General features: G+C 44.7%; 7 protein-coding genes across 7 annotated transcripts; 4 read left to right on the top strand and 3 right to left on the bottom strand.

The window, feature by feature from the left end:
* Nucleotides 1-17,971: 17,971 nt before the first annotated feature.
* C7H1orf131 (chromosome 7 C1orf131 homolog) lies at nt 17,972-37,495 on the bottom strand. Its single transcript, XM_056853323.1, has 7 exons — nt 37,411-37,495; nt 33,722-34,077; nt 22,892-22,948; nt 19,970-20,065; nt 19,776-19,862; nt 19,474-19,526; nt 17,972-18,230 (listed from the first exon to the last, which is right to left on the bottom strand). The coding sequence occupies exons 1-7, from the start codon at nt 37,493-37,495 to the stop codon at nt 18,101-18,103; spliced, it is 864 nt and encodes a 287-aa protein (XP_056709301.1). The 3' UTR covers nt 17,972-18,100.
* A 2,489-nt stretch (nt 37,496-39,984) lies between these two features.
* Nucleotides 39,985-65,156, top strand: GNPAT (glyceronephosphate O-acyltransferase). Its single transcript, XM_056853769.1, has 15 exons — nt 39,985-40,170; nt 44,326-44,502; nt 47,926-48,055; nt 50,376-50,503; nt 51,190-51,265; nt 51,798-51,949; nt 52,844-52,974; nt 54,895-55,118; nt 56,090-56,335; nt 57,408-57,487; nt 60,983-61,123; nt 62,213-62,315; nt 62,411-62,504; nt 63,650-63,711; nt 65,075-65,156. Exons 1-15 carry the CDS (start codon nt 40,063-40,065, stop codon nt 65,116-65,118), a joined length of 1,896 nt encoding a protein of 631 aa, XP_056709747.1. The 5' UTR covers nt 39,985-40,062; the 3' UTR covers nt 65,119-65,156.
* Nucleotides 65,157-66,706: 1,550 nt separating this feature from the next.
* On the top strand, nt 66,707-74,829 carry PDCD2 (programmed cell death 2). The gene is made up of 6 exons (XM_056853770.1): nt 66,707-66,998; nt 69,672-69,914; nt 71,482-71,634; nt 72,798-72,907; nt 73,576-73,692; nt 74,618-74,829. Exons 1-6 carry the CDS (start codon nt 66,707-66,709, stop codon nt 74,774-74,776), a joined length of 1,074 nt encoding a protein of 357 aa, XP_056709748.1. The 3' UTR covers nt 74,777-74,829.
* Nucleotides 74,830-76,789: 1,960 nt separating this feature from the next.
* Nucleotides 76,790-84,667, bottom strand: TBP (TATA-box binding protein). Its single transcript, XM_056853772.1, has 7 exons — nt 84,596-84,667; nt 82,855-83,180; nt 81,161-81,248; nt 80,196-80,287; nt 78,764-78,931; nt 77,479-77,573; nt 76,790-77,177 (listed from the first exon to the last, which is right to left on the bottom strand). The coding sequence occupies exons 1-7, from the start codon at nt 84,647-84,649 to the stop codon at nt 77,098-77,100; spliced, it is 903 nt and encodes a 300-aa protein (XP_056709750.1). The 5' UTR covers nt 84,650-84,667; the 3' UTR covers nt 76,790-77,097.
* Nucleotides 84,668-96,545: 11,878 nt separating this feature from the next.
* PSMB1 (proteasome 20S subunit beta 1) lies at nt 96,546-217,093 on the top strand. The gene is made up of 7 exons (XM_056853774.1): nt 96,546-96,652; nt 99,190-99,297; nt 101,247-101,328; nt 102,331-102,460; nt 103,452-103,558; nt 104,434-104,676; nt 217,084-217,093. Exons 1-6 carry the CDS (start codon nt 96,546-96,548, stop codon nt 104,617-104,619), a joined length of 720 nt encoding a protein of 239 aa, XP_056709752.1. The 3' UTR covers nt 104,620-104,676; nt 217,084-217,093.
* Nucleotides 207,272-222,798, bottom strand: FAM120B (family with sequence similarity 120B). Its single transcript, XM_056853771.1, has 5 exons — nt 221,767-222,798; nt 220,755-220,935; nt 219,285-219,380; nt 211,795-211,967; nt 207,272-207,376 (listed from the first exon to the last, which is right to left on the bottom strand). The coding sequence occupies exons 1-5, from the start codon at nt 222,784-222,786 to the stop codon at nt 207,272-207,274; spliced, it is 1,575 nt and encodes a 524-aa protein (XP_056709749.1). The 5' UTR covers nt 222,787-222,798.
* Nucleotides 222,799-242,556: 19,758 nt separating this feature from the next.
* Nucleotides 242,557-270,423, top strand: DLL1 (delta like canonical Notch ligand 1). The gene is made up of 11 exons (XM_056853322.1): nt 242,557-242,560; nt 243,714-243,835; nt 259,082-259,414; nt 261,254-261,314; nt 261,546-261,803; nt 264,937-264,997; nt 265,923-266,053; nt 266,184-266,353; nt 266,459-266,675; nt 269,347-270,139; nt 270,286-270,423. Exons 1-11 carry the CDS (start codon nt 242,557-242,559, stop codon nt 270,413-270,415), a joined length of 2,280 nt encoding a protein of 759 aa, XP_056709300.1. The 3' UTR covers nt 270,416-270,423.
* The last annotated feature ends 16,672 nt before the right edge of the window (nt 270,424-287,095 follow it).

The raw sequence follows: 287,095 nt of genomic DNA, 5'->3' as shown, positions 1-287,095 counted from the left end.
CAAAAGCAATATATGTTGTATTCCTCAAAGTATTTATTCCAGAATAGTTTTAGTGGTTGCAGGATTGATCACAAATACCCTGATCCCCAGTGTATGCGCCTGTATATCTGTCTGCAACATGTGAGTAAGGCTCATACTATGGTGCTATAACTTCACGGCTTGTTACAGGGGGCTAGGCTAGTGGCTGATGTGCCATGTTTTAAGCAAATAATTAGCAGGTGTAGCAGATCTTTCGAGGTCCCCAAAGATCAACTCACTGCAATGAAGCCTTGGAGATGCGGAATAACTGAAGCATAAATCTCAAATGTAGTGAATAATAATGTATCTCAAACTTCTTTTCATGATTCTGTGTTCTCTCCTTTTACCCATTTTCCTGCCCCTTAGCCTCCCTCTCATTGTACCAACCCACCCTCCACCGTCTCATTCCAGTTTGGCAAAATTATGATGCACGTCTTATTCGTGAGTAGTCTGGTGGGTCTGTGCTGATGTGAAGTGTGCGTGCAAAACAAAACAAAACAAAAAAACCTTAACCTAAACACAGCAAAATATTCCATATGGAAGAAGGATAAATGATAACTTGGCCTTCTTCTTCCTAGAAAAGAACTTGGTGGTACTAACACACCTGCAACAAGGGATTCACTTTCCCACAACTAAACTGAGAAGTAGAGCACTGGTGAGTTACTCCATCCAGGATTTGCTGAAAATGGTAAATGGTGTTTTCCTGGAGGAATCCCAGGAGACACACCCTAAAGGAATGCACACATGAGCAAGTGCTTATCAATTAAGGATGTGTGTTGTACCAGTGTATCCAATGGTACTATTCGCAGCATTAATGTTAAGGTGCACTGCTTTGCTTTGTTGGATGGCTCTTAAGCCCTGTTGGGTTATTTTTTGGCTTTCCAAGCTTCCAAATGAGTTGCATCCTAAACAGTAAGAAGAATAAATACTGACAAGCGACAGTTAAGAGTTGCTGTCTTGAGGGGCTAAAAGATATTTCAAGCTGGAGTGAGGGTGGGGAATATCATCAACAATGTGGCAACTAGTTAAGTCAGGATTGCTGTATTTCAAGAACTGTGCTTGTGACCTCCTCTGAGCACAAGGGGAAAGGGAGTGCTTAACTTGAAGGGTATGACCCAACGTTGGTGTTAAGAACCGCTTGTCAGAATTAAGATGGTACCTTGTACCATCAATCACTTATCTAACGTCACCATACCTTCCTGCTTAGCATTATTTTTACTTTTTATTCCCATGCTTTTGAGATATGCCAGGCTTTAGAAACACACCTGTGTGTGCATATATGTAGCCTGTCAGACGAAAGTTAAAACGTGGGCAGAAGCTTGCGTGATGTGTCTGACGCTGCACGGGACCATCTCAGGCTTCATGTGAGGGAGACTGAATGCTTGGATGCTCCCCCCTTGAAATACTTTTTACAAAGCTAGCACATCTGCGAAAAGATAGCCTAGAACCTTATCCCTGATATGCTGTTTTAGCATTCAGATATTCAGTCCTGTACAAGCAGCCCAGCAACAGATGCATCACAATGGGGCTTCTGCTTGTATGTTTCAGTTCTTATGTCTGTGTGTATGTGTGTGTGTGTGCCCAGGGATTTTCCAAATAAGAAACACAGTTTTCTGTCTTGCATGGCATCTTACCTACAGATACAGAGTGTATCTCAGTTAGACCTTGGGATAGTTCAGATACAAAATGGGGGCAGGGGGAGAGAGACTTTTTTTACTTGCAAGAATCATATTACATCTGCATTGTTAAAGCAATGTGTAATTTCTGAGCCATAGAGATAACGGAAGTTGCCACGGGCTGAGATTTGTAAGCTCTTGACCCAAATATTGTATCATTCATAGAAATGGAAGTGCAATAACAAATTCTGCTTGGGTAGCATACTATCTGAATTCGCCTTTCATACTCATGGCAACTAGGCAGGACAATGCATATATACATTTTGCTGTCCAGCAAAGCTTATACTGCATGACAGGCATTCTCCTCTCCAGTCATATGTCTGGTTATTATTCTTCATCTGAATATACTCATAATCATGAATTCAACTGCATGGAAATCTGTGGCACACAACTGTATGCATCTATTTGGAGAAAGAAGCAGATGTGATTGCCATGTTTGTACCACCAAAGGGATTCAATGGCTTGTATCCTACCAGAGACTGAAAAGCACTTCTGCCTTTGGATTGGGGGGGGGGAGGGAGGGATTTGTACTGACTTCCCCTCCCACTGCAGACCCCCCACTATGCCTTCTATGCTGTTCCCAAGGGTCTGCTGACCCCCAGAAGCACAATTTCAAATGGCTCAGTGGGCAGGTCCCACCCCATGAGATCTTCTCTCCAGGAAGATTGTGTTGGACTTGGATACAAGCCAGTGGTTGGATTTCACACAGTGATTTCTAATTACACAAAGACATTTCATGTGAAGTGGCTGACATAACCATTTCATGTAGAACTTCAATTTACATAAGGAAAAAATGCCATTTTATCTAAGAGTTTGGGGGAAGAAATTATAAAGTGCAGCGCTGGGATAACCAGTGCTGAAGAAATGGGAGGAAAACAAACTGATTAAGAACATGCAGTACCTGTGACCAGCCTTTCTTCCAGTCCCTGCTTCCTCCTCTACCTCCTCCAGTCACATAAGCGGCATACAGAGGGTGCTTCTTTTTATACAGAGACTCACCAAGAGAGAACAGCAGGGATGAAATGAACATCTCCCCTGTTAAGTATGCAAGCAAAGGTGCTTTCTTTTTATCACTTTGTTTTATTTTCAGACTTAGCTATTTTTTATTAGAGTAATTTCATTTGAAAACTTTCACATAACCTTTTTGCATTGAAAGTAGCGAAGAACCGTGTTCTGTTTCTTTTTCTCGTTTAACAATTCTGCTCTCTTTTTGTCCCGTTTGGTTTTGGTTTTAAATCCCGTGGGGTCTTCTACAAGCCTACCTCACTTAGCGTGTTACAGACTCTGCTCACTGTGAATTTGCCTTCTATTGACTCAGAACATGTCGCGATAACTTTGGAAGTCCTTCTTAAGAGGGGTTAGTGATATGGTGGTGATTTCCAAGTAGCCGGCCAAGTCCTCTGTTCCCTTGAGTCATAAGACACATCTAAGTGTCTTATGACACTAGGCAACTGGTTCTGGGTGCTGGGGGAATGTGATTCAAGCATCTGGCAGCGCAGAGTTACACCCTTCTAAGTCCATTGACTTCAATAGAAGGGTGGAACACCGCTTGGAACGGCACAGTGAGAGCGTTTCACTTGTGGTTCAGGTCCGAAGCCAGAGATAAGTTTATGAAATCCAGTAGCCCCGTGGGTGTGTCTCCCTCGTATTAAAGAGCTTGAGCTCACTGGTGGATGTGACTGCCAAGTGTGCAGTTTTATACTTTTTTAAAATGACCTTAATACCAGAAAGTGTTTAATTAACAACAGGGAGGAAAAACAGTATAGCTGGTTTAAGATTTTATGAATAAGTTTCTGACTGCTTCAAATGATCCCCGAGCAACATACACTGTTGCCATCTGATTACTGTGTTTTTCATATTTTCTTGCTGTGTTTTGTTTTTAGCTGGTTTTGTGCTGGTGCTTGCACTAGGGCTAGGCAATGAATAAAGAAGATACCATACAAGTCTAGAAATCTAATGAAACACAAGCAATAGACCAGGAATGCATTAGAACTAAGGAGAAACATTTATGTGTTCCCCTAATATTAATTCTAAGAAAGGCGTATGCTTGGCACCATTGTGTGCTTTTTAACTAAACCCAAGAGCCCCTTCATGCACAAGATACAATAGTGGATTTGCCACAGAGCATGCACCCAACAGACAGCCACAGCCAACCCCTATAACCTCTACTTATTTATTTACAATGTTTACATCCCGCTTTTCTGTCCAATCAGAAAGGCGGTTCAGTTCCGGACATCTCTAGTTAAAGGATCTCAGATGTTAGGAAGGATTCTGGAAAACTACTGCCAGGCAGAAAAGATACCACTGAGCTAGAGAGACCAGTAGTGTCAATATAAGGTACTTTTAGACATTCGTATTTACCTGTTGAAGGCAGCAGGAAAAGAGGAAGACCCAACAAGAGATGGATTGACTCTATAAAGGAATCCACAGCCCTCAATTTGCAAGACCTAAGCAAGGCTGTTAAAGATAGGACATTTTGGAGGACACTGATTCATAGGGTCACCATGAGTCGGAAGCGACTTGACGGCACTTAACACACACATTTACCTCAGGTTTTCTGTCTCATTTGATTTTTTAAAAATATATTTAGGTACATGCTTTAAATGACAACAACAGATGTACAGCAAAACATTTAATGTATGAAGAGGTCCAAGTACTAACAAGAAAGTCAGGAATATTATAATTGAACATAATTACCTTTGAATTATCAAAAAAAAATTCTCCCCACTTTTGCCTTCATATTTAGACAGTTGGAGGGAGGAGTGTTCAGATACCGTGGACTGCCAAAAAAACAAATCAGTGGGTTATAGATCAAATCAAGCCTGAACAGACCCTAAAAGCTAAAATGACTAAACTGAGGCTATTGTACTTTGGTCATATTATGAGAAGACAAGAGTCACTGGGAAAAAACAATCATGCTAGGGAAAGTTGAGGGCAGCAGAAAAAGAGGAAGACCCAACAAGAGATTGTGGAGGGGGGAGGTAGTTGTGAATTTCCTGCATTGTGCAGGGTATTGGACTTGATGGCCCTGGTGGTCCCTTCCAACTCTATGATTCTATGAGATGGACTGACTCAATAAAGGAAGCCACGGCCTTCAATTTGCAAGATCTGAGCAAGGCTGTCAAAGATAGGCCATTTTGGAGGACTTTCATTCATAGGGTCGCCATGAGTCGGAAGCAACTTGACGGCACTTAACACACACACACACACACACACACACACACACACACACATAACTGAACAGGAAAAGTCCTAAAAAGCGTTTGTCCCCTGAATGCACATGGAGAAATGTGGGGTTTTATTTTTACTTTTTTGCATTGATCACAAGACGGTGATCAGCATTCTCGGGAGCGGATTGGCATGAATGCGTGTTCAGTCTGTGCAGGAAAAACACACAAAAAGTCTGCGTAGATTCAAAGAAGGCATAAAAATTGTTGTGTGTAACAGCCATTTGCCTGAAATGAGGTGCCAGGATCAGAACGGCCCAAAAGCCATATAGCAGTGAGGCACAGAGCATTACTTTCTGTGCAAGATGTTTATCCTTTGGTATGATCCACTCTACCTACTGGAAAGAATAAACGCAGTCAGTGCCTTACCCTGGGAGGGGACCACAATGAGGATTCCATTTCCAGGCTACAATGGGCAAGTTGATAGATGATGTTGGGGCAGGATTTTGTTCCTTAAGCTTCAGTGTAAAGGTAAAGGTAAATTTGCCAGCATGGGGACTGGCCCATGGGGTGATGTCACAACCTGACGTTTACTAGGCAGACTATGTTTACGGGGTGGCTTGCCATTGCCTTCCCCAGTCATCTACACTTTACCCCCCAGCAAACTGGGTACTCATTTTACCGACCTCGGAAGGATGGAAGGCTGAGCCAACCTTGAGCTGAAACCGACTTCCGTCGCGATCGAACTCAGGTCGTGAGCAGAGCTTGGACTGCAGTACTGCAGCTTACCACTCTGTGCCAACAGGCTCTCAAGCTTCACTGTGTACTGCTTTGTATCCAGATAGCTGGAGGAGCACAAATCAGGCCATGTCTAAATTTATTTGTAAGTAGCAGTACCAGTCTGTGGATCACTTGCTTTCATGTTTCTCTCCTTGGCGTTTGGCTCCTCGTTGCTCATGTGTGGTCAATCAAATGAAATCACGGTCAATCAAATGAAATCAAACCATGCTGCAGACAGGGCCCTAAAATGTGATGGAGAATAAGAACTGGATCAGAGAGATCTTTACTTCCATCTCACAGTGGAGAGAGGTTTAAGTTTGAAAGAGTAGATTGTCACCCTCACATAATGACAGTAGCACAGTATATTTGGGCTGTTTCCCCCATGGTGATCAGGCTGCATGAACATACTTTCTGCATTCTCAGGTGTGTCTATAAAGCAAATACCTATAAAGCTGGCATCACCTGAGAAAAATGGGGAAAGACTTCTGAGCTGCGGCTAAACAATCCAAGTTCTTTAGTCTAAGCCCCACAGGTTGTACTTTCCCCTTAAAAGATCTTGTGTGGGAGACAGTTCAGGCCTACTTGTGATAGCATTTCCCCTTACATTTTGGGAAAACATGTTGGGAAAAGGGCAAAAGACATGCATCTTTGTAATGCTGGGGCCTTCATGTGTGTTTGTGTGAGAGAGGTTTCTGAGACTGCCAACTTTTGATCTAAAATATTGTAGCTATTGCGTGTGGCTGGGCAGGGATAGAGACCTGAGTACTTCAGGCTTTACCTCCAAACTTTTGCAATCTGAATCAGAAACAAAGAACAGTTAGATTGTTTTCTTTTCTGGTGTCTGGGTAACCCAACTTTATGGTATTACAAAGATACACCATTATCTGCCTGCTTTCCTGGCTTTGTTTTGTTTGATTTTTATGCAATGCAATGAAAGTTTAACATTAGAAACGGCTCTTAAAATGTTCTCCCCTCCTTTTGTATTGTAACCTCATAGGACCAAGGAATATCTGTCAGAATCACATGGCTCCTGCAGACATTTCTTGCATAAACATTTGGGTACTGAAATGAAACTAAATTCAGCTTTCCACAGAATGATCTGCAGTACCGGCAAGCTCTTCCTGTAGACAAATCAGGCCAAGAAACACAAAAAAGAGTGTCTCTGTAAACAAATATCTGGGTGGTGGCAGCAGCCCCTTTGTTGAAAGTCTGAAAGTCCTGTAGATCCAATGACCAATAGAAGCGACTCAGGGAAAATGCTTTCCTGTGGGGTTTCTCTTGCTATTGAACTTTCGTCGATTACCGTGTTTGCAAATCAAGAAGTATGGGACTTTCCTTAACGACATCTGCCACACTTTGAAGGACTACATGTAGATTTCAGAAGAATTTAGTAGTAAACATTCTCGCAGGATATGTTATTAGATCTCGGGCAAATTGGAGCTTTCACCAAAATTAAAAAGCGCATTAAAGAGCCTGATTATAACAGCACTACTTTTCGTGCTCGCCGCATTTGTTCATCTTAGTTTTTCGGAATACCACCACCATGCGGTTTGCCTGCTTATACTTATTATTTGACAACTAGAGTCTTTCTAGAACCTTCTGTTTAGCTAGACTGAATGCTAACCCCTCTATGCTTATGCAGGGCAGGATTTTGAATATACCATACCCAGCCAGGACCTGTCTTTGCTCTTCTGGCTCTATTGATTCATTAGCTCATGCCCTCTTGGAATGCCGCTTCAATGAAGAACTTCGATCACGTTATATCTCTCCCTTTTTAACATATAAGTCTAATGCCTATGTGTCTGACATAATGCCATTTTTATTAAGTGACAGGGATCCCAAGGCTACATTGTCAGTGGCAAGATTTATTTCAGTCCTTATATCCCTCAAACACTAGATTTACGCTGCTCCAGATCAATGGATCGAGGAGCTTCTAAAGGATAAAGGAAAATAGTAAACAGGTAAAGGGGGTTGAAGGTTTAGGCTAACACCCCCCCCCCTCTAATTCTTTGAATATGGAATTCACATCCTTGGATTGCCCTTGATCACTGCGGGGTGGGAGGGGAAGGATATGTTTTGGAAAATCGTAAGACATCATTAATTTACAGCAGTATAGAAAACTATCTTTTGTAATTCTTCCTCTTAGTTCCTTAACAAAATTGCCCCATATTATTCTTGGTGCAGGAAAGCAGGGAGAATGATACAGAAGTATGACAGGCTGTGGGACTGTGCACTTGCTCAGTGGCTTCTTTCCTTCTGATTAAAAAGAAAAAAGAAAACCTGAGCCTAAAATGGCGGCTGTGTTGATGTAATTCTATCTGACCATCTGTCATTCATTCTGATTTTTTTTTTGGGTGGGGGGAGAAATTAGTTTTCTCTTTGGGAAAGAGAAATTGTAATGAAAACATGACAGTGGGTTCTGCATGCAAATTGGACTTTCCAGATTTAGAAAATACAGGCAAAAGGATCTGTCAATTACCACTGTATAATGCAAAGAATATATAGATGAGGGCTACAATCCAGCAGTGAGTATGCTTAAAGTCACTGATCCCAGTGGTTCTAATCATGCCTAGCTCTGCATCAGATTGTGCCTGAAGTATATAGGACTGAGTTTTAAAACAATTGAAATGAGATATATTAGTTTAAGAGGAGAAGTATTAATATGTAATGTAATGTATGATGTATACATACCAATCCATCTTAGTGTAAATAATGCATTGTAATGTACTGCTGTAGTTGGTTATTGGTCTGTGGTCAGGTTCCGCTGTAGTGTTGTAGTTTTTTTTTAAAAAATGTGTTCAGCAAAAAAAGAAAAGAAAAAGAGCACTTGGTTTCCCAGTTTCTTAGATGTTAGAGCAAGAGGAAATGTGCTGTTTTGACTTTTATCCTCCTCTTTTAAAACATGGATAACAATTCTGAAACCAGTTGAGACTCAGCAGGCCACCAGAATGCATGTCCCGGTCATTTGCTCACTATTGCAGTTTAGGGTATTGCAGACGTATAAAACTACAGCTGTTCTTCACCTGCAACACTCAAGCCCCGTTTGTGCATTTATCAGACTGGCAATCCTCTGTGCCATGGATACATACAGCAGAACACGTGCCATCTTGTGACCTAAATGGGCATGATCTTCATCCTTCTTTTTCAAAGACGTTAGAACAGAGACCTCCATATGGAGCAAAGGAATACTACAAGGCACAATACCGTTCTACCATGCAGAGGGGATCACCTGGTGAGAATGGGTCATGCAGGTGGGGCAGAGTTGTAGTACAGCCCTACTGTGGCCTTTACTACATTCACAGCAACACTTGATGGGAAATCGAGAAAGTGTGGTAGAGTGTAACAATACAATCTCTTTGTAATCTCAGTGAGTCTTTCCAAAGTTCAAGTACCAACTCAAATCAATAACGAAAGATGCAGGAGGTGAAAGGCAGCTCATGATTGCTAACATTTAACCTATTTTATTTTTAAAAGACAGTTTCCTATTTTTATTGACAATATTTATTTGAGGAATTAAAAAGAGTGGCAAATTCAAATTTGTTACAATGCAATAAGTATATTCAGGCTTCTTCAAGCCAGAAATAACAATAATCCATGCAGAACTCCAGAGAACATACAAACCAAGGCTTCTGCATGCTCACACAATACTGGAAGGTGGGTATGGGTTTTATCTAAAAAGGATTCACTTGTGGGGCTGGACTAGCCTATGTTCGCACAGTTTTTACCCTAACAAAACATTCCCAAGTAAGGGGGAGGGTCACAGAGGTTCTCATTAATCTCACATGATCAGAACCCTGTTGAGAAGGAGGGTGACAGGGGGAAAGAGCCACACGATTGGCCATGTCCGTCTTCCCAAATGGCCCAGTTGTGTGGACACTTTTCATCCCCATACCATATACTTTCCATGCAGAGCTTATCCATACAATTAAAAGGTAAAGGTAGTTCCCTGTGCAAGCACTGGGTCATTACTGACCCATGGAGTGACGTCACATCCCGACGTTTCCTAGGCAGACTTCGTTTACGGGGTGGTTTGCCAGTGCCTTCCCCAGTCATCTTCCCTTTACCCCCAGCAAGCTGGGTACTCATTTTACCAACCTCGGAAAGATGGAAGGCTGAGTCAACCTTGAGCCAGCTACTGGAAACAGACTTCTGCTGTGGTCGAACTCAGGTCGTGAGTAGAGCTTTTGACTGCAGTACTGCAGCTTACTACTCTGCGCTTCGGGGCTCCTGCCTCCATGCAATTAGCACCGTTCATATGCTAACTATATTTCAAAATTTGCACTCTGCTATGGAACACTACCCTGCAAAAACCTTTTACAGTATCCCCAGTAGGGGAATTATATATTCGAATCAGTGTACTTTAGAGTACCGTAGTACCTGGACCAGATTATGGCAAAACTATCCAAGCAAAGGAGTGTGCAACTTTCCTATATACACTGGGCTCCTTTTAAAATCTGAAGCTCAGAACATACCTGCTATCTAAAACATCTTGCTATTTGCATGTACTTATACAATGACTTCCATGTGCCTATTTCAGTGTAGACAAGGCTAGCCCATAACACACCCATCATGGGAAGTGTTCCAAAATACGTTTCTGCATATGGCACCCATATCCTCTGATCCAGCCTTAGTTACCAAGTAGCATTTTACATTAACTGGAAGAGATTACAATGGATAACTACTTTCACCAACTGAGCAGAGGACCATTTATCGACGGATGCTTTTAAAGCAATTACAAAATTGTCTTCCAGTGGAAACGTGTTACCTAGGGACTGCACTGTTTCCTTCTCAACATTTGCACATGGAGGTGCTCGCCTGGTTTTTAAAGTACATCCAATGTGGTGTTGACCATGACGTCATAAATCACCATGAGCAGACCAAGTTTCATAATGAAAGTCCTTCCTCCATGGAAGATTTCAAGCACCTTTTTTTTTTTTTTTTTGAAAAAGGAAAAAAATAGCAACTTGCAGCACATTATGCATGATCTTAAGTCTGTATTAACTCTGAAAGAGTATTCACAGCCTTAGCCTCAGAAACAGGCCCTTTCACTTGTTACATTTGAAAGAGAAATCTCAGACTCATGCCTCTTTCTCCCCTTGACCACCCAGTCTATTCCAGGAAATAACAGGTATGTACGTGTGATCAGGAACATACCATGTCCAAATAAACAAAGCCAGATTCATTCCTTGAGAAGAAGGAATGTGTGTGCAAGTGATATTCATACTGGGTTGTGATTTCTCCCTAAAGAGTAATGCAGGAACACGACTGTTTCCTTAACTTTGCCAAAAGCTAGAAGATGCACCTTTTGCCTTTAAGGGTAGCAGAGAGGAGGTCACTGGGCATGGATTCTCTAATGGGGGAAGGCAAGCCAGTGGAATTTCCTACAGCCATGCAGCTACTAAAGACAGAGGAACCCCGTGGGGTGTTGCAGGAGTTGATGACCCTGCATCCTATAAATGCTGTCAATAAAAATACCAAGCTGTTAATAATAGTGAATGGAAGCACAGCCAGGAGACACAGTATGATGAAAATGTTATAGAATTTAATGCATGAGGTAGAACTGCTGTTTTTTCTCGAGTTGTTATAAAAAGCATGAAAGACAATAAATGTTGGCAAAAAAAAACCTGGAAGGATATTCACAGGTTATGTTCACGTCTGATTATGTACGAGAAAACAGATATTATTTTCTCGGTTTTCCCTCCCTAATCATGACATTTTGGATTCCCCCCCCCCCCCCATGTATCATCATTTGTATCCTTATCTCTGGTGGAATGTACATCTCTTTGTCACCAGATCAAGCAGGGAGGAAAAAAATCAACTTTTTCTAATTTTCTACCTGTAGCAAAGTTTGTATTTTTTGAATTGAAATCAAAATGTTTTTGTCTTATTGTCTCCAAGTCAAACTTCTGTGTATTACCCTTTTGGAAAACATAAAGTCTGAGTTTATGATGTTTTACAGATTTTAAATAAATTCTTACTACACTGCCAACAAATTCATTGATGTTGCCTCGCTTCTTTCCTGTTAAAATACAACTATGTTCATGTCTTCTGCAAATGGGTTTAATCAATGGCAGAACATTTACTAAATGACACTGGCTCATGTTAAGGACGCTGGACTCAATCCTCTGGTAAGAACGTGACTCCTCGTCTCTCTAGAGCCTTCTGTTTAGCTAGACTGAATGCTAACCCCTCTATGGTTATACAGGGAAGGTTTTGAACACACCATACCCAGACAGGACCTGTCCTTGCTCTTCTGGCTCTATCAATTCACTAGCTCATGCCCTTTTGTAATGCCGCTTTTACGAGGAACTTCGATCACATTATATCTCCCCCCTTTTAACATGCAAATCTAATGCCTCTGTGTCTGACATAATGCCTTTTTTTTACTAAGCAACAGGGATCCCAAGGCTCCATTGTCAGTGGCAAGATTTGTTTCAGTCCTTATATCCCTCAAACATTAGATAAATGCTGCTCCAGATCAATGGATCAAGGAGCTTCTAAGGGATAAAGGAAAGGTAAGAACGTCCATGTGAGCTCTAATGAAATGAATGAAGTTGACCAACAATTTTGGCCAGCTGTAGGTATTCAAAGTCCAGCAGCATAATGGCAAGCCGCCTGCACCTTCTGAAATTTCTTTTTCTATGTAATTTGGAAAGTACAGGATCCCTTAAATTGGAACCTAAGCCACCCCTATTTTATCTGTTACATTTTTTTGCTGTCAAGTCACAGCTGATTTATGGCGACCCTGTAGGGTTTTCAAGGCAAGAGACATTCAGAGGTGGTTTGCCATTGCCTGCCTCCATTTCACGACCCTGATATTCCATGGAGGTCTCCCTTCCAAACACTAGCCTGGGCCGACCCTGCTTAGCTTCTGAGATCTGACAAGATCAGGCTAGCCTGGGGCTATCCAGGTCTGTTATGTTAGTATCCCCATTATCCATAAAGGGAAGCTCAGAGCTAAACCGAACAATTCCCTAGGGTATGCCAATCAACTTTTGGCCAAGGCTTGGCCAACCAACAACATCCTGTGGAGAAAGTTATTCAGCCTTCCCAGTTATGCTCAATTAGACTTCTCTTTCTCCAATGCTCTGTCTTTGGGTGTCACCATCAGCAGCAAGTCAGTTGTTTAACAGGGCATGCTTTTTTGCAGATTTGCATGCAGGCTCCCTCTTCTGCTTCACTCATATAGACCCAAGCAGACTTGCATGCAGGCTCCCTCTTCTGCTTCACTCATATAGACCCAAGCTCATTAAATGCTCCTGGGAAGTAGGGCTGACTGCATCCCCCTCCCCTCTCTTCTTTCTTGGAATGCGTGGATCGAACAGGGGCTTCACATGAAACACAACAATTCGACTGTATTAAAAAAAAAGTAAGTTTAATAAGAAAATAGTAAGCACACACAGCACATATGACAGCTCTTCAAGTACAAGAAGATCCCCTCTCAGTCTTCTCCTTTTCAGGCTAAACATACCCAGCTCCTTCAACCTTTACTCATAGGACTTGGTCTCCAGACTCCTCACCATCTGTGTTGCCCTTCTCTGGACACGTTCCAGCTTGTCTACATCTTTCTACAAACCACAGTGCAGAGGGATATGTAAAATTCAGCTAACAGTGGACGAGTTCTGTTTCAGGAAAGAATGTCCACCATTACCAATCATCCGAGCAGGGGAATGCTCACAAAGAATCTCACAGTTCTTGTTTGAGAAACATTGATCTAAGGCCATGCTTTTGTCAGTCCCTAGTAGTAAATCTAGATGCTCTCCTCTACTGCTATTTGATGGAGTCATGCTTATAACCACTGCTTCCTTCCGTTACAGAGCACAAGGTTCGTTTAGGCTGAAGAAGTCTGCACAAAAGGTTGGGGCAAAAATAGTGTTTCTAGGCTGGGCTCTGACCTAGTTCCACTCAAATGAATGTTATTGTGCAGGCAACCAAGCAAAGACTGTTGTGATGCTGTGAGCGGCTGTGGATCCTGGACTGGAAAGAAGACAAAAATGTGACCTGGCACGACTTACAGAGTGGTGGGCCTGAACTGACCAAAATGGGAGATCCTCTTTGGGGTGTAGACTACCGGCATTGTCTATAAAAAGGGTTTTGTGACAGAAAGGGTGACTCGAAGTGTAGCTTAATGTATGTGAAAAACCATACACTGAGATCCAAGAAGCCTAAAACCATCTGGTACTAATCATTTCTGGGTTATATCTTGATTTTGGGGGGAGACAATTATTTTTACTATTATTTTACAGTGATCTTTATGAAGAACTCTTCATGGTGAAATGACTTCTCACCTCACTGATAAAACTGAGGCATGATTCACAACTTGGGTGAGAAGATGTTTAATTTATACCCGCTAATGTTGACAGGCTAACTTAAACCCTCTAGGTAGGGCAAAACTGGACAAAAACTGGACTTTCTCACTAGGAACCTGCTGCCAGCCAAAGGAATGCCGCTGAGATATTAATGGATAGCTAGCCTACGAGACAAAATGTAGGGTGCCACAGAGGTGACTGGACCCAGACTATTTTGGAACAAGCGTACACTAAAAGTGGTGATATGAAGCACTAGATTAGTTAACTTGCGTCACTCAAAGCATGTGCTCCTCCCGCTTAGCCACCATACTCATGTTTTGGCCATGCATGCCCCCCACTCCTACTGGCCAAAGACTAGAGGGTGGGGCACAGCAATAAGCCTGAGTATCCAGCACATTTGATTAACTAGCGAACGCCCCCCCCCCCATTTCACATGAGTGCCATATAACAAAGCTTTTACTCTACTGGAACGTTTTAACTTGTAGCAGAGTGTGACAAAGGATGAAGGAAAGGCGTTCCTTTCTTGGGACTCAGGCTTTGGGAGGCTACTAACCTCCCAGCCATGTAAACAAAGGAAAACAAATATTAGTACCTAAATTCATGTGTGAATCTCGTTTCTCAACACTGGAGACAAGACTTAGGGAAATAAATACCTTTATTATCAATGTTTAAATATTTTCCTCAATGTGTGTGTGTGTAAAGTGCCGTCAAGTTGCAGCCGACTTATGGCGACCCCTTTTGGGGTTTTCATGGCAAGAGACTAACAGAGGTGGTTTGCCAGTGCCTTCCTCTGCACAGCAACCCTGGTATTCCTTGGTGGTCTCCCATCCAAATACTAACCAGGGCTGACCCTGCTTAGCTTCTGAGATCTGACGACATCAGGCTAGCCAGGGCCATACAGGTCAATAGTTAATGTTTAATTTCTTGATCATATTTTCTTCTTTCTATTATAATTTCCCCTCTATGTGGAATGGACTTGGTTCTTTGACCATAGTTGGCAGGTTTGTAATCAGCCGGACCCCTCCCACTGAAGGGTGCCATGAAGGCACACGGACCAAAGGATGACCTAAGAGCAAGACACTGACCCTCACAAAATTGAGGCTTCTCAGAGAAGTCTGGGATCCATCTTGTGTGTCTGACTTGAGCAAGAAGGCAGTTGGCAGCTGTGCATTTTTCCAAGGCTCAAGGTGTGCCTGGATGGATGATGGGGCTAGCTAATCTCCATTGCCTCACCTAAGGTGATTTAATCAGTGCTCCGAGCCAACCATTAATTATCCTAGCTGCACCCACCCTAGTCAATCAACCAGTATTCAGAATAGCCCAGGCATTCTCTTGCACCCTGATGACTTATCAAGTATCTCCCTTCTTTTTGTTCAGACCCCAGAAAAGCAATCAATTATTTGTCCCTGGCTTTCTTGCCAGCTTATCTCATGCTGCCCGTGGACCCATTTTTGGGTATAAATATTGGTCCTTGGCCATTCATAGTGTGCGTGTGTCTTGGATCCATGCATACACCCCCACCTGCGTGTGGGCTCCTTTTTTGCTCCTGGAAATGCTGGCCGTTTCCCTCCTGAGCACTGCTCTCTCTGGACGTCTCTTCTGGACTGGTAAACTCTATCCAACTTTCCACCTTGTTTCCTTGGCTCTTGTATGTTTATGCGTGTGTCCATTGAAAAGTATATTCCTTATTATTTTAATAAAACTCATTTCATTGTACAACTGCCTGATTATTTGAGAGTTTCCCCCAGGATTTATCCTGGTATACATAGATTACAGATCTCAGTTACCCCCTCTCACTAGCTCTGCCTCCTCTGCTAATTCCCCAACTAAAGTGGAGACTGCCTAATTTGGGTAACAGTACGCTGATGTAGAAGGCAGGTTGATATAGGATAAGGTGGTCTTTCAAATCCCCTGCTCTTAAGCCATTGAGGTCTTTAACAAACTAGCACTCTGAATTGTGCCCAGAAGCAAACTGACAGCCAGTACAACTCTTTCAGGAATGCAGTAATGATAAATTCCCTACATCTCTAATTTGAAAGTGTTTGTTCATTGTGAAGAATAAGATTGGGAAGATGGCAGATTTCCTTACTGAGATCTGGTAATGTTGGACTTTGCTCAGGAGGCCATTTTAACCCAATTTTCACCAAAAAGTTCAGGCAGGAATTGTATTTGTAAGGAGCAAACATTTGTCAAAAAGCATAGATTGGTGTCCAGTCTTGGCACACAAATCCCAGGAAGAGGCTGCCTTGCTGTGGCAAAAAAAGCAGAACTTGTTGAGTCTTTTCTACCCTATTATTTTCTTTTATTTAAAAACTTCTACCCAGTCATCTTAAGAAGATGCAGAGGAAATATTCGTATGAGTTGGGTTTTTTTTGCCTCAATATGCATCATTTTACACTTGCTCACATACCCATTACCTCCAGTTTGGAGAGACCCTTTTGGAGCTCTCTGTTTTTGTCTTAACCACCCTAAATAATTTTTGTGGGGTACCAGAATCTCTCCTAGCTTTAGTGTACTAATACCCCTTGAACAAAAGAAGGTATTCAAAGTTGATGGGTTTCCATGGCCAACTCAAAAGTATTTAAGACAACACAGGTTTTAGTAGGTGGCGCTAGAGTATAATCTTATCCTTTTTCATAAATACAAATTTCAACTAAACTCATTAAATTACAAGTGAAGCTGAAATAAAATATATTTATAGAAATGTTGGGCCTACTTGTTGTATCAGTTTCCAAAGGAGGAACAAGAAACTACCGCAAGATAAATTGGATTCCATGTATAATCTGTTTGAATTAGAAACTAAAACTATCATGTGACTTTTCTTGATGAGATTACAGGAACAGTATAAAATGTCTTATTCCAAGCCAGGGGAAGCCAAAAAGAAGGAAAAGGTCATCAAAGACAAGCCATAAGAGGCAAAGCCCAGACTTAATACGTATGAAAGGCAGATTAATAACCAAATCTATCTGGAATACACAGCTCATAAGAAGAGCCATGCTGGAGCAGACCAAAGGCCTATCATGCCCAGCATTCTGTTTGCACAGCGGCCAACCAGCTGCCTCTAGGAAACCCACAAGTAGAATGACTGCAACAGCATCCTCATGGCCACCCAGCAACTGATATAAAAAGGCATACTGCCTCTGGTACTGGTGGGAACAGATATACATCATCACTAGCAGCCACTGATAACCCTGTCCTCCATGAATTTGTCCACCCCCCCTTTTAAAGCCTTCCAAGTTGGCGGCCATCATGACATCCTGTGGCAGTGAGTGCCACAATTTAACTATGCTGTGTATGAAAAAGTATTTCCTTGTATCTGTCCTGAATCTCTCACTTTTCAGCTTTAGTGGATGACCCTGGGTTTTAGTATTATGGGAGAAGGACAAAATATTTCTTCTGTTATCCACACCAAGCATAATTTTATAGATGTCTGTCATGTTTCCCCTTCCTTGCCTTTAAAAAAAAACTAAACAGCCCTAAATGTTTTAATCAGTCCTCATAGTACAGCTTCTCTAGCCCTGATCATTTTGCCTGCTCTTTTCTGCACCTTTTCAAGCTTTACAATATCCTTTTCCAGGTGTGGTGACCAGAACTGTACATAGTATTCCAAGTGTGGCCTCACCACACGTGTATAAGGGCAGTATAATAGCAGCAGTTTTATTCTCTTTTCCTGTTCTAATTATGGTCAGCGTAGGAGTTGCCTTTTCCACAACAGCGGCACACTGGGTCGACACTTTCACTGAGCTATCCACTACCACCCCAAGATCCCGTTCTTGGTCTGTTGCTGCCAGCTTGGGATGTGATGTTACCCCATGGATCAGTAATGACCCGGTGCTTGCGCAGGGGACTATCTTTACCTTTTTTTTACCTTTAAAGAACAATTAGAAATTGCAAAAAGAGTAGAATACCCAGACAATTAGCCCTGTGAAGAACTGACAATTGTTTAATCAGGATGATAGCAACAGTAACAAACACTGCTATGTCTCCTAGGTCAGTTAGTTGTACAACGTTCCATCATCACACTTATCTACACAGTAGAGCAACTGATGAGAAATCAGGGTTTACACAAATTAAATGAAAGCTTTTAAAAAAGGATTTTGGCCACAAAGTTCATTCATCTCATTTTCTGTGCAAACATGATTCAGGGATGTCATTTAATCAGTTTGGAAGATTTGATTTTCTTGATGTCACAGCTGCGAAGAATAAGGGTCCCGTTTTTAAATTTTCCAACTTGCCCTGTTGGCAGAATGCTGGGCTTTGCCTTCTTTTTGGATTTTCTGCTTTTAAAAGGAAAATAAAACAGCATTATGAAAGAGACAAAAAAAGTCCTATCAATTTCTGGCCTTTGCAAAAAGATGCTTTAAAAGAGGTATATTTCAACCTGGACACAACGCAACTGGGATTAACTGCTCAGAAAGCAGAAATGACGGGTAGAAGACATAAGACTACAGTTTTGCATAGAATTATCTATAGAACTGAACTCAAAAGTGATTCTGCTTCAGTATAAAGGACTCTAAAGAAAAAAAAATTGAAGTCCGCGATTCATAAAAACTACAGTTAGATTTAACTGGGAGCCAGTGTGGTGTAGTGGTTAAGAGTGGTGGTTTGGAGCGGTGGACTCTTAATCTGGAGAACCGGGTTTGATTCCCCACTCCTCTACATGAGTGACTGATGCTAATTTGGCGAACCTGGTTGGTTTCTCCACTCCGACACATGAAGCCAGCTGGGTGACCTTGGGCTAGTCACAGTTTTCTCAGTCCCACCTACCTCCCAGGGTGTCTGTTGTGGGGAGGGGAAGGTGATTGTAAGCCAGTTTGATTCTTCCTTAAGTGGTAGAGAAAGTCAGCATACAAAAACTAATTCTTATTCTTCTTAAATGCCCAAGAGGACTTTGTTCTGGTGTTTCTTAAACACCAGCTCTACGTGTCACATGGGAATTTGTTTCTGAACTTTTGGGGGACTTCCAAAAAGCAAACTGTGTAATGTTACTGTGTAAAAATCTCACTGGGTGTTCAGGGCATGCCTGAAGCAGCTTTGGATCCCAGCCTGACACTGAAGATTCAAATAGGTTAGACAAAGAGTGCACACCTGCTCAAAAAAACACAAACTGCACTCTTGCTGCCTCGGTTTGCCTCAGGAGCACGAGAGGAAGAAAGAGGGGTTTTCACTATTCAACCATCTATCAGTTTCACCATTCAAAACTGGCTCCCCTGGTTGGCGGTTAGCATTTTAAAGGAAAACATATGTGCCTTCTAGAAGCACATATTGTCTTCTTTAATATGCTAATAGCATACCATATTTTCCAAACAGTAAAACTGAGTAGAGGTTGAAGCGCTAAACCCCCTTTCCCTTCCCTGCAGGATCCAAAGGTAAACTGAAGTTGCAATAGCCACAAGTTGAATTTTAAGGATGGATGAGCCAGTCTGTTCGAGTCCTTTGTTACAAATGTTTTTGTTGGAAAACCCAAAGAGAGATCCAGCTTGTTACTACTCATTGGAGAAAGGTCTGGAAAAATGAGCTCACCTGGACTCCTGTCCTTTTTTCTTCCTCCTCTTGAGGGAATCAGGTTTGTTTTCCTGTCAATGAAGAGCAGTAAGGATATTGTATAGCTGCACGATGCAACAAAATGTGGCTTCCAGTGCGACAGGGGATGGGTCAGCCTCTATGCTAGGCATGCTGCCCAGGCAAACCGGCTACCTGCCGTGCTCTAGCAAGAAATGGCAACCTTGGAGATTTCCCAATGTCAATTGTGAATTCACAATGCCGTGTGAATTTTTCTCTAATTGTTGGACTTCCCCATTTTACAGAAAATGTTTCATACACACCACTGTGCTTTCTTCCTTCTTGACTGCTTTCTTCTCCTTGATTTTTTCTTGGAGAATCTTGTAGTTCAAATATTCCTTTTTGGGAGGCTGCAACGACAGTTTCGGAAGGTCTTGTTTTACTGACTGTATTTCCCTAAATCATGATAGAGAAAAACAATCCCTGTTTCTTTGTATGATATTCCTCAATACAATACCTTTGCTCCTAACATAATGGCACGTTCTTGTTCCAAAACCCGCTGTTCTTTCTTCTCAAATCCAGTGATTCCAAACCGGTGCACTTCCAAACGGGCCTAAAGTGTTATAAAATCAGTAAACAAACAACAAAAATAAATAATATTATAAAATAGAATTCATCACATATCTAATTCTGAACTTGGCCCCAGAATGCAGATCAAAAAAGCCGTATGACAGAGCCATGTACAGATGTTTCTGTAAACCTGGAAGCAAAATTTTCAATTAAAAAAAGAGAGAATAAAAAAAGGTTTTGAAATGCCTAGATCTTACAAGATTACCTCATGAGATCAGAAACCATTTTGGATTGCCTAGGCTACCGCATACATCACCCCTAATGTTATCTGTGGTTGCTTAGGTAATCCAAAATGACTGCCACAGTTTCATTTTGAGACTTAAGGTGACCTGGGAAGGAAAGGAAGAATGGGCAGCAGGAAGGATGGCGAAGGTTAGGGAAGCAAAGCTGAAGTGGGGGGAGGAAAGAAGTGTAAAAGGCAGCTGAGAAGAGACCAGGAAAGTGGAGAAACAGCAGGGGCTGCCAGGAGAAGGGAAGGAAGGACAGGGGGGAAAGTGGTAAATGGGAGGGGAACTGATAAATGTAGGTGGGAGGGAAGAAAGGAAGTAGAAGAGGAGACGCTATGGGGAAGAAAGGAGGGAATGCAGAGATAGAATGAAAAGGATATAATTCCTTGAAGTAGCTATCCAGTAAGGAGCCCCGTGGCGCAGAGTGGTAAGCTGCAGTACTGCAGTCAAAAGCTCTGCTAATGACCTGGCTGGATCCTGACAGAAGTTGGTTTCAGGTAGCCGGCTCAAGGTTGACTCAGCCTTCCATCCTTTCGAGGTCAGTGAAATGAGTACCCGGCTTGCTGGGGGTAAAGGGAAGACGACTGTGGAAGGCACTGGCAAACCACCCCATAAACATCCGGATGTGACGTCACCCCATGGGTCAGGAATGACCCGGTGCTTGCACAGGGGACCTTTACCTTTTTAACCATCCAGTGCCTTGACCAGGATGGCCCAGGAGAGCCTGATCTCGTCAGATCTCAGAAGCTAAGCAGGGTCAACCCTGGTTAGTTCTTGGATGGGAGACCACCAAGTAATACCGGAGTCGCTATGCAGAGGAAGGCAATGGAAAACCACCTCTATTAGTCTCTTGACTTGAAAACCCTACCGGGTTGCTGTACAACAGCTGCCACTTGACGGCACTTTACATACACAACCATCCAATTATGTTTGCAACAGCTGCTTTCTCTTGTTTTAGAAACAATTAAAAGTATATGTAAGAAATAAATGTTTCTTGCTATTGATCTCACCCCCCCCCCACACACACAAACATACAACCGGTCCTTTTCCTTACACTGTCTCTGTTTTCCCTACTACTGGTGATTAGTTTCCTCCCCACATGAGCAATGGAAATGAGGTCAACACGCTCATCCAAAGTGGGGCACATGCTTGAACACCCTGAGACAGCTACATTCCCATTGCCGGCTCTCTTTTCAACACAAGGGCTGGCTAGGCTATATGTAATGTGGTCGTACCCGTTTTTAAGGAAACAGCCCCACCCACACTACAGAGCACATCGATAGAACAGGGCTGGCCTGAAGCCCCATGGCATCGATTCAACTATACGTGTTGCCAGAACCTGAGAGGTGGAGACTCTGGTAATGAGCAGGAAATTGTTAGGGGAAGCAGGACCAAAACACTGGCCCTTCTCCACCCATATATATCTTGATGTGGCAGGGAGCCCAAGGATCAGCTTACTGTTGCCACCACCTCCTCAAATCAGTGTAATGTATTCCGGGTTTGATTGTCATTGTTTGAGGTGGGGGAGGGAATCCTTCTGTGGCAGAGAGCCAGCGTGGTGTCGTGGTTAAGAACGGTGGTTTGGAGCGGTGGAGTCTGATCTGGAGAACCGAGTTTGATTCCCCACTCCTCCACAAGAGCGGCGGAGGCTAATCTGGTGAACTGGATGTGTTTCCCCACTCCTCCACATGAAGCCAGCTGGGTGACCTTGAGCAAGTCACATTCTCTCAGCCTCACCTACCTCACAGGGTGTCCGTTATGGGGAGGGGAAGGGAAGGTGATTGTAAGCCGGTTTGAGTCTCCCTTGAGTGGTAGAGAAAGTCGGCATATAAAAACCAACTCTTCTTCTTCTTCTCCACAATGACCTCCTAATGAAGAATTTTATTTTGTCTCTGGGGATTGTATCCCCCACTCTTTTTGCCGACTTCTGATCAGCACATTGCAGATAAAATCTCACATCTATTCCAACTTGGACTCGACATTAGCGGAGACAGGGTCAAATCGTGCCAGGGTGCCCATCTGCCCAGTTGTTTGGGATATTTTTCAGTTTATTCAGTCTGAGGATGTGGACAGGATCATTGGATGTATGAGACCTACACCTGCTTGTGGGACCCTTGCCAGAGTGGTGTAGTGGTTAAGAGTGGTGATTTGGAGCAGCGGACTCTAATCTGGAGAACCAGGTTCGATTCTCCACTCTTTCACATGAAGCCTGCTGGGTGACCTTGGGCCAGTTACAGTTCTCTCAGAACTCTCTCAGCTCCACCTGCCTCACAAGGTACCTGTTGTGGGGAAGGGGAGGCAAGGTGATTGTAAGCCAGTTTGAGACTCCTTACGGTAGAGAAAAAGTGGGGTATAAAAACCAACTCTTCTTCTTAAATAGTATTCTTCTTGACTTATCACTATGAGTTTTACAATCTAGGACCAATACATGTGAGACCAAGCAACAACCAAGAGGACAGTACCTCTTCATTCACAGAGCAAGCATTTAAGAACTGAGTTGCCATTAGACAATGAAATCTGGGATGATTTGCACTCTTAGGACAATAAGAAGCTGTTTGCATTTAAATGCAGTAATAACTTACTTTTTCCAGATTAAAATCTTGGCTATCCACATCCTTTTCTTGAATAGTCTTCTTTGCCTATATAGAGAATACAAAATCATGATATTATTTTGTTTAATTTCAAATGAAACTAATGCCATACAACAAGGCTACTCAATTTATTTTGAGGTCATGGTGTAATCCAAAATTATTTTTCGGACTACAACAATATTGTAATCAGAAAAAAATCAACGATGAAAGCTTTCCTTGAGAATAATGTACAACTTTTACTTATACATATAATCATGAGTGGCGGAGGCTAATCTGGTGAACTGGATTTGTTTCCCCACTCCTGCACACAAAGCCAGCTGGGTGACCTTGGGCAAGTTACAGCTCTGTTAGAGCTCTCTCGGCCCCACCTACCTCACAGGGTGTCTGTTGTAGGGAGGGGAAGGGAAGGTGATTGTAAGCTGCTTTGAGTCTCCCTTAAGTGGTAGAGAAAGACGGCATATAAAAACCAACTCTTCTTCTTCTTCAACTCTAAACTCTGCATGAAGACTAATTTCTAACCAAGAACCTGTTGTGGTCACTGTTCGTCGCAATAGCGCTGTCTCACCATCCCTTTTCTATAGCTGTCCCCAAGCTTTGGAACAACCTCCATGAGAACCGGAAGAAAACCCCTTTTCATATTAGCCTTCAGGAGGGGGCTGTAAAATCAAAACTGCTTAGGAGAGCTTCTTGGGCCTCCAGAAAGGCACTGGCAACAGTCTGGTTAAATCTGTGAATGTTACACGCACTGTTGCTTTACCTCGTGCTCTGGGAGGGGCCATGGCTCCGTGGCAGAGCATTTACTTAGCATACTGCAAGTCTCAAGTTCAATCCCTGGCATTTCCAGTTAAGAGGATCCAGTAGTAGGTGATGTGAAAGATGCTGTCTGAGACACAGGAGAGCCACTGCCATTCTGAGTAGATAGTACAGATGGTCTGTTTCAGTGTAAGGCAGATTCATGTTCGCTTTTTAATTTTATTGTTTGCAACGTTGCACCTTTGTTGTTACCCACCTTGGATCTCATTATGCGGTAGAGAGGCAGCCTTATAAACGTTTTAAAGAAATAAAATTCTCACTGACGCGCTTCTGCCAGATTAAGCCATCACAGTAAACAGTTTCAAACAAGCAATACTGCAATTTACAAGCAGTAAATACAGTTTCAAAACAAGCAACACGCTGGATTTTGTTAAACAAAAATTACTAATACCATTCTGGACACAGTCCAACCAGAATTTTAAAAGATATTTAATTCATTTAAAATATTTACAGCCTGGCTCATCTCCTTAGACTCAAGCTTCTTCTAAGCGCATCATGTGGTTTCTCTCCCAATGGAATAAGACAGATTTAGGGTGGCTCCAAATAAAGATGACATTTGAATCAATTCCTGCATCCCATTCATGTAAAAAACAGAAAGAGTGATGTGTGTATATGCACTTTTCTCCCAGCCCAACTCCAATAATAGAATTCAGCCAGCCTAGGGAGAAAAGCAAAAGCCTTTTCGCCCCATTTAATGGGTACCCATGGCAACCGGCTGGCTACTGAGAGAAACAGGATGCTGGATTAGCTGGACCACTGGTCCAATCTATCAGGATGCTCTTACATTCAAAAGAACACAGCAAGGTAATGGGGGGTGTTGCTCTGCTTGCCTTTTGCACATGAACAGACACACACCTACTTTGTACATAAACAGGACAAACAAATGCTAAACCAAATAAACCATGGAACACAGTTGCAGGATGCAGCCCAGCCTTATACATCTCATCATAACTACTTTGGATCTTGAACGTGTTTCACTTTTGATGGGATTTCCCCTTTCATTTAATATCAACAACCTCCAATAGTAAGCTACTTAGATAAAGAGATTAACAAAAAAAATCAATAAGGTTAGTTTTGTTTTATACTAATCATAAATGTGAAATGCATTCCACAGTAAAACTACATTGGGTGTGGGAATACAACACCACTAGTATCGCACAATTCAACAGTCAGTGCTATTGTCCAATGCCCAGTTCATGCTCCAATACTAAATGACACCAATTATTCAATACAGTAAGAATCCAAAGAGATTGTGAAGCTCTCCAGAAGGATCTTTCTACACTGGAAGCATGGGCAACAACATGGCAAAATCCGTTTCAGCATAAGTTAAGTGTAGCACACTTAGGCACAGATTCCTAACTTTACATAATACCCCATAAGAACATAAGAAAAGCCATGCTGGATCAGACCAAGGTCCATCAAGTCCAGCACTCTGTTCATACAGTGGCCAACCAGGTGCCTCTAGGAAGCTCGCAAACAGGACGACTGCAGCAGCACCATCCTGACTGTGTTCCACAGCACCTAATATATTCAGCATGCTCCTCTGATCCTGGAGAGAATAGGTATGCATCATGACTAGTAGCCATGAACACCCCTCTCCTCCACGAACATGTCCACTCCCCTCTTAAAGCCTAATAGCCATGAACACCCCTCTCCTCCATGAACATGTCCACTCCCCTCTTAAAGCCTTCCAAGCCTTCCCAATGGAGACTGAACTAGTGACAAATGACCGAGAATAAGATTGGGCTTGTGGGGGTGTCAACTCAACATGGTGAAAAAGGCAAATTCTGTTTAAGGGGGGACCTGATTGAGATTATGCTGGGGAGAGGAAACCACAGGGAAGGTCTTGGCCTACCCATCCTGCAGGCATCTGGATGCCACTGTGTGTAACAAGATGCTTGACTAGATGGATCATCAGACTAATCCAGCAGAGCTGCTCCCGGGTTATTAACCCTGCTAATTAGACCATTGCTGCCACCATCACCTTAATGGGTCATGAGGTTGTTGCTAAGACAAGGGACTGTGAAACTGATTTTATTATTTGAGTTGGCTTAAGCTACTGTAACTGTCTGATCTTTTCTGCTTGGTGGCCCTGCAAACAAACAAACAGGCCCAACTAGATGAGGGTCAGGGGGTTCCATGACCACACTTTATTTCCAAAAACAACCCATCTAAGCCAAAGCATACATTTTAACCTTTCACCTACCAAAGCAGTGTGTGTGTGTGTGTGTGTGTGTGTGTGTAAAGTGCCGTCAAGTCGCTGCCGACTTATGGCGACCCATTTTGAGGGTTTTCATGGCAAGAGACTAACAGAGGTGGTTTGCCAGTGCCTTCCTCTGCACAGCAACCCTGGTATTCCTTGGTGGTCTCCCATCCAAATACTAACCAGGGCTGACCCTGCTTAGCTTCTGAGATCTGATGAGATCAGGCTAGCCTGGGCCATCCAGGTCAGGGCACCAAAGCAGTACCCTCTGTTTATAACAGATGTAAACTGACAGATGATAACTGTTTGTAGTAGGTACATGCATCCTTGTTGTGGCCTGCTTGGAGAAAGGGAAGTGAAGGTCCTACTTATTACATCAGATTAGGTCTGGTGGGTGTAAACTGACAGATGGTATCTGTTTGTAGTAGGTACATGCATCCTTGTTGTGGCCTGCTTGAAGAAAGGAAAGTGAAGGTCCTACTTATTACATCAGAATAGGTCTGGTGGGTGTAAACTGACAGATGATATCTGTTTGTAGTAGGTACATGCATCCTTGTTGTGGCCTGCTTGGAGATAGGGAAGTGAAGTTCCTACTTAGTAATAAAATGCAGGGCTTTGGAACCCAATTTAAATTTTTCCCATGCTAGGAAAACAACAAAACAAAAAGGAGTCATGCGGCACATGAAGACAAATTCACTGCAGCATAAGCTTTCACATACATCAGTAGATGTACAAGGTGAATTCTCAATCCGCGTATGTTCCATAGGATAATGACTCAGCATGGCACATACACAAAACAGGCCCAAACCAGAAAGTGACAGAACTCCACTTGTTGCCACACATCTAAAACCACGCCAGTGTGTCAAAAATGATAACCAACATGGGAAATTACACGTCTCTCCTTAGCTACCAGGCTCTTTCCTTGCCTACAGATAGCTCTCTGATCTACAACAGTTATCTGACGTCAACAATGGATCTCCGACAGCGAAATTAGCCCAAGGAACAGAACCTGTGACAAATTTAAATGCTTACTCTGTCCCGGTCTCCACTTAGAAGAAGAAGAAGAGTTGGTTTTTATATGCTGATTTTCTCTACCACTTAAGGAAGAATCAAACCGGCTTAGAATCACCTTCCCTTCCCCTCCCCACAACAGACGCCCTGTGAAGTAGGTGAGGTTGAGAGAGTGGTGACTAGCCCAAGGTCACCCAGCTGGCTTCATGTATAGGAGTGGGGAAACCAACCTGGTTCACCAGATGTGAGTCCACCGCTCTTAACCACAGCTCTTAACCGCTACACCACGCTGGCTCTTAGGTAACACATGACCTGATACTGTCAGCCATACCATCAGGGGATGCATTAACTTGCTCATCCTCCAACAAGACATATGCAATTGTCTGTCAAGAATATTCTTTCACTGTTCACATAAGACAAACAGTTCAATATCTACAGAAATAAGTAACACTAGATTGACAGTCTATCTATGCATCTGAGAATTCGTTTCATGAATCGAATGAAGTTACCTCTAGTTCAGGAAAGCAAATGCCAAAATAAACCTATTAATATTTCAAGGGCCACAAAGCCCATTTATGCTTTTACTTCAACAGACCGCAGTCTGGAATTTGCCTCACTGGAGACGCATGTGTTCGATCCTGGTTGAATCCCGGCTGAAACAGGGATTAAAGGAGGATAAAGCGACCATGCATTTTCGCCCAATGACTCTGCACAAATCACAGTTGCTTGGCTTCAGCTGCTCCTCTACAAAAGGCTCAGTTTCATTGTTTCAGCTATTACGATCATAGATGCCAGCTCATCTATAAAATGAAAAAAGGAATAATCTGTCTCGTAAGGATTTTATTATAATAAAGAAATGCCACTCCTCATAGCCTTGGGAACTTCTCATTAAATTAATCATAAAAGGCATCAGCAGGTTTCTCTGTTAATATGCCTTGCTTTGCAACAACCTAGCTCAGCATATACAACTAAAAGTTTTTGTTTTTTTAAAGCACTACTCTAGGAAAGCTCAGTAACTGAACATGGGAAATTCTGTACCGAGTGAAACTGCAGATCACAGTGTTTGTCCACTGAAAAGAAATCCAAAAGCACCAGTAAAATCATGTCCTTCTTAGGACCGACTAAACATTGTGCAGCAGTGAAAAAGGTAGAGAACTCTAAAGCCTTGTTAAGAATTAGCTGGTCTTAATAAAAGTGTTCTCTTGCTGTTGCCTGTATTGCCACTTGACCGGCATTAATTTACAAAACATGGCATACGGCAACACTTACTGCAAAAAAGCCGCTTTTCTTCCCGCTTCCAGCTGTTCTTCTACTGAAAATCCATTCTACCTTTCCAAGTGCTGCTTGCAACTGTGACCTGGGCCATTACTGCATGAATCCTAAGCCCTGGTTCGTGGGACCTGTTTAGACAGCGCCGTCTGATAATAAATCTCTACAGTCTGTTCACTTGGCGCCTACTTATCTCGAGTTGGGCAACGCTGCTATTTGACAATGTACCAGCAATCATGCCATACTGCTGAAACCACCTTGCTGAACCAATCCACAGCTAGTTTCCCAATAGGGAGATGACAGCCTTCAAGACAGAAGAAACTATTTCATCCTTAAGTAGAGCCAGCGTGGTGTAGTGGTTAAGAGCGGTGGTTTGGAGCGGTGGACACTAATCTGGAGAACAGGGTTTGATTCCCCACTCCTCCACATGAGCGGTGGACTCTAATCTGGTGAACCAGGTTGGTTTCCCCACTCCTCCACATGAAGCCTGCTGGGAGACCTTGGGATAGTCACAGCTCTCTTAGAGCTCTCTCAGCCCCACCTACCTCACAGGGTGTCGGCTGTGGGGAAGGGAAGGTGATTGTAAGCTAGTTTGATTTTTCCTTAAGTGGTAGAGAAAGTCAGCATATAAAAACCAACTCTTCGTCTTCTCTTTAGCCACTTGAATCTGAAAGATTCCCTCCTGCCAGAGTGCGCACAACCAAGTTTCTAGAACACTGGATGGGTCAGGAGGACCCACAAGTAGACTGCACCAGAGACATCATCTTAATTTTTGTTTACTTTTTGTTTTAAAACAAGGGGAAAAGAGTGAGGAAAGAAATGAAGAAACAGCGGGTGAGAAATGCAGAGAAGGAGAAAAAATGAGTAAGTACAGGCATGCAAAGGAAAGGAAGTAAAGAAGAAAAATGGAAAGAAAATATAGGTATCTGCTAAAACAGGGGTGGGGAACCTTTTTCCTGCCAGGGGCCATTTGCACATTTATGACATCATTCAGGGGCCATACCAGGTGTAGATCTCCCGGTGGGGGGGAGAGGCTAGTGTTGCCAGGTCTCCAGCCACCACCTGGAGGTTAGGAAAACAGTACAGGGGCAACAGTCATGTACAAAAAAGTGCAATTTATATAAGCTACTGAAGTGAAAACATGTACAATATTGTACTCAACAAGGTAACCACACAACGAACTAACAATCAATATGTACAATATATATAGCAAGGAGCCACAATGATTTGCCAAGAGTCTCAGCGGAGTAACAGTAGCTATCCAGTTTCTGTGTACAAAATTTCATAAGGAGCCACAATCTTCCATAGAAGATTCCAATCTTCCATAGAAGATTGTGGCTCCTTATGAAATTTTGTACACAGAAACTGGATAGCTACTGTTACTCCGCTGAGACTCTTGGCAAATCATTGTGGCTCCTTGCTATATATATTGTACATATTGATTGTTAGTTCGTTGTGTCGCTACCTTGTTGAGTACAATATTGTACATGTTTTCACTTCAGTAGCTTATATACATTGCACTTTTTTGTACATGACTGTTGCCCCTGTACTGTTTTCCTAACCTAATTGGTATTAGTATAGAGGTGCCTTTTTCTTCTCCACCACCTGGAGGTTGGCAACCCCAGGGGAGGCCACACAGAGAAGGCCTGCAGGCCGCCCCCGCTCCCCCCCTCCCAGGCGGGAGGGAAGCCAGCGGTGGGCCCAGCCCACAGTCGATCGACAAGGGAGGAAGGAAAACAGAGAAAGAGGAAAAGGGAGGGAGGGAGAAAGAGAGAGAAAGGGAGAAAGAAATGGAGAGAGGGGGAGGAAGAAAGAAAATGACGGAGGGAAAGAAAGAAAAGGACGGAGGGAGACAAAGAAAGAGACAGAAAAAGAGGGAGAGAAAGGATAAAGAGTGACAGGAAAAGAGGAAGAGAGAAAAGCCTTCCCCCCCACACACACGCCGGCCCCACGCGACCAGGCCCCAGCCTCCCCGCCCTTCCCACACGGTGGCACACGGAGTCCCGCGCAACCGGGCCCAAGTCTCCATACCCTCTCCCCCCAGAGTACACAAAGGCCCCCCCCCGAAGCCCGATCGGCTCCCGCATGCATGCTCTGCTGCCGGGAGCCGCCGGCCTCTCCCCCCCCCCCCCGCTCAACAGCCGACAGGCAGCGAGAGGGGCTTACAATGTGCCACGGCGTTCCTGCACGCCGCAGCTGTAGGGGGCAGCCTTGGGGGAAGCATCCCTCCCCCTCCCCTCTCGCCGACCAACAGCCGACAGTAGGCGAGAGGAGGTCCAAAGGGCGCCGCAGCGCCCCTGTAAGCCGCGGCCCCAGGAACACCCTCGGGGAGGGCCGCCCTGTGCCCCGCCTCCACAGCAGTGCCCCGGAGCTCCCGAGGGCCACAAAAAATGTCCTTGGGGGCCGCATACGGCCCCCAGGCCTGAGGTTCCCCATCCCTGTGCTAAAATGTTAAAAAGCAGGTCCCATGTGGCAAACTCAGGCTAACGCTGGATCCTGACTCCAAAAACTCTTTTAACAGAAGCATTAGATACAGGCACAAGTTGAAAGCTTCACTGGAACTAGAGTATTCCAAACCCAAATATCTCTATTAATGGGTCAGAAGCTAGTAATGGGCTATAGAAACGTTACTGACATGGAAAATATAGAAACCTTACTGACATGGAGAATAGGTGGCATAAGACGTTAATGCAGGAGTGGCGCTCCATTTTCCACAGCCAATGCCATTCTTGAACTTACATGCAGAAATTTCAGAGACAAAAACTGTAACCATGCTTTGTATTACACAAGAACCTTACTGGCGTACACTTGTTACCTAAAAACAAAGACCCCTTTTTTAAAATTATACCAGAATCATTTTACTGGCCTAGGAGAAATAATGGAGTTTCAATTTGATAGGATAAATAAAGGAGTTTCAAAAACAACAAACTATCTCTAGAAAACATCCCCTTCAAATATTCTGTGAGTTCTCGGGGGCTTTTCATTTAATTCTCATGAGGCTCTATTTGTTTTTGTTTCTTGGTAGAGGGCAGGGGAGGGCAGGGCCTTTTCCTACAAAATAATGTACAAAGCTGTAATTTTCAGGGGTGCTCCCCGAGTATGTAGACCCCTACCTTGTTTGTGGTTTCCCTTGCTGGCCAGCTTTCACCATCCACATAGGGTTCAACCAGTTTTAATATCTGATACGACAAATGCGGAGAGTTACTTTCAGATGGGTGAGAGCAACACAGAGGGCGAAAACGCATGGTCGCTTTATCCTCCTTCAATCCCTGTTTTAGCCAGGATCGAACGCATATTAGGCGAAACGCAAGCGTTCGATCCAGGCTGAATCCTGGCTGAAACAGGGATTAAAGGAGGATAAAGTGACCATGCGTTTTCGCCCAGAGATGACCCATGTAAGGCTGGGAGATGATATGATTAAAATTATCATACGGGATTCTCTATTCCGCCATGGAAGCAAGCCTGCTGGGTGACCCTGGGCCAGTCACATGCAAGGTTACTGTGAGAATAAAATGGAAGCCACTTTTTGACCCCGCTGAGAAAGGCGGGGTATAAATGAAGTAAATAAATAAATAAAACCTAAAGATGCTATCCAGTGGTCAGGACCTTAGTTCAGAGTTTGTAAGGACAGATGGTGAGCCCTTCTTGTGCCATCTGGCTAACAAGAAAACGGAGTAGTCACCGTTCGCTAAGAATGGGGGCAGGGGCTCTCTTCCTGGGGAGAGAATGGGGGAAGGGAAGGGAATTGGCTTTTTCCTCTTCCAAAAGTTAGGAGCTTAGAGCGCCGCCACTGCCTGTAGTCATCTAGCTTCCAGATCCCCTCAGAGCACTAGCCAGAAAACATGCTGAGTGGTTGTGGGGATCCAACACCTCAACCCTAGGAAATATAATTGGCTGAACAGATCAAGAAGGTACAGTCATCGCACTTAGAAGAAGAGTTGGTTTTTATATGCCGACTTTCTCTACCACTCAAGGAAAAATCAAACTGGCTTACAATCACCTTCCCTTCTCCTCCCCACAACAGATACCCTGTGAGGTAGGTGGGGCTGAGAGAGCTCTAAGAGAACTGTGACTAGCCCAAGGTCATCCAGCTGGCTTCATGCGTAGGAGTGGGGAAACCAACCCGATTGGGCCAGCGTGGTGTAGGGGTTAAGAGCGGTGGTTTGGAGTGGTGCAGTGGTTAAGAGCGGTGGTTTGGAGCGGTGGAACCGAGTTTGATTCCCCACTCCTCCACATGAGTGGCAGAGGCTAATCTGGTGAACTGGATTTGTTTCTCCATTCCTACACTCGAAGCCAGCTGGGTGACCTTGGGCTAGTCATAGCTCTCTCAGTCCCACCTACCTCACAGGGTGTCTGTTGTGGGGAAGGCAAGATGCACCACGTTGCCTCCACAGACAATAGCAGGCAATGGCAATTTGCTATTAAATACTGAAGTTCATGTTTTGTGAGTCACTGGTTTTTTTCTATTTCTGGGAGCAGTTCTGAACGATTGCCCAGTTCCCTCCTCACCCTGATCAGCTGGCCTCTATCCAGATGTTATTAACCAATAATTAAATTGCTTGTTATCTCTGATGCAAAGTCCCTTCCGATCAACATATATAATTGATTAGAATAGAACTTTGGTCAGGGCGTTCTGAATTTTGGCCCTGTAAAATCCACTTCTCTCTGAGACCTGACCTTGTATGCCACACCTATGATTTCTTAAACATGATTGAAAATTATAGCTGATAAGCGTTTCACTATATTTTATGGAAGACCCCACAGAATAAATACAGTTTGCTGAACACACTCTGAAAAGGTGCTTGCCGGTGTGTTGCATGTGCCTGTGGGGAGGCAGCGGATGGCTGGGGTTCCACACCATTTTAAAATTAAAATAGGGGCCCTCAGGTTTGAGCACTGTTGCCTTAGATATTAAGACAAATAATTTAGATACTGCTTCAAAATATACCACCGGTTTTTAAGCACTGACCTCAATCTTGATCACAAGGGAGTAAATCCTACTGGACTCAACGACGCTTACTTTGACTAAACATGCTGAGGATCACACTGTTAGTGGGACAGTTATACTGTATAAAGGTTACAAATAGACCCTTGCTTACTGTAGGCGACTAAGCAGGGAAGAAAAAGCTGGCTCTTTCTGGCTCTCACCCCCCTGCTCCCCCTCCATTTTATCCTCATAACAACCCTGAGAGAATATGACTTGTTCAAGGTCATCCTTAGAACCCAGGTCTCCCCCAACCTCAATCCAGCACCCTATTACATCATAACGAATGTATGCGTAGACAGGTAGACTCAATTTAAAAATGAACGTATGTAGTGCACGTAAACTGTCTCAAACTAGAATCCATTTTCTCCAACTCATGAAACGTTATTCTCAAGTTAGCAGATTTGTCTGTTTGAGGCACATTCCCCAGTAATATCTGGAACTTTTCTATAGACCAACACAGCTCCATGGAATATCTGAGGAAGCAACATAAACTACTGGATTGCCTAGATTATTTTATATCAATTTGTGCTCATTTTACCTTGGAGCCACAATCTTCAGAAATTTCAAGTTTTGGTTTCTTCTTTCTCTTGTAACCATGGAAGTTAACAACTTCTATCTCTGCAGTTTTTTCAGGATGGGCAAGTTTAGGAGGGACATCAGAGGCACTCAATTCTTGGAAAGGCCTTTTCATATTAATACAATCACAATCCAGTTCATTTTTCAAATTTTCAAAGAAGCTGGAGGCACTTTGTCTCTTGCCTGCCGTTACTGTGCTGTATTCACGTTTCATGCTGTCATCCTCTGGGAAAGCATTGTTGGGTTTTATTCCTAACTTCTCCTGCGATTTTTTCTTTTTGCACCTTTTCTTCTTGTTTCCCTCATGTAGTGATTCACCTGTGGTATAAAAGCAAACACACTGCAGTCCCCTTATTCAGCTAGACATATGTCCCTGCTTAGTATTCCCTTCCTCAAGCAAAATATACCCAATTCCTTCATCTTTTCCTCATACTTTCTTTCCTTCTGAACCTGTTCTAGTTCATCTACATCCTTCCTAAAGTACAATGCCTAGAGGTGGACACTTTAGCCCAGGTGAGGTCAGACTAGCATACAATAGACATAAGAAGAGCCATTCTGGATCAGACCAAAGATCCATCAAATCCAGCATTCTGCATACCCAGTGGCCAACCAGCTGCCTCTAGGAAACCCACAAACAGGATGATTGCAACAGCACCCTCATGGCCATGCTCCCCAGCAACTGATAAAAAGAGGCATACTGCCTCTGGTACTGGAGCAAGTAGATAGCCATCATGACTATTGGGAGCAGATATAAAATCTAGGGACAGCTAGATTTTAGGGTACTTTCAGTGGTTGCCTGTGGAATGCCCTCCCCTTTAAGATTCCCCTGGCACCTACCATTCAGGCTTTTAGGCATCAGGGCAGCAAAACATTTCTTTTTACACATGCTTTTAACGAGGGTGTGCTTTTGGTCTGAGGTTGGAGTTAATGGGTTTTTTTTAGTGCTCAACAGTTGGTTTAGGCTGATTTTAATAGATTGGTTTGTTTTTTATATCGATAAGTAATGATGCTTTATGATTTTATGTTACTGATTTTACCTGTAAACTGTCTTGAGCAGAACCAGATATACATTCTCTAAATAAACCAACCAATTAATCAAATTCAGTGTTTTCTCATGACTTCTACTATTTTACTTCTTATGAATTTGATACTGAATTTGCTGCTCTTTGTAGGAAGAGTTGCAAAAAAAAAAAAGGTACCCCCCACCGAGTTGTAAAGCTTGAAACATTTTGGGCCATTCTATAAAATTAAAACCAGCATCTTCTGCACCTCTGGATATGTTCCTCTAGTTTTTGCTATGAATTGGTGCAGTTATCTTATTTCTGGATTGCCTATTTACCTGAGATTAAGCCTCATGAAACTCTGTAAAATCTATTTCCAAGTAAACATGCATAGGATGGGCTTGAAACACAGATAAACATTTAAACCACGTTTACCCAGGTCTATCTAGTACAATGGGGCTTATGCACTTATATGCATTGACTAAAAGAACTACAGAATGTAAATTTACGGGCATGGCACTTTATCTCTTAAATATATCTTGTTAAGCGGCATATAATTCACAGTCATTTCAATCCATAAAGGAAGCCATAATCACGAGTAACGAAATAAGAGCAGGAAATAGTTAAGCGAAGTGAGGTTAGACCTCACCTAGAGTATTGTGTCCAGTTTTGGGCACGACAATTTCAGAAAGATGTAGACAAGCTGGAATGTGTCCAGAGGAGGGCAACAAAGATGGTCAGGGGTCTGGAGACCAAGTCCTAAGAGGAAAGGTTGAAGGACCTGGGTACGTTTAGCCTGGAGAGAAGACTGAGAGGGGATATGATAACCATCTTCAATTACTTGAAGGGCTGTCCACATAGAGGAGGGTGCCGAGTTGTTTTCTGTTGCCCCAGAAGGTCGGACCAGAACCAACGGGTTGAAATTAAATCACAAGAGTTTCCGTCTAGACATTAGGAAGAATTTTCTAACCGTTAGAGCAGTTCCTCAGTGGAACAGGCTTCCTCGGGAGGTGGTCAGCTCTCCTTCCCTGGCGGTTTTTAAGCAGAGGCTAGATGGCCATCTGTCAGCAATGCTGATTCTATGCCCTTAGGGAAGGCATCTTGGTAGAGTTGCCAGGTACTTATTCGCCACTGATTTTTGGGGCGGAGCCTGAGGAGGGGTTTGGGGAGGGGAGGGACTTCAATGCCATAGAATCCAATTGCCAAAGCGGACATTTTCTTCATGGGAACTGATCTTGATCGGCTGGAGAGCAGCTATAATAGCGGGAGATCTCCAGCTACCACATGGAGCTACCACATCTTGGCCATCTTCTGGGCATGGAGTGATGGTCACTGGGGTTATGTGTGTGGGGAGGTAGCTGTGAAATTCCTGCATTGTGCAGGGAGTTGGACTAGATGACCCCGGTGGTCCCTTCCAATTCTATGAAAAAGGATGGACTGGATAAATAAAATGTTGGAACTAGCAGAAATGGCTAAACTGACGGCATTAGTAAATCAAAAGGAGAATACAGAATTTGTGAGAGAATGGGAGGCATGGCCAATATATTGCCAAAACGAAATTAAACTGGGAAGTATTGAAGGTTATGTTTTGTTCTAATTCAATTGATTAAGGTAGAAATATTATTAACATTAATGATTTAGATTTTAAAATTGTAACCCGATTTACATTTGAAGTATTGCACTGAATTAGAAATTAAATGCAAAGGTGACAATAAAGCTATCAAAAAGATAGAGGAGAGAGGAGAAGTCAACGTAAGTATATGAATTAATTAGTTATACAGAATAGAGAAATATTGTTTATATCATGTGGTTCCCAACCTTTTTTTTAATATATTTTTTTCCAAATCATTATACATTCCATTTCACATATTAAAAAGTATAATTCGTTAACTTCCCCTCTCCCCTCCTCTGATCCTTTAATTTACCTTGTTTCTCTCTTTGTATTATTTATCTAATTCAATTATAACAGAAACATCCGTATCCAATACATCCGCTCTGAATTAGATCAAAACATGTTTGTTAATATCACAGTTAAGTTCATTTCTACAATAATTAGACCATGCCTCCCCTTCTTTTGCAAATTCATTATCATCCTTTTGATTTACCGATGCCGTAAGTTTTGCCATTTCTACTCATTCCATCATTTTTTCAATCCACTCCGATTTATTTGGTATATCCGTCATTTTCCATCTCCTGGCGGGTCCCAACCTTTTTTGACCAGGGACCAGTAGGACTTTTTTGTTCGGTGCAGGACCCCAAGGCTCAAAATAAAAATCCTGAGAATTTGAAAATAAACTTTAACCATAACTGTTAGTTAAACATTAAACTTAGAATAATATTTGAATATATATATTTTTATAATAGAGAACTTTTAATTGAAAATATTAATTTATTATGGGTTTATAACTTTGTTTCGCGGACCTTAATTTAGTTCTCGCGGACCCCAGGTTGGGAACCAGTGATCTTAATGAATGATGGAAATTACTGCAATATTAAAAAAAAATAAAAAAATAAAAAAATGTTATAAAAAGCAATTCTATGAAAAAGGAGGGGGAAGTGGCGGCGGCTGACACGCGTGCAAATAAATGAGTGTGAAGCCAGGCGCGAGCCTCGAACCCTCGACCCCGAGCAGACATCGCCCTTTACGCACCCAAATCGTACAAGGAGCCCAAGACAGCCTCCAGCAGGCCGGCCGCAGCCGCGGCCCCGGCGTCCTCGTCCCCCTTCCCCGCCATGCGACGACCCGTCGCCGCTCAACTGCGCAGGCGCGGCGCCGGGCGCGAAAGGGCCGGAGGAGGTTTGGCCGCCGGCGGCTACCGTCCCAGCCAAGATGGCGGCGCCCACGGGCCGCTTCCGCCCGTCTCCCCTCCCCTCCCTCGGCCGGGCTGGCCTCGAAGAGCCGCCGGGGCAGGAAGGCGGCGGGTGGATGGGCGCACCGAAACCGTGAAGGGAGCCAGGCGGGGAGGAGCGAGCGGAGCCCGGCAGCGGCCGGCGGAAGATGGCGGCGATGGCCGGGGGCAGCGCTCGGCGGGGGACCCCCATGTGTTCAGTAAGGGGCTCCTTGCGCGGGGGGGTGGGGGTGGGGTCGGGTCGCGCCTAAGGGGGGGGCGGCGGCGGCGGCGGGGCTGCATTGTGATTGGCGAGCGCGGCTGATTGACAGTGTGGGGAAGCTCCGTTCGGGGGGGGCGGGGGCGACCCCTTTGCCCGACCCCTTTCTCTTCCCCGCCCCCCGGGAGTGTAGGCAGCGTGTAGTTCCTTCCCCGCCGTCCCCTTTTGTGTATGGATGGAGTATCCCCAAAACTAATTAAGTGCATTCTCTCTTTTTTACATATATAATATAACTTTTATTAATTTTTCAAATATATAAACCACAATTGAAAAGATAAATCATAAACGTACAGAAAAATCCAAAAGTTACTGTTTGAAATATAAATTAATTAACTGACATGTTGGCTTCCCCATCGCTTCCTTCTACCTCAAAATAAAATTGTCTATTCTATCGTTTATAATTTCTGATCCTAGTATTGTCATCGCATCCATTTTACCTTTAAATGCTTTATAATGTACCTCATTCGGTGTGGAGATGACGGATATGATGACTTATGGGATTGCCTGTTAAAGCCCTAACACCTGTGTCCATAAGCATGCAGGTGGCGGCGGCCCGTGGGCCAGACTGGGCTAAGCTGCCACCGTACCTGGGGGATCGGACCTCACGCCTGGGGGTTCCCGATCAGGGCTTCTTAAACGGTTTCCACTCGCGACCCCTTTTCTCCCGGGAAATGTTTACGCGACCCCAGATATATAAAATAGGTATACAAATCAAACATTTGCCGATAATAAATCATAAAGAAATGTGCTTTAAAAAAAATTATTTGGTATACATATAATTTTACCATTTACCGTTGCCAAATTTTTTGCGACCCCCACGTCCAGTTACGCGACCCCATATGGGGTTGCAAGCCGCAGTTTAAGAAGCTTTGTTCTAGATCGTGATGCTCTCAGAAAAGTACATCTGGTGTGTGTGGGGAGGCCCGCTTTAGCCCCTTCACATTTTATGTCATCAAAATACACAGTCGAAGCATAGGTTGCTGTGTAGTTTGAACGTGACCTTAAAGCCGTATGCTTCAGTATACTTACTTGGAAGGGGACATGCACAGACTCGGGGTATATTTCCAAAACTGGTAGCAGACTTCATGGAAGCGGCTCTCTTATTTGGCTGGCTCAGCACTATCATGCAGTCTCCACCACAGGATCAGTATAGCTTTTTTTCTTGTGTGGCGTTTGTAATGACTTGTGCGGGTATACACCTGAGTTGTGTAGCCATTGCTGATTGGGTAATGCTTTAATTCATGCATGTTGGACAGGTGCATTGATTGCGTAAAATGGAGAGCTGAGTTCCTTCTCTCTGCCTGTAGGGAGGGGGAGGCTCTTATCTGTTGTAGAAAGTGGAAAAGATTCTCATAGAGGGGAGTGGTGTTCTGCTTTTAAATTATATATCATATCTTTCTTTCAAGTACTTAATACCCTTTTAATTGTTTAATTGACTTAATACCCTTTTAATTGTACTGTCTAAGTACATTATCACATGAATTGAAGTTGCCGGTTACAATCTTGATATTTACTTTTTTAGAATAAGGAACCTGAAGGCTCTGTAACAAACCAGGAAACATGGTGGAGTGACATCTCCCCATAACACTGCCTTATTCTTGATTGTGATAATGGCAGTATAGTGTTTTAACAATCAGTCTTAGAAACAGGCTGCTGTAACTTTCTCATGCTTTTTTCAGTGTATGAATTGCTTTATTATCTCAACTTCATGTATCCTTATCTAAACCTGGTAATACAAGGTACATAAGCAGTGTGACCGTGAGATGTATAAACCTCAGTGGTTTCATACTGGTTAAGTGCCATCCTGTTTTATTTATTATTCTGTATGGTTTTAACGGATGATGTTTTATGGTCTTGATGTATTTTGTATTGATTTGTTGTTATCCGCCCTGAGCCCAGCCTTGGCTGAGGATTGACAGCGGGATACAAATTTAAATAAATAAATACATTGTGCTGGTGTGTTAAATATGTGCTATTGGTTATTAGTGGGGCTGAATTAGGATTTATAAATCAATATTATGTAGCTACATAAATACTTCTGTGACATGCCTTAAAAAGTTAATTGCAGAGTTTAATATGCTGTCTCATTCTTCATTTGTTATCTTCCCAGCAGAAAAATCTCACATCTAAGAAAAAATATGACTTTGAAGACATCTTGGAGGAGAGGCGGCAGTCCAGTGACCTCAGATATGCCATGCGATGCTACACTCCTGTTGTTTATAAAGAACTTTCTCCTTGCAAGCCAAGTGCCATTAAAACTATTGTGTTGCATTCTGAACAAGTACAGTATGTCATCAGAGAGGTGGGTAAATGATCTTTGTTAATATGTTTCTAGTTCACAGCATCTGTAGTGTTAGGCGCTGCTACATTACTCTGTAGTAGCAGAACAAGAATTTTTAGTTCAGAATAAGAAAGACCAAGAAATTTTGCCATGGTGTAAACCTTTGGGGATAAAAACTCAGTTATTCAGTGGTATCAGACAAAGTGAGCTATGACTCATGAAAGCTTATATCTTGGAAAAAATTATTGGTCTTTAAGGTACTACTGGACTGAAACTTATAGTGTGTACACCCAACACACAGTGCCATATTTTATTCTTTTGCTTCAGAGGCATAAGTAACCCTTTTATTTATTTATTTATGCTCGTTTGCACATTTTGCTTCCTAACCCAGACCTCAAAGGTTTAGCTCATTGGTAGAAGCCTCATCAGTAGGCCTGGAAACGGCCACCTTCTCCTAAGAAATGACATGTCCCATGGTTTGTTGTTGTTAGTTTTTGAGTCTCAGTGCAGCAGTAACACTTTCTGGTACATCTACCATCGTAGTAGTCAGTCCCTTATTGCTCCTGCTGCAGTGTTCTGTGAATATTAACTTGAGCAACACTCTTGGGAACTGCCAAATGTAAGGCAATGGGTTTCTATCTATAAGGCTCTTCCCTTAGGTTTTTTTTTCCAGGACCTTCAGTAGAGATTTCACAAATGAAAATCAGTTATGCCATTTGTTAATATCTGGCATGATTGGCAAGTTGCTGGTTAAAGCTTGCTAGATGAGAAATGTATATTTAGTCTGTCTTTTTGGTAGTTCATTTGGGGTTTTGAACTTTCTTTGGAACTGATTGTTTCAGCGATTTAAAGTACTATTGGTGGCATTATGCTCAAGTCATCCATTTGCTTGCAGCGAAAAGAACTAACCCCAATACCTTTTTTCTGCAGGACACACAGGTTCTGTTCATGAGAAGCATGTTCCTGACTTATTGTGTGCAAATTCTCTCTCCCCCCCTCCCCTTTCCTTTGGGCATGGAGCTTGACTGAAGACTTCCTGGTTTTGGAAGTGTTCAATTGAACTATGGTTCATCATGATGTTTAAATACCTGGATAAATTGAGCTTGTTATTTGGGACTGGCTTCTTGGGACTGGCTTAACAAATCTGGTTTAGAATCCAGATTGGGGGGGGGGGGAGGGAAACAAGCTCCAGTTTGTTCATGTGCCTACATTTGGATATCATGTTAAATGGGAGTTTCAAGCCATCTGACACCAGGAAGTCTTCAGTAGTACTCTGCGTGGAAGAGAGGAAAGAGATATGTAAACATGACAACAAGTTATGTTCATGCCAATCACGAATAGCTCTGTGTTTGGTCATGATGTTTGAATGCGGCCACAAATTCAAACAATTCTTCCTACTTAAAGCTAGGCAAAAAGCAGCCCATCCTTATTGTAGTTTGCTAACAATGTTCTTTTTGTGTGAGAAAACATATAGAGCCAGTGTGGCGTAGTGGTCAGAGTATTGGAGCAGGATCTGGGAGACCCAGGTTCCAATTCCCACACTGCCGTGGAAGCTTGCTGGGTGACCTTGAGCCAGTCACCCAATGTCAGCCTAACCCATCCCACAAGCTTGTTGTGAGGACAAAGTGAAGAAGAGGGAAATGCTATAAGCCACGTTGGGTTCCCACTGGGGATGAAATAAAAAAGTGGCTTAGGGAATTCTTAAGAGGTCTAGGTTGTTTCCACACAGGGATGATTCCCTGTCGTGCTCTCTCACTGCCACTACAAAAGCAGAGGCATTTGCGGCGGCAGGAGATGTTCCACTTGGGTGGACTCTCCATGGTGTTCTCTCATAAGAACATAAGAAAGGCCCTGCTGGATCAGACCAAGGTCCATCAAGTCCAGCAGTCTGTTTGCACAGTGGCCAGCTAGGTGCCTCTAGGAAGCCCACAAAAAAAGATGACTGCAGCAGCATTGTCCTGCCTGTGTTCCACAGCACCTAATAGGCATGCTCCTCTGATCCTGGAGAGAATAGCTATGCATCATGACTAGTATCCATTTTTACTAGAAGCCATGAATAGCCTTCTCCTCCATGAACATGTCCACTCCCCTCTTAAAGCCTTAAGAATTCCTCTCTCGGACTTACAATTCCCACCTTCATGCCACCAGAGTGCTTTTTGCCAACTTGGAGAAAAAACCCGTAGTAGGTGTTGCTTTGGCGTAATGATGCTATTATGATATATCTACTCTTTTAAAAAGTGCCTGCTTGGGGTGGGGGTGGAGGAATGGTGAGTATGAGGAGAAATGGGGGCAGGGAGATGTGGAAATTCACGACTTCCTGTCCACGTGGATTCCGAATCCTCTTTGAGCATGATCTTTCTGCAAAGATTGTATGAAAGCAGATTGGGGAGACCCCAGAAAGTGATCACACTGATGTCATACAGAAGCCCATCCCAAAAACATTGCACTTTTGGTGGGGAGGGATGGAGCAAAACCTCCATGTGGAAGCAACCCCAGTGAACAATAACATGTGGCCTTCCTGTTCAAGAAAAGCTTTGTGGCTTAAAGAAAAATTAAAGGTGTGAAAGGTGAGCTGGGTTCTGTTTGCTGCTGAGAGAAGGGAATAGGACTTCCCATTCAGTAGTAAGAGGAAGAAAAGGGTCATTTAAGGGACTGCAGGAAGGTGCAGGCAGATGAGTTCCACTTTGTGGTCTAGTAGATCAAAGTTACCATTTGCTGCTGTTGTCAATTGAGTCGTTTACATTATTTTTATCCTGCTGCTTCTCTAAAAAAAACCTCCCAGTGGTATATATAGTTTTCTTCTCCACCACTTTATCTTCATGAATCCCCACCCTTTATGCACGGCTGCTGAGAGTCACCATGACACACAAGATGGATCCCAGAACCTTCTGAGAGACATCCATTTTTTGGGAACCATTGTCTTGCTCTTATGCCAGTCTTTGGCCCCTGGGAGGAGGGGTCTAACGGCTTGCATGAGCTTGCCTCCTGGAAGTGGTATTCAGGGGTTACTGCCTCTGAATGTGGTGGTTCGCCATGACATATCACTATAGCGCAAAATTGATCTAATGTTGGATTGGTTGATGGTCTTGGCAGCATCTCAGCATAGGCAAGTATTTGCTTCAGCCTTGCTGTAGTAAAGTATCAAGCCTCAGTTTCAATGCTATTAAGAAGGTATTTTTTTCCTGCTTCCTGCTTTTTTTCCTGCATTGAGGTGCGTTTTTACACCTCCCAAGATTCCACTGGTTTCCTCTGATCTTCTCCAAACCAGCTTGCTCCAAAGTCTTGGGAAAAAGCACAGTAAAGCCTAGATGGCTGTTGTATGGGTGGGAAAATTTGGATTTCCCCTCACCCAGACAGCAGCCATTTTCCCTGAGATTATCACCACAGTGGCCATTTCCTCCCCTGCCATAGGAGGCTTTAAAATTTTTTTAATTGGCACTAGAATATCAATATATCAATATAATGTTATAAACAAATATGTGTACCAGGTTCACTGAATTTCCAGTTTTCATTTTTTGTAAAGTAAGTCAGGCTCCTTCCTTTGCAAAGATATAAGGGGAAAGGCACATTTCTGCAATGGAAAGTGCTAGAGACTTACTTTTGTGAAAATGAAAGCTGGGAGTTCAGAGAATCTGATATTGGCAGCCCTGCCTGTGAGGTATGTTAACTTGAGAGGTATGTTAACTGAGGTCAGCATTGTCACCCATTGAGTTTAGTGGCTGAGCAGGGATTTGAACCCAGGTCTTCCTGTTCCTAGACTATTACTCTAATTGCTACACCATGCTGACTCTTGATGAAGGCCAAAATCCTCAAACAAGTACAAACTCACAATATTTCGATTGTCCTCAGTTAACTTACGAAATAGTTTGCTGTATTCAACTTGGCAAAATAACCATATGCAGTATGTCCCAACCCATATTTGGTCCTGCTGAAATTGGGAAACATTCTGGTTTTGCACTGAAGTCTGCAAAAAAATTTGCTGTCCACATAGGTCTATGCTGTACATTTGTGGGCTTTGATGGGAAAAGAACCACCCAGTGAATAACCTATACTGCCTGGGCCTTGGCAAGGTGCCATTTCGAAGCCTGGTTATGGTTCTAGGCCACTGTGCTGAAAACCCTTCAAAATGTATGTGAAAAGTTTCTCATTCGCTACTGCTCTTGATCTTTTGTGTAGCTGTCAAAAGAAATGGGTGAATCTCCTGACATCATACAGGAAGAAGCCGCAGAAATTCTGGACGAGATGGCACATAGCATGCACATGGGAGCGATCCGTTTCTTTGCTTTCACGCTGAGCAAATTATTTAAAAGCCTTTTTAAGAGCATTTGCGTAAATGAAGAGGGCATACAAAAAGTAAGTACTGGTATGAACATTTACATGAACGGCCAGCATTCTCTGTTGACACGCTCATGATGAATTTTTTGTTAACCTGTTTTTGCATGTTGATCACAGTAACTGGATGATAGCCTGGCAATTGGGCTCTTGCTCTCCTAGTAATCCTAGGAGGATGGTACTAAGTAATCCTAGGAGGAAAGTACTAAGAATGACATTGGGACTCTCAGTTTGATAATGTTTAAATGGATGTGCATATTCGTTTAATGGTCATCATTGGTTTCAAAGCATTATGGAGCAAAGATGGGCTTCTCAGCATGCAGCAGAGGTACTTGAAAACTATATAAGCAATTTAATGCATGTGTGTTTGAGAGAAACACAGTACACCCATCTAAGTCCATTGAGATCAAAACTCTTTGACCCACAGAAAATCCAGTACTCTGTTTAGGATTGCGCTGGCAGTCCTGCATCCTGCAGTGATATCCTTAGATATGCTACTAAGAAGGATTTTCCCCACAGATATTCTAGATCAACAGGGTGCAAGTGAACCTTGCCGAAATCCAGTATTTTAGGATCGTTTGGTCTGGTTGTCTCCCCCATTTCATACCAGCATATGTTCTTCTCTCTCTCTTTTCCCATGCCTCTTCCTCCTCTCCCCCTTGGTTGTGGGGGCATGAGTACAACATCTGGGAATTTGAGCAGGGTATAAATTTTCATTCTGATGTTACCAGTCCTCAGCCTGATATTCCGCACATCACTGCAAGTACTGTTCTAGTGATAGCTGGTAGACTGAATGGAGGCCTTGTCTAAGTGTCTGCTTGTTCTGTGGCTCAACTGCTCCAATAGAGATTATAGCTACCTCTTTTTGTTGAGGGCAATAAGGGTGGGATAGTCTGTGTCAATTGCTATTGCCTGGGTTCTTCCATATAGTGCTGCTTTTCTGATATGGTTAGTAACCGCTGATAGACATATCCTCCATGAATCAGTCATAAGAACATAAGAAAGGCCCTGCTGGATCAGACCAAGGCCCATCAAGTCCAGCAGTCTGTTCACACAGTGGCCAACCAGGTGCCTCTAGGAAGCCCCCAAACAAGACAACTGCAGCACCATCCTGCCTGCGTTCCACAGCACCTAAGATAATAGGCATGCTCCTCTGATCCTGGAGAGAATAGGTATGCAGCATGACTAGTATCCATTCTAACTAACAGCCATGAGTATGTCCACTCCCCTCAAAGCCCTCCAAGTCTAATCCCCTTTTAAAGCTGTCCATGCCTGTGGCCATCACTACATCCTCTGGCAACAAATTCCACATTTTAATCTTGAGTAAAGAAGTATTTCCTTCTATCCATCCTGAATCTATTGTCCATTGGCTTCATTGGATGCCCTCAAGTTCTAGTATTGGGAGAGGGAGAAAAAGTTCTCTCTGTCCACACTCTCTACCCTTTGCATAATTTTATAAGCCTCTCTCATGTCCACTCCTTAGTCATCTCTTTTCTAAACTGAAAAGTCCCAAATTCTTCAGCCTTTCCTCATAGGAAAGGTGCTTCAACCCCCTAATCATCTTGCTTGACCTCTTCTGTACTTTTTCCAGCTCTGCAGTGTCCTTCTTGAGATCAGGTGACCAGAACTGCACACAGTATTCCAAAGGAGGCCATGCCATAGATCTATATCGGGGCATTATAATATTGGCTGTTTTATTTTCAATCCCTTTCCTAATAAACCCTTGCATAGTATTGGCCTTTTTACTGCTGTGGCAAAGTGGGTTGACATTTTCATTGAGTTATCCACTATGACCCCAAGGTCTTTCCCTCTCTCAGTCTCAGACATTGTTATCCACTCACCCAATTTGTGGAGATCCTCTTGGTGCTCTTCTCCGTCATCCTTGGTTTTCATCATCCTGAATAATTTTGTGTCATCTGTAAACTTGGCCATTACACTACTCACCCCTAGTTCCAGATCATTTATGAACAAATTAAATAGTATTGGTCCCAGTACCAATTCTTCTGGAGTACCACTGCTTATTTCCCTCTGTTGTGAGACCTGTCTATGTATTCCTACTCTTCTTGTCATTGAACCAATTTTTAATCCATAAGAGAACCCATCCTCTTATCCAATGACTCAGGAGTCTTTGGGGAGGTATCTTGTCAAAAGTCTTTTGAAAGTCCAAGTATATAATCTCTACTGGGTCACTATTATCTACAGGCTTGGTCATTTTCTCAGAGACCTCCAAAAGGCTTGTGAGGCAGGACTTCCCTTTACAGAAGCCATGCTGATTTTCCCTCAGCAGGCTTTGTTCCTCTATGTGCCTAATAATTCTGTCTTTGATTACACTTTCTACTAATTTGCCTGGGACCCCTGTTAGGCTAACTGGCCTGTAATTTCCCGGTTCCCCTCTGGACCCCTTTTTAAAAATCGTTGTTACATTTGCTACTCTCCAGTTTTTTGGTACAGTGGCTGACTTTAGTGAGAAATTGCATATACGACTTAAGTGAGAAATTGCATATATAATTTATATATGCTTACAAGTTACATATATACACGTAGATTGACAAAAGAGTTGTGATCTGGACAGCTGTCGCACCTTACACTACTTTTCTTTCAAGGCATGGATTTCCGTAGACGTATGCATGTGTTCGTAATTGCAAAGTATCTTGCCATCTTGTTCTGCTATAAATTAACTTAAGTCCTTTCTGAAGTTTGCAGTGACAAATTTGCAAATGCATTCTGCCTTTCATTAGAAGAGTTCTGGAGAACTCAAAAGTTGTGTCGGTTTATGTGCCGTTCGGCCAGTCCTAATAAAAGGTATTACATGGATTGTGTTCTTGGCATTGGATTTTCATTGGAAACCGGCACTGCTGTAAATCTTTCTTTCTATATTCAGCAATCCCGGCCATGTTTCTGCCACTTCCAAGCTGAATCACTCTAACGTGCTCTGCATGTTGCAGCCTTCAAGCTTCAGTTGGTATCAAATGCAGTTGCTCACCTATTGATGGGTGTGGAGCAGCATTTGTATATCTGTAGCAGTCTTGAAAGAGCTGCCCTGCCTGCTTATTTGCTTTCAGACTCCATCTGAAGGGCTGGTTCTGACCTCCTTTATCTGGGATCCACGTTCCTTGAGCCCATGTGTGAGCCGAGGTCCTTCCAGCAGGCTCTGCTGGTTGCACCCTCCGCAGCAAGGTCTTGTGTCTATCCAGTGGTGGCCCCTGTCTGCAAGAAGAGGTTTGGAGGGTTCTGTGACATGCAGCCAGCTGTAAGAAGTGCTTTTCCAGAGGCCTTTTCTAGAGTAATCTAGCTTGTGCTCTCAGATTTAAATTTTTTAAAATTATTTTGGCTGCTTTTAGATTGTGTATCAGTATTGTTTCTTATTAAATAAACTGCCTTGAACAAAGGAGAAGGCAGGGTATATGTTTTTAAATAAATAAATGGCATTTTGTTTTTCGTTAGTTACAACAGGCAATTCAAGAGCATCCAGTTGTCCTGCTGCCCAGTCATCGAAGCTATGTGGACTTCCTCTTGTTATCTTATCTGCTCTATACCTATGACTTGGCTTTGCCTGTCATTGCTGCAGGAATAGGTGAGGATTTCCCTTTCACAGTTTACAACAACCAGAATTTTGTGCTGCGGTAAACTAGATTGGCCCACAGGGGCTTGGCTGGGCTTTCTTTTGTTAGGGACTTCTCGCTGTTACATGTGTGCAGCTGACCCCCATTGTTTCGTAGAGCCTGAGACTGCAGGAGGATTACCTAAAATTTCAAAGCTTGATTGTAAGGTCTTCTTTTATCTACTCTAGAAGGAATAATCTATCTTGATAAAAGTTATTGTAGGCTTTGTTACTTTTCTTGCACCTAGGTTGATCTTCAAGATGGGTCTCTAAGAGACAAATGGTCACATAAATTATGATACCGTATATACTCGGGTATAAGCCGACCCGAGTATAAGCCGACCCCCCAAATTTGAGGCCAGAAAAGGGAATTTCTTATTGACCCGCGTATAAGCCGAGGGTCAATAAGAAATTCCCTTTACCGGCAATGCTGCGCTCTAAAATGCCGGCCGCCATTTTACAGCGCAGAGCCCCTGCCCCAGGTCGCCCTCCCGCCGCCTCCCAGGCCCTCCCACCCCACCCCAACCCCAGTGCCATCCAAGGGGGGGGAGGGGGAAGAGCCCCTGAACCCCCTACTTACCGGGAGACGCGGCGAATCGGTGGCATGGCCTTCCTGGGCCAGCAGGAGGCCTTTCCAGGCCCCTGCCGGCCGGAGGAAGGCGCGTGGGTGGCGGCGGCGCAGCCGGCAGGGGCCTCCTGCCGGCCCAGGAAGGTCCCTGCCGGCAGAAGAAAGGCGCCCAGGCGCCTGGGCGGCAGCGGAGCAGCCGGCAGAGACCTCCTGCCGGCCCCTCCAGGACCCTGCCGGCAGGAGAAAGGCTCCCTGCCGCCTGGGCGGCGGCAGAGCGGCCGGCAGGGGCCTCCTGCCGGCCCAGGAAGGTCCCTGCCGGCAGAAGAAAGGCTCCCGGGCGAGGCTGCGAGCGGTAAGTTCCTCCCTCCCTCCTCCCCCCTCCCCCCTCCCTCCTCCCCTACCGTATTGACCCGTGTATAAGCCGAGTTCGGCTTTTTCAGCCCTTTTTTTGGGCTGAAAAACTCGGCTTATACACGAGTATAAACGGTAGGCTCTCACATTGACAAAACTCAGCAGTATGTCATGGTAACATTCACAGGATTGATGGAGCGCTGTATGTTTTACAATAACTTTTCAACATACTTTTGATATAACAAAAGTAGATGAATGAAAGGATGTAAGAAATGTGAATGTTAGTCACTCCTGTTGTACAGTAGTTTGCAGAACTTGTATATGAAGCATCCTAAAATGTTTTAAAGATGAGAAATGAGGCTGATCCTGATTCTAAAATACCCAGAAAGGCTTATTACATGGAGTTAATAGTGATTCCAATTTTATGTTAACGATAACCTGCCAAAATAGCAGATGATGGAAATAAGCATAGATGGATTTACATGTAAATTATTGCTATATGCTTGGGATACTATTAGGGATAAGAATGATCAAAATGAGCACAAAGGTTGACTGTGGGGCAAAAGGAGGGGTTTCCAGTACCCCAAGCAGATCAATCTGCAGAATCCAGATAGTGGGCCACCAGCAAGTTTTGCCCTGGTAGTCATGCTGAGTAATACTAAGAATCAGTTTGGGTCAGCAAAGTCAGCTGTGGGCTCCCATCATCAAAGGTCTCAATAGCAGAGGCCTTCCCCAGATCATCAACATGAGTACCTTTTAACCAAACTGAATTTAAAACCACATGAGCTCAAGACCTGTAGTCTACCATTTGGACATAACTACACATTCCAAGTAGTTCCAGTTCTTTTCTTAGCCATTCCTTAAAAACCCCACAGCTAATGAAGTTGTGACTTGAAGGAGAGACCAACAAATTGAGGCAATCTTTGGGCAGTTATCCTGCAGAAAACCTTGTGCCATTTGTCAGTGTATATTAGAAAGCACTTTTGTCTATTACCAGTGCATAACCCCCACCCCAAAAACTGAAAGAGAGAAAGCAGAACAGATGCTGATCCAGGGAAGCTTGTGCAATAATCTGTTTACAGTTATTCCCAACCCCTAGTTTACCCAGACCTGCTCCCACCATACATAGATCTTGGGGTGGTGGTTGGGGGGGTGTCACATAACGTGTCCAACACTTGTCCCTTCCTCATGTAACTGTATCATGTCAGTATGCATAGCTGGCACAACATTCAGATTTTTTTTTTGTTTAGTTTTGCTTCTAACTTGCTACCCACGTGGCATTTCCCCAGAGAATCCATGTAGTTCTAGTAACTGAAGGAGTTGCTTTAAGGGACAGTGACTGACTTTGCCGCTCTGCGTTCTCTGCCCTGCTAGATTTCCTGGGAATGAAGGTGGTAGGTGAGCTCCTACGAAAATCAGGTGCCTTTTTTATGCGACGTACGTTTGGTGGCAACAAACTCTACTGGGCTGTGTTTGCGGAGTATGTCAAAACGATGCTGAAGGTAAAGCGTTCCAAAATTGGCTATGGTTTTGAGTTTTAAGACTTGCTGGTCTTAGCAGCTGTAATCACGGTGATACCGTCATATCTTGTTGTCATAAATCTAATTGCTAAGTGCAGCCCCTTTCCCCCTGCCCCATGCAGAACAACAGCAGTCTGCAAGGGAGCGCCACTAATGGCTAAAGTATGTGTTTCTAAAAACCCAGGGGAAATCTTAAGTTCACAGAAAAATTCCAAAATATTTTTTAAAAACTGGGGCCTAACACATTCCAGACTGGTAAAAACAACCATCTGAACATGCAGAGACATTGTGAAAACAAACAAAACACCACACTTGCTTTGATGCCTGACAACTGGTAATTATGTGGAGGGAAGCATCAGTGGGGAAGAGGGAATAAAACACTGGGGACCCACAGCAAAGGGAAGGCTGGCAAAGCAAGAGGAGAGAAGTGGAGGCTGGCCGGAGGTGGGGGGAGTTCCCTTTCCCCACAAGTCCTTTCAGGACTTGCAAATGTTTATGTTATATTAACCTAGTCATGTGTTGGTTGAGGTGCACGCTGGATTTGTAATTTTTGCTGTTTGGCTCATATAGCTACGGTTTCAAAATGTTCTCGTTTTGCAAATATTTATTTAAAAATGAATGCCTGTATTTCATTATTTGTTACTTTTTTGTGCGTTTTTGTCCTGAAGAATGGCTATGCCCCCGTTGAGTTTTATCTTGAAGGGACGAGGAGTCGCACTGCAAAGACTTTGGTTCCGAAGTTTGGTAAGTTGGTCAGACCGTCACAGCCTTCGTTGAATGAGATGATTTCTGTTAGATTATGTTCAGCACTAAAGGCCAAGCTAGAAATATATCTTTCGGAAATAAGTTTTATTTTCCAAAAGAATAAAGAAGTTAACAAACATGGGGGTAGGAGGCATGGGGGATTACAATAATGCATTAAATTTTATATCTATTATTCAAATATATATATAAAAATAAATATATATATACCCTGGGTGTGAACATACCTTATGTCCCAGTTTAATCTCTAACATACTAGAGTATAATATATTTGTTCTCTATTTATATATTTCTGTGTTTCTGTTGAGCTTAAACAATAACACGTTTTTAATATTATCCATAGACTCCTCATAGCTTATGCTTTTCTCACATAAGCATAATAAACCCTCCAATTAAAAAAAATCTTCTCTGGCTCTTTTATTTACTAGATTAGCAAGCTAGAAATATATTTTCTATATTGTAACAATTATGCATTTATTCTGAATTAAAAAAATGTTTTTTTTCCTTCTTCCAGGTCTCCTCAATATTGTATTGGATCCATTTCTTAAAAGGGAGGTGTTTGACATTTACCTTGTCCCAATTAGCATCAGTTATGAAAGAGTACTGGAAGAATCTCTTTATGCACATGAACTTTTAGGAGTCCCGAAACCAAAAGAATCTACATCGGTAAGGAAGCAGCTTTAATTTAGCGTGGCCCCATGGGTGGAAAATGAGATATTGTCCTGAGTTCAACACATTGCTTGGCTATAAATTGACTTTGTTCTTTGGGCACCTTCCCTCTGCCCAGCCTGTTGCCTTTCTGTGAAACGTGGAGAATTGTAGAAGACAATTAGAGCCAGTATAGCATCATGGTTAGAGTGCTGGACCAGAACTGGGGAGACCCAGGTTCGAATCCTCACTCTGCCAGGAAGTTCCTGGGGTAGTGTTGCCAACCTCCAGGTACTGGAGGAGAAATAGGCACCACTGTACTAATATCGTGCGGATGAGGAAACCAGCACAGGAGCGAAGTGTATACAAAGTGCACAATTTTTATAAAGCTACCAAACCAGCACAGGAGTGAAGTGTATACAAAGTGCACAATTTTTATAAAGCTTTATAAAAATTGTTCATTTTGTATACACTTTGCTCCTGTGCTGGTTTCCTCAACCTCCAGGTACTAGCTGGAGATCTCCTGCTATTACAACCATCCAGGTGACGGAGATCAGTTCCCCTGGAGAAATGGCTGCTTTGCCAATTGGACTCTATGGCATTGAAGTCCCTCTCCAAACCCTACCCTCCTCAGGCTTTGCCCCAAAATCCTTCTGCCGGTGGCGAAGAGGAACCTGGCAACCCTGTCCTGGGGTAAAATTGGGCGAATCATTTTCTTTTGTCCTAGTTACCCTCACAGCATCGTTCCGGTGATTATATGGAAGAGAGAATAATTATGTATGCTGTTCTAAATTCCTTGAAGGAATTGTGAGATTAAAATGTGGCAGATCTCGTAGAGCTATAGTAAAATAATAACTGTTACCAATCTCCACTGTGCAATGTCTCTGTTTATTTTCATCATTTATTTTATAGGGACTGTTGAAAGCCAGGAAAATTCTGAGTGAAGATTTTGGAAGCATACATGTATACTTTGGACAGCCCTTATCACTTAGAACATTGGCAGCTGGGAGAATCAACCGCTGTCCTTATAACTTGGTTCCAAGGTACCATGATGTAACATGTGATTTGTGAATGTTTGGGTTCTTTTTCACCAGATTATGGTGATTTTCACCAAGTTTCCCTCCCCCCCCTTTTGCTCTGTTTAAGAATAACAACTGTGCTGTGTGACACAAAATCATCAGATCATTCCTCCTGGTCTGTCAGGTCTAGCGTAAGATCTAGATGCTTAAAGCATGGCGCAATGGCCGTGAAATCTAGCTTAAATAAATCATGGGTACATTGACCCCAAACCTAAGGTATTCCTGAAATCAAATACTACTTTCAATAGTTGCAAATCGTGTCAAGGAAGGCTACGTGAGCCAGCAGTGGTTAGATGCTGGATGATGATCTGAAAGATGTGAATTCAGATCCCCATTCTTCCATCAAGCTATCTGGGTGACCTTGGGCCAGTCACTCATTCTCAGCCTAGCCCTCCTCAATGGGTTGTTGCGAGGATAAAATGCAGTTATCTCAGTTCTCATGTACGGTAAGTCCTCTCCTATCCCCTTCCCTTCTAGTTTAAGCAATATGGGCCTTTCCGGAGAATCAGTTTATAACGCACAGTTGTGATTCTTCTGTTGTATGGGTACTAGACATCTTTCCTCCAAGAAGCACCCCCACTTTGGGTATGGGGCATTCTCCCACCATAGAAACACTATCATTGCTGGCAGTCAAAATTTGCCCACAGTTGGGTCCCAGAAATGCAATCCATGCAAAGCCAAAATCTAACCTAATTAAGACTAATTAATCTATAGCACCCATTCTGGATGCACACTTTAACGTGGTAAGGGGGTTTGTGTATGTCAGGGAAGCTGAGAGCAATACCGTAAGGGGTCTAGACTCTATCAAGAGACTAAACTCCTAGCAGAGTCACTCAAGACGGAATGGTCACAGCTGAGATACCAGACGAAGATGCATCCACCCCCTTAAGGGATCAATGGCCACATCCGCAGAAGAGAACAGGCAGTTCCAATGGGGATGGGGGCAGAGGAATCCCTGAAGGTTAGCTACTGGGCAGCAGCAGTAGTGGAAGGTGACACTGGCGGAGGATCTTTCGTAGACAATGGCAGTGCCACTACGGCTAACCCTGGTTAGTACTGCGCAGAAGAAGGCACTGGTAAACCACTTCTGACCAACCTTTACTTTGAAAACCCTATGATGAGACAATCCAAAATGAAAAAAGAAAGGAAGCCAGCCTTCAATTTGCAAGATCTGAGCAAGGCTGTTAAAGATAGGACATTTTGGAGGACTTTCATTCGTAGGGTCGCCATGGGTCAGAAGCTACTTGACGGCACTTAACGCACACACACACAATCTATAGCAAGCTAGTGTCTCTCTTAATGAAGTCTTCTTTCGAAAATATTTTCTGGCAGGGTATGAGCTTTCGTGAGCCACAGCTCACTTCTTCAGAACTCACTTCACAGCTCACTTCTTTTCTACTACTGCAGACAGACTAACACGGCTACCCACTGTGAATTATTCTTTCGTAAAGAATGGGACAAGTATTCATTTGTTGAAAATGCCAAAGCAAAGAAAGTGAATGTGGTTTTTGATGTCATGTATTTATAGATCCCTTTGCAGCGTGGAGAACTTTGTTTTGGTTCCTCAGAAGTCCCAATGGTATCTTTTCTTTCTCCTAGGAACATTCACTTCATTTCTACTCTTTTAAAATACAACCTGTTTGGGGAAGTTGTTTATAATAAAATTAAATGCTTGCACTGTTTGGCGACCTGACGGCCCTTTACACCCACCCCAAGTAAGGAGCCACAAAATCCATTTAGAAGATGCAAGTGTCTCATTGACCAGTAGCGTGCAAAATCATGTACGGGACAACTGGATAAATGAGGAGTTGCTGCTCAGTGGCCTCAAAGGGGAAGTGAGGGGCTCAGTCTGAATGCCTGCGCTGACTGGACTTTTCTTTTCAGGCATATTCCACAAAAGCCGTCTGAGGAAATCCAAGAATTTGTCAGTGACATAGCCTACAAAATAGAACTCCTTCAGATAGAAAACATGGTTCTGAACCCATGGATATTAATTTCTACCATCCTCCTCCAGAATTTACCGGCTATAAATTTTGAACTTTTGGTGGAAAAAACACTTTGGTTGAAAGGTTTAACTCAGTCCTTTGGAGGATTCCTTGATTGGCCTGGTACGCGGTGAATATCATACATTTCTTTTTTCTAGGGCAGTACGACTTGTTAGTTTCAGTAGATTTGCTGGCACTGCCGCTATAAAGTTTCCTTTCGCTAAGTGTAAAGTCTGTCTCTGACTGACTTTAAAAGACATATAAACAAGTACTGCAGGACAACACAGTACGAAAATGGTCCTTCCTACGTTTACAGTAGATCTGTTTAGATAAAGAGCCTTGTGACACCTTGACTAATGAATGTATGATAGCTAGTTCTGAGAAACTGGACCTTTTGACGTCTCTACGTAACCCCCCCCCAAAATCTTTCAGCTGGGTGTGTCTTTGGATGTAAATCTGCTGAGTGTGACGCTTTATGCCTCTTAGAAAGTGGGTTCTGGCTAGGGTTGCCAACCTCCAGGTACTAGCTGGAGATCTCCTACTATTACAGTGGCAGTCAAGGAACTCAGTCTGATAGCAGGCTTCACTTTGGCATGTGGCTATCAAAGTTTAGCAAGATGTGCTACAGAACACCTCTCAAGCAAGGTTAAGGGGGGGGGGCTTCCCACCATGGTTATTTTATTTTCTAACCTGCCTCAAGCCTTTGAACCTGGATAAAAATAACACCTTCCAGTAGTTCCCTTAATTTTTGTTGTACTCTTGGATTATTTTTATTTTCATTGCAGTTTAGTGATGATTCCAATGTTAAGCCACTTATGCTGGCTACTGTGGTTTAAAACAGAATGTTTTTTTTTTCCTTGTTTGGCAGGCGTAACGTTTCATTGCTCTTCGGGTCTACAATTAGCTGATTCTTTGCATTGATTCCCCCCTCATTGGCACTGAGGTGTCACTTATTAATGGCGCAAATGGGATTTCTGTGGTGCATTGTGCTCTTAGTTGGAACACTTATTTTCCTTTGGCCAGCCCTGTCCTGGCCACCTCCTTTCACCGGAGCGGCTTTATTGATGTAGGTCCATAATTTGTCGTTTCACTAGATAATCTGTGTGCCAACAAAGCAGTCAGAGCCAGCCTTTCTCTACACTCCAACCTTGCAAGCCTTGCCAATGGCCAGGTGGTTCTCAATGACACAGAAACGGGACCTGCTGCTGCTGGGGAGACTGTTTTTAAGCACGCCCTCTCCATCCTCCTATGTGGGTCCTACAGGAACCAGCTGCTTAATGTCTTTGTGCGACCAGCCCTTGTAGCATTGGCGTTGCAAATGACACACAGTTCCAGAAAAGGTAAATGTCATCGTACAGGTTTTATACACACACACACACACGCTACCATGATTCAATTCTGTGCATAGTTAAATTGTGGAACTCCCTGCCCCAGAATGTGGTGATGGATGCCAACATAGAAAGCTTTAAGAGGGGAGTGGATATACTCATGAAGGATTGGGCTATCCATGGCTACTAGTCAAAATGGATACGGGTCATGATGCATAACTATACTTTCCAGGATCAGAGGAGCATGCCTATTATCTTAGGTGCTGTGGAACACAGGCAGGACAATGCTGTTGCAGTCGTCTTGTTTGTGGGCTTCCTAGAGGCACCTGGTTGGCCATCATGTGAACAGACTGCTGCGGTTGATGGGCCTTGGTCTGATCCAGCATGGCTTTCCTTATGTTCTTATGATCTTTAGTCAGGCAAGTGTTGAAAGTATGGAACCGTGTGGGCACATTACTTGTGTGTTTGTGTCCCCTCCCCCGGGCACTGTGTGCATGGTGGGAGCCAGCCTGGGCGAACAAAGAGTGGGAATAGCCATAAAAATCTTTTGTGTATGCTAGTTTCCTTGTACACTTAGCTGGATCAGAGTCTCTCTCTTGTGTTTTTTTTTTTAAAGACGAGTGTGCTGATAAACATTTTGTAGTCTACAAAATCACTTTCTAAGATATTTAGACATCTGATATGCTAATTTATCACACTGTGGTGTTTATCTTGCATGCAAAGTGTTTTAGTGTAATTGAAAATGTGTTGTTTACATCAGTCTTCATTGGCTCTTGGTGCCTCCTGAGTTCCCTGCCTGTAACCCTAATTAGTTCAGATGGCATCTTGGGCTGTTATATGCCCCATTAAGTTCAACAGGAATTAGATATGTGCAGGGATGAAAAAGAGCCCGTGGCCAATGTGCTCCAATCCAGTCTTGTACCCTGCTCAGTGAGTCAGTTTGAGGGTGGGTCGTCTGCATGGGGACGTGCGTGTCCATTCGGTTTTTCCTGTCATTGGTTCAAAAATATGGTTTTCTTAAAAAAATAGCATTTTGCAGATGCTTTGGTACTAAAACAGCATATGGTTAAAATTTGTTTTCCAGAGGAAGTCTATAGCAGTTTTGCTTTCTGGCTTGATGTTTTTTCTGATGAGTTCATCTTTTTCCCTGGAATACCCCTGAAGGTAAAGTATGTTCACTGGTGCTGGGACTGTGCTCTGTGCAGATAGGAAGGTTGTGCGTAACCGTTTTGAACTGATTGTCTTCGACGGGTGCTTTTTGTGTGTGTGCATAATAAGAATTAATGTATGTTCGGTTTGTGAAGGAAGAGGAAGTCTTGGCTTTAAAATCGAGGAATATGTCATTCAGCAAGTGCAAATCTTGACTTTATTCAATCAAGCACCGCAAATGCAGTTCACCTTTTATTGGGTATTAATAGTCATTCAGAATATTTGTAATTTTTTTGGTTTAAGTAAAATACCTAATATTGTGATTTGAATCCAGTAGCACTTTAAAGGCCAACAGGATTTCCAATGTATCAGCTTTTGAAAGTCAAAGTTCCCTCTATCAGATATTGAAGAAGGGAGCTTTAACTCTAGAAAGCAGATAACCCTGGAAATCTTGTTGTTCCTTAAGGCGCTACCGGTCTCGAACCTTGCTGTTCTACTGCCGACCAGCACATCTACCCACCTGAAAGTATTTAATATCCTGTTGCAGCTTCAGTCCGGTAATGATCAAGCTTTAATAATGCCATAATTCAAAAAGTGCTTTTTAAAAATACTTGGCAGCTAACAGGGTGGACCCATCTTTCAGGGAACCCTTCCTCCAACTTAACTTGGTTCTTCCAAAAACAGAAGTGCCATTTCTGTTGGAAGGAGCCTCCTTGGGCTGGGAGGAAGGCTTCAGACTTGGCTCCTTGGAGATTCAGGACAGGGATTGGATCCACCCCAATAACTTTGGATTCCTGTTAATTAACTTAATCCCTCTGACAGCTGTAAAATAATGGTGGAAATGATGACAACATCCAAGACGGTTACATTCTCATGGATTTTCTCCCCGTGTTGAAGATTCTGGGCTGTTAATTATCCACTGCATATTGGAAACTTTAAAGATGTATCGGAACAGATGTCATATTTCTGATACCCTCAGACCTTCAAATTTCATTATCTCTATTCCCCTACCCCCAACTTCCTCATATGTAGATCAGGCCCTCCCTTTCCTGTTATGGTTTTCAGTACATTTATGGTTAAATGGTATCGATTATTGATGGCCTACAGCATTGATCTAAAATCCAAGTTAACATTTAAGATTTCAAAATTGATCCTGCAAATAGAGACAGACGTTTGAGAAAAACAAGTTGTTTGTGAGACAGGATGTTAAACCACAAAACAAGGTCAGACATTGTATAGCTTATCAAGGTTACTGATAATACCACGTAATGGAAAACAAGTTTATCTATCTTTGTGGTTTCCCCTTGCTTTCAAGTCAAAATGAGAACAGGTTTATTTGTCTTTTGTGATTAATAAGCCTTGAAGATGAAAGTGTGAGAATGGAAAGTTGTTTTGAGAAAGGAAATATGTTTGGGTTATTCTTATGACATATATTTGTCTGATATGAGATCAAGGTTTGGGAAAGATGTTTGTTAAAAGGATGTTTTGTCTTTTCATACATTTTGATGTCTGGGAACTTGACAAGAATGTCATAACAATTTCTTGTTGGTTCTCATAGCCAAAAGTATATAAAGGGGCTTGAGATTGTGAGAGGTTGGATATTCTTGGCCAGGCAGGTTTGCATGCTGTCTGTCTGAGAATTATCCCTGGCATGACACATTGAAGGGTATGTAACTTTATTGCATTTTTTCATTGTAATTTTTACTGTATTTCAGATCTGTGTTATTTTATTAGAATGTTAGATTTTTTCATGTAATCTACTTTTCACATATACTAATGAGGTTTTTTTAGTTTTTTACTTTTAGTATTATTGAAGCTTGTACAATAAAAAGGATTTTTTTTGAAAATTCAAAGTTGTGTCATTTCTTGAGGTGGCTAGTTAAGTAAGATAAAGTATTTTTTTAGTGATATATAAGATCTAGAAACTCAGCCGCTTATCACAGCAGTTGATCTGCTTCATTCCTCTATCTCTGCCCTTTGCAGTCTGCAGTGTCTAGCTGCCTCCCTTCATTCCTGTCCACTCCAGACCTGGGCTGGTAGTGAGTGAAGGCCTTACTGCTCTTACCTCTGTGTCTGCCTAGCTCCCACTATGGGACAGGGAAAACCAGTGTGGGTTTGATAGCAAGTACAATGTCTGCAGCTACTCTCTGTGTTTAAATTATCTTTTTATTTTAACAAGAGGGGTCCCTTCATCCCAAGGTCTCTCTGAGAACATTCCACTTGTGCCACATACTACATTCCCCCCCCCCCAATAATATTCTGGTCAGTTACTTTGTTGGTGCAGTTATTTTTTCATACACCCTAGAAATAAATGTTTGTCCTGGGCATACTGATGCAGTTCAATTATCCTGCCCCTTTGGAGTTCAGGTCTTAAAATACCCTGTGTAGTTTGTTAATGTAATAACTCAGGAATACTAATGTAGTAAGAGTGCTAAAGTTGTAAAGATTTTAAATTACAGGTCCCCTGCTCTAATAAGCCGGATAGTTTTTGAAGTGTAGAAGTCCTTCAAACTGATGGATTAACTTCAGAGGGGGAAAGATCCAGGTATCTTCTCATTCCCAATTTTTTTTTTCATTTCCAAGGCTGATAACTAGAAGGGGAGAAAGGGATGCAGTTTAGATGAGCGAAATCGCTTGAAGGGAAGGTTCGAACCCTCTCTTCCCCTGCACCTTGGGCTTGATCTGAATTGTGGCCCCATGTGGCTGCCATTTCCTTCTTTTTTTAAAAAAGCATTGGGAGGTCCATGCATGGGTCTCCCAGCATCACATTCTGGTCTAGCTCTGAGAGAAAACTGTTTGCAGCATTGACCATGCAAGCTGCTGGTTGAGCACAACTATTCCAGTGCAAGAGAAGTGAGGGTGAGGTGCTGTACAGTGATCATTATCAAACTGCCTTCCCTACTTAACCTAGTTTATAATTGACAGTGCTTACGCCCCAAAGATTTGACTCAGATCCATCAGAGCACTTCCATAGATGGAAGGATTTCTACTCATGGAATGGGACTTTACCTCCCCTGTCCCAATGCAGTCCCAAATGTTCCCCAAAATACTGCTCAGGGGGCATATTTCAGGTTGCATTTTGTATTGGGGCAGGTCAGAAGGCAATGCACTGTGGACAGAAATCATTCTGTCTGCAGAAACGCTCTGGTGGGACCCCAAGCCCTTATATTGAAAAGCAGGTTTTAATTTGGAATTGGTAAGCAAAGCCCATTTCTACTATCTCCTTCTTGCCTCATGCATCACTCCATTCATCATACAACTGACAACTCTTTGATATCAGCAAACTGTGGAATGTTAAACTGCCTACACTTACACAATCCCAATTTTTTTTCTTTATTGCTGAAACAGTGTATCAAAGAGATAATATTTTAGATATAATTAAAAGTTAGAAATATATATTATTTGACCGATATTGCAATAGGTAGAAATACGAGCATTTGTCTATCAATAGTTGTCTACATTCCATTGGGCTCACTAAGGAAAGAATAATTACTTCTGCTTAACTCCTAGGATTTTGAAGAAGGCTGTTACTTGCTTACAAAATGTGATGCTATTCAAGTCACTCCGCAGCAGATCTTTGTCACAGAGAAGGGAAGTGCTGTCATCTCTTTTTTGACAGGCATGTTCAGGCCTTTTGTGGAAGGTTACCAGGTACAAAATTGACTGTAAAGTTATTTTCTCTGGCCTCTCCTCTATTCCTTTTGTGGGAAGTGATTAACAAGTTGCTCAGTGACAGAGGAAAACACTGAGATTAGTGCAGAATGGAATCAAAAAATTATGTAGGATTGAACTAGCTGATTTTAAAATACTACTGGGTGGTTCCTCTTATTTTACTTGCAATATCTCCTTTGTGCAGTGATACCAAAATAGAATTGTATTATCTGTGCCAGGGAACCTCTCCCTGGCAGCTTAACCACAAACACGCAATTGTGTATTTTCAAACAACATTGTGCCTCTCTCAATATCATGGCAGTCTGCTTTGGAAACCAAGGATTTTTCAAAAGCAGATTGTGATCTGGCATAGAGGTCTACTGTTAATTTAACTGGAATACTGTTTGTAGTGTGTGTGGCAGTATACAGGCATACCTCGTTTTATTACGCTTCACTTTATTGTACCTCACAGATACTACATTTTCAAGCAAGTCTGTTGGTGCCATTTTCCCAACAGCATGCGCTCACTTTGTGGCTCTGTGTCACATTTTGATAATTCTCACAATATTTCAAGCTTTTTCATTATTATTACAGTACATTGGGTTTTTTTAGGCAGAATGCTATTACACACTTAGTAGACTACAGTATAGTGTAAACATAATAACATTTATATGCATTGGGAACCCAACGTTTTTTGTGTGACTTGCTTTATTGCTATATTTGCTTTTTTGTTTTGCTGTGGTCTGGAACAGTACCCGCAATAACTCCGAGGTATGCTTGTATCCTAGCAAGCTAAATGTAACACTTCTTGCTCACAAAAACACAAGCCATGATAAATTTATTAAGGTACTACAAGATTCTTCGGAGAAAAGGTGAGGGGGGGAATCCTCCTGGGAATGGCCAAGCCCTCGGGGAATGTCTAAATAAGCTGTCTAGTCCAACTCTTGAAAATACTATTAATTATCATTTAACTCAAATGTCACTTTTGTCATAATTGGCCATTCCATCCCATTAGATTATTTATGAAAGATTTATGATAATTTGAAAGTGTGCTTAGTACTGCAAGAATTTAATTCCCCCCCACCCCAGATAATCTGCAGATACCTTTCCAAGGAGGCGGCAACCGAGGCTTTTTCTGAGAAGCAGTTCATATTTGGAGTCCGAAATTTTGCTTCTCAGCTTCTCGAGACAGGTAAATCTTCTTTATGGGCACTGCAGAATTTCATTTAAGTTCAGCACTTTGGCATCAGGACTGAAGTTCATGTCCTCCTCCTTCCTCCTGTTCAGGAAGCATGCAGTGTTATGAGGTGCTGTCTTCAGATATGCAGAAAAACGCTTTGGCAGCTCTTGTGCGATTAGATGTGGCAAAGAGGACAAAAATGTGAGTATGACTGTAGACTCGCAGAAGAAGTGGGAATAAACCCCAACTCCAGTCGGCAAAATCGCTGAGAATAAAATTAAGGAATAAGGCCTATTACAGTTTCACTACAAGCTATTGGAAAACACTACCATAAGATACAAATAAAAGAAGTCCTCAGGTGTAAAACGATGGGCTGGTTACAGCGATCTGTCAGTGGAAGGTACTGATTCATGTAGGTCTTTGCATTGTTCCCATCTCCCTACCCAGCCATGTTTTCTGACCCTGGGAAAGTTGATTCCGAGGGTCATGGGACACATATGGACTAATAGCCACATGGAACGGGGGAGGGCTGTGCTGAAGAGAAGGAAGGGGGACAGAATTGTCCTCAACTCCCTAGGGTCCTTTGGAGCAGCTCTGGGGAAATCAGCTTTCTTGGGGCTGGAAAGGACCAGCTAGTGTGGGAGAAGAACAGCGGAAAGATGGATCATTGGATCCATCCCAAGATGTAAAAATGGAACCAGATGAACCATGACAGATGCCTCTTACACTCTTCTCCTTTTAAATTGTTGACCAGTTCCCTTTTCTTTACTAATTATTTGGCCCTGGTGTGTTTAAAAAAATCCAGGTGATCTTAAGAACATTTTAGAGACCATTTATGGCAAACTGGATTAGAAGATTGGCAGGATGGCTAGCTTGCCATCGAAATCCCAAAGCAATGTGCTAGAAATGTGTGTAAAACTACTGGAGCAAAGAAGTGTGTTTTTACGGCACAAGTCTTAAACTGAAAAATTGACCTCTGTTGGCTGAGCATTTCAAAATTTCAATCAGTAGTTGTATTGTACCTTCCCCTTTTCAGGATAAAGAACCCGCATTAAAAAGAGATATTGAGTGGCCAAGATCACTGAACAGCACATTTAGTGAACGGAATAAATATTGGCAAGTCTTTTCTCATGTCAAAGCCTCTTAATTATATACTGAAAGATATAATGTATGTACAGTAAGCACAATTAAACCTAAGAGGAATGGCTTCTCGGGGTGTACAGATAACATCAGGTTGGTTTGAAATGAATGGAAAATGGGCAATCATATATTCTTCACTTACTGTTTCTTTTGGAATTTACAATTGGAAGATTCATGGCTTGGTTCTTTCCCCCCTTCCCTCCTAGGTCTGATGGATTCACTTACAGTGTAAGTAAAGAGGCTCTGAGTAAAACTGCAGGAATGTTCGGTAAGTGTGCTATTAAATGGATGGAATACTGTTGTAAAGGTTCATATGAAAATCTTTGGGTGTCCAGTTCGCGCTGGTTCTTCTGTGAATACTGAATGCCCCATTCTCTCATACGGCTTTGAACCTTTTGTCATTGCATCTTTTTTTGCAGTTTTAGAATGTACTTCTACACTGTGATAATGACATGGCACCTTGACTGCTGGATTCCAGTTACAGATCCACATATTTATAGTATTGCTTTTCCACAGCAAGGTAGCTAGCTTAGGCGGGCAGCGCTGCACTAGGTCAGGTTACCTCCTGCCAGCAATGGAAGATTGTGTTCAACCTTAAAAAAAAAAATTCAGCAAGGGAAGCTAGATGATTTGCTAAGAAATGTATGCCATGTGTCCACTTCGTTCTACTTGTAAAACTGGATTTCGCAAAGAACTTGGATGTTTTGGCAAGTTCTAGAACTGCAGAGGCTGCTCCTTTTTTTACTTTGCCTAGTTGGCATAGCTGTTGTTTTTTTTAATTCTCTTGAACTCTATGTCACATTGTTCATTTAAGCAGTGTTTGTAGAGCTGTCGGCCTTGATCCATTAGTGGCTTTGTGCAGATGGCTTTGTGCCATATATATATTCCCAGCTTGTTGCACATGAACGATGCTGTAGAAATAATACTAAACAAAAAAACCCTGTATTTGCAAACCAGTTCAGCACACAGGGGGCCTGTTCTGAGGGACCCGGGGGGGGGGGGGACTACATGTGGGGAGCCATTTTAGAAAGGAGTAAGTGGTTTCATTCCTCCCCTCCCCTTCCTGACAGAGCTGGTAGGTCACATTTTAGCCTCTGAAAGAGATCCATTTATATAGCTCCAGCTGTTTGTATTTACAGGACGTGAATTTTAAAATCGAGGGGCACAAAACTAGGTGATAAATGGGATGCAAAAATGTAATGAAATACTTGTTCTGGTTCTACAAGTATAAATGCTACGAATTCGGTTCTAGGTAGCTACATTTTGCCCCCTTATGTGCTTGTCCAGGGAGTATGTTAGCAAGCCCTCAATATTCTATGGAATCCTCACAGTTGACCTCTTTTCAAGTAAAAAAGGGGAAAATAAAGAATGTTGAAATCCGGGCCTTTGGTATAATGCATTTGCTTGCTGCAGGCACAGCTTTTCAAGATTTTATCTTTTGACAGTTGATAATGTGATAATTGAATGAATGAGTCAAGGTACATGGATCACCTAACTAATCTCAGTTTGACTGTGTAGGGTCCCCCCCCCCGCTCGCAGTATGTCTTACTTTTATTGCAGACTTGTAAAGGAATGTTGACTGAGCCCTTCTGTGCCTCAGAACTGTTTTGCTTTCTCCTCCCCTCCTTCAGAATCTAGGATACCTGTAAGGAAACCGGTAGCTGCACGACTTTAATAGGAGGAGGCTTGAGAGGCTGGCCCTGCACACTGTAACGGTGGAGAAGAGTTGGAAATAAAGCAGCTTAAGGGACGAATGTTACAGGAAGCTACAGAACACAACTTTCCATCTTGAAAAGTTTTTGCCGTTTATGGGTGGGAAGCGCTCCAGAAGTCGAGACACTTTCATCAGCACTCTTAAGAACTTTTATTAGCCTTGATGCTTAAAATTATTTGTAAACTTACAATCACCTTTAATAACCATTGTTCCTCCCCTTCCTTCACCCCTCTCCTTCCGTCACCCAGTTTGTATTTGACAGAATTGCACAGTGACATCTGAAAAGTTTGTCATGATAGGAAAAGTAGTTGGTTTTATATAATTATTTTGTTCTTGTGGGAAAATGTAACTAAGCAACTTAAAGATATAACATTAAAAGGAATATTTAAGGAACAACTCATTGGTTGCTATTTATGATGAGCTGAACCCTGTTCCTCCCATAGTGCTAATTGCCCCCAAATGTTAATTCTGTAATTTAACAGATTTTAAAAATTTGTATACACAACTCTTCCAGAATTAAAAACTGAAAAAAGAATCCTTTTTTGGGCTGCTTTCAGCTAACACACAGTTTCAACTGATAACATGAGTTCTCTCTCCCTCAATTTTATTCCTTGTATGACAATTTTATCTCAAAGATATTTTCTTAGGTCCTTGCATGCCTATTTGGGGGAAGTTAAGACCCTACTCCCAATCTAAGAGGAAGGGGCAACCAGAAAGCTGATAGGAAGAAAATAGATTCCTTTGAAATGTGGTGTTGGAGGAGAGTGTTACGGATTCTGGGGACTGCCGAAAAAACAAATCAGTGGGTTCTAGATCAAATCAACCCTCAACTGACCCTAGAAGCTAAAATGACTAAACTGACGCTGTCGTATTTTGGTCACGTCATGAGACGACAAGAGTCACTGGAAAAGACGGTCATGATAGGAAAATTTGAGGGCAGCAGGAAAAGAGGAAGACCCAACAAGAGATGGATGGACTCAATAAAGGAAGCCACAGCCTCCAATTTGCAAGACCTGAGCAAGGCTGTCAAAGACAGGACATTTTGGAGGACTTTCATTCATAGGGTCGCCATGAGTCGGAAGCGACTTAATGGCACTTAACACACACACACACACACACTTCCACGGGGGTAGAAAAGGGCAAGAGTCCAGTAGCACCTTAAAGACTTAACAAAAATATTTTCTGGCAGGGTATGAGCTTTTGTGAGCCACAGCTCACTTCCACGGGGCCAGCCACCAGAGGCGCTGTTCCCCTCCATACGCTGGCCAGCCACCAGAGGCGCTGTTCCCCTCCATACGCTGGCCAGCCACCAGAGGCGCTGTTCCCCTCTGGCGCCGCGCCACAGAGACGCCGCCCAGAGCGTCGGGCTCGCCGCCGCTTTCCCAGCCATGGGCTGTCCGAGCAGATGCCGGGGAATAACGATCTCCTCTTCCACGGGGGGGAAGGCCATACGCCGCCCGGCCACCAGAGGCGCTGTTCCCCTCCGGCGGGGCGCCACAGAGAAGCCGCCCAGAGCGCCGGGCCCGCCGCCGCCGCCGCTTTCCCAGCCATGGGCTCCGTCGAGCTGGGCTTCGCCGAAGAGGCGGCCGACCCGCGGCGGCTGCGCAGGGAGCTTTTCCCCTCCAAGGTGGGCGGGAGGCCGGCTTGGCTGGGCGAGGCCGGCTTGCCCGGCCCGCCGGAGCTGCGGTGCGGCGCGTGCGGGCGGCCCCGCGCCTTCCTCCTGCAGCTCTACGCGCCTCGGCCCGGCCGGCCCGACGCCTTCCACAGGGGCCTCTTCCTCTTCGCCTGCCGCCAGCCCGCCTGCTACCGCCCCGCCGGCCCCGCCCCGGGCTGCCTGAGGGGTGAGGAGCCGCGCCGAGCCTCGCCCCGCCCCCCCTGCAAAGGGGGCGGGGCTAGTGGGAACGCTCTCGGGGTAGGGCTGCCAGGTCCCGCTTCGCCGCTGGCGGGAGGGCTTGGGGGCGGAGCCTGAGGAGGGCGGGGCTTGGGGGAGGGGAGGGGCTTCGAGGCCATGGGGCCCAATGGCCATTTTTCTCCAGGGGAACTGATCTCTCTTCTAGTAGGAAAGGGCAAGAGTCCGGTAGCACCTAATAGTACTAGGGTTAGAAACTTATGCAAAAGAGATTACCAATTTATTGTAAGATGTAGGGGAAGTTCAATTTTTGATTTTATATATATATATATATATATATATATATATATATATATATATATATATATATATATATATATATATATATATACACACACATATATATATATATATATATACACACACATATATATATATATATATATATATATATATATACACACACACACACACACACACACACACACACACCAATTTATTGTAAGATGTAGGGGAAGTTCAATTTTTGATTATATATTTATATATATATATATATATATATATATATATATATAAAATATTATTTTTATATATATATAATTTATATATATATAATATTATTAATATTATTTATTTATTTAACAAAGTTACTGCTTTTTACTGTTTATATCTTTGTTAAACCCTGTGATTAATAATTTTGGGAAAATAATAAAAATTTTGTATATAAAAATTGTGTGTGTGTATATATATATATATATATATAAAAAGAGTCCAGTAGCACCTTAAAGACTAACAAAAATATTTTCTGGTAGGGTATGAGCCTGTGGCTCACGAAAGCTCATACCCTACCAGAAAATATTTTTGTTAGTCTTCAAGGTGCTACTGGACTCTTGCCCTTTTCTACTACTGCAGACAGGCTAACACGGCGACCCACTGTGAATGATCTCTATTCGTGCTGGAGATCAGTTGTAATAGCAAGAGATCTCCTGCCCCTACCTGGAGGTTACACAGAAAAAAAAAAGGAATAGGTGTCTATATGCTGATGTCCTGGAACATATGTTCTGTGGAATTGAATTTGATTGATTGATCGTTGCTGGATTGCCAGAATTGAAAAAGCTGATGCGAAATAGGACTCAATACTGGAAACCTTTCTTGTTTTTGGCATTCTTGGACTTTATTATTTCTATTGTCTTGAGATGGACGTTGTTCTCTTGCTCTGTATTTGCATATAAGTGGTTACATTATATTGAAATGCATGGTTAAATTTCTTGTAGTTCGTTGCTTTTTTGCCATGAGTGCCTTTTTTTCTGTGTTACCTCCGTTTTTTGGCACTAGTTCTGCAGTTTGATTTCCATACTACCTGGAGGTTGGCAACCCTATTGGAGCCCACGTGTCTAGTGGCTGAAAGCATTGGCGGACTGGGTCTGAAAACATTGGTTGCCAGGAGACAAAGGGTGGGCCACCCACAACTATAAGGCTATCATTTAATTTTTATAAGAACTAAATAAAATTTTCAAAAAACAGATAAGTGGGGAAAAAGTACAATTAAAATTCCCCGCTAAGCTTCATTGCGCTGTCGCAGTAGTAACGACCAGAGCCTACATAACGTATGTGTCGGCCTCACATAACCCGAATCAATTATTTTTCAAGAGGTATTTATTGTATTCTTAAATAAAGTATCCTCAAAAAATGATTTTATTAATTTTTTAAATTAAAATTAGTAATTCAACTAATGTTGAAGGGGGCCCACTTGCCATCGGGCAAACTCACACTCTGGTCAGTCCGCCACTGGCTGATAAAGCTCCAAAGCAATCAGATTCAGGGTGTGCTAATGGGCTTGCTTGGCTGATCTATTACATTTCCCCCCTTTCCTCCAAGAAACTCAGTATGGCATCCATAGGTTGCCTCTTCATTTTATTCTCACCACAATCCTGTAGTTTAGGCTGAGAGTGACTGGCCCAGGGCAGAATGTCAGTCTCAGCTCCAGGCTGAGAAAGCCCTGGAGATTTGGGGTGGAGTCTGGGGAGAACAGGGTTTGAGGAAGGGAGAGAGCGCTCAACGGGGCTATAATGCTATACAGTAGGGGTGTCCAATCTTTTGGCTTCCCTGGGCCACATTGGAAGAAGAAGAATTGTCTTTGGCCACACATATAATTCACTGACACAAACTTGGGCCGCACATAAATTACACTAACGATAGCTGATTCATAATGTTTTAAGTAAGTTTACGATTTTGTGTTGGGCCGCATTCATAGCGAATATTACTGGTCCATCTTAGTGGCATTGAGATCCCCCCCAATTTATGCACATACTCAAACACATGATGCTGCTAACTGAAGCATCAGATAGGCTCATATATCAACTTGACACTTCAGTTGTAAGTACAAGCAGTGGATATTGGAAAGCCCACTTTCTCATGAAGACTTGTTACATTGAGGGTGTTACAGAAGTATCAGATATTCTTCCGTTGCCTTCCCAGGGAGCTGGAAAACTTTGGGACTATGTGATGTTTCTTCAAGAAAAGATTAAGGCATGTGGTCATAACACACTCTGTAGTGTGTCACAGCAAGGACAGAAAGATGAAAATAAAACATAAATGCGAAATTGTTGTTCTCTCTCTTTCAGGTTATTCACTTTGATTTTTTCCCCCTTTCATTTCATCCAAGTTTTTAGGAATCAGTTACCAAGGAAGAATGACACTTATTCTTATGAGCCTCCCCCCGAAGAGCCACCCCTGGAAGAGGTGCCTGGTGCCATTCTGCAGCTGAAATGTGGGGCAAAACTGTGCAAAGTCTGTGGCTGTCTGGGTCCCAAAGCGTGCTCTAAATGTCACAAAGCTTATTACTGTAGCAAAGACCATCAGGTTAGGGATTGGAAAGCAGGACACAAAGTATCTTGTACACAGTCAGGTGAGTGATTTGAAACTTAAGGAATCCATATGAATTTGGAAAAGTGATGGTTCCAGGTTGATGCTGAAAGGAGTACATAGGTCAGTCAATACATACCACTTGGATTTATATTGTTTGCACCAGGCATCCCCAGCGTGGTGCCCATGGGCATCATGGCTCCCGCCTATACCTTTTCTGATGCCACCCAAGTGTTTTTGGGAAGTGGGTGGGGCCAGGTAGGGCTTTTGCCCAGCAAGGCTTCTGATTGACTATTGGAGTTTTGATTGGTTGTGCAGATTTTTTAAAATGTTGCTTTGGCAGCAGGTGTTACCACAGCACAAGGATCGACACTGGGCTAATGAAGTTAAGCTGTGGGAATTATTTTCTGGCTGGCTTCGCTTCCTGCGGCAATCATTTTACGGCAGCCATTTTGTTGCTGCGCCCACCATGCCATGTGCCCACAGGCTCAAAAAGGTTGGCGAAAGTTTGCACTCTAATCAGAATCAAAGTCAGATATCAAATTGAGTCCTGGATGGGTCTGACCCCTACTGTCCAGACCGGGAAAGGAATAGTATCCTTACAGAGTTCTAATAACATTCAAATCCTAAAAGAATAGCATACTTTTAAGAAATTAACTGAGATGTTAAAAAGTGGACAGTGCTGTAATTATATGTTAATATTCTGGTTGAAAACTAGTTTTTCCAGCACTCTATTTTGAAGGATGTGAAGGGCCAGGCTCCACACGCATGTGATGTGAAGCTCTGGGTATCACATAAAACGTCCATAGTAACTATTGTGGAGACATTTTTCACTGTTTCTAATGTACAAAACTGATGCAAGTAAGATAGCAGTCTTCTATGAATACAATTTGTTTAGAAGAATATTGGTTGACTTGGAATTAATTTCTTTTGCTGTCAAGTCACAGTTGACTGATGGCAACCCCATAGGGTTTTCAGGGTGGTTTGCCATTGGCTGCCTCTGCGTCATGACCCTGTGGTCTCCCATCCAAATACTGGACTGGGCCAAAACTGTCCAGTATTTCCAAGATCTGATGAGGTCGGTGTAGCCTGGGCTGAAGCTTGTCTTTATTTTCCTCACTATTTCCCGTTATATGCATATTAATGGTCTCCTGATTATATTGAGGCTGTCTACCAACCAGCCCCAGAAAACATTTGAAATGTGGTGTTGGAGGAGAGTGTTACGGATTCCGTGGACAGCCAAAAAAACAAATCAGTGGGTTATAGATCAAATCACGCCTGAACTGACCCTAGAAGCTTAAATGACAAAACTGAGGCTATCGTATTTTTTTGGTCACGTCATGAGACGACAAGAGTCACTGAAAAAGACAGTCATGCTAGGAAAAGTGGAGGGCAGCAGGAAAAGAGGAAGACCCAACAAGAGATGGATTGACGCAATAAAGGAAGCCACAGCCTTCAATTTGCAAGATCTGAGCAAGGCTGTCAAAGATAGGACATTTTGGAGGACTTTCATTCATAGGGTCGCCATGAGTTGGAAGCAACTTGACAGCACTTAACACACACACAATATGAAAGAATAACTGGGAGCATTTTTTATTTGTGTTTTGCAGATCCGATGGATATTGCTATACCAGATCATAAATTTCTTTTTCCCGAATATGAAATTGTAATAGAGCCTGAGGAAATGGAATCATGCAGTGTTGGTGAAACGGAACAGAAAGATCTAGACAAAAATAAAGATTCAGCATCTGCAGACAGTACATGTAAGTAGGAACAAGTTTCCATAAGCCTGCTTTGTTTTACAAATTGAGGAGTTTAGTATTATTAAAATTAACACAGGAATCCTGCTGCATTTGTTTTCCTGATAAAGTATCATTATTGGTACAAACTCTGCTGCTAATGATCTTGTGTGCAGAAAGGACTAAAATTGCTTTGTATCTGGTTAGTCCTAATTACCATTTTCATTTTTGTTGCCATTTACTATGCAAGCCTTTTGGAGCCTAGTTCATCAAAGAGTTGCCAGTTTGCTTGCATATTTGCATAGTTGCTGAGCAGGATTTCCTAATGTTGTGTGTATCCAACCTACTATAAAAATGAAAGCAGCAAAGGATAATTGCGAAGAGAGTGGTGTATCAGCACTGCATTATAATAAACAAGTGGGAGCCTGCAACAATTTGTTTTGGGTTGTTTAGTTTCCCACAGTTGGCTGCAAAAGTGAGAACAGTCCCAGCTATCCTCGGGCAAGCTAAAAACAACCTGTTTTCCCTTTCCAGGCATCCTGGTAGCTCTGATAGTGCACCTGCTGGGCAGGCCTACCAGGCGTACTCTTATAGCTCTGAGGATGCTTGGAAAGGGGAGACTGCTTTACACTTTGCCAGCCATTCTTTGCGCTTGTGAGAGTACATCTGCAGGAATGCTCTCCACCCCAATGATGGAGGCCAAAGGGGACTTCTGTGGGAAAGGAAATCTTTCTTCCCTGCCCCTGTGGGTCCACCCTGCCTGTGCCCTCAGAACCCCCTCACTGGAGCCAGCAGCACTGCCAAAGCATGGTGCTTCTCTTGGCAGGGCTCAACGGCTCCTGTGGTAGGCAGGAGGGCCACTTTCCTGGGTCTCCTGCTATGGTGGAAAGGGGTGTGTGGGGTTGGAGCAGGAAGCCTGCCAGATGTGCTTTCTGCTTCAGACCAAGACCTGTATCAGACCAAGACCTGGCTGTGGGATGGAGGCTCGGAGAAGAAAGCGTGCCCGCAGCATGCTTTTCAGTCCAAGCCATCACAAGCCAGATAGCTGCTGACATCTTTTTTTAGTTGTGATGTCTACAGGGGATTGGCAGGGGGAAGACCGGGAAAGATAGAAGTCCATTCAGCAAAACAATGGATCCAGCCTATTGTTACTGATTGTTGTATACCTTTTGTGTGTGCATTTTTAGATGAAACAGTTGAATCTCTAGACTTGTTAGAGGCAATGGCAAAGCACGAAACTGAAGACAACAAGATTTTTCAAAAGTTTAAAGAACGAACATCTTTGGAACCAGAACAGGTTTTAAAACTGCATTTCTCACAGCTCTGCCTTTGTATGTGTGTTTGTGTGTGTTAAAGTGTTGCAGCCAGGTTTAGTGTCTGGGTAGTATAAATCTTGTTTTTCATATTGATGATGGTGGGAACCCTAGTTTCCAGCCTAGTGCTTTCATGACACTGAAGTATTTGGATGTGAACCTGAGCCTAGAAATTTGGTCGAAAGGAGATCTTGATAGAGATATTAGGTACGTGAGAAGATCAGATTAATTTAAGGATAACTGGAGTCTGTAATTATACTATTTCCTTCCACACAAAAACATGTCAGAGTAGAATTTGAGTTCTTGATATATCTATAAAAGATTACTTCTGAATGCAACAAAGCAAGCAGCTATGTGATTACTGTAGAGAAGGCAAAGGTTTTTTTTTTTTTTTTGCATGGGTTGGTGCTGGGGAACACAGCACAGTTCCCGAGAAAGGATGGTTTGATACTGCTGTAGTGCATCTTCATCAGTAAATCTCTCAGCCTAAGAGAAAATTGTGTATTTAAATTCCGCACTACAGAATCTGCCTGTGGCAGCTATGAATAACAACTCATTGATTTCAGTGGCACTACAATGAAACTTGCTTTCTCTGGTTTAGATCCTTTCTGTGTTATTTAATTGGCAACTTTTAATTTCTCTCGGATTTCAGATTATCAGATATTGCAGAGATGGAGAAGGTCCCATCTGGATTTCAGGGGAAAATATCCCTCTTGAGACAGAAATCCCAAATTGTGCGTGTGGTGCTAAAAGAGTATTTGAATTCCAGGTATTTACATTTGGCTTTTTAAAAATCATGTGCATGTGCCCCCTCGTTACCGCAAGACAAACACACTTCTAATTTCTTCTGTTTATATTCCAATACTGTAAGACATCCATTGTCTGAGCTCGTGAGGTTCAGTTGTTTTTAACTAAGCACACAGGAAATAATAGAAGAAAATCGTTTCTAGCTAATCAGTGTTCTTTAACAAACTTTCTATTCTATGCCTGTGACTCTTTTTCAGGAAAACAGAACAGAGAATAACTGGTTAGTACAGCTGACAAATTTCTCTTGTTCTCCTCCTGACACGTTTAAAGGGTCTCAGAAGGGGCTTCACTATTCCAAAGGAATGGAGGATGGATGCAACTCTTCCTGTCAGAGAGTAAAGGCCAATAACATTTTTCTAAGGGTCGAGTAGGGATACACTTTGAATTACTGGCGTGGTGGGCAGCACCTTAGTTACTCTTAAATGTTTTTATTCTGCTCTTTCAAAGCTCAGATTGGCTTACAACAAAGTAAGACCCTCTCATAATTTATAACCACTTTCCTGTACAAATCCAGTGCTCTTCCAAATTGACAAACATCTGTAGTTCCTTGAGCCAAAACATAGAGCACAGACCTATCAGTTATCCATAAACCATGGGAACAGGAGGAACTGCTCTTTTTAAAACATCAAGTATGTTAAATGCTGTAAGTTTGAGAAGTCGTAGCCAAGCAATTTGACGTGATCCTCCTAACTGTTCTTTTAGTTTAAATTCCTGTTTGTGCATTTCTTGTTGAACTTCATGATCGGAATTAGCTGCGTGAACTAAAGACTTTTTCTCAAGTACAGATAAGAAAGCTGACCTGATCCAATGTGGATTTTTAAAAGTGATCCAGTAGCTGGCTCCATCTGACCCACTCATTTTAACAAATTATGCCTTGTGTTCCTAAGGTTATGCCACAACTGCTGAATCACCTAAAAGTTGACAGCCTCGGAGAAAGCATTGACTGGGGAACTATCGCTATCTACACATGTGCTGATAGCTGTAACTTGGGCAACCAGTATACAGAAGAGTTCGTCTGGAAACAGAACATATCAAGCTCTGTTTAATTTCTTCAAACCTCAGCTTCAACCGGATCCTTTTCTTTTTTTAAAAAGTATATTAAAACTCTTTATCAGAACAAGCCTACAGCTGTATTATTCTTTAACGTTTGCATTAAAACATGGAATGTAACAGGCAGGATAAACATACACTTCCACTGTAGGGATGGTTAGCAGATTGACCAATGTCTGTAAAAAAAGGCCTTCATGCTTCAATAAAGTACCGTCAAGATGAGATTAGCATGATTACAGCCTCAGGGTTTGGAAAAACGGTACCTGACATTGTTTCCCACACAACTGATATAGCATAAAAAATTCTTAAAGTTTTACACCTGTAAACTTTTACCTATCTATGTTTTACCTATTTATGTATCTTGTGCAGATTTGGGAATTAAAAAGCTTAAAATCAAGTGACTTATAAATGCACTACAAGAGTCAAGCTGCTTGATTTCCATTAGTACTACAGTAGTAAAACTCTGCTGTTCTGCTTGATCAACTGTAGTACTAAACTGCTTTTCTTCCTTAGAGCCTGAATAGCATCAGCTATAACCACACAGTCCCCAAACCTTTGCCACAGATGTATTTTGTCTAGAAACTGATAGTTACAGTGACTTGAATATACTGTCTTAAGAGCTGGCTACCCTTGTAACTGCTTGATAGAGCAGGATAGCTATGCTGCTGCATCAGAGCAAAATACAACATGTACAATCTAATTTAAGAAAGTGGTTAATGCTTCTGTGGATGCAGTATATAGAGTACAATATTCTGAACTGCTAATAGGTGGCAGGAGATGCTCACAAGGTAAATTCGAATCGACCTCACATGTTTAATTTAATTTCCACCTTATGGTACAGATAATTTTATATTTGCTAGGACTAGTGAAGTAGCAGCTGGTAGGATTAATAAAGCAGTCTACAACCATATGCTTTGTGCACTCTAAGGAGCCCATTTTTCTTCCTTAGCCATAACTCCACCTCCTGCTAGCAGGCCACAATACATTTACCTAAGTCAGTTTGTAGTATAACATACCTGGCAACACTGCTGCAAACACCTCCCACCTCTTACTGAGAACACTTTTCCCATTATAGTGTGGTGGACTATCATGGCAGGTGGTCCTTCAAAATTATTTTCTGTTCTGAAGATTAACGTTTGCAGACTACGACCTAGCCAAGCAGACACAAGCTGTTTACCTGCTTTCGCTCTCTAGTCCAGGTAAGGCTGATCACCATGAAGGTGACAAGGGTGGGATATAAAAACCAGGATAAAAAAAAATAAGGACAGTTAAATTGATTCAGAAGAATAAATGGGAAGGGTGGGTAGGGGAAAAGAATACCAAGGGAGGTAAAACAGCAGTAACAGTACTGTAGCTAATTATATTCGAGCATTCCACTCTAGAGGAAGAAGCTGTTAAAGAGACATAACCCAGTTCATGCAGGGGTGAAGGCTGCTCAGTTTCCATGGTAGAAGAACAAGTCTGCCTCCTCCTGTCTAGGACATGGAACTGAAGGCTTTCAAAAGCTACCACCAAGGAGTGAGGCAGGAGAAAAAGAAGCAAAGTCTTCACTGCAAATTTGAATACCCGTCTGACCGATACCTATTAGCATATCAGAGGCACTTAAAAGGCTGTCGCTTTTAAGAAATACACAAATGGCAAACACATTGCTTTAATACTGGGTTGTTAAGAAAAATCTTATAAAAAACATTTCAATACATTTAAGCATTCTACAAGCATGCATTTAGTACATTAAACAGCAGCATAGCCCAATCAATTTCCCGTTTATAAACAACATTTCTTATACATTTAAAACCCAAAAAGGTTGTTTCCTAAAAGGAATATGTACAGTCATCTGTTTTTATTAGCAATTTTTTTCTGCCCTGCTGAACACTGGAAATAGGGAATGTGTCTGGCACAAAGTAGGTCTAGAAATGTTGAATTAAAATTTGTCCGTAAAAATCAATGGCTGAAATACCTTAATACTGTAACCGAAGTGTCGAGTATTGGATAACATGTTTGTTTTCTCCTGAACCAACCTGCCAGCATGAGATTTCCAAATAAAAAAGATTAGACATTAAAACGGTTTAAAAACTAAAGTATAAATAAAACTCAACTTTCTCCAAAGAGAGGTCCAATAAAGCAACTCACAGAAACTCAATACAGACATAATACACAAAGAGAACTTCCCTGCCCATAAAGATCGGGGAATAGGCACTAACTGAGAAAATACTCCAAGTCTGGACTGTTGCAGTCTGTAAATCTTTTTTACCTTTTACTGCTGTGCCATAGTCAATACCTTTTAAAATGTGCCAACTTTGGTAAGCACTGGGAACGGTTACGTTGTCTTTCTGAATCCTTTTAAAATTGGATATATATTTTCAAATGCTTCATAAATTTCAGCTCTGACTTTTGCACCTGAAAGAAATTACACTAGATATAAAACATTGTTTAAACAACATACACATTACGTATTAGCGATTATGCGGTTACCGATGTTCATTGGTTTGTTATTTTCCTACAAGTATGCAAATAATTACTAGAGAGTATTATTGATGCAAGTGGTTAGAATCCAGCTCAAATACTTAACAGCACAAAATGTCTAAGACAACATCTGAACAATTTAGATTTGTTCTAAGTTGTTACTTTTAAATAATTCTTTGTACTACAGTTTAGCTCCTTAGGTACCCTCAATGCAGTGATTTCATATGTGGCTTACCAGTTAAAACTACTTTCCCAGAAACAAATATAAGGAGGACAATTCTTGGTTTGATCATTCTGTAAATTAAACCAGGAAAAAGCTCTGGCTCATAACTGAAAGAAAAAACAAACAGGAAACAATTCTAGATTAAACTATTCAGTAAACTGAATAAATAAAACATTAGCTAAAGCTGTAGGTTAATCAATATTTAAGATGCAAGTCTAGAAGCAGAAACCACTTTTTTCCCTTGACTCAAGATAGATTTTTTAAAATATAAAAATGGCATTTGTATAAAATCCTGTGGTTGACATGTAAAAATATATATATTTCTAGTTAGGTCAAAGAGTCTAAATAGTACAGAGTGGAATTTAAATACTTTATCACACATTCTGAGCACTGACCAATTATCTCTACCCCCACGACAATTTTAAAATCCTTTGCCTAATTTGGGGTAGTGTGACAGATTCTATTTCTCCAGCTATTCTGCTACTTATTTGCATTGTGCACTTACAAGCCCATTCCTGGGGGGTGGGGGTATTTCCGTGGTGGCCAGGAGCAGCGCACCCATGCCTCCTCCTCTGAGGCTTCCCGCAGAGGTAAAAAAAGGTACTTAAAAATTTTAAAATAGAAAAAAGCCCCATTGAGAACAGCGAGGCTACGACACCAAAAAAACGTGTTGTCGCTACGCCACTGTGCAAGGGGGTATTCCCGGGGCAAAAGGGGTTAGGAAGCCAACTAATATCAGCTCTGCCCCTGGGAATGCCCCAGGAATACCCCCCCCCATGCCAGCATGGGCATTCTCTTCCGGGATTTAGTTCCTGGAGTGGCTGCACTGGCGGGGGAGGCTGGTGCAGCTCCGCAGCACTCAGGCGCTGCCGTAAATGCCCTCCATGACGGCATAAGTATCTGTTATCACAGGTAACTAGGCACTTATGCTGCCACAGGGTCACGCCGGCTCCTAACGAGCTTCACCCAGCCCCCTCAGTAATGCGCCATTATTATTGGATTGAAGTGTCTACATTTTCTATTGAGGTGTGACAAATTTTCTAGCTAAGCAAATAAAAAGGGCGTCCTGTTTGCTTGAATGTTAGAGCAGGTTTGTGGTGTTGCATAGCCTCCTTAGAGAAATACAAAATACTGTCTGACCTTGGCAAGATATACTGGCAGATGTAACGCTACGGTTAGGCAAACATAAGGAAGAATAATAAGATGGGCAACACAGGAGTAAGCAGATCAGACGGCGTTCGCTCATTCTTTTTTATCAAGTAGTATTCATCAAAACCAGCACTAATCCTCTATTTACCTGCTAAATTGTTGATGCGTAAGTACCAATCCCTCAAGCCTGATGGGGAATTTTACATCACAACTGCCCACCATATTCTGAATCTTAAAATCCAAGAATTTGGCTGGAAAGCCCAACTTCTGCACAACTCTGGCATACTTTCTCGCAGCCAACCTTGACTGCTCCTCACTGGAAAACATTAAAAAAGCAGTGTTGTAATTTTCACCAAGAAAATACTTTTTTTTTTTAATTTACATTACTTAGTCCGCATTACTCAATTGAGACTCAAAGTAGATTACAGAGTGTACATTAAGGGCAATCAACAGAATGAGACATCTAAGAAAGAATGTAACAGGGCTAGAATTAGAGAAATCTGAAACAAAGCATAACTATTCGACATGATACATTAAACCAGGGATGGGGAACCTCAGGCCCAGGGGCGAGGACATTTTTGGTGGCCCTCGGGAGCTCCAGGGCCCTGCCGCGGAGGCGGGGCGTAGAGCGGCCCTCCCCGAGGGTATTCCTGGGGTTGCGGCTTACAGGGGCACTGTGGCACCCTTTGGACCTCCTCTCGCCAACTGTCAGCTGTTGGTCGGCGAGAGGAGGGGCGGGGGAGGGATGCTTCCCCAAGGCTGCCCCCTACAACTGCGGTGTGCAGGAACGCCGTGGCACATTGTAAGCCCCTCTCGATGCCTGTCGGCTGTTGAGCAGCGAGGGGGGGGGGAAGAGGCCTGAGGCTCCCGGAGGCAGAGCATGCATGCGGGAGCCGATCGGGCTTCGGGGGGGGGCTTTTGTGGACTCTGGGGGGAGAGGGTATGGAGACTGGGGCCCGGTCACGCGGGGCTCTGTGCGCCGCCGTGTGTGTGTGTGTGAAGTCTTTTTGTCTTCCTTTTCTGTCACTCTTTCTCCCCCTCTTTTTCTGTCTCTTTCTTTGTCTCCCTCCGTCCTTTTCTTTCTTTCCCTCCGTCATTTATTTTCTTTCTCCCCCTCTCTCCATTTCTTTCTCCCATTCTCTCTCTTTCTCCCTCCCTCTTCCTCTTTCTCTGTTTTCCTTCCTCCCTTGCCGATCGACTGTGGGCTGCCCCCCCGGCGCCTTGTTTGCTTGGGCCCCACCGCTGGCTGCCCTCCCGTCTGGGAGGGGGAGCGGGGGCTCCCTGCAGGCCTTCTCTGTGTGGCCTCCCCTGGGGTTGGCAACCTCCAGGTGGTGGCTGGAGACCTGGCAACCCTAGCCTCTCCCCCCCCCCCGGGAGATCTGCACCTGGTATGGCCCCTGAATGATGTCATAAATGGCCCTTGGCAGGAAAAAGGTTCCCCACCCCTGCGTTAAACAACGCAGAAAATAGTACAAATACAGCATGATGTGCATGTGACCAGTGTGCTAAACGACTTGTTATTCTTAACTAGTTCTGAATGCTGGTGAGATTAATCACAGATACCCAATCACCTCACATACCTTTTAGCCCCTGTACACACCATTTTCCCAGAGCTGAATATAAGTGCAGTGGTACGCGGCTCTCTTATTCTCATAATCACAGCAGCAAAACGCTGAAAGGCACAGAAGGTTATTACTATAAGAACCACAACTTACTCTCACAACCTTTTAAAAAAATTTTTGCAGCCAACAGGAGATATTAGCAAACCATTTTTTAAAAATGCATTGTGTGTGTTTGTATTAAGTGCCGTCAAGTCGCTTCCGACTCATGGCGACCCTATGAAAGTCCTCCAAAATGTCCTATGCATTCGCCACTTTATTTCTCACCCTTCAGTCAACTTAATTCTGAAATCATTTTCACTGCAGAATGAAATTCTACCATAATACACCACGGGAAGCTGGGACTATACAAAGCTCTCAAACTGTTTAACAAATCTCTGGATGTTAACAGTCCACAAGTAACTTAAAGGTAAAGGTCCCCTGTGCAAGCACCGGGTCATTCCTGACCCATGGGGTGACGTCACATCCCGACGTTTCCTAGGCAGACTTTGTTTACGGGGTGGTTTGCCAGTGCCTTCCCCAGTCATCTTCCCTTTACCCCCAGCAAGCTGGGTACTCATTTTACCAACCTTGGAAGGATGGAAGGCTGAGTCAACCTTGAGCCAGCTACCTGACACCAACTTCTGTCAGGATTGAACTCAAGTCGTGAGCAGAGCTTGGACTGCAGTACTGCAGCTTACCACTGCGCCACGAGGTTCCTAGAAGTAACTTACACAGACATTATTTCCATTTTAGAAAGCCAACTTTTGCCCTTCGATCTGCTTCACTGTAGTACACAGGTAGTTAAGAAAGTAATTCAGTCTTGCGAAACATGATTTATCCTTGTGGACAGATCAGTTATAAAAGCAGATACTGGAGATACTAAATGAAAACAGCAGGAGTCAGAGGCAGACCTCTCAAGACATATGTTGTCCATTGTCCTTTACCTTGGGATTGTATTCAGCATTTCGAGCACGAAGGGCAATAGTTTTCAGGTCCAGTTTGCAGCCAAGGTTTACTGTAGATACAATATTCCTAAAGGCAATTTAGAAACACATTAGTCAAGCTAGAACACCTCCATATCGGAAATCATCGCCCATTTTATTATTGCATTTGAGGCGACTCAACTCAAAAGCCAGCCCAAAATGACTCAAGCATGCCAGATTTACATCGGACACTATTTCAACAGCGTCCACTTACTTATTTTGATTTTATGGTGATCATAAATATATCTGTCACAAGACGGTAGCCACAGTATTAATGGAAAATTAGGGACACGGACAAGAGCCCGGACGTTTTTATTACAGATACAGAAAGCAAGCTTATTAAGTTTCTGATACAGGTCCTTCCTATGGAATGCAAAAGAGACACCCATCTCAGTAATGATAAAACAAACATGCTATTACAAAAAATAGGCTGAAATGTAGAGCTCCCCAGACAGCTGGGGCAATTAAGATGGCGCCAGTAATCACTGTAAGATGTCGCATGTATTAATATGCGGAAATCTGCTGGAAACTGTTCTTTTGAGAATGTATGCCAAAGTTCTGAACACAGTGAAAAATCGCTGTATCAAAACTACAGAAGCCCATTCAGTGCAACAGGCCCGTGCATTCACAGCAAGAAGGCCCCACACTTGCTTTGTATCATTATGGATGGCACAGCATCCTGGAGGAAATGGGTCATAAGAGAAAACTCCAAGGAAAAAATTTCTCATCGTCCCCTCATGTTAAGTTTGGGATTCTCTACCCCGATCATCTGCTGAAGCCCAAGCATCTTGTGCAAATGTTCCAAGATCTATCTGGGTGATTTGGGGGAAAGGTTGTGTCTGTCTGTGATCGTGGTTTTGCAGCCCAATCTTAAGCCACAGGGGTGAGGGCACTGCTAATGCCAATATGGAATCAGAGCAACGGGTTTCCATCCCACGTTCGTTTGGGGGCAAATATGCACTAAAAAGGACACAATTCCAAGTTGTAGAGAGCATAACAAATACACAGAAATCCTTCCACTCACATTCCTGGGGGACTGGTGCAAGTGGCACTACTCTGGCATCCATGCCAGTTTGCACAGAGCAAGTGGCATGGATGCTGGCATAGGGGTCATGATGCCTCCTAAGTCCAGACAGCCCCCAAGCTCAGGAATGGGCTGTTAGCCACACTCCTCTCCCAAGTTAATCCTGATGGCACCCAATTCTATGCCACACTTCTCCAGATATGCTAGTGTATCTTCAAGTTAGGCTGGTATCTCTCTGTGTTACACTGGCACAGAGCCATTCAGAGGCAGTGCTTAGGATTGTGCTGTTAGTCTGTGATTGCAGATATATTTTATGGAGTACTTCACTTTAATATTTAAACTGACCCACGCCAATAATTAAATATGTTTTTGGCCAAGATCACCAGGAAGCTTTCCTACTAACCACCTAAGCAGCTAATAAAACTGCAACAGTTCCTCGAGTCCAGCATCCCATTTCCTCCACAGCAGCCAGACCAGGTACTTTCAGAAAGGCAACAGCGCTCAGAAGTCAGTAATCAGAGGAACGCTCTGCCACTAGATATGAAGATTCAGAGGCAGATGACCATACAGTCACCAACTGAAAACATTGCTGAAGGATGGCAGGAAATAAAAGAGGACAGCAAACACTTACTGAAGCTGTGGCACGATCCCCGAGCTTTCAGAAGCGGGTGTAGCAGGAGTTATTGGGGTCATGGGAGTCATTGGAGAGGGGTAGAGAGGCGTGGTTCCTGGCAAGGGTGCAGTAGTAAGCGTCTGAGAGTGGAAGAGCTGCGGTGTCTGACCAGAGGCCCCCTGCGTTGGCTGGGACGTAGACTGCTGTGCGGCCGCTTGCTGCTGCTGCCTCTGCTGCTCTTCCAGTATAGATAAACTATTGGTGCTCTGAACAGGCTGTGGGGTGAGCCCTGTGCCATACGGCATCATGGGGCTGAAGATAGGGATGCCAGGAGTCATTGCGCCCTACAAGAAGACAAGACAACTTATGAAGAAGAAAATGGACAAGAGTTTCTACCACTTAAGGAAGAATCAAACCGGCTTACAACCACCTTCCCTTCCTCTCCCCATAACGGACACCCTGTGAGGTAGATGGGCATGAGAGAGTTTGGAGAGAACTGTGACTAGCCCAAGGTCACCCAGCTGGCTTCATGTGTAGGAGTGGGGAAACAGATTCAGTTCACCAGATTAGTGTCCGCCACTCATGTGGAGGAGTGGGGAGTCAAACCCGGTTCTCCAAATCAGACTCCACCCCTCTAAAACCACCACTCTTAACCCATACACCACGCTGGCTCCAGCTGTAAATCTGATCATCATGAACAGGATCAACCAATTGTTCAATCGCATGATCAACAATAATGTATTTACTTGGAATAGTAGCCATAGTAAGACCCACCCACTGTGGGGAAGGGAGTATTTCACTTCAGTAAGTAGGTCCATTGTATCCCCTTATTGCCATATTATTTCATTCTGACCCAAACAAGGGAACTAAAATTCACATTCCTTGGAATGAGAATCAGCCTGTTAACATTAACAAAATAAAAACCGGATCGCTCATAAATATGCTTTCGCTGGCCCTTTAACCATTTTATGTGAACGTTTCCCAAAGTTCTGATAACACAAGAACATTCCCCCCTCCCTGTGAACTCTCTTGCACTCTGAACTGTCATGGTGTTTGTTGTGTGTATCTATCTATCTATCTATCTAAAACATATACAAACACAACAAACACCATGACATATGGTCCCCAAGGTGATGAACATGAAAACATCTAAAAAATTTAATGTTCAGATGTTTTAATGTTCATCGCCTTGGGAACCCTATTTGGTGGAAAGGCAGCATAAAATGTTTTAAATAAAGAAATGTACAAAGTCAAAGAAACAGAATACTGGGAACTGGTTCAGGATGGGTGGAAATGAGGAGGAACAGTGCTCATTTTTTCATTTGTACATACAGAAGGGTATGACCTGGAGGCAGATCTTCTTCAGTACACCCAAAATCTGGAGATTCACATCCAAATGACTTAGCTTGAGCAGGGAAGCAAGCAAACGGTTCCATACTATCAGACCGTGGTTGCTGCCTTGGTAAATCTGGAATAGGGTTGGCCAGAGCAAACATGGTTTCACCCAAGGCAATAGCCTCAGTGAAGGAGCAGAGGGACTTGGTAGAACAAAGCAGGGGAGGACCCTGGTCTCTCTACATAAGAAGCAGGCTGCGCACAGCAGCTGGAGGGTTAAGGAGATTGATGCAACAACAGGGACAAATGGGAAGGAGGGCTAGACCCCAAATCATTGGGCTTTCAGAAGCCGTCACCTTGGTATGAGTCAATAATTCACTTTGAATACCCCATTTTTCAGCACTCAAGAGTTTTCACATTTTACCTGAGGGGATGCTAAGCCCTGGGCATAGGGTGGCAAGCTGTTGTTTTGATCCATGGCCCTAGTCTCGGAACTCGTCAAATGATACGTAGTTCCGCAAATGCAGTCCAGAAAAGCAGTTTCACACCATCAGCCTTGAGGAAGTATCTTTGCCTAAAGCATCCTAATGACTAGCTATGCAGTCAGTGGTGACATATTTGGGAAGGGATCAGCTCTCAGATGTCTATATCAACGATTCCAAGCCTGAAAGAGAGAAAAAAATAGTGTCATGACATGCATGCAGCATTCTGGAGTAAAACTATTTATGGACAATACTCATATACTCATGATGTATATAATACAGCAGGACTTGACAAATCTTCTTGGACTCTAGGAGCTAACCCAAGTATTTACTAGTTATTACTAGAAATATAATATTTCTGGAAATGCTGAAGCCACTGAACAAAACTCTTTCCCCATTTTTTTTTCAGCAAAAAGAATTTTGGGTGTGTGTGGAAATTAGATACATGCTAGGCTTACTATCAAACTTAATTGCACTGGCAAATCTGTTTCTAAAACTCCCACACAACAAAAAATACAAGTCTCTAAACATTAAGTACCGTAATCGATTTAACTGTAAGAAACTTTCTTCCTCCTACAGCTCAAATTATGAACTAGTTATACTAAAATACTTCGATTTCAACTTTTTAATGTGTTTTATGTTTTTATGTTTTCAGACTAATGCCAAGCAACTACCAGATAGTCAAGTGTGTTTTCCTTGAGATAAACCACAAACAGAAACATCCTTGGAAAACCAGGTAAGTTGTCCCGAGTTGCTCGGAGGAAGTATGAGATGAAAATGTAAGATCCATACCCTAACTCCCTTTCAGTTGTGCTGGTGCGTGAGTTAACACTTATAAAACATGTGTGTTGGGGGGGGGGGATATGCCCCAAAGTCCAAAATGAAGTGATTTACTCAAAAGAAAGTTGAAAGGGAGAGAGTGAAAAGGGTCAAATCTTTTTAAAACACTTGAATGTTATTCAATGCAACAATAAAAACTCAACCTAAAAATACGCCGCAGCTTCAGTGCAGGAAACCAAGATAGTTGGACCCATAGATGACAAAGGACTGAAAAGGATTGCTTCAGGAGGTCAGGGAGATTGCAGAGAAGCTGAGTGAGTACTTTGCAGAGAATGGTGGACAAATAGCTTTGCCAGACTCACTATCTGAAGGACTCAGTTAAAGACACAACAAGCGATGAAGTCTGGGGCTAACTGGCAAATTAAAATTAACGAGTTACCAGGTTCTGATGGGATTCACAAGAGACTTCTTAAAGGAACCACATAGGAAGTCTGATCTCTTAAAGAGAAATATACAACTTCATTGAAGCTAGCTTTCTTACTAGAAATGTAATACCCATTTCTAAACCGGAATTCACCAAGATTCAGGAAATTACAGTACTGTTAGTTTAAGTGCTGCTCCATACATACTAGTGAAAAGTTTTATTAAACACTGAAATATGAAGAATATTGCACAGGAAGAACTAACATGGCTTTTGTTATTGGAAGTTCTTTTGAAGTCCTCTGAAAGCATCAAATAAGTATGTGGGTATGGCTGTCCCAACAGATGTTTTTATACTTGATCTTCCAAAAAGCTTTTGACAAAAGTTCCTCACCAAAGGCTCCTGGGTAAAATTAGCAGACATTGGATAAGAGGACAGGTCCTCTTGTAGATTAGAAGCTGGCCAAACAGGAAGCACAGACTAGCAGGAATAAACAGACAGTTCTCACAATCCGGGAAATAAGGAGCAGAATCTGTACTGGATATTATTTCACTTGTTCACAAATGATCTGGAACCAGCTGGGAGAAGTGAGGGGGGGGGGTCAAAGTTTGTGGGGGACACCAAATTATTCAAGATGACAAACCCCCGAGCAAAAAAAGATATCTTCTAACTAAACAAAAAGGCAAAAACAATCAAATAAGATTTAACGTAAGTAAACATTAACTGATGCACGGCTGGGGCAACAACTAACACTCCAAAGTTCATACATACATCAAAGGAGAACACACTGGCAAGACTAACCAGGAAATAAATGGTGCATAATTCAATTAAAGCTTCACCTTCATGTGCAGTGCCACTGAAAAAAGTAGATTTCATGCCATGGATTATTAGGAAAGGAATGGAAAATAAAAAGGCCAGTGCCACATGGCCACATTTGGAATACGAAATACATTCTAGAATCATAGAGTGGGAAGGGACCATACAGGCCATCTAGTCCAACCCCCCTGCCTAATGAAGGATCAGCCTAGACCATCCCTGACAAGTGCTTGTCCAGCCTCTGCTTAAAGACTGCCAGTGAAGGGGAGCTCACCACCTCCCTAGGTAGCTGACTCCGCTGTTGAACAACTCTTACTGTAAAAAAAAATCCTAATATCCAGACGGTACCTTTCCACCTGCAATTTAAAGCCACTATTGCGAGTCCTATCCTCCCTGCCCTCCTCTAAGTGACAGCCCTTCAAATACTTAGAGAGCAATCATGTCCCCCCTCAACCTCCTCTTCTCCAGACTAAACATTCCCAACTCCCTCAGCTTTTCCTCATAGGGCTTGGTTCTAGTTGCCCTAGGTGAAAAAGGTGCAGAAGAGGACAACCAAAACAACCAAAGACTTAGCCTCTCCTCACTGGAAAGGTACTCCAACACATTTGGGACTTAAGTCAGGAAAGTACAAGACTGAACTAGGAAGACATGACAGATTTACAAAATTATGTAACATGCAAAGAGAGAACGTTCACCTTCCTCCCCCTGCAGACACTCCCCCCCCCCCATATTATTCCTGTTGTTAAAATCACAAGCAGACCACGGCGGGAGGGAACAAGGCATGTTAACTGGGTGGAAATCCTTCTGCCTGTGGAAACAGTCCAGTAGATCCAAGTCCACAATTTCTCCTCCTCTCCCATAGCAATAGAGTTCAGGGTCATCTATGAAGCCAACTGGCAGCAGATTTAGTACAAACATAAAAATGCTTTTAGTAAAATGTATAGGTAACTCATGAAATTTACTGCCATAAGACAATGGAGATGGTGACTAGCCTACACAGCTTAAAAAGGAGATTAGACAAATGCATAAGAGACCAAACAGATATAAGTCAAGATGCTGAATAAAACATCTATGTCATGGTTGCCCTGTCTTGGTCTATCTCGCGCTACCAGCAGTCCCCAGGGAGGAAGTGGAAACTGCGAAACAGGTGCCTGGAAGCAGTTTTGAAATGGATGAGGGCTAAGAAGCTGAAACTTAATCCTGACAAAACAGAGGTGCTACTGGTGGGAGGAAGGTTTGACCCAGGAAATGGATCATCCCTTGTTCTGGATAAGGTTGCACTCCCCCTAAAGGAGCAGGTTCCCAGCTTGGAGGTGGTCCTAGACCCAGGCCTCCTGTTGGATAAACAGGTGGCAGTGGTGGCCAGGGGTGCCTTTTGGTGAGCCAGCTGCAGTCTTTCCTGGGTGGAAAAGATCTTGCCACTGTGGTGCATGCCCTGGTAACATCTAGATTTGATTACTGCAAAGCAGTCTACGTGGGGCTGCCCTTGAAGATTGTCTGGAAGCTGTAGTTGGTATAGAATGCTGTGGCCAGAATGTTCACTGGAATGAGTCGTAGGGATCATATCACTCCAGTCTTGTTCCAGCTACACTGGCTTCCAATTTGCTTCCAGGCTCAATTCAAGATGCTAGTACTGACCTTTAAAGCCCTATATGGCCTGGGACCAACATACCTTAAGGACCACCTTATCCTATATGTACCTACCTGATCATTCCAGTCATTTTCAGAGGCCCCGCTTTGGTTGCCACCGCCATCGGAGGCTAGACAGGTGGCAATCCAAGAAAGGGCTTTCTTGATCATGACACCAAAAAGTTGGAAATCCCTCCCTAGGGAGATGCGTCCATCTATTGGAGTCTTCTGTGACACTTTCTGTTTTGTTTGGCATGCCACCAATACTGGTTAATGGCCCTCCTGTTGTATTGTTTATGTTTTTAATTGGATTATTTTATAATTTAATTTTGTTAATTGTTGAAATGTTTTAGTGTTTTTAATGTGTGCTGCCATGGGGACCCTGACTGGGTGGGAAAATGTTTTAAACAAATAAATGTCCAGAAACAATATGCCACAGAACAACAGTTGCTGGAGGGCAAATATCAGCACGGGTTCTTGCCTTCCTGATCTACTGGTGGGCTTTCCAGAATCATATGGCCAGCCTTAGTTAAAAACAGTATGCTCAATTAGATACTTGGACTTCTGGTCTGATCCACCAACATCTGTTAACATCTCTGGTCATTATGCTAGTTTGGTAAGTTTTACAGCTGGGAAAATGGGACCAACATGCCATTGATTGAATGGGAAGTACTCTGCATTGTGTGTATAAAGCAAGAATTTTCAGTGACCTAATAGACATTTTACAACACTTGAAGCACTTATACACACTGATACTTCCCATAAGCTGCCTGGTTTGCAAGATGATTGCATTGCTTCAGCAATGAAAAACTCTCAGGTTTTTGTTTCCTCATGGAGAACATCGCAGAAGTGGCCGCTGGAGGCCACTGTCTCGAAGCATTATTTTTATTTTGCTCACAATTAACTACACCACGAGAATGTAACTGTTTTGCCAATGCAGCAGTAAATATTTCAATGTTATAGTAAAAGGAATAACAGAATCCCTGCTGCCTAGATACCATACTAAAGAGAGTGTTATACCATTATCTTAACACTTGAGTGGCATTCAACTCTACTTCCAAATTTAAACATTACAGCACTACAGGCAACTGTATAAACAACACAGCGCTTGCAAATTTCAGCTGTGGAATTCCATTCGCCATACATTCTTGTGGTGTGAAAGTCCTTCTCTCCAGGCTTATGAGAGAGAAATTAGGGCTAGTAACACGTGACGTGATAAAATGGATTCCCCATTTTTGAACGCTCCCCTGTGTTAACAATTTCCCAAAAACAGACAGCTGGAACAGCAAGCAAAGAGAGAGATATAATTTTCTTCCTAACAGTATAAGCTGCAAGAACAACTTATAGAGTGTTTATGAAAACCTACGAGATGGTGGTGAGGGCAACGAAAAAGTATATTATTCACCCTCCATTGCATCTGCTAGCTCTTGCCTGGTGCAATTATTTAGGGTAGTTTGGTCTCTGACCTTCCTTACTGGGGGCTCCCTAAAGATTAATGGTTTGACCCCTAGCTGTGAGGCAGCTTAAAGCTATTTTGCAGACAAAATCTTGTCACTCCACCATGCTCCTGGTCAATTCAATTCTGATACAGTAGGTGAACTGGAGGCCCCTCGGCTATCTTCAAGCTTTACACTGGACCAGTTCAATCAGCTCTCGCAAGCCAACGACGACAGGATCCCGCTGGCAGTGAAGCCAACCACCTGCTCTTTCGATCTGTGGCCTTCCTGGCTTATTAAGGTCAGCATAGAGCGGGTATGAGGCCCCCTGAGAGATATTATCAACCTTTCTCTCACTTCAAGGCTTCCCCCAAGTCTTTAAAGGAGGCAATAGTGAAGCCTATCCTGAAAAAGCCATCAAAAGATCTGGCCAACTACTGCCCAGTTTCAAATGTACTGTCCTGGGTAAAGTAGCGGGGAGAGTGGTGGCTGAGCAGCTTCAGGCGTTCCTGGATGACACATCGGCTTTCAACCCATTTCAGTCCAGCTTCTGGCCCAGCTATGGAACAGACACAGTTTTAGGGATGATCTCCACCGACAGTTGGATCAAAGTGGATGGGGGCTGCTGATATTACTTGATTTATCAGCAGGCTTGGACATGGTCGACCATGATCTTTTGACCTGCTGCCTTGCCAATATTGGTCTTTGAGGGACAGCCTTGCAGTGGCTGATCTCATTCCTCCAAGGTTGGGGAAGAGGGTACCATTGAGAAGGTCTCAACTCGGCACCCCTTGGTGTGTGGGGTGCCTCAAGGAGGATCCTCTCCCCAATGCTTTTTTATATCTATATGCCACTCCTCGCTCAGCTTGTCAGGAGTTTTGGGATGGGGTGTCACCAATATGCGAATGACACCCAGCTTTACCTGTTGATGGATGGCCGGCCATCACAGAGCCCACAGGCATCATAGTGGCTGCCAGTGTGCTTCCTGACATCTTACAGCTTGCCACGTCAGAGGATAAAAATGGGGGGGGGGGCTTCAGCTCATTCCCTACCAGCTGCGTGACAAGCAAAGTACCGAGTTCATCCTTGTCTTGCCAACAGACTTATGTCTCTGGGCTTGGTAACCTCTTCCTATGGCTGTATAGGGAACAAATACCATTTCTTTGGTCACGGAGATTGAGGCATTACTACCCCAGAGAAAGATGATGATCCAGCTCTTTGGAACAGGTAGTGCTTCAGAAGATCACAGGAGGCATCCTCTGCCTCCACACAGAGTGCCCACTTGGAAGCAGATACCTCTGTAGCAAGAGGACACCAGGCTTGGAACTGCCTGACATTTTGTGATTTCCCTTCCCCTATAACAGCCATTTTATAGTTGGGACAGCCTCCTATGGCACCTACTTCATGATTGGCCTTACCAGTTTATGATGGCACCTACTACTCTTTTTCAAAACTGACTCACCAACAGCAGGGACTCCTTAACTGTCTCCTTGTAGCCGTGTTGGTCCACAGAAGGGCAAACCAGCTGAGTACTTGAAAGTTACCCAATTTAGATCCACTAAATTCAGAAGAATAATCCAGTCCAAACTCCTCTGCCCTCCAATAGATTTCATTGGATCTCAAAATTACACAGGAGCAAAGTGAGATCTGGTTCACAAGAGGATGTACCTATATTCGTTAACCTTTCAGGTGCACCAAAACTCTTATACCAGCCTCAGGCACCTGTTCACCCGGAAATGAATCCCGCTGGGTCCAACAGGACTGAGAGGAGCTCCACCAGACTGCTTGCCCAAGGGGCTCATATACTGCACACGCTTCCCTGTGAGGAGGCTCAGCAGGGGCACTTTCACACAGCCCAAATAATGCACTTCCAGTTCACTTTCACTGCACCTTAACGATCGTTTGCAAGGGGATTTTGCCAGTTCACACAGTAAAATCCACCTTCAAACCAGCCCAGCCCATCTTACGGCATTAGTAAATCAAAAGGAGAATGCAGGATTTGTGGGAGAATGGGAGGCATGGACAATATATTGTCAAAATGAATTTAAATTGGGAAGTATTGAAGGCTATGTTTTGTTCTAATTCAATTGATTAAGGTAGAAATATTATTAAGATTAATGATTTAGGTTTTAAGAATTGTAATCCGATTTATATATGAAGTATTGTATTGAATTAGAAATTAAATGCAAACTAATTCAATACAATACTTCATATATAAATCAGGATACAAATCTTAAAACATAGAATACATTAATATTAATAAATATTTCTACATTAATCAATTAGAATCTATGAACGAAACATAGCTTCAATACTACCAATTTAATTCATTTTGACAATATATTGTCATGCCTCCATTCTCCCAACAATCCTGATTCTCCTTTTGATTTCAATACATTTTCAATGCACTTTGAAGGTGGATTTTACTGTGTGAACCGGCAAAATCCACTTGCAAATGATCGTTAAGGTGCAGTGAAAGGGGATTGAAAGGGCATTATTTGGGCTGGGGGTCCCCCCACCCCTTCTTCCCTAAGAGGGAGCTTCAATGCTCAACATCCAACAGTAGAAAAGAGCAATAGTCCAGTAGCACCTTAAAGACTAACAAAAATATTTTCTGGCAGGGTATGAGCTTTTGTGAGCCCCATACCCTGCCAGAAAACATTTTTGTTAGTCTTTCAGGTGCTACTGGACTCTTGCTCTTTTCTATCTGAAGAAGTGAGCTGTGGCTCCCGAAAGCTCATACCCTGCCAGAAAATATTGTTAGTCTTTCAGGTGCTACTAGACTCTTGCCCTTTTCTATCTGAAGAAGTGAGGTGTGGCTCCCGAAAGCTCATAACCCTGCCAGAAAATATGTTTGTTAGTCTTTCAGGTGCTACTAGACTCTTGCCCTTTTCTATCTGAAGAAGTGAGCTGTGGCTCCCGAAAGCTCATACCCTGCCAGAAAATATTGTTAGTCTTGAAGGTGCTACTAGACTCTTGCCCTTTTCTATCTGAAGAAGTGAGCTGTGGCTCCCGAAAGCTCATACCCTGCCAAAAAACATTTTTGTTCGTCTTTCAGGTGCTACTGGACTCTTGCCCTTTTCTACTACTGCAGACAGACTAACACGGCGACCCACTCCTACCATTACCGGGAAGCGCACCAGCCCTTCCCTCGTTGCACAGAAGAGCCACCAAAGGGGGACGGCTCGCGCAGGCAGGCAGGCAGGCAAGGCGCGGCGCCATCCCCGTCCTGACGACACGGGCATAAAGCAGGCTGAGAGCCAGCCGGCGCTCGCGGCCTCCTCAGCCCCGGCCGCCTCCCCGCCCACCACCCAAAGGCCTCGACGGAAAAGGCAGCGGGGCGTCCAGGCCGAGACTTACCGCGCCGGAAGTTCTCCGCTCGACTCAAGCGGCGGCGCCCCCCGCGCTCTCCTCCGGCGGCGGCGGCGGCGCACCCCTAACGCGTCATCCGAGCTCGCCGCGACCACTCTTCATTCGTTACCGCGGGCGCCATCTTTCTTAAGGGCAGCAGAGCGGGCGGGGAGAGGAAGAGGCGCGGAGGGCGCTCCAAAGCGCGCAGGCGCACTGAAGGCGCCCGAGTGCCCTGTTCCGTACCCAACGTGTGGGAGGGTTTGCAGCTCTCTCTGTGTGTGTGTGTGTGTGTGTGTGTTAAGCGCCGTCAAGTCGCTTCCGGCTCATGGCGACCCTATGAATGAAAGTCCTCCAAAATGTCCTGTCTTTGATAGCCTTGCTCAAACCCTGCAAACTGAAAGGCTGTGGCTTCCTTTATTGAGTCCATCCATCTCTTGTTGGGTCTGCCTCAATTGAGTCCATCCATCTCTTGTTGGGTCTTCCTCTTTTCCTGCTGCCCTCAACTCTTCCTAGCATGACTGTCTTTTCCAGTGACTCTTGTCGTCTCATGACGTGACCAAAATACGACAGCCTCAGCTTAGTCATTTTCACTTCTAGGGTCAGTTCAGGCTTGATATGATCTATAACCCACTGATTTGTTTTTTTGGCAGTCCACGGAATCCGTAACACTCTCCTCCAACACCACATTTAAAAGGAATTTTCTTAGTTCTTGTAGGTTATTCGGGCTGTGTAACCGTGGTCTTGGAATTTTCTTTCCTGACGTTTCGCCAGCAACTGTGGCAGGCATCTTCAGAGTAGTAACACTGAAGGACAGTGTCTCTCAGTGTCAAGGGTGTAGAAAGAGTAATATATAGTCAGAAAGGGGTTGGGTTTGAGCTGAGTATTGTCCTGCAAAAGTATTGTCCTGTAAGTATCAAGATAATGTGCTAATGAGGGTATGGTATGTTAATATGGAACCATTGTATCCTGAAGTGATCTGTTAATGTGTGTAATCCAACATTAATGGACCGTGCAAGACGGATCTGTGAACCACAGTTTCTCAAGGAAGAAACTAACCATCTAAATCACGCACTGCTAGCAAACGGCTACTCCAAGAATGAAATCAGAAGGGCCATTGAACCAAACAAAAATCAGAAAACTCAAGAAAAACAGTCTCCCATAGGAAAGGTATTCTTGCCATTTATTAAAGGAGTCACTGATAGGATGGAGAAACTTTTGAAAAAACATAACCTACAAACAGTGTTTAAACCCACCAAGAAAATACAACAAATGCTACGATCAGCAAAAGACAAAAGAGACCCCCTCACCTCTGCAGGAGTATATCGTATACCTTGCAGCTGTGGAGAAGTTTACATCGGGACCACAAAACGCAGCATACAAACAAGGATAAAAGAACATGAAAGATACTGCAGACTTGGCCAACCTGAGAAATCAGCAGTGGCTGAACATGGACTGACACAAACAGGACACAGGGTCTTATTCCAAGACACTGAAAGACTGGACAATTCTACCAACTATTTTGTCAGATTGCACAGAGAAGCCATTGAAATTCACAAACATCAGCACAACTTTAACAGAAAAGAGGAGAGTTTAAGAATGAATAAGGCTTGGCTTCCTGCCCTGAAACACCTCCAGACAAAGACAACATTCAACAATAGCCATACAGATTAGTTTTGGATTACACACATTAACAGATCACTTCAGGATACAATGGTTCCATATTAACATACCATACCCTCATTAGCACATTATCTTGATACTTACAGGACAATACTTTTGCAGGACAATACTCAGCTCAAACCCAACCCCTTTCTGACTATATATTACTCTTTCTACACCCTTGACACTGAGAGACACTGTCCTTCAGTGTTACTACTCTGAAGATGCCTGCCACAGTTGCTGGCGAAACGTCAGGAAAGAAAATTCCAAGACCACGGTTACACAGCCCGAATAACCTACAAGAACCAATGAACTCTGACCGTGAAAGCCTTCGACAGAATTTTCTTAGCTTTATTTTCCACATCTGAATGCTCAAAACTCTGCATGGGGGGCTTATTTTTGAGTTTTTAGAATTTGGCTGGGGGAAAATGTGCATCTAGAGAGCAACAAATCCAAGGCAAAACCTCCCATGCGTTTTCGCCCCCCCTCCCCGGGATTCCAAGCGCTGTCTGCTTTCTAGTTGTGTGCAGCTCTGCTCACCCTCAACGCCAGGCAAATGGCCCAGGAGGCATGGGCGAGATAGGCCGGCTCCTCTTTCCCTGCTCTCCTTATGCTTTTACCCCAAATAGAAATTAAGTGGTTAAGAGTGTCGGGCTAGCATCTGGGAGGCCCAGGTTCGAATCCCCACAACCGCCGTGGAAGGTTCCTGGGAAACCCTAGAACGGTACTTCCGGTGTGAGATGGAACTGGGTTCGATCTCTATGGTTCTACACCCGCCCTGGTTTGCTTTGGAAGGGCCCTGGGAAACCCTAGAACGGTACTTCCGGTGTGAGATGGAACTGGGTTCGATCTCTATGGTTCTACACCCGCCCTGGTTTGCTTTGGAAGGGCCCTGGGAAATCCTAGAACGGTACTTCCGGTGTGAGATGGAACTGGGTTCGATCTCTATGGTTCTACACCCGCCCTGGTTTGCTTTGGAAGGTTCCTGGGAAACCCTAGAACGGTACTTCCGGTGTGAGATGCAACTGGGTTCGATCTCTATGGTTCTACACCCACCCTGGTTTGCTTTGGAAGGGCCCTGGGAAACCCTAGAGCGGTACTTCCGGTGTGAGATGGAACTGGGTTCGATCTCTATGGTTCTACACCCGCCCTGGTTTGCTTTGGAAGGGCCCTGGGAAACCCTAGAACGGTACTTCCGGTGTGAGATGGAACTGGGTTCGATCTCTATGGTTCTACACCCGCCCTGGTTTGCTTTGGAAGGGCCCTGGGAAACCCTAGAACGGTACTTCCGGTGTGAGATGGAACTGGGCTCGATCTCTATGGTTCTACACCTGCCCTGGTTTGCTTTGGAAGGGCCCTGGGAAACCCTAGAACGGTACTTCCGGTGTGAGATGGAACTGGGTTCGATCTCTATGGTTCTACACCCGCCCTGGTTTGCTTTGGAAGGGCCCTGGGAAACCCTAGAACGGTACTTCCGGTGTGAGATGGAACTGGGTTCCATCTCACACCGGAAGTACCGCTCTAGGGTTTCCCAGGAACCTTCCAAAGCAAACCAGGGCGGGTGTAGAACCATAGAGAGGCCACGGGGAGCGGCGTCTCCACGCCCAAGTCCGAGCGGCGGCCTTCAACGTCGGCCGGAAAAGCCGCTCGCCGCTCGTTCCCTTCTAGGCTCCCTCCACCTCTATGGTGCGGCGCGCGATGTGGGAAGGGCTGGTGGGAGCCGCTAGTTCCGGTTCCGGGTCTGCCATTTTTGCAGTGATACAGCAGCAGCAGCGCTAGCAGCGGGTTCCTGAAGCAGCGATGCTGTCGACCGCTGGCCGCGCCGGGCCTGCTTTCGGGCTGGGGTGTGAGGCCGCGGGGGGCCCCGTCGCACGGCACCGCTTCTCCCCGTACACGTTCAACGGCGGGTGAGTGGCGGCCTGGGCTTCGCCGGTCGCGCCTTGGCCTGCGCAAGAAGAGGTCTTTGTGGTTCCCGGCCGGTGGGCGGAGTGGTGGTGGCGGCGGCGGCCCAGATGCCGCTTCGTTCAGGCGCGTTGCAGCGAAACCTCTGGCCTCCGGCTCGCTAAAGCCGAAGAGGCTACGAGGAACCGGCTCGCTTGGGAGGGGCTGCAAGGCAGACTGGTTTTTAGGGCGCTTTCACACAGCCCAAGCGATGCACTTTCAGTCCACTTTCTTTTCTTTTTTTAAATAATTTTTTTTATTTTCTTCGTTTAACATATCAACATAGAAATAATATCCAATACCAAAAGTAATAATAATAATAAAAACAAGTAATATCACTAATTTAACAATAAAATGACTTCCCCCCCCCCTCTCCCTCTCCCATCTTAAAATAAATTGTATAAACTTTTGCTAACGGCACTAATCCCAATATTGTTTTAATTAACCTGTTCATCTCCTATCCAACATTATTAAATCAGTACCTAATATAGAATTAATACAAAGTATAGATATGGGATTAGATCAAAGAATGTCCTTTAAATGGCCCCATTATACTGGAACCAAGATAATAAGTCTTTAACTTCTTCATATTCTTTTAGTGAACGTTTTGTACCTTCCCATTTCAGAAGATCCTGATATGTTACAATTTGAGCTGGTCTTAATGGGCGTAATGTTAACATTTCTTGGGATGAAATCCATAACGGAGTTTTTGTTTCTAATAAATGTTTATATCTAATCCATATCCTATAAAGGGATGATTTAACCATATGTTGTCGAAATGATGCATGGGTTTTAACTGTATTATACCACAAGTAATCGTGCTCAATAAAGGAAGCCACAGCCTTCAATTTGCAAGATCTGAGCAAGGCTGTCAAAGATAGGACATTTTGGAGGACTTTCATTCACAAGGTCGCCATGAGTCGGAAGCGACTTGACGGCACTTAACACACACACAATCGTGCCAACCACTTCTATTATCAAAACCTTCCAAGACCAATAAACGTGTATTTTTTAAATCCATCCAGTCTTTCAACCATACTAAAGCAGCCGCCTCAGCATATAGTTTAAAATTAGGAAGTCCACTTTCAGTCCACTTTCAATGCACTTTGAAGGTGGCTTTTTACTGTGTGAACTGGCAAAATCCCCTCGCAAACCGTTGTTAAGGTGCAGTGAAAGTGGATCGAAAGCGCATTATTTGGGCTCTGTGAAAGTTAGGGGGTTACCGCACTTGTATTCCCAGCAATGAATTAAGAGTTTGAAAACATTATAAAACATACGGTTCACACTTTGGCCCCTTTAGCTGTGAAGACGTCTTCCAACCATTTATAAGCCGTGGTATCCAAAAACCCTTTTAAAGCGATGGTTTTTATAACATTTTCAAACTCTTAATACATTGCTGGGAATACAAAGTGCGGTAACCCCCTTAGTTTCGGTTATAGCAGGCTAACATGGCTCCCTTTGTGCTCAGATTTTGAGGCCGCTCCGTCCCCTTCCTGTCTAATCCCATTCGCTACTATCCGGGGTCTCTTGCCAAAATTAAAAGAGTTCTTCTCTCTTTTCCCGCCAATGGTGGGATATTAGTTCTACATCATTTGTTGCCCAAAGTGTCACATGAAGAACACATGAAACTGCCTTCTACTGAATCAGACCCTTGGTCCATCAAAGTCAGTATTGTCAGACTAGCAGCGGCTCCCCAGGGTCTCAGGCAGACGTCCTTCACATCACCTACTTGCCTGGGCCTTTAACTGGAGATGGCGGGAATTGAACCTGGGACATTCTGCATACCAAGCAGATGCTCTACCACTGAGCCACAGCCCCTCCCCATTGTGTCTTCTGATCTGGCGATGCACAAAACACTGTCCGCCCTGCTCTTCTTCTGTTGTCCCCCTTTACTCATGAGGCTTCCCCGAAGAGTACCGTTTGCCTTCTTGTTTCACTTATTCTTTCAGCTTAAGTTCTTTTGAGTCATTCAGGTGGCCCTTTTCCTTGTCTGTACCAAGTTGGCTATTTTAGGTGTTAAAAGCACTGGAGGGCCTTCTTCCAACTGAAGACTGCTAGATGAGGTCTTTACTTATGGATTCATATGTCAGTTCAATATCATCTTTTATTTTGACATTGTGCTTCCTACTTCATGTTCTTGAACAGGATAGGAAAGATGGCCTCATGGCATGGTTTCACTGATGTGTTGAGGAACCCTGGGGGTGGGAGTCAGGACAGAATGGTGTTTTCATATTATGCTTTTGAGCAAAATTGCCGAAATCTAATTTGTGCCTTATAGTGACCAAGGTTGTACATCTGATGTCTCTGATCTACTCATGAATTGATCCTTTAGGAAAGAACTACAGCATGTACATCAATCCAAGGCTGGTTTTTTGGTGTTCTTGTTTGCTTGAGGTGTGGCTGGTCCATTCTGATAAATCTGGTAAATGGGTTGTAATCACAACTGACACAATTCACCCAATGCTTAGCCCTGCTATTGTTTGTTCTTTTCCTTCTTGTTAAGGACGGTGTTGGCAATTGCTGGTGAAGATTTCTCTTTGGTTGCTTCAGACACTCGGCTGAGTGAAGACTATTCAGTTCATACACGGGACAGCCCAAAATGCTACAAACTGTAAGTTTAACTTCTGAAAACTAAAAGTGTATATGGCCTGTAGGAGTGACAAACATCCTGTCTCGGATGTGTGTGTGAGTTTACAGTACTATTTAAAAATCTCTTGAAACTAAAGCGTCATTGACTTCATGTTTTAATTTGGTTTCTTCGATAAGCTTGAGTATGTCTTGCATTCCATCTCTTTTTGGATGACTAACTGCAGTAATGGTAGTAAAAGTAATTTATTGTGGTAAAGAGACTTGCCTGTTCCACTGTATGCTTTACTTGAGAACCATGGTCCCTCATCTCGCTCTGATTCTCTCTTGCGTCATGGTCTTTAAATGAAAGTAAAACCGCTCCATTATATAGTCCTTAGCATAATATATGCTCTTATCTAGATCAGATGTGGTCATATTCTCTGACCAGAATCCAAATAACCATGCAACATACTTGGGCCCAGGGAATTTTGTAGATTGGTATAGGAATGGTTGCTGCATGAAATATACAATCAGCAAACTGCTTCTAAAACAGAAGAGACTTGAAAAATAAATTGTACTGTGGGCAGGCTACTGGTCAAAGGAAGGAAAGATCCCAGTGGGTATTTCCAAATTCTTGGGCACACACTTTAAATAACTTTCAGTCCTGGTTTCTGTCTTTTAGTAGGCTGTGCAAGTGCCTCTGCAAGTGCCTCCGCCGCTCATGTGGAGGAGTGGGGAATCAAACCCGGTTCTCCAGATCAGATTCTACCGCTCCAAACCACTGCTCTTAACCACTACGCTGGCTCTCATGGCATAAAACAGAGAAGGGCTCTTTAAAACAGCTGTTTCCTGAGATTCTTTAACTGGGGATGTCAGGGATTGAATGTGGGAACTTTTTGCATAAAGATATTGTGGAGGGGGCCAATGAGCAGACTAATGTTAGCTGAAGTAACTTTACTGTGGGAAGGAGACTTGCCTGTTCCACAATATACTTTGCCTCCGTGCCATGGTGCCTCACCTTATGGGGTTCTGTCTTGCTTGACAGTCTTTAAATTAAAATAAAATGGCACCATTAAATATTTATAAATGTAGTAGATGTTTCAAGCTACCAAATGAAAATATTTATTTCTTAACAGAGATGTGCTAGGTGGGATCTGCTCTTAACTCAATTTAGCTTTTGGTTGCTGTGATGCATAATACCCTCATTTTTCCAGTAGATATTTGTAAATGTAGCAAGTTAACCTAGCCAGTTTAGTAAAAAAGTAAAAAAGCTCTCGCAGTGATTATGAAGTTTGAGGCATAGTTGACCCCTCAGATTTGCTGAGATTTTAAAAGCTGCTTTTTGACTTGCAAGAGCCCCAAGCCCCCACCCCACAAATAATCAAAAATCAGCATTAGCTCAGAAAACCCATTTCAGTTTTTTGTATCCCAGCCACAAGGTACATTCCTCTAATAATTGCTTTGGTGAGGGCTACCTGGGTGTAAACATTTGACTGTTATAAATCCACTAAAATGAATGGGAATTGTATGGTATTAATGCTCGGAGTGTTGTATCTGCAGCAAGTCAATGTTCTTTGAAGGCAGTGACAATACTGTGCATTCTTGTATGCAGATGCTTGTGAACTTGTAAAGAAGGTTATTAACATGTGACCCATATGCACACATGGACAATCGTAGATGGAATTGCTGTAATTGTTTGTTATATGCAAATGCTTCCAGTGTGCACAGCATTGCCTCCTTGTGATCAGAGGCATAAGCCTTGTACTTTCACGTGCAGTAAAGGCAGTATTTGTGCACATGTATGTCAGTCTTAGTCCATCATCTTAGCAATTAAAGCTTGTAATTTTTAACATTTGTGAAATATCCGCTGAGGGGAATGCTTAGATGACGTTGTTTGCAGGCGATACATCTGATCGATTTAACAAAAAAAACCTCTGTTTAAGAACATGTGACAAAGATTGTTTAAAATAATACGGATTTTGTGTTTTACAGGACAGAGAAAACAGTCATTGGTTGCAGTGGATTTCATGGAGATTGTCTTACTCTTACTAAAATTATTGAAGCAAGACTGAAGGTAGATTGTTATTGTGTATGTCCTGCAGTGCCCTGACCTGGATGGCCCAGGCTAGCCTGATCTCGTCAGATCTCAGAAGCTAAGCAGGGTCAGCCCTGGTTAGTATTTGGATGGGAGACCACCAAGGAAGTCCAGGGTTGCTGTGCAGAGGAAGGCACTGGCAAACCACCTCTGTTAGTCTCTTGCCATGAAAACCCCAAAAGGGGGTCGCCATAAGTCGGCTGCGACTTGACGGCACTTTACACACATGTCTTGCGGCAAAGGTGATCAAACGCCAGTAAAAGATCAGATAATAGACCAGTAGTTGAAGTCTAGAAGTTTAGGCATAGTAATAAAATGTCATTTTTAAAAAAGCAATCATTTTCAGATGTTATTCTGTACAGCAATATTGAAGCACTACACCAGTATGGCGTGGTTAAGAGCAGAGGACTCTGGTGAACTGCGTTTGTTTCCCCACTCCTCTACATGAAGCTTGCTGAATGACCTTGGGCTAGTCACAGTTCTCTCCAAAATCCCTCAGCCCCATCTACCTTACAAGGTGTTGTGGGGAGAGGAAGGGAAAGTGATCATAAGCTGGTTTGAGACTCCTTAAAGGTAGAGAAAATCAGGTTATAAAAACCAATCATTCTTCTTTTATTGGTTTGCAACGTGAGTTTGCTGGGGCTTTTCTGTGACCCAAAGTTAATTTTAAAAAAATCTTTGGTGTCTAGTAGTGAAATTTAGAACATTGTTTTAGTGTAAAGTTTACAGTATTAGGCAATAACAGTTGTTTCAAAAAGTTTCATCTGAGAGCTGAAATTGTAACCAAGATGAACACTGCTCCTTCCTCAGCAATAAAAAGTACAGCAAACTGACAGATTGACATTTATTTGATGTGACTGCTTAATTTTTCCTGATGCAGATCTGCAGTCCTGATCCATCGCTTGTTCTGCTGCTAATAATTATAGTAAAGTCTTTAATATCAAAGCCTGCCCATTCTGACAGTCTTATCATTGGTTTCAGATGTACAAGCATTCCAATAACAAGATGATGAGTTCAGGGGCAATTGCAGCCATGCTCTCTACGATTCTGTACTCACGACGCTTCTTTCCTTACTATGTTTACAACATAATTGGTGGATTGGATGAAGAAGGTAAACTTCTATGTGCTCTTACTTAAGATATGAGGAAATGTTTCTCCGTTTGGTTGGGAAAGAAAACACTAGTGAATATAGCATTGTTTAGGTGAATACAGCATTAAATCAAGTAGTACTTTCTGAGGAAATTTCAGCACCATCATGCAAGATTTTTCTAACATTGCCTACTGAGAAATGGTGACAGCTTTATATAAAATTTCTGAGCACACTTACAGCAGTCCTGGTCAGCGTGGTGTAGTGGTTAAGAGCGGTGGACTCTGATCTGGAGAACCGGGTTTGATTCCCTACTCCTCCACATGAGTGGTGGATGCTAATCTGGTGAACTGGATTTGTTTCCCCACTCCTCCACATGAAGCCAGCTGGGTGACCTTGAGCTAGTCACACTCTTAGCCAACCTATCTCACAGGGTGTCTGCTGTGGGGAGGGAAGGCGATTGTAAGCCGCTTTGATTCTTCTTTAAGTGGTAGAGAAAGCCGTCATATAAAAACCAACTCTTCTTCTTCAACGCATGAAGTACTAAGCAGTTAGCTGTTGGGCCAGGGGAAGATGAAAACAGGTTTTCAAGTTCCATGGTAATATGACTCCCACAGAAGAATGGATCCTAGTTGAGACTCTGCTTTCTAAGGAAGAGAGTTCTTCAGTTCTAGTTGTGTACATGAGTTGTGGGTTACAGTTTTCTGAATAGAAGTGACTCTCTAGGTGCATGGCATTAGAGCCTCTATAAGTAGGGCATATTCCAAAAATGTGTAACTGACTAGTATCCTGTGTCTCTTTGATATTTATATAATATATTCCTCACTTTGGGGGGGCATGATCGTGTTCTCTTTGCGATCATGTGCCCCATCATTTGAAATCTTGGGTATGAAGTGGGTGCCTGGGTGGGGGGGGAGTAGTTCCTGTTAACAAGTATAATAGTAGACAAGGGCTGAGCTTAACTTCATTATTCACTGAATGTGGCCTAATGTCATTTTCATCCCCACTTTTTCAGGGAAAGGTGCCGTGTATAGTTTTGACCCAGTAGGTTCCTACCAGAGAGATACTTTCAAAGCTGGTGGATCAGCCAGTGCAATGCTGCAGCCTCTGCTGGACAACCAGGTAAGAGTTCGATCATGACTCTGTGCTTCATGGTACGTCGACAAATAGGTAGCTCAGTTTGTCTGAAACATTGCACGTTTATTACGGGCTACCAATGGCCTGTTTGGCTTTCAGTAGTTTGTTCTTAATAGGTGTTAAAGAATTTAAAAACTTAGCACTGAGTCTCTCTGCACCCACCTGACAATGGCCGTTTGCCCGACAGCTTATGCCAAGCAAGAATTGCCTCCAGGTTGCTGATACTGGGGTAGCTTTACACCATTGCTTGACATGGGTCTTGTATGGGCAGGCAAGCTAGTCAGTGTTTCTGTGGACACATGCACAAAGCTGTGTGTTGCTAGAGAAGTCTAAAAGCAGCACTGGCATAGACATAGAATAGGATTTACCATGTCTCCTGAGTAGAAAGGAAAATAGGATAATTCCACCCCTGCTGACCCTCCTTGCTTGTTTTCCTATTCCATTTTTTTTAATTTGGAGAGGAAGGCACTTTTCTCGCTTTGGAATGTCTCCATGCACTGCATTCAAGTGATAAATGCATTTATCACATGTTAGTCTCTTGCAGCAAAAATAATCAGGAGTCTTGTGGCACCTTAAAGACTAACGAAATTTTATTTCCAGCATAGGCTTTCATTGACTGGAGCCCACTTTGGCCTTTATTTTTCTTCCTTGCCCCCTCCCCCAAAGTAGTCAGTGATTCTAGCCTTCTCTTCCATGTCGTATGGGCTTCCTTGTTCATTGTTTGAATCTTTGTGCAGCAAGTCCTGGCAAGCTAAAACAGTCTTTTAAACTTTGAACAGTTTTGATATATCATGGGGTTAATATTCTGTAGCTATCAAATGAAAGCCAAGAACTATACGTTAATGTCTTTATTTTTAAAGGTTGGCTTCAAGAACATGCAAAACGTGAAGCATGTGCCTTTGTCCCTGGAAAAGGCTTTGCAGCTGGTAAAGGATGTCTTCATTTCTGCTGCAGAAAGAGATGTCTACACTGGGGATGCCCTAAAAATCTGCATCATCACAAAAGATGGAATTAAAGAGGAAACTGTTCCATTACGAAGAGACTAAATTTGTGCTTAGTTCAGTTAAAGTCTTCAGTGTGTAATCTTAATTTTATGCATGCTACTGGCATTATGATGACAGTTGATGTATTAAGGAAAGGAATAAAATTGTCTTTCATAATTATTTTGTGGCTTGTGTAGCATGTATGATAAAAATAATGTCCTTGAACTGGGAAATTCTGGGTCAGTGATGTCATCAAAATATTATACACTGCTAAATGGATATAAAAATAAGGCTAAGGCCAATGGTGCAAAATAGGTAAAAATATTTTTTATTTAATTTTTACTTTTACTTCTTTTTTTGCTATCAAGTTGCAGCTGATTCATAGAGTTTTCAAGGCAAGGGAGGTTCAGAGGTGGTTTGCTGTTGTCTATCTCCATGTCACACCCCTGGTGTTCCTTGGAGGTCTCCCATCCAAGTACTAGCTGGGGTCAGGGCTGAGAGTCTGTGACTGGCCCAAGGTCACCCAGCAAACTTCAGTGGTGCCAGTGGAGATTTGAACCTGAGTATCCTAGGTCCTAATCTGACAACCACTATACCACGCTGGCTTTCATTTTATTGTGTGTGTGTGGTAAGTGCCATCAAATTGCTTCTGACTCATGGCGACCCTATGAATCAATGTCCTCCAAGGTGTCCTATCCTTAACAGCCTTGCTCAGGTCTTGCAAACTGATGGCCGTGGCCTCCTTTATAGAGTCAATCCATCTCTTGTTGGGTCTTCCTCTTTTCCTGCTGCCCTCAACCTTTCCTAGCGTGATTGTCTTTTCCAGTGACTCTTGTCTTCTCATAATAAGTCTAAAGTACGATAGCCTCTCAGTGGTTTTTCAAAGAAGATATAATCTTCTTTGAAAGGGAATTTTAACTGAGTAATAAAATATATTTTTACCTATTTTGCACCATCAGCCTTTGGCCTTATTTTTTATCTCCTATGGCTGGTGCGGCCCTTTTTTGTTCTCATTTCACTGCTAAATGGACCGACATAAAGGGAATACTGTACGCCAAACATTTCAGATGGATGAAAATAGTGAGATACTTGCAACACCCCAAGGATCACTGCACAGGATGCCCCTCCCCCAGTTACAAAATTAGAAAGGCTTTACTCTGCCCCATGTCATTTATTCTGCAACCGTCTGTCTTGCACACAATAGTGGAAAGTGTTTTTTTTTAAGCTATACTGTAATGGGAAGTGCTGTCAAGTCAAAGCTGACTTATGGTGACCCCGTAGGGTTTTCAAGGCAAGAGACATTTGGAGGTGGTTTGCCATTGCCTGCCTCCACATGGGCTGAGAGTTCTGAGACAACTGTGACTTGCCCAGGGTCACCCAACAGGCTTCATATGGAGGAGTGGAGAATCGAACCCAGTCCTCAAGATTAGAGTCCACCGCTCTTAACCACTACACCATGCTATACTAGAAAATCATAATTTAGGTTACTTCTGGTTGAAAGCCACCTTGAGCCTCAAGCTCAGATCGTGCCCTTAAAAATAACTTATTGTGGGGCAATTCTCAGCAGCTCAAAGCAGACTTCCTCAGCTGCATGCTGTGAAATGCTTTGTGGTGCATTAAGTGCTTGTGCATTGACTAAGATGATACTTCGGTCCCCCATTCCCAAGAACCTTTAAAAAGCATGTTCTTATCCATGTACGGCCCATTTTATCAGATGTGTATGGCAGTTCTTCACTAGACAAGCTTGTATGATTGTGGAGAAAAAGTACTAAACAGCAGGGCTAAATGACCATGTTGAAATATAATTACGTAAAACACAAATGTAATCAAGAATAGCTGATTAGAATGCCGATTGTGTGTGTGTGTGTAAAGTGCTGTCAAGTCGCAGCCGACTTATGGCGACCCCTTTTTGGGGGGTTTCATGGCAAGAGACTAACAAAGGTGGTTTGCCAGTGCCTTCCTCTGCACAGCAACCCTGGTATTCCTTGGTGGTCTCCCATCCAAATACTAACCAGGGCTCACCTTGCTTAGCTTCCAAGATCTGACGAGATCAGGCTAGCCTGGGCCAGCCAGGTCAAGGCAGAATGACGATTAGTAGGGCTAAAATACCCTGAATTTTTGCATTTCGCATGAGGAAGAGAGAACCTAACCCACAATCTCCTTCATCTTCCCTCACACTCCTTCTGCCATCTGTAAAAGGAGATGGATTCAACCCCCGGTTCCAGACATGCTGAGGCTGTCATAATAATCCAAAGGGGAACAAAGAGTTGGTCCAGCAAGAGGACTAAAATGAATGGATGCTGCATCTTTATTTTTTAATTTTTTTAATTGAATGTAAGGCTGTGTTTCACGATCTGTGCCTTGGGTATGATAGAGCAGATTTTTAGTCTCTCCCTTACCCCACCTTTACACTTCGTGGTTGGAAAAGTGTGCCAATTTGTGTGGCCCATAGTAAGCTAGATAATATGAGCAGTGCCCTGTGCTGGTTTGCATTTGAGGTCTACAGTTTGTGATGCAGCAGTTTGCAGATTTTTCAGTCTTGGGTTATAGATTATGACATAGAAAAGCCCTAGCCAACCTCCAACCTTTGCACATAGATTGGATTCCGTCACTCATCACCAAGTCTTCTATAGTACTACTATAGAAATCTGTCCTCAAAAACTGGTAAATAGCAGTGTCCTGAAAGCAGCGGAGTCCAAACTTGACCACTAGGTGGCATTATGGTTCTTTTCAAGTGAAGCCTTTTTCAACCAAGTATCTGAAGCAGTGAGCTAGAAGATATTTGTTTTTTAATGTATTATTCAAAAATACAAATGACATAACATACCATTACACTGAATACATTACCCAATATATTCATTCACATAATTGTCCATACAATTAAACATCTGTCTTTATTCATCTTAACTGTGTGCACTGGATTAGATAATTGCAAATTCTATTTTGTAAGATTATGTTTGCTCATTTTATTTTTGTATGGAAAAACAAGTAGTAGACAACGTAAAAGAAAAACACTACCGAAAAGGTACTTTCCCTAACGTCCTCCTAAATAACATTGGGCTGTTATTTGTTTTACTTATTTATTTTATTTATAGTCCACATTTTTCACTGCTGCTCATGGTGGATTACGTGGTGTACGTCAAATACAACCAACAGGATGGTGCATCCAATAAAGAATGCAATAAGGTGTGGACTTCAAAAATCTGAAAACAAGCAGAAATCTAAAACAGAGCTGAAACAAACCCAACACAAAGCACAGGCATTTAAACATGACATGTTAAATGGTGTAGAAATTACATACCGGTAGTCAGAGCATACTTACACTCACAGTGATATGAGAATGGGCTTTCTGTGTGGTGGCTCCCACGTTGTAGAATGGCCTGCCTGAGGGGTCCCAAAGCCCTCCCTGAGGGTGGGGGGTCCCCTGTTCCCAGCGGGCACTCCCTGTTGCTGCTCTGCTGGCCAGGTGAGTAAAAAAATGGCTTCAAAATGTGGGGGGAGTCAGCAGCAACGTGATGACATTATTTCCGCCGTGCACAGGAACTGACATCAGAGCGTCACCAGCAATGTCTGTGACGCCAGCAAGGGCCCCCACTACTCAGTAAGTCCCCCCCCACAGCCAGGGGGACCTGGTAACCCTACTGAGGAGGTCAGAAAGGCTCCCCACGTTTCTGTCATTCCACAAATTGTGTAAAACAGAATTGTTCAGGAGGCCATTTTTATAAAGGGAATAAAGCTGTAGTACAGTGGAATTGTTTGGGAGGATGCTTGTATAAAGGGAATGGGATTGTAGACTATTACTGTATGTATTTATGTTGCTCTTGTAGCACTGTTTCCCACATTTGTATTTCCATTTTTTGCAATGTTTATGATATACCATCTCTGATACTGTCCCCCCCCCCTAATTTTTGTGATCCTAGTCCTACTGCAATGTTTGTTGGATGTCTCATGCTATTTGACCTCATTTTCTTAGGCTGCCTAATCCATCTCTGCTCTGCAAGAAAGCTAGGCTATAAATAAAGTAAATAAATAAAATAAAAAAATATTCACACTGGGCTTTTAGATTACACCAGCCTATAAAAGACAGGAGCAAGAATTCTGGCCCACCAAGTATGGCTTGCTTTAAGTAACGCCGTAGGACAAAGGTCCAGACCTGGAGCCTTCCCTGATTTTAACCTTTTGATTAAATGTTAAATTGGCCATTTCTCTAACGGATATCAGTGGCCATTCTGGAACTTCTGGTGTCTCATTCTCTTCATCTAACACTGGGAAAGAATATGCCAAAATAATGTTCAAAGTAGTATTCCCATGCAGATAAAGGAATATAATACGTGATTTTCAGACCAGAATTTGACTCATAATTTTCCAGAAAGCGCTTAGATTAGACACATTTGCAGCCCACTCATATCCTCTTTTTCCTTTCTTGCAATTAAAATTTTAAAATCCTTCTTTAGCTGTAGCACTTTGGCTTGGTTGCTTCTAGTATTATAACTTTGAAACTCACGTTGCATCTGCCTAACCAGTTATTTTAGTTTCCTGAAATCCTTATCAAAGCAAAGATTTCTGGGAATAATGTAATCACCTAAATGTGTTCGTTTTAAAATAGCTGGTTTAAATAAACTGAAAAGGGAACCAAAGATTTCCAAATGTGGAAAAATTGGCATTCCATTCAAGTTTGCTTAACCAAGTTCCTGCAAAGTTCAGATAATATCATTTATCTCTCCCTTCTATCTCTTGTGTCCATATTCTAATTTAGAATTGCATCATTCAAGACCAGCATGAGTTTCTCTTAGTGAGACACACGTATGGGATAATTAGAGTACTAAGCACAAACAAAAAAGATCACTTCCCAAGAAATCGCTTACATAAATTTTTTGACAGACTGCAGTACTCCTTCCAAGGTTAGAAAATAATCTATCATACTAGCCCTTCTGGAATTTACACATGGTATATTCGCTCCAGTTAGCAATTACCATTAACAGCAACATTAAAACAATTAAAAACAGAGCTAAAATATCCTCAAAGACATAAAAATAACCACTGAACCATTGGGAGAGGAAAGGGAGGAGGGATAACTGAAGGAACGCCAAACAAAACAAAAAAAGTCTTCACCCACTAGTGGAAAATGGCAAGGAAAGAGGACAGACAAATCTCCCTGGGTAAAGAGTTTCAGGGTTTTGGTGTCATGACTGAGAAGACCCTGTTCCATGTTGCCACCCGCCTAATCTCACAAAAGTAAAAAGTAAAGGTCCCCTGTGCAAGCACCGGGTCATTCCTGACCCATGGGGTGACGTCACATCCCGACGTTTCCAAGGCAGACTTTGTTTGCGGGGTGGTTTGCCAGTGCCTTCCCCAGTCATCTTCCCTTTACCCCCAGCCAACTGGGTACTCATTTTACCAACCTCAGAAGGATGGAAGGCTGAGTCAACCTTCAGCCGGCTACCTGAAACCGACTTCCGTCGGGATCGAACTCAGGTCATGTGCAGAGCTTTTGACTGCAGTACTGCAGCTTACCACTCTGCGCCACGGGGCTCCTCAATCTCACAAGGAGGGGCATACAAAGCAGGGCCTTGGAAGATGGCCATAATGGTTGGTTGGGTTCATAAGGGAGTAGGGGGTCCTTCAGGTATGTTGATCCCAGACCATATAGGGCTTTAAAGGTCAGCACCTTTGCCTGGGAGCAAATTGGGAGCCAGTGTAGGTAAACCAAGACGGGAGTAATATGGTCCCTACAATCCACTCCAAGTGAACATTCTGGCTGCAGCATTATGCACCAATAGAGGTGTCCAAACACTTCTCAAAGTAGGATTGCCAACCTCCAGGACATCATAAATGTGGCAGGTGTTCGGTGTGTCCACTGAGTCTGCCGATAAAGGAGGTTAGCTCCTCCGCATTCAATTTCAAATACCAACTGAAGCATTTCAGCAACTGCTCATCACGGAACACCGTGTACGCAATTTTATGTCCGTGCTCTCTTCTTTACATAGGTTCCTGTACTAGACAGTTAAAACTTAGGATTGGGGAGCAAAAAGCGCGCTTGCGCGCCAAGGTCTTAGACGCTCCCCTCACGCAACACTATCTGGACAAGGGACATTCAGAAAATGACATGTTATTCTTTGCCCTCTGGAAGTTCAAACCTCGTTCATATTACCAACAAGATGTGACAACAATTTTGCACAGGCAAGAAAAGAAACTGATCTTTCTTTTTAAAACAATGTATCCTGCAGGACTTAATCATGAATTTGATTTGGTAAGTTTCCTTTAAGTAAGAAAGATATATTTATTTGCCACAGCTGACTCCTATCTATATCTCCTAATACGTTTCCCTCTAGCTAGTATCAGTTGCATAACCTCTCAGTAGGAATAAGGAACCTTGGGTCTTGAACCATATCAGGTCAACAATTCTATGGGGTAAGAAAATATTTTTTGAAGGATTGTTATATATAAATGTGTACATTCATTAAAAATGCAATTTCATAACAAATGTAATTTTTTAATGTATTTTTAGAGGCTACATGCCCCGTGAGAAAATATGATTTATGGACATTAAGTACAACTGAAGAATTTATGGATATTAAGTACAACTGAAGAAGCCAATTAGGCGAAACGACCACTTATCTAGAAGTGTCGTCTTTTGATTTATGATTGGAACCTTCTTTGCATTTTCCCCGGAGAGACGGTCGGTCTGGAGCACGGCCATCGTGGGAAAGTTGGGTTTCATAGGAGCTTTTCTTCATGGAAGTCGGGTTTGACTCTTTTTGGTTTATGAACTTTATATTGGACTCTCCTATGAACTGGGAATGAACTTGAATTCCTTTTGAAATATTGCTTTGGTGTATTTGGTTGGATGTTTACTATTTCTTTGGTCATTATATGAACATGAACAAAGGTTTTTGTACCATACATTTTTCTAGTTGTATTTATTGTGATTGAGCCACGTGCTGTTGTTCTTATCTATCAACCTCCAGGTATTAGCTGGAGATCTCCTGCTATTACAACTGATCTCCAGCCGATAGAGATCAGTTCATCTGGAGAAAAATGGCCACTTTGGCAATTGAAGTCTATGGCATTGGAGTCCCGTCCCGTCCTTCCTCCTCAGGCTCCACCCATAAAATCTCCGGCTGGTGGCAAAGAGGGACCTGTCAACCCTATCTCAAAGGCAGCCCTATGTACAGTGCACTGCAGTAATCTAATCTTGACGTAACCAGGGCATGCACCACAGCGGCCAGATCTTTTCTACACAGATCTTTTCTACACAGGAAAGGCTGGGTAGTGAAATGTAATCTTAAGGGGTTGGAACAGGGGAGGAGCAACTAAACAGGAAACATGAAGTTAGAAGGAGACCCAGAGAAGAAAGAGCAAGCAGGCACTAGGCAGGAACTGTTGACTTTTCTTTGTGTTATAGACGTTCAATAAATAGTTTGTTTTACCAATACCTGAAGTCCCTGGCATTAATAAGACAGGCTGTAGCTGGCTAACCAGTCAAAGCTGGTAAAAGGCACTCCTGGTCACAAATACCACCTGCTTATCCAGCAGTAGGACCAGATCTTCTGCTCACCAGTAGCACTTCTTTTTTGTCTCTACAGCCTCCCTTCTGGGATCAGCCAGAAGTATGAGATAGAGCTGAGCATCGTCCACATATTGTTGACAACCCAGCCCAAACGTTCAGATCGTATGTGGTATTTTTCATCCTGGAGGTCAAACAGTTGCCCATGGCAATGTACACGAGGATGTTAGTTCTCCCATTCAGGCTAACAGCCTGCCAAAATCTCTTATCTAAAGCAGAAAAAACGATATAGTAATTGTGCCTGGTTTTGCTTTACTGCTGCAATGGCTTATATGTTACAAATACTATCGTGTGCAACAAGAAGGTTCCTTAGCAATTTCCTGCTGTCATAAAGCCTTAAATAGGACTAGCTCCACCACCTGGCAACACCGCTCCTCAAACAAACCTCAAGCCATTAAAGTTGTCAAATAGAGCTAATAGCGCCCGAATGACTTAGAGTTAAGTGGTCATCCTGTCCTGTGTCAACACCAAGGCAAGCTCATCACAGTTATGAAACACGGTACTGAGAAACCCCTCTTTTTAATTGGATAATAGGTTTATTTTAAGTTAATGGATCATCTTCCTGAGGAAGCCATCTGGTACAGGAATAGTATTGTTCTCTTCCTTGTTCATTGGAGGCCAACCACAAATCTCCAGTCTGGGATGAAACATTTGATGCATTTTTTTTAAAAAAACCCCTGAAAATCAGTATTCTGACATTCCATTGAAGTGTATGCGTTGTTTTTTTAAAACTAAGCCCTAATGTGTGGCTTTATCTACCAACTGCATTCAGTGCTAATTATAACTTTTCAATTTTTTTAAAAAAGCATGTGGCACAACAGGGCTAAAATATGAGCTTAATATATGGTTTTAAAATATGATCTTGTGGCCTTATATCAAACTCCCTTGTCCCACTGCTGGAGTTCCAGAAGCAGGCCACCGAAGACCACCGAAACCCCAAGACTCTGCCATTGAACTTACCAAATGTCACCATTCGACTTGGCTCCATTATGTGATGAGGATCCCTCTGCTTCATGCCAATGGTGGCCCATGACAGAAGTTTATTTATTTCATTTATTATTTCAATGGCTGAAGCCAGGCTCAGGGTGGGTACCAACGATAAAATCAACATCTTCCATTATAAATATCAATAAAACGATTAAAACAATAAAATATACTACAGCAATCGGCTGTTAAAGCCATAGATGGCACACATTACTATATAGCACTCATTGAGAAGCAGCAAACAGGCAGGGCCACTTCAGACACAACATATTTAATTGGATTCAGTCACACACACCCAACTGCCAGTCATAAAAGACCTGGTCCATTCATCACTGATTTCTCTACACTTAATTTACTGAAACCTTGATAGCTATTGGCTGAAAGAGTGAACTAACTCCACTGAAAAGCATTACACAGGAGGTCATATAAAAGCCCTAACTGGGGCGTTCTAGCTTTGATGGCCCATTCACACATGCAAGCCAGTACTTGGTGTTTGTAGTCATCAAGGGACGAACCGTTCACAAATATACAGTAATCATGCATGTCTTAGCCTGGCCTTGATGCTAAATATCAGGTATAAATGAGCTATCAGAAATACAGCCGAAGAAGAAAAGAAGAAGAGTTGGTTTTTATATGCCGACTTTCTCTTCCACTTAAGGCAGAATCAAACCGGCTTACAATCACCTTCCCTTCCCCTCCCCACCCTGTGGGGTAGGTGGGGCTGAGAGAGTGTGACTTGCCCAAGGTCACCCAGCTGGCTTCGTGTGTAGGAATGGGGAAACAAATCCAGTTCACCAGATTAGCCTCCGGCGCTCATGTGGAGGAGTGGGGAATCAAACCCGGTTCTCCAGATCAGACTCCACCGCTCCAAACCACCGTTCTTAACCACTACACCACAAACAGTATACTCATGCCATCTTGGACATAGTGCTTTTCAATGAAGCCCGTCCATACATTCTGGGGGTTACCGCACTTTGTATTCCCAGCGATGTATTCAGAGTTTGAAAACGTTATAAAAAAACATAGCTTTAAAAGGGTTTTTGGATACCACGGCTTATAAATGGTTGGAAGACATCTTCACAGCTAAAGGGGCCAAACAAAGTGCGAACAGTATTTTTTTATAACGTTTTCAAACTCTTAATACATCGCTGGGAATACATAGAAAGTGCGAACAGTATTTTTTATAACGTTTTCAAACTCTTAATACATCGCTGGGAATACAAGTGTCATTTGGGCCAGGCGCACTATCAGGAGCAGGCAACAGATGGCAGCATTGCATTGCTGTCGCCACATTCAGAAACATTTCTTCATTGTGTGCCATATTGAAGGAGTTCCTTTTTATTTGTTCACTTCTCTGTTTTGTCCAGCCTGGGGGTCTTTCATGGTACTTCAACTGACTTTACCTTACCTTAGACTGTAAATGCAGAACCTGCATTGGTTAAAAATATTCATTCAGTTTCTTGACTTTTCTGCTCTACATTCATGATATTCATACAGGGCACAAAACAGAATGTGGGATTCTCAAAAATGCTTCAGAGAATCTTATACAAAAAAAAAAGAAGACCTTTGGCTTTCTGGCACTGCAACAGATCCTTTACACATGTGTTGCTGAAAAGCGTATAAGGCCAGAAATCTAGTATGTCTCAAATATGCGTTGGAAATATGGTGATGGCTGCCAACTTGGAAGTCTTTAAGACGGGAGTGGACATGTTCATGGAGGAGAGGGGTATTCAGGGCTACTAGTAAAAATGGATACTAGTCATGATGCATACCTATTCTCTCCAGGATCAGAGGAGCATGCCTATTGTATTAGGTGCTGTGGAACACAGGCAGGATGGTGCTGCTGCAGTCGTCTTGTTTGTGGGCTTCCTAGAGGCACCTGGTTGGCCACTGTGTGAACAGACTGCTGGACTTGATGGGCCTTGGTCTGATCCAGCATGGCTTTTCTTATGTTCTTATGAAATTTGTCAACAACAAAACAGGTTGATGAATGTACAGTATTTCAGTGGTGCCAAGTGTGGCACCAATTTCTCTACAGCAAACCCATTTTACACGGTGAAAGAGGCTCATAAACACATCTCTTTTAAAAATTCAATACATTTTCGCACATGACTTTTACATGTTTACTTTGATATCACCCACATTCAACATTGCGGTTTACATCATTGTCCCAATTTGCATGTCTGTGGTACAGAGACCAAGCCTGGCTTCAGAATAGAGGGGAAAATTAATTCTGGGGATTAATTTGGGGGAGGGGAGTTAAGTTATTTAAAAATCATATGTCCAAGGAAAAGATATCAGCCAATTAGTTCTGCTAACACTACCCACCCAACACTTTTGGTTGTTTGTATAATACACTAATAAGTTATTGACTATATAACTCCACTGAAGTTGGTTTCATGTAGCCAGCTCAAGGTTGACTCAGCCTTCCATCCTTCCGAGGTCGGTCAAATGAGGACCCAGATTGCTGGGGGTAAAGGGAAGATGACTGGGGAAGACACTGGCAAACCACCCTGTAAACAAAAGTCTGCCTAGTAAACGTCGGGATGTGACTTCACCCCATGGGTCAAGAATGACCCCGTGCTTGCACAGGGGACCTTTACCTTTTTTTAATATAACAGTCTAGGGAATGTGCTCCTTTGCTTTCTGTGGGCAAGCTACACTATGTCAGCACCAGAACAGTCATCATAGACATATTGCAGGGGAATTGCCAAGTTGCTAGAAACAACAGAAAGGGTGGATTCATCTAAGAGCGGTTTCCTTAGGCATTTAATAAGAAGAGCTTTGCTCGATCGGGCCAGTGCCCTTCTGTTTCCCACAGAAACCAACCAGATGCTTTCAGGAAGCTGACAATCAAAGTTCCTGATTTTGATCCGAATGTACATTGTTGATTTTTTTTGGTACAGAAATGTTCCCCGAAAGGAGATGGTGGGAGCTTTTGGAGACATCTACTGATCACACCTGCATGGAATCGATCCAGTCCCTACCATCAGTGTGAAACAGTGGTTTTTCACTTCCCTTTCCCTGATGGCAGAGACCACTGGGTGGACCATGCTGTCACCCTTATGGTAATTTCCACAATGAGAAGATGTCTAAGGTATGGTCAGCTCTGCAGTTCAGCCCAGCCTTGGTGTCTGCAAAGCAGTTAATGCTTTCAACTCCCCTCTCCCCAAAGAAAGACACTATCTGTGTCTTTTAGAACAGTCCTACAAATGACCGTTGGCTGTTCCTGCGCTTCTGCTCAGTCATTGTGGTCTAGTGGTTAAGAGCGGTGGACTCTAATCTGGAGAACTGGGTTTGATTCCCCACTCTTCCACATGAGTGATGGACTCTAATCTGGTGAACTGGGTTGGTTTTCCCACTCCTCCACAAGAAGCCATCTGAGTGACCTTGGGCTAGTCACAGTTCTCTTCGAACTCTCTCAGCCTCACCTACCTCACAAGGTGTCTGCTGTGGGAAGAGGAAGGGAAGGAGATTGTAAGCTGGTTTGATTCTTCTTTTAAGAGGTAGAGAAAACCAACTCTTCTCCTCCTCCTCCTCCTCCTCCTCCTCTCTCTTTCAGATCTTGCACCGGCCCTACTTATCAGTGTTGCCAACCGATGAATCGCATTTGTAAAAGAGCCATCACAGATAAAACATCATAGACAGAGGTTGTACATTCCCTCAACTTAACAGGTGTTCCCTGACCAGAAGGCCAATAGTGGTGGGCAAGGTTCCCTAAAAGACAGCTTGTCCCTGTTTCGCAATCTTCCCCTGCAGTGCAATGTACAGGTTTAGGAGAGTGTAGTATTCCGTGTAGGATACATTTCCAGCTCATGAAGGGCAATGGAGAACTCCAACAAGCCCACCTGTGTCTGTCATGAACGGAGAGGAGGACAGAGCCTACAGCATCCTCTGAAACAGTAGTGATTCCTTGGCAGATGCATATTCTAGTTATTGGGTTTTCTCCTTTACATAGTCTTTGTGGTGTAGTGGTTAAGAGGCACTCAGATTTGGATTTATTTATTTATTACATTTGTATCTCGCCTTTCCTCTCGGTTCAAGGCAGCTTGTAAAAGCCAACTGCAGTTACGGTGGAGAATTTCTCCACTGAGAGCAGGCGGTCTAGAAAGGTAGCATAGAAGTTTCTAATAAACAGAGAGCCAGCGTGGTGTAGTGGTTAAGAGAGGTGGACTCTAATCTGGAGAACTGGGTTTGATTCCCCACTCCTCCACACGAAGCCAGCTGGGTGACCTTGGGCTAGTCACAGCTCTCTTAGAGCTCTCAGCACCACCTCCCTCACCGGGTGTCTGTTGTGGGGAGGGGAAGGGAAGGGGATTGTAAGCCGGTTTGAGTCTCCCTTAAGTGGCAGAGAAAGTTGGCATATAAAAACCAACTCTTCTTCTTTTGAGTCTCCCTTAAGTGGCAGAGAAAGTTGGCATATAAAAACCAACTCTTCTTCTTTTGAGTCTCCCTTAAGTGGTAGAGAAAGTTGGCATATAACAACCAGCTCTTCTTCTTCTTTCCATCTTTCTCTTTCTGTTAAACCTCCCCCCTAAAAACAGCAGTGACGGCACTGTTACGGCCCATATTCAGGTAAAGTGTGTAAGGTAAGACCCACCCGGTGAAGACCAGTGCCCTTGCTGTGAGTAAACTGAGGGCTGTACAGTAACGGCCCTGTGGAACAGCACGGATGGTATTTTTCTCTTCCGCTCCCAGGGCTCTGGATCCTGGCCAGTTTTGATCTCTATCGTCTCTGAAAATCAGCTGTCTTTCCATTTGGGGCGAAGGGGTCTGCGTAACTCGAGAGACCCTCACATGCCGGTAACAAAAGCTATCGCCATACCTGTTGGGCAGGAGGTATTTCTGCTCGGATTAGGTTTCAGGGAAACCATCCTTCTCCCGAATCTCATGCTTGGCAGTCCCCAACCCCCTCCCCCTCCCTGCCGCTCTCTGCAGTTTTGCTGGAGGTATCCTTTAACTGCGGCATAATGAAGTGTGACATTAAGCAGATAGTTAATCCCGTTTCTTAAGCAGATGTGGCAACAAACATGTCAGCGCAGAAGGTGTTTATTTGCCAGCCACAGAGCTGGGGCAATCTCATTAGTGCCACATTTACAACTTCAGCCAAATGGACATTGAGGCTGTTTGACAGTTTTAACAGCTGTCCGAGACAGAGAGATGTTCCGTTTCTCTCCCTTTCATTGTGTACTCAGGAGCTGTTTGACTTAAACGTAACCAGGCGGGGTGTACCTTTTTTTTTTTTTGCGGGACCCTGGCCTTTCACATTAAAATTATAGCACCTATTTCCTTTTTGCGTTGCTGCGCACCTTTAAAACGAGACGCCCTCGCCCTTTCTTGGGGCTCAAAGAAACTGATTCCCCCCGGGAAGAAAAAAAAACCATGCCCGGAAACAAATCAGCTTTGCTTGGGGTTTCAGGGGCAACCCTTCTCTCAAAAAAATACTTCTGTACTGAACGTGAGATTATTTGAAATAAATATTTAAGGGAAGAGGTTTTCAGCAGTGGTACTCCGCAATGGTAAGATGTCTCTGTTCTAGGAGGACCAAAAAATTCCTACTGGGGATGTCACCTAGATGGCGGGGAGCGCAGGTCCTCTACAGACACTCACTTGCAATTTCATCTCCAGATGTCCCAGCTCAGGCACCCATGAGACATCATTATGTGCTATGTACTGCTGCTGCTACTTGAGCATACTTATTTAACCCCTTCCCTGATAGATTCCTCGGACCTTAGGTGACTGTAGGCTGGCTTCATTCCCTGCACCTTGTTTAACCCTTTGCTGGGAAGATGTTCCTGTGGGTTTTACTATTTGTGCCCATGGGGTTCATTGGCTGAGTGGGGCCACCAGGCTTAGACAGCCACCTCTCCCTAGAGCTATCCAAGATAAATACCTCTCAACATTGGGGATGGGGGGTGTTAGCAGGGTTGCCAGGTCTCTCTTCACCACTGGTGGGATATTTTGGGGGCGCAGCCTGAGAAGGGCAGGGTTTAGGGAGGGGAGGGACCTCAACGCCATAGAGTCCAATTGCCAAAGCGGCCATGTTCTCCAGGTGAACTGATCTCTATCGGCTGGAGATCAGTTGTAATAGCAGGAGATCTCCAGCTATTACCTGGAGGTTGTAAGAACCAAACAGGGTAGGCTCGAAGTATCAATCTAACAACAATATTATTCAAAGTTAAGCAATACAATTACATTTTTTGTAATTGTATTGCTTAACTTTGAATAATATTGTTGTTAGATTGATACACAACAAATGTAACAACAATATTATTCAAAGTTAAGCAATACAATTACATTCGTATGTAATTGTATTGCTTAACTTTGAATAATATTATTGTTAGATTGATACTTCAAGCCTACCCTGTTTGGTTCTTACGACTATCTTATATTAACAGCGGTGTTGAGTTTTTCTTGTAGATTACCTGGAGGATGGCAACCCTTGGTGTTAGATTTTTGGCAAGGAAACCAGATATTGAACATTCAGTTATATCTCTAGGTTGTTTCTTTACACAAACTTGTCAGGAAAGGGAGCAGCAAAATGCCTCATTGTTAAGGGAAAGAGACTAACGTATACATGGAAGGGATACATACACCCACCCTAGAGATTGTGAGTTATGTTTCACCTCATTCAGAATGATACCTTTGATCCATATGTCCATTACTCTGATCCAACGAAGACGGGCATGTACAAACCACAAGGCCTTTTCCTGCTCCAGATCTTTCCAGCCCATTTGAAACGACATGTCATGACCCATCAACGCTCATCATCCCATTTGCCCGTTCGACAGAATTTCCTCTCCCCCACCTCACCATTTCAAGTTGCACAGGGGTCCAAAACGGGGGGGGGTGAGGTCTGCTCTCCCCTGGACCCTCACAATAGGAGGTCTCCCAAACCGTGGGTCAGTCTGTGTATGTCAGGGATGGGGGAGAGAGAGCAGGAAAAGGGGGAAGGGAGATGAGAGAGGCGTTTCAGGCCCAGAAGCTTCGGCCCCATCAAGTGGTGGCGATAAGCAGCATGGGACATTCAGAAATCGATAAGCTGACTGATCACAGGGCCTGGCGACTCTTCGTTCCGTGCACACGCACAGGGGCCGAACATCTGTCAGGCAAACAAAAAGCAAACCCAGCAGAACAAAGGAGAGGATTATTTTCACTCAAGTTCTTCTTCAGTCGCAGCAGGCAGTGTTCAAGCCGTTCTAGCATTCAGACTCGGAGGCCTTATGGAGTCCGGGCTGTCCGGGAAATGCCAAATGCTGTTACCAAAAGACAAAAGAGGGGAGGAGGTTGGGGGGGGGGACGGGGGAGAATTGACTGAAAATTCAGAAGGTCTCCAAAACACAACTTCTGTACTCAAGAGGAAAAAAAATTGGCCAAGTGGAACACTGGAGTTACCCAGAAACAGCCACTTCAAGCGCATGCACACACACAGAGAGAGAAACATTTATGTGCTTGTGTTTCTTTCTTTAAAACGTTATCACCCTCCTTTTCCTGATCTTCAAAATCACTTACAATGCATTAAACATACCATCACGGGAGAACTACATTATTAACCGTTTAATTCTGTTACCTGGAAACAGCAGCAGTTAAAACAGAGGGTGGATATCAGCAGTTTAAATCTTAAAACCAAAATATCTGCACAGGCTTACCGTGGGATCCAAGCCCAGGAACTTTGGCAAACTACTACTAGTCGTAGGAATAGGTTAGATGGACCATTTGTCTTGCTTAGCAAAAAGTAGCATCAGTGCCTGACGTTTTCATGCACGAGTCTACTATAACCTTAAGATGGATATTTTCCTTTATTATTATTATTATGCTTTCCATTGTCTTTCTTAGTTGGGCGCTTCCAGCCAATGGTGTTTACTGATAGCAGCTATACTTGTGGTTAGCCGCTGTAAAAGTTCAGAAAAGTTCAGAAAGTGACCTAGGGACAGCCCACAACTCTTCCCCCCCCCCCAAAGACATCACTGCACTCACTGCTGGAGGCTACCAGAATTTACTCAAAGGTCAGCACTCAGCCCCCAGTCTGTCTATAGCAGCTGTTCTTGCTGGAGCATCCTGCACATCTGAACAGCAAGAGTCAAAGGCAGTGAAGCAGGGCCTTAGTGCCTAGCCTTAGAACTTGTTTGGTTTTACTAGGCCTTGAGATGTTCATCTTCGTGCCCTAGATTGTGGACCAGTCTCCATGCTCAGAAACAACATGTGGTACCAACTACCTGGACCGCTCGAGAATGGCATATTTGGATGGTCTTCCATCATGGGCCAAAGAACATCTGTACTTAGGGTTGCCAGCCTCCAGGTACTAGCTGGAGATCTCCTGCTATTACAACTGATCTCCAGCCAACAGAGATCAGTTAACCTGGAGTAATTGGCCGCTTTGGCAATTGGACTCCACGGCATTGAAGTCCCTCCCCTCCCCAGATCCCACCCTCCTCAGGCTCCACCCCCTAAAATCTCCAGGTATTTCCCAACTCAGAGCTGGCAACCCTAACTCTAGATGACAGAGATCTATTCCCTTGGAGAAAATGTTCCCTTTGGAGGGTGGACTCTATGGCATTATATTCAGCTGAGGCCGCTCCCATCCCCAAACCTTGGTCACCTCAGACTCCACTGCAAATGCTCCAGAAATGATCCAACCTGGAGCTGCTTAAAGCTACCAGTGACTGGAGTGCTAAACGGGAAGAACCTCCAGGTTCTTATGGAAATTGTCAGATAGGGTTGCCCGCTCTGGGTTGGGAAATAACTGGATATGTTGGGGGCGGAGCTAGGGTTGCCAAGCTCCAAGTAGTAGCAGGAGATTTCCTGCTATTACAGCTGATCTCCATCCAATAGAGATCGGTTCACCTGGAGAAAATGGTCGCTTTGTCAATTGGACTCTATGGCATTGAAGTCCCTCCCCAAACCCCACCCTCCTCAGGCTTCGGTGGTGATGAGGGACATGGCAACCCTAGGCAGAGCCTGAGGAGGGCGGGATTTGGGGAGGGGAGAAACTTCAATGGGGTTTAGTGCCATAGAGTCCACCTTCCAAAGCAGCCATTTCCTCCAGGTGAACTGATCTCTTTCACCTGGAGATCAGTTGTAATAGTGGGAGATCTCCAGCTACTACCTGAATTAGTGTTGCCAGGTCCCTCTTCGCAACTGGCGGGAGGTTTTTGGGGCGGAGCCTTAGGAGGGTGGGGTTTGGGGAGAGGCAACCTGAGCAACCCTGTTGGGAGCAAGGAGAGTCTGCTTGAGAAGCATGCTTGTAAGAAATTTCTGAATATACATTGAAGGAGAATTGTTTCTATTTCGAACGGAGAGCTGAAGAAGCCGCCCGTGGGGGCGGCGAAAACGCAAGGCATCCGGACCGCGTTCCGTCTCCTCCCGACTTCCGTTCTTCCTAAACAAGCAAAGAACATATTTATTATGAACTTTTGTAGAGTCTAAATGACCTTTCAATGAATTATATTTATTAACTTTTAAGATCATCGTTGATAGATTTTTAGATAAGTTTCCTTTTTAGCACCCTCTGCACTTTCAGTATTGTAATTGTCTAATATATGTTTTTGCAAATGATTGATTGAGCCTTGTACTATTGTTTCCTCAGCTAGACTTGTTAGTACTAGTGCATATTTCTCTCAGCAGTACCTGGAGGTTGGCAACCCTAACCTAGATGTTGGCTACATTATCATCAGAAAGTTATCATGAGGGATTCTGAATCGGAAGTATGGAATGTAACTTGCGCTGTTCTGCATATTTTAGTGTTATCACCCATACTTTTTAAGATCTATGTTAGGCCATTGTCTGATTAATAAGCTGCTCATTCCTGGCTATACACCTCCTTCACTAAGTCCCCAGAAGCAGCCCCCTTTAATGTAGGCCAGTGGCTGTCTTAGGGTTGCCAACCTCCAGGTACTAGCTGGAAATCTGCTATTACAACTGATCTCCAGCCGACAGAGATCCCCTGGAGAAAATGGCTGCTTTGGCAATTGGACTCTATGGCATTGAAGTCCCTCCCCTCCCCAAACCCCGCCCTCCTCAGGCTCCGCCCCAAAAACCTCCTGCTGGTGGTGAAGAGGGACCTGGCAACCCTAGGCTGTCTGCTGGGGTCGAGTGGCTGAGGGAGAGCAAAGTGAAACTGGATCCAGGCAAGATTTATATTCACTGGTGGTACCAGTGAGAAGTTGCCACTGGTTCTTGGTTGTTAGTTCTATACCAAGTTTCTTATCATTGGACGTGGTAATGTGGTTCGCTGAGATCTGGGAGTGCATGTAGCTGAGTAGAGTTTTAGTCTGAATAGGGTTGCCAACCTCCAGGTATTGCAACTACTATGGCTCAAAATAAGAAATGATATCACTTTGTATGCATAATATTGCAGATTAGATATATATTAATATATTTTGCACCAATATATCTAATCTGCAATATTATGCATACAAAGTGATATCATTTCTTATTTTGAGCCATAGTAGTTGCAACTTCTAAATAAGCTTTTCCCTTAAACAACTCTGTTTATATTTTTGCACAACCTCCAGGTATTAGCTGGAGATCTCCTGCTGTTACAACTGATCTCCAGCCAACAGAGATCAGTTCACCTGGAGAAAATGGCCACTTTGGCCATTGGACTCTACGGCACTGAAGTCTCTCTCCTTCCCAAACCTCGCCCTCCTCAGGATCCGCCCCAAAACCTCCCGCCGGTGGCGAAGAAGGACATGGCAACCCGAAGTCTGAATGAGAATCTCACTATTCTGCAATAGCAACCAAAGTAGGAGGAGCAGGGGGAGGGGAAGGATAATTTTTTAGCCAGTTTGTTTGTGTGTGTGTGTGTGTGTGTGTGTGAGAGAGAGAGAATCTGCATCTATACGTTGGTGGGAGAAACCTTCTTCAGAAAACTCCAGTGTTCACTTTGTGGGTGAGGTCAGCTCACCAGTGAGAGCCAGAGAAGAGAACAAACAATCCCAGACTGTGAGAAACGCTCAAGAGATCAATCTAAATCAATTAGAAGACGACAGACTGGCAAATCGGAATTGTGCCGCGATGACAAATATAATAACTTTCCCTGCAAGTTAGAAAATGGCTTTGGGGAGAAGGCTGCTTTGGAGTGAGAAAGGGTTCCCCCCCCCCCACTTTAAATTAAATCAGCTCAATAGGCAAGGGAAGCAGCACAGCCCGTTGAAGTGGAAGCAATTTCTCTTAAGTGTGGTTCATGGTAGTGTGGGGCTGAAAGGCAAAGGAGTGAAGGGATTGTGAACAGCTGGTAGATGGCAACCCTGTGCCAACAAAGGGGGGGAATGTTTGGAGGGGAAAGAGAGGAGGAGGGTGGTATAAAGGAAAAGTGGTAAAAAATGGATGACTCCTAATGTAATCACTTTTTTTTTAAGGTGCTTTGAGACGACATTGTCAGAGCCCAGCTTCCCAGGAATTCTCACAGTGAGACAAGCTATTGTCTTCTCTTGGAGGTGGGGACACATACAAAAATGTTACGTTGGGCTGGGAACGCAACTTCTGAGCTCTCTCACTCTCTCCTGCTCTCTTAAAATCCAATGGAATGGCATCATTGGTCCGATGAAATGTCTTGCCAAGGACGTCTTTCTTTCTGACGATCTCTTAGCTGAACCCAATACAATTACTGGCTCTTCTTTGAGGTGCCTTAGGAGTATGTAAGTTGGCTTTCTTGGGATGCTGCCTACGAGACTTAATGTTTGAGCAAGAGGGTTTCTTCAATAGCTGTGCTTCAGAAATAAGGACTGAAGGAACATGAGACCACAGCTAAGCTCAAGCAAAACTTGTGTTTGGTCTTGTCCATAGATGGGAGACCCCTATGTATTCTAAGGACCCCTATGTATTCTGCCTTAATAAGTTCATTAACGGAAGAAATGTGAGATATAAACATAATAAATGTCAAGTTCATAAATAGGGTTGCCAACCTCCAGGTACCGGTCAAGAAAGGGAAAAGAAAAGCACTGATAGCTGCATCAAAAATCTAATTTGCTGCTATGCAATATGTAACACACAACTATAAGGACACGATGCTAATATCACAGTACAATTATCATATGTTCAACACAATACTAAAAAGTCCCGAAATGGTGGAAATAATAGAAAAAATCAGCCTAGAAACCTAGGACTGCCACATAATGTCTCTCAATTCTTCAAGTGGAAGAAGACTTGATCCGAGTGTGGTGTTTGTCAGGCCTACAGTCGAATAGCTCCTGCGTATATAGAAGCACAATTTCTTTACCGGGAGCTGCTTTGCAGAATCCCGGACGAAAAGAAATCTGATTAAATCCTGAGATGGGGACCCAGTGTAACTCCCATTTTGCCAATGCTTTATCTATTGGGAAGATATCTTATGTGTATCTTTATCTAAAGGTAAAGGTGCCCTGTGCAAGCACCGGGTCATTCCTGACCCATGGGGTGATGCCACATCCCGACGTTTACAAGGCAGACTTTGTTTGTGGAGTGGTTTGCCAGTGCCTTCCCCAGTCATCTTCCCTTTACCCCTAGCAAGCTGGGTACTCATTTGACTGACCTCGGAAGGAAGGCTGAGTCAACCTTGAGCCAGCTACCTGAAACCAACTTCCGTTGGGATCGAACTCAGGTCGTGAGCAGAGCTTTTGACTGCAGTACTGCAGCTTACCGCTCTGCGCCACAGGGCTCTTCATCTTTATCTACTGGGAAGATATCTTCAAGACTGGCTATTAGCCTTCCATTCGAAGTGGGTCATCATGTATTCCTTGGCAATATGATAGATGTTCATCTATTGCCACATAAGGTATCTTCCGGATAGATAAATCCGACACTCTTGCCACTTAAGGAAGAATCAAACTGATTTACAATCACCTTCCCTTCCCCTCCCTACAACAGACACCCTGTGAGGTAGGTGGGGCTGAGAGAGTTTGGAGAGAACTGTGACTAGCTCAAGATCACCCAGCTGGCTTCGTGTGGAGGAGTGGGGAAACCAACCCGGTTCACCAGATTAGCGTCCGTTGCTCATGTGGAGGCATGGAGAATCAAACCCGGTTCTCTAGATTAGAGCCCACAGCTCCAAACCACTGCTTTTAACCACTACACCACACTGGTGTGGCTTTTATCACGTGTGGCTTTTATTATACCACTGAACTTTGGAAAGAGGTGGAATTGCAAAGAGATTTGTCAGAGTTGCAAGGGTTTTATCCATTCATTTCATTATGCAAAACTGATTGGACCTGTGATAAAGCAAGCAAAGAACAGATTTGCTGCACTAATAGTTGCAGCTGAATGGTGTTTGCTGTGTGCCCAGGGCCACTGTTGGGTCTATCCTTGAATAAATCAGTATTAAGTCTGCAATGTCCCCTGGCGTGGGATCACAAAAGACATCTATATATCTAATTCTCACATGTGCCCCCTGCCTGTGGATAGCTAAATCCGCAGATGGGGGCAAGCCCCAACAGGTTATTCTGCAGACTCAGGGAATCATTACAGATGTATGGCTGTAATGCCATAGAGTCCATCTGCCAAAGCATTCATTTTCTCCAGGGTGAGAGATCATTGTCATCTGAAGTTCAGTTGTAATTCTGGGAGATCTCCTAGTCCTGGAAGGAACCTCTGGGTGACTTGATACCTAGGGTTGCCAGGTCCCTCTTTGCCACCAGCGGGAGGTTTTTGGGGCGGGGCCTGAGGAGGGCAGGGTTTGGGGAGGGGAGGGACTTCAATGCCATAGAGTCCAATGGCCAAAGTGGCCATTTTCTCCAGGTGAACTGATTTCTATCGGCTGGAGATCGGTTGTAATAGCAGGAGATCTCCAGCTAGTACCTGGAGATTGGCAACCCTATTGATACCACCCAACTTGCATGACTCAACTAGGCCTGGCTGCTTGCTACTGTTCAACAGCAGCCACCCTATGAAAGCCATTGTGGTGTAGCCTCAGAGTAGGGTCTTGGAGACCCAGGTTCAAATCCCCATCTTGCCGAGGAAACTGACTGGGTGATTTGGGGCAGTCACATACTTTCAGCCTAACTGTACTCACAGGGTTGTTGTGAGGATAAAAAGGAGGGCAGAATAATTTAAGCTACTATGGTCCCCACTATGGAGAAAGGTAGGGTATAAATGAAATTAATAATAAGTACAGCTGAAAATGGGAGGTTGCTAAAGGGTAGGTTGATGAATGGCTGAGAAGGAGAGAATGAGGCAGGGAAAGGGGAGAGGATATGGGGTTGCTAGGGGGAGGGAAAGAGGAAATAGTAAGGGGAGGGCGATACAGGGGAAAGTGAGGTGCCACCCCACAAATCCTTGAGGGTTCACCTCCCATGCAAGTGGGCCTGGCACAGAGGCTTTTTTGGGGGGGGGCTTAAAACAGAGGGGCAGAAAAAGGTAGGTTGGATGTTGGGTGGGAAGGAAATAGGGTTTCCCACTCCAGGTTACAAAATTCCTAGAGATTTGGGGAGTGGAGCCTGGGGTGGGTGGGGTTTGAGGAGGGAAGGGACCTCAGAAGAGTATAATGACATAGACTCCACCATCCAAAGCAGCCATTTCTTCCATGGGAACTACAGTTGCTAGCCTCCAGATAGGCACTGTAGATAACCTGAAATTACAACAGACCTCCAGATGACAGAGATCAATGACCCTGGAGAAAATAGCTGCTTTGGAGGGTGCGCTCTATGGCACTATACCCTGCTGAGGTCGCATCCCTCCCCAAATATCATCCTCCCCAGGCTCCACTCCCAAATCTCCAGGATTTTCCCATCCTGGAGCTGGCAAACCTAAGGGGAACTGATCTCTGAAGTTGGGAGATCTGTTTGGATTCTAGTAGATCTCCAGCCCTCACCCAGAGGTTGGCAACCCTAGAAGGAGAGAAGAAAGCAGGAAAAGGAGACAGACAGGCCATGAGGCTTTTCAGGAAAGGGAAAAAGGAAATTGTGGGGGGAAGGGTAAATGCAGGTTGCCAACCTCCAGGTGGTGGCTGGAGATCTGCTATTACAACTGAATAGCAGGCAACAGAAACCCGGAAAAAAATGGCCTCTTTGGAAGGTGGACTCTATGGTACTATATCTCATTGAAGTCCCTCCCCAAACCCTGCCCTCCTCAGGCTCCACCCCCAAAATCTCCAGGTATTTCCCAGAGCTGGCAACCCTAGGGAAATGAGATACCTCCCACAAGTCCGTGCAAGTTCCCCCTTGCCCTATACCATTCCTCTAGAAATATGTACCACATTTTGGAAAATGGAGAAAAGAGAACCAAAATTCACAGATTTATTTTATGCAGATAGCTTTCTCTTCTGGCTTCAAATCAAGCTGTGGGAGATACTAAGATCCCAGCTAGAACGAAATCCAACACCTTCTTTGCCCACACACCCCCTTTTTAGGTAATTCAGCTCCTAGGCCATATCCATATCCCACATGGGTGCTAAATCCCATCAGTATCTGAGTCAAAGAGATATGAGAGGTAGGGGGTAGAGGAGAAGCTTTTGATCTCCAAAGACTCTTTCGTGGGTCATTTGAGAGGTGATGATGGTGGAAGGTGTAGATTCCTAGTTCATCATCGGCAATGTGTTGATGGTCTTCAGATAGACTGGGAACATAATAGAGGGGGAAATATTTACCAAACAAAGGCCAGGATAGCATTAACATTGCTAATGGGCTCTGGGAAGATTAGATGTGTAAATATATGTATACTCTGTCAGTGTGTGTGTGTGGGGGGGCTCTCTCTGTGCTCCTTCAGTAGTCAGAAGGCAGTATTTGCTAATTTATCACAGTAATTTTGGGCAAGCCTCGAGTCAAATGTCTTGGAGTAAATACCATTCTTAGAAATGGTATTAGAAAGGCATCTTATGATTTACTGTAGGGACGATTATTTAAAGGATGCTTTTTGTGCACCTCGCACAGCTTCAATGGGCTCGCGCAAGAGGGATTTCTGGAAGAGTGCACTAATTACATGCAAATCAGCAGAGAATCTTGTGACAGACTTAAAAGTTATGGTAATTCTGGGGGGGGGGAACCTTTCAAAGGGAGATTCTGGCATGACGCTGCTGAGTTGGAATTCGTATGTAGAATTCCATCAGGCTTGGGCTCAACAGAGACCGGGAGCAGTGAGCTCATTCCCGAAGGCAACTCTCCTTCCTTAGAGGTTTATGCACGCAACAGATCTCGCGTGGCCATTTCCACCCCTACACAGTTGCCAAATTCCAGGTACTAGCTGGAGATCTCGTGGGATTACAACTGATCTCCAGCCAATAGAGATCAGTTCACCTGGAGAAAATGGCCACTTTGGAAGGTGGACTCTAAGGCATTATACCCCACTGAAGTCCCTCCTCTTTCCAAACTCCACCCTCCTCAGGCGCCACCCCAAAAATCTCCAGGTATTTCCAAACTTGGAGCTGGCAACCCTACACCTACATTAATTGGAGCATTGACTCTGTTCATTGGATAGTGTTTGCATTTGGGTATGCAAAGTAGGAGCCCCATGGCGCAGAGTGGTAAGCTGCAGTACTGCAGTCCAAGCTCTGCTCATGACCTGAGTTCGATTACGACGGAAGTTGGTTTCAGGTAGCCGGCTCAATGTTGACTCAACCTTCCATCCTTCTGAGGTCGGTCAAATGAGTACCCAGCTTGCTGGGGGTAAAGGGAAGATGACTGGGGAAGGCACTGGCAAACCACCCAAAGTCTGCCAAGGAAACGTCGGGATGTGACGTCACCCCATGAGTCAGTAATGACCTGGTGCTTGCACAGGGGACCTTTACCTTTATGCAAAGTAATGTAACAGTTTTTTTTGGGGGGGGGATTGCTGGGCCTTCTGGTCTGCAGCTGAATCTACACAGGGGCACAACATGTCACTGCCATGGTAGGAGCAGCAGCACCAAGCAGGAATAGACAGGACCATGTCCACAAGCTGCTCATTGTTAATAGTGCCTCCCCAGCCCTCTTTCTGATGCACCTGTGCCAAAGTGCAGGCATAACAGCAATTGTGCCAGGAAACCCTGCCACTCCGAGTGCCTCCTTTCCCCCTCGTTTTCCTTTCCCCTACCAAGTCACATCATAACACAAGAAGAAGAAGAAGAGTTGGTTTTTATATGCCGACTTTCTCTGCCACTTAAGGGAGAATCAAACCGGCTTACAATCACCTTCCCCTTCCCACAACAGACCCCCTGTGAGGTAGGTGGGGCTGAGAGAGCTCTAACAGAGCTGTAACTTGCCCAAGGTCACCCAGCTGGCTTTGTGTGTAGGAGTGGGGAAACTAACCCAGTTCACCAGAGCAGCCTCCGCCGCTCATGTGGAGGAGTGGGGAATCAAACCCGGTTCTCCAGATCAGACTCCACCACTCCAAACCACTGCTCTTAACCACTACACCACACTGGCTCTCAACAGGGCTCTCAACAGGGTGGTTGGCAGGAAAAGGGGGGAAAGCAGTGAGTTGTAGCAGTGAGCTGGCCAAGGTTGCCAGGTCCCCCTTTGCCACTGGAGGGAGATTTTGAGGGCGGAGCCTGAGGAGGGCAGGTTTGGGGTGGGGAGGGACTTCAATGCCATAGAGTCCAATTGCCAAAGCGGCCATTTTCTCCAGGTGAACTGATTTCTATCGGCTGGAGAACTGTTGTAATGGCAGGAGATCTCCAGCTATTACCTGGAGGTTGGTAACCCTAGAGCTGGCCCATGTCATTTTGAAAGCAGAGCTTGACTTTGCCCCCCACCCCAGGGCTACCAACCTCCAGGTGGAAGCTGGAGATCTCCAGCTGTTACAACTTATCTCCAGCCAATATAGATAGTTCACCTGGAGAAAATGGCCGCTTTGGCAATTGGACTCTATGGCATTGAAATCCCTCCCCTCCCCAAACCCCGCCCTCCTCCGGCTCCGCCCCAAAAACCTCCCACCAGCGGCAAAGAGGGACCTGGCAACCCTATACTGAACACTTCCTTCCATTGAGGGAACTTTCCTTTTGTGGCCTGCGTCCTGTTTAAATGCTTTTTAATCCGGAAGAGGAATCTTCTTATCCCATGACTACGTAGTGTGGAGTCGTTGTGGAGCAACCTTGTCAAAAAGGTTTTTGGGAGTCCAAGCATATGCTGTCTACCAGATCAACTTCATATGCTACTGATGCTGGCCAATCCATATATCTATGGGGAGAAAGCATGAGCTGCACAGTTCAGTGCCACACACTGGGATCTGTGATTTGTGCTCAAGGTTGCGGCAGCTATTTCTTGGTTGCCGTGTGCTGCAAAACCAAACTGGAAGTTCAGAAAGCTGTAGGGCCCAGTGTCTTATGCCTCCCATATTGCTCTCTTAAATCCAATAGTTTTAGTGGGATCAGATATTGGAAACCTTCAGCAAGGTTACTATAGTAAAACAAATGCAGCTATCTTCAAATTCACTTTAAGTTACTCCTACAAACCCTTCCTCCTGCTTCTTCTCTCTAGCTATCTGATCCATTGTCAAATCTGCCTTTTGGAGGGTGTTTTGAGAACTTTTCACATCCTTGTTAAATGCTTGAAAGCCTGCTCCGAGTTCCCTTGATCACATCATTGCTATGGTGTAAAATTGAATTACGTTTACAATGCAAACCCTGCCCAGGCAGAGTGAGGATTTTTCCCACACTTAACAGAAGGGGAAGAAGGCATGAGAAATGGCTGTAGAAGGACGAGGAGGAAAATAAGAAATTGGGGCGAGGGAGGGGAGAGGAGAATAGGATTTCATTTTACTAATGACCTTGAAACTATAGACAAGAAGAGTACGGCAGATTTTATCGAGCGGCCCTTACGTCACCTCATTCGTCCCCTGTGCTGCAGAAAGGGCTTCCTTTCTTGAGTGCATTTTAGGTTCAACAGCACAAGTAGCTTATGAAGCTCACTGCAAATAGAGATTTCACAGTAGAGATGTCCAGCCTAGGGTTGCCAGGTCCCTCACCACCGGCGGGAGGTTTTTGGGGCAGAGCCTGAGGAGCCTGGGGTTTGGGGAGGGGAGGGACTTCAATGCCATAGTGTCCAATTGCCAAAGCAGCCATTTTCTCCAGGTGAACTCATCTCTATTGGCTGGAGATCAATTGTAACAGCGGGAGATCTCCACCTAGCACCTGAAGGTTGGCAACCCTAGTCCAGCCCCCTCACCCTCCCACCATCTTCTCCTGCCCATCCCTTTGCAGTGATCTGGGGCTGGTTGAAGAAGGCGTCCAGCAATGGCAGCACAGCGTCTTCCATTCTAAAAAAGCTGGTCACACTGGCATGGTGCCATAGTGTGGCTCTCCAGGTTTTACCCTCTCTTCTGGGTTCCAGATTTTGTGGATGTACAAAGAATAGTATCAGAGGAGCATGCCTGTTATATTGGGTGCGGTGGAACACAGGCAGGATGGTGCTGCTGCAGTCGTCTTGTTTGTGGCTTCACAGAGGCACCTGGTTGGCCACTGTGTGAAGAGACTGCTAGACTTAATGGGCCTTGGTCTGATCCAGCAGGGCCTTTCTTATGTTCTTAATACTTCATTTGTCATTGGGATAAGGCACACGGGGCTCATGAAGATCCATCTGCAACGTGGCAGCCTGAAGCTGAAGTAGGGGGTGCCAATTCCAGATGGACATTCCTGGAGATTTGGGGGCAGTGCCAAGTAGAGAATTTGAGGAGGGATTCTACCTAGAATCTACAGTATGTCATTGCGTTCGCCCTCTGATGCTGCCATTTTCTAATCTCTGTAGTTCGGAAATCAATTGTGATTACAGGAGAGCTCCAGGCTCGACCTGGAGGTTGGTAACCCTAAGGTAATGGATGCTTCACTGCAATGACGGAAATACACCCCCCCCCACGTTGCTTGCTTACTTATACCTATTTCTTGACAACAACTTGTTTCTTAAGAGCTTTTTTTCTTGCTAGACTGCTAACCTTTCTATGGTTATGCAAGGTAGATACATGAACCTGCCATATTAGGAAAGGACCTGCCCATGTTCTTCTGCTTCTATTGATTCTCTAGCACACATGCTCCTGGAATGTCATGTTTATTGAAAATCTAAGATCAACATATATGATTCCTCTTCTAACAGATCGGACTAGTAACTCTGTGTCTGAGCTAATACCCTGTTTATTAAGTGACGATCCTAAGGTTACATTGGCAGTGGCAAAATTTATCTCAGTCCTTATAACCCTTAAACAATAGATTTAGAATCATGTAGCTCAAGATTTATGAATCGAGGAGCTTCTACGGGAGAAAGGAAAGGAAATAACCCATGAGAGATGCTCAAGGATGCTCTGCAGAACCCATAACAGAATGTAGTGGTTAAGAGTGGTGGTTAAGAACGGTGGACTCTAATCTGGAGAACCGGGTTTGATTCCCCACTCCTCCACGTGAGCGGCGGATGCTAATCTGGTAAACTGGGTTAGTTTCCCCGCTCCTACACATGAAGCCAGCTGGGTGACCTCGGGCTGGTTCTCTTCTAGCTCTCTCGGCCCCACCTAACTCACAAGGTGTCTGTTGTGGGGAGGGGAAGGGAAGGAGATTGTAAACCGGGTTTAAAAAGGTAAAGGTCCCCTGTGCAAGCACTGGGTCATTCCTGACCCATGGGGGGGGGGGGCATCACATCCCAACGTTTTCTAGGCAGTCTTTGTTTACGGGGTGGTTTGCTAGTGCCTTCCCCAGTCATCTTCCCTTTACCCCCAGCAAGCCGGGTTAATTCTCCTTAAATAAAAAGGTAGAGAAAGTCAGCATATAAAAACCAACTCTTCCTCTTCTGCTTCTTCTGCTTCTATCTGAGACATTAAGAAGACTGTATGATGATGGGTTGGATCCTGTCAGCTTCTCCATTGCCAAATGAGGGAGGCGGGGTGATCATTTTCTTCCTCCCTTCCCATGTTCCATGCAGGTTCCACAGTCTTCAGCAGAGTTTTTTTTTCACGCCCCCCCCTTCTTGTGCCAGAAGCTGGTAGGAACCAAACCAATAGCTTTAATCGTCATACTTAGCACAACTCTTTAGATTGTTCAGTGTACTTTGTAGATATTAAGGGGGACAGGCCATGGCTCAGAGCACACGAAGAGCTCAGGATCAATCTCTGGCATCTTTAGCCAAAGGGTCTCTGGTAACAAACAGAGACCCTTCTTTACCTGAGGCCCTAGAGAGCCCCTCCCTGGCAGAGCAGACAACACTAAAGAACAACCGTCTGTCTCAGTCTCAGGCAGTCTCAAATATTCATCTCACCAAACCATACCATAGTTCTGTATGTTGTATTGTAGAGCCTCTCTCATGCAGCAGAGAGGTTGTGACTTGCCCCTCATGAGTTCATGGGCTGAGGCAAGATTTGACCCTGGGATTTCCCAGCTTGCATCCTTAGCCATTGTGTTACACCAGCTCTTTGACAGTGTTTATTATGCAGGGAAAAGAAAGATCTGAGGCCTCTGATGTGTGAAGCATCTTTTCTCACCATCCCCTCCTTAACACGGGGGAACAATGGTACCTTTTAACTTGCACCTTCTGCGGTATTCTTCCCCCCCCCCAGCCCCTCCCCAATCCCCTTTTGAATTTTCCGAGTCGAGCTGTGAATAGTAAAAGTTTTGCCAGCCTCTCACCTCGACACTTTGCTGGAGCTAGAGTGTTGCTTGTTGACACGGAGATGAGAACAGCCCCACAGCAGGGACCCAAACATCTTTCGAAAGTCATCAGAGAGTTGCAAAGCGCCGACACCTCTTTCTCTTTGCATCCCTCCCTCTAATGCCTTGTAGAGAAGAACTGATAAACTGGGGGGGAGCTTCATTACAGTTTAGGAGAGTGAAAGGCACCCTTGCAATGTCAGCAGGAGGTTACTTCTTTTACTACAGTTAGCTTTACTCTGTTTCGCCTGTTTTGCTCTTTGGGGACACTGCAGTTATACAGTGTTTTAGGACCAGTTGTCTCACCTCAGCCCCCTTTATGCTTTGGCATGTACTTTTCTGTATCCTGGTGTAGAATAAGAACATGTGTTGAATTCCAGAAGAAGGAATATGATAACCTAAGGTCACTCAAAGATCTCCTGGGTCACACAGATGGACCATTTAGTCCAGTGCCATCTTTCACACAATGGCCAATTCGATACCCACAAATGGCCTACAAATGGGGCATGACTGTTTCTGGCCTCCCGGCACTGGTATTCCAAGGCTTAGTGCCTCTGAACATGGAGGTTTCTTTTAGTTGCTGTGGCTAATAGCCACTGAGCTGGATCCAAGGCAGTGTTTCAGCGAGTGCAAGGACTTCCTCCTTTTCTCAGGGTTCCTTCTTCCCCATGAACAGGATTTGGGAGGGGTTGCTCCCATATTTCAGGCTGCTGTGGGAGAAGGGAGCTGAGAAAGTCATGCTCAGTGGGTAGAGGTCCTTGCTGATGAGGAAATGCTGTGCTGGATCCAACACATTGATGGGACCCATCATCCATGACATTGTCTAATTACCTTTTAAAGCCAAGTAAACAAGGACCATCACTACACCCCCTGGGCAATGAATTCCACAAGGGAAGAAGTACTTCCTTTGGCCATCTACCAGGTAAGAAAAAAGCAATGCCCCGGCGTGTTATTAATGTTCAACAGGGCAGTGCTTCGTACAGTGTTTTAAGACCAGCTGTCTCTCCTCAGCTGCCTTTATGCTTCAGCATATACTCTTCTGTGTCCTGGTGTAGAATAAGAATACGTGTTAAATACAAGAAGAAGGAATATGATAACCTAAGGTCGCACCAAGATCTCTTGGATCATCACACCAATGGACCATTTAGTCCGGTGCCATCTTTCACACAGTGGCCAATCAGATGCCCACAAATGTCCTACATAGTAACATAAATAAATAAAAAATCACTTTATGAAGTAATGTGGGACCTGAGGTTTGGGGACAGCGTTTAGAGTAATCAGTATGCCAGCGACACCGTTCTAGTTCTCCTTTTCATCGATGGACATTCTGAGGTGGAACCAGGGCGAATAAACTTTAGCGCACTCCAGACAAGACTGAGATGCTGTTGGTCAGATAATAACTCAGATAATTGAGGAATAGGGATGAATTTATATGGGGGCTGCCTTCTGCCTAAAGCGGGGAGATGCGCAGCTTGGAATTGTATTCCTACTACTATTCCATTTCCCATATTTTAGGACTAAGCACTGTCACGCCCTAGCTTGGAGGAAACTGCTATATTATTTGGCGGTGTGACATTCAGTTCTATGCCGCCAACTTTGCCTTCTCTCTTTCCACTTCCAGCAATTGACATGCCATGTGTGTGAGAGGAGGGAAGGGTGGGGGCATTTCAAAGCCCCGGAGGGGCCCGACTGCATTGGTGGGGCCCTGAAGGACAGAGAAGTCATCAGCACAAGAATGTTGCCCTAACACATTCCAACAATGGTGGTCAGCACCACAAATGTTTAGTCAGAGACCAAGGACTGCCCTGCCTTGTTTTGCAATCTGTTTTAACACCTCCAGGTGTGAAAGGAGAGCAGGGAAAGACATTTACAACTTAAGTTCTTCTTCAAGTTTGTGCCCAAAAGATGCCCCAAAACATGTGGAAGAAGGCAGCGTTTTTTTGGTTGGTTTTGTTAGTAATTGTATTTGGTGAGCTATATTCTGATGCAAATATTCCAGTTCCTGCATGGAGTACATCTGTATTCCACCTTTCATTTTTTTAAAAGCCCCCAAATTGCATTCCCTCCCTCACAATAACACCCCCTCAAGGAACATGAGCTTTGTAGTTAGTTGATTAATGCAGTGATCTGAACCAGTGCTTCTTACCTCCATAGGCAACACTCTAGCTGTTGCACTACGTTGGCTCTGTGTAGTCCAGATGTGCTTTGGCCCATGATGGAAGACCATCCAAATATGCCATTCTCAAGTGGTCCAGGTAGACGGTACCACATGCTGTGTCTGAGCATGGAGACTGGTCCACAATCTAGGGCACGAAGATGAACATCTCAAGGCCTAGTAAAACCAAACAAGTTCTAAGGCTAGGCACTAAGGCCCTGCTTCACTGCCTTTGACTCTTGCTGTTCAGATGTGCAGGATGCTCCAGCATGAGCAGCTGCTATGGACAAACTGGGGGCTGAGTGCTAACCTTTGAGTAAATTCAGGTAGCCTCCCGCAGTGAGTGCAGTGATGTCTTTGGATCCCACTGTAAACCTCTGCTGATAGAAGGGACTTCCATCAGCATAATGGGATTTCAATTTTATTAGGTCTATGACTCCAGTCTTGGACCAAGAAAGGAGGAAGGGATAGGGAAACAGAGAAGGGATAATGGGATTTCATGGCCTCTCCCCTCCCACTCCAGCCCCAAATGACCCCCAAATATTACTCCTGGGGGACATGGAACCTCCAGAAACAGCATGAAGGGCAAATCAAATTTGTAGTAAGAGAGGGGAATCCATGAAAATCATCCCCTCTTCCATTAGTGGGAATTTTCTGCTTGGTCTTCCTTAAGTCGATATGACAGGGATTATGCAGATGATATTATATTTTGCAGATCATGGCATCTATCACAGAACTATGTCTGGTCAGATTTGCCATGGAAAGAATAGTGACAGCTACGTTATCTTAAGAAGCTTGTCAGCGAGAGAAACCTATTTCCTTTTAATCTGTTTCCTAGAAGTTAAAAGGCCTGGCTGGCTGCAGCCGCGCACATGCCATAACTTCTAGTGTTCTATATGTGGCTGCTAGAAGATGTTTCAGAAACTTCAGCTGGTCCAGAATGTAGGTGTCCTATACTTGAAACGAGTAAACTGCCATTAACATATTTCCACCAATTAAAAGAAAACAGTTATCAGTTCATTTCCAGCCCAGTTCTAGTTCTAATCTTTAAAACCCCAAACATCTGGTTGGAGGTTATTTCTTCCAATGGTTCTTCCCTGCCAAATTTTAAGATTTGCTAATGAGACCCTACTCCAAGTACTGTCAAGTCACCACAGAATCTGGCAGAGTGGTTACTCAGTATTCCATATGTGTCTCTTCCCATGAGCTCTACCGCTCTACAAACCAGTAGGTGGTGGCAGATATTTATTTTGGTGTGGATTTGGACCTAGTAGTAAAGTTTAAATACTAGACACCAGCTAGTATCTCAACCAATCTTCTGAGCAAGGAAAAGGGGGTACGGACTCTCCAGAGGCCTTCCTTCATATTTTTGGCAATGTTTTAAATTGTTGATTTATTTTATAAAGCACCTTGAGAATTAGGGTTGCCAACCACCAGGTACTAGCTAGAGATCTCCTGCTATTACAACTGATCTCCAGCTGATAGAGATCAGTTCACCTGGAGAAAAGGGCCACTTTGGCAATTGGACTCTATGGTATCAAAGTCCCTCCTCTCCCCAAACCCTGCCCTCCTCAGGCTCCACCCCAAAAACCTCCTGCCGGTTATGAACAGGGACTGGCAACCCTATTGAGAATGCTTGTTGAAAGGTGATACACAAGTGTTGCAAATCAAGTAAGAAAATAAATGAAACCTTCATATACCTGTGTCTGGTAATTTCCACAGTTTCCTTTGAGAAGCAAATTACCAATTCACGAAGGTGTGCTATCTGATCATTCAGATTTCCATTTAAAACCGAGCTTTAGTAGCACATGCTATTAAAAATAACAGTATGGGGTAAAGTTGAAAGAATGGCACACATGATAATTTCACAAAAATGACCCCCCTCCTTCAAAAAAAAAAGACAACATGGTAGACAATTCACTCAGCTGGCTACTTGTCAATGTGAAGAACTCTGCAATTACATTTCCTAATGCCATGTAAATTAGGCCGTCGTGTTGCGATACATCAATTAAGTTCTTTGAATAAATTAATCAGAAAATTCTATGAGGATGTTTCTTTGCTTTGGGATTAAAAAACAACAACACACCAAACAAAGCCAAACAACTCCAATCCAACCTCTTTTTGGGGGTCTATTTTGTGGTTTGTTTTCCTCAGGAGTTAATTCAGGGGTTGGAAATCTTCCATCTATATACATTGTCACGTGTAAATATGGAATCAAAAGCTTCAGTGTTTTGTTTGAAAGGCCTCAAAACACTTCTCATAATTTATCTTAATGGACTTCAGCAATGTGCCAGCAAAACAAAGTGCCATGTGCATATTGAGATCAAGCAGTAGTTTGCATCTGACTGTCTATGGCTTCATTATTTCTACTGATTACATATTCACCCCGCCTTGCAGAGCAGCTTTGCTGCTGATTCCAACAAAAAACTATATGTGCTGTGCCAACACTTCCAAGCCCCAATTTTAAGCATGAAAAGTAGGACCCTACTGAGACATAGAATAAAAAACATGCCATTCCCTCCCTCCCCTGAAGCAGAATGGATTTAAAGTATGTCTTGTCATGACAGTAATACCGTTTGAGACCAGTAGACCTAGACCTGGTATCCTTAGCATTATCAAATATGAGGCCAATATGATGCCCGCAGGGTCTTGACATCATACCCTGCCCTGTGAGTGATGTGTCCTTCTTTCTTGAGTCATATGAGGACTGATAGTCTCTCTCACATAATCAATGTGATATAATGATTAGAGTGACAGACTAAGATCCGGAAGACCTGGGTTTAGATTCCCACTCTGCCATGATCTGGGGCCAGCCACTCTCCCTTAGCCTAACTGCCCTCATAGTGTTGTTGTGAGGACAAAACAGGGAGTGGAAAACCATGTATGCTGTTGTAATCTCCTCAGAGGCGGGCAAGAGAAACACATACTAGATAAATATTGTTGTGGATAGCCTTTTATGCATGGCTGTTTCCCTCACCATCACCCCTCCAATGACTGTGGGTCTTTGTTTTGATTGTGCATGCTTTTCCTGACAGTCAGAGGTCGCCTTGCTCTTCCTAGGGTTGCCAGCCTATTACAACTGATCTCAAGCCGATAGAGATCAGTTCCCCTGGAGAAAATGACCACTTTGGCAATTGGACTCTATGGCATTGAAGACCCTCCCCTCCCCAAACCCCACCCTCCCTAGGCTCTGCCCCAAAAACCCTCCAGTGGTGAAGAGGGACCTGGAAAACCTAAAGCTCCCCCTGCATTTCCCCGCATTTTGCCCATGTTTTCAGAGACCTGTTCTATCTCAAATTTGAAAACATGGGCAAAACGTCAGGGAAATGCAGGAGGAGAGCACGGTGACCTCTGATAGTCGGAAACAGCATGCATAATCCAAACAAAGACCCTAAGTCGTCAGAGGGGTGACCACAAAGAGGGGTCCATAAAAGGCCAATGAGAGCAGAGAGCAGAACAGTTTCCTCTTAGGAAGGGGCTGACATTTACGGAGATTGGCCAGTGTTTTTGGAGGCAGATTCCGGGGAACCTCATCTTGCTTGGATAGGCAGGGTTTTCACAGCCAGGAGTGAAAACACTGGATCTCTATGATTTACCAGCACCTGTCTATTGGCTACTAAATTCTGGCAGGCTGCTGGAGACAGAACCCAGATTGGCTAAGATGTTCTTTCCTTGTTCCTTTTTGGAGGGGTGACCACATGAAGGGCAGCATCCTCTTGGCACATGTACTCATTTGCATCTTCCAACAGGGACGGGAGATCAGATGTCCAGGTTTTGTAAGTTCCAGGTTAGGCTAGAAACCTTTCTGTTTCCTTTCTTTTATTAGTCTCTGCATCGTGGTACTGTAGCCTACATACTCTCTACCGGTGTGGTAGTAAAATAAAACGTGCATCATTGGATTCCTACCTGCTTGCCTTAGATGTGGCCAGTGTTACCAAAGACCTCTGTTTGATGCTTCTCCTGGCACCAGACTGGAAATGGGAGGGGGTAACCAGGAGGTGGTGGTAGCTGATGAGAGAAAGCCCCCCAAACCTCTCCAGAGAGGGTGGGGGCCACGAGGGATTCTTATTGAGAAGAGCAGGTTTTCCTCAGAAGATAATGACCTCCCCACATACAGATAGTGACCTGTCAGAGGCTGGGATGGAAGTGTTGAAGATATTATGAAAATTTTCTCTATTTTTGAATGTTTGGTCGCATCTGTGGTACACTGAAATTCCCCAGTGCTATATAACAAATACATGTTCTAAGTCTGCATACAATATGAATTATAGATTAAACCTAGAGTTGTCAACTCCAGCTCTGGAAATTCCTGAATATTTGAGGGCAATCCCTGGGGAGGTTGGGGTTGGTGGGGGGGGGGGATCTCAGGTCGCATTCTGCAGTGGGCTCCCCAGCCCAGATCGAGAGTTGGGGGGGGGGGGGTTGCTGCCTTGGATGGCTCATGGGCCGGACAAGAGCTCTCTAGGGGCCAGATCCGGCCCCTGGGCCATATGTTTGACACCCCTGATGTAAAGGCTAAGGGACTCAGGTAAGAATAAGGAAGTCCCTGGTTTAAATTTTGCCTCTGCCTGAACACTCTAGAAGGCCTTAGGCAAATCAGTCTTTCTCAGCCTCATTCGCTCCATCTACAAAATGGTCCTTTTCCTACTAGAAGATAGTTGTATTAGTGAGAGAATGGTTGGATCCAAACTCTCTCGAACAGGAGTTTTCATATGCAAATCTTCCCCCTTCCCCTGCACACCCCCATTAACCAGTGCTGAGTATGTGGAGATCCTCCTGGACAATACGCCATGAGCACTGCAACAAAGAGTAGGGTTGCGTTTTGGTGTATTCAACTAGTAGCCCCGGAGCATCTGGATCAGATGCACCTCTAAACTTCTCTGTGGACTAGATGGACATTACAATGTGCGTTCGCACCATAAATGCTTGCAGGTGCCCCATGCTAGCCTATGATATTTATGTTTTGTATATGCCTGTGCGTTCTAGATACAATGGCATATATTCAGTCTTGGGGGGGGAGGGGGAAATCACTACAAAGATTAATTGCCAAAAACACCAACACATGAAAGGTTTCCCCTGGTATTGTGCCTCTGCACCGCATTCTGGCCAAATAATAAGCATGAACGTTCACAAACAATGCCTGCTTTGGGGGTGGGAAAGGGGTGGTGGCAGCAAAAGGGAGGTTGGTAAATATTGCAGACCAATTATTCAAATACCCTATTCACAGTTCCTTATTAAAGCCAGACTAAATTAGCAGGTCACCTCCCCACTCGAGTCATGTCTGTTTACTCTCAGTAATGACAAAACGTAGACAACTGTCTGCTAGGGCTGGGGTAACGTTGGCACACGCATCCCAGACAAGCAGAATGTTGTGGGAAACAGAGATGGAAGCATCTTGATATACGAGAAACAATTGTCATGGGAATTGTTGTTTCTCAATGCAACAGCTATAATAAATAGTTGCCATATGCTAAGCACAGATGCCTCTTTGAAAAGCCTCTTGGTGACAGCCCAGTCCATGTTCTCTGGAGTCTGGGGCCTTTTATCAAGCGATTGGCTCCCTGCAATCTGAGTCGCGCCCCCCAAGGAAAGGTATCGGGCTCTCTTTAAAAGGCTTCGGCTCCAGAAGAGTCAGTAGCAGCTTTGTGTTATAATATGCTGTGGGTTTTTGTGGGGGAATTTGAAACCCTAGCCCTTCAACAAGGTAAGCGATTACCTTTTTGAGAAAATGAGCCTGGAATCTCCAGTTGTTTTGTGTGATATTCCAAGAGACTCGTAAAAGAAAACAGTTCTGGCCGATACATGGTTTTGAAAAGCATGGTGCCAACGTATTGGGGAGGGGGGTGAATTTGTATTAAGTTCCCGAATGGATAAATTAGCTAAAGGGGAAAGAGAGGCAAAAAAGCGTTCAAGTTTATCTAAGTCCTGTAAGTGGTCGAAAACATCCAGTGTGGCGAACTGAGGCCTAACCCCTACATCGCCACCGGCACGTCATTTCCAGCACTCACCGGAAGTGATGTCATCATGCCACCGATGCCATGGGGGACACTCTGGTATTTGGCAAAAACTCGATGGTGGAAGCCATTTGTACCATAGTTTTTTTGCCCAAACACTGGAGCTTCCCCCACATCATCAGCAACGCGATGATGTCACTTCTGGTGAGCACCTTTGTCACTGGTGATGAATCTAGCCACTTCTGGTGAGCACCAGAAGTGGCTAGATTCATCACCAGTGACATAGGAGCCAGGCCTCAGTTCCCCACTGGTAAGACCCCCGATGGCCAGCTGAGGGGAGCTTTAAAGGCATTGTGTAAAATGGCACGGTGGTCTGTGGATCAAAGAAAGAGGAAAAACTTCCACTGCAGACTCCCAAGACGTTGGATGCACCACATAGTTTCTGAATCCTTGTGTGTTTCTGTCTCCATATTTGAAACTGTACACAGATGGGCATTCATGTGGAAAATAGGCCACATGGATGACACCATGACAGATATGGCTGGTAGTGATACCCACAATTGCAGTTAGCTGGAAAAAAATCTGCTGTCACAGGCAAGGGAATTGCTATTAGCCACATCTGTGACTGCTCACTTCACTCATTATATTTGTTCATGGAAAGTCAGGGTTATTGATGTGGAGACAAATATTTATTGTGTGAATGGGACACCCTATGTAGATACACCATACAGAAGAAGCATTTCAATGATGTCCTCTTGGGATGTGTACAAACCCTTCTGAGAAGAGAGCCAGGTAAGTACTTGGTTATGCTCATAAACGGCTCCTGTTCATTTCAATGGGACTTGGGCACAAGAGCTTCCCTCTTCGTATCAGTTAACCTGAATTCAAGAATAACTGCAGCACTCGTCCTCAATCCAATGGTGATTTTTGAGATTTTAATATCAACACTGCTTCTACTTTTCAAGGGTATACCACATGGTACTTGTTTTAGAAAACCTCATAGTCCACAGGCACACCGAGCTTTATCCATGCTCTTTCCTGAATTGTCTACATCACTGTAAGGGTTGCCAACCTCCAGGTACTAGCTGGAGATCTCCAGTTATTACAACTGATCTCCAGCCGATAGAGATCAGTTCACCTGGAGAAAATGGCCACTTTGGCAATTGGACTCTATGGCACTGAAGTCTCTCCCCTCCCTAAACTCCACCCTCCTCAGGCTCCACCCCAAAAATCTCCCACTGGTGGTGAAGAGGGACCTGGCAACCCTAATCACTGTTGATACAATTACAACCATGCTCAGTTAGTGTTGGGGTTTGTGTTAAAAATTGAATTATTACTAAATAGGAAGTTGTCGATCTAGGGCCACACATGCAAGCAGAAGAGGGATACAACGTGCAAGGCCGTGGATTCCAGGATTGTTCACATCACTGACAAACTGTGACATGTGAATATACCCTAAAGCAGGGGTGTCAAACTCATTTGTTATGAGGGCCAGATATGTAGGGTTGCCAACTGCCAGGTAGTAGCAGGAGATCTCCTGCTAATTCAACTGATCTCCAGCCGATAGAGATCAGATCACCTGGAGACAAATGGCCGCTTTGGCAATTGAACTCTATGGCATTGAAGCCCCTCCCCAAACCCCACCCTCCTCAGGCTCCACCCCAAAAATCTCCCGCCGGTGGAGAAGAGGGACCTGGCAACCCTACGGATACGACATAAATGTCACTTGGTCGGGCCAGGCCATGTCTCACCAGCCCAGATCAGGACTGGGGGGAGGGGTGGCTGCTTTGGCTGATTTGCAGGCTGGATACGAGCTCCCAAGGGGCCGGATTTGGCCCCCGGGCCTTATGTTTGACACCTAGGGTTGCCAGCTCCGGGTTGGGAAATACCTGAAAATTTTGGGGGCAGAGCCTGAGGAGGGCAGGGTTTGGGGAGGGGCTTCAATGCCATAGAGTCCAATTGCCAAAGCAGCCATTTTCTCCAGGTGAACTGATCTCTACCAGCTGGAGATCAGTTGTAATAGCAGATCTCCAGCTACCACCTGGAGGTTGGCAACCCTATTGACACCCCTGCCCTAAAGTAACCAGAGGGCACTTTCTGTCATTTCTGCCATTCCATGCAGAAATCTGACATGTGATGACATTGAAAAAGTAAGAGAATGTAAAGTGCATGGAATACAAATATCTATTAGCCCTCGTAGCCCCGGTCAAGAATTAGGCCAAGAAACCAGAGCTACACCTTTACTGGCTTCAAAAAAATGCCCTAAAGGACTTTAATAACAACAACCTGGCTTCGTGCTTCTGTTTTTAAGGATTCCTTAGAGATACAGCCCAGCTCAAGAATAAAAATGGCCCTGAAGTGCAATCAGGGCCACTAAGAGAAGAAATAATTAACTTTCAATCAAAAGCCTGTTCCCCCCTCCCAGTGCGGAAATCGCTGTACATTGTGAGTACATAAGCCTGTGTAATATTCAACATGCCATCCCTATAAATCTTCAGCACGGAGTTCTTTGTCACACAGCTAAATAATTTGTGTTCATTGTTTCAGGTAAGCCTGGAATAATTTAGTGCTGATGGAGTTCACATCAGGATAATGGCAAAACATCTGTGCAGGAGATGAGTTATGAATAGTGCTCCCCCCCCCCCCCCGCTTCTCTTTGGAATTGACCAGATGGCACTGAATGGTGGCGGGGGTGTGGGTGGGGGGAATTCCCTCAGATAGGCTCCCTCTACTCATATTCTCACTCTTGTCAATTCTAATTGTTTTAGAAAACCCAAATCTAAGGTTAAACCTTCTGGATATTTTCTTAGATGCCGTCTTGCCTGATTTACCAGTTGCGGAGCAGACCTCTGCAATTAAATGTTCTGCCATCTGATTCACAAATATTTCCACTAACGTCCTGGACACGCTTTTGAAATCTGAACTTTAGGATCAAAAGCACAATATATTATCAATAAGAGCAGTACAGAGATTAAATTTTATAGACATTTTATGGCTTGGATCCAGTGCAGCTTTCACGGGTGCAAGGACCTCTGGCCACAGGGTACAAAGTTTTCGGTTCCCTGCTCCCACATCAGGCAAAAGTGACCCCTGAAATCCTGTTTCTGGGGGAGGACATCCCCAAAAAACAGGATTTGGGGGAACATTTTGGGTTGCCGCAGGAAGGGGCGTTGAGAAAGTTGTGCTCTGTTGACAGAAGTCCTTCTGCCCGTGGAACCACTGTGCTGGATCCAAGCCACTTATTTCACATTCACATCTAATGAGTCTTTAAAATTTAGGAGCCAGGTTCTCTATGTAAATTAACTGTGTTCCACGTGTATCAGGAGATCTGTAGCAATTTCTCCCACTGATGAAGAATTACCAAAGAGTTTCACAGCCCATATCTCTCACTAAATGGGGCTGCCACATTTCTAGGTTGAACCAAAAAATATATACACTAGTGCTGTATCAGTGCCATGTAAACAAAAGGCAGCACATGGGCTCAACACAAATAAAATATCCACAATATAATTTGAATTTCAAATCTTTTTCTTATTCTTATCACTATAGTGCTTATAATATTTACAGTGTAAACAACATAGAAAATTTACATTCATAAATGTTTAAGCCAAATACATATGAACAAAGCGAAAAGGGACCGAAGTACTAACAAACCCCATGAAAGGTGAATCAAGTAAGCTGTGGTCGGGCGCAAGCAAGCGTCCAAAAGACCACAACAAGCGCACAAGACTGTGGTAATCTTCGCCCCGTAGGGCGGAGAGTCGGGCGACTCCGATATAATGGAGAAGGAATGAGCGAGGTTGGAAACGCTTTTCCCGGAATAAGTTCTCGCGTTTTCGCTGTTAAACTTCTTCAGCCAATGTATCTAAAATTGTAATAATAATTCTTACATAATAACTATCCTTACATAACTCTAACAAAGCTGAAAAGGTTAGTGTATAAATACCAGCAAATATATTTTTTCTCACCAACACAATGGTTTGCTGCCAGGATTCACAAAGGAATTCTCCAGGTAAGGTTCAAGAAATCATTAGTCTTTTAACACAATTCAGGTGGAACGGCAATAGCAAGACACGTCCGTTTTTAAAGGGACATACCTTTTAGATCTCTCACTCTACTATATGGAAAATCATAAAAAACAAGCCATGGAGAAATATCATGACAAGGGATGAAAAATGTAACCACTAATATCATCAACTATAGTACAGAGACATAATTGTAAAAACGTGATATGATTACAAGAAACACGATAAGTCAAAATCGGTATTGAGACCTTTTGGAGTCAGTGTTTGAAGCATGTAAATCAGTCTCATTTCTTGTCTATCTAACAAGAAGTTGTTGTACATTACTCTCATTATAAGAGTGTCCCTTGTACACCCAGATAACGAAAAATCTCAAATCATTTTCATTATGGCCTACAGAGTGAAAATGTGAAACTAAGGGAGTGTCTAAAAGTTTCAAGTATGCGGGATCGATGTTCCCCGATCCTAATCCTAATAGGTCTAATTGTCCTTCCTCACTGCCACATTTCCAGGTCAAACAAAACAGTGCTCCAGGTCAGGCTCAACATCTGGGCAATGGTCCTATCACCAAAAGGTAAACAAGGAGACTCTGTTCCAGACCTCCCACTGGTAGGCATCCCAGACGCCAATGGAAGGTTTACATTGCAGGCATCTTATTTACCTTTTGGTTGCTATACCAATGGGAAATTCATGCATAGGGTCGCCAGGGCGGGGTTTGGAGAGGGGAGGGACTTCAATGCCATAGAGTCCAATTGCCAAAGCGACCTTTTTCTCCAGGGGAACTGATCTCTATTGGCTGGAGATGAGTTGTAATAGCTGGAGATCTCCAGCTATTACCTGCAGGTTGGCAACCCTAGGCATACCGAGCAATAAACCTACCTCTAAGAAGGGAGCACAAGGATGTAAAAGCAATTTCTCTAGCCTAATGTGTAAATAGATGAAATATAGTCTGAGTACAATGCATTTACCCAGCTGAAAATGTTGCAATGTGTGCAAATCTAGAATGTAATTATTTTTTAGTGTTTGAGGCTGTCCAGGCACTATATGAGAGGCATCAAGCATTGTACTTCTTTTGCTTTGAACGTCAAGGGTCCTGGCAGGCATTGACAGGTCCTAGGGCACTGAGGTTTCCAAGGCCAAGGCTCCCTGCATACTATGTTAGATTGTCTATGGTTCAGGGGCATCTTGAGGGTTTATTTGGTTCCAATTGTCTAGAAATCCATGTGGGGGAAAAAATTATGGAAAAGCATGCAATAGCACACATTGGTAGCTACTTGTAACATGACCAAAATTGTTAAATGGTCAAAAAGATACATCCAGGTAGCAAGAAACCCATATTTCATTTTGATCCTATTGGCTGACCTATGGTAGGATTGTTTCTGTCTTGTACCAATTGCTATGGCAGTTTGGTCCCTTAAATTCCCCATTCTTACAGAATTGGATTATTTTCCATTTTGATTATTTCTAAGTCCAGGCACCAGGTTTATCCAAGAATTGGCCCAAGTTACACGCACAGACACACATCAGAAGTCAGAATAGGCTTATTATATTTACCAACAGCCATTTGGTTCATAGCAGAGTCATGAAAATGAAATGCAAATCATGTTAATTACAGGTACCAGATTATACACTTTAGATGTGCTCCTTCAATTCACTATGCGCTTCTGATGCAGCCCCCCGTGCCGAACAATTACCCTGCCACTTTAGCATTAGGCAGTATTGAGAAAATATCTCTCCCTTTGTAATGAATGATAATATTCCTACTCATCAAATCCAAGATTTGCCCCAAAACTCATAAATACCAATAAACACGCATTGATTTTTTCAAACAGTGTTTTGAAATAATCCATTTATTGCATTTTAAACACATTTGCTGAAAACAGACAACAAATAAAAATGCTAGCCAAAAATCTTCTTGCAGATTCATAGTCAATTATACTAAAACCCTCCAATATACACTTGCTTATTATGCTCATGTAAAGTAGCTTCTCTGATGAGCAAATTAGGAATCTCTCCTTTATATCTAAAACACATACTTCTACATTATAAATAAAAAGAACTGTGACAATGCAACTGATTTGGTCATACAAAATTCCAAATATGTCTTGCAATTATCACTTTGTAAGTAGTGGCATGGTTTTAAAGCTTACGTGAACAACCTGAAAAACAACCTACTACTACTACTACGACTACGACTACTACTAATTATCATCATCATCACCATCATCATCATCATTATATATCCTGCCCTCCCCTGGCAAGCTGGGCTCAGGACGGCTTACATCAGAATAATAAATACATAATTCATAAGGTTGCTAGGTCCCTCTTTGCCACTGGCAGGAGATTTTGGGGATGGAGTCTGAGGAGGGCGGGGTGTGGAGAGGGGAGGGACTTCAATGCCAGAGAGTCCAATTGCCCAAGTGGCCATTTTCTCCAGGTGAATTGATCTCTATCGGCTGGAGATCAGTTGTAATAGCAGGAGATCTCCAGCTACTACCTGGAGGCTGGCAACCCTAATAATTGTATCCCTTGAGGAACTATGAATCTGACTTGAAGCAGTACTGGATCAATGATTAATGACAAATTACCAGACCTTGGATTTTATAATGGGATTTGATTGAACATGGGGCTGAAGAAAACATCTTGAAACGGCCGTCCCCCAGCTCATTCTTTTTGGATTATACCATTCATTGGATGTCCTACTTGAATTGGACTTTTCAACCATACCATAAAGAGAAATTGTATATTTACACTACCTGGAGGCTGGCAACCCTAATAATTCAACAACAATTAAAACATTTCAACAGTGCTGAATAAGTCTCAATGACACCATATTAAATCCCTACAGGAGAGTTGTTTAAATGGTGACCTCCGTTTAACTTGGTGTCGTACCTCAGGAGGGAGGGAATTAACAACCAAAATCAATACTAAGGGAAACAACATAGGGAGTGCAGGGGAGACAAGAATTAATCAACAAAATAGGGGAAAGGAGGGGAAGGGGAAAGGGCTGAGAAGGCCAACTGCTGGATGATACCATTGCTGCCCTCAACCTTAGGCCTTGCAGAACATCTCTGCCTTAGAGGCCCTGCGGAATTGAACTAAGTCCCGCAGGACCCGGGTCTCATTGGACAGAGGCTGGGGCCAAGGCCAAGAAAGCCCTGACGCTGGTCAAGGACAGCTGGACACTCTTAGGGCCAGGATGACTTAGGGATGACTTACACTCTATGTTTGACAGGGTATTAACACCAAATCAACTTTGTGTCTAGTGGCTTTTGAGTGAGCTCTGAGGAATGTGCTTCAGGTTCTTCAGAGATGGCTTAGAATAAAAATTGAAAAAGCATAATAGTTTAATAAATACATTATTCCATAATATTTATGAACTGTATGTTCCATTCTGATAGGAGCCCTTCTCAAAGCATGAACTCGTTTCATTTAAAGCCTGCCATAATACATTATGATAAATCTAGCCGTTGAGTTCTATGCTCAGTCCCTATGAAGTTGGCATCACCCTTATCATTCTGTGAGGTTACTGGAATTCTTTCCAGTGTGACAGCAGCACACATTCTTGAATGAATTCTTTCTAAATTACATTTGGATCAATCACACTGTAGTTAGCTTTCTTAATAAAGCATGTTTTGTGTTTTATATACAAGCCCTCACAAAATGGATGAGAAAAGAAAGAAGAAGAAGAATTGGTTTTTATATGCTGACTTTCTCTCCCACTTAAGGAAGAATCAAACCGGCTTACAAGGCAAGTGATTAAGCAGAGGAGGTTTGCCATTGCCTTCCTCTATAGAGTCTTCCATGGTGGGTCCCTTCCATGTACCAACCTTGTTTAGGTTCCAAGATCTGACACGATCGGGCTATAATACACCATTGCACATCCCCTGAGGTGAAACATAGGACTTCAAATAAAGAGTTTGTCACAAATTCCACAACCATCTCAGTTCATTTCATTGGGGATTATTCTGGTATAAAATCTGAGGAGTTGACTCCACAACCATAGCGAGGACTTGGGTTTTTATAATAGGGAGAGACACACTTGTTTAGAAAGTGGTATCTATAAGAATTCCTTATTCTTTCCCTACAGAGGGTACTTGCAGCTGGGTGGGTTAGTTTTGTGTGGCAAAATGGTATAAGGGGAGAATTAACCCCCTCTTTGGCCAGCACCATGGCTGTGATCCCCTCAACTCCAGTTGCTTTCAAAGTCCAGAAAGTACATTGGGATATTTGATCATGGAACACAGAGAAATTGTACAACGTCCAATTCACTATCCACTCTCCCAAAGTAGGACTATTACTACTGCATGTTCATTTGTTTGGGAGCTCAACTACATGGCTGTTACTGCACTAGGTATTCCCAGCGATGTATTAAGAGTTTGGAAATGTTATAAAAAATATGTTCGCACTTTCTATGTATTCCCACCGATGTATTAAGAGTTTGAAACTGTTATAAAAAATACTGTTCACACTTTGTTTGGCCCCTTTAGCTGTGAAGATGTCTTCCGATGATTTTTTAGCCGTAGTATCCAAAAGCCCTTTTAAAGCGATGTTTTTTACAACATTTCCAAACTCTTGATACATTGCTGGGAATACCTAGTGCAGTAACAGCCCATAATTCTTGATCTTTATATATTCTAATTTGTAGATTTGGGGCATAAATGTCACAACATTGCAACATGTAGCCGTGGATATACAACTTCAATTGTCTTGTAATAAGTGCCACAACTGAGCATCCCATTGTAGCCACACAGAATGAGGTAGGTCTAGCAGCAAATGGTATCTTCTTAATGGGAGAGGGAGGTGAAGAAGGACTAGAAATAAAATTGAGCACCTAATGTGTGAACACAGCATGAAAAGCCAGCAAGGAGGAGAGTGATCAGTGTAAAGGGGTGGCAGGAAAGATCATCAGAGCAGACGGAGGTCAAAGGAAGGGCAGGAGTGGAGAAGGGGAAAGGGAAAGGACTGTGAACAGAACCCCAAGGAGCACCAACAGCGAGTAAATGGAAAGTATCTTCTAGTAAAGTCTGGGGGATCACCTGGGTCAGTAGGCAAGGCTCGTCAATCAGACATTTCTCTCTCTCGTTTCCTGTTGTCATACTGAAGCGTCTAAGAATTACACTCTAATCCACACTTACCTTAAGAACCCTTTCTATCAGTGGCAGCTTTAGACACAGGGAGAGTGATTCAGTAGTCATTGCATCTGACGAAGGGAGCTTTGACTCTCAAAGCTTTTCTTCCTCTCCCATAATACTAGAACACGGGGTCATCTGCTGAAGCTGGAGGGTGTGAGATTCAAAACTGATAAAAGGAAGTATTTCTTTACACAACACGTAGTTAAATTGTGGAACTCCCTGCCTCAGGATGTGGTGATGGCTGCCAACTTGGAAGAGGGGAGTGGACATGTTCATGGAGGAGAGGGGTATTCATGGCTACTAGCTAAAATGGATACTAGTCATGATGCATACCTATTCTCTCCAGGATCAGAGGAGCATGCCGAATATATTAGGTGCTTTGGAACACAGGCAGGATGGTGCTGCTGCAGCTGTCTTGTTTGAGGTATGAAGGCATCTTTCAAAGCAGTTGGTTTGGCTTAAGAAGTTTGGCCCTAGATTCGTTAGGCCTTAGACAAACTAGTGCACTTGGGTTGGGGCAATGAGCAACACATGGGATTTTCCCCACTGAAAAGATGATGAGTGTTGTCAGTTCTGGTCACCTGCTCACCAAGGGGAAAAGGGCTCTGCTGAAAGTAGTCCTCTCCACTTTCAAACACTTGTCATCCATTTTGAATTGTACATAGGGTATGGGAAAACCATGTGCATCCCACAGGGGACAGGATGAGGGCGTTTTCTCTTGTGTAGCTCAAACGTGTGTGTGTGTGTGTGGAAAAAGCAGTCCCTCTTCACCACTGGTGGGAGGTTTTTGGGGTGGAGCATGAGGGGGCGGGGTTTGGGGAGGAGAGGGACTTCAATGCCATAGAGTCCAATTGCCAAAGCGGCCATTTTCTCCAGGTGAACTGATCTCTATCTGCTGGAGATCAGCTGTAATAGCAGGAGATCTCCAGTTAGCACCTGGAGGTTGGCAATCCTAGCTGTGAAGAGGCAGCTTTCTAACATGAAATAATTGGGGAGGGGCTGTGGCTCAGTGGCAGAGCATCTGCTCAGCATGCAGAATGTCCCAGGTTCAATCCCCGGCATCTCCAGTTAAAGGGACCTGGCAAATAGGTGTTGCGAAAGACCCCTGCCTGAGACCCCGGAGAGCCGCTGCCCGTCTGAGTAGACAATACTGACTTTGATGGACCAAGGGCCTGATTCAGTAGAAGGCAGCTTCATGCATTCACCGTATTCCCGGTGATGATAACTGTTGCCCTGCGATCAGGAATTAAAAAAAAAACACGAAACCGAACACCTTACTTTTAAAAACCAACTCACTGGCTAGTCATGACGGGCCTTACTAAAGCATACAACTCAAAACTCTTATTTTAGTTACTGTTTTAATCTAGGATCTTAAAGAGGCCGGTGGCCGTGAATAGGCCGGGCCTCGCAAGGCTCGCCGCCCCTTTTCGGCCATTCCGAAGCAGGGATAAAAGTGAAACCCGAGCAGAAAATGTTTGCGCTGCCCGCATCCCCCCCCGGCCATCGAGGGTTCCCGTTGCCACGGGAACCGGAACACTTCATCAGCTCAGCTAACAGATGGTCAGTGAGCAACAGGCAGCATATGTTCCAATAAGCACTGACATCAGCACAGATGGAGGGTGGGCAGGAGGCTGGCCCTGAAACATAACCTGACATTTCCTTCTCACTTGGTGCTGCATTGTCAGAGCGCACACAGGAAGATTAGCAGGGAAAAGTGAATAGCATTAGGGAATCTGCTCAAGAACCAATTACTAACACTTCAGTGCAGTTTTAGATTTTTTACTTAACCAGAGTGCAACATTGTTAACAACATTCAGCCGCACAAAAGGAAAATGCAGTGGGTTTTAACGACAGGGGCTTTATTTTCATCACAGGCAGGTTTTCCCAAGAACACTAATTAACAGGGATTGCCAAGCCCTAGATGTCCTGATCTCTGCAGCTTTGGCGATGATTATTCCTTTTTTTAAAAAAAATAATAATGTATTTGTGTAAATATTTCAGATTTCTGGATAAATGGTGGGTTGTTGTTTTTTAACAACCACCACATCTATAAAAATTGGAGACTGGAAGCGGATTTTTTTTTTAAAAAAAACCCGACTTGCTTGGAAATTGATATTGTTTTGTATTTGACAAGGCTGCTGGAATTTGGGTTCCGGTTTTCTTCACAACGTGCATCAAAAATACCTCAATGCAAATCTGTTCCCGTCATCATTGTAAGAAGCAAACGGAAACACTCTGAAGGATTTAGTAAACCCTCACAAAATTCTGGATAGATTTAAATTATGATTGTGGGGCATTAAACTTTATAACTTTATTTATGGGAGAAGATATAAAGGAGAAATAGTTAGGGAAAAAAAAATCCAAACCCAGAAAGACTGGGAAACACGAAGATGCAGTACATGTGTCATGATACTGAAGCGCAGGGAGGCCCAAATGAAAATAAGACAGAAATTCTGGGAACTCAGAGAACCTCATTTCTAAAATGTATTTATTTATAGCCCAGTTTTTTCACTGAGACGCATTGTGTCTGAGTCTTCTAATTCCAAAACAACGCTGAATGGGAGAAGAGATTGCCAACCAGAGGCAGGTTTTCCCTCCTCCCTACACAGCTGTAGGAGGCAGAGGAAAATTTGTAAAGAGTAACTAAAATATTCACGCATAGCAGCTCTCTGATGTGCTCTAATAGGTATGTGGTGCCTTTCTCCCAATGATGCGTGGGAGATTTTCACAGGCGCTTCTCTCTAATGCTAATGAGACTTCTACCTCCATCCATCTTCTCCATGTCAGTAGGAGAACAGATTTAAGGCACTTTCACACTGCCTAGTAATGGGCCAGTGTAGGGCTGCCTTGGGATGAATTCATTCATCCCATGACTAACATAGTAAGATAGACACGGGTGAGCCCTGTGTAAAAATCAGGAGTGACTGTTTAAACCTGTCTGTTCCATGCCATTCCCATCTTACTCTGCAGATGATAAACACCCAACCGAACTGACAGTGTTTGGCGGATGCTGACAATCTAAAAGGGGCGAGCTGGTAAAGAGCTTCACTATAAAACCAGAACCTCCTTTCTGAAGAATCCATAAAAACAATAAATCCAAAGCAGGAGATTATTAGAGGAAGGTCCCATCAGAAAGGATTCTATGGAATTGGCAAGAAAGGACTGAGCCGATGCACTATGCAAATAAAGGTCAAAGTGCCTTTTAAACCGGGATCTTCCCCAACTCTCGTGGGGCTTAAAGTCATTTCAGCTCTCTCTTTTTTTTTATTGCCATAGCATAGAATCCATATTGTGAGAGGCGACAAGGAAGCTATCCCAATGGGATATATGTTTTGTTTATCAAACTGTAAGTTACACGGCACTTTTCTCAAAAAGACACCTTCATGGCGGTATTGCAACACACAATCCACACATACACTTATTTATCCTTCAAAAAGCGAATGGTTCCTTTAAAACCACACTGCTCACTGAGTGAAAAGCAGTGGTTTTAAAAGAGCATCTTTATCAAGATGAGGTAGTAGGTGATCCTAAAGGTAGCATCTTTAAAAAGAGCATCTTTATCAAGATGAGGTAGTAGGTGATCCTAAAGGTAGGTAAAGGTCCCCTGTGTGCAAGCACCGGGTCATTCCTGACCCATGGGGTGACGTCACATCCCGACGTTTCCAAGGCAGACTTTGTTTGCGGGGTGGTTTGCCAGTGCCTTCCCCAGTCATCTTCCCTTTACCCCCAGCAAGCTGGGTACTCATTTGACCGACCTCGGAAGGATGGAAGGCTGAGTCAACCTTGAGCCGGCTACCTGAAACCAATTTCTGTTGGGATCGAACTCAGGTCGTGAGCAGAGCTTTTGACTGCAGTACTGCAGCTTAACACTCTGCGCCACGGGGCTCCTAGGTGATCCTAAGCAGTCGTTTAAAGCAAATTTTATTAGTTTCTAAGCTAGTTTTTGGCAGAGAGGATAAGGTTTACCAAACAGTGGCTCAGAAATCAAATTTCCCTTGTTTACAATAAGCCTTCGCTATCAAGTTGAACTCATCATATGGTTACTGTCAAGTAACCACAGCCAGCATGGTGTAGTGGTTAAGAGTGGTGGTTTGGAGCGGTGGACTCTAATCTGGAGAATTGGGTTTGATTCCCCACTCCTCCACGTGAGTGGCGAATGCTAATCTGGTGAACCGAGTTGGTTTCCCCACTCCTACACACGAAGCCAGCTGGGTGACCTTGGGGCTAGTCACAGCTCTCTTAGAGCTCTCTCAGCCCCACCTACCTTACAGGGTGTCTGATGTGGGGAGGGGAAGGTAAGGTGATTGTAAGCCGGTTTGATTCTTCCTTAAGTGGTAGAGAAAGTCAGCTTAAAAAAACCAACTCTTCTTCTTCTTCCTCTTCCTCCTCCTCCGCATCTGTGGTAGAGTGGATGTACTGCTTTTGCGCCCACATCATCTATGGTATTCACCATATTGGTAAATGTTCAGAATTTTCAGGACTGATTTACAGATCCCACATGACAGTGCAGGAACGTGTGAATATTTTGCAACCGAACACGTTCGACATTGTAATAAGGCAGATCAAACAAGAAGGCCAGCATGCAACTTCACTCTCAGTCCAGCCCATTTTTGTAAGTTAATTTTTCGCACTAAAATTATTTCAGAGGATGAGAAAGGGGACAACCCTAGCAAAAACAGTGCAAGGATGTGCATCGGGACAATCATATAAATATACACAGAGCCAGGAAGGTAAAAAGCCACAGAGCTTCCCCCCCCTCCAGCCCCAATAGGATCAAACCACTTCTTATTTTCATTTTTCTAATAATAAAGTTTATTGTCTGCGGCCAAAGGCCATCACAATCCACCATACAAAACATTAAAATAACATAAAAATATCATAAAATAACATTAAAATAACTTTAAAACAGTCTGACCCACAAGAAACTAGTATTTAAATATGTTAAGTTCCCTGATTAAAAACAGCTTTACCTCGGATTTTCTTCACTTTGTAGGAAACATCAGGATTGGCGTCTGATAGGAGAAAGAGCAGCTTCTCTGGATCTGGAGAAAGATTTAGGCTCTTTAGAATCGCTCCGAGGGATTTAAGTCTGGGCTCTTTGTAAAGAGGAAAGAATAAGGTATAATGACTTAGGTCCTCTGGAGCGGCTCCACAAATACATTGACGAGAGGCCCCTTGGTGCTTGGGAGTAAAGTCCAGCTATCCAAGCTGTTGGCATGGATTGAAACCGGAGGGAGGTAAAAGCTATTCTGAGGTTGGGAAAGGGGATACTGACTAGGTATGGTGCTGTGACATGATCCCTTTTAAACTGTTTATACCATGGTGAGATAATATGGGGGAGGGTAGGTAGTTGTTAGTTTCCTGCATTGGGCAGGGGGTTGGACTAGATGACCCTGGTGGTCCTCTGGAGAGGCTCCACAAATACATTGGCGAGAGGCCCGTGGTGCTTGGGAGTAAAGTCCAGCTATCCAAGCTGTTGGCATGGTTTGAAACCGGAGGGAGGTAAAAGCTATTCTGAGGTTAGGAAAGGGGATACTGACCAGGTATGGTGCTGTGACATGATCCCTTTTAAACTGTTTATACCATGGTGAGATAATATGGGGGAGGGCAGGTAGTTGTTAGTTGCCTGCATTGGGAAGGGGGTTGGACTAGATGACCCTGGTGGCCCCTTCCAACTCTATGATTCTATGATACGTAACGAAGTTGACTGTAGAAGCGTGGGGAAACGGGGCAAGTGTCATTAAACCACGCATGCTCAAAGCATCCACATTCCAATCCCAACAGGTGTTTAATTTTGTTAGTGTTTGAGAGCTAACCTCCCCCCCCCCCGTTAAAAAAACCCATGTAAGAGCAAGGAGATCAATCAACAATTGTAAGGAACAGAATTGCTATGATTTCAAGAGGACTTTCCTTTGTACAGACCTTTTTTAAAGGCATAGCGCATGGGATGATTTATTTTTTAAGGTTTAAAGTAAACTGCTCCAGCCATTCCGTATGTCATCGGAACACTGTGGAAGAAGGAGAGGATAGACATCAAATACCATAAATCAATATATGCAGCTGCTCAACAGCAGCAGGAGGTAAAGAAAGGATAAAGAAACGGATGCTCTAAAGAAGCATGGAAAGTGGGCCAGAAAGAACAAGCTAAAAGTTCAGTGGACTGAGTGATGAAAGTGAGACACAGATAGGTTAAGATCAATTAAGTTATGGGATGCTGGGAAAATCCCCTCAGGTGACAAGCAGCTGACTGCAACAAATGAGCTAAGTTCACTTGGTAGCCAGGTTAGTACACCAGGTACACCAGGTTAGTAAGGTAGGGTTGCCAACCTCCAGGTACTAGCTGGAAATCTCCTGCTATTACAACTGATCTCCAGCCAACAGAGATCAGTTCAGCTGCAGAAAATGGCTGCTTTGGCAATTGGACTCTATGGCATTGAAATCCCTTCCCAAACCCCTCCCTCTTCAGGCTCCATCCCAAAAATCTCCAGGTATTTCCCAACCCGAAGCTGGCATCCCTATCGTAAGGAAAGCTACATGATTTAGGCCTAACTTCATGACATAAAACTTCACAATTGCTGTGGCTTCGTAAAATACAAACTAGAAGATGGTCTACTTGTCCCCTACACAATCTAGGTTAAAGTTCTTATGACTTTGGAAGATAGAAATTCCAATATCTATTAGCTATCTAATTAAAATAGTGGTTAGTAAGGATGCTATTTTAAATTGTGATGTGCCTGAAATAGTTCCCTAAATAAATAATTTATTGCTCCTCACAAATACTTATTTAACTGCTGGTACATATAATACACTCAGGCAGTCATGGTTATGTTCTTGGAGTAGACATCTGGGGAAAATAAAAATCTAAAGGCTTCTACTCTATTATATAGTATTGAAGCTCTAAAGCTTGAAAAGAAAGATTCTGAGATTTTGCAAAAAAAATATGCAGTAGGTTAAAAAGCTATCTCAATGTGTATACTCAGGAATAGTGTTGTAAATGGGCGAAAACGCATGGTCGCCTTAGCCTCCTTTATTCCCTGTTTCAGCCAGGATTCAGCCAGGATCGAATGCACATTCAGCGAAACGCATGCATTCGATCCTGGCTGAATCCTGGCTGAAACAGGGAATAAAGGAGCCTGATCTTGTCAGATCTCAGAAGCTAAGCAGGGTCAGCCCTGGTTAGTATTTGGATGGGAGACCACCAAGGAAGACCAGGGTTGCTGTGCAGAGGAAGGCACTGGCAAACCACCTCTGTTAGTCTCTTGCCATGAAAACCCCAAAAGGGGTCGCCATAAGTCGGCTGCAACTTGACGGCACTTTATACACACAAAGCGGCCATGTGTTTTCGCCCAATGAGTGTCAGTCTTGGAGCAGGGAGAGTTGGTTCAAATCCCTGCTTAGCTCTGAAGCTTATTGGGTGAATCTGAGCCAACCACTATTTCTCAGCCTAAATTACTTCACAAGATTGTTGTGAGGTTTGTATACAGAGCGGAACCTTTTTCTTATGGACCTTGTCTCCCAAATACCTACAACAGAACAAACGGGATCCTCCAGCAAATTGCACTACTGCCTTTCTCAGGAATGGTCCGTCCACAGCTAACCTAGAGGGGGCATTCCATGTAGGTGCCCTCCTGGCTCTGATTCTTCCCCCACTACTCTTTGACAAGTTCCACCAGGGGAGATACAGGAAAACAACAACCTTCTCAGTTAACTCTCAAAGCACTTCAGAACCTTCTAGCAGTTGTGCAGTAGTAGCAAAGGGTCCGGTACTCTTCCTCCCTTCATTGGAAATTGCAAAATGGCTTGGAAGGGAATGAAGCAGCTCCAGCTTGCAGAAAGCAAATGGGAAAGGGGTTTTAAAGGACAGTATACATTAAAATAAGGAAATGTTGGCACGATGACTCATAAAAAAAGCCTCATAACCAGGACCAGTATTAGCCTTGCCGCTCCAGAGAAGCTGTAAACCAGGGGTGGGAACCTTTTTTCTGCCAAGGGCCATTTGGATATTTATAACATTGTTATGTATGCATGTGGGTGTTTCAGGGCAAAACCTTCCTCATCATAGTGGACTCCTAGTCAAAGTGGCTGGAGGTGGTGGCCGTCACCTCCATGACCGCCCGGGTGGTTGTCAGGGTTCTGCGTCAGCTCTTTGCCACACACGGCCTTTCGGACACGGTTGTCTCAGACAACGGGGCCCAATTCACTTCCGCCGAGTTCCAGGACTTTATGGCATAGAACCTCATTCATCACATGACCTCCGATCCATTCCACCCCTCCACCAACGTTCAGGTGGAAAGAATGGTGCATACAACAAAGAACGCGTTGGGGTGACTGGTCTACGAGGACTGGGATGCGCGGCTGGCGGACTTCCTTTTGACCCAGCACGCTACACCCTGCACAGCCATGGGCTGGAGTCCCACCGAGCTCCTGATGGGTCGCTGGCCGAAGACCCTGCTTGACTGATTGCACCCAGACCTGACTTCGGACCAGCCCCCTGGCCGGGAGTCCGCTGCTGCCCCCAGGTCCTTGGAACAGGAATACCCAGTCTATGTGCGCAACTAATGCGCCAGCCCAGCCTGGGTCCCTGCCACAGTCCAGGAGGCGACAGGGCCAGTTTCGTATAGGGTCACCACTCCGGAAGGGCAAGTCCTGCGGCGGCACATAGACCAACTGCGACAACGCCTGGCAGACTTGCCCGACCCTTTTGCCGTCTTGGAGATGCTGGCAGCCCCAGCCGCTGTGGACAGCGAGCGAGCCGAGGCATCGGACGTCGAGATCCCTGAGGACCGGTCTTTGGGGCCCGCGATGGACCCTGCGCAGGTGGTGCGGAGGACGTCGCCGCCCCTGACTGTACAGCCGACCCGGCGGCCAACGAGTAGCCCGCGATTCCCATTCCGGTGCCGATCCATTCCCAGTGGGCTTGGTCGCACCCAAGCCACCTCAAGGACTTTGTGTGCTAGTTGGGGGAATGCTCGGACTTGGGGGGAGGGGTGTTATGTATGCATGTGGGTGTGGGTGATTGAATCAAGGGTGTTATGTATGCATGTGTGTGTGGGTGATTGAATCAAGGGAAGGAGCTCCTTGTAATTTTATCAGGGGGAACCCTGGGCAGCTTGAAGTCCCCCAAGGCTCCTGACCGGTATGTTCCAATTGGCTACTGGGTTCCCCCCCAATCAAGGTTGGGGGGAGTGGCCGCAGGCGGCCAAGCGGGCATTTAAGCAGGGGTCTGGTCATTGTAGTTAGTTCTGTTCCTGTTCACCTAATAAAGCGGTTGCTGTTGGAACTCCGTCTCTGACCTCGTGTGTCCCCCCCAACGCGGACTTAACAAACATCATTCACGGGACATACAAAATTATCCACTTAAAAATTACCCTGCTATATTTGGTCAAACATTTAGCCAAGAAGCACGACCAGAGACGGCTCCAACTGTCTGCCACGTAGAGCGACTCACTTTTGAGCTCTGCTGTCCCCAGCTGGGCCCAAGAGATTCAGGCGGGGCTGCAAACACAAGATGGAATGAGCGATGAGCCACTCGGGGCTTGTAGGCAAAGGAGCCCGGTCCAGTAACGCCCCGATCCGGCACTTTCCTGCCCTACATGACTTTTGCAGGACTTAGAGGGGAAAGAACCAGAAGGGAGAGGGGTACCAACCAAGCCCCAAGCAGATAGCTGCCCAGATGACCCCCCCCATGTGGGCAAGCCGGCAGGCGTCCAACCAGTGGTGCACCTGCCCACCTGGTGGCACAGGATGGTCTGTTGCACCAGCCAGGCATAGCTGTCCAGCTGCACGCAGGAGTTGCTCCTGCTCCGGATGGTTAGGGCCGGATTCTACAGCTGGTTCCTGCTACCTCCGCCTGCAGGGATGAAATGGGGACACACTGGCTAAGAACTCGCCCCAAGCATTCTGGCCCTGCCCCCTTTAAGCCCTCCATTGTCGCCACTTCTGCCCCCAGCCCTGTTGTAGTACAGAGGGAATACGTTTCTCCACATCAGTGTGTGATCTCTAGGCAACAGAGATCAGTTCACCTGGGGGAAATGACCACTTTGGAAGGTGGACTCTGTAGCATTATAACCTTTTGAAGTCCCTCCCCTCATCCCACCCTGCCCTCCTCAGGCTCCACCCCCAAAATCTCCAGGTATTTCCCAACCTAATTCATCTCAGAGATTCTGAAGATTCCCATTTACCTAGCGAAAAACAGGTTTATGTTTCTCTGGATTGGAAAACACTCAGGAATGCCATGGGGCATGCTCAGAATGAGCACAATGTTGTGTGGCTGTTCCCTTTAAATGTGGGGGCTCCCCGCTTTCCTCGTGGGGAGAAATCCTATGCAGAAGGAGCTTTGGTTTCCTTTTTATTATTTCCCAATCATATTGTCTGACATATTTGCGATTTTTTTACTGCTGTTTTGTTGCTATCCTTATCTGTAAAATAAAAATAGTATTCCCCCCACCCTAAATAATGTTTTCTTTTGAGCAGAGGACTAGATTGAACATTGCAAAGTGGCCGTCTCATGCCTGAAGCGGCTTATATCACTGGAAAACTCCTGGTATATAAAACATGCTACTGCAGTTCTGGGCACTGTAAAGTGATCTTAGAATCTGGAAGGACAAGAGCTAACTCGGCCCATGCACTGCAAAGAGCACATTTTGCTTTGCCTTGAAGCCATTAACACCAGCATCGCAGGTGCCCGAAAACAGCAGGGGGAACCCCCCCCCTTCCTTTACTGTAGTTGTAAGGCCAAAAGACTGAATGCTTTGTAATGAAGGTATATTGTAACATTTCTCACCAGGTGGCACTTTGTTAGCAACAATTAGATCCTGATTGATCTTTGAAGGGCTAATTCTGACGTGTTTTGCAAGGGTCCTATAAGGAGCAAGTGTTGAGTGGGGAGCACTTTAAGAGTATTAGTGAGAGAGAGAGGGAAAAAATAGAGCCCTGAGACATTTGCAATACAATGACCGTGTCTCCTTTGCACCCCCTTAGCAAGCATTAGTTAGCACCGTAATTTGCTCTTACTCCTGTTATTATCCCCTCGGGCACTAATGGTCACTTTATTAATTAGTTGAAAATTGTATTCTAGGTCAAATGGCAGCTTTGTTCCTCCATTGTTGCAAATTGCTACTGGTAGGCCCCCAATAAGAGGGAGCATCGCTACCAAATGGGAATGATCCTTCGCTTTTTAAGAGAACGGCTGCGGGGCCAGCTGCGCTTTGCAGGGCCGCAGAAGGGATTTCAGAATTTCTAAGCCAGTGTTTCCTGAAACCGGTTTTTAAGCAGTCGCCCTCACTTTGTCGGTGAGATCTCTAATCACAGTCTGATCGCGTTATTGTATGTGCGGGTTTTCACAAAGCCAGATTTCCCATGAGCATCGCTTCTCTCAGCTCCTTGGTGACTGGAGCGAGGTTTGAAAAATTGCACAAAATTGCCCACCTCTTCAGAGCCCTGACACATAAATTTATGATTCGGGATTGGCGTTTGCGCAGTAAGCGTTCCTTCAATCAATGGTCACAGGCAGGCATAAATGGCCATAGCACACCTTATTCGATACCCAAGTGTGTAACAAAGCTTCTGCAGTGTTTAAGTATATTAACATGTCTCTCTGACTTTGTTTAAAAGTGTCCACACAGCAATTACACAGATGTTCTCATTCCCACTTGCAAACGAAGGCGCAAAAACATCAGCTCAGGCATTCAGGTCCACGATGATGGATCTCCAGACGACAGAGGTCAGCTGCCTTGGAGGAAATGGCAGCTTCAGATGGTGAACTCTGTGAAATTACATCTCTGCTGAGCTAGGATTGCCAACCTGCAGATGGTGGTTGGAGATCTGCTATTACAACTGATCTCCAGCCGATAGAGATCAGTTCACCTGGAGAAAATGGCCGCTTTGGCAATTGGACTCTATGGCACTGAAGTCCCTCCCCTCCCCAAACCCCACCCTCCTCAGGCTCCGCCCCCCCAAATCTCCAGGTATTTCCCAACCCAGAGCTGGCAACCCTACCTCCTTCCCCTCGCCAACCTCTGCCCTCCACATGTACCACACTCAAATCTCCAGGAATTTCCCAAGTCAGCTAGGGCAACCCTAGCTCAGGCCTACACTAAGGTAGACTAATATGAAAATAAAACAGTGATAGTGTTGAAGGATATTGTAAAGCTGGGAAAAGTGAAGAAAAGAGCAAGCAAAATGATTTGGGGAGGAAGCACTAAAGTCTTTGGGACTTTTCCGTTTAGAAAAAGGATGGGTAAAGGGGGGAATGATAGAGGTATCTAAAATGATGCATGGAGTAGAAAAAAATAGAACATTTTCACCCTCTTTCAAAATATGAAAACTTGGGTAAATTGGGCAATAGATTCAGGACACACAAAAGGAAGTACTTCTTCAGTCAAAGAGTAATTAACTTGCAGAATTTGCTGCCACAGGATGTGGCGATGGTCAGTAGCTAGGGTTGCCAACCTCCAGGTGGTAGCTGGAAATCGCCTATTATTCCAGATCGCCAGGCAACAGAGATGGGTTTACCTGGAGAAAATGGCAGCTTGGGAAAGTGGACTCTATGGCATTTTATCCTTCTGAGGTCCCTTCCCTCTCCAAACCCTGCCCCCTCAGACTCCACCCCCAAAATCTCCAGCTATTTCCCAACCCGCAGCTGGATTAGACAAATTTCCGGAGGATAGTGCTATCAATAGTTATTAGTCATGATGACTAAAAGTAACTTCCATGTTCAGAGATAATACATCTCAAGACCATTGGCTACGGCTTACGGAGTAGCGAGGGAAAGGCTTTGGCCTCTGTACCCTTGCTGTAGGCCTTCTGGGATGTCTGGTCAGCCATGCTGGGATACAGGATGCTGGCCCATATTAGGGTTGCCAACTCCAGTTTGGCAAATGCCTGGAGATCTGGAGGTGAGGCAAGAAAGGAGATCAGGTAGTAAACCCACAGCATATGGGGAAGGTATCAAAAAAGTCAAATGCATTTAAATTCACCCCAAATGAGGGAAATCATAAATGCAAACAAACTTATATCTAGCTGGGACTTTGGCCATGACGAACTTGAGAAAAAGGAATTTTGATTGCATAAACCTAAATATTCCCTAGTTATCTTGGGCTGTTGAATGTGGTTAAATGGGAGCAACATGTTTGGTGAAGTATTTTTTTCAAAAAAGGTTTGCTTTTAAAGTGACATGTGCCATATATCAGCCTTAAATTCTTGCATGGGATAAATCCAGCAGGATGGATCTAGTAAAGTCTCTCTGAAATGGAATTGTAGAAAAATATAACCATAATGTGCCAGGAGAGAAATGACAGTAGACACAACCTGGATTTGAACCCTTTTGATCATTGGGTATTAGTGTGTGTATATGTATATAGAGATATGTAGTGTGTATATGTAAATAGTGTATCTATATTGTATGTGTGTATATGTATATAGAGATATATAGTGAGTGTGTGTGTGTATATACAGAGAGAGAGAGAGAAAGAGAGTGAACATGAGCATATATATACTGCAATACTGAATATTATTCAGCATTTACCCTGCTGACAGTATAACAGTGCCATCCTAAACAGAGTTACACCCTCCATGGACTTCAGTGGACTTAGAAGGGTGTAACTCTATTTAGGTTGGCACTGTAAATCTATGTATATTTGGAAGTAATTCTCACTGAGCTCAACTGAACTGACTCCCCAGTAAGTATTATAAGACTGTAGCCTTTTTTTAAAACAACTCTTTTAATTTTATTTCTATGTATCTATAGGGTTATGTGAACCTGTAACTGTGAGAGGGCATGTCTACCAACCAAACTGCCAGTTCTCACCTTGTGCCAACTCTCCTCTCATCCATTGAAAATCCTCATGGCCATGAAAATAGGTTTAACTAGTGGCAGGCAGTACAAAATGGGCTACTGTACTTGTGATCCAGAAATGGCTTTGTGGAAAATGGCTTGAGAGAGGCAGAGGAGGAGCTAATTGGATACGAACCTGTGCAAAGCAGTTAACAGCTAGAATGACATGGCAGACAAGGGCAGTGTGAGGGTCTCTGTCTTTGTGTCTCTGCTTTCCATCACCTGCGGTGCTATCAGTGAACTCGTAAAAGCAGTTCACACCTTCTGGTCTCAGGCGCCAGCCCTGATGGCCCATGTACCTTCCCCCCCGCTGTTCTTCCTGCCAGTACTCCCTCAGGCCGGTGCGGCCTTGGAAGTGTGATAGCCGCACCAGACTTCCTGGGATCCGTCTGATGTTTTGTATTATGCCAAGCTTGTAACTTCCCATAACAATAAGTGTGAACCCCAGTGCCCCAGTGCCCTGGAGTCAATATATTCTGTAAACCCGTATAGCCCCTCACTTGCAACTTTCTACCTGTGCCTGTCTCATCTCCTGAAGGCTTCAATAAATCTATTGTTTCTGTATCAACGTCTGAGCAACTGATTTGGAGAAGCAAACTCAGAGAGGGGGATCTCTCACATTAAGTTGCAAGTCCTTGCCTCTCGGACTGCAGCTGTACCGTTTTGGACAGAATGTCAGCCGACGAGGACACCACCCCTAACCCCGATGCCCCCAAGGAACCGGACGAGCCGGAGAAGCCGGACCCGAAGGAGGAGGGAGCCAAGCCAAAGAAACCGAAGGGTCGCGCCCCCGACCAAGATCGGGACGAACGTCCCCGGGGGCTTACTTATTGGCTGGACTCTCCCAAGGGCTGGTCGCTCTCGCGGACTGCGGCGAAGGATCGCCGGTTGGCCTTCCCCAGCACGGGACTCGAAGGGGACCCGGCCCGCAAAGAGGCCCTCATGGAGGAAGAACGAAAGCAGTGGCAGGAAGACCGCCGGGCTATGCAGGAGCAGATGGAGATCATGCAACGCGTAATGGGTGAGATGGCCACGACCCTAGATGCGCTGAAGTTGCAACCTCCAGCCGGTGCTCCCCCAGACGGGGCGCCGGTAGTTCCGCCCGCAACCCCTGCCCCCCCGGCCCGTCGGGACCTGAAAGTCACGTATGACGGGTCGGGAGACCAGTTGACCTTTTTTATGGTCCAAGTAGACATTTTTATGCGGGAACAAGGCCGAACCTTCGTTTCTGAGGAGTCCCGGGTGCAGTACGTGGCTTCCTTACTGCAAGGGGAGGCGGCTGCCTGGATGGTGTTGCAGTATGAACTCCGCTCGCCGGTGCTGCGAACCCTGGACGAGTTCATGGTAGCACTCCGAAACCGTTTTGAGGACCCGACTCTGGGTGAGCGGGCTAAAGCCTCCCTGATGCAACTGCGCCAAGGGACTAAGTCGGTGGCGCAGTATGCAAGTGAGTTCCAGTCACTGGCTAGCCGAATTCTGGACTGGAGTGAAGCTACCTTGGTACAATGTTTCAGGGAGGGTCTCAACCCAGACCTCCAACATTGGGCCTTCATGCAAGGGAACCCCCCGGATGTGGAAGGTTGGGTTCGCCATGCTGCTGACATCGAGAATCGCAAACAACTCCTGAACTTGTCCAAGCAACGGCTTGGGCGAGACCCCAGACCCCGAGGTGACCGTGGCCGGGAACTCCGGCAAGGGGGTGGCGGGGGTCTCTCGGCCGCGGAACGCCGCAAGCGGTTCGAGGCCGGCGTCTGCCTGATCTGCGGGGGAAAGGGTCACTTTGCATCGCAATGCCCCTCTCGCTCAGGCCGTCCGACCCCCCCCCGCCAAACCCAGGCCGAACCAACGAAACCGGCCGCCGACAGCCAGCCTCGCCGCAGAAGTGGACCACTGAGCCGGCGCTCCGGCGCACCCTCCGCTCTCCACGCGCGCCCCCAGGATGGGGCATCCGACTCTACGGTCCCATCGGGGTCCCGGATTACAAATACCGTCTTTGATTCGGACGGCTCCCCGGAAGCCACCACCCCGTCCCCCTCTTCCAGCGAGGAGGAAGAGTGGGAACAGCCGGCAAAAAACGCCGTCGGTCTGCTGTAGAGGGGGCTCCGCAGCAGACCGTCCCTATCGTTGTGCAAGGAGCTCCACCGATGGTAAGCGCCCAAGAGGACAATGTATTTGTGCGTGTTCATCTGTCCCTACCCAAAGGGGGTCCCCCGTTAGAGGTCCCCGCGTTGGTCGACTCGGGGTGTGCCCGCACCATGATAAATGAGGAAACTGCCAAGAAGTTGGGTGTCCGGCGCAAGCGGCTTCCGGGACCCCTCCGTTTTTCCCAAATGGACGGGAGTGACTTTAAACGGGGCCCTGTGACCCACAGAACTGCAGCCGTGATTATGTCCGTGGGGGAACATTGGGAACGGTTGTATTTCACCATCGCCCCTATTGTAACCCCTGTGGTGTTAGGGATGAACTGGTTAAGGGGACACAATCCCTCCATTGATTGGGTTAAACGGGTGCTTTCCTTCCCCGAAAACCCCTGTGGGTTGCATGACAAGGAACGGGTACTCAGAACTCCAGCCGCCGCACTGGTAGGGTCCCCCGCCCCAGTCTCTCCTCAATTACCCTCTGAGTACTCGCAGTTTACTGATGTTTTCGATGTTAGAGAGTGCGACGAACTGCCTCCCCACAGAGAAACGGACTGTGCCATCGAGATTGTAGGGGAAGGCAAACTGTCTAAGGGAAAGGTTTACCCCATGAGCCCTAGTGAAAAGACTGTATTGCGAGACTATCTGGATGTCAATCTGGCGAGGGGTTTCATACGCCCCTCCAAGGCTCCGTATTCAGCCCCAGCTTTCTTTGTAAAGAAAAAGACGGGAGATTTAAGACTGTGTATTGACTTTCGCAGACTGAACGCAGTCACCCAGTCTAATGCTTACCCCCTCCCTCTTATTCCTGACCTTCTAGCACAATTAAAGGAGGGCCGAATCTTCACCAAACTGGACTTGGTAGAAGCCTACCACCGCATTCGCATCAAAGAAGGAGACGAACCCAAAACGGCCTTTTCCAGTTGTTTTGGGATGTTTGAGTACCTGGTCATGCCGTTCGGACTTTCGGGGGCTCCGAGTGTCTTTATGCAATTAATTAATGAAGTTTTGCATGATTTACTGTTTCGGGGGGTGGTGGTATTTCTCGATGACATTCTTATTTACTCTGAGACCATGGAAGAACATGTGCGCCTAGTGCGAGAAGTGCTCCAGCGGCTGCGGGAGCACAAACTGTATGCTAAGGTGTCCAAGTGTGAATTCCACCAACCTTCTATTACATTTCTGGGGTATGTGATTTCCCACCAAGGGTTGGAAATGGACCCCGCCAAGGTCCAGGCGGTGCGGGACTGGGAAACCCCCACTACCCGCCGCCAACTTCAACAGTTTTTGGGGTTTGCCAACTTTTACCGGAATTTCATTCCCAACTTTGCCCAAGTTGCGCTTCCCCTCACTGCCCTGTTGCGTACCAAGGACAGGGGGGCTAGCGCCGCACTCCCCTCAGCCCGTCTGCAATGGTCTCCCCAGTGCCAGCAAGCTTTTGAACGTTTAAAGCTACTTTTTTCATCCGAACCCGTTTTGGCTCACCCGGATTGCACCAAGCCCTTCGTGGTGCAGGTGGATGCCTCGGATGTAGCCATGGGCGGGGCCCTATTGCAGAGGGATGAGGGGGGACGGTTGAGGCCATGCGCCTACTTCTCCAAGAAGTTTTCCCAGTCCGAAATCAACTGGGCCATTTGGGAGAAGGAGGCAGCAGCGGTCAAACATGCCCTTACCATATGGAGACACTTCTTGGAGGGGGCCGAGCTGCCGTTCGAAGTGTGCACAGATCACAAGAATCTTGAGGCTCTCAAGGGAGCTAGAAAACTCAATGCCAAACAAATTCGGTGGGCCCAATTTTTTGCAAAATTCCGGTTCACCCTCAAACATGTCCCTGGCAAAGAAAATGCCCTAGCTGATGCTTTGTCACGACTTCCCCAGTATCGCAACGATTTCGATCGCCCCGTCGACTCCCTGTTCACTCCCGAACAGCGAGGGGAAGTCCCTGGCTTGGCCGTCACCACCCGATCCCAAGCCCGCCAACCGGAGACCCCCCCTACGCTCAAAGGTATCCCGGAAGCATTCCAACAGCGACTCCGGGACGCCTCCTTACAGGAGGAGGAGCACCATCTCCTCCCCACTGGCTTGGAACGAACCAACACTTGGTGGGTGCAAGGGGGGAAACTATATGTCCCATCTTCCCTTCGCAAAGAAGTATTGGGACTTGTACATGGGGCCAGGCTAGCGGGTCATTTTGGTTTCGTAAAAACGCTTCACCTGGTTCGAAGGCAATTCTGGTGGCCCGGTATGAGATCTGATGTAGAGTTGTATGTGCGCAGCTGCCCCACCTGCGCCACAGCCAAGAAACGGATGGGAAAACCCCCGGGGCTTCTCAAACCGCTTGAGAACCCCTCCCGTCCCTGGGAAGTCATCGCCATGGATTTTATCACCGACCTACCTCCAAGTCGGGGGAAAACGGTTCTCTGGGTTATCACAGACCTCTTTTCCAAACAGGTTCATTTCGTTCCATGTGCAGGTCTTCCTTCAGCCCAGGGCTTAGCTAAACTGTTCATCACGCACGTCCTCAGGCTACACTCGATCCCGAGGAAGGTCCTCTCCGACCGGGGGGTCCAGTTTGTTGCCAAATTCTGGCGGGCTTTCCTAAAGTTAATGGGAGTGGAGGAACAGGGCCTTTCTTCCGCCTATCACCCCCAAACGGATGGTCAAACGGAACGAGTAAATGCGGTAGTAGAATGTTATTTGCGTTGCTATGTAAATTTCCACCAGGACGACTGGGTCGACCTGCTGCCATTTGCCGAATATGCGTACAACAATGCGCCTCATTCCTCTACCGGCTTTAGTCCCTTCCAAGTTATATACGGGACGGATTTTGGCCCTTTCGGTTCTGCCCCCGTCTCGCCAGAGCTCCAGTCTACCCCTGATCTTCAGGAGTGGATTCAGGTGGTTAAATCCACCTGGCCATGGTTGCTCAAAAATCTGGAAAGGGCAAAAAGCAAGTACAAGGAACAAGCAGACAAACACCGGTCTCCGGGATGGGAACTCAAGGTGGGGGAGCAAGTCTATCTGTCCACCAAAAACCTCCGCTCTCTTCGCCCCTGCAAAAAACTGAGCGACCGTTATGTAGGACCTTTCCCCATTACCAGAGTAATCAACGAGGTTACCGTGGAACTGAGTCTCCCTAAGACTCTCAAGGGAGTTCATCCAGTCTTCCATATAAGCCTCCTCAAACCTTATGTAGCAGCTCCCCAGTTCCACCCCCCTCCCGCTCATGAGATTCCTACCGTAGTAGGAGGGGATACCCATTTGGAAATATCCAAGGTTTTAGATTCCAAATGGAAGAAAGGGAAACTGTTTTACTTTGTTCGCTGGAAAAACCTTGGCTCCGCTCATGACGAATGGGTGGCCGCACCCCACATGGCAGCTCCTCGCTTGGTCCGAGAATTCCACCTCGCTTATCCCGATAAGCCTCGTCCTCTCGGAGGGGGGCCTTAAGGGGGGCAGAATGTGAGGGTCTCTGTCTTTGTGTCTCTGCTTTCCATCACCTGCGGTGCTATCAGTGAACTCGTAAAAGCAGTTCACACCTTCTGGTCTCAGGCGCCAGCCCTGATGGCCCATGTACCTTCCCCCCCGCTGTTCTTCCTGCCAGTACTCCCTCAGGCCGGTGCGGCCTTGGAAGTGTGATAGCCGCACCAGACTTCCTGGGATCCGTCTGATGTTTTGTATTATGCCAAGCTTGTAACTTCCCATAACAATAAGTGTGAACCCCAGTGCCCCAGTGCCCTGGAGTCAATATATTCTGTAAACCCGTATAGCCCCTCACTTGCAACTTTCTACCTGTGCCTGTCTCATCTCCTGAAGGCTTCAATAAATCTATTGTTTCTGTATCAACGTCTGAGCAACTGATTTGGAGAAGCAAACTCAGAGAGGGGGATCTCTCACAGGCAGAACACCAGGAACCTGAAAGCTGATGTTGAAAGACATGAGAAGTCAACCCAAAGATGTATTTTGGCAGATGGGTGTAAGGGAGAATAATATAGTCATGGTAATAACAGGAAAAAAAAATATTTCGACCAGTGTATTCCCAAATGAAAATAACTGAATGCCCCAGTAAGCACACAAATACAGTTGCTTGGGACATTAAGGAAAAAGAAAGAAACTTTGTTTTTCCTAGGCCTGGATGCAGCAAAGAATGTTCTATCCGCACACGGTGCAGCCCACCAACACAAGAGGCTTCTCGGTCGGAAGCCCTATGAGGAAAGGTTGAGGGAGTTGGGAATGTTCAGTCTGGAGAAAGAGGAGGTTGAGGGGGGACATGATTGCTCTCAAGTATTTGAAGGGCTGTCACTTAGAAGAGGGCAGGGAGCTGTTCCTATTGGCAGCAGGGGATGCGACCTGCAATAATGGGTTTAAATTTACTGGCTGGATATTAGGAAAAAAGTCTTTTACGGCAAGAGATGTTCAGCAATGGAATCGGCTGCCTAGGGAGGTGGTGCGCTCCCCCTCACTGGCAGTCTTGAAGCAGAGGCTGGATAAACACTTGTCAGGGATGCTCTAAGCTGATCCTGCATTAAGCAGGGGGTTGGACTAGATGGCCTGTATGGCCCCTTCCAACTCTACGATTCTAAGGATTCACCTTCTACCAACAGAATGTGCTGGCCTTAGCTGATAGGGTGATCAAATACAACCCACTGAGGGCAGATAACTCCACATGAAAAACCATGCAGAACAATCTATTCCTTTTCTAGAAATAAACTGAAGGTTCCAGTTTGCTACTCTTAGGTGTTACTATTATTTAGCAGCTTTTGTCTGTCGTTATTTATGTAAGGGCTGTGGATCAATCAGTGAGAGGCTGTGTGGTATAGTGGTTAAGGTGTTGCACTGGGACCTGGGAAACCCAGGTTCAAAATCCCCACTTGCGCCATGGGTGCTGGGTGACCTTGGGCTTGTCTCACACTCTCAGCCCTCACCCTGGCTAGTATTTGGATGGGAGACCTCCAAGGAATACCAAGGTCGTGATGTGGAGGCAGGCAATGGCAAACCACCTCCGAACGTCTCTTGCTTTGAAAACCCCACCAAGGGTCACATGAGTCAGCTGTGAGGGCTCTGGAGACCAAGTCCTATGAGGAAAGGTTGAAAGATCTGGGTATGTTTGGCCTGAAGAGGAGAAGACTAAGAGGCTTATCACACTAACAATTTACAGCATATTATCATTGTGCTCGGTGTGTATGTTTGGATGCGTATTCTTCATTTCCGATCGCACCGTGCCTGTTAAGACTGCTCCCAAGACGGTTTATCGTCATATCACAAGGAGGAGCGTGGGGGAGCACTGCGTCATGTCTACGTCGCTGATGCTTCCCCGCCTCCCCTCCCCTTTTCCCCCCAAGCATGCGCAATATCATTGATCCGAAGGAGCGCTGTACGCCATTAAGAATTGCCTCATTTGCACGGCAGGGAAACCCTAATCACAACCTATGCAGGCTTCCCCCCCCAAAAAATAAATAAATAAAAATGAGCCGTTCCTTGCACAGTGCTAATCACAGAGCTGCAGTCTTTTCGGGCGATGGTCCAACGATCTTGCATTTTTTCGTTGCAACAAGCACATTAAAAATTTTTTTTGAGAGCAGGGAGGCAGCGGGAGAAAGGGAGGAACAGGCGAGGAGAAACTTTGTGCCGGCTGGAGAGCCCTGACTTGTGTGTGCGGGCGCTCTCTCTCTCTCTCTCCCTCCTCTTGCTGCTTCCCCCTCCCCCATCTGCTGTTCACAGCAATTTCACTACTTTTCCAGCCCTCGCCCTCCTCTGCATTCCTTCCCCCTCAACCCCACGAACCGTTTACAAAATCCACTTCAAGGAGATTCCATATGAGGGAAATGTTTGATTGGGACCCTGCACAAATAAAAATGGTTGATCTAATGTTCCAACATTCCCGTGTTCCTTTGTAAGACCACAAGCACTTAGGGGGGCGGATTAAGTAACAATAATGACTGGTGGTTGCAAACGGGAGGGGAGGGGGAAGGTGGGATGGGAGGAGAAAGGCTTTTAATTGGGTGTTGCAAAAAGAGGGGAGGAGAACTGAATAGCATATGTAACTGAACGCACCCCTTGGATTGCCGGTTTTGAAACGAAATAACGAAATACATCGTGGTATAGACATTGTGGGGAAAAACAGATGTCTGGAGCTTCCAAAGCATTTCCAAGCCGAAATGGGAGGTCTGAGGTGCGATCTAACCTGGATAACACGTTTTTTTAAACGTAGTATATACTGAGTGCGTTAGGCTCCCTAGTCCACTCTTTGGCTCATTCTTTGGAAGTTACACCATTTGTGCTACTAAGCATTTCCAATTTCCTCTACCACCGCTGATGGATTCTAAGGCAGCAAGTATATGTCCTTTTGAACCTGAGCAAAGATGCATAGGCTCAGACTGCAAGTGTTACCGCAGCCTACAGTTCACTAGGAAGAAAAATTCTCTGGCTTGTTCCATTCCTTCCTCCAGTTGAAAGATTGCCATCTCATTCGTAAACCCCTGACCCACATTGGCTCAGAGCATTCAGGAAGTTCCTCCAATGCAGACAGCCCATTATTGATTGTCCTCGGGGGCAACGCTGGTGGCTAGCCTTAACTATATCTCACTCACTAGGCAAATAAGGCATCTGTATTGCAGAGGTGATAACATCAGTGGCGGTCTCTTTTAAACATCCATATGGGTTTTCAGAACATCTGGTGTTTCAAATGGCTATCATAAAAGTAGGACAATAAAAAACACAGATAAAATGTTTCTCTTGGATTCATTGTCCTCACTGTAGAATACCCACCAATTCTGCAAAGGCACCAGGTGACTGATACCTAATTCTAGATTCAAGGTAAGACCTTTCATACCCTGGAGGAAATGAAAGAGGCTCTCCTCTGTGCAAGAGGAATTCTAGTTTGTTCCTCTGCTTTCCTTAAAGATGGACATGTACAGAGCACATCCATCTTGTTCAGGGTTTTTTATTATGTGTACCTTTTCCTGCAAAATGTTTTTTCTTTCATAGCTATATATTCATACAATACTATGACAGTGCAGAGTTCTGCTGACATTTAGGATGATTTGCATTATTCACTCCTTGCTTCTTTCTCTCAGTACTTGCTTCTAACTCTATGCTTAAAAATATAAGAAATCTGTCATGCTTATCTAATGTCTTTTATAAAAACTGTCTTCTTAATGCTTTTTGTTTCTGGTCCTGCCTACAAATATGAAAGCCATTTTGAGTTTATGACAGAAAAGGATGTATGTTAAATAAACACAATTCTTGCACAGAAACCATTTCCCCCCTAGAATCACATTTCATGGGCACTTAGGCATTTCTATCAGCCTTTTATAATTGGACCAGAGGGGCCTCAGGACGTCACAGGGAAAGGGAAACCCCGTTTCTCCCTGGCTCTGGCTTGTCCCATCCTGCCTCATTCTCCTGATGGGGGCTACCATCAAGACTTTTGCGTGCTGCTTTAGGGTGCAATGGCAGCCAAAATGCCGTCTGAAATCTTGTGTGTGTCCGTGTCCTTCTGTGTGATACCTGCAGACATTGCTGTTAATGTTCCTGGGTTTTTAAATCCCCAAATTAGTTGTTTTGGGTTTTTTAAAAAGTTTTCATAGCTGCGGCTGGTCCTTTTGTACAGGATTGCCTGTCTGTGTGAGGGCCAGTCCTTTGCTATTAGGTTACAGGCACGCATTCTAGTTATCCAACTAATACTTTACTTTTGTTATTAACAGAATTACCGTTTCTTCAAAAGCACCAAAATACCGCCAGACCGGAAATAATGAAGACAGTTTTCTCTTGTTTCCGTCTGAAGATTTTACCTTTTCAATATAATAAGTTTAAATTGGACTGGGTTGAATTTCACTGGTTTTGGTCATTTTGAAAGTAAAAGCTGTGCTCTACAGTATTTGCCATTAAACCCTCTTCTCTGCTGTCTGGAAATTTGCTGAGAATACCCTTCAGTGCTTAGTGAACATACTGAATGTCGATGAAACAAAAAATTGATCCTATACCATGCCAGTTGTTACCTCTTCCCAGTCTGACTAATTATTAACAATAAGTGACTACTATCCAATCAAAATTGTATTTGGCTTAAGGGAGCCCCTTCTAATCCACAGTTCTGCAATCACTCATGAGAATATGTGTAAGGTCAGAACAAGATATATTACACCTTTGATCTCAGAACAGTTTACTGTGCTTTTACTGCAGTACAAAGAAGTCAATTAATTGTGATGATTTGTTATCATATATTATCAAAACATCTCGCCGTCTTCTACTATTTCCAGTTAATTCCATTCAGGTAGAAAGTCATCTGGGCCATCTAAAAACACAAATAAATCGCAGTGAGTCTAAAATAAAAAACCCATGAACATACACACAGGGCCTTTGGGAATGTTTGCATGTTACTTATTGTGTGATTATTTATTTCAAACAAATTTTCCCTTCCTGACTTCAAAGTCATTTTCAAACATGTGCAAGCAGACCTCAATTCCCAATGGCAGCCATTACTGATACTTTGTAATCTACAGCTGTCTTCTACATCCTAGACAAGGATCTTAGCCCATCCACTATCAGGAAAAGGCATCTAAAAACTAATTTTGATAACCTTAATGCTCATAGATTATAAAGAACTATACTTTGTCAGGAGAAAAAAAACTTGAGGAACATATATACTTCATCTGTTCTCTCTCACTTCCCTGCCCTTTCCAGTTACAGATAAAAGTTTAACCTAAAGTTATTTCATTGGGTAGCCTGGTTTGTGGATTGTCATGAATAAAGTTTCATTGCCCAAAGTCTGCAAATCTAAAATAAGGGGTAATGTTGTGAGCCACCCCGAGCTCGGCATTGCCCGGGAAGGGTGGGATATAAATCAAATAAATAAAGAAATAAATAAAGACAGGAGAATATTCAGACTCTATATATTATGAAGAAAACTACTCACTAGCTCACTTTTATCGATGGTCATTTTTTGTTGCAAATAAAGGGAACGGGTGAGTACAAACACAGCAACAGTATCAATGGGTTCTCATTAAATTTAGTTCAAGTTCTTTTATCTGGATCTTGCCATTGGCACAAATGCCAAGAACGATACTAGATAATTTGGTCCTTGCAGTTTGACCAGAGCTGCATGGGCCAGAACTTGTTGTTGTTCAACAGTGGAATTGGCTGCCATGGGAGGTGGTGAGCTCCCCCTCACTTTAAGCAGAGGCTGGACAAACACTTGTCAGGGATGCTCTAGGCTGATCCTGCATTGAGCAGAGGGTTGGACTAGATGACCTGTATGACCCTTTTATGATTCTAGGAGGGGAAACAGCTCTGGGGCTCTACATTACATGGTCTCGTCTGACAGGTAGAATACTCGTTTTAGATATAAACTGAAACATTTTAAAAGGGAAGGGGGAATAAGTTTCCTTTATAAATGCAAATATTAAAACATTTTTATTCTTTTCAACTTTTGATGTAAATAATTAATTTACTTTATATTTCTTCCCACTAATCTCTGTAGTAGATATTTACCGAGGAGCAAGCTGGAATCTTTGTTCACTTGGAGGTCGGCGTCTTGACCTGTATCCAGGACCTGATGCAACGAGTGTTGTGTTTGTTTTAGTGTTCAGAGAACAGGAAAAAATAAAACCACACCCTTATAGTATTTCAGAAATTGTCCACATATTTTGAAAGCTCAGTGTATCTCTATCAGCCACTACTACAATTTCTTTGCTATTTTTGTTTCACATGTATCCTAAAAGGTTTATCACAAGTCACAACACACCCCAGGGATATGATGCTAAGAATAGGATGGGAAATTGGAAGGATGAGCATGGGTTTTATCATTAGCATCTGATGGTTATAAACAAACACCTGATCCATGATCTGATGAAAAGATGCTTACGCAACCAAAGACAGAGGAAGGAACAGACACAACATACAATAAAGCTAACGTCCTACATGCCAAAACTGCTCTAAGCCTCTCTGCATTTTAGTTACCGTGGCCACATGTTTGGACACTTTTTTTTAGAACCAATTTTTTTTGGGTATTATTATATTGTTTGTATTATTGTGTGTGTAAAGTGCTGTCAAGTCACAGTTGACTCATGGTGACCCAGTAAGATGCATTCAAGGCAAGTGAAAAGCAGAGGTGGTTTGCCATTGTATTCCTCTGCAGAGTCTTCCTTGACTGAAGTTAAATACATCTAAGACAGGGGTTATGTGGCTAGGTCAACCTGGGTCTTCTGGGAGACCTTACACTGCTGGACTCCATAAAGTGTTTGGGGGCATGGCTACACTCCTTTCTGTCCTTGGACAGGCAGGTGTCAATGTCAGTAAAAGTGGTTTTTGTTACATCTTCGCTGTGCCCATTAATTGTCCCCATATCTCCCCGACGCTGACCTTGCTACAGTAATCTATGCCTCGGTCACCTCCAGACTGGACTATTGTAATTTGTTCTATGTGGGGATACCCTTGAAATCATTACGGAAACTATAAAGATTGTGCAACATGCGGCTGCGAGACTCCTCACAGTCAATTTATCTCTAACAACTCTTATAATTTTACTTCCCTTTTAACAACGTTCAACAAACAGCTGCAAAGGAGTTAAGAAAGGCTTGTCTCAGTTCCAACCAAGATTTTAATTGATCTGCCTTGATTAGTGATGCAAGTATTTAAATCTATAGTTCCAATAAGCTGAGAAGTTCAACACCCGACATAATACAGAACATACTAGGGTGCAAACAACTCACACCTTTGGTGCTGCTATTTGTCTCAATCCTGAACTGCCGCTTCATAAATGACACAAGGGAAATGTGTGAAAAGAGAAGAATAAGCCGCTTATTTAACACTGGTATAGAATTCAGATTAATTGGGAGAAAATGCGGAAGGAAACAGTAAAGGAATCTACAGTCATGAAGTCTAAGATACTCATCCCCTAACTGAAGTGGATATTATCCAGCACTCAGGGCTGATTCACGAAACCTTAGGGTTGCCAGATCCAGGCTGGGAAATACCTGGAGATTTTGGGGGTGGAGCCTGAGGAGGACGGGGTTTGGGGAGGGGAGGGACTTCAGTGCCATGGAGTCCAGTTGCCAAAGCAGCCATTTTCTCCAGAGGAACTGATCTCTGTCACCTGGAGATCAGGTGTAATGGCGGGAGATCTCCAGCCACCACCTGGAGGTTGGCAACCCTACCCAGCTCAAGAGCACCTGAAAACTACAGTAAAGCTGAGCACACTGCAACTCCTATTTTTGTCAGGATTGTTTGGCGTTAATGCCTGCCATGATGTATATAGAGATTTATTTGTAATGGTAACCAGGTCAAAATCTGAATCCCTGTAGTCTGAATCCCGGGCGGGAGTTGAGAACGTGGATCCATGTGTATGTGTGGGTAGGGGAGGTTTCCAAGAATTCGCACAGCACTGCAGAAGAAGGACCTTAAGAGGCGCAGGTAACACCAGAGGCCTCGGGGGAAAGCGAAACCACCTGGCCATGCGGGGAATGGGATCCTGTGCCGGCTATAACAGGAACCTATGGGAAGGTAGGGGTCATTATAGTTTTTGTGCTTGTACCAGAGCTGTGAGATTTTCTGATTGCTCCTTGAAATTACAATAAACCACTGGTTACTGCTGCAGAATTACTGAGTGCCTGTGACTACTGGAATATTGCCGGGACGACAAGAAGTCTGACAATTTTGTACTTAGCCGCAAGCGCGAAGCAGCCATGGCCTGTTTGTCACTGCGCATCTGCTTATGTTTGGGCTCAAATGTATGTTTAAACATAAGATGACCAGCATGCATTTGTGAAATGCAGAAAAAGATATGGCAGCTGGTCATGTTCTCTTGTTGAGGGTAAGAGTAAATATTAGATAACCACGTGGTGCTTTTCAAAGATAGACGAAATATGAGGCAGAATGTATATCCTGCTTGAGGATTAAATGGTGTGAATGGACTAGGGTTGCCAACCTCCATGTGGGGCCAAGAAATCCCCTAGAATGACAACTGATTATCAGATGACAGAGATCAGATCCCCTGGAGGAAATGGCTCCTTTAGGGGATGGCATACCCTGCTAAGGTCCCTCCCCTCCCCAAATCCCACCCTCTCTAGGCTCCATCCCCAAATCTCCAGGAATCTGTCAACCCAGAGCTGGCAACCCTAGCAATTGATCCCATCTCATAGCGACCGTGGAAGGAAGGAAGCCACACATGCCAGGTAAAGGACAGGGCCTTGTCCCATTTGTTTGATATCACCGGGATCAATGAGAGGCAAGGTCGTCTTCTGACCAAGGGAGTAGAAGCTGTACAACTTTCTTCTTTCATGGACAATGGGAATTACGGGAAGGAATCACGTTTCTTCTGAGTCCTCTTAGCTAGCTGCCTGCCTCCACCACTTTCTCTCTCCACCCAAGGGGGCAAATAATGCCCCCGAGGGCCTTTTCAGCTCAGGAGGGGGGAACAGAGGCCCTTCCTCCCCTCACGCTACAGTCCTGATCCACACTGCGCCCTGCAGTGCTTTGGGAAGTGAGTTCCTTGCAGCTGCTGCATGGCTGCGTGGAAATCAAGTTGGGTGGGGGAAAACCTGATCTGACTCTTGGCCAAACATATCCAGTTAGTTTGGACCTAAGAAGGGAGATGAGCCATGTGTCCTTCCATTGATTTTCCCAGAAAGGGAGGAGGTAGGGTTGCCAGCCTCCAGGTGGTGGCTGGAGATCCCCTGCTATTGCAACTGATCTCCAACCAAGGTCCAACCAATAGAGATTGGCAATTGGCCTCTATGGCAATGAAGCCCCTCCCATCCCCAAACCCTGCCCTCCTCAGGCTCTGCCCCAAAAATCTCCAGGTATTTCCCAACCTGGAGCTGGCAACCCTGACAGAAGGCAGGACAGACTCAGGTTCACTCGGGTTTGGGCTGCTCCTATAATCTGTGCAGTTATAATCCTTCTAAATTATCCAAGAACTGGCCCTGTGCAGAGACAGAATACTTGGTTAGAGAGAGATTTATTTAAAATGGCTAAGCAAACTTTAGTTGATATATTAACAGATGCTCGAAGCTCGATCTTTACAAGAGGACTAATATAGGGCTGCCAAACTGTGGTGGGGAGATGGGGGGAAATTACAGACAATTAAGTGTGATATTTTAATTGTCTCATTGAAACTCTGAATAAAACCCAGGCTTGAAAGAGGAAAAGGCTTCCTTGCAACTGCAAACTCCCTTTCAAGTAGGTCCAAGAACCATTAAATAAAGATCCAGCACAAAAGCTCAAGCATGCTTTTCTGAATTGGGAACAAATTAGAATCTAAAACTACAGGCAATAGCGCTGACACGCCAGTGAAATTCCTTAAGAATTCAACATATAACAAATGAAGAAAGCTTCCGCTTAAGCAAGAAAATCTGACTTATTTGTGCAAGGTCAGTTTAGAATGGGAATTGGTAGTTACTGTGATGTGATTATGTATTTCTGATACAACTATCCTTATTTAGTTATTTGAAATATTTATATCCTGCAGTTGAGAATCTGCCAGAGACATCAATTAATATAAAAATTAAAATAATGATCTAAGACAGTAGCAATAAAACTCCTCACTAGTATTTTAAACAGAAACCAGTAAGCCTGCAGCACTTTCATGCTGTGCTTTTTTTTTTAATCAAGTGGGTTTTTTTCATGCTTTGATTTTGTTTTTGTGTTGTTTTGCTTTGTGAGTCGCCTCAAGAAAACCCCAAGAGCAGCACAGAAATATTTTAAAGAAACAAACCAATGAACGAACCAGCATTAAAGCAGGCACAAAAGCAAACAGCATAAAAGTGAGAGGAGGCCAGGGCTAAGACATACAATTCAGTTAAAATCCAGGTACCCAGAAACATGTTGATCTGGTACCTAAAAGCCTGTAATGTAGGCGCCAGAAGAGCTTCGAGATAAGGCATTTCACAGGGAGGGTGCCACTGTCTAGAAGGCCCAATCTTTAGTCGCCACTCATCTTATTTCTGTTGGGGCACCAGGAGTAGTGCTTGGACAGTATGGGAGAAACTGGTTCTTCAAGTATTCTGGCCTTCAGCTGTCCAGAGCAATAAAAAAGCACTAATACTCAGAACTATGCCCATTAATGCAAAGGCAGCTGGTGCAGATCTTTCAGTACAAAGGTGATAGGATCCCTGCATCCCATCCCCCAAAACAATCAGGCCCACTGCATGTTGGACCAAGCATGTTGGACCTATTCTCTCCAGGATCAGAGGAGCATGCCTATTATCTTGGGTGCGGTGGAACACAGGCAGGATGGTGCTGTTGCAGTTGTCTTGTTTGGGGGCTTCCTGGAGGCACCTGGTTGGCCACTGTGTGAACAGACTGCTGGACTTGATGGGCCTTGGTCTGACCCAGCAGGGCTTTTCTTATGTTCTTATGACCACGTTTCTGGGCAGTCTGTAAAGGCAGCATCATGTAAAACACACTTCAGTCATCTAACCTAGGTGTGATCACCAGCATGCATTACTGGGGCCAAATCACACAGTTCAGGAGTGGTCGCTGCTGACATATTAGCCAAAGCTGATAAAAGGCGCAACATGCCACGGAGAAGACCTGAGCCTCCAACAGAGCACAGCAGTGTTCCCATCCACTGGCAAGCATCCCTATTAGAGAGAAATAGAGCTGAGTGTCACCCACATATTGGTGACACCTCACTCCACACCCCCAGATGATCTCGCCCAGCCATTTCATGTAGATGTTAAACAGCATGGGGACAAGATCGGCCCCCGTGGGACCCCACAGCACAGATGCCACAGGACCGAGCAGCTGCCCCCCAGTAAGGACTGAACAGCTGCCTCCTCAGTAATGTCTTCCAAAACAGGCTAGCTATGTAGGAAGACAACTACCAATCCATGGTGGCCCCACTCCCAGTCCAGCCAACTGCTCCAGAGGGATACCGCAGATGATGGTACCCAAATATGAGGGGGATATGAGAGGGGATATGATAACCATGTTCAAGTACTTGAAGGGCTGTCATATAGAGGAGGGTGCCGAGTTGTTTTCTGTTGCCCCAGGTCAGACCAGAACCAACGGGTTGAAATTAAATCGGAAGAGTTTCCGTCTAGACATTAGGAAGAATTTTCTAACAGTTAGAGCGGTTGCTCAGTGGAACAGGCTTCCTCGGGAGGTGGTGAGCTCTCCTTCCCTGGAGGTTTTTTAAGAAGAGGTTAGATGGCCATCTGTCAGCAATGCTGATTCTGTGACCTTAGGCAGATGATGAGAGGGAGGGCATCTTGGCCATCTTCTGGTCACTAGGGGTGTGGAGGGGGGAGGTAGTTGTGAATTTCCTGCATTGTGCAGTGGGTTGGACTTGATGGCCTTGGTGGTCCCTTCCAACTCTATGATTCTATGATTCTATGATTCTAAATCTGCTAACAAATTCAGGAAAAGGAGCGTGGATGAATTCCCCCCACTGTCATTCTCCTGGCAAAGATAATCAGTCAAGGCTACCACAGCTTCTTGGAATGGAAGCAGCCTCGGCAGCCTTGACTGATGATTTTGCACTGGCCTTGCCTTTCATTGAAGGATATCAGCTGGTTAAGCTCAAGTCTTTAACACATGCTGGGGAGGGCCAATGATTGTCTTCGGCTAAACTGGATTCAGTGAATCTTTTCTACCAAGACAGATCACGATGGGTAGCCGTGTTAGTCTGTCTGTAGCAGTAGGAAAGTGCAAGAGTCCAGTAGCACCTTAAAGACTAACAACGTTTCTGGCAGGGTATGAGCTTTTGTGAGCCACAGCTCTGAAGAAGTGAACTGTGGCTCACGAAAGCTCATACCCTGCCCGAAATTTTGTTAGTCTTTAAGGTGCTACTGGACTCTTGTCCTTATCTCTTCCACTGAGCCTTTCACCACCACAGAAAGACTTTCTCTGTCCTAGGGAAACTTCATGAAAGGGTGTCATTGGATCCAACTTAGCAGCAGGGTCACTGGCTCTAACTCCTGCATGTGGCGGGGGTGGGGGAGTAAAGGTGATGGTAAATACGTTTATAGGATTGTGGAACTGTGGAGCACTATTCATCTATGAAATGTGTATGTGTGCAGGGGAAGGGGTTACCAGGAATCTGGAATTCAGATGAATGAGCGGGTGCCGGAGGTCCTCTCCATGGGCATCCTTGGTTTGGATGACGATACGGATAAGATGGAATCCTGCCTGGGTTCTGAAAGCGAGAAGCCCCTCCTCTTTCTCTTCTCTCTGAAAAATAATTTAATCCGCTTGATGCTGAAAATAAAAAGATAATCTAAAGTTCTCATTGGACAGTTTCTCAGTAACAGGTTAGATACACATTGGTTCTTGTAGGTTATCCGGGCTGTGTGACCGTGGTCTTGGTATTTTCTTTCCTGACGTTTCGCCAGCAGCTGTGGCAGGCATCTTCAGAGGAGTAACACTGAAGGACAGTGTCTCTCAGTGTCAAGTGTGTAGGAAGAGTAATATATAGTCAGAAAGGGGTTGGGTTTGAGCTGAATCATTGTCCTGCAAAAAGTATCAAAGGTAATGTGCTAATCATTGTCCTGTGAGTATCAAGATAATGTGCTAATGAGGATGTGGTATGTTAATATGGAACCATTGTATCCTGAAGTGATCTGTTAACATGTGAAATCCAAAACTAATCCGCATGGCTATTGTGGATTGTAGTCTTTGTTAGTCTGAAGGTTTTCAGGACAGGAAGCCAAGCCTTATTCATTCTTAAACTCTCTTCTTTTCTGTTAAAGTTGTGCTGATGTTTATGAATTTCAATGGCTTCTCTGTGCAATCTGACAAAATAGTTGGTAGAATTGTCCAGTATTTCAGTGTCTTGGAATAAGACCCTGTGTCCTGTTTGGGTCAGTCCATGTTCAGCCACTGCTGATTTCTCAGGTTGGCCAAGTCTGCAGTATCTAGGTATCTACCACGATATCTACCACGGTCACACAGTATCTACCACGGTCACACAGCCCGGATAACCTACAAGAACCAATGAACTCTGACCGTGAAAGCCTTTGACAATATTTAGATACACATTATTTTATAAAGAGGACAAAACCATTGCTATTCTGCACTGCAAGGAATAGAAACATACTTAATCAAGACAGAGGTGATGCTGGTTGGGAATACAGGATATTCGGCTGCTGTTGATTTACCAGACTTAGATGGGGTTGAGCTTTCCATGGTAGAGCAAATTAAGAGTTTGGGGGTGATTCTGGACACAGCCTTGCCAATAGATAAGCAGGCTATTGCTGTTGCTAGGAGTGCCTTATTTTAATTACATCTAGCTTGCAAGTTGACCCCTTACCTAGATCCTGCTGACCTGGCTATGCTGATCTGTGCTCATGTAACCTCCAGATTGGACTACTGCAATGTGATCTAGCCGTGCTGCCTTTGAAGGCATTCTAGAAGTTCCAGTTGGTACAAAATGCAGCAGCAAGGCTCCTCTCTGGGGTCAGCCACTCAGAACACATAACTCAAGCGCTGTGCCAACTCCACTCGCTACCAATTTGCGTCCAGGCCCAATTGAAAGAGTTGGCTATTACTTTAAAGTGCTTTGTGGCCTAGGGCCCTCACATTTATCGAATTATATCTCCCAATATACTCTCCAGCACCAGCTATGTTCTTCAGACAGCTTTCTCCTTACAGTGCCCTCCCTTCAAACTGTCCACACAGCTACAGCAAGCTCAGGGGCCTTCTCTGTGGTGGGCCCAGCCCTTCGGAATGGCCTGCCAGAGTGGGTGAGGAGTAGGGTTGCCAGATCCTCCCTGGCCACAAACTGCAGGTGGGATTGGGGGGGGGGGGTAAGGCTGCCAGCGCCAGGTTAGGAAACTCATGGAGATTTGGGGGTGGAGCCTGGGAAAGACAGGGACTTCAGTGGGGTACAATGCCCTACAGCCCATCCTCCAAAGCATCCATTTTCTCCAGGGCAATTGATCTCTGTAGTCTGGAGATGAGCTGTAATTGTGGGGGATACCCAGGTCCCATCTGGAGGATGGCATCCCTCATGAGCAGAGTGCCTTCCCTTGCTCATACACATGTGCACATGAAGCTGCCTGATACTGAATCAGACCCTTAATCCATCAAAGTCAGTATTGTCCACTCAGTCCGGCAGTGGCTCTCCAGGGTCTCAGGCAGGGGTCTTTCACATCACCTGCTTGCCTAGTCCCTTTAACTGGAGATGCCAGGGATTGAACCTGCGACCTTCTGCATGCCAAGCAGATGCTCTACCACTGAGCCACAGCCCCTCCCATTTACATTTAACATAGCTACATTTACAAGGCATGTAAGGCACTGGTATTCCAGAGAGCATTTGGTGGAGGGTGAATTTTTCCACTGTATTTGGCTGTTAGTTTGGTGATCCTAGTTTGTTTAACTCTTGCGTGTTTTAAGTCTGAATGTTGTTAAATTGGTAAACTGTGAATTTTAATCTGTTTTGTTTATTGGATTATAAATTACATATTTGCAACTTTGTTGCAACCTTGTTTGCTCCAAGGTACTGTCCACAGAATGGATTTATTAGAAGAGCTAACATGATACCTACCTGGCACAAAACTGTTCTCTCTTTGCCTGCTCTGGATTTGTCTACCTTTTGCTGAGCATACTTTGCAAATAAGGGACATCAGATTCTGAAACTTTGAAAGCCAAGATTCCTGCAGACAGAAGGCAAAGATAACAATTGCAAATTCACTCTCTTTTTGAGACCAGCTGTAATGACCAGCTCTAACTTATGTTAAATTGATACCAACCCATGGACTACACTAACCATAGTTTAGAATCCAAATCACAGTCTTGAGTTCCAGGCATGCAGATTAACCTTAATTCAGAGCTACTTATCTGCTTTCATTTCCCACCTCCTCAGCACTACGGTGCAGGGAGCGCCAGAGGCAAAAACCGATGTATAGACATCATGCCAAAATACCTATGCTGTAGCCTTACTTTATGCTAACTTAAATCAAACAAATAACAATGGGTTGTATCCTAAGTATTGTTGGTGATATGAAGCCTGTGGGATGTAGCAGCAGTAAGCCACAGAGCCCCCTGGAATTCTGCTCCTGGGGATCAAGGGACCCTCAGGAACCACCAGGAAAAGACACAAAATGCAATAGAAGGGAGAAATTAGCAAAAATTCATGGGGTGGGGGGAGCTGTCAGCTGGAGCTGGATCCAGCCACAATAGAGGAGTTAGACTTTTCCTCTTACAGGTTCTTTAGAATTAGAGCCAGGATAATAAGGTGCTTCAGTCCATTATCTCTTCCTTTAGCTCTCTGAGAGTTCAGAGGCTTGAGACTAAAGGCAGTACTGTGTGCCTTCAATGATGTCCTAGGCAGGCGACTGGTTGTTGATGTGCTCTTTCAGGCTGGACTTAAGATTTTCCCTCCTTGGCTCTTCTCCACTAACAGTCTTTTGTCTGCTCTCCTTTTCCGCAGTTTCCCAAAGCTGCTTCTTCTGCTAACAACCTGCCCTCTTACTGGTCAAGGTGGATTCCACTGGATCACCACCATGATCACCACCAATTACATTTCCTCAGGAACTGTGGGAGCCCCGTGGCGCAGAGTGGTAAGCTACAGTACTGCAGTCCAAGCTCTGCTCACGATCTGAGTTCGATCCTGATGGAAGTTCAGGTAGCTGGCTCAAGGTTGACTCCATCCTTCCGAGGTTGGTAAAATGAGTACCCAGCTTGCTGGGGGTAAAGGGAAGATGACTGGGGAAGGCACTGGCAAACCACCCCGTAAACAAAGTCTGCCTAGGAAACGTTGGGATGTGACGTCACCCCATGGGTCAGGAATGACCCAGTGCTTGCACAGGGGACCTTTACCTTTTTTTTTTTTTACAGGAACTGTACTGGTTTATGCTGCTCATTAATCGAAGAGAAATGGAAGACCTCTTTGTCTCATTTAGCGGTCATATTTAGCAGGCTCATATTTAGCGGTCATATTTAGCAGGCTCATAACAAACACAAATTCTATCTTGGCAAAATGCAGTTCTCTCGCATTAGATATTCCTGGCATTCATCTTGACCATATCTCCTGCTGGAGCTCCCTAGGCCCTGGCTGTCTCCCAGTTAAGTGCTTTTGATGGCACGCATGGGGATGGCATCACATCTCCAGCTGTTTGAAAACCACAAGCAACATGATCCCCAACCACATGTTCTGATACACCAAATAGTACAGCATCCTCACGACTCCTCTCATTGTTCACGATGGACACAAACACCACTTGTTCTCAAGACTGAAAACTTTCTGGCTGGGAAGACTTCAATCAAATTACACTCTCCGATGACATCCACACGCAGCCACCTGCGTACGCTGGAACTTGTTTGCCCTCCACAAACTGTGATTCTAAATTCCAGTTAAACTCTGGTTGAGAGTCCCTGTTCGTGGGAAGAAAACAATCTTAAGTTTGTCCAGGTGCCTGCATTCAGAAGTCACAGTAAGTTGTAGTGCGGCAGCTTCCCAAACCACAGAGCTTCCCATCGTGCTCCATTGGCAAGGGAAGGTGGGCTTGCAGAGGCACGAGGACAAACAAGATGCCTGAATGCTGCCTACACCTTTGACAAGGAAAAAAAAAGACAAAGGAACTGTAAACAAATCATTTTTTGATTTATTCATCCCAAATCAAAATCAACTCCCAACAGAACGAGAGATTTCGTGAGTCACAGCTTACTTCTTCAGATACCTGTGAGCTGTGTCTCATGAAAGCTCCTAGCCTGCCAGAAATTTTGGTTAGTCTTTAAGGTGCCGCTGGACTCTTGCTCTTTTCTGCTGCTACAGACAGACTAACCCATCGTGATCTATCCCAACAGAATAAAAGCAGTTAATCTAGGTTCTTGTCCTGAAAGTCTCTCTATACTATTCTCTGACTATGAATTTAAACAAAATAAGGTATCGTATTTTAACATGAACTAATACTTTTCTTCCCATATTAAAGAGGTGACCAAATCTGTACTCTTATTTATTTAGTAGAGCAGTGGAAACAGCACCAACTGGTAGCTATTTTCAGTTTTATTGCTGTTAGGAAACGAGAGCAGGAAAACTGTGGGAGATGCGCAGGATATGTAAGAGCACCAGAGAAATGAAGTAAATGAATAAATTAAGATAGCTTAGAAATAAAAGAATTAAACAACGTCTCCTGGATGTAGAACTGCAGAATCTTAACCCAGCTCTACCCTCCATCTGCTCTCCTGCAGCTTTAGGCCTTAATAACGACTTGGGTAAAATGGCTAGATATTTGGATAATCTAGAGGTACCTTCTCAATGCCACGTTTTTTTTTTTTTTAATTAGCTAGGGTTAACGCATTCCCATCTAGGATGGTCTCAGGCCGATATCTTCAGATCCCCAGGCATGAACACTTATGCCCATGTGGCTTAAATTTGCTTAATACAATTGATCACATCCTCTTAGATTGCCCTCTTTATGTGTCTCTGTGGGATAAACTGTTATTTACTTTGCTCCAGTCCATGAGATACAGGAGCAATGAAGTGAAATGTAAATTTTTATTGAGTGATCAGGATCCTAAAATTACGGCTACTGTGGCTGAATTTCTTACAGGAGTTCTTAAAGAACAAGAAAAGTTTTATTAACCCGAATTGTGAATTATATGTATTGTCCTTTGGAGGGATATTGCTGTTTTATTTTTGTTCTCTGGCATGCCAATAAAGGTTGTTGTTGATGATGATGAGATAGCTTGGAAAATAAATCCAGTTTTTCTGACATTTCTCTAAAACCAAGCCTTGGTACTTACGTTGCCTTCCAAAAGCTCATGCAAAGGCCGTCCTCTGTGAGCCTGCTGGTATTTCTCTTGAAAGAGTTTCCCATCAAACACATGCCAGGGCATCAAGCTGTCCATTCTGAAGGGGAAGCCACAGGTGCTGTTGCCCATAATCAACATGGTCAGGCCACGGATGAAGAGAGAACCAAGCTGCACGGCTCTCGAATCAACTTGGGCAAGCTGTTGAAATGAACACAAAACGACAGGGACCAGCCTTAACTCGTGCTTAACCTGATTTCATAAATTTAAAGGCAGTAGGAAGAACATTCTACATTTTTTGTAAATTTGCATTTCTGTCGCCCAACTGCAAGCAGCTGTGTTGGACCTTGGGGGGGTGGGGGTGGATTCAGAAGAGACAGTTAAAAAAAAGATCAAAAAGCACATTTTAAAAATTAGGTCCAACCAAAACATTTTAACAGTATATCTAGTTCTACCAGCAATGTTAATGAATAATATGAAACCGAATAATGTAGTGACTCCATACCCCCAATTTGAGCTGGAAGGAAGAATTGAGCAGAAATGTGGTTTGTTTTGTTGACTTCTTCCATCTTTAAGAAGGAGGACAACCACTGCTATTCTATATAGTCACACTCCGTTTTATTCCCACATTTATTCTAGGGAGAACAGGAAAAATACATTTGAAATGTATCACACAGACACTGACCAAACAAACTCCATGTGACAGAATTCAGAGGAGGTTGCTGCTAGCCAGAACACAGCCAGAAGTCTGTGGTGGGGGAAGGAGGAGGAGAAGAGTTGGTTTTTATATGCTGACTTTCTCTACCATTTAAGGAAGAATCAAGCCAGCTTACAATCACCTTCCCTTCCCCACAACAGACACCCTGTGAGGTAGGTGGGGCTGAGAGAGCTCGAAGAGAGCTGTGACTAGCCCAAGGTCACCCAGCCGGCTTCTTGTGGAGGAGTGGGGAAACCAGCCCGGTTCACCAGATTAGCCTCCGCCGCTCACGTGGAGGAGTGGGGAAGCAAACCTGGTTCTCCAGATGAGAGCCCACCGCTCCAAACCACTGCTCTTAACCACTACACCACGCTGCCTGAAGGAAACACAGCTAAGAGTAGGGAGGGCAAGCATACCAAAACTTAAGGGCACATTATTTAATACAATCATTTTAAATGATTGCATTATTTGAATAACAAAGTCCTGGTTAATCATCCCCGTGTTCTGTGCTCAGGACCCTGAAAGCAGGGGAGCAGGTTTATGTCTGACTGAGAATCAGAGTACAATGTTTGCAGGTATTCCTGATCTATATCAGCAAAATGGCTAAAGACCATTTTTTTAAAAACTGAAAATGAAAAAAGCACCGGGTGTGTTCTTGAGTGCCAGCACCTCACAGCCCTGACCCCACCGGCTGGCTGTGATTCAAGTCCTAGCTCACTTTACCAGCTACATCAAACGTGTGCAACGTTGAGAACGTGCCCAGTGTGTGGTTGCTCGATTGGTGAGGGGCTATACCATCTGCCGTAAACTTCCCGGCACACATAACAAGAAATCAGTGCTCTGGGGAAAGGGTGGTGATAGCAGTGGAATAGATGGAGAGATCCAACCACCAAGCTACTCTGGCTTGAATGCTTTCCAATGAAGGTAGAAACAAAGCCCTCTGCCCATGCCGCTATGAGAGCTGGGACCCTGTCCCACCTGGCAACTCTTGCTGTGAGGTGTGCGTCATTCCATCTTTGATGGATGGCTTAATTACCAATGATTAATTTTATGCGGCACTTCTCAGGCCCCCCAACAGCACAAATACAGCAATTCTTCTATAGCCAAAATAACCTTGCAAGTTTTTTTTTTTGGGGGGGGGAGCTTTATGCATTTATTTGAAAAAGAATACTTGTGGGTACCATACGGCGAGTTCAGGTAGACTGTCTGTGACTAGACAAGCACTCCGTAATTTATTTTTAAATCCAGGGAGTTATGTATGGAGCAGAGAGCAAGGCTTATGTTGAGCTTGAGGTCTGCTCCAGGCTCCTCACCTGTGTGTTCCTATTGGACAGCGGTCTAAAGCCGCCCCATCACGGACTTGGCTTGCTCCTGAGCTCCCACTGGACAATGGACTATTACCGGCCAATTGCGGACTTGGGGGCGCGCGGCTCCGGGTGGCTGGGTGAGCATATAAGCCAGGGTCTCGTGCATCGCCCACGCGTATACAACACGCACCTTTTTTCTTTATATACAGAGCCTTTCAGGAGTGGCAGTGGTAACAGACCCCTGAGCTTTAAATGCATAAACGGCACAAAGTCACATTTTAACTTGCCTTTGGGTGAAAAAAAATCAGCCTCTATTTCTGCTATATATTTTAGGGAGCCTCTGCAGGGTCACACAGGTGCAATCAACAGTTCTATTTTTTTTCTCCCTGCGAGGTGGTCCTGGTGGCAGGGGGTTGTGTGTGAATGACATAGCCGTGTGAGAGGAGTGCTTCGTTTGAGTCTTTCCTTTGGAACTGCAATCTTCAGGCGCTGATTCCATGGGAGAAGCCCTTGCCGCTGGCCCTCGAACTGTGTCCTTTGCTCACAGTTTCCAGTTTAGCTCCAGCTGCACTGAGCAAGGGGGGGGGGAAGCATTTGCCACTGCTGGACTAGGTGGCATTTTAGAAGCTTAAGGATCACTGCTTGAATTATCTTCCTCTTTGTCTCCTTGTCGAGGAGACGAGTGGGCAGCATCTGCCAACATGGAAACTGAGGATCTGGGCAGGATTAGCGTGGCCTTCTGAATTGGCCTGTCTCTTGCCCTAGCAGCTTTATGCACGCAATGCTTCTTGCGCTCCTGCTTTCCATTCTGTCACCTGAGTCCCAGTATTCTCTCAATCGAAGGTTTTTTTTTAATGCATGGCTGTTTCACTCACCGTCACCCCTGTGACAACCTCGGGTCTTTGTTGTGATTATGCATGCCGTTTCCGACTATCAGAGGTCGCCCCGCTCTCTCCCTGCCTTTTTCCGCATTTTGCCCATGTTTTCAAATTCGAGATAAAACATGTCGCTGAAAATGCGGGCGGAACGCGGGGAACACAGGGGCAGAGCGAGGCGACCTCTGATAAGTCGGAAATGGCATGCATAATCCAAACAAAGACCCAAAGTCATCAGAGGGGTGACGGCGAGTGAAACAGCCATGCATAAAAGACCAAAAACTCACAGAGAATAGAGGTCTGGTAATCACACAAGCACAGTGTCCTAAATATTTTAAACAATTAATTCCTTTTTCTAGATTTGTTTTCTGCTACACTGCTTGAACAAAGCCACTTGTTGTGTTTTAACAATACCGTCAGACCTGATATTCTTAAACCAATGGACAAAGTAGCCCTCATTTTCAGGGATTTCCCCTCACTCTCCAGTGCTAAGCCCTGACCCGGATGGCCCAGGCTAGCCTGATCTCGTCAGATCTCAGAAGCTAAGCAGGGTCAGCCCTGGTTAGTATTTGGATGAGAGACCGCCAAGGAATACCAGGGTTGCTGTGCAGAGGAAGGCACTGGCAAACCACCTCTGTTAGTCTCTTGCCATGAAAACCCCCAAAAGGGGTCACCATAAGTCGGCTGCGACTTGACGGCACTTTACACACACACACACTCCAGTGTTAAATAGGAACATATGAAGGTTCAGCTCTGCCCTATGTGATGAGTATTTTGTGGGCTTTTTGCTTCTCAATATAAGAGTAGCCCTGACCTGGATGGCCCAGGCTAGCCTGATCTCGTCGGATCTCAGAAGCTAAGCAGGGTCAGCCATGGTTAGTATATGGATGGGAGACCACCAAGGAAGTCCAGGATTGCTATACAGAGGAAGGCACTGGCAAAACCACCTCTGTTAGTCTCTTGCCATGAAAACCCCAAAAAGGGGTCGCCATAAATCGGCTGCGACTTGACGGCACTTTACACACACACACACACACACACATAAGAGTACAGTTACAAGTTGCATAAATACTTTTATCTTCTCTCTCTCTCTCTCTCTCTCTCTCTCTTTGCACTGACCAAAAGTACGGGTGTACTACAAAATGTAGCAGCACGCATAATCTTCAAACACAGCAGGAAAAAATATAGAGTAGTTTTCTAACTGTAATCATACAACAGTTAAAGAACAACTGCAATTAAAGCCAAGTAAGCAAGTTCCTGACTTTCTCAAGCAATTGGCACTCATGCCAAATGATTGCAATTGTACCTTAAAACTGGCTGATTTCCTAAATAAGCCTACTTGGTTACAATTTGTTTGAATGTAATAATAAAAACATTTCATCATACTTCACATTATAGTCAGTTCAGTCTGCTGACCTCTGTCTCCTCCCAAAGCACCTTACTGAAGAGCTAGTCACAAGCTCTTCCGCAGGTCAGTGAAAGTAAGAGGTCCTGGCCGGCCTCTCCTTTATCACGGTTCCCCCCCCCCATTCTGACCCTCCCCTCTAGTAAGCCCTCCCCAAGGATCCAAAATAGAAGTGACTGATCCCCCAGCTATATGTTCATCAAAGATGCAGGACCATTCTTAAGGGAACACTGCATCCATGTCTTCCCTGTTTTCAAAGTCTTCCCTTCAGAATTTATAATATAATCAGAAATTGTACTCTAATCTAGCTCAGTTGGTATCTTCCATTGTTCACAGAACTGGAGGGCAACTTCTTTCCTTTCCAAATGAGGAATAAATGTCAATAATGTGAAGAGTGGTGAAGGGCTTTCTACCTGTACCTGCGTGAGGGACAATGTCAACAAGATAGACATCAAATCACACAGCGGTAGTAATGTATCCACCGGAAGTGATCTTCCAGCCTGGGTATCTAAGGCAGTAGACGCCATCATAGTAGAGGTTGACACAGTAATGGATCTGAATTGCAGAGAGCTGGCCTCAAATCCTAGTGAGAAGCTAGTGAGAGACTTTGGACCAGCCTCTGTCTTTCATCCTAACCTGCACTGTAGAAGAACTGGGGGGGGGGGGGATATATACCCTGCCCTGAGCACCTTAGTAGAGAAAGGACAACATACAAGTGTGACTGAAAGACAGATAAAAAGGTGGTTGGATTTGTTTGAAAAATCTCATAAATGCATTACATCTGGCAATAATATGGTGGAAAACGGCAATTCTAAATAATCTGAGGGGTATTATTTGTGGTGTTGGAGGAGAGTGTTACGAATACCGAGGACTGCCAAAAAAACAAATCAGTGGGTTATAGAGCAAATCAAGCCTGAACTGACTCTAGAAGCTACAATGACTAAACTGAGGCTGTCGCATTTTGGTCACATTATGAGAAGACAAGAGTCACTGGAAAAGACAGTCATGCTAGGAAAAGGTGAGGGCAGCAGGAAAAGAGGAAGACCCAACAAGAGATGGATTGACTCAATAAAGGACGCCATGGCCCACAATTTGCAAGAACTGAGCAAGGCTGTCAAAGATAGGACATTTTGGAGGACATTAATTCATAGGGTCGCCATGAGTCGGAGGCGACCTGACGGCACTTAACACACACACAATATTTGATGAAGGGAGCTTTGACACTCGAAAATCTGGTTGGTCTCTCAGGTGCTACTGGACTCGAATATAACTGGAGAAAAACTGTTCATCCGCTTTAACCAGTTTGATTACTCAGGGTCAACATAGCAGAATTATTTCACTTTGTAAATTGTTGGCCAAGGATAACCACATATATTCAAAGGGTTCTTTTCTTCTTGGTGAGCCTCTTTACTAGTGATGGCACCAGTTGACTTGAACTGAGACAGTAGTAACGCTGGGGATCTGTAGCTTGTTAATAAATCTGATACCACCTTGACAAAGTCGTAACTTTAGCAGCTTTAGCATCAAGCAGCTTTATGCAGAGGATGAAGTTTCTGCCCACCTTGACTCGCTGGAAAGCAAAATGCCATTTATTTTGAAAACACACTTAAGATGAATTTTTAGAAGACCACAGCTTAAGCTAAGCCCTTCCTGATTAGTCAAGCAAAGGCAGTGTGGCTCAAAAGAGGAAGGTCTTGCCCAACTAAGATATTCACGGAGAGCACAAAACTAGAATAACCAGTTCTTAAATGTCCCTAAAGCTTCGTGGTAAATATTTAACAGTAAACAGCTCAGCGGTTTAGGGTTTATATACTCGGAAAGGCTTGCTTGCTGTGTTTCAGGAGCAGATTTGTGTAAAGTGATACTTCTGTTGAACAAAACTAATATTTACTGTAAGCCAAGGCTCTAGAGTGAACCTAAACAAAGATCCCAATATCGCTTTACATTTCTGTGTCCTGTTGAAAAGAACCTGAAAATCAAAACAGAGTGAGAAACCCATTACAAACAGAACCGTGTTTGTTCATCAAACCCAAACCAATTAAATGTACTACTATAGTTCAAAGGAATGTGGTGGCAGGCCCACCTAGCGGTTTTCTGCACTCCTGATTCCGTCCGGCACCACGAAAAGATGGGGGCCTTTCCCTTGCAAAAGGAAAAAGCCAGTCGTTCATGTTACTCAGCCTGCTATGTGGACCAGCTGATGGCCAGAGTGGGCCAGCATCATCCTGGTCATGCGCCTGATTGGATATGCTATGCTATAAGTTCCCTCCACTAAATTAGAACAGCGTGACATGCCTTTCGGGCCAGTTCCTAACATCTGGGATGTCCCCCCACCACGATCTCTTTCCATTTATAGTCCCAGCTCCTCCAGAGCCTACCAGGGCCCAACAGATGCTGCAGTATTTGGTGACGCTGCTTCCACTGGGCTGTCTTCTATCACGCCGCTCAGTTAACAATAACGTGTTCCTTCAGCTCAAGAAAACCTCCTCCAACACAAGAGGCTCTTCTACGAGTGGAATTGCCGCTTGTGTTGGAAGATGGCTCCTTGCATGAAAGGAAGATGCTGCCATTAGATGAGGGGAGTGGTAGGCTACAACCCACTGTGCGTGGGGTGGGGACGAACTAACAGTGGAAATGAGCATCTCACCAACCGTATCCAATTTAAAACAGACACATTTTAATTGTAAGTTTCTTTAAGAACCAAATTTGATGGGGAAACCAGGTATCCCTTGAATGAATCCCTTTCAATGATTTATATTCAAGAACCAAAGTACAAAATGCACGCATGCCCCACGAAGTATACTATGACAGCGTGCAGCGCATGATTCACATCTCCCCTCTGCCATGAACTCACTAGGTGCTCTTTGGCACACTAGTCTCTCATAGTTTCAGCTCCCTGTCTGCAATATGACGATAATTTTGGCCTAATGCGCAGGGTTGCTACATGGGTTACTGAAATAAAGCAAGTGATGTGTTCTGAACCCTTTACATTGCCATATAAATGCTATGACGATGCTGATGCTGATGAAGTGTGCAGACCTGTACCATTAAGCTTGTGCCTTTTAATTAAAAACAAACAAACTCAGAAGTGGTAGCCTGCTCCATTCCTATGGTCACTTCTGAGCTTATAAAAGACATGCCTCTAATATAACACACATGTGTCCTTCACATTAAATGGGGCATGCATGTATTTTGTAATTGGGTATGCAAACCTAGGTTTTTTGGGGGAGTGGTGGTGTTGCCATCAAGTCACAATTGGCTTACGGCAATCCCGTTGAGTTTTCAAGGCAAGAGACGTTCAGAGGTGGTTTGCCATTACCTGCCCCTGCTTAGTAAATTTCTGCTAGAATGATGTCATTGGCACTTATTGCACTTTTTTCCACTCCATCCACTTTTTATGTAAAGTGTTCTTAAAAGTTATATATATGTTTCTTTTTTTAATGCTGTTTTTATATTGGCCATGTCTGGTTCATTGTTGTATAGCTTTTACTGGTCTGATTGACTGTACTAATAAATTTGAATTTGAAAAGATAAAATGAAAATTACATTGCAAAGTAATTTTAACGCGGAAATGAAGGAGGCAGGAGTTTGCTGGAACAGCATACTGCTGTTTTCATATTAATTACACAATGAAAACATACAACTCGTAGCAAAAGTATTGCCCACATACAAACTTTCTCAGTTAGGGTCCCAAATAATACAGAGAAAGCCAGTCCATACCACACTAGAGAGCCAGAGTTGTATAGTGGTTAAGAGCGGTGGTTTGGAGTGGTGGAGTCTGATCTGGAGAACTGGGTTTGATTCCCCACTCCTCCACATGAGCGGCGGAGAATAATCTGGTGAACTGGATTTGTTTCCCCACTCCTACACATGAAGCCAGCTGGGTGACCCTGGGCTAGTCACAGCTCTCTCCGCCCCACCTACCTCACAGGGTGTCTGTTGTGTGGAGGGGAAGGGAAGGTGATTGTAAGCCGGTTTGATTCTGCCTTAAGTGGCAGAGAAAGTTGGCATATTAAAAAAAACCCAACAACAACAACAACTAGGTAAAACACACAAACCTCCAAGGATTTCTTGAACAAGCCAGTTTAGATATGACATGCCCAGAAGCCTTACTCTATAAAGGCCATTTTTGATGCAATTATTTTAACTACTTTAGTACTACTGGACCTGATTATGTGCTTTTGGACAAAAAATAGAGGTACATAGTGCAGCATGAATTAACAGAGCAATCCTGAGATATGCCTGTGCCGCAGCTGCCGGATAATACGTAACTATAGCGCCACTGGTCTGCTCCCTGTAGGGATTGTTCATGTGGTGGCCAGCAGGAAGTAACTGCCAGTAGCTCTCCTATCGGACACTTATGTATATGGTAACTTTATCCCTATCTCCTACCAATCCTCCCCCCTTGATAATTTATATTTAGAGCAATGAGCTGAATCTCCAAAGAATCCAAAAGCAGATAAATCCTTATAAACGGTTGATGTTGGGGTGATAACCCTGGAGTTAAGTGGAACTTTTTAAAGCAATAATGGAATTATAAGAAATTGGGGAGAAGTTAGGATAGGGCTAGAGGTTCCCATTCTGTTGTGGTGATGACAATCAGGTTTACCCCTATATTTAGAAGAAGAAGAAGAGTTGGTTTTTATATGCCGACTTTCTCTACCGCTTAAGGCAGAATCAAACCGGCTTACAATCACCTTCCCTTCCCCTCCCCACAACAGACACCCTGTGCGGTAGGTGGGACTGAGAGAGCATGACTTGCCCAAGGTCATCCAGCTGGCTTCGTGTGTAGGAGTGGGGAAACTAATCCAGTTCACCAGATGAGCCTCCGCTGCTCATGTGGAGGAGCGGGGACTCAAACCCGGTCCTCCAGATCAGAGTTTACTGCTCTTAACCACTACACCACGCTGGCTCTCTATTTATTTACAACACTTTTGGCATGCTGCCATAGCTTTACACCACACTGGCTCTCTATTTATTTACAACACTTTTGCCATAACTTTAATAAACTTATGAGAAACTGAAGAAGTCAGAATTATGGTTTTGGTAGAAATAATAAGAAAATATGATCATTAAACTATGAAATCCCTAAGGCTGAAAAAATGACACTGGTTCTTAGAGCCAAAAGAAAATTTGTCAAGGCCTGGAGTTCCATGTACTTTTCACTGGAAAGCTGTCCTTTAGATCTAGGATTTCAAATCACTTTAGGCTTCCCAAGCATACCGGGGGAGGCTTAAAATGTTTTGCCATATTAGATATACAAACACTTGGGCCATGAAGGAGAGAGTTTAAATTATTTGCCCAACAGCAACCAAGGCACAGGAACAGGCCACCAATGAGACCCAGATTCAAATCCCCATTCCGCAAAACTTGCTGGGTGACCTTGGGCAGCCAGTCTCCCTCAGCCTAACCTACCTCAGAAGGTTGTTGTGAAAATACAGTGAAGGACAGGAAAAGGTTGTAAGCTACTTTGCAGGCGGGGGAGAAAAGCAGGGGATAAACACCTAATAAATAACTACATTTTGGTTCTCATTTCTACTCTTAAGCACTACAAACAATATTCTCAGTTCATAAGACTCAGGGGGCTCAGATGGTCAGCTGACAGACTGTCATTAGCAAATAGCCACATTTTGTAGAGGTGCAAGCTTTAATGAGCTCAACCAATCGATTAATTAAGTAAAGGTTTAAACAAAGTAAACGACGGATGGCAATTTTTGACGATGAGATTGGACACAATTGGTTATTTTTGGCACTAATTTGGTTCTGCTATGTCACTGCAATAAGAAATGAAAATGTTAAAAATGGTCTTTACTACTAACAATGGGTAGCAGTTTTGTTTTTAATAAAACAGTTAATAATATAGGTACAGACTAATAAAAGTTAGGCTTTCTTCAACTTCTCAAAGGATCACCTTGCAAAGAAAACACTTTGCTGGGCATCAAATTAATATATTTTGCAAAGCACTGCAGATAATCTGGCTTTAAGCCTTCACTCTTTTGCCTTGCAGATAACCTCAAATGACTTATTATAACAAGTCAAAATATTATTGGTTCTTCTGCACTGCACCACCTGATTTCTTCGTGAAAGCCTAGGTAGATGTAAAAACTTGCATTTCTGTTCTAGTCTAATAGGTACAGGAGCCAAACAGGTTCAGGAGCCAAAGGCAGATGACTGGCAGCTGCGTTTGCCAATGCTTAGTTCAGGTTCTCTCCCTTCATGCCACACCCTGAAGACAGCTCTTGCCACTTAAGGGTCTAGATCATCTCTTAAACAGGATGTAGTATAACTGCAAGTTAACAAGGTAAGTACTGTCTCCTCTCTTCATTCATTTCTAGTCTCCTTTACAACCTTTTCCAGTTTAGTTTATAGAAAGAATACTTTTCAGACTTCCTATTAGGAGCAGATTTTGCTTTAAGACCTAATCATTGTATACCAATCAGTTATCTTCAGAAGTCAATATCCCAGGTTAAATGTTATCTTTTTTGCAGCTGCTAATTTCTTCTATCAGTATTGTATCCTTCTTTCTCCATATATTTGCCATAGTATTTGACAAAAAACCCACCCCAGTCTGAAACAGGTCCCTCTAATTCAAAACACTTCATGAAAATGCCCACAGCTCCACTTCTTACTAGCATTTCTAGCTGCATTTACTGATGCCAGTATATTACTGACATCATTCATTTTGAAAGAAGTTGTTTCTGTTAAGCTATAAGAAAGGAAATATAGACTGGGATCCAACGAGCAACTTTTGGTCTTTTTAAGATCACATGCCTAGTAGGCATCTTGATTTGTTAATTTTTTTTAGAACAGCAACATATCAGAAACTAGAGGTATACAGCTTTTTTCGGTATTTTTTGGGTTTGGGTTCAATAAATGCAGAATTTCCCGAAAAACCCGAAAAACCGAATTCAATGGATTTGGCTTTTCCAGGAAAAAAATGGGTTTATAAAACCCAAACCTGAAAAATACGTGCTGAGAACTAAATGTTGGACTCCCCGGAACCCAGCGTTCAGTTCTGCACCGCTGGGGGTTTTAGATGAGCGCTGTTTGCTGGCTTCCGCCTCCTGGAGGAGGCGGGAGCCAGCAAGCAGCGCTGATCTGAACCCCCCATGATTGGAAACTGCAGGGGGGGGGCAGGCATCTAAGCACTGAGCTGCAGTTCATTGCTTAGATCACTATCCCCAGCAGGTTCCGTGATTAGAAACTGGGGGCAGGGGTCTGAAGGCTGGCTGCAGCACAGAAATAAAATCTCTGCCCCCAGCAGTTTCCGTGATCGAAGGCTGGTGGGCTCCAGCAGATAAGTGAGGGAGGAGGGAGAAAAATGGCAGTGGGGCCAACGGCCCCCCCCCCAAAAATGCAGGAAAAAATCAGCATTATTCAGGATCCACTTCAGCATTATTCATTCTCGAAGATATTAAAATCCCAGGCTGTGTAAGGCTTTAAATGTCAAATCCAGCACCTTGACCCTGATTAGATACTCCAGCTGGAGCCAGAGCAGTTGGCGGAGCACTGGCTGTATATGCTTTCGGGGCAAGACTCCTGTAAGGAGTCTCACCACCGCATTCTGTACCAGCTGGAGACACCGGGTCAGTCTCAAGGGCAACCCTACGTAGAGTGAGTTACAGTAGTCTAGCCTAGAGGTGACCTTCACATTGATCACTGTGGCTACATCAAGGCAGGAGAGATAAGGCACCAGCTGCCAGGCCCGGCACATATGGAAAAAAGCCTCCTTGACCACGGCTGCGACCTGGGCCTCCATAGACAAGGTGCAGATTGTCTATGCACACCGTCAACAGCTGGGAGCCAGCACTCCGATCCAAAACCGCCCCGACCTAGCCAACCTAGTTGCAGAGTTCTAGCAATCCTAGCCACAATATTTAAATACTGCTGCAACTGTTCACACTGGAAATCAAACATTAGAGATGCCCAACAGTAACAGAAATGGAAATTTGGGAAAACGTAATAGCTCAAACCAATATTCCTAACACAGCTGTGTACCCTGAACAACAACAAAAATATTCACATTTTGTACCAAGGCATATTCAGATATATCTGAATGTTTGCCTAGTTCTGACATTTGCTTACTCAAATTATTAGAATGAACTGGGAGAGGGGGAAAGAAAACTCAGATTGTCGGAGTGCCAAATACTAAGCTACATTATGGAATTCTGTGTTTCCATGGAAATCCTATGGTCACTAACTATATGAATTGTCTCACCTGTATATCTATGGAGTTTGGACTTTAACTCTGATCCATTTTCATAAGATTAAAAAAGGATCTGCCATTTTTTAATTGTTTATTTCTGCATGCACAGAATAACCTTGGCCATGACCCTCAATTTCGATTTGTATTTTTATGGGATACATTTATGGCTGTTTTCAGCATTGCCTTTATTTTTCCTCCACCCATTTAGACTCCAGAAAAAAGGCCCAATCAACAAGAATAATACTGTGTTCTTTTTCTTATGAGAATAATTTTTACAATAACTGTATGGGCTTTTATTTTTAATGCTGCAGTTGATTCATTGGCTTCTCAGAAATTGGTTAAAAAGATTGCATTGGCCAGTGGTGACAGATGACACTTGACTCAACTAATGAGTCAAACACCTGCCAAATTCTGGTATGCAGAGACCTGACTCCCCCTCCCTTTCTTGTTTTATCTTGCCACCAAGCAAAAACTATAACTGAGCTAAGAAAATCCTGTGCTTTGTGATATACTTCCTTTACCTGTTATTTTAGGCCAAGTCATTCATTTTCATATGGGATTTAAAAGGATAATATTCATTTGTCTACCAATACATTTTTTAAACTAACATTTTATGCACTGCTCCTTGAAAACAAGCACATTTGAATCATATTTCTCGGCACCAGGTGGGATGTGATGGTTTTTGCACACCAGAGAAGCCAAATGCACAAGGAAGCCCTACAGTAGAGTATGGGTGTTTATTCATTATTTTTTACCTAGAATCATAGAATCATACAGTTGGAAGGGACCACCAGGGTCATCTAGTCCAATCTCCTGCACAATGCAGGAAACTCACAGCTACCTCCCCAATGACCCCTACTCCATGCCCAGAAGCTGGCCAAGATGCCCTCCCTCTCATCATCTGCTTAAGGTTATAGAATCAGCATTGCTGACAGATAGCGATCCAGCCTCTTCTTAAAAACCTCCAGAGGAGCGCTCACCACCTCCCGAGGAAGCCTGTTCCACTGAGGAACCACTCTAACAGTTAGAAAATACTTCTAGAATTTAGTTCTAGTTAGAAAACCTCCTCCATATATGTGCATATACACACAAAAGTGCCCAGCTGCATGAAAACAATATTCTTAGTTCTGGCTTAAGTCAGAGATAGCATCAAAAACATGCAAGCCATAAGAATACCGATTCAGATAAAAGTTGCTCCAGCACAGTTCACAAACATATATAAAAGTCCTCCTAAACACACCTATAAAATGCATCAACATGTCATGTTCATGCTCTGTTTGTTTTATGTCTTTATGGCGGGAGGCCATAAAGCCAGGCATTCAAAGGTTCTAAATGTAAAATCCTCTGTTCTGTGTCACATACATTACTTTGCCACAAAGAGAAACGTTTCCTTTTAGTTGGGCGACACACTGCTTTAATTACAGTATTTGTTTTCTCTTGTACGTTATGCAGATGTCATGCTAATCCTGCACCGCAATACACTTCTTTGATGAATTCGGCAGGCTCGGAGGAGAAAAAGGCTGGTTTAGCTGCGGGGGGACAAGGCAGGTACGGACAGGACACCGTGGGCAGACAGAGCATGCTTGGAATTCCACCGCAAATGCGCCCGTGAACAATGGGGAATGGCACGGATGCATGGCTTGCGAGCAGCCCATTTACCTTGCTATCAGGATCAAGAGTATTTAAAACAGTGCTAGAATCTGTTCAGAGCAACCCAACATTCCACAAGCAGAGACTGCGGTAAAAGAAGCCTCCTCTACCTCCAAAACTTCCTTCCCTTACCTGTAGTGCGAACGAGAAGCTGTCAACTATGAAGACACAGAAATACACCATAATATAACATAAAACTACTAATCCCGGTTACATTTTAAATACCCTTGATATCGTTTATTTGGCCACAGTGAAAATTGCAATATTATATCATGCATTCTATGTAAACCAGCTGTAGAAGAGCTCTTTGTTACTGCAAATTCTTCCATTATAATGAATCAAAATAACTAAAATTCTTGAATATTCATCAAATTCATCTTCCATTATAATGAATCAAAATAGCTAAAGGTCTTGTATAAGCTGTGTGTGTGTGTAAAGTGCCGTCCAGTCGCAGCCGACTTATGGCGACCCCTTTTTGGGGTTTCCATGGCAAGAGACTAACAGAGGTGGTTTGCCAGTGCCTTCCTCTGCACAGCAACCTTGGTATTCCTTGGTGGTCTCCCATCCAAATACTAACCAGAGCTGACCCTGCTTAGCTTTTGAGATCTGACGAGATCAGGCTAGCCTGGGCCATCCAGGTCAGGGCTGTATAAGCTGTACCAATCCTTATATGCTATAAGAAAAAGTACTGTGTTTGTTCCTATGGAACGGCCTGAATTCAGGTTATCAGTAAATCTTTATTGTGGCGTCTAGGTTCTTTTGTCAGCATATGAAATCATCAAATCCTATCTGCAGAACTGATGTGTTATGTAATCAAACTTAACTTTATACTTTCAAGAAGTCATGTGGCCAAGGAATTCTTCATATCCATTTGCATAATCAGCGAAAGCAGCATAGTTCTGAATCACAAATGTGGCAAGCCAGTTCTGCTACTTCCTAACGGAAACTGTGTAACTGTTTAAGACGTTACAAAGGTAGAATAGGGATTACGAAGCTTGCTTTCAGCACCATGCATTATACTCATCTATGTATATATTAAACTCAATCTCTGAAATGTGAATGTTGACTTTTCCAAGTGGATTTTGTGAAGGACATCTTTCCTGGTGTATGTCTCCTTTTGTCTGTCATATACAAATGAATACTGACAATCTAATTGAGGTGACTACACATATTCACATGGGTAGCGAGTTGTTTTCTGTTGCCCCAGAAGGTCGGACCAGAAACAACGGGTTGAAATTAAATCAAAAGAGTTTCGGTCAAGACATTAGGAAGGATCCTCAGTGGAACAGGCTTCCTCGGGAGGTGGTAAGTGCTCCTTCCCTGGAGATTTTTCAGCAGAGGCTAGATGGCCATCTGTCAGCAATGCTGATTCTATGACCTTAGGAAGATCATGAGAGAGAGGGCATCTTGGCCATCTTCTGGGCATGTAGTGGGGGTTACTGGGGGTGTGGTGGGAGGGTAGTTGTAAATTTCCTGCATTGTGCAGGGGGTTGGATTAGATGACTCTGGTGGTCCCTTCCAACTCTATGATTCTATGATTCATGCCTTTATACATAACACAACTTATATGAAATGTATTTATTAATTAAAACATTATATACCTCCCCTTTCCTCAAGGTTCAAGGCAGTTAAAAAAATTTCCACTTCAAAACCAGAACTGTCGGTATTTTAACCCAACCATCACTAAATTTGGACACTCACACGCCTGGGATGATTCCCTGCGAGGAATCCATAGCTGACAGGTGAGAGCATCTGACCAAATCAAGAATGTGAGAGAAGGGGGCAAGCAGCCAGCCAGCTAGCTAATGAGAGATTCTACCTGGGGGGTCATACATGGGTATATCTGGGCAGAATAAAAAAAGCATTGGAGACCAGTCTGCACTCCTCAGCCAGGCGTATAGTCACAGAATAAAGTGGCGGAGAGATCTAGGGAAGGGATGGGAGGGAAAGTGGAACCTAGAATACAGGCAGAGGGCCCAATTATATCCCCCAGAGACTTTTAAAACAATACCCAAAAGGGTCAGTCACAAGGGGTAAGGAGAGCTAGTCTACCCTGTAATTAAATGTGGCAAATACTATTATTCTTTTATATTTAGGTCAGCATTTATTTGTCTAATATACTAGGTAGCGTGGCCATGCTCTGATCACATCCAAGTTAGATTACTGTAATGCCCTCTGGTTGGTTGCCTTTTGAAAACGGGTTTGGAAATTTGAATTGGTCCAAAATGAAGGGGCCAGGCTCTTGTCAAGGGTTGGTGACAGAGGTCGCATCACCACTGTGCTGAAAGATCTGCACTGCTATAGCCATCTGCTTCCAGGCACAATTCAAAGTGCTTGGGGGCCAGGTTTTGTTGAAGGATTGCCTCCTCCCATACTACCCATCCGATCACTTCAGGAATGCCTCTCAAGCCCTGCTCTGTGCCCCTACCTTCAGAGTTGAGGAGGGTAGTGACTGGAGCAAGGGCATTTTCTGTGGGGCAACCTCACCTCTGGAACACCCTCCTTGAGGCTCACCTGCCACCTACTTTACTTTCTTTCAGGCGCCAGGCCAAAACGCATCTTTTGTACACAGCCTTTCAATTAGAGATGTTCTCCTACAAGCTTCTGCTTCTGTTTGTGGATAGATTTTATGCTGCATATCTCTTTTGCATATCTCTTATGCCTTGTTTTGATAATGCCTTTAATTTAAAAAAAATTGCAAACTGCCTTGAGCAGGACCCTGAAGAGGCAGCACAGAAATGGCTTAAATAAATAAACGGACAGTACAACGAAACCAGGCTCATCATCCGACACCATGACCCTCCCATCTCACCTCCTGAATAATTTTGAGTAAGAGAAAAGTGCAATAGAGAAGATGCTCCAGAAACACGGCCTCTCTTCTCAAGCCATATTGCCATCGGGACACCAAAAAGCCAAGGAAACAATCAAACAGAGACTCTTGGACCATGCCCTTCAATCAGATAGGGCTCAAATTCATAAATATTCAACCATCTTGCAATACATCAACCCTGTCCACCCTGCAGACTACCTGGGATTCCAGGAAGTATCCAAATATTGAAGGGCCTTTACTCTTGCGCGTTTCAATGACTTGCCTTCAGCTCTCCTGGAAGGCAGGTATCTCCGTACTCCCTTTCATCAACGATATGCCCATGCAAAACAGAGACAGTGGAAACAACAGAACATGTTCTGCTGCGATGTCCCTTCAACGACATAAGATCGCAGTACATCCCCATATTGTCATCCTTTCCTGGGAGAATGGAAGAAGCTAAAGTTTCCCTTCTCTTAGCAGACTCCTCTCGGGAGATAACCACTCAAGTAGCCAAATTCTGCCTCCAGTCTAGTGAGATTCGTAAACGGCTAACTGAAAACGTTTCCCAGTAGAAGATCTTTCCTCCTCTTCTTCAAATCCTCCTTCCAGAATCATCAACTTTTATTGTTTTATTTTATTATTTTAGCTTAACTTTGATTTTTACCTAGAGCTGATGTTGTATTGAAATAAAACTTGACTTGAGTAAGAGAAAAGGTCAAAGAGGCAGCCGTAAGTTGCTCCTCTTTGGGTCACCGCTGGCCTTACGCGAGCAGATGTCATGTTTGTACCTGCAGCTCTGCAAGCGGAGCAGCTGGCTTCCCCTCAAGGCACAGAGTCTGGGCGACGAAGGCATTCAAGTCTTCCACAGAGAGGCTGCGCACCTAAAAGAGATTAAAAACAAAATCTTAGCTCAGAGCTACAGGGGGAAAAAGGTACATACTTTTCTCCATTATCAAAATTCCTTATTGCAGGAATGTCACTCTTGCACCACGACCTTATTCATTTGTATTTCCTTATAACCGACCCTTAAGGGTCTGTCACAACTCTAGCTCCTTTGCCTCACTTCCAGTCAGGGGATGACTCCTAGGCAGGCGGCAGCTTTCCATGACAACATGTTGAATTCATATAGGATGGATCAAAATGGTATTAAGCTAAAAAGGGTGGGTTGGAACAAAAAACTCTCTTCCACCCAATGAAAAAAATATATGAAACAGGAGGTTCAGTAGCACCGGACCTAAGTGACCGACTTCTCCAGCGGAGTAAAAATCCTCGCTGGTCCTAATAGCCATCTTTCCCATCCTTTTTACACATGAAGCTGCCTTATACTGAATCAGACCGGCAGCAGCTCTTCAGGGTCTCAGGCAGAGGTCTTTCACATCACCTACTTGCCTAGTCTCTTTAACTGGAGATGCCGGGGATTGAACCTGGGACCTTCTGCGAACCAAGCAGATGCTCTATGAACTGAGCCACAGCCCCTCCCCAAACTAATTTTTCTACTCTCCCCTGTTCCATACCTTTTACTGTCTCCCACTGAAAGTTGGGTCGAATATTCCCATTTTCATTTTTGGGTTCTTCAACAAACTGTCCCACGACATCCACAAGTAGCTACAATGCCTGGCGCTTTCCCGTGATTCTTTCCTGCCTACACTGGGCTACATACAACTTGCACTTGGAAGAGTTTATTTGGGTTAATCTACAAACTGTTTCTTTGCTAGTGATAATGCAGCAGCAGTAATACAGATTTGAGTAGTAACTTGCAGATCCTTCCATCAACAAGCAATGACACAAATTTCCATATGAATTCTACAGATGGAAATCTACTCTGTGGGGTTTTGGAGCTCCTTAACTTGGCTTAACTAGCAATTTAGTTGTTTTCAGCAGTAGTGGATAGATTACATGCTTGTGTGTTATGTGCTGCCAAGTTGCTTCCGACTTATGGCGACCCTATGAATTACAGACCTCCTAAATGTCCTATCATTAACAGCCTTGCTCAGGTCTTGCAAACCTAAAGCCCTGGCTTCCTTTTTTGAGGCAATCCATCTCATGTTGATTGCTTGCTTACTTCATTGTAATTTGCTTCAATTACTTTAGGAGCAATCCATCACATGCTACTTCCACTCAACTGTACCGCTATGACACAAAGGATTGCTCTTTTGCTGTTTGTATTGTTGTTTTATTCAATACAGTTTTGATTTTTTTGGTTTTACCTTTCCAAAAAAATCAAAACTGTATTGAATAAAACAACAATACAAACAGCAAAGGAGCAATCCTTTGTGTCATAGCGGTACAGTTTTACCTTTCCAAAAAAATTACTTCCATAATCTTTTATCCAAATTAATAGAAACATGGATAGAAAGCTGGTAACTAACATGCAATCTGATCTGAAATGTAAGGTACACAGGCAAGAACAAAGGCTTACTTGCCAGCAATTTCCTTTAGCCGCCTGTCTTGCTGTAGGCTACGGGAATTTATACAGTTGGGAAACTGCTCCGATTGGTATCTATATATCTCTTAAAGTCACCCTTAGTGTAAACTGTTACTATAAAACAAATCTTTAAAGAGAACTCAGGCCTTTAGCGCACTACGGGTTTACCATAAGCAGGGCATAAGGTGTGCAAGGGCTCAGACAAAGAAGAGTTGGTTTTTATATGCCGACTTTCTCTACCACTTATGGAAGAATCAAACCGGCTTACAATCCCTCCCCACAGCAGACACCCTGTGAGGTAGGTGGGGCTGAGAGAGCTCTGAGAAAGCTGTGACTAGCCCAAGGTCACCCAGCTGGCTTCATGTAGGAGTGAGGAAACAAATCCGGTTCACCAGATTAGCCTCCAAAGCTCATGTAGAGGAGTGGGGACTCAAACCCGGTTCTCCGGAGCAGAGTCCACCAAACCACCGCTCGTAACCACTATACCATGCTGCAAATGCCCCTGAGTAGGAGCAGACAGCATTTGTGTTTGTGGCTTCCTAGAGGCACCTGGTTGGCCACTGTGTGAACAGACTGAGGGACTTGTTGGGCCTTGGTCTGATCCAGCAGGGCCTTTTTTATGTTCTTATGTTCATTTCCCTCCCTACCAAGTAATGGCCAGGAATGCACACTCAGAACTTTATTCATCCTGATCAGATATGAACCATTTATGCATCTGAGGAAGTAGTCGCAAGTTCAAGAAAACCAATGCTGGAATAAACGTCTTGCTAATCTTTAAGGGGTCACAGTACTCATCTTTGTTTTTGCACCAGTAGATTACATAGTTACACCTGTGGAATTTAATAGCCCAAGCACTTCCTCTGAACCGAATTATCCCCGATATTCCTAAATGGTTCGAAATCTTTTGATTTGAGGGTAACTCTGGTGCCTCACTGTCTGGTTTTAGTTTCCTAGGCAGTGGGAGGCTCAGCAAGGGGAAGAGAGCAAATCAGCAAATAGATGCCCAAGAGGGATCTGTGCACCATGAGACTGCCCCATGATTGTTAATAGTGGGGAAATTTCTACGGGCACAGTATTCCAAAGCTGGGTCCAGTCCCTGTCTCCTCTGTTTATGCAGAAACTCCTATGTGTCCTGGACCATTTCCCCCTCACTCCAATTGTTCAGAAGCTGGTGTAGCGTGCTGGTTAAGAAAATGAACAGTGATCCGAAAGATCCCCAGTTCAAATATCATCTCTGCCACAAATTCACTAGCTGGCCTTCGACAAACTCCATTCTCTCAGCTTCGGCCCAACCATTGCAGCATGGGTGTCTGGGAGTATAGAAATCTTGGGACCTACCCAGAAGTTGCCACAGGATGGGGGGTGGGGGGGAACGGACACTGTGCATTTGTATGGCTGCTGAAGCGTAGGTCCTATTTATAAGGGACAATGATAGCTAAACAGCTCACTGGTGGCATCTGGGAGAGGTTCCAGGGGGACAAGAGCTGGAGGAAGTGGCTGTGACGGCAGACACACCTCCTGATCTCTCACCAGTGGAGATACCCATGGACACAAACAGCTTGGTGCAGTGGTTAACAGCGGTGGTTTGGAGCAGTGGACTCTGATCTGGAGAACCAGGTTCAATTCCCCACTCCTCCACATGAGTGGCAGACATGAATCTGGTGAACTGGGTTGGTTTCAACACTCCTCCACATGAAGCCATCTGGGTGGCCTTGGGCTAGTCACAGTTCTATTAAGAGCTCTCTCAGCCCCACCTACCTCACAGGGTGTCTGTTGTGGGGAGGGGAATGGAAGGTGATTGTAAGCCGGTTTGATTCTGCCTTAAGTGGCAGAGAAAGTCGGCATATAAAAACCAACTCTTCTTCTTCTGCACTGCTTTAAAAAGGTCCCCAGAACTGGGACACTGAGGAGGAGTTTAACATCTGTCCAGGCAGTGAATGAGAAAGTCAGGAAGAGGAGGAGGAGAACCCCTCTTCCCCTCTCACTTCTGAAGCTGCTCTAAACCGTCTCAAACTGGTCATTAGATGGACGGGAGAACAGAGAAACAGACTGGGGTGATCTCCCCTCACTCCAGGTATAATGATAGTGGCCTACTTACTGGGCTATCGTAAGAATAGCAACAAGATAAGGTGCGTAAAGTGTTCTGAACACTGAACGTGCTATACATACATTAAAGATTACTGTAGGTATTGCTACTTTATCACTAGATCATGGCTTATGATTTCCCATGACCACAACCCAGAAAAGTGAACAAATAATTCCAGGTAACGAATAGGAATTTTAAAATAAGTAACTGCTACCATCCTGCATGAGTGGTAAGCTGCAGTACTGCAGTCAAAAGCTCTGCTCATGACCTGAATTCGATCCCAACGGAAGTCGGTTTCAGGTAGCCAGCTCAAGGTTGGCTCAGCCTTCCATCCTTCCGAGGTCAGTAAAATGAGGACCCAGCTTGCTGGGGGTAAAGTGTAGACAACTGAGGAAGGCAATGGCAAACCACCCCATAAACATAGTCTGCCTAGTAAACGTCGGGATGTGACGTCACCCCATGGGTCAGAAATGACCTTTACCTTTACCTACCATCCTGCATGGCAAGACAAGTTTGAAATTCAGGATAATGTATTTATTTATTTGATTTATATCCCGCCCTCAATCCCCGGCCTAGGCGGGGCTCAGGGTGGCCAGAGGTGACCTTCAGTTGGAATTGTTTTGCTAATCCTTAGTGAAAAACCTAAAATCAATGAAAATCTGATCATGAGGAAGAGCGAAGAGTCGTTATTGTTGGTTTAATATATAAAGAGATATATTTATAGCTAATATGAATCCACTGCAGATACAAGCAATGAATACCGATTACATAATTAGAAAGTTCTTCACCTGAAAAGCCAGGTACATCAACAAGGAACAGACAGCAGCGACAGAAGCTTCCAGAGCCTGCAGCTCCTCGGCTACATCTTGAAGCTGAAAACAGGCCAGAAATGTGCAAAAACGTCGCTTTTCAGCCTCTGGTCCCTCGCCGAGCCAAAGTGTTCTCAGACTGGGGGTGCCACCTAGGAAAGATAACACTCCGTTTCAGTCACTGCAGAAGCAAGATACGACAGGTTTTGCCAACCGGGCTTCAACAGGAAACCATCAGTCACCTCTTAGCTGACAATCACTGCAACTCAAATATTCATAATAATACTGGCATCAGATTTAAGAAATAATAAAGATGCTGTCACTCTGATTGTAAGCAACTATCCTGGCTCTTTTGCAGAGTATATACATCTTATCGTGACACAGGGCTGAAAGATCTGGCCAAGTTAGAATACATTTGCATATGAAGAGTTTATCATCTAACTTTACCCTTAAGAATGGTTTAGGATATTTGAGGCTGGATCCTTTTGCTTCCTGCTTATGCATACTTTGGGCCACGATCCAAATCCTGAGCAAGGGCTCTCATAATGACCCAGTCTAGTTTCTCCCCAATATGTCCCCTTAGCGCTTGAAGTATTGCTACATGCTAGAACTTGGCAGGCCATCTGCTTCATATAAAGACCCTTTTGTGCCTCGTGTTACGTCATGCAACAGCTCAACCGGTCCGCTATTATTCAGGCCTCCCCAAGTGGCTCTCCTCCTGCTCAGAGCCAGCCTATCCATTGCGGCTAGAGCCCTGAGTAGGGTTGCCAGCTTCCAGGTATTTGCTGGAGATCTCCCGCTATTACAACTGATTTCCAGCCAACAGAGATCAGTTCACCTGGAGAAAATGGCCACTTTGGCAATTGGACTCTATGGCATTGAAGTCCCTCTCCTCCCCAAACCCCGCCCTCCTCAGACTTCACCCCAAAAACCTCCCACTGGTGGCGAAGAGGGACCTGGCAACCCTAGGTGCTGGGGTTCCAAAAAAGGCTCAGGGCAGATCCTGGCCAGGGCTGGATCACCACCATTGGCACCAACCCCCACCTTAGTGCACCGCATGACTGGTGGCAGTGCTAAAGGCAAGGTATTGTACAGAGGTCTGCATGACAGAAATCATGGCTCTTCATTTCAGTGTCAAATGTGCAACCCCGAATCAAGGGTATCCATTTGTTTCTTTATTCTCTAAGTAACAAGTGTTTAAAATATGCAAAGCCACAGTAAGGTTGTCTTAAATATTTATATTTTTACATGCTACCATATGTATAGTGATTTTATGCCAATAAAGGATGATCATGAATGATGCAAAGCCACAATGCATTTTAGAACTTATCTCAATTCCCTTTTATCTCCTAATCTCATGCATCTTGTTGCCAGTTTGGAAAGAGTGAGGGTTGTTGTTGTTTTTTTGCTACATTCTCTTCATTCAACTGTCAAAATAAATAATACTGAGTATGAACTGCAAATACCTAGCAAGCCATACTAAGATAAACTGCTGTAAAACAAATTTGCTGTGGTCTTCAACACAGATGCCAGTTTTAAGGAGTCAGCTGCATTTGGTAGCACATCTCTATTATAAACAGGAGCTGCATTCCTTTGTGTGAGCCACTTGGCTACTCTAAAGGATGAGAGTGTTGAGGTGTCAAACAGCGGGTGAAAGAAGAGTTTGTTTAGCAAATAAGAGTCGTTAAGGAAAGAGTCTTTTGCCCACGGACAAACACAACAGGAAATAAATATTCCTTCTCAGGTAGGTTCTCTGAAAAGGCAGCACAGAAGTTGTCTAAATAACATATTCCATATATCTGCAGTTCCATAGAAGGAGGGATTATGAGAAGAACTTCCCCTCTTGTCGAAGTACTGGTTGCTTTATGCATTTAATAATTTGCCAGATTATTACGTGATCTCTAATTATTTAATGGGATCAATACCAACAAGGTCAACATAGAAATAATTCCTATGTTACTAGTGGGGCTTACTCGCAGGAAAGCATCCATAGGATTGTAGCCAATATTAGTTACAGTGCAAGCCTGAAAAGCTTTATACTCATCTAAGTCTACTGAAATCAATGGGCTTAGATTCATGTATCTCTTTAGGATTATGCCATCAGAGGAACAGGATTACCTGTATTAGTGCAAGCCCTATTGTGCAGTGAATGGCAAAACTCTCCCCTGGAGGAAGAGGATTTGAGAATTAGTTTCTTGCTTCTCCTTCAATGTTCCCAAATATTTTTCTGAAATCCCTGTCTCTGAAAGGCCAAAGTAGTAAACACAGTAGGAGAGGAAAAATTAAAGACAAACTGGAACAAGCACAATAAAGACTCAGATTGGATCAACTAATATTAAATCATTGATAAACAATACAGCTGGCAACCACATGAAGGGCTTTTAACTAGTTACCTTTCCAGAGTTTAAACATCTGTCTGATTAACAGTGGTGATACTCCACAGATTTCGTGAACACAGATCATTTACAGCAAGAAAATATATTTCCTATATCAAGAACAACACAGGGATTTCAAAATGCCGAGTTTACTGAATTCATTGAACTAAGAAATATTGTGGTTTCTTACATATAAAGGGACTCATGCCCTTTGATTTCCAGGATTCAGACTAATGTCCCGATATACAATCATTTATTGACAAGAAACACCTTAACTCTTCTTCTCATATATGCAATTTACATACCGTACTTCAGTCATAAAAGGATAGGCTTCATCCAGTCCTTCCACCATATATGGCAATATACAGCTGTATATGTACAAGTGCACAGCGCTGCACAGGCAGGAGGGAGACCACCAAGATGGGGATCCCGCCATGTGCCACTAACAGCCTAGGAATATACAAGATTTGTACACCTCGTATACAGAAGGCATTCCTAATATATAGGGTGGCCATAGGGTTGCCAGGTCCCTCTTCGCAATCGGTGGGAGGTTTTTGGGGTGGAGCCTGAGGAGGGCGGGGTTTGTAGAGGGGAGGAACTTCAGTGGCATAGAGTCCAATAGCCCATGCGGCCATTTTCTCCGGGTGAACCGACCTCTATCGGCTGGAGATCAGTTGCAATAGCAGGAGATCTCCAGCTACTACCTGGAGGTTGGCAACCCTAGGTGGCCAGCTCTGGCTTGGGAAATACCTGGAGAATTTGGAGGTGGAGCCTGTGGTGGGTGAGGTTTGGTATAATGCCATACAGTCCACCCTTCAAAGCAGCCACTTTCTCCAGGGGAATTGCTGTTGGTTGTCCGGCAATCAACTGTAATAGTGGGAGATCTCCAGGTACCACCTGGAGTTGGCAACCCTACTAATACAACTTCTTATTCTAATCTACTGTGGTAATTTACCATGTAACTGCACTACCAGTTTCTGGGATTAAAGTGTAAAAGTAAACATATTTGTCAAATAGGAATGCAGATTTTTTTAAAAAAAAATTACTGTATTTTCTGGCGTATAAGACTACTTTTTAACCCAGGAAAATCTTCTCAAAAGTCGGGTGTCGTCTTATATGCCGGGTGTCGTCTTATACGCCGGATGCTGAATTCCGAGCCGGACTGGAGAATCTGCCAGGTGAGCCGCCTCCGCTCTGTCCATGTCCACCGAGCCCGGCAAGGGCACTCACTGCCCAGCTCAGAATCGGAGCCAGGCGCGCCGGGGTGCACGGAGGGAAGTGCTCGGCTGCACTCCAGCGGCAGCGCAAGGCAGGCAGGCGGCTGGCTGGCCGGCTGGCCGGGGCTGGGGTGGCCACTCTCTTCTCCCGGCACAGGGTGTTTTGGCTGCTGCCTAGCACACCCAACATGTCCCCTTTCCTCCCCGGCCTCCGCTTCAGCTTCTGTCTTTATGGGTTTCCCTCCCCTCCAAACCCACCTTTAGCCCCGCCCTCCACGGGCCGCCGGCTCAGTCCTCCCCTCGCCCTTCTCGAGGGCCCTTACTCTCGCCCCCGTCCCCCTCTTCTTCTCCGCTCCCTTCTCCCCTCGCCAACTCCCCCCAAGAGCCACGTCCCGCCGCTTTGGGCTCCCACCCTCCCGCCGGAGCCCGGGGCTGAGCCTTGGCTACAGCTGGCGTCTCTGGCTGCGGGGCTCCCACTGCCCGGGGAGTCTCCCTCCCCGCCTCGCCTCCAGGATTTGCTCCGGCCGGGCTGGGTTGGCACACACTCTTCCACTGTTCCTCCCGCCAGCCCAGCCTCCCGGCGCGCTGCCAGTTCATCCGGCAGCCCCCGCCCCCTCTTTCTCCCGCCCCGGTAAGTGGTGTTGTTTCCCCGGGGGTTGAGCCACCCCAGGAGGACCGGGGGTGGCCGCGGGGTTGGGGCGCAGTCCTGAGGGCCAGCCCTAGGCCGCGGACTCGGGACAATCCCAAACTCTATATTTTAACTGTAAAAATGGGGGGTCGTCTTATACGCCCAGTCATCTTGTACGCCGGAAAATACGGTAAATATTATTGAAGTTTTATACATATATGCATATTATACATAATATTTCCCTCCCACTCTCATTCCAATACTCGTCCAGTCCAAATTCCCCTGATGTTTACCCATAGAGCCTCCTTAATAATAATATTTATTGACACGGTCAAAGGCCGGCACAAATATAAAATACAATCAACCTTGCACAATAAAAGAATTGTATACAATCATGAGCTAAATACATACCCTGATTAGTTAAAAAATCTAAGGGTAACTGTGTATCTACTATGATTAAATTATGTGAACTTATATATGTATAATTGTTAACTCACCACCTTTCTTGTTAGAGTGATTCTCTTCTTAATAGCCAGATAACAAAATTTTGCCATTACATAAGATACTGAAGCCTCCTTATCTTCAAGTGAGTATTTAATCAGGTCTAACTCCATAAATGCCCTGACCTGGATGGCCCAGGCTAGCCTGATCTCGTCAGATCTCAGAAGCTAAGCAGGGTCAGCCCTGGTTAGTATCTGGATGGGAGACCACCAAGGAATACCAGGGTTGCTGTGCAGAGGAAGGCACTGGCAAACCACCTCTGTTGGTCTCTTGCCATGAAAACCCCAAAAAGTGGTTGCCACAAGTCAGCTGCGAACTTGACGGCACTTTACACACACACACAACTCCATAAATGAAGCCTCCTTAAATCACCATCAAGGAAATTAAAATGGACACACATAGCCTATTGTAAATAGGATCCTATTTATGTAATTTCTGTACTGCTTAATGTGTCATGTGAATACTTATGTTGTGCTTCAGTTTTTTCGGTAGTTCCAGACTTCTAAAATCCTAATGCATAGGTTATTCAATGACCCAATTTTGTGACTGTACTGGCTTACTATTTGTAATCCACCTTGAGTCCCTGTGAGAAAGGCGGACTATAAATAATGTAAACAAACAAACAAATAAATAAAAATAATTGATTTCAGTGGGGCAGGTTTTCATGCATATCTTCATTCCCTTTAAGAGCAAAAGAGGAACAGTATGGAGGAATAGGTACAAATATATTCATGCTCTAAAAATCCTTTTTAAACAAGTAACCAAATGTTGCATGCCTGTTCCTATCAATTTTTTTTTAACCAGTCTGACTCTGAAGTACGATGACTGCCTAGCATAGAATTTGTAACTGAAAAGCAACATGCTGCCGAGCTCCTTATTTGGTAAGCTACAGATTCATGCTGTGGGAAATAAAAGCTTCAAGACAGAATTTAAAGCATACAAATATGGACTACAAATTTTAAGACAAATATTTGTTTTGGAGCAGAACACTAAAAATAAACTTTGAAAATCCTCTTCTGCTTTACTAGTCTGCACAGAAGTAGAACTATTTTTGTTCATTAGTGAATCAGTTGGAAATATGGTTGAGAGGGAACTTGCTTCCAGGTCATTTTTGGCTGAAATTCTTTATAATACTGAGCCCACAGAGTAAGTTTTACAAGCAACTTCAGAGAACTACCAGCCAATGTTATTCCAAGAACTCATAAGAACATAAGAAAGGCCATGCTGGATCAGACCAAGGTCCATCAAGTCTAGCAGTCTGTTCACACAGTGGTCAACCAGGTGTTTTCCTTACAAAAGGTTTTCTGAGACAGTAGAAGCATGTTATGAAACTGACTTGATCCCTTCACCTACACTACACCTGCACTTGCCATAGTATCCATGTTCAGAACAAATTATTTACAGGTTGCTTGAATGTCAGTATGCATGTGATATTCCAGTCATGTAATTTAAGCATGTACATAACAGTCGCACTGAAAACAATTGGATGCCTCTGCCAAAGCAGGCTCTGACCCATGAACACTTATGTCGCATTATAATTTATAATCTTTCAGCTGTTCTGCTGTTTTACTACAACAAAGTAATAAGGTTATCCCAGTGGAATTTTATTATTCTGCCAAAAGCCACATTTCAGCACTGTATTAAATGGAAGGTTTGAAGTTATAAGTATAATGAACATACAGTATACACTTAGGTAGTTACGGAGATGCAGTCCTATGTGGGGAAACCCCAGAGCTTCTTGGTTGACATTGATTGTCTAGATTCTTCAGGCCTAGTATCAAGATAGAAACTGTCTTAGTTGCTCCGGTGTGCAACTTCTGCTAGAGATTGGCCAAACGACTTTGTGGTCCTTGGCCCACCCATCCAAGCTTGTCCTCCTCCCTCCCTCACCTTTCCTAAGCTGCTTCCTTCTTAGCAAGGGGTGGGGAAGCAAGTGGGTGAGGGGCAAGATGGAGCCAGCTACAGCCTCAGTTCCTAATATGGCGGCCTTTGTCTGGCATATTAAATAGCAACCCACTATCCTGCCTAAATGTTTTCCTTAATGTGTACACTTTTGGGTTTTTTTAAACCACCACCCCTATTTTTATTTTATTCCTTTTTTCTCCCAGGTTTGCAGAAAGGTATACCTCAGCCACAGGTCGCCCTGTTGTACAGATTTTCTGATCTGTACTATCCACACATGATTGGGGTGTGTGTGTGTATACATAACATATGTATATGTATATCTCCAGATCTTTCTTGAAGTTTTATTGGAAAATGGTCTGACCTGTCCTGAACTTTACTAATTTTACCTTACTTGACTAGCCTGAACTCATCAGATCTTGAAAGCTAAGCAGAGTTGGCCCTGGTTAGTATTTAGATGAGAGACCACCAAGGAATACCAGGGTCAGTACGCAGAGGCGGGCAATGGCAAACCACTTCTGAATGTCTCCTGCCTTGAAAACCCTATGGTATCCCCATAAGTCAGCTGTGTCTTGATGGCAAAAAAATTTTTCCTGTTTTTTTAATATGTGAAATACTGTTCTGTTTTATGCATTGTAAGCTACTATGAAGGCTTTTTAACCCAAACTGACATGGTATACTTCTAAAATAAATAAAAATTAAATACTTTTATATAAGTTAATATCTCACAGCTCTCTAAGACTCCAAAACCAAATCATCTCAAAGAATATCAAAATAAAGATGGCATATTTTTAACAAGTATAGTCAGATAGACTGACTTCAAATTTCAGTACAAGATGGTTTTACCTGGGAGTTGTTTGGGCTGTACCAGATCTGGGTGCTGCAGGGAATTCCCAGCACACACAAACCACTCCTTCACTACAGGATAAGCTCCATGGACATCTAAAGAACACAGAAATGGATCAATGAAATAAATGCAAGAACTGGCATTTTACAAGATCGTAGTGTCACAAAAAGTGCAAGGATAACACAGATGTGTGTGATGAAGGCAAAGCTGGGAACAGCTAGTTCCTGAAGGTTGGCAACCCTAGTCACAACACAACTCAGAAAGATATGCTTGTACTTCAATCTGTGAGTGCACATGTTAGGGTTTCTAACCTCTAGGCAAGGCCTTGAGATCTCCCAGAATTACAACTTATCTCGGGACTACAAGGATCAGTTCCTCTGGGGGATATGGCTGCTTTGGAGTGTGCTCTCTCTGGCATTATACCCTGTTGAGGTCCCTCCCCAGGCCCCACCCCCCAAATCTCCAGGTACTTCCCAACCCAGAGTCAGCAACCCTATCATTGTCCATTTCTTGATATGTTTGTATATACCCTTAATGGAGCCATCTTGCACCAACATGAACGTGCACACCATACTAATTTTAATGATGTGTAAGTCTCCTCCTTATATCCTGACCTGGATGGCTTAGGCTAGCCTGATCTCGTCAGATCTCAGAAGCTAAGCAGGGTCAGCCCTGGTTAGTATTTGGATGGGATTCCACCAAGGAATACCAGGGTTGCTGTGCAGAGGAAGGCACTGGTAAACCACCTCTGTTAGTCTCTTGCCATGAAAACCCCAAAAAGGGGTCGCCATAAGTCGGCTGCGACTTGACGGCACTTTACACACACACACACTCAAGTCTCTTCCTTACAAATTACACGTAGATTGCCCACAGAATCAAGGCTTAAATTACAAACAGATGTAAGACATCCAAACATGGATTTAAAGATTTTTTGCAATTCAAAATTATCTTTTGAAAAGTCTATGTTTAACTCTGCTCAGGATGGCTCTGCATGTTACACAACCAAACCATTCAAGACATTGGAGATTTGTGATCAGAAATCAAGTTTCTTTAACACTTCTATAAATAGCAGTTTGTGGGAGACCCTGTATTGGACGAACCGTGGGATTGGGTGAGAGCTAAAAGTATGTCTTTTTCCTGATTAAACTGGTCCTCTGGCAGCTGTTTCCCTTGCACCAGAGATATTTTCCCTGGTGAGGCAAGTAGTACAGTCTTGGGGCTGATTTACATAGGGGGAAAGGTCACCTCCTCACCCAGCCTCATGATCCTGATCAAATGGGGGTGGGGGTGGGGGAGGTAGGATGTTGTCTTTAGAAGCTTACAGAGACAGAAGATCTGAGATAAGCTCCATGGACATCTAACGATCATAGAAATGGATCAATGAAATAGATGCAAGAACTGGCATTTTACAAGATAGTAGTGTCACAAAAAGACCCTAATTTGGCCTGAGATTCCAGGACAGTCCTTACCTTTTCCAGACTCCAACAGGACAGAATAGATATGCTGACGAGCAAGGTAGTAGATATGCGCCTGTCCAGGGAGCTCAGTATCATATTCATCTTCCAGTGTGTTGCTGCACTCAACCTCTCCACTACTCAGGACATTATACACCATATAGCTTTCAGCTCGCACATGCTGTTCTTTGGCTATCTGTTCACAGGGGGACAAAGTTATTATTTATTTTGGTTATTTTCATTTACAGCCCAATCTTTCCAGAGGACTTCAGGAGACCACTGACAATGTAACATAAAAGAGAAAGGACAAATGACCCCACATTTTCACCAGGAAACAAGTCCCACTGAACTGAGCAGGACTTGAGAGTCTTATATTCTTTTTATTACTACTTCCAAGTCTTTCAAGACGTACTAAAACTCTACAGGTTAAGGTAAACACCTCCAAGAACATATTAAGTAAACTCTGAATTATCACTTCTTACTACTAAACAAATATTCCACCCTGAAGTCTGCAATTCTATTGCATGCTACTATAGTTACATTTTCTGGGATTTCAGAATTTATTTAAGCAGTTGATAGGAGAAAAAGTGCAAAAAGACTGATATTACCAAGAGACTACGAAACATGATATAAAGAGATTAGTTACCTGGAAACATGATATAAAGAGATTAGTTACCTGGAAAGAAGTTTACTGGACAGCAGAAGATTACCCAGATGTAGCAGAATATGCAACTATGGCTAAGTTAACGTCTTTAGTGAATAACAGATCAGCCTCTGATTTTTATGAAAAATTGAAAATATTTCTTGACTATATAGTGGTTAACTGATAATATAGCACGTTAAAATTTAAGTAAGAAATACGTCATTGAATATGCAATTATAACATTCAAAGAAAGTATAATAGAAGTTATAGAGTAAGTTCCACTATAATGTAAGAATTTGATGTGTGTGTTTATATGTTTGTATGTCTTGTAATATCATTCACAAAATAAAAAACTTCAAAAAAAAGAGAGAGAAGATTAGTTACCTGAAAGATCTCCTGATCTAGAAACAGAGGCATATCTTGATTGACTGATGCTGCTGGAGAATTTGAAAAGCCACAAGGAAGCCATGGAGACTGTTGCCCGGGCAGAAGATAAGACTCTATTCCTTTAGCAAGTATAGCTTTGTCTGATCCCAAAGGTAACATTTCTTCCAAAACCATCATGCTATTATACGTATGTTGAATTGTGGAAATATAATTTGCTACAGCCAGAATTGTGTTAGTCCTTTTATCACAGCTATGGCTTTTAGCACAGAATGAAGCTACACACTGGTTCCGGAAACCTTCCGCAGCACTTTCTGGAACAATGTCTGTTCCAAGGAGACAGGCAAAGAGTGGAAGGTCTGTTACATGTAACCCCAACCTGCTGCAGAGATTTTGCCTTGAGAACATGACTGTTTCCAGCCTATTCAAGCACAGTTTATTAATGGAAAAATATGGGCATGTGTCATAAATCAGGTAGTCTGTGTCTTCTCCAAGAATTCCCATGCAATTGTTATGGAATCCGTAAGCGGCCACTTCATAGTCCGCCTCTTGCAATGAACATATTACGTCCTGACCAAGGGACTTCAAGGCAAAGCGCGTAAAAGTGGCCAAACCAGATGGAATAAAGAACATTTGTCTCCCGGGCTGCTGCTTATGAGTCTTGATGAACTGAAAAATCTTGGCTATTTCTCTGTTATTTCTCAGTCTCCGTTTTACCCACTCGTTGCGTTTCTTCTGTTCCACCAGTCCGTCAAAGTAGAACACCAGCTTGATACCTGCCGCAGTAAAGGTGTTCATGAACTTCTCCAGGTTAGAAAGATATTCTTGCCACTGGCCGCCGCACACCCAGGATTCTGGCGTGTACCACTGTCGGAGGCAAGACATGGCATCTACCACAATAACAGGAGGAGATCCAGGATAACTGCTGCGGTGACGTTCTGCCATTTCTTTCAGATTTACTACTACGCACGCAGCCGGACAGGCATTGGTCACAAACGAATGCAGGCCTTTGACGCCCATAGTTGAGCTCTATGTAACCTCAGTTCCTTCGGCGATCTAAAAGCAAGCATATAAACCCAAAATAATAAAACAAACAATTCTGAGAACAAGTTCAGTAAGGACGATGACGGTAAGAGAACTTGGGAGATTTCAGAAGGGTTCTGCTGAACGGAAAACATCCCCCTTCCTATTTTTGAATGCATTTTCCCATTTTTAACTGTTTTGTGCAGTAGGAGCAAATTTGGATTTTTAAACATTTGTACTGCTGTCTGATTGTTTTCCATGAAGACAGCTTTGATGAATTTCGTGAATTCTTCATTTTCTGAGGAGACAAGGCGCTAGATATTGCACCTTGGGACCTATGATGCCCACCCCAAAATGCTCAATTGCAATAAACGTTGCAATCACTCATGGGCAAAGTATTACAGGTAATTTACCACAAGTAACATAGGCCCTCTTCCCCCGCCCTCGCCCCCCGTCCTACTCACAGATTATTATTGTTATTTGCTCAAACATTGAGACATTTTTTAAAGAAGAAGAAGAGTTGGTTTTTAATATGCCGATTTTCTCTTACATTTTAAGGAGAATCAAACCGGTTTCCAATCTCCTTTCCTTCCTCTCCCCACAACAGACACCTTGTGAGGTAGGTGGGGCTGAGAGAGTTCAGAGAGAACAGTGAATAGCCCAAAGTCTCCCAGCTGGCTTCATGTGTGGGAGTGGGGAAACCAATCCGGTCCTCCAGATTAGAGTCTGCCCCTCATGTGGAGGAGTGGGGAATCACATCTGGTTCTCCAGATTAGAGTTCACTGCTCTTAACCACTATACCGCATTGGTGGAGTTAATTAGTTATTTGGAAGCTGTATATTTTACATTTTATATTTTACATTCCTTCTTCCTTGGAACTTCTTGAAAAGACTACCCGGCTCTGGATTTTACATCTTGACAATAGCTAAACAAACAACTGTTCAAAAGCCGAAAGCAAGTTACCGCTACACAATGAAATACAGCAACGTTAGACTTTGCGATTAAAGAGTTGCCTTTCACAGACAAGAATCCAATGTAAAATATCTTGGATATTTGGTCTGAATTTGTGGATTTATTTGGATATTAACATGCATCATCCTTTTTGGGGAGTCTAAAGACTGAATAACTTATTAACACAGAGCAATCTGTTTTAGCCAGCCTTGTATGTCCCACCAATGTTTTCATTGTTTTCTGATAAATGACATTTTGTTCATCATCATTTTGCAAGTTTTTCTTAAATTACACTTTTAAAAAAATGAATTTTTCACCAAAAATATCTATCTATCAAGGATGACTTTTAAAATCCAAGCTTCTGTACTTTACATAAAAGAAATTTCCCTCATTTCTAACACAAAGTGAATAAATTTGCTGCACGTTTTAATTAGGTTGGTGTGTATCTTGTGCTCTGCTGATTTCTCACATTTTGCATTACAGTGTAACCTGAGGTGTTATAGTCAGTAAAACACACACAAAAACACTGATAATAGAACAATCCTATACATAATTACTACCGTGTAAGCCCACTGATTAGGGTTGCCAGCCTGGGATGGGAAATTCCAGGAAATTTAGGGGGTGGAACCTAGGGAGAGTATTGTTTGGAGAGGGGAGGGACTTTAACTGGGTATAATGCCAAGGAGTCCACCATCCAAACCAGCCATTTTCTCCAGGGGAACTGATCTCTGTTATCTGGTGATCAGCTGTAATTCTGGGTGATCTCCAGGTCCCGCCTGGAGGATGGCAACCCTAAATGTTAAACTGGGGGAAAAAAAGAGCTGATGGGATGGCATGTTTTCAAAATTGCTTGTAATGCCCTTCCTAAGTTTTTATATGTCTCTTTTAAGGCAATTCTTCCTAATTTTTTTTATGCTGGGATTGTAATGCTGGATTTTAATTAATAACTGTTAATGTTTAGTTATTCAGTTTGATTTTGTAAGCAACCTCAGGCAGGTTTCCAGCAGAGGCTGCGTAACATTTTGCCAAATAAATAAATGCACAGATATGCCTGACAGATAAATTTTGTGTCAGCACTCTCAAGACTCTGTGCTTTGCAGTACTGAATTTAATTACATTTAATTGATTTGAATCTGTGACCCCCAAGTTTAGATACAGGAGTAAGAAGTATTTCCTTATTATTGTTGTTGTTGATTTGATTTCTATCCTGCCCTTTCCTGACCAAGGTCAGACTGGAGTGCAACTGGTGGAGCACCAGTTGTAAATGTGCTCTTCATGGGGTCCCTGTAAGGACCCACACTGCCGCATTCTGGACAAGCTGTAGTTTCCAGAGCAGCCTCAAGGGTAGCCCTGCACAGAGTGAGTTACTGTAGTCTAATCTGGAGGTGATCACTGTGGCTAGGTCAGGGTGAGACAGGAAGGGCATCGGTAGCCTACCTTGGCGTAGGTGAAAAAATGCCAGGTAGGCTACATTTGTGACCTGAGCCTCCAAGATCACACCCAGGCTCCTGATGGTCGATGCTGGTGTTAATTGCACACCATCAAGAGTTGGGAGCTGATGTACCAAACCTGAATCTCTCTGGCCCAGCCACAGAACTTCTGTCTTTGGTGGATTCAATTTCAGCTGATTCTGTTTCAACCATGTCATCACAGCCTCCAGACACCTGGCCAATATATCTGGGGCCGAATCCGGCCGGCTGGCCATCAGCATATACAGCTGGGTGTCATCTGCATACTGATTACAATCCAGCCAGAAACTCCAGACTAGCTGGCTGAGGGGGGTGAATATAGATGCTAAATAACACTGGGGAGAACATTGCCCAGAGGGACATTCCAAAGGGTGATGTAGTGGCACCCTCTCCCCTTGAGCAACCCTGTCCCTGATCTTAAAGAATTAGACTAGCCATTGAAGGGCTGTCCCATGTATGCCAGTATCAGAGAGGTGGTGGTCAATAGACCGTAATCGACCATGTTGAATGCTATTGTCAAATCAAGTAATAACAGCAGCACTGACCCATCTCAATACAGCTGTTTACGGAGATCATCTGTGAGGGCAATATAATTTTGCATATACCATGCTGAAGGACTGGAAGATATATCTTCAGCCAATATCGATATCATTATCAGCCTCATTACTAGGGTTGCCAGGTCCCTCGTCACCACCGGTGGGAGGTTTTTGGGGCAGAGCCTGAGGAAGGCGGGGTTTGGGAAGGAGAGGGACTTCACTGCCATAGAGTCCGATGGCCACAGCAGCCAAATGTGAGGAACTGCTATGCTCTCTTGCTGTGTGTGTCTGTGTTTGCTCGTACAAGCAGCAAGGCAGAACTTTGGTTCAGGCTGTGGTGTTGTAAATCTCAAGTAGTCCTCAAGCTGGAATGTCATGCTGACTCCCATTCCCTCCTGACTCCCATTCCCTCCCTCCTCCCTCTCCCGCTTCCCTCGACCTTGGCTGTGTAGATTGCAGTAACGAGCTTCCCGAGACCTTTGATGTTCCTGTGCAAGGCTTAGTCTGACACGGCTATCTATCTGCTAGTTCTCAAAACATGTAACTGACTTCTGCGGTAGAAGAAATGTTTATAATCTTGCCTTTGTGAAAGTGCTAGCACTTGCAACTTTGACCCTGTAGAGAACCTGTCTTCCTGAAGCTTTCTAATAAACTTACCTGCTTCTGATATGGTCGTCTGAGCAAGTGATTTTATGGAAACTGCACAGGGAGGTGGGAAACCCTTACACCAAAGCAGGTGCTCTGATCTCTATTGGCTGGAGATCAGCTGTAATAGCAAGAGATCTCCAGCTACTACCTGGAGGTTGGCAACCCTACTCATTAAATTTTAATGCCAGTTGAGGAATAAAATATTTACAGGGAAAGGCGGGATGCTGATGGGGGGGGTGGAATGAAGGGGGAAACTATGGGGGTTACCGCACTTTGTATTCCCAGTGATGTTTTAAGAGTTTGAAAATGTTGTAAAAAACATCGCTTGAAAAGGGTTTTTGGATACCACTGCTTATAAATGGTCGGAAAACGTCTTCACAGCTAAAGGGGCCAAACGAAGTGCGAACAGTATTTTTTATAACATTTTCAAACTCTTAATACATCGCTGGGAATACAAGTGCGGTAACCCCCTGAGTCTTTCTCTGGGGTCAAGAGTTGCCAAAAACCTGCAGTAAAAACGACCTGATTTTTCAACAGAAGCTGAGCAGCATGTTATTTTCCTCCATGCTATGAAAAGTTTTGGCTGCCACACGTTGAGCATCTCCTGGCCTGTTAGGAACCCTAGCTGTTGGCCACCCTACAGTGACAGACTGGCCAGGGTGTCAGCTTGCCTGATGGCAAGCGGGGCCCCTTAAACATTAGACAATATGTTAAAAACATTAGTGACCTTTTAGTAGCTTGAAACTTTTGAACTACACAACAATCTGTATTTACATTTATTATCTACTGTATACTGCCAGTAATATGTACAATATATGTACACTGTAATTTAGGGTTGCCAACCTCCAGATACTAGCAGAAGAGCTGCTAATTCAACTGATCTCCAGCCGATAGAGATCAGTTCATCTGGAGAAAATGGCAATTGGACTCTGTGGCATTGTAGTCCCTCCCCTCCCCAAACCCGGCCCTCCTCAGGCTCCGCCCCAAAAACCTCCCGCCGGTGGTGAAAAGGGACCTGGCAACCCTACTGTAATTGCTAAAAAAATAATACATTTAAAATATTGGCGAAGGCTTTCACGGTCAGAGTTCATTGGTTCTTGTAGGTTATCCTTTGATACTTTTTGCAGGGCAATGATTCAGCTCAACCCCCCCTTTCTGGCTATATATTACTCTTCCTACACACTTGACATTCTGACTATATCTTACTCTTCCTACACACTTGACACTGAGAGACACTGTCCTTCAGTGTTACTCCTCTGAAGATACCCGCCACAGCTGCTGGCGAAACGTCAGGAAAGAAAATACCAAGACCACGGTCACACAGCCCGGATAACCCACAAGAACCAATTGTGCATTTATTTTGCAAAAAAATTAATTGCACATTTTTCACCTATGCGTTTTTTTTAAAATAAATTTTATTTCTTATAAAAATTAAACGGTAGCCTTATGGTTTTGGGTGCGCCCCCCCCATTTTTAGACGCAGCCGCCCTATATACAGAACCAGCTTAAGGAGCCATGGCCCCCCCAGATAATAAATTTTAATAAAATTTAATTTATAAATTTAATAAATAATTTAATAAATAATAAATTTAATAAACAATAAATAAATTTAATAAAATAAATTTTATTTATTTCTTATAAAAATTAAATGGTAGCCTTATGGTTTTGGGTGCACCCCCCCCCATTTTAGACCCTATATACAGAACCAGCTCAGGAGCCATGGACCCCCCCATAATAAATTGTAATAAAATTTAATTTATAAATTTAATAAATAATTTAATAAATAATAAATTTAATAAATAATTTAATAAATAATAAATTTAATAAATAATAAATTTAATAAATAATAAATTTAACAAAATAAATTTTATTTATTTCTTATAAAAATTAAATGGTAGCCTTATGGTATTGGGTGCACCCCCCACCCAATTTTAGACCCTATATACAGAACCAGCTTAAGGAGCCATAGACCCCCCATATAATAAATTTTAATAAAATTTAATTTATAAATTTAATAAACAATTTAATAAATAATAAATTTAATAAATAAAAAATAAATTCAATAAAATAAATTTTATTTATTTCTTATAAAAATTAAACGGTAGCCATATGGTTTTGGGTGCACACACACACCATTTTAGACCCTATATACAGAACCAGCTTAAGGAGCCATGGACCCCCCCCCCCGAGGGTCTTCTGGCTACGATGCAAAAGGTCAGTTATTGGGCTTTCAATCATTCGGCAGGTTCCGGCTGCCGGCGACCCACTCCCCTCGCCCACGCGGCGGCCCGGCCGCTCGAGGAGGCCCGCGGGAGACCCCCGCCGCCCTCGCGCGCGCCCACCCGCCCACTGACCCGCTCCGACAGCCGCTCCGGTTCGCTTCCGGTGACGTCACGAGGAGCCGCGGCCGTCTCGGGGTTTCTAGAGGGAACTTCCGGTTCCCGGCTGCGGCTCCAGGCATCCATGTGCGGGGAAGAGAGAGGGAGGCGTGGAAGACCCCGCGCAAGGAAACAAGATTGTGTGTGTGTGTGTGTGTGTGGGGGGGGGGGGGTCTCCCTTTCGTGGCAAAGGCTTGAAATAACCATGGCTGAGGGGAGACATGGCAGAGGTCTATAAAATTATGCATGGTTTGGAGAGAGTGGACGGGGAGAAGCTTTTCTCCCTCTCCCATAATACTAGAACATGGGGTCATCTGCTGAAGCTGGAGGGTGAGAGATAAAAGGAAGTATTTTTTCAGAACAGATAAAAGGAAGTATTTTTTCAGAACAGATAAAAGGAAGTATTTTTTCACACAACGCATAGTTCGATTGTGGAACTCCCTGCCCCAGGATGTGGTGATGGCTGCCAGCTTGGAGGGCTTTAAGAGGGGAGTGGACATGTTCATGGAGGAAAGGGGTATTCATGGCTTTTAGTTAGAATGGGTACTAGTCATGGTTCTCCCTATCCCATAATACTAGAACATGGGGTCATCTGCTATAGCTGGAGGGCGAGAGATTCAAAGCACATAAAAGGAAGTATTTTTTCACACAACGCATAGTTCAATTGTGGAACTCCCTGCCCCAGGATGTGGTGATGCCAGCTTGGAGGGCTTCAAGAGGGGAGTGGATGTATTGATGGAGGAAAGGGTATCCATGGCTACTAGTTAAAATGGATACTATTCATGATGCATGCCTGTTCTCTCCAGGATCAGAGGAGCATGCCTATTATCTTAGGTGCTGTGGAACAAAGGCAGGATGGTGCTGCTGCCCTTGTCTTGTTTGTGGCTTCCTGGAGGTGTAGTGCCTGTGATCATTATTATTATTTGAATGTACGCTTTTGTATTTAGTTTGCATAATTGCTCTTGTGGAAATGCCAGGCCTAAAGTATAGGAACTGATTTGGAATACTGTGTATTCATGCGCGCACACATGGAAGCTTTGGGAGGTTGGCATCCGGGAGCCATGAGCCAACAAATCATGGCCTCTGTGTCTGGCACTGCCTCGCACCAGCAGAGAGCTCTGGGTTACGTTCATCTTCAGGAATGTGGTCCCTGCTTACCAAGCTCACAAGATCAGGCACTGACTAAGTGACGCCTTCAGCCAATATCTATAGGTTGTGCTGCTTGGAGTGGGGTGGACACTTAATGTGCATTGGTGCTTTTGTGTATCAATCTGCTTGTCAGCAGCCTTGGGCCTGCCCCATGCGAATGCATAAATAATACTGACTTTCCTTTGTTTCTCGGGTGAGTAACTTTGCATCTTATTTGTGGGTTATTTCACCCCAGGGTCTTTACTTAGCTAAATAAAGAACTGTTCCGTTAACCTCCTCCTAGTTGTCTTCATTGGACTCTATGAGACCACTAGGCATTTCAGAGGCAGCTGGTTGGCCACTGTGTGAACAGACTGCTGGACTTGATGGGCCTTTCTCTGATCCAGCAGGGCCTTTCTTATGTTCTTATGTCAGTAGCACCTTAAAGACTATATCTGAAGAAGTTAGCAGTGGCTCACGAAAGCTCATACCCTACCAGAAAATATTTTTGTTAGTCTTTAAGGTGCTGCTGGACTCTTGCCCTTTTCTACTACTGCAGACAAACACAGCTACCCAGTGTGAATTATGTTCTTATGTTCATTACAAAAGAAACTACGTAATGGTGAGACTTTAGGCGATGCTTTTAAATGGCTGACAGAACATGGCAAAGTACTGAGGAGTTTTCTCTTGCTGAATGGCTACCTGACATCTAGGTTTTTAAGGAACAGCAGGGTATCCCTGGGCTAGGGTTGCCAGGTACCTCTTTGCGACCGGCGGGAGGTTTTGAGGCGGAGCCTGAGGAGGGTGGGGTTTGGGGAGGGGAGGGACTTCAATGCCATAGAGTCCAATTGCCAAAGCGACCATTTTCTCCAAGTGAACTGATCTCTGTCGGCTGGAGATCAGTTGGAGGTTGGTAACCCTACCCCAGGCTCTGTTTTGTTGCAGTGCTCTGAAAGTATCATAGCCTCAGTGCAGAATGGCAGAAAGCAAGGTTACATTGACCATTTATGCATGGGAGGTTTTGCCTTGGATTTGCCACTCTTCAGATGCGCATTTTCCCCATCCAGGTTCTCAAAACTCAACAATAAGCCCCCCATGCAGAGTTTTGAGAATGCTGATAGGGAAAATGTGCATCTAGAGAGCAGCAAATCCAAGGCAAAACCTCCCATGCATAAATGGCCAAATTATCAGGCCCAGCATAGGGTTGCCAACCTCCAGGTGGGGCCTGGAGTTCTCCTGGGATTACAGCTGACTGCCAGGCTACAAGAGATTAGTTTCCCTGGAGGAAATAGCAGATTCAGAGGATTGATTCTGTGGCATCAAACGCCCCTCTCCTCCCCAAATTCTGCCCTTCCCTGGCACTGCTCCCAAATCTCCAGGAATTTCCCCAAGGCAGAGTTGGCAATCCTAAAATCCAGACCTGGCAGCCAGAAATTCAACAGGCACACACATCTTGGGAGTCACAGTGGTATGCAATTTCTCTTTTCCAAGCTTTCCCTTTAAAAGGAAGGAGCTTTTCCCAACTGAAACGCCTAGTATTGTATCTGCAAGACCCAAAGCATATTGCAATAAACTGTTGGTATGTGTGTGTGTAAAGTGCCGTCAAGTCGCAGCTGACTTATGGCGACCAAGGCAAGAGACTAACAGAGGTGGTTTGCCAGTGCCTTCCTCTGCACAGCAACCCTGGTCTTCCTTGGTGGTCTCCCATCCAAATACTAACCAGGGCTGACCCTGCTTAGCTTCTGAGATCTGACGAGATCAGGCTAGCCTGGGCCATCCAGGTCAGGGCAACTGTTGGTGAGTCCTTCTGAAAAACAAAGCCTTCAATTCTAGCAGGTCTGGAGAACTGCTTACTTAGCAACCCCTTTTTATTTTCTGGCCCAAACTATGTTCCTCTCTTTTGCTGTGTCTTCTGGCTGCCTAGTTACAAATTCTATTTTTATCAACCTCTTTGTTAAATCATACAGTCTGAAGGAAAGAGCCCACATGGTGTAGCTACAAGAATCTTGGAGACTTGGGTTCGAATCCCCAATCTGATTGCCAAGGAAGCTGGATGGGCCAGTATCTATCAGCCCAAACTGCCTCGCAGTGTTCTTTTTGCAAAGATAAACTGGAAGAAGGGGAGAACGTTGTTGTCAATGGGCTTCGGGTCCCTATTGGGGAGAAAATTCTTCTAAGAAATCGTGTTATTTCTAAGAAGCTTGGTAATAGCTATTGTGAGCGAAACAGAGGCATTCTGCTGAATAACAGAAGGTGTGATTTCTCTGTGGCCTGGCTGACCAGCAGCCTGAACATGTTTACTTCTTAGAATCCCCAGAATATTTGTTCCAAAAGCTAGTAACAGAATTTGGCCATTTATGCATGAGAGGCTTTGCCACTCACTAGATGCACATTTTCCCCATCCAAATAAATCCCCATGCAGAGTTTTGAGAATTTGAATGGGAAAAATGTGCATCTAGAGAGTGGCAAATCCAAGGCAAAACCTCCCATGCATAAATGGCCTTTGTGTGGTGCGAGTGTCAGACTAGGAATAGGGAGACTCGGATTCAAAGGCAAGTTTATTGGGTAACCCCCTCTCAACCTAACCTACCTCACAGGGTTGTTGCTTGGATAAAGTGGAAGTAGCCGTCGGGCCAGGAAGAGAACCCCTGAGCTCCTTGGAAGGAGAGTGGATCGTATGAATACAAGGAAAGAACAGGGTTAGCTAATGTTGGCAGGAGATTAACGTGATTTTTACTTTCCTTTGGAGAACTTGTAGTGTTTTGGATTGCATTATCTGGCATATGAAAATGTGGGAAATAAGTATCCTAAACTAATCCATTACATTTTTTTCAGTCATCCTTTCAAAACACTAAAAAAAAAAGGAACCTCTAATGCTCCTGTTTTATCTCGAGTTGTAAACTGAGTCTTATTTAGGGTTGCCAACCTCCAGGTACTAGCTGGAGACCTGCTGTTACAACTGATCTCAAGCCGATAGAGATCAGTTCACCAGGAGATAATGACAATTGGACTCTATGGCATTGAAGTCCCTCCCCAAGCCCCACTCTCTTCAGGCTCCGCCCCAAAAACCCTAGTCTTATTAGGGTTGTCAACCTCCAGGTACTAGCTGTAGACCTCCTGCTGTTGCAACTGATCTCAAGCCGATAGAGATCAGTTCACCAGGAAATAATGGCAATTGGACTCTATGGCATTGAGGTCCCTCCCCAAGCCCCACCCGCTTCAGGCTCTGCCCCAAAAACCCTAGTCTTATTAGGGTTGCCAACTTCCAGGTACTAGCTGGAGACCTCTTGCTGTTACAACTGATCTCAAGCCGATAGAGATCAGTTCACCAGGAGATAATGACAATTGGACTCCATGGCATTGAAGTCCCTCCCCAAGCCCCACCCGCTTCAGGCTTCGCCCCAAAAACCCTAGTCTTATTAGGGTTACCAACCTCCAGGTACTAGCTGGAGACTTCCTGCTGTTGCAACTGATCTCAAGCCGATAAGAGATCAGTTCACCAGGAGATAATGGCAATTGGACTCCATGGCATTGAAGTCCCTCCCCAAGCCCCACCCGCTTCAGGCTCCGCCCCAAAAACCCTAGTCTTATTAGGGTTGCCAACCTCCAGGTACTAGCTGAAGACCTGCTCTTGCAACTGATCTCCAGCCCATAGAGATCAGTTCCCCTGGAGAAAACGGCCACTTTGGCCATTGCACACTATGGCATCGAAGTCCCTCCCCTCCCCAAAGCCCGCCCTCCTCAGGCTCCGCCCCCCAAAACCTCCCGCCGGTGGCGAAGCGGGACCTGGCAACCCTAGGCAGCCTCCCCATTGTGGCTTCGAGCATGGAGCTGCGCACGCGCCGTCCGCTCGCGAGGTCTTTTTGCGCGGCGTCTCTCTCTCTCTCTTTCCCGGGCCCAAGAAAGTGCCGGCTTGGGCACGTGACCCCCGCCCCGCCAGCTGCCCGAGCATCCTCCCCGGCGCGCTCCCGACCCTGGGAGCCGAGCGGCCGCGCGTGCTTCTCCGTACAATTTCCCCCCCTTCTAGTAGGTTTCATGTTTCTCAGTTAGGGTTCTGTTAAGTAAGAGCGCGTTGTATATAAGTGCTGGCTAATCTGTTTAGAAATAATATCTCAACACGCAGCCACTCATAAACCTTTTCCTATTTTTTTATATTTTTCTCATGCCTTCGTTAGTAAATAGTACCAGTCAACAATGCAATTATAACCACGATCACAAATCCTAAACAAAACTTACACAAGTCCGTTACAACAATAGAGACAGAGTTGGTACACTGGCCACAACTTTCTCACATGTCCCTTTCCCAAGAAGGAATCGTACCGATGCTGTAGTCCTCCGTGCCGTACTGCAATGTATTTTCTGAATACATTCAGGCTGCTTGGGGCTGACCTATAGGATTCCTTTTTCCAAAGCCCTCCCGCAGTTCGTTTCCAAACGTCACTGCGGTGGGTGTAATAATCCCATGCAATATGACAAGCAACCGGTTATGCCTTGTTTCGCTGGTGCGCGCTTCCTCAGATATATATTGTGTTGTTTCATCCGATCCCAATTTCGTCATTCAAAGTTCCATGTCTTTAAGCCTTGTAAGCGCTTTGTAACTCTCAATTAGGGTTGCCAACCTCCAGGTGCTGAAAGAAAGTACAGAACAAGGCTACTGACTGCACGTAAAGCAACTATATTAACAATAACAAACGCTACAAGCCATACTGAATTATAAAGTACAGTTACAATCACTCCGAGATAGAAGTCTTCAATGCAGAAAAAATTCAGTTCGCAGAAAAAATAAACTGGGAGACGATCGTTTCAGTTTCTTGAATTCTTCCTCAGTCCCGTTTAATCATCTGTGTTGGTTATTATTCAATATAAGCTCATATAGCTTCAGTTTTTTTTTTAAATTTCATTCAAATCATATTCCCTTCACTGGATACAGATAGCAACCATATCTTCATGTTAATGATTCCAATAATAGGATATCCAGTTCACACAGTTGCTCAGACAAGTTCACAATGTAACGTTCCCTCACGGGATACAAGCTGTAGTCTTGCAGTCAGTAGCCTTGTTCTGTACTTTCTTTCTAACCTTGATATAGGTACAGAGGTGTTGTATTGGGTTGCTTAACCTCCAGGTGCTAGCTGGAGATCTGCTATTACAGTTCATCTCCAGCTGATAGCAGTTCCCCTGGAGAAAATGGCCGCTTTGGCCATTGGACTCTATGGCATTGAAGTCTCTCCCCGCCCCAAACCCCACCCTCCTCAGGCTCCCCCCTAAGAACCTCCCTCTAGTTACAAAGAGGGACCTGGCAACCCTATTCCCAATGGGATTTTTTTCCTTTGATTCCATTAGCCAAGGTGACTAGGGGCGAAAACACAAGGGAGGTTTTGCCTTGGATTTGCCACTCTCAGATGCACATTTTTCCCATCTGAATTCTCAAAACTCTGCATCGGGGCTTATTTTTGAGTTTTGAGAATTTGGCTAGGGGGAATTTGCATTTGTGTGTGTAAAGTGCCGTCAAGTCGCAGCCGACTTATGGCGACCCCTTTTGGGGGTTTTCATGGCAAGAGACTAACATAGGTGGTTTGCCAGTGCCTTCCTCTGCACAGCAACCTGGTCTTCCTTGGTGGTCTTCCATCCAAATACTAACCAGGGCTGACCCTGCTTAGCTTCTGAGATCTGACGAGATCAGGCTAGCCTGGGCCATTAGAGAGTGGCGAATCCAAGGCAAAACCTCCCATGCATTTTCGCCCTATATTATCTTCCCATTGGGAAGATTTCTGTCATTTCGTTCCTCCTTAAAAGGAACATTGCCTGCAATTATACTTCCTACTCTTAAGGCCCATAAATACTGTACAATTTCCTACACCAGATGTATGAAACTACTTTCATTTTTTTAAATATACCTTTTGCTTATATGCAAAGACCAATATCAAGGGATAATGTTCTAAAACCAAACAAGTTTTCCCGATCTTTGCAATTTTAAAATTGCTTTTAAAAGGTTTGTTTAAATGACCCCCACTTTTCCACCACCACTCCCAATTTTTGCTTTTTATGGGGGTTCTTTTCTCTGGGTCCCTTTCTTGGAGCTGGGCTTTAAAAAGATGGTTTCCTAGCAGCAGAAAGCAGAAGACTCATTCATATTACAATGGGCAGAGAGGAAAGAAAGAGGCTGGTTTGTTTAAACTGCTTCTGTCTTCATTCACAGCCTGATATCCATGGGCATTGTGCCCGCCACAATGGGACTAAAGGACGTATTGTGGCCGAAAACAAATCAAAACAGGAGAAGCGACGATAAGAGAAAAGGAGCCGCGCAGCAAAATTGTTCCCAAAATCGAAGTCTTACATCGGAGATTTATGTTACCTTTTGGCTGCTTGGCCTATTGACCGGTTTTTCTAATAACCACTAGAGTTTAATAAACAAAGCCTCACATGGGAACTTTCGTGACCGTTTGCAAAAGGCAGAAAAGGTGCAGCCGTGGCTGCGTTTTGTTCCCTGACCATTGTCCTGGCTTTGCAGGCGTTTTGTATGGCAGGGTACCGTGGCTTCTCTGGGAACCTTTTCTTCCACAGTGGATTACATATGATGCTGGGTTTTTAAAAAAATACCTTCTTTGGGTCATCTCTCTCCCAGGCACTACACACTCGAGGGACGAGTTCCTCTCTGAAGTTGCCTGATGGTCACATAACCTCCTTCAACCCAATAGGCAACAGGTGGAAGCTTGAATAACTTCACATATTTGGGGGGGGGGGAAGGAGGCACGATGGGGAGCCAATTGGAGGATTAGATCAGATGTTATTGCTTGTGAAAAAATTAAACAGAGCAGTGCTCTGGGGAACACAGATTAATATATTTAGTGACTTTGAGTACACAAAGGCTTACCATTGTGGCCACGTCTGAATGCCTGTGAATAGGATGGAACATATGTGGCCTGTCACCGCAGGTGCCCACATCTGTTCTCCCCCAGGCAGATGCTCACAGAGAAAAGGAGCGCCTGCTCCAAAAGAGGGGACCCGCCTCATCCCCAAACCCTTCTTTCCATAATCACCTTCTGTAAAGGAGTGACTTAAAAAAACCTTTTTTTAAAAGAAGGTATAAAGAAAACAGATATAAAAGGAAAGAATATCTTTGAGACTAAAGAGATTTTCAAGAGCAAAGATAGAAAACAAAACAGCAAAATGTGGCTTTTTTTTAAAGCACGCTTTTTAAAAAATGTAGGGATACTGGATTCTGTGGGACTTACTTTCAAGTGCTTCAGGAACCGCAGGTTGTATCTATACAGTGATGCGATCTGGAAGGCTGAACACAATACACTGCGAAATGAATCTGTGAGATAAGGTTATTTAACAATATTAACGCTGTAAGCATAGTAAAGAATGAATTTCTTTACTGCTTATCAAGCTGCCTTGCAGTAGTATGATTCAGAGTTTAAAGAAGAAAATCTGTTTTTTCTCTACTTTTTTTTAATTCCTAAATGAGGATATTCACAATAATGCAATTCCCAGCAATGAAGATTTGCCATAAAATTGACAAAGATTGAATAACAAATATTTTTTTAAAAGACTGACCCGTGCCTCCCTCATTTTAGTTTAGGGTGTGGATTGCTATATGGTGCCCGGATGCAACCCATTTACCCTAAACTACAAGCACCAACTCAGATACATTACTGAAAATGACTCAGTGCAATCCTGAGAACACTTTCCTAGGAGTAAGCCCCACTGACTAAAACGAGATTTACTTCTGAGTACATCTGCTTAGTATTGCTCCCTCAGTATTGGAGGAAAAACACTCTGCGCATGATCACATAAATCTGTTTACTTGCTCATTTCTATGGCTCAGTCCAAGCATTCAGCCCTTGCAGATTCCAGAGTCAAAAACCTCAACATGCTTATCTTCAACAAAGTACGTGGGATTTATTTCCAAGGGGTAACAAGCATAGGATCAGGCTGTATGGCTTGGTTGCTAGAGAGCGGGCACAACTTTATCCTATGGTGTTGAGCCTGGATATTGCTGGAAGTAGCCTAAACACTTTTACTTGGAAATTAAGACTGCAGACTTTATATATACCTAGTTGGAAGTAAGGCCTGGTTTAAATGTAGCACTGGTAAGGTTGCCAACAACCTTGAAAGAAAATGCCCTGTGCCTTTAATAGAGGCAATGTGTGCAAAGAGGTAGGTGAAGCTTTTCTTCATGGCATGGAGATAAATATCTTCTGCTGTAGTACTACACCCTTTAAAGTGTCTTGTTTAAATGTTCATGCTTTAAGGTTTGTTTCAGCTCTGTTTTAGATTTCTGCTCGTTTTCAGATTTCTGTAATCCAAACGCTTTTGCCTTTATGGATGTTCAAACCTGTTGATCGTATTTGACTTACACCATGTAATCCACCTGGAGTCACAGTGAGAAAGGCAGACTATAAATGATGTCATTAAAATAAGATATATAACAACACCCTGTTATGCCTCTATTAAGGGGGCAGGGTGTTTTTTTTCTCCAGGTTGTTGGCAATTCAAAACCCTGGCGAGGCGATAGAACTGACCTGTGGGCCTTTGTGCTCCCGCATTGTCTCATGTAGACAGGGGTGCCACCTGTGCCAACAGCCACAGATAATTTGTTAGCAAGCCAAACACTGGTTGCCCAGCTGGGCGTTGTGCGGGCTAACTAAACGGGCACGGCTGTTTTTATTTATTTATTTATTACATTTCTACCCTGTTCTCCCCAACCCAAAGGTCGGGCTCAGAGCGGCTCCCAGCTTCAACAAGACATGGCACAGTGAAAAGGCCCACAGTTATAGTGCTTTACTGGCACCAGATTTAAATGTGGCCACAGTCTTATTGATGAAACCGGGGCTTAGATGTGACTTTTCTCCCTCTCTCATAATACTAGATTATGGGGTCATCTGCTGAAGCCAGAGGGTGAGAGATTCAAAACAGATAAAAGGAAGTATTTCTTCACACAATGCATAGTTAAATGGTGGAGCTCCTTGCCCCAGGATGTGGAGATGGCTGACAACTTGGAAGGCTTTAAGAGGAGAGTGGACATGTTTGTGGAGGAGAGGGCTATCCATGGCTACTAGTCAAAATGGATACTAGTCATGATGCATATCTATTCTCTCCAGTATCAGAGGAACATGCCTATCATATTAGGTGCTTTGGAACACAGGCAGGATAATGCTGCTGCAGTCGTCTTGTTTGTGGGCTTCCTAGAGGCACCTGGTTGGCCACTGTGTGAACAGACTGCTGGATTTGATAGGCCTTGGTCTGATCCAGCATGGCTTTACTTATGTTCTTAACCCTACTGTACCAAGTGCCTCTTTCCTTGTGAGCCAACATTAATAGAGTTAGGCTGCAAATCTCACTGACTTTAGTGGGACTTCCTTCCAAGTGAGCAGTTAGGATCCTAGAATTTACTATCTACAATTTTGCTCTATTAGATTGTTTTAGCTCCTGATTATACCCAATGCTCTTGATCAAAAAAAAAAAAAAAGAACTGAGCAGGTATGGCCAAAAGTGAAATGTTCCAAGAAAACATTGAGCATTGTGTCATGACAACCACTGGGAGTACGACAGATCTAAATGGGAGCAAGATCGGACCCCATTGCACGCCATTGGTTAACATATCCTATGACATCACACTATTTTGTAAGCAATGAATGGTTGGTCCTTTTGTTGTTCTAATCCTGTTCTCCTTGCTTGGAGCAAAATTCTAGTCAGTTTTGTTTTCAAGAGCAGAAAAGAGTACCGTAACTCCCAATAGTGCTTTGCCTTAACAAATGCAATAGCTAGCAACGTGCAGTCAAAAATGAACATTTAAGGGAAAACACAATTGTTTTATTACAGATAAAAGAGTTAACTGCCACAAACCACTGTTTGTAGGACATCTAAATGAAAGAAAATGGAACTAAAAATGTCCGTTTCTTTTGGAAGGTATTTTTTCAAAATTGTTTTATGCCTTGGTCCTAAACAATTTATATCATAAGGTGCCCAAACATTTTGCATTTCTGTTTCACCTGCAACTCAAATGTATGATCTACCTTAGTTACAATGTATGTTCAGTGTTTTCTGTATCACTTCAATAACATTAAAACATGCATGCAAATAATTTGAGATGAGATCAAAGAAGCTTTAGTGTTAGACATGAAAAATGACTTTGTCTTCCCCTCCCCCCAGCAGACTAAAGGAGAGCCAGCCTGGTGTAGTGGTTAAAAGTGGTGGTTTGGTGGACTCTGATCTGGAGAACCGGGTTTGATTCCCCTCTCCTCCACATGAGCCGTGGAGGTTAATCTGGTGAACTGGATTTGTTTCCCCACTCCTGCACACGAAGCCAGCTGGGCGACCCTGGGCTAGTCACACTCTCTCAGCCTCACTTACCTCACAGGATGTCTGTCGTGGAGAGGGGAAGGTGATTGTAAGCCGGTTTTATTCTTCCTTTAGCGGTAGAGAAAGTCAGCATATAAAAACCAATTCTTTTTCTTCTTCCACATGCCATTAAAATTGCCATCAAATCTCTCTAGTATTATTTGTGTGCATGTGTGAATGCAAGATAGCAACCAGAATACAGTTTTAAATTTAATGTTTTCTTGCAAGCTTTGTTGGAAAGGTGATGGGAGGTGCATTCAGGCTCATGTGGGTTCACAATGAAGAATGCACAAAAAGTATCGCTTGTGTGAACAAGTAACTATTCTGCATTTAGTGACTTGGAGTAGAAATGAGGGTTCTAGACTGTTGAGTGTGCAAAAAATGAAGGGTTTGCAGTAGGGTCCTTTCTTAAAAATTGTCAGATTCTTTAATATTGGATCTAGAGAATCTATTAGGAAGTCAATAGTTGGTTTCTGAACTTCCAGATGTAACTTCAGTCAATGGGGATGACATTCTGATGGACTGTACTTCTCATCCAAGGGACAGTCTCTCCCCCTGTTCAGGTGGATAGGAGGAAGCACTTTCCTTCTATAGGCATGGAGGTGTGAAGGAAGCTAAGCCATACCTTCTCTGGTGCCTTACCTGTCCATCGCCCATCACATCTGGCTTTCTAAATAGAGGAAAAAGTCTTCAGTCCTTAGAGTAAGATACAGGATAAGAGTAAGATACAGAGTAAGCTCCCCATGCATTCTAGTTCTGATTTTTAAAAGATACATGAAAAGGAGGGGTTACCTGCATTTTCCCCCTTCTGGGGCTAATAGCAGTTGGTGGGGAAGGGGTTGTATCGGGGGGGGGGGGGAATGTGGCTGCTTGGTTTTTTCAGAGAGAGAGATCTCAGATCTGGAACCTCCAGTTCTCTGACACGTGGGTGATCGGATCATCCATCATTATAACTATCTTGCATTTTACCTAGTTTGCTGTGTGTTTCATGTTGGGAGGGCCTTAGCTTCTGCTTGTGCTCTCCCCTACCCTGGGGCAGTACAGCTGGCTCACACTAAGAACATAATACTAGAATGTGGGGTCATCTGCTGAAGCTGGAGGGTGAGAGATTCAACACAGGTGAAAGGGAGTATTTCGTCACACAATGCATCTTTAAAGTGTGGATTCGGAACTCCCTTTCCCAGGATGTGGTGATGGCTGCCAACTTAGAAGCTTTTAAGAGGGGAGAGGACATGTTCATGGTGGACAGGGCTATCCATGGCTACTACTCAAAATGAATACTAGTCATGATGCATACCTATTCTCGCTAGTATCAGAAGAGCATACCTATTAGGTGCTGTGGAACACAGGCAGGGTAATGCTGCTGCAAGTTGTCTTGTTTGAGGGTTTCCTAGAGGCACCTGGTTGGCCACTTAGTGAACAGACTGCTGGACTTGATGGGCCTTGGTCTGATCCAGCAGGGCTTTTCTTATGTAAGAGCCAGTCGTCCATGTGGTCCAGCACACACTGGCCAACCAGTGGCTTCGGAGGGCCAACAACAAACCACGGAGGCTGAGGTCTTCCCCTGGTGTTGCCTCCTGGCACTGGCATAGTGTCTACCTACTGTGTGTGCAGGGTTTGTGTGTGAGTTGAATTTGTAGCCTCCATATGCCCGTTTTCCTGCCTGCTGCATTTCCCCAGCCAGCCTGCCATAATGGAGCGGCTCGGGGCATCCAGGTTATATGAAACCAGGAAGTTCCCTCCAACCAGTAAGATGGTGATCAGCTCACTGGACACAAAAAAGTCAGGATGATTCAGTTTGGTGGAGGGTCTCCCTCTTGGACATCATGTCCCTGTCAGGCACCTATCAATTACTCCCTTCCCCGGCTGCCCCAGAAATCCAAACCAGAAGGCCAGGGGTCTTAGATCAACAGGCCTAGTCAGAAATCATTCTGCTAGGATTTGCAATATTTCCCAATGAGTCACTGTTAGTATTGTGGTTAGTTAAGTTCTGGCTATACGTTCCCCTAATAGTACACTGAGCTGGCAGAATTATGCATCAAGGATTACAGAGATATTTTAGGCTACCCCAAGAGCCTGTATTTCTCCAGAGGGCAAGATACGGTCATCTTTTTCTAATGTTTCCCCAAGTAAAAAAGTAGTGAGCTGCCAAGCTGGGAAATGTGAGCCCTCTTCTCTCATGGGTGAAGTGTTCAAAACCTGAAGTCTCTCCCCATCTACAAGCTAAAACTTGTACAGTGTAAAACTCTGGTGGTGTGTAGAATGAATCTGAAACAGCAGATCCTACAACCCAGGCAGAGCTTGATCACGATGGGTAGCCGTGTTAGTCTGTCTGCAGCAGTAGAAAAGAGCAGGAATCCAGTCGCACCTTAAAGACTAACAACATTTCTGGCAGGGTAGGAGCTTTGGTGAGTCACAGCTCACTTCTTCAGATACCAGGCAAAGCTGATGGACTCCTCATCCGTGCACGCAGCCAGTTCACATGTTCAGCTGAGTAAATGCCCCCAGGCCAGCAGAAATCAGCCCTCAAGGCTGAGTTGTGCACATGCCGGAGTGCCAACGCGCTCCTCCTCAAAAGAAACAGTCGCGACTTAGAAGAGTTGGTTTTTATATGCTGACTTTCTCTACCTTTAAGGAGAATCAAGGAGCCCCGTGGCGCAGAGTGTTAAGCCGCAGTACTGCAGTCAAAAGCTCTGCTCACGACCTGGGTCAGGAATGCACAGGGGACCTTTACCTTTTTAAAAGGCGAATCAACCCGGCTTACAGTCTCCTTCCCTTCCCCTCCCCAGTCCCCACAACAGACACCCTGTGAGGTAGGTGGGGCTGAGAGAGTGTGACTAGTCCAGAGTCACCCAGCTGGCTTTGTGTGGAGGAGTGGGGAAACCAACCCGGTTCACCAGATTAGCCACCGCCGCTCACGGGGAGGAGTAGGGAATCAAACCCGGTTCTCCAGATCAGAGTCTACTGCTCTTAACCACTACACCACGTTGGCTCCCTTTCTTGGACAGCCTGGCAGGCAATCTGCTGGAGGGCAGGGCCCAGCCACCTGTCTGGGTGGCTCTGCTGCATTTTGCATTGCTCGAAGGTATCTCTCTTGATATCCCTGCGGCCCATCGCTGCTGGGTTATTTGCTAAGGCCCCGGCAGATGTTCCCTGGGCAGGCCTCGGCACGCGACGGACCTCAGCCCCTGGCAAGAGCATTGGGCCCATGATCCTTTCCAGTTGGAGATGGCCAAGAAAGAAAAGGGGAAGGGTGGGGGGAGGACCTCTGGGTAGACCCTGCCGTTGGGGGTGTGGGGGGGGGAGGCAGTTGTGAATTTCTTGCATTGTGCAGGGGGGTTGGACTAGATGACCCTGGTGGCCCCTTCCAACTCTATGATTCTAGGAGGCAGAGCAAGACAGAGCTGGCTCACCCATCAGCAACGCGCCCCCCCTTTCAGGCCCAGGTCTTGCCCCTTGATTTCCAGTCAGCACCAGAACGGGAGGGGGCCACGATGAGATTGGCCCAAGGAAGGGGCCGGGAGGAGCAGCTGGCTGCAGCAATCTGATCTGGAGACAAAGGAATGCCCCGTCGGTTCTAGGATCCCAGGTAAACACGCCGGCTTTGTGATGCAAATGGGAGTCGAGGAGACGGTCGCAGCGCATGAGCTGCGCTTTGAAGAAGGGGTGTGTGTGAAGAAGAGACAGAGAGAGCGCGCCCAGGGTTAGGAGGGGGGAAGGGGGAGCCCCCGCGCTGCTTATCTATCATCTGGCTTCTCTGTGTGCCAGCTGAGCCACGCGACCGCCCTTTCTCATTCTAATCCGCACATGCCTTTGCAACTTTCCTCAAACCTGCCTGCGCAACTAACGCACGCCCTTCCCCTAAAAAAAAAAAAAACAGATCCCGGCCGTTTGCACGCATCTAGGAGTGCGCGTTGGTACAGAAGCAGTCGCTTGACTGTAACCCCCCCCCCCAACTTTTCTCTCTCTCCCCCCCATGTCCCTCTCTCCCGTCCACCCATTTGGTTGTTGCGCGTGTGCGAAAGGCTTGGATCGCAACGGCACATGTCTCGGGAGAGCAGGAATCCTTTCCCACGTCAATTTTCAGCGGAGTACACATGCTAAGCAGAAGGAGGCAGGAAAGAGGGGGGGAGAGGAGTCCATTTATGCACGGGAGGATTCGCCTTGGATTTGCCACTCTCTAGATCAGTGGTTCCCAAAGTGGGCAGGAGGGGGGGCGGTGGGATTACCTAGGGGGGCACTAAGAGGCAAGGGGGCAGCCTGGTGTGTGTGTTACAGGTGGGCCCTTTCATCTCTGTGTTGGATAGGGTAGGGGGCGCTAAGGTTTGTGAAGCCGAGGGGGCGGTGGCCCAAAACGTTTGGGAACCATCGCTCTAGATGCACATTTCCCCCCCGGCTCAAAACTCAACAATAAACCCCTTATGCAGAGTTTGGAGCATTTGGATGGGGGAAATGTGCATCTAGAGAGCGGCAAATCCACATCAGATTCGGGATGCGGGGCATCAGGCGTCGGGGAGGCTGACTCTGCAGTACATGGACTTTTGCTCACCCGGGGAGGTGAACGCTGGGCGAGGTTCCCTTCCCAGTAAGATGGAGCGGCTGATGCGCCAAAAGCCTTTGGCTCTCCGTTCTTCGGGGGTGGGTCCTTTTCAGGCCCCTTTCGCAGACGAGGAACTGAGGCCATAACTCGGCCGCAGCCCCCTCTGGAGACCGCTGCCCCGAGGGCACGCCCCTCTTTCAGGATCGCGCCCCTCTCCTACGCAACAGGAATGCATGAAGCTGCCTTCTACTGCATCAGACCCTTGGTCCATCAAAGTCAGTCTTGTCTGCTCAGACCGGCAGCGGCTTTCCAGGGTCTCAGGCCGGGGTCTTTCACATCACCTTTAACTGGAGATGCCGGGGACTGAACTTGAGACCTTCTGCAGAGGCTCTGTGTGTGTGTGTGTGTGTGTGTGTGTGTGTGTGTGTGTGTGTGTGTGTAAAGTGCCGTCAAGTCACAGCCGACTTATAGCGACCCCTTTTGGGGTTTTCATGGCAAGAGACTAACAGAGGTGGCTTGCCAGTGCCTTCCTAGCAGAGGCTCTACCACTCTCCATGGCTCTCCAGGGTCTCAGGCAGGGGTCTTTCACCTTCCTGCCTAGTCCCTTTAACTGGAGATACCGGGGACTGAACCTGGGACCTTCTGCATGCCAAGCAGATACTCTGCCACTGAGCCACAGCCCCTCCCCAAAGTCAGCATCCGTCTTTCACATCACTTTCTGCCTGGTCATTTTAATTGGAGACGCCAGGGATTGAACCTGGGACCTTCTGCATGCCAAGCAGAGGCTCTACCACTAAGCCACAGCCCCCCAGCATTCCAGGCATTCTTTCGCACCCACGCCAAGCAAGTGACAAGGCACCCAAGCGGGTTGCGCAGTCGCCCAGAATCCGATTTTTAAAAAATGCTTCCTGAGATCACATAATGCAGTTTGGTCCCCCTTTTGCAAGCCCTATCCGCACGTCGCTTACTTTGATCGGTTATCACCACTCCGGGGGTCGCGTGTTGTTGAGACCTCGATCCTCCTCAACACGTGCTTACAAATTCCAGTACCATTTGCTTCCAAGGACTGGTTAGTCCATTGGATTCGGACGGCGATATAAGTGTCCCCTGCAACAGCCACCAGAGATGGCTGGGTAAATTACCCTCCGTAAAGGTACTCCTGGAAAAGACCGTCGTGCTAGGAAAAGCGGAGGGCAGCAGGAAAAGAGGGAGACCCAACAAGAGGTGGACGGACTCAATGAAGGAAGCCACAGCCCTCAGTTTGCAAGATCTGAGCAAGGCTGTCAAAGATAGGACGTATTGGAGGACATTGATTCATAGGGTCGCCATGAGTCGACACTTAACACACACACAAAGGTACTCCGCATCAGGGTTCAATCCACAGCTATCACACTGCACGAGAGCTTGGCCCGTTGGCTTCAACAGGTTGTGGCTTCTGACCTGGCTCCCTTTAAACCATAGCCTGGTTCCAGGCTGCCGAGGAGCAGCGCCCCTTGCGGTCCATTAAACTGATCTGTAACGTGATGCTCACAAGACAGGTGGACGGGAGATGCGGGGAACATTTTGGTGCTTTAGGGGTTTTTTGCTTGCATTATTTTCAGTTGTGTGATCCTCGCCCGGGGTCAGCCCTGGTTAGTATTTGGATGGGAGACCACCAAGGAATACCAGGGTTGCTATGCAGAGGAAGGCACTGGCAAAACCACCTCTGTTAGTCTCTTGCCATGAAAACCCCAAAAGGGGTCGCCATAAGTCGGCTGCGACTTGAAGGCACTTGACACACACGCAAAATCCTCGCCCAACAGCATTGCCTTGTTTATGAGAGATCTTGGCTGTTTAATTGAATCGTTTTTCATGTTTTTGTAATCTGCCTTGGGTCTCAGTGAGAAAGGGGGACTATAAATAAAAAAGGTACAGGCAATGGTTCAGAATTTCCTGCATTGTGCAGGAGGTCGGACTAGATGACCCTAGGGGTCCCTTCCAACTCTATAGTTCTATGATTCTATATCAACGCCTGCATTAGACGGAGCCTGGCTTTGCGCCTTGGCAAATAACAAGCCGCGGAGGTGGCGAATAAGCAACGCTCCTGACTGAGCGGACAGACACGTATTGCAATGGCTAATTCAAACTCGCCCAGTTTGAGCGTGTGTCCCCTTTCCCAGCACGTGTTTAGAAATAAAGGTCCGCTGGATGGAACTGCCCCAGGGTCCCCTCCAATCACAGTCGCTGGTGGTTTTTGCAAGTGGGTCACAGGCTGCGATCCTAACCGTGCCATCGCAGGTAAAGTTACACACCCTCCTAAGTCCTTTGACGTCACTAGCAGTCGAAGGGCCAGGTGTGACTCTGCATGGGATAGCGATGTATCTCTCTGCCTTTTTAACAAGGGATGTTGAAACCAGTGAGTCAGCTTCTTCCCAAGAAGCCCCGCTGGCGTACTAAACGTGCTTCCTTGAGAATGAGGGGCAGCGAGAGGTTTTATTCACGATGAAGGCTATTATGTTTGTGATTAAAGCTGAGGTTTTATCTGAGTAACAGCTTCTTGTTGGAACAGGAATATGGTGACATTGGCAGCCCTTGGGAGGCAAGGGACACGTTCCTCTTGCAAGTACCCGATCTGGTGGCGTAGAAGAACAGAACCCAGGCTACGCTTGTAAACAGTAAGACCCAAGGATTGGGCAAAAGACGAGCTCGAAGCGGGAGAGGCCGTCCTCTTGGGCAGCTTTCTTTCGGGCAAAGAATCGGCAAGCTTTAGAGCAACGCAGGCCCTTTTCACAGCACTCCCCCACAAGTCCCATGAATTTTTAACAGGGTGGGGGATTCTTGAGGCGTGGTACTCCGGGCTGGCCTTCCTGGCCCCCCTCTCTGAATGTGACTCTTTCATCCGCTCCAGTTGTGGGTGCTCAAGGAGAGTCTCCTGGCCCTAACCACACAGGAGGAGAGCAACACCCTATGATTTCAGAGGAAACCCCCCCCCCCCAACACTTCCTCCTGCAAATGGAAGAACCAGGACTAGGCGAAGAGCTCTCTCTCTGGCAGGGCGGTTTATTACACAGAGCCCCAGGGGCCAGAGACTGGGGCCGTTTATGCATGGGAGGTTTTGCCCTGGATTTGCAGTTTTCTAGATGTACATTTTCCCCCATCTGAATTCTCAGAACTCTGCAGGGGGGCTTATTTTTGAGTGCTGAGAATTAAGATGGGGAAAATGTGCATCTAGAGAGCGGAAAATCCTAGGCAAAACCTCCCAGGCATAAATGGCCTGGGATAAAGAAAGGCCGCGAAGTAGGAGCAGGAAAGCTCAGTCCTCCTTGGCTGCTTTCTTTTGGACAAGGAATCGGCAAGCTTTCAAGCAATGCAGGCCCTTTTCACAGACCATCACCAGAGAGCAGTGAAACCTCAAAGCTGACAGTCCCATGGAGTGTGCTAATCTGCATGCTGTAGCGATCCTGTACCGTCTGAGCTTGGGAACACGCCAAGTGAAGAATCGCTTGAAGGCCCACACAACATTACAGACAAGCTTTCCACCTCGCATACGCACCCTTCAAACCCCATGCTTTCCACTGGAGTAAGGGCACACATTCAATGGCCAGTTATCCAGTGTACAGATATCCTTCAACTTTGTATGAACCAGCATGGGGAAACGGGGCTGCTGATGCATGACTGAACCACACCCTATCCCTTGACCTTAGGGAATTTATTGCCACAAGATGTGGGGAGGGCTATCAGAAACAATTAGCCAAATTCATGGGATATGGTTCATCAGGGGTCCATCAGCCATGCTGGGTAAGGGCAACCTCTATGTTCTGGGGCAATGTACAGAGGGAAGATCTCATTTGAGGGCTTCCTGCAGGCAGGTGACTGGCCGCTGTTGGAGACAGGATGTGGACTTCCACATATGGACCTTTCTTGATGTTTTGGCTGCGCAAGCCTTGTGGAGGGAGCCAAGAAGTTGCAGAGCTTCCTCCTGCAGGCAGGAATCCTTCATACAAAAAGCTGCCTTGTACTGAATCAGACCCTTGGTCCATCCAAGTCAGTATCATCTACTCAGACAGGCAGCGGCTCTCCAGGGTTTCAGGCTGAGGTCTTTCACATCACCTTTTGGCCCAGTGCCTTTAACTGGAGATGCTGGGGATTGAGCCTGGGACCTTCTGCAGGCCAAGCAGATGCTCTCCCACTGAGCCAGGCCCCCTCCCCAAATTATTGTTTCGAACACATGAAGCTGCCTTATACTGAATCAGACCCTTGGTCCATCCAAGTCAGCGTTGTCTACTCAGACTGGCAACGGCTCTTGGGGTCTCAGGCAGAGGTCTTTCCCATCACCTACCCGCCTAGTCCCTTGAACTGGAGATGCTCGGGATTGAACCTGGGGCCTTCTGCAGGCCAAGCAGATGCTCCACCACTGAGCCACAGCCCCTCTCCGGTTAATGTCTTCTCTGTTGGCTAACGAGTCCGGCGTCGTGGTACAGTAAATTTGCAGAGAAATCAAAAAGCATTTAAGAAGGGGGTTGCGCCGCGGCCCTTAATGAGGCAGGTAAGGATTTATGGCCTCTGCGGTCTTTGCAACCACCGCAAAGTGTTGGGGGGGGGGGGAGGGAGAGAGAATCTGCTCCGCATACTTTAACTTAAGCTGCCTGTGTGCATGGCTATGGGGATGGAGATACTCCTTCGGGACTGGAGCTGGAAGTGTGAGAGAGGAGTATAGAGACACGCAGGGGCTGGGAGTGAAAAAACGCCATTTGGCGAGGAGCAGATGGCCGGCTAGGGGGCCGATCGCGTCTAAAGGCGTGTCATCCCCCCCCCCTTCAGCTGGGATCCCTGAGGGCTCCCCTTGTCTTCGGAATCAATGAAAATTAAAGCGCAGAGAAAGGATGAATGGCGAGACCTCGAGTCCCTCCTTTGTTCGGCCCAGCTACTGGTGGGCAGGAGTTAAACTACAACAGCCTCCTATAGAAACACTTAAGTTAAACAGTCTCCCCCGTTAGCCCGGCAGCATCTGAAGGGGGGGGGGCACAAGGAAGGGATTGGGGGGGGGTCGAAGAGGAGAGGGAGGTGGGGAGGGGAGTCAAGGGGAAAAAAAAGGAGCTTTCTGCTTGATTTCCCCAACACAGAATCGCGTGGCATAAATTACAGCCGGGAGAGAAGGGGCGCTTTTTTTGGGGGGGGGGCAGTATTCGGATGGGTTTTACCACGCCTTTTCAGCTCCTAATCGAGAAATCTGGGCCGCGTCAATTTAACAAATCCTGGAGAGCCCAAGGAGGGTCGTGAAAGCTCTGGCGCTCTTGGGGGTGGGGGGAGAAGAGAGAGAGAGACCAGGAGAAGGGAAGGTTTTTAAGCCCCTGCGCGTGTTAACTTTCCCTTCCCACTTTTCTTTCAAGCCAGGAAGCTCAGAGGAGGGGACTCCCTCCGTCTCTCCCCTTTCAAGCTCGTCTCAAATGGCCATTGGTGAAGGGGAGGTTTTGCCTTGGATTTGCTGCTCTCTAGATGCACCTTTTCCCCATCCAAATTCTCAAAACTCAGAAAAATAAGCCCCCGTAGGGTTGCCCTGATCTGGATGGCCCATGCTAGCCTGATCTCATCAGATCTCAGAGGTTAAGCTGGTTAGTATTTGGATGGGAGACCACCAAGGAATACCAGGGTTGCTGTGCAAAGGAAGGCACTGGCAAACCACCTCTGTTCGTCTCTTGCCATGAAAACCCCAAAAAGGGGTCGCCATAAGTCGGCTGCGACTTGACGGCACTTTACACATACACACATAGGGTTGGCAGGTCCCTCTTTGCCACGGAGGGAGGTTTTTGGGGTGGAACCTGAGGAGGGCAGGGTTTGGGAAGGGGAGGGACTTCAATGCCATAGATTCTAATTGCCAAAGTGACCATTTTCTCCAGGTGAACTGATCTCTATCAGCTGGAGATCCGTGGTAATAGTGGGAGATCTCCAGCTACTACCTGGAGGTTGGCAACCCTAACTGCCCCCATGTAGCGTTTTGAGAATTCAGATAGGGAAAATGGGCATCTAGAGAGCGGCAAAATCCAAGGCAAAACCTCCTGTGCGTAAATGGCCAAAGACAAATCCCCTTTCCCCGATGATGCTACACTGTGGGGGTGAGGGTGGGGGACATCTCCTGCCGGGAAGGAGGGCTGCCTGCCCTGCCTGCTCGAAGGTGGGGCCCGCAGCCACGGTGGAGTTCTCCAGGCTGGCCAAGGAGGGCCGGGCTCTTGATGGATGGCGGCTCTCTAGCTCCACGCACGGTCTGCGGCAAGGGGACATCCCTGGTGGCACCGAGAATGCATCTCTTGCCTTTGTGCCCCTACCCGAAGACGGGGAAGGGCATTGTTTCATCCAGCACAACCTGTTTACTGTGTTCACACCTGGCTTGTCTTGGTCGCGACTACAATGTCTACTGGGTAGATATAGGCCTCCAGGAAGGGGAGAAAATCCACCGTGTGCATTGCTTTCACATGAAGCTGCCTTATACTGAATCAGACCCTTGGTCCATCCAAGTCAGCATTGTCTACTCAGTCTGGTAGCAGTTCTCCAGGGTCTCAGGCAGGGTCTTTCACGTCACCTTCTTGCCTAGACCCTTGAACTGGAGATGCCGGGGATTGAACCTGGGATCTTCTGCATGCCAAGCAGATGCTCTACCACTGAGCCATGGCCCCTCCCCAAATTATTGTATTGAACACATGAAGCTACCTTATACTGAATCAGACCCTTGGTCCATCAAAGTCAGTATCATCTACTCAGACCGTCAGCAGCTCTCCAGGGTCTCAGGCAGGGGTCTTTCACATTACCTTTCCTGGTCCCTTTAACTGGAGATGCTGGGGATTGAACCTGGGACCGTCTTCATGCCAAGCAGATGCTCTACAAAATGAGCCACAGCCCCCCCCCCCCAGTATTTCCTCTAGTATTAGGTGGAAGGGATAAGGTAGATCAACTACCCCAGGTTACAAGTGGCCTAATCCAGAATAAGATGTACAAATCCAAAACAAGGCTCTAAGGCTGGTCCCTGAAAGCCTATTTGTACCACCCTCTGAGCATCTGAATGTAATTGGTAGAGTGCAGGATTTTGACTTGGTTTAGGGGAGGGGGGTCCCCGACCTTTTTGTGCCTTTGAGCACCTTTGGGATCCTGGCCCAGGGTGGTGGGCGCAGTCACAAAAAGGCAGTGCCGTGATTGCCCCAGGAAGCAAAGCCACACACTGAGAGGAAGCCCAAGTAAAGGGGAGAAGAGGGGTGATGCAAAAATACACTCGAAAGAGGAGTTGGCACTGCTCAGCCAATCAAATTTTCAGTGTCCAATCAGCTTTGCTGGGCAAGAGCCCCACATGGCTCCACCCACTTTCTAAAAACACTTGATGCCCACCAAGATGTTGGAGGGCACCGTGGCACCCACCAGCACCATTTTGAGGATCCCTGGCTTAAGGGGACTAAGGGACGGATGGGCCTGTTTTCTGCTTTGAAGGCCTTTACTTGCCAGGCATTCCAGTTCTGAGCACATTATGTGAAACAGAGGTCCTTTGCCATCAATGGGACTTCGCCAACAAATAAAATTTAATATTTGCTTGAAAAAATATGTGTCATTTTCCCCTTGCTGTTCATTGCGGAGAACTAGCTGCCTTATTCTGTCTAGAATTCTGTGCTTCTTTCGAAAACTCTCTCGCACCCCTCTGTGTCTCACTTAATTATTTATCATATTCAACGTCGGTGCTCGTGTTCAGCACTGGTATTCTGTTTCATTTTCATTCAGACTCTGTTAACTTGGTTTGTCCTCCAGAGCCCACGTGAGATCTAGAGAGGCACAGTGGCTAGACAGGGCTTGAAGAACAACCAGATTCAAATGCCTTCTGAGCTGTAACGTATTGGTTCAGAGCAGCAGTTTGGAGCAGTGGACTCTGATCTGGAGAACCAGGTTTGATTCCCCGCTCCTCCTTGTGAGCGGCGGACGTCAATCTGGTGAACTGGATTTGTTTCCCCACTCCTACACATGAAGCCAGCTGGGTGACCTTGGGCTAGTCACAGCTCTCTTAGAGCTCTCTCGGCCCCACCTACCTCACAGGGTGTCTGTTGTGGGGAGGGGAAGGAAAGGTGATTGTAAGCTGCTTTGAATCTTCCTTAAGTGGTAGAGAAAGTTGGCATATAAAAACCAACTCTTCTTCTTCGCCTTGAGCCAGCCGCCATCTTTTAGCTTCAACTACTTCCCAGAGCTGTTGAGCAGCTAACATTTATTCCTATCTATGCTTAAACATCTTGGGAGAAAAGTAAGGATACAAAGGAGACTTGACTTGGGAGCAACATTCTTCTAAATCTCTTCACCTGCCCCATGCCACTGAAGTAAACCTCTGCCTCATCATGTTTTTCCCTCCAGGGTCCAGTATTATCTCTGGGTTTCTCAACAAGATAATGCATTTCATTATTGGGGGAAAAAGAGAAAGGATGTAGCTAGCACAGGAATTAATCGCTTTGCATTTCTAAAGCCAATATCTTAATATATGGATGCTAATTGGGATCGAATGTTAGGAAAACCATGTATAAAGCTATTTAGAAAGGTGACAGAATCTCTTGGATGCTCAAAGATAGTAACACAACAGCTGTCTCTACCACTCCTGGTTTGTAAGCTTCCAGATGTCATGTAGATGGCTCTGTTGTTGGCATGCCAAGACTTCATCTGATCTAGCAAGGCAGTCCAATGCATTTCCTGGGGTTACCTGTAGCTAAGGACAAAGTAATATTAGGGCAAGATAGTGCAGCCACCTTTTCTGTGAACCCATTGGTCTATCCAGCCCAGCACCGCTTTCTTGGAAAGACAGAATCCCCCAAGGCCTCAAGTACTAGCCCTGCTACCTAGAGCATCAAACCCAGCTCCTTCTGTAGGCGAAGGCTTTGCTCTGCCCTAGGATTGTCAATGCTATGACCTTGATGACCCACGTTAGCCTGATTTTGTCAGATCTCAGAAGCTAAGCAGGGTCGGCCCTGATTAGTACTTGGATGGGAGACCAAGGAATACCAGAGTCGCTATGCAGAGGGAAGGCAATGGCAAACCACCTGTTAGTCTCTTGCCTTGAAAACCCTACTGGGTTGCTATAGGTCGGCTGTGACTTGATGGCACCACACACAGGATTGCCAATAGCCTGGAGAAAACGTGTCCTAGGATTGTCAATGCCCTGACCTGGATGGCCCAGGCTAGCCTGAGCCCTCAGATCTCAGGATTATCAATAGCCTGGAGAAAAGGTCTCTTTAGTAGAAGTTTAATGGGGATACTATTTACCAGGTGAGGTTACTTGCCTCCTTGCCATGAAAAGCATCAGCTGCGGGTTTCCATATATTAAGTCTCCATTAAATAGGATAGGACTTTCCCTCACAAGTGCTTGGCTGCCCTACCAGTGAGTTGTGGCAAATCCTTATAGTGTGTAACTTCAGAGTCCCTTGCAGAGAGCAGCACACCTACTACGTTAGTCTAGGAAGCCTGCCACTCCGATAGTGCCATGAAAGATAGGCTAGTCCTCTTCAATGCCCATTCAATTAGTGATTTTCTTTTAATTGGCCTTTACCAGGGATCAGACTTGAAGAAGTGTTTCAGATTGCTTCCCCCCCTTCCTTCTTCCCACATTGCAAGGTAATTTGTGATCAAGACATCTGCTTCAATGAAAGTCACATTTGGTTCATGCAAAAGCACGTTCCCACCCAATAAAGTGGCCATAAAGAAGACTTTTAGAGGGCCCTACCTACAGGCCGCTCATTGTGGCCCAATCCTCTCTCTTGCCCACCCGCGTAAGCTGCCCTCTGAAAGGCTCTGTTGCAATTCAAATGACGTTTACACTGGAAGTCACACCTTGAATCCCAATGAAGCCCCAACCCCAGCCAACTGGGTCTGCCTGTTTACAGAGGTGTTTTTGCAACAAGCCCCCCAAAACAAAACAAAAATCCCCTCCCTGTCTCCTCAAGCCCCCTCCCCTTCTCCATCAACTCCAAATTAGTTACCATAAAACTTAAAAAAAAAATCCTACTTTCCTACTGACGGGAAGGAAGGCTAAAGGGACTGGGTCTATCAGTAGTGAAAACTCTTTTCCTATTTTTTTAATCAACACAAAAGCTCCAGTGTCTGATGGATGTGTAAAAAAAATAATAAGGTGACGGTTGGCATCAAGTTTTTTTGGGGGGGGGGGAGGTAGGGAGGGGAAGGAAAGCTGGAAGGGATTTCTTTAAAAATGTGCGCACATTGTTGTAGAGGCAGTAGCGTGCGCGGAGGGGAGCTCTTTCTCTCCTTTGTATTGTGCAAGGGAGCAGGTGCTGTCTACATTACCATACAGCTGAGAGCACAAAGGGCCAACTGATGCAGGCCTCCCATAATAACAAACTGCCTTAATGACAGCCACGCGAATGACACACACCAAACTCCCGTTTTTTTTCCCCTTTACTAAGCTGGAAGGAGGAAAAAGGCAGAGAGGGAGAGCGAGGGATGATGATCTTCATACAGGAAGGGGAGAAAAAATTGAGAGGAGCTGTCCTGAGGATTGCCAGTGTACCCAAGAATTGGAGGATGGGGGTGGGAGGTGTCTGGTTTTTTTGTTTTTGGCCTGCAAAAAAACCAGGACTGTTTACCCAGCCCAGCCTCCCTCCATCCCTCCCGCATCTTCCCCGCCTGGAACTTAAACACATGGGTCTTTCCCGGATTGTTTGAGCATGAAAGTCTTGGGGTGTGCGTGTGTGTGTTCCGCATAATGATCAGGAAAAGGGGCGCGGAGGTTTCTGCAGAGTTCTTGAAAACTGCGAGGAAGCTCGCCCAGCGTGCTGGGGGGGGGACCTTATCCCCCCCTCCCCAAGATCACGGGATGCCTCTGACATCTGCACCCTCGTTTGGAGGGGCCCTCTTTAGAGAGCTGGCCAGACCAAGCCTAAGGAGGTCTACTCAGAAGGAGGTCCTGTTATCCTGAACTAGGGCGTGCTCCCCGGAGACTTAGGATGCTCTCCGCCAGGTGGATTCCACCCCGCCTGGTCTCCTTCCCCCCTTTCCAGCTCGGGAGCACAGAATACCTGAAAAATAATATAATTTGGGTCCACGTGTCAGGTCGAAGGTATTCGGTTTCGGAAGGCACCCACGTGCCAAAAGACTATTTTTTTACAACTTTTTTTTAAAAAGTAGAAAAGAGCAAGAGTCCAGTAGCACCTTAAAGACTAACAAAAAATATTTTCTGGCAGGGTATGAGCTCTCGTGAGCCACAGCTCACTTCTTCAGATACTTCTGTGGCTCGTGAAACCTCATACCCTGCCAGAAAATATTTTTGTTAGTCTTTAAGGTGCTACTGGACTCTTGCCCTTTTCTACTGCTGAAGAAGTGAGCTGTCTGACTCACAAAAGCTCCTACCCCGCCAGAAAACATTTTTGTTAGTCTTTAAGGTGCTACTGGACTCTTGCTCTTTTCTACTACTGCAGACAGACCAACACGGCTACCCATTTTTTTTTTTTTTAAAGATCATTGTTCAATTGGGGAACAAGATCGGTCCCAGATCAAAGCTGCGAGAGAGGAAGAGAGAGGAAGGCTTTCCCCTGCGTTCAGAGGAGCGGGGGACATTTGGTCCCTTGCTGTCTCCTAAGAGCAGAAGGGGGGGGGGAGCGTCTGCGCGCATCCGTCGGGGGGGGGGGGCTCGATCCTCGCAGTCCCCGAACTCGCAGGAATGTCAATGAGCCCCCCCTCCTCTTTTGGGGGGGCGGGAGGAGGGGGAAGAGGAGGAGGAGGGTTGCCCATTTTACAGCTCACTGACCATTTGGCGATCCATCGGGAGGAGGGCCGGGGAAGGGGGGGGGGAGAAAGCGGTTCCTTTGTGACCGCTCTTGCCAGATCGGGGGGGGGGGAGAGAGAGGCTCGTTTGCATCTCATTAGCCAGGCGGCCGGCGCGATATAAGGCGGGCGGGCGGCCGACGGCGGGCAGAGCCGCAGCGCGCCGCCGAGCCAGCGGACCCAAGAAGGGGGGGCAGCAGCAGCAGCCGCTCGTCGGAAGGGGCGATCGGGAGCCTCGGACCCCCAGCACCACCGCCGCCTTCCCCGTTTGGGGCTTGGGATCCTGCCAGGGGAAAGCCCAACCAACCAACCACCCAACCCAAAAAATAAACCCGCGCGCCTACACTGCAAGGTTGGACTGCAAGGGGAGCGGCGAGCAGGGAATTATCTCCTCCTCCTCCTCGGTCCCCCGGAGGGCTTTCCAGCGCGTCGGCCGTTTGCATCTGCTGCTCGGGGGGGCTTTATTCTCCGCCTCTGGGAATTAACCGGCTTTCCTCGCCCGCCTCCCCGGCCGGAGGAGAGCGCAGCGCCCCCGGGGCGGCGGCGAGACCCGCGGGGAGGAGGCAAAGGGGGGGCCGAGGGCGGAAAGTTGCTCCCCTCCAGGCCTCCCGGAGAGCTGTCGGGCGTCTCCGCCGCCGCCTCGCGCGAAGGAGGAGAAGCGGGGGCTCGAACCTGCCTCGCCAAGCCCCCGGAGACGTCCCGTGCCCGGGCTGCTCGGCGGAAGGCGCAAGCGGCCCGGCGGCTCCCTCCTCCGGCCCCATGGCGACCCCCGTCCCAAGGGGAGGCCCGTCGGTGTGGGCTCTGCTCGTCTCCTGCGCGCTCCTCGTGCCCAGCCGGGTAAGCGTGCGGGGCGGGATGGGCGCGGGGGGGGGCGTCCCGGGGGTCCGCCTCGCCCCGGGGGCGGGGGAAGCCGGCGGGCCCAAGCGAAGGGGAAGAGCGGGGCGGCGAGAAGGGAGGCTCCCAACCGGCTTCCCTGCCGCAGGACCCCCGGGGAGGCCGGTGGGGCGGAGAGAGCTGTGACGTGCCCGAGGGGGGAAGCCGACCCAGTCCGGCGGCCGCCGCTCGTGGGGAATCGAACCCGGTGGGGCGGAGAGCGCGTGACTAGCTCGGGGTCGCCCGGCTGGCTTCGGGGGGAGGAGCGGGGAAAACGTCCGGGGGGGGGGGGTGTTGGCCCGCGGTTCGCCGCTCTCTGGATGCGCATCCCCCCCCCCCCAGCCGTGGGCGAAAACGCGCGGTCGCTTGAGCCTCCTTTATTCCCTGTTCCAGCCAGGATACAGCCAGGCTCGAACGCGCGAACGTTCCAGGATCGAACGCGCGAACGTTCCAGGATCGAACGCACGGACGTTCCAGCCAGGATCGAACGCGCGAACGTTCCAGCCAGGATCGAACGCACGGACGTTCTTCCCTGTTCCAGCCAGGATTCAGCCCTGGAACAGGGAAGAACGTCCGTGCGTTCGATCCTGGCTGGACCAGGGAAGAAAGGAGGCTCAAGCGACACGTGCGGTTTCGCCCAAGACTCAACAATAAGCGCCCCCCCCCCGGTGCGGAGTTTTGAGACTTCGGAAGCGGAAAACGCGCACCGAGAGAGCGGCGAACCCCGGGCCAAACCTCCCGGGGCGTTTTGCGCCCATCTCGCCCCGCTTTCTCCCTTCCCCCCAGAAGCAGCGCGCCGCCGCCGGCGCCCTTTCACACGTGCCGGATCCCGCGCCTCCGAGCCGCTTTCCGCGCGCTTCGGGGGCGAAGCGGGCCAAATCCGCCGGCGCGCGGGTGCCAAAGCGCGTTATTGGGCCCGTGTGAAGAGCGCTTCGGGGAGTCGAGGGGAGGGGGGGAGTGCCCGGGTATTAGCGGAACTCCGGTTGGTGGGGGGGGTGGAAACACGTGAAGCGCGGACAGCCGCTGCCCCCTATCGGAGCGTCCCAGCGACCTTCCTGGAGGGGGGGGTGGGGGAGGTGTTAAGCGCCTGACTCCCCGCACGTGCCCTTTGCAACCCGTTGGGTGAAAACGCACGGTCGCTTTAGCCTCCTTTAATCCCTGTTTCAGCCAGGATCGAACGCGCGTTAGGCGAAACGCATGCGTTTGGCACTTCCGCGCATACCGGATAATGCACTTTCAATCCGCTTTCGATGCGCTTTGGGCGAAAACGCGTGGTCGCTTTATCTTCCTTTAATCCCTGTTTCAGCCAGGATTCAGCCAGGACCGAACGCATGCGTTTCGCCTAATGTGCGTTCGATCCTGGCTAAAACAGGGATTAAAGGAGGCTAAAGCGACAGTTTGACAGCTGATTTTGCCGTTCCGCACAGTCAGATCCAGCTTCAAAGTGCATCGGAACCGGATTGAAAGTGCATTATTTGTCACGTGCGTAAATCGGGGATTAAAGGCGGATAAAGCGACCGTGCGTTTTCGCCCATTGATAAAAATGTGCGGGCTCTTCCCCCCGCCCCCACCCCCCGTATTTCATCTCGCCTCCCGCTCTCTTACCCCATTCATGCTTCTTACCAGGCCTCCCTCCCTTCCTTTCCCCCCCTGCAGGTTGGCAGCTCCGGCGTGTTCGAGCTGAAACTGCAGGAGTTTGTCAACAAGAAAGGGCTGCTGGGCAACCGCAGCTGCTGCCGGGGAGGCCTCGGGGCGGCCCAGCCTGGCGGCCCGGCGTCCAGCTCGCTGCAGCAGTGCGACTGCAAGACCTTCTTCCGCGTGTGCCTCAAGCACTACCAGAGCAGCGTCTCCCCAGAGCCGCCTTGCACCTATGGCAGCGCCGTCACCCCCGTGCTGGGAGCCAACTCCTTCAGCGTGCCTGACAGCACCGCCGGCGGGGACCCCTCCTTCAGCAACCCCATCCGCTTTCCCTTCGGTTTCACCTGGCCGGTAAGTGCAACGGGCCTCAACGCTGGGGCAAACGGGAGGTTTGGCCTTCTCTAGATGCCCATTTCCCCCCCCCCCATCCGACTTCTCAAAACTCAACAATAAAGCCCCTGTGCAGAGGCAAAACCTCCCGTGCAATGCAGACAGGCCATTTATGCACGGGCGGTTTTGCCTTGGGTTTTGCCACTCTCTAGACCCACATTTTCCCCATCCAAGGCAAAATCTTTCATGCCTTTTCGTTTTTAGATTCCCCCCAATTAATTTTAGTAGGATGTGGGTTGCATAATTAACACAGGTTCTGGACCCATTGGCCAACCTGCCTTTTAGACACTGAGTTTATGCACGGGAGGTCCTGCCTTGGATTTGCCGCTCTCTAGATGTACATTTTCCCCCCAACCGAATTCTCAAAACTAGGCCTGGGGGCTTATTTTTGAGTTTTGAGAACCTGGATGGAGAAAATGTGCATCTGTTGAGCAGCAAATCCAAGGCAAAACCTCCTGTGCATAAATGGCCTGAGATTAGTTATTTTGGAGAACTATATCTACTTATGTTTGCACAACCTCAGGTCTGAGTTGCACCTCCCTGCAGAAGATTACATAGCTTGGAGAACTATACCTACTGATGTTTGCACAACCGCAGGTTCGAATTGCTCCTCCCTGCGGAAGATTACATAGTTAGGATTCCAGATTGGTTAATACATGTTCACTGCCACAAACATGGGCCGCAGTCAACCCTTCTGCACACATGCAAGCTACAGAAGACTGGCAAAAATTCCCTGGCTTTTTAGTAGGGTGGCTAAACTGTGGTCTGAGGTTACTCTAATGCTTTAAGAACGCATGCATGTGTGGATGGGATGATTGTGAGAAGAACCAGGGAATAGTATTCATTTGGGGTCAAGTAGACTATAAGAGTGGCTTCTTACAAACGGTTTTATTTGCACCTTTAAATGTGCTTAATTTAAAGAAGGATGTCTGCTTCCCAAATTCAGGCCTGTGCTCCCTCCATGTTATCCTTATCTTCTTTGAAGCCAAGACTTTGCACTTACTCTTCCAAGACTTTAGTTATGCTCCTGCCTGGCCCACTGGCTGAGAGATGAGTGCAGTGGACAACTGAGGCTACTAGATGTTTTTTATATATATATATAATGTAAGCGGTATTCCTCATGTGAACCTAGCATCCTTTATTCTAGAATGCTGCAGTTCGATCTGCCATGATGCGCATTTCATCTCTGACTCTCTCCGCTTTCATGGAAATCCACAGGAGAGAGAGCTAGTGCTTTAGACAGAGTCCATCATGTTTTGAAATTTTGATGAGGCAAGCTGGCTGGGAGCTTGTGTCTCATTTGCTTCAGACAGTCTGCTGAAAGGATGATAATAGGGGTGGCAGAGCATACTTTATTGTGATTTCACTTCCCTTGTCTTCCCATTATGGAAATGGCGATGTCATTGTCAGTCCTGCCTGAAATTCCCAAAGGCTTGAGCTTCTGTCCAGTTCCCCCCTTCCTCACCTCTCAGTGTGCAAAGCTGGGAGGGGAGAGCGAAGTGTGAAGAGCTACTCTCCTGCCCCTCCCATTACCTCCTCCCCTTTCCCTTCCCTGCTCTTTTTAACACCACATCCTGTAGGGGCAGGCTGAAAAAACAGGCCAGGAAACAACTTTTCAAAAAGCTCTGCCATTTCCTTGAGAAAAGTGAAAACAGGCCTGACGGAGTCAGGGATCAGGGAGTCATGCTGGCTGGGCACATATATTCCTGTCGTGGCTGTAGCCTGTGATGGCATTATTCTGCTGACTGTGGACAATTGTTCTCATTGTCTCTTGTGTTCTTTTTGAATTTTATTTTCCAGGGCACTTTCTCCCTCATCGTTGAAGCGCTGCACACGGACTCTCCCGATGACCTCAACACAGGTAAATAGTTTGGCAAGGGCAGACTTCACAATGGCCGCACCTCCAGTTGTATCTTCAGTGTGGGATTGTTTTAAGGAGCCTCGTTTCCACCTGTGCTGAGGAGTGTGATGCCGGCAAAGCATTTCCCCCCCTCTCTGCCCACGCCAACAACTTCTGGGTCTCAAATGCAAAGCGGCCCTTTCCGTTTAATTAATTTTGCATTGGTGTTCTTCTCGTCCTCTCCCATTGCAGAGAATCCAGAGCGCCTCATTAGCCGCCTGGCCACCCAGAGACATTTGACCGTCGGGGAAGAATGGTCCCAGGACCTGCACAGCAGCGGCCGCACGGACCTCAAGTATTCCTACCGTTTTGTGTGCGACGAGCACTACTATGGGGAAGGCTGCTCCGTCTTCTGTCGCCCCAGAGATGACGCTTTTGGTCACTTCACTTGCGGAGAACGTGGGGAGAAAGTCTGCAACCCCGGCTGGAAGGGACAGTACTGCACTGACCGTGAGTGTCCACAATGAAAAGTATGCGCATATGAGCATTTAGAAAAGGGCAGACGTGTCCCATTCAGTGTCCAGTGCTTAGTATCACACTCAGTGAGTGGTTAATGCAGCAGGTGGACTTGATCATGAAAATTTAAAACAGCAACAACAACCCAGCAGTAGTATCATGAAACCCCAGATCTAGTCATTAGTAAACAAGACAAGGTCAGATAAAATGTAATTAGCATTGCAAAATAGTTAGATTACTAACAACACAGTTTCCCTTGATATCAGTACATGCATGATTTTGCCCTGGGGAAGAAGGCCCCTAGGCCCTACAAGACTGCTTGCTCACAAATTTATGGGAATGATCAAGCTTGTGTTAAGAACGTTACATTCCTTTGATTTTTAGTGAGAGGGAGCTAAGCATGTATTCTCTCTCCCTTCTTCCCTCAATAAATAAAAAAATCTTTCTCCTGAGTTGGTGGAAAAGTGATAGCCAGCAGGTTAGAACAACCTTCAAATATTTGGATTTGTTCTCTAACAGCATTTGCCAAATTTAGAAATGTCAAGATATATACACTGATCAAACACATACATTAACTTGTATAAAACAGTACACATTTCCTGCAGTTTGTCAATTATGTCAATTAACGTCAAACATATCTGCGCCATTCCTAGCGCAATTCTTTGTTAAGTTACTGAAGTCTAAGCTCTTTAAGTTCAATGGGCTTAGACTGGTATACCTCGGTACACTGTCTTACCTACAGATCCATATAAAGCAAACACCCCAACGCATTATCAATCTCAATGAAGTATCCTTTCACAATCAGTTTTTCACCTCATCTTCTAAATGACATAGTTTTAACGTATGAGAAAGGTCCTTATTTAATCCTTAGTACCTTTTACTAGGGCCATACTGATATAGAGCGCCCTATTCACAGTGCGTTGTCATAGACATTTCCTGCTCTGGGTCTTTCCTTTCAAATCTTGATGCCTGTTAAACTTGCAGTTCAGCAGAGCTGAAAGCCAAAGATTCAGAATATTTCCAAAATCCATGCTAATGACGGAACGCTTGAATTTTTCACTTCTGCATTTGGTTCTTGTTAATGCCCGGCCGCTTTTCCCAAACACCGGGCCAAAAATACATCCATCAAAGGAAAGTATCCGAGGGAAAAGTCAGTGGAAGCTTTTCCCTTGATTTTCCCTGGGATCTGATTTGCACTTAAGAAAGAGCCTTCCTTAGAAGTTATCTGGAGTTTTGACTGGGTAGTTAGTAGAAATTCTTTAACGTTAATGATAGCACTAGGTAGGATTGTGGTATCTGGCGGAAAGGAAATGTATTGATTAACGGTATCGAATGAAGCAAGGCTATGAAAAAGGCTTGTCGCTCTTTTCACTCATACATTTGCATACACACATTAATATAGTGGCGTAGTCTAATATGCATTAGGATGTATTTATAGCTTGAAAAGAGAACTTTGTATGTAGCTGTCCAAGCCCCTCAAGCCAGGGTAAGCAGTAACACTGAAAGTAATGGGCCAAGCACTGGCCGGGATCCAAAGGATTGCATCACTCGTTCTGGGGTGTGTATGTTTGTACTTGCATTTAAGTATTGTCCCATGTTGCACAACAAACCCCTTCTTAGCACTTGAGGGGGCTTCTGAAAGCAGAGTACAATATAGCCCAGGAGTTTGCTGTTCCAAGAGAAACTCAAAAATCCCACTGGGCATCCTCAAGCTCTTAGGTGTGCCTGAATTGGCTATGTGGATCCCCATCATTGTGGTTCGATACGCCATATATGGCTGGTGGTGGAGTGTGCGGGCGCACATATGTTAGCCTGTGCAGTGTCCTCACGCTGGGCCAGGGTCTGTGCATTACCCTGAGTGCTGGCAGGGCAAACTGTTTATGGCACAACTGACAGTTCGGTCCTGAACAGTCAGACCCTTGGACGTGCGTTGAAGCCCATGGGTTTAGAAAGGTCGAATTCTGCTTAGGATGGCACCGCCAGTGTAGGAAACGGGGAGCTTGAGCTTTCATGCCCAGTGGTGAGTACTGTGCCCCTCTGTCTCATCAGATGTAGGTGGGAGGAGAAAGTAAGTCTCTGAATTGTTCAAGGAAAGCCAGTCCTTTCAGTTCTTAAGTGTAGATTCCCTTCGGAAGCACCTTGTCCTGTGGCTTCTTTTTCCTCTGTTTTATGGGTAAATAGCTGGACTTCACACGGCACATTTTGATGGGGGGGTGGAAATGATGTCATCCCGAAAGCGAAGCAAATTTTGCAGGCTTGCCTCATTCAGTCCATTCTTGGATGGCCATCTTGATTATCAGCCCAGCTTTTCTCCTTGTCTTCTGTTTCGCCTTCTTCTGGGCCCGTCATTGTCTCCAGCTCGCTTTGTTGAATTAAAACTTGCAGTGCCTGCTTAATGAGTTCCATAACCAGGCGAAGTAATGAGCACAAGTCTTCCCTCCCTCCTGCTGCTGGCCTGCTTTACCTCTTTACTATGCCTGTGCTCCCCAGCCCCCACCCCCCTCCCTTTCGGGGTGTGTGAAAGAACTTTAGACTTATTTATTTGAATAAGAAAAAAGTTTTTTCCCCTCTTTGCCGGAGAAATCACGCGCGTGCCATAGATTAGATCTGGGCAGGGATAGGCTGCTGAGGAAGCACATCTTGGCCCTGATTGGCTGCAAGAGGTTGGGGGTATTGTTGCAGTGGGGCAGCTGCTGGGAGAGAATAGACAATAGAGCAGCTGTCTTGGCTGGCACCCTGCACACCAGCTGTCCACCCTTATCTGCACGCATACACACACGCTCACACACTTTCTGAGGACAGCAAGAGGTGGAGCTGTGTGCATAGAATGGGGGGGGCGAGGGGGACTTCTGACCCCTACTGGGAAGAAAAGGCGGGTGGGAGCTGTGAGGAAGGGAGCAGTTGTGAGTTCTCTTATTCCCCTTAGTATGGTTGCATGGGGGTGGCCGTCCTCACTGACGAGCATAGCATAGCGCCCAGTTACCAATCAAGATCCATATACTCGCGCCAAGCTCCAAAAATTAAGTCAACTGCTGTTAGGAGCTCAACTCTGAGTCAAACTCTTTCAATAATTTAACCCCCCACCCAAATAAAAAACTTAACGTGTGTTTTGTGTTTTGTTTTGCAGCAATTTGCTTGCCTGGGTGTGACGAGCAGCATGGATATTGTGACAAGCCTGGGGAATGCAAGTAAGTTTTCAGAGTCTTTCCCTTCTGCTGTAAACATGATGTGAAGATCCCAGACAGATGATTCAAAGTCATCCATTTTTGTACGATGGGGCTATGAGAAATCTAAAACAAACAAGCAAAAAATTCTGAACCAAGTTGTCAGTCCAGAAATCAACCCTTGTTGCCAGTGATTTTCACTTCAGTTGGCATCCCAAGCATGTTCATATAGATCTGGAAATAAAAGCTCAGAGGGACTTATTCAATAGTAATAGCCTAAATGAGTTTCAAGTACTCTGTGTCCAGCCAACCAATTGATCAAGAGCATTGGGATATAAATAATTAATATTAGAGCCATGGCAAAATGAGCATCAATGCTACCATTTATTGACTATTCTGTGTAATAATGGGGGCGGTTTTGTTGTGGTGGTAACCAAGAGGAGAGGCTGTGTAGTGTGGAAAAGAATGTGTTGACTTGTGATCCAGGGAGACCTAGATTGTTGCTGTTTTGTAGACATGGGTGACCCTTGGGACAGCAGGTTCCCACTTCACAGGGTCTTGTGACGATCCAATGGGATACTTCAGGTCATCCAACTCTGAAGTTCTTGGAGCAAGGCCAGAATAGAATTCGGATAACTAAATAAGTAGGTGAAGTTTAAGGACATAATTCTAAGCACTCGGGAATACATTCCACTGAACTGGTAACATGCTTAGGATCAGGATGTCAAGTTTTTATATCAAGGTGGTGACTAAAGCCAGTGAAAACAATGAGGAGTTATGGGCAATGAAAGATTGACTGGTTATTCTTGAATTAAGAAGTGAAAAGTTGCTGTGTGTTCTCTTCTTATTAAGGCTGTACCTCTGTTCAGTGTTTTCAGTTTTTGATAACATTCCAGAATCCTATTGCCTGTCCTAAATTTGTGTGTGGTTGTCGCCGTTCCTTTTCTAGGTGCAGAGTTGGCTGGCAAGGGCGTTACTGTGATGAATGCATCCGGTACCCAGGTTGCCTCCATGGCACCTGTCAACAGCCTTGGCAATGCAACTGTCAGGAAGGCTGGGGTGGCCTTTTCTGTAACCAGGGTAAGTTCCTCACCTTTGATTATCTCTACAGTATCGTGGCTTTCTCGGCCTTTCTTCCGCAGGCCGTGTAAGGTGCTTGCGAAGCCACAAGCATCCTTTCAGGTGTGCCTCTCACCTTCGCATCCCGCAGATCTCAACTACTGTACTCACCACAAGCCTTGCAAGAACGGTGCCACTTGTACCAACACCGGCCAAGGGAGCTACACCTGTTCTTGCCGCCTTGGCTACACCGGTTCCAACTGTGAGATTGAAATCAACGAATGTGACGCCAATCCCTGCAAGAATGGAGGGAGCTGTACTGTAAGTGGAAGAAGCTAATTATTTTGCAATGGCCTGAAGACAGGTTTACTGTCATCTCCGTGTGCTAAGACGTATTTCTCAGCACAGCGCTTTTCTTTCCAACAGGATCTAGAAAACAGCTATTCTTGCACTTGCCCACCTGGATTCTATGGGAAGAATTGTGAGCTGGGGGCCATGACCTGTGCAGACGGCCCTTGCTTCAATGGAGGCCGGTGCACAGACAACCCAGAAGGTGGCTACAGCTGCCACTGCCCAGTCGGCTACTCTGGATTTAACTGCGAAAAGAAAATTGACTATTGCAGTTCTACTCCCTGTGCTAATGGTAAGCTCTACCAGCCCCTTTAAGTTCATGACTGTTTTGGCCTGAGCTTCTATGGGAAGTGAGAGAGTGACGTTCCCCTAGAAGTTTGTTTAATGTCCTGTAGTGTGTGGACCCTCTTCTAATCAAGTGGGAAGAGTAGGATTAAAAATATTCATGGAGTTCAGTGGGGCTTATTCCCAAAGCAGAGTATGTAAGGTTGCAGCCTAAACTTTTGGAAAAGCCTGACCACTCATTGGCTGTGATGGGATGGCATGCCTCTTACATGCAAACCTTGGCCTGGCATTTGAAGGGATGTGTGTTAACTTTAGGAGCCACTGCTGTGACGATTGTCCTGAATTGTTCATATTATCATATTTATTTAATTCATATCAAGCCTAGCCAAATCATTCTCAAGGTTCACTTAGAACAAGGAAAAACTAAATTGGAAGGGTTTAGCAGATTTTTTTCTGGTCCTTGAGATGCAGCATCCCCAGTTTGTACATCATCCTTCTTTGTTTGCAAGGGTCGACTGACCTTTGGGAGCAGTTTTTTTGGGGGGATGATGAAGAAGAAGAGTTGGTTTTTATCTGCCGACTTTCTCTACCGCTTAAGGAAAAATCAAAGCAGCTTACAATCACCTTCTCTTCCCCTCCCCACAGCAGACACCTTGTGAAGTAGGTGAGGCTAAGAGAGCTGGGACTAGCCCGAGGTCACCCAGCTGCCTTCATGTGTAGGAGTGGGAAAACCAACCTGGTTCCCCAGATTAGTGTCTGCCACTCATGTGGAGGAGTGGGGAATCAAACCCAGTTCTCCAGATTAGAGTCCACCGCTCCAGACCACCGCTCTTAACCACCACACCCTGCTGATGTATGTCTGCAGGAGGAATGAGGAACAGAGCCCACCTGTGAATTTGTTCTGTTCATTGGATCCAAAGTTAAAACTATCAGTCCACATAAATAACCTTCCATAAGGTTCCACTGATATCAGTCAGAGGGAGAACCGCCTCAGAAGTGTTATGGCTATGGTTCAAAGAATAGTCCATGGACTTCAGTGTGACTTTACTTTGCTGGATTGTTTCCTGGATTGTTTCACTCCTAGCTGTAGATGGAAGGCTGCATGTATGAAATTTTCCTTTCACACTTAAAAACCTCTACCTTCACATAGAAATCTAATTCTTCAGAAAATATTATTTCTGTCATGCTAGTTTTATATGATTGGGTTTTTTTTTCACATGAGGGGGTAGTGACACGTTATTACTTTCCCCAATATCCTAAAATACCGTCTACGAAAAGTCTGCTGAATGAATTGGTCCAATTATTTTTAATTTAAAAATCTTATGTACTCCCTTTTCTTGTGCTCTTCTGTTTATGAAAACCCTGCTCAGTTTTTAAAATTTATGCAGATTAAGCACTATCCAGCCACAGTTTGGCACTGAAAGTCTCATTAAGATCCTATAGGACATGAAATTGCTTAACTCTAACTGGATCGTGCCTATTAATAGTGAGAGAGATAAGGAGCCTATTCACAAGCGTGCATTCCAGAGGACACCTGATTGCCAGTTATAACTGCAGATGTCTTTCACACAGGTAATTGTCTTCACACGAGTGCTGGTATTCTAGAGCACTGTGGCGCTGGTGTGAAGGCTGAAGAAGCATTTGGGCGGAGGTTTTTTAACATTTGTGAAAGTAACCTGACACTGAAATAACACAGATCAGGCCCAAAGCTCTGCTTGCAACTAAAATGTCTGGCAAATTAAGATCACCTGTTGATGAGAGCAGAATCACTTTGTTGCACACACAAACAATTAACTTTTAGAACTTGCTGTGATCACTCGCTTAGTTGGCTTTAGAGGCAGGCTAAACAGCTTCATAGAGAACAGGCCCATCAATGGCAGTTGGCCAAATGAATAATAGTTGCAGGGGAGGGGAAACAACTGGGTGAGGCTTTGGTTTCTGTAGGTCTTCTGGAGCATCTGGCTGAAACCAAGATGCTGGACTAAATGGATTTTTGGTCTGATTCAGCTGGGTAGCTCTTCAGAGGAAACGTGAATAAAATAATATTTGGGATGCTTCCAATTCTATGACTTAAAGAAATAACTCTACAATTTGTGGTTGGATTTAGCACATATTAAATATCATGAAGCATAACGATATATCTTAGTTATTAATGAGATTTTAAACAATTACCTGGGCCAGTTTAATACTCTGGCTTGGGTACTCTGTGCTTCTAAAGATCACCAGTCTGAAGTTCGGGACTTGACCTGAACATGGCTTTCTCTGCACGTTTGTTAGAATACGGTAGAAGATATGAAGTAGCAGAACAACCCATGGCATGCATCAGCATACAAAAGCATACAAAAACAAAATACATAAGCATATGGCACAAGCATACAAGAAAGAGTAACTTTCCTAAGTACTTACATCTCGTCTGTTGTGTGTATTCAAGGTGGCTAGCCAACAGAGCGTTGGGCCACTGTCTTGAAATTCCCACTTAGCCATGATGGAGCATAGGTGACCTTGGAACAGTCCTAATTTCTCAGGTTCACCTACTTCTTAGGGATGTTGAGAGGATGAAATAAGCGAATCCTAGATCTCCCTCGGAAAAAGCTCAGGATGCCTATGCAATGGGCAATACATTTCCTCTCCGTGTTGGGCACATATATTCATCATTTGCCATTTCTGCTGTCTTGTAGGAGCCCAGTGTGTTGACCTTGGGAACTCTTACATATGCCAGTGTCAAGCTGGATTCACTGGAAGGCACTGTGACGATAACGTGGACGACTGCGCTTCCTTTCCTTGCTTGAACGGCGGGACTTGCCAAGATGGGATCAATGACTATTCGTGCACTTGCCCCCCGGGATACAGCGGAAAGAACTGCAGCACTCCAGTCAGCAAATGTGAGCATGGCCCTTGTCACAACGGAGCCACGTGCCACGAGAGGAACAACCGCTATGTTTGTGAGTGCGCTCGAGGATACGGTGGCCACAACTGCCAGTTTTTGCTCCCGGAACCACCTCCGGGGCCAGTCATTGTTGACATCACTGAGAAGTATACCGAAGGCCAGAGTTCCCAGTTTCCTTGGATTGCAGTGTGTGCTGGGATTCTGCTGGTCCTGATGGTCTTGCTGGGCTGCGCAGCCGTTGTCGTCTGCTTCAGACTCAAAATACAGAAGAGGCAGCATCCATCTGACGTGGGCAGAAGCGAAGCGGAGACCATGAACAATCTGGCCAACTGCCAGCGGGAGAAGGACATTTCCATAAGCGTCATTGGTGCTACCCAGATTAAGAACACCAATAAGAAAGTAGATTTTCACAGCGATCACGCCGACAAAAATGGCTACAAAGCCAGATACCCATCAGTGGATTACAATTTGGTGCACGAACTCAAGAACGAGGACTCTGCGAAAGAAGAGCGTGGCAAAGGCGAGGCTAAGTGTGAAACATACGATTCAGATGCAGAGGAGAAAAGCACAGTACAGTTAAAGAGGTATGTAACTGCAATGAGTATCTGGTGGTGATGGATGGGTGAGCACTCTCCCTGCAAAGTGCTGAGAAGAGTTTTCTACTCGGTTGCAAAAGCATCCATCTTATTCTGGCATGTGTTATTCCCCCCTATTTATTTATTTTTTACAGTGAAACCTCTGAAAGGAAACGACCAGAATCTGTATATTCCACTTCGAAAGATACAAAGTACCAGTCGGTGTATGTCATATCAGAAGAGAAAGATGAATGCATCATAGCAACAGAGGTTGGTATTACCTAGCGAGCTGAAAAGATAAAACATATTGATCCATATTCCCAGCTAGCTAGACTCACTAGCATATTCTACTCTCTTTCCTGGCTGTGCCATTTTTAAGTAAAAGGTGAAGATCCCCTGTGCAAGCACCGGGTCATTCCTGACCCATGGGGTGACGTTTCCTAGGCAGACTCTGTTTATGGGGTGGTTTGCCAGTGCCTTCCCCAGTCATCTTCCCTTTACCCCCAGCAAGCTGGGTACTCATTTTACCGACCTTGGAAGGACGGAAGGCTGAGTCAACCTTGAGCCGGCTACCTGAACCAACTTCCGTTGGGATCGAACTCAGGTCATGAGCAGAGCTTGGACTGCAGTACTGCAGCTTACCACTCTGCGCCACGGGGCTCCATGTTTAGAAGGTTGCAAAATACAGCTTTTGTTTGTCTCTTATCAAAGCCAGTTCTGCAAGTTGTTTTCTCCCGTTAGAGTACTGAACTCCAATGAGATGTGCCATGAAGATGATTCTTTGCCTTTGTATTCTGGATTAGTCCTACTGATGCTAATGGAATTAAAAGTCAGTTAGATGATTCCAGGGTAAAATGCCTGTGAAATTATGCTTAGGAACATTTCCCCTTAACTTAATTGTGTGCACTGTTAGCACTGACTTAGGGATGAGATCTTAGAGCTGTCATTAATATGTACGAAAGAGTGTGGTAGCATTAAAGAGAAATACAGCGAATATGAAACTCTAAATTCAGGGCCAAAAATCATAAGGCATCTTCTGAAAATGGACAAGGTTGTAGAAGTGGCTGTATCTGTTTTATCACTGGAGGAATATCTTTTTGTCACCTTACTTGGTGGATTGTGCATGTAGCCAAGCCATGTAGCCAAGCTATTAGCTCATAGATTAATAGTCCATATGTCCTATACATACAATATTTAGTCATTTGTTGCCTCAAAGGAAACAAAATAACCAACTTAGATAATACTTCCCTGCTGGTCACCTGGAGAACACGTTTGCTTGCCACAGGTGACTAGCTGAGTAGGGGGTTATAATTCTAGCATCTATTAATAGGCTTTCATCCCTTGCACCAATTCACTCCTGTTCTCCCCCCCTCCATCTTTTTCAATTCTCTGCAGGTGTAAAAGGAAAGGCAATACGGCAAAATTGTTGTTTCTGGAACAATTTTCCCAAGGTGACAATGCCCCAATGAATGCTGCTGAACAAGGAAAGGGAGAAAGATTCCTTCACTGACTGCTGCTGAGAAACTAAATTCAGGCTGAGCTGGTTCTCTACTGAAGTTAGCAAAAGTGACTGCAAAGAAAAACATGGTGGACACGAGGCCAGGGTCTGTGTTCAAGGATACCTGTTGCACTGCCTTTTTATGAATATTTATCATTGCACTATGGTCAGTTGCTTTTTTTCCTATATATATTTAATGAATAGACTTAATATCGGCATAAGAAGCACGCACTGCCTGGAAGTGTATATTTTGGATTCTTATGAGCCAGTTGTTTCTTGAATTAGAGATACACACACTGCCTTTTTTTTTGGTCCTTTTTTATACTAAAATGTGTTTTTACTAGGTGGGAAAGCGTGTTATTTTTTTTTTAATCTGTAAAAAAATTATTTTCAGGATATTTGTAAAGCTTGAGTATTTTGTGATGTTTTTTATAATTTAAATTTTTGGTAAATATGTACAAAGGCACTTCGGGTCTATGTGACTATATTTTTTTGTATATAATGTATTTATGGAATATTGTGCAAAATTGTTATTTGAGGGGTTTTTTACTGTTCATGATGAAATTCATTTTTAAACTATTTTTCCAAAATAAATATTATTAATGATATTAATGATATTCAAAGCAGAGATCTTCTTGGCAAAACTGTTGGACCAAATGATGTTTGTGGTGATGATGCTCTTGACATGAGGGGGTAGGGGGGGACAGAGCGTGTTCCTTGCAGTCAGCCTCGACATCTGGAAGTCAAAGATCTTGGCCGGCAACACTGGAGAAGACCCTTGACGGAGGCCAAGACTTGGCATTGAGCATGGGCGTCACTGACTGGATAGACTGTTGGCCTAACTTAATACAAAGCAGCTTCATGTGTTCTAGGGTTGCCAGCTCCGGGTTGGGAAATATCTGGGGATTTTGGGGGCACAGGCTGAGGAGGATGAAGTTTGGGGAGGGGAGGGACTTCAATGCCGTCCAATGGCCAAATCAGCCATTTTCTCAAGGTGAACTGATCTCTGTAGGCTGCAGATCAGTTGTCATAGTGGGAGAGCTCCAGATAGTAGTTGGATAGGGTTGCCAACCTCTAGGTAGTAGCTGGAGATCTGCTATTACACCTGATCTCCAGGTGACAGAGATCAGTTCCCCCAGAGAAATTGGCCTCTTTGACAATTGGGCTCTATGGCATTGAAGTCCCTCCCCTCTCCAAACCCTGCTCTCCTCAGGCTCCACCCCAAAAATCTCCAGGTATTTCCCAACCCAGAGCTGGCAACCCTACACCTGGAGGTTGGCAACCATAATGTATTCATGCGATGACAATAGGTCAAGAGGTCTCATGGAGCAGAACTGCATGTTCAGCTGGGACTATCCCATTGGTGGCTGCCGAAAGTGCAAGTCCCCTGTCCGTCCACTGAGGTTTACTCTTCTATTGAAATCCTGTGCTCTCATGGATCCATTGGGTCATTTCTTTCTGGGCCCAGTCAGTCTGAGTGTTGGGCCCATTCTAGGAACGTGGCAATTTATAGGAGCCGCTTAGGAGCAATGGTTGGTGGGCCGAATCCATTACTAGGAAAGTTCTATCCTTCCTTTGCTGCTTCTACATCTTCTGCTTGGAAGCTGCTCTATTACTGGGTCTGTCGCAGCAGGCTGCTTTTGTAGAATGGGGGGGGGGGCACACGCTCAGAGACTGTCCTGGGACTTCTTAATGCATTCAAAATAATCACCTTACTTGGTTGTGAAAACCCTGAAGTGACTTTTAATAACTTTTCAAATACATTGTGCTAATTATCGATTTCCTTGGATTTTTACAATCTTTTGCTTTGGTCGTATGGCCTGCTATTGCATATCGGTTCCGGTCTTGAGTCCCAACTTCACTCTCCTTGCATTTTGCACACTTCTGAAATTTTTAAAAAATAGATACGGTTGGCAAGAAAATGTACAGGTGGCTTGGACGAACAGCGGAAGTTTGAAGTTAGTGTCAAAATATTAAGCCAAAAGGAGCAAATCGACACCAGTAAATTCCTGTGCTGCAATACTTCAAAAAGAAGCAGAAGAGTTTTAGAAGGAGGCCAGCAGTTGGTTACATTTGGGTACTTCTTGTTCTCAGACAAGCCAGTGCTCTATAAGAAAGGAAGACCCGATGCTTAGTAACAGAGTCCGAGGCCCCAAATTAAGTCCCTGGCAAATCCTACTAAAGACTCTCAAGTAACAGCTGACATGGCTGCTGCTGGAGCAGAGTATGGTGCTAAAAGTTTCAGTTATCAGACTTGGGATGAAGCAACTTCATATCTATCTAGCACTGCTCATAGCTGTATGAACAGTACTAGACAGACAGAACTTCATAGGGTAGGTCCTTAGTAAAGTAGGAGACCAGGTGATGTGCAGTGGTTAGATGCTGATCTAGGATCTGGAAAACACTGGTTCAGATTGCCATTCTGCCATGAAGCTTGCTAGGTGATCTTGGGCCAGGCACTCTATTATTGTGGGCATTGTGAGCATAAACTGGGTCGAACCACATGTGCAGCCCTGAGCTCCTTGGGTTGGGGAAGGTGAAATAAAATGGGATAATTTCCACAGCCTTGACACTGTGATGCTTCATCATAATGCTTAAAATGCTGTCTCATAAGGAATCCATGTATTAGTGTTTTAGCTCACTGTTCCTCCAAAGTACTCAGAATGCCAGACAGTCTCTCCTGCATGCACCCTCAGAACAACTTTGAGATGACTTCATAAGCTTTGTGGATAAGTAGGGATTTAAGAAGAAGAGTTGGGTTTTATATGCTGATTTTCTCTACTTTTTAAGGAGAATCAAACCTGCTTACAATCGCCTTCTCTTCCCCTCCCCACAACAGACACCTTGTGAGGTAGGTGAGGCTGAGAGAGTTCTGAGAGAACTGTGACTAGCCCAAGGTCACCCAGCAGGCTTCATGTGTAGGAGTGGGGAAACCAACCAGATTAGAGTCCGCCGCTCATGTGGAGGAGTGGGGATTCAAGCACCACTCTTAACTACTACACCATGTTGGCTCTCCCTGGCTTCCCTGATCTATGTTTACAAATTCCCAGAGTGTGTTATAATATTCTGGCAGAGCTATTGCTGAAATGTTCAGTTTCTCTGTTCAGGATATGTAATCGTAGCAAAAAAAACCAACGGTGAGGCAGCCAACTGGTTTGGTCTCGTCACAACTTCAGTTTGAATTTTTGCCCTTGTTACAGACATGGTTTTCAAAAGCACAGGAGGATCAGGAAGAAGGAAAATAAGGGAACGCAAACTCAAAGGAGATTAGTTTTGTAAAGTTCCACGAGCCCAAATCAATATAACAGAACACTTCAAGGGGTTGCTTTGAGTTTTTGATTTGAGAACAAGTTATGAAATGCCAGTGTAGTATAGGTGCAAAGCCTGTAAGGTATAGTAGTTCGAGTGTTGGACTGGGGAGATGGGGGTACAAAGCCCCCTCAGTTCTGTGCTCACTGGATGACCGTGGGTCAGTCGCTCTGTCTAACCCACTTCAAGAAGGTGGTTGTGAAGATAAAATGTGAAGAGGGAGAACTTGGAGTGTAGGAGGGATAAGAAATTAGCTAGAAAATTCCCTTAATTCAGTCAAAGGCAAGTAATAACCAATTGATTCATAACTAATTAATAATTATTAATGGATGAATGAATTAAATATAGAAATTATGTAAATAAACAATGCTACTGAAATATGTCAGGAAGCCGTGATATATTTCTCATGCGACCTTTAGCATGGAAGATCGGCAGGCTGGCAATCAAACGAACGCGGTCCAAGTCAGAGTTAAATGTGCTTTGATTGAAATGGGTCTGAGCACGTTTAACATTGTTCGGGACTGCAGCCGTTTACCTTGGATTGCGTTTGGTTTAGACTTGATCTCGCTTCTTCCTGCACTCTAATTTTTTCATGACAGCAAACTCAATGGAATCATAGATTCTAGCATGCTATTTGCAATTTGCTGCCTCGATTGTCTTTGACCTGATTCCAGGAAGTGTGATTGACTAGAATGGCAGTTGTGAGCATCCAGAATGGGGCAGATTTATCTGGGTTATCTATCTGCCAGATGATAAAGTTCTTCTGACATTTCCTCTTGAGAAACACAATACACTGCTTTGTTGAATAGCTGCTGTCAGAGGCCTGTTGTCCACCAACATCAGACTTGCGATACAGTTTTGTAACAACATGTTTTTACAAACTTCAAATGAACAGAAATGTTCCCACAAGCTTTAGGAAAAAAAGTCGGTGTGTACTAAAGTTCATTTTTATCGTAGATGTAAAAATAGTGCAGGCATGTATCCTTATCCAAATTGATAAGCAAAAAATTGGTTTAATATTTACAATTAAATGTTTAAAAACAAGAGCACTACTCCCCAATTAGTGCTTTTAGGGATTTATTGTTAAAGACACCTTTCTTTTGCAGCATATCACCTTTCAAGGTAGTGCTTCCCCTTATCAATTAAAGAGCGAAGATAGCCAAATTCTGCTGCATTTTCTTGCATTCTCTAATCTCCAAACAGCCCAGGAAGAGAACAAAACAATTTCATGGAAGGTCAGACTCCACAGTAAGGTGCCATCACCTGGCAATAGGAATTGTATGAGCAGAGATTGCCTGCACAAAGGTTATTGATCTGGGAGGGGTGTATGCTGCATACTCCATCCTATCCTCTTCTAGCTTCCCCTCACCTTTCTAAACACCTGGAGACAGGTCCACTCAGAATGTGAGTACACCCTGTTCACACAGATAGGAAGGTCCAGAAATGTAACTCCTACTGTACCATGCTAAACAGAGTTATACCGTCTAAGTGAGGCTGGCTCATGGTTCAGAGATAAGCTGAAGGTCTCAGGTTCCAGAATTTCCAATAAAAAGAATCAGGCAACAGGTAATGCAAAAGATCTCTGCTTGAGAATCTGGAGAGCTGCCAGTAGATACTGACCTTGAGAGATCAGTGGTCTTACGCAGTTAACACAGCTTCATGTGCATTTAAATCTAATTAAAGTCAATGGGCACAGAATGACGCTGCTAGTAACTACTGGAGTACTTTCTTCCCTAAATGGGCTTTGCGCTCCTCTTTTCTAATGACCTTTCTTCCTAGACTGAGGGCCTAACTGCACATGATTGGAATTCAGCACTCAAAAAGCAGTTGCAGGGACGCGGGGAGGAATCTGGATCGGGGCCATGGCACTGGGAAATGGGAACTTTTAAATGTTGTTCTTAATAGTTCAAATGTTTTTATGTGCGCCACCTTGGGACCCTGATTGAGTGGAAAGGTGGCATAAAAATGTTTCCGTTAAATTAACGTGGATCAAGTACGATAGTGGGAGCTGATCCACACGATGTCTGAAATGGCTCCGACAGACACGGGGGAGCAGCTTCCTATGGCCTCTGTGAGGACTCTGATAGGAAACAGCCTTTATTTTATATTCATTTATTAATTAAAACATTTATACCCCACCTTTCCTCGTGTTTCAAGGCCACTTGTAATAATAGTTAAAAAAACAATTCCAATTAAAACTGGAATAAAATAGCCCCCAAATGTTCCCCTCCCTCCCCCTCTTAAAAGATGCTTGCCATCCTAAGAGCAACCCTAAGCAGGTCTAATGAGAATCCAACTTGGGTTTATTGAATGAGGCTTACCCCCAGGAAAATGTTCTTAAGAAAACTGTTCATGTCACAAGGGAAGCTCAAGAGCCCTGTGGCGCAGAGTGGTAAGCTGCAGTACTGCAGTCCAAGCTCTGCTCACGACCTGCGTTCGATCCCAACGGAAGTCGGTTTCAGGTAGCCGGCTCAAGGTTGACTCCGCCTTCCATCCTTCTGAGTCGGTAAAATGAGTACCCAGCGTGCTGGGGGTAAAGGGAAGACGACTGGGGAAGGCACTGGCAAACCACCCCGTAAACATAGTCTGCCTAGTAAACGTTGAGATGTGACGTCACCCCATGGGTCAGGAATGACCCAGTGCTTGCACAGGGGACTACCTTTACCTTTACCACAAGGGAAGACTCAAACCACTCGAATCACGCTGGTGCAAAGGATTGCCCTGAGAAACACTGCGAGTCCCTATCCGATCTGCAACATGCCAGTTGACTATCATGGAAATGCCATTCCGAAGAAGCTTTTGCAAAACAGAGACCCCTCTAAGTCTCTGCAGAAATGTTACAGGAAGTGTAATGATGGGAATAAATAACAGGTGCAGCGAGCAGCTGTTAGTGCATCACAAGCCATCTTTTTCAATCAGTTTTTTGTTGGGGATCAAGCCTTTTCTCCCCAGAGGATTTTGCTATCAAATATTCAAAGAATGCTTCTTTCTTTGTTCCTATAACTTGCCCCCCCCCCCAAAAAAAACAGAAGTCATACTAATCACAAACCTTTTGCCTGGTTAACAAGCATTACATTTTCAGTGGTATGCTTTATTAGAACAGACTCCGTCTGCATATTGGTCATTTTTTTATATTTCTTTTAAAGCCACGTGTTACTTCTGGTTTATGCAGTGAACAGTTCGGGGAAATCTTGGGAGCATAATCTTTACTAGAATATAAATCAGCTTAAAATGGGGCCACGCTTCCCAGTGGCATCTTACCACCTAACAATCCTGCCTGGCCATGATTCTTATATGTGGACAGGATAGGGTTGCCAACCTCCAGGTACTAGCTGGAGATCTCCTGTTATTACAACTGATCTCCAGCCGATAGAGATCAGTTCACCTGGAGAAAATGGCCACTTTGGCAATTGGACTCTAGGGCACTGAAGCCCCTCCCCTCCCCAAACCCCGCCCTCCTCAGGCTCTGTCCCCAAAAACCTCCCACTGGTGGCAAAGAGGGACCTGGCAACGCTAGGGTAGAACTTCCTGCATCTTTATTATGTTCCTATCTCAGCTCCTTGGAAGCAACCTTGAGCTGTGAAGAGGTAAGGTATAGAATGAAATAACTGGGGGGAAATGAAAAATGAAAGTAACAAGAAAGTTTAATGGGTGAGGCAATTTTGTTCCAGTTTTGCTGTCTGTTTGTTCTGCTTTCATTACAAATTGTGCTATTACACAGTCCCAAACATTTATTTACTTTGGCATTCATTGGCTGACGGAACTGATCAATTCTCATCTGAGGTTTTTTTTTTTTTTTTTTTTTTAAGGGAAAGCTTTATAAATGTGACAGGGACCAAGTCATACTAATCCACCTTGAGACCAAGTGAGAAAATAGGGCTATAAATAATGTAAATACAAACAAACAGACAAACAGTGTATTCCAGATGGTAGCCGATTTGCCGAGCACTATCCAACTTGTGCAAATGAGATTGCATATACCTCTGGTATGGGATCACTGGAGCTGTACCTGCTGCAGGTAGGGTTGCCAGGTCCCTCTTTGCCACCGGTGGGAGAGTTTTGGGGCGGAGCCTGAGGAAGGCGGGGTTTGGAGAGGGGAGGGACTTCAATGCCATAGAGTTCAATTTTTCTAGGTGAACTGATCTCTATCTGCTGGAGATCAGTTGTATTAGCAGGAGATCTCTTGCTACTACCTGGCAGTTGGCAACCCTAGCAGCAGGCATGCTCTAAACCAGTGGTTGCCACCCTTTTTTCACTTCCACACCCCTTGGCAGCCCATTTCCATAAATTCTACCTCTCATATTACCAACATGTTTGTAATTAATATAGTTGCTGTTATTTCAAATGCCTTTCCCCGCCATTATTCCAGTTTTTTCAGGTACCCCTAAATGTCCTGGTGCGCACCCCTGGGAGTACGTATACCCCAGGTTGGGGTACCACTGCTTTAAACAATGCCAACCTTATTTATTTAGATATTTCTATTCCACTTTTTCTCAGTGGGGACCCATTTGATCTTTACCTCAACCATGTCAATAGGCTTTTCAGGTTTCCCACAGTACTGGGCAACCTCCCCCTCTCTATGCAATCTGGCTTCCCCCCCCCCCCCCCCCACCTTCTAGCAGCAGCCTAGTTGGGGGAAGTGGGTGTGCATGCTGCAGAATGAGCCATCTCTTCCATGCAATCGAGCCTTCCCCAACTTCCTAGCAGCAGCCTAAATGGGGGAAGGTGGCGCACACACTGCAGAATGGGGAGGGGCTGTGGCTCAGTGGTAGAGCATCTGCTTGGCCTGCAGAAGGTCCCAGGTTCGATCCCCGGCACCCCCAGTTAAAAGGACTAGGCAAGTAGGTGATGTGAAAGACCTCTGCCTGAGACCCTGGAGAGCCACTGCTGGTCTGAGCAGACAATGCTGACTTTGATGGACCAAGGGTCTGATTCAGTATAAGGCAGCTTCATGTGTTCAATGAGCTATTCTTTGCTGGGCAATTGAGCCTCCCCCACCCCCTAGCGGCTGCTTAATTGAGGGAGAGTGGGGTGTGCGTGCTGCAGAACGAGCCATCTCTCTTGGGCAATTGAGCCTCCCTCACCTCCTGCTGCCACCACTCTCCGCCCACTGCTTAATGCACCTGCCCTTTCTAGATCCAGTCCTGAGTGTGTACATACATTCACTGTAACACGTATAGGGCTTTGATGGAGCAGCAAGAGGAATAAAGGGGGTTGCCATTGTGAACACTCTGGTTGAGAACCTGAAGTGATGTCACAGCATCCATGACATTCTAGGAAAGATTGGGGGTAATTCCTAGATCACCATAGATGCTGTGATATCACTTTCTTAAATCCAGGAATTATTCAGAATCACACATGAAGCTGCCTTATACTGAATCAGACCCACTGGTCCTTCAATGTCAGTCTTGTTTACTCAGACTGGCAATAGCTCTCCAGGGACTCTGGCAGAGGTCTTTCAGATCACTTCTTACCTTGACCTTTTACCTGGAGATGCTGGGGAACCTGGGAACTTCTGCATGCAACATGGGTGCTCTACCACTGAATCATAGTTCAGTCTATAACAACTGAAACCACTGTGAAAGCTTGGTTCATCTGTGCCCTTGAAGGTATTTCTGGAAAAAACGTAAGATTAGTGGCTACCTATACCTAATCATTCTCCATGGTGACTTCCACTGATGGAATAACCTACCTGATGAGGTCAGGAAGGCTTTCCAGAAAGACTAGTCCTATTCTACATAATAAGGAGCCCCGTGGCGCAGAGTGGTAAGCTGCAGCACTGCAGTCAAAAGCTCTGCTCACGACCTGAGTTCGATCCCGACGGAAGTTGGTTTCAGGTAGCCGGCTCAAGGTTGACTCAGCCTTCCATCCTTCTGAGGTCGGTGAAATGAGTACCCAGCTTGCTGGGGGTAAAGGGAAGATGACTGGGGAAGGCACTGGCAAACCACCCCGTAAACAAAGTCTACCTAGTAAACGTCGGGATGTGACATCACCCCATGGGTCAGGAATGACCCGGTGCTTGCACAGGGGACCTTTACTTTTTATTCCACATAATGTGTTAAACAGAACTTTTTAGAAGGGCATTTAATGAAAGGGATACTATTAGAGGTTTTAATGCTTGTTGAAAGTTTACTAACATCTGCAAACTTGCATTTGAAGCCCTTCAAAATAGATTGAAGCAAGATTACTTCTCAACCATCCAGCTTTATGAATAAATTTATTTCTAAATCTTAATTCTGTCAATTCATACACTCCAATTAGGGATTTGTTCAAGGTATCCGCTTTTCATACGAAGGCAGCCTTGTATGTTAGGGCACCCTCTATGCAAGAATAACTAACTTGTGGCTGCAAAGAAGCCAGGTATCATTCTGTGCCAGCAATTTTATGTAACAGTTTTAGGGAGGGGAAGTTGAGAATAGCAATTAATGTAATTAAAGTTACAGGGACCATGGAGCTGAGCAAAATATAATGACTCAGACTGGAAGTGTGAAAGGTGCCACAGCATATTTAATAGCCAGAAGCAAAAAGCAACCAATAACGCTTCATTCTGTGCCAGAAAAACTATGCTAGCATTGACTAACTAGAAGCAGTGCAGCCTTTTCTGTCCCTGGTATCACTTCCTCCAGCCGTTGCACCAAGGCTTTCCTTGGAAGAGAGCCATTTTGTTGTTGATGTGTAGTATAAGGTGGTAGAAGCACAGAAATAGACACTACCACAATCAAGGCAGTCTCATCAGTCCCAAAGCCCTATAAAATAATAACACTGATCTGTGTTTTAGGGCCCTATGTTGACGACAGTATCATTTGGAGAGGGGGTGTGGGTGATCATGGCTGTACAGAAGATGAAGAGTCGGTTTTTATACCTTAAGGAGTCTCAGAACGGCTTACAATCACAATCCCTTCCTCTCTCTGCATCAGGCACCTTGTGACGTAGGTGGAGCTGAGAGAGTTCTGAGAGAACTGTGACTGGCCCAAGGTCACCCAGCAGGCTTCTGCGGAGGAGTGGGGAATCGAACCCGGTTCTCCAGATTAGAATCCACTGCTGGTAAACACTACACCATGCTGGCTCTCTACACACCTTTACTGAGATTAATTTTGAAGGAAACCCTTTTTTCGGGATAGAATTATGCTGTGAACTTGTGCAAAGAAAAAGAACTTTTGCAGTGAGAAAACGTCTGTGATTTCGGTTCTGTTTCCCTGAGGGCCATGTTAAGATCTACAGCGTTTTTCCCCCATTAATAAATACCAGCAGCTGTGTGTGTGTGTGTGATTCAAATCAGTGGAGTGCTTTAGGGGAGGGTATTTTTAAACACTTCCTCCTGGCAACATTTCCCTAGCTTCAAATTCTCCCTCAGCAATTTCCCCTGCTGCTGGTGGGGGATATACAAGTTGTCTCAAATATTGCATGTTGTTCTCCCAACAGGCAAACGGCAATTCTAACGGTAGGGTTGCCAGGTCCCTCTTTGCCCCGGGCAGGAGGTTTTTGGGGTGGATCCTGAGGAGGGCGGGGTTTAGGGAGGGAAGGGACTTCAATGCCATAGAGTCCAATTGCCAAAGCGGCCATTTTCTCCAGCTCTATCGGCTGGAGATCAGTTGTAATAGCAGGAGATCTCCAGCTAGTATAAGGTACCCAAAAGGTAAGGAATCAACATGAAATCATGGGCTAATATTGATATAAGTGATTTTGTGAATAATATATAATACATTTAATACACATAATTAATGTAAATATAAACAACTTGTACGAAGCCCTGATTTAGTCTCTATGTATCTGTGCTGAACATGCCAAATAAACATAAAAACACAAAATTACAACAGTGTGACAATATACCCACACAATATCTCAGACCATATGTATTTTGGCTGTGAAGCCTTCTTCAGTGGTCTGAATAATGCATACATTTTTTTACTTGCTAGAATCAGGATAAGAACATAAGAGCATAAGAAAAGCCCTGCTGGATCAGACCAAGGCCCATCAAGTCCAGCAGTCTGTTCACACAGTGGCCAACCAGGTGCCTCTTGGAAGCCCCCAAATAAGACAACTGCAGCAGCACCATCCTGCCTGTGTTCCACGGCACCTAAGATAATAGGCATGCTCCTCTGATACTTACAGATTAGAACTGCTTTTGTTTTCACACATGACATCAACAGTGGGAGAAAGCTGAAATGTCAAGTATGAATTCAGTCTAAATGCTTGACAGTGGTTGACAGTGGGATTCATACTGTTAATAAAAACTGACTAGCATTAGCTGGGGTCCTAGTTTCTCAACATAATATTCTGAAATAGCCACATCAAAAACATGGTGGGGCCAATTTGATGGTCTGAATTCAGTGCATATGGGTGAAGGTAGCACTTCTCCAATGGTCTGGTTGATTTCATTCATGATGCAATCCCCAGGTGATTTCATTCATGATGCAATCCCTCACAAAATCCACCTGGAATCCTCAATGCGACTTCATCTAGGATGTGCAAAAGTCTGGCAAGAAGTTCTTTCTGCTGAAAAATTTCCAGGGACAACAGATGTCAAATCCAAAGGGCCAAGAGGTCATCTGGATGTTCTACTGGTCACTATGGAAATTATCGTCCTTGGTTAATGATCTTAAAGAACGATTTCTTTTGTCAGCAAGAAATCCACCCCACCGTTTTTGACATTCTCCTTCTGACAAGCTGGATTTAAAATCCCTTTATCTAGAGACAAACAGAAAGCATGTATTCCTGGTGAATAATTTGACCTTATATTCTTGCCAGCTGTTGGGGGGACACATGGAAAAAAGGGGGGAGATCAATGACATCTGGTCAATAGTAATATTTCCTAACAGAAGTATTTGTTTGGGGATGGGGTAGGAAGGGACACCACTGACAAACTCTAGAGCCCTCCCCTTTCGAAAAGTAAAAAATAATAATAATAATTATACCATGGAATCATTCTAAAGAAAATGAGGATATACATAATGGGCAAATGGCAACATTACATTAGCTGGTATTAAACAATGGTTGAGCAGTTGCTTTCATACCCTAAGCTTTTAAGTTTAACTTCCCCCCCTTTCAAGCAACACAATGGATTTTTTGCTGAGTTGGAAAATATCAGAAGACAGGCAGAAAAGCCCTCCCTTTGTTCTTTCATCCTGCACAGCTCTCTCCCCTCCACTCTGCTCAAAACCTAATCATAAAGATTTCCCCCCTTCTGCTCTGCTTTGCCTTCCCGGTTTCTTTTCCCACCTCCCTTCCATTTTGGTAAACCATGCTGAGTAAATGCCATTAATTAATACCACGAACCTCCCCCTTCAAACTGTAAAATCCTTTCCTCTTGCTTTTATGAAGGCCACAACACTACATCCTGGTTTGGCTATCCTTGTCCCAGGAGGGCTACTCTTTTAAGGGGGAAAAAAAACACACCATTCACTTTAATTTCTGGCTTTTCCTCCCTGCTCTTAAAGTGGAAGGTAAGTTGACTTTTGCTCAAGAGTTAGTTGAACTCTCTCTCTCTCTCTCTCTCTCTTTTTGGTCATTCCACGGAAGTCCGTGCAGCTCGATTCAGTAGATAATAGGAGTCCCAGAATGGAAACACATTTTTTTTTTAAAGTTGTTTCCTGGGGTCAGCAAAGGACAGGAAAAGAGTTGACAATTACTAAAATAAACAGTACTGAGAGAAACAAAAATCAATGTGCAAATGAAGCTAGAGAGTCACTGAGCTGTGATCACCGAGGGGGAAGCAGGAACATTATTGTTCATTCTGCTGGAACTTTGTATCTTCAGCAAAATGCCCTCAGACAAATTGTAATCCTTTGTTTAAAGCACCACACCACATTTCTTTGCCCCCAAAGTTCATATTATTATTATTATTATTATTATTATTATTATTATTATTATTATCATCATCATCATCATCATCATCATCATCATTATCATTATTGTTGTTATTGTTATTATTGTTATTGTTATTATTGTTATTCCCAACATCCTTATGACACTTTTCATTCTAATAGCAACACTGACCTCAACAAAGGGCATTTCCTGGGGATTAATGACTGACTAGGGGCTAATGACCTCGTGGTGTACCTCAGACCATTCATCCCTAGAGGAAAGGACTTGCATTTCAGCCATGATTGCTTATTACTAATAGCGTGCCGACTGCTAGATTTTCACTACCTGACCTCTCTTGGACTAGGCTCAGGAAAGGAAAAATGAAGTATTTGACTGTCATCCTTTATCTATGGGAAAAGTACATGGAGGTGAGGAAATAAAATCATGTTTTCATATGTATTACAATTATTATTATTTAGTGATGCCGAAATGCAAGCGTGGCATTTGTTTAGCGATGATTTTATCACAGTGGTCCTGGCATCTCTACTGGTTTAAGTATCTATCGCCCTGTTCCTGGCTGGATTCAGAAAAGGGAGAGGCACTAGAGATCATATTACAAATTTACAGTGGTTACTGGAGCATATGAGAGAATTTCAGAAGAAAATCAGCTTGTGAATTGATTCATAAATTACAGCAAAGCTTTTGACTGTGTGGATCATGAAAAGCTGTGGTTGGTTTTAAAAGAAATGGGTGTGCCACAGCATCTGATGGTTTTGATGCACAACCTGTACTCTGGACAAGAGGCTATTGCTAGGACAGAATATGGAGAAACAGAATGGTTTCCAATTGGCAAAGGTGTTAGAGAAGGATGTCTTTTATCTCCCTATCTGTTTAATCTCTATGCAGAACATATCATAAGGAAAGCTGGATTATATTTAGATGAAGGTGGAGTGAAAATTGGAGGAGGACCATTAACAATTTGAGATACGACGATGATACCACATTACTGGCAGAAAGTAGTGAAGACTTGAAACGACTACTGGCGAAAGTTAAAGCAGAAAGTGCCAAAGCAGGACTACAGCTGAACATTAAGAAGACAAAAGTAATGACTACTGGGGAATCACTCAATTTTTAGAAACATAAAACTCAAGATCACTTGCATTCTATGAAACTACTAGAATGAATCCAGTGGCCAATTTGTTAAATTAATACTTTCTCCCTGGGGGAAAAAGGTATTTAGGGCCAGCAGCATTGACTTGCTGTTGTGGGTTTCTGGCCAACAGAGCAATTGGTCTGCGTAATGGTTAATTTACTCTAAATGCCTATAGCAGCTTAGATCCCAGTAGGGTTATTAACCTCAAGGTGGGACCTGGAGTTCTCCTGAAATTATAATCGAGCTTCACAGGACAGAGATCATTTCCCCTGGAGGAAACGGCAACTTTGGAGGGCATCACTGAGAGCTCAGCACACAGGATTTGCTACTCCAAAAGGCTCACATTTGTATGTATTATGAGGCAATCATCTATCCCTGATTAGTTGTGCTCATCTTCAGCCTCAGGATAGAGTGCAGAAATGCGGTGTACAACTTCTAGCATTAAATTTCCACTAAAAAGCAGGCGCAGCACCGCCGTTCCCGGCGCCGTAGGCTCGAATTCAACTATACTTCAAAAGATCTTCATCAATCAATATGCATCAAAAAAACACCTTACATATAACAACAACATTATACATAACCAAAGACAAAACTCCAGACGAAAATAATCTAGACGTATATAGAAGTCTATTCATACATGCAGTTCGGTACAAAAATTAGTCCAAAGGACTCAACTCTCCAAACCCGTTAATTTCAACATTCCAAGTGATTCTTCTTGAAGTCGGGTGGAGGTTGGCAACCCTAGTACAAGATCAGGGCTACTAACAGATTACTTTGAAGAAGCCTGATGGTGAAACGTGTTGGAAATTTTTAGCTGAGTGATAAAATATAATTTTTACGTTACTTGCATCATCAGCCTTGGCCTTTTTTTTTTTTTTAAAATCTTTTAGTGTCTGGTAAGGCCCTTTTATTTTCTCCATGGATAATCCATGGCAAGTAGGGTTGGCAGGCGATGGAACATCACCCTTGCAGGTGTACATGAAGCTTAAGGGAGAGTGAATTCTTAGTAATTGTTATGAAAACCCCAGTTCTCTACTTTTGCGTCCCATTGGTGTTACGTGTACCATTGGTTGAGAATCATTGCTTTAGACAATCTTTATGGAACAAAGGGGTGGTTTATATTGTCTGTGGCAAGGAAAACATCTTTAGTTTGCAGAAGGACTAACCAATTATCAAATACATTATTTTTTAAAAATCAGGA

Source organism: Euleptes europaea, chromosome 7, assembly GCF_029931775.1.
Source record: "Euleptes europaea isolate rEulEur1 chromosome 7, rEulEur1.hap1, whole genome shotgun sequence".
Classification (NCBI taxonomy): domain Eukaryota; kingdom Metazoa; phylum Chordata; class Lepidosauria; order Squamata; family Sphaerodactylidae; genus Euleptes; species Euleptes europaea.
This window is presented reverse-complemented; position numbering and strand designations above follow the sequence as displayed.

Coding starts and splice junctions, on each gene's coding strand:
- C7H1orf131 (XM_056853323.1), bottom strand. CDS start 37,495: ATGGCGGGGAAGGGGGACGAGGACGCCGGGGCCGCGGCTGCGGCCGGC. Junction 20,066..22,891: donor AAGATTTTAATCTGGAAAAA/GTAAGTTATTAC, acceptor ATAACACTTTAG/GCCCGTTTGGAAGTGCACCG. Junction 19,527..19,775: donor AGAAGGAAGAAAGCACAGTG/GTGTGTATGAAA, acceptor CTTCATTGACAG/GAAAACAAACCTGATTCCCT.
- GNPAT (XM_056853769.1), top strand. CDS start 40,063: ATGCGATGCTACACTCCTGTTGTTTATAAAGAACTTTCTCCTTGCAAG. Junction 51,266..51,797: donor GACTTTGGTTCCGAAGTTTG/GTAAGTTGGTCA, acceptor TCCTTCTTCCAG/GTCTCCTCAATATTGTATTG. Junction 55,119..56,089: donor AGGATTCCTTGATTGGCCTG/GTACGCGGTGAA, acceptor TCGTTTCACTAG/ATAATCTGTGTGCCAACAAA.
- PDCD2 (XM_056853770.1), top strand. CDS start 66,707: ATGGGCTCCGTCGAGCTGGGCTTCGCCGAAGAGGCGGCCGACCCGCGG. Junction 72,908..73,575: donor CATCTTTGGAACCAGAACAG/GTTTTAAAACTG, acceptor CTCGGATTTCAG/ATTATCAGATATTGCAGAGA. Junction 73,693..74,617: donor AAAGAGTATTTGAATTCCAG/GTATTTACATTT, acceptor TGTGTTCCTAAG/GTTATGCCACAACTGCTGAA.
- TBP (XM_056853772.1), bottom strand. CDS start 84,649: ATGGATCAAAACAACAGCTTGCCACCCTATGCCCAGGGCTTAGCATCC. Junction 83,181..84,595: donor AGGGCTTAGCATCCCCTCAG/GTAAAATGTGAA, acceptor GTCTTCTTGTAG/GGCGCAATGACTCCTGGCAT. Junction 78,932..80,195: donor GTGTGTACAGGGGCTAAAAG/GTATGTGAGGTG, acceptor AATGTTTTCCAG/TGAGGAGCAGTCAAGGTTGG.
- PSMB1 (XM_056853774.1), top strand. CDS start 96,546: ATGCTGTCGACCGCTGGCCGCGCCGGGCCTGCTTTCGGGCTGGGGTGT. Junction 101,329..102,330: donor TTATTGAAGCAAGACTGAAG/GTAGATTGTTAT, acceptor CATTGGTTTCAG/ATGTACAAGCATTCCAATAA. Junction 102,461..103,451: donor TGGTGGATTGGATGAAGAAG/GTAAACTTCTAT, acceptor CCACTTTTTCAG/GGAAAGGTGCCGTGTATAGT.
- FAM120B (XM_056853771.1), bottom strand. CDS start 222,786: ATGGGCGTCAAAGGCCTGCATTCGTTTGTGACCAATGCCTGTCCGGCT. Junction 211,968..219,284: donor ACAGCCCAAACAACTCCCAG/GTAAAACCATCT, acceptor TATCTTTCCTAG/GTGGCACCCCCAGTCTGAGA. Junction 207,377..211,794: donor TGATGTACCTGGCTTTTCAG/GTGAAGAACTTT, acceptor AATCTCTTTTAG/GTGCGCAGCCTCTCTGTGGA.
- DLL1 (XM_056853322.1), top strand. Junction 261,315..261,545: donor TCCCGATGACCTCAACACAG/GTAAATAGTTTG, acceptor CTCCCATTGCAG/AGAATCCAGAGCGCCTCATT. Junction 266,354..266,458: donor AGAATGGAGGGAGCTGTACT/GTAAGTGGAAGA, acceptor TCTTTCCAACAG/GATCTAGAAAACAGCTATTC.